Here is a 258821-nt window from a genome sequence, read left to right on the forward strand (position 1 = left end):
CTTGCAGAGGCAATAAAGTCATTGCTGCTTCACAGTCATGCATTCGTTATTCATTCATCACACAAACAGGGAGATGACTACCAAGGTATCCCAGGAGGGGTGGTGGAGGAGGGAAGGAAAATGCCACACAGCACTTTAAGCACAGCACTTTAAAAGTTTACAACTTTAAAATTTATTGAATGACAGCCTTCTTTTTTTTGGGCAATCCTCTGTGGTGGAGTGGCTGGTTGGCCGGAGGCCCCCCCACTGCGTTCTTGGGCGTCTGGGTGTGGAGGCTATGGAACTTGGGGAGGAGGGCGGTTGGTTACAGAGGGGCAGCAGTGGCAGTCTGTGCTCCAGCTGCCTTTGCTGCAGCTCAACCATACACTGGAGCATACTGGTTTGGTCCTGCAGCAGCCTCAGCATTGAATCCTGCCTCCTCTCATCACGCTGCCGCCACATTTGAGCTTCAGCCCTGTCTTCAGCCCGCCACTTACTCTCTTCAGCCCGCCACTTACTCTCTTCAGCCCGCCATCTCTCCTCCCGGTCATTTTGTGCTTTCCTGCACTCTGACATTATTTGCCTCCACGCATTCGTCTGTGCTCTGTCAGTGTGGGAGGACAGCATGAGCTCGGAGAACATTTCATCGCAAGTGCGTTTTTTTTTTCTTTCTAAGCTTCACTAGCCTCTGGGAAGGAGAAGATCCTGTGATCATTGAAACACATGCAGCTGGTGGAGAAAAAAAAAGGGACAGCGGTATTTAAAAAGACACATTTTATAAAACAGTCGCTACACTCTTTCAGGGTAAACCTTGCTGTTAACATTACATACATAGCACATGTGCTTTCGTTACAAGGTCGCATTTTGCCTCCTCCCACCGCGTGACTACCCCCTCAACCTTCCCCCCTCCCTGTGGCTAACAGCGGGGAACAGTTCTGTTTAGCCACAGGCAAACAGCCCAGCAGGAACGGGCACCTCTGAGTGTCCCTGAAGAAACGCACTCTATTTCAACCAGGTGACCATGAATTATATCTCACTCTCCTGAGGATAACACAGAGAGATAAAGAACGGATTTTGGTTGAATGCCAGCAAACATACACTGCAATGCTTTGTTCTACAGTGATTCCCGAGTACGTGTTACTGGCCTGGAGTGGTAAAGTGTCCTACCATGAAGGACGAAATAAGGCTGCCCTCCCCAGAAACCTTTTGCAAAGGCTTTAGGACTACATCTAGGAGAACCGCAAATGCCAGGGCAAAGTAATCCTTTCACATGCTTGCTTTTAAACCATGTATAGCATTTTAAAAGGTACACTCACCAAAGGTCCCTTCTCCGCCTGCTGGGTCCAGGAGGCAGCCTTGGGTGGGTTCGGGGGGTACTGGCTCCAGGTCTAGGGTGAGAAACAGTTCCTGGCTGTCGGGAAAACCGGTTTCTCCGCTTGCTTGCTGTGAGCTATCTTCTTCGTCCCCAAAACCTGCTTCCGTATTGCCTCCATCTCCATTGAAGGAGTCAAACAACACGGCTGGGGTAGTGGTGGCTGAACCCCCTAAAATGGCATGCAGCTCATCATAGAAGCGGCATGTTTGGGGCTCTGACCCGGAGCGGCCGTTCGCCTCTCTGGTTTTCTGGTAGGCTTGCCTCAGCTCCTTCAGTTTCACGCGGCACTGCTTCGGGTCCCTGTTATGGCCTCTGTCCTTCATGCCCTGGGAGATTTTGACAAAGGTTTTGGCATTTTGAAAACTGGAACGGAGTTCTGATAGCACGGATTCCTCTCCCCAAACAGCGATCAGATCCCGTACCTCCCGTTCGGTCCATGCTGGAGCTCTTTTGCGATTCTGGGACTCCATCATGGTCACCTGTGCTGATGAGCTCTGCATGGTCACCTGCAGCTTGCCACGCTGGCCAAACAGGAAATGAGATTCAAAAGTTTGCGGTTCTTTTCCTGTCTACCTGGCCAGTGCATCTGAGTTGAGAGTGCTGTCCAGAGCGGTCAGAATGGAGCACTCTGGGATAGCTCCCGGAGGCCAATACCATCGAATTGTGTCCACAGTACCCCAAATTCGAGCCGGGAACGTCGATTTAAGCGCTAATCCACTTGTCAGGGGTGGAGTAAAGAAATCGATTTTAAGAGCCCTTTAAGTCGAAATAAAGGGCTTCACTGTGTGGACGGGTGCAGGTTTAAATCGATTTAACGCTGCTAAATTCGACCTAAAGTCCTAGTGTAGACCAGGGCTGAGTATTGCAAAGCCAATGTCAAGAGAACAGATTGCATCAGCTGGAGTCAACTGGGGTTTTCACTCCCTCACACGAGTTAGGTAATAAAAGAGTAGGACAAAAATAACTCCTCAGTCCACTATTTCAGCTGAACTTTAAATATTTGTGTAACCCTTCTGCTCGTCAGAGTTGGCAGCAAAGAGGGCCGGGTTCAGTATCTAGGGGATCCATTCCAATAACACAATGCAAACCGGCTCGAGCCCCCACCCAGTGACCTGGGACAAATATATACCACCCCCGCTGGGCGCCTCCAAGAGGCAATACTTCCCCTCTCGCAAGCACATAGTCTGAGTGGAACAAAAAGCCTTTTAATAACAGAGAGAAACAATGTGGCATTATGTTGGGGAAACACCACCAACAGGATTCATAACACAACCCATGAGCAAAAAACCCACCCCAAGCAAATTGGGGCATGCCCTTTCCCTTTAGTTCTTGAGTCCAGCAACCCCAAATCACCCAAAGTCCCAAAAGTCCAGTGGCCCAAAAGTCTCTGTCCCTGGTCAGGGCAGCCCCAGAGTTCAAAAGTTTATCTGCAGAGCTTTACCTCCCAACCTGGGTGGAGACGGGGAGGGGGGAGAGAGAGAGAGAGAGAGAGGTAAGGGGCACCTTACATGATCTGAAGCTGACCGCCCCACAGCTCCATAGGCCTTCGCTCCACTCCGCCTGCCGCCCCACGAACTGCTTCGCTCAGCTCGGCTCTGCAGCCCACAAGCAGTTCCCACTGTCCCACAAACTGCTCCACCAGCTGGCCCACGAACTGCTCCGCTCCACGTCCCACAAGCAGCTCCCGCTGTCCTATGAACTGCTCCACCAGCCTGTCCACAAGGCACTCCAGCCTTCCCGCAAACTGCTCCACAATATATCTTCAGGCTCCCCCACTGCTTAACACAACACTCAGTGATCTCAGCTCTTAGGTGAATTCAGCTTGTAGTAGGGGAGCCTCAATGCTGGTACACCATTAACCCAAAGTGAGCTCAGCAGCCTGTAACTAGACTCCTAATGGAATCAAAATCAGCTCTAATATTCTACAGTGGAGAGAGAAAAAAGTGCAATTAGCATATAAGGCCCTCACCAAGAGACTCACGCCACCAAATATTAATACTTGTCTCCAGCCTTTCTCAATTCACAGAATTTTGGAACCCATGTCCCTTGCCTAGTGAGTGCTGCTTAGTTGATGGCGAGTCCCTCCATCATAACAAAAGGCCCAGTACAGTTCCAAGCACAGTTCCCATAGTCAGGGTAATAACAATTTATTCTTCCTGCCCCAATAACAGAGACAATGGGGATCCCACAGCAGCCAAAGTGACAGTTTGGGCAGCTATGGGCTCATGCTAGGCGGGGTGGGTGTGCCTATGCAAATGAGATCAGCCCCTGAAGTTCTTTGCCAGACCTCACCACCAGATGTCAGGATGGAGCTCATCCTGACTCTGCTTACATTTGTTTTGTTGCCTTAAGCAAGATATTCATCAATAATTGACCCTGCACTCAACTCAATGTTATTGCTCTGTCAGGATATAACATGATAACTTTTGAACATCACATCTGATCACCTCCAGTATTTCAGGGAACATGCTAGTCATCAATGGACAGAGCCCTACTGATTTTTGGGAAAAGCAGAAAAGCCATTTGCACTTAAAAAGTGGCTCCTTGCTCTCTCTTCTGAGAATTGCCTACCGCCTGTGGGGTGGATGTTCAGCCAATGGGAGAAGCCAGAGGCAGCAGAGAGAGGAGGAAGCTTCTTCCCTTCCTCATGCCTGGCATACTGCCTCCCCAAAGCGTGCTCCATAGTGGGGGAGAGTGCAAGTGTGCCCAATCAGAGGAGCATTGAAGGAAGGAAGCTTCCTACACTGGAGGCTGGGGGGAAATGAGGGACTCAGAACTCCTGGTGTGGAAGGGAAGGGGAGAACAGGGGACTATACGCAGTCCCTGATTGTTAGGGGGGAGGGGTTGCACTGTGTCTCTGCAATAGAGGGGGGTGTGAGGGTGCAAATGTAACCCTCTGATGAGCATGTTCCAGGTCCCCTTCTGTGCCCAGTAAACAGAGGAGATGAGTTGCAACAGTCACCAAATACAAAGCTTTAGCTCAATCTGTAGCAGCTGATGCTTTTAGCTCTAGAGGTCCCCAGTTCAACCTCCAGTGTGTTAGCCAAGAAAGTGGACATCCCACTGGATAACTTGTAAGGGTTCGGGTGGAATGGAGGAATGGAAGGAGCCATTGATGTGTGCAGTGAGGTCCCACCCTCTAGGAACTAGTTGTTCCTGCTAGGGAGGAAAAATGTTTTTAGTTTGTTCCCACAGAATCTCCTGAAAAGGGTTTGTGATACCGGAACCGGACTGGAGAAAAACATTCCCAGGGAGGGTGAATGCCTTGACTTTGCTTTGGACTTTGCCACAGACCATTTAGGGAGGAGGTTGTGAAATCAGAGAAAAATGAAGGGGAGGAGGGGAGAACTGCTGGGAAGAGGAGTTTTTTGTTTGTTTTGAAATTTGAATCATGCCAAATAGTGGAAGATTACATCTGCCCTCATGCCAGCTCCCACAAGAGCACCTACTGGAGTTTGTTCTCATTATGAAACTTGACAGTAAATTTGATCACATCTGATACTAGAAGAACATGCTGAGTAAACAGGGAAGTACTGTCTAGCATATATAAAGCTCTTCAAAACATCCATGTTCTAGGAGAAGAGAAGCTGAAGACAGGTGAGTAAAATATTAAGCTAATTCAGAATGGGAGCTATTCTGAATTCTGTTCATTAGAAAATCCTCTGGGTAGTAATGAAAGATTAAATAAGTTCTACCTGAGTAAAGACTCCAGGATTTGTCCTTTAGGCAAAGTCTACACTATGAGCTAGGAGTGTGATTCTCAGCTCACATAGATATAATCACTCACTCTTTTAGCTCTAGGGTGCTAAAATTAGTTGTGGGAACATGGGCAGTGGCAAGCAGCCACACAGGCTAGCTGTGCCGAGTAAGAACCTGCCTGAACTCCATGGGTATGTACTCAGCACGGCTAACCGATGCTGCCACTCGCCGCTGACTGTGCTCCTGTAGCTTCATCTCTATTTTTAGAGCATTTACTTGATGAGAGCTAGCAAGAGAATGTCTATGCAAGCTGGGAATCACACCCCTAGCTCATAGTGCAGACATACCCTTAGTGGTTATTACTGTGTCCCTGCTGTACAGTGAATAGAAGCGATGAGGCATCCGTTGATTATTCAAATTACTTTAGAGAAAACCAGAGTCCTGGCACTGCTAAAAAGGGTAGAGGTGATAATCTCCTGTGCTCTGCTCATAGAAATGACAACAACAATTAACAATCAACTGCACAGTGGGTGTAGGGGACCCTGGCATAGAATAAAGGTGCATTTGTAGCAGCAGCAGCAGGTCACCTTGAACACTATGAATGTTACTAATTCCAGATCAAATATTACTGGGGTTTGTATTTTGAAGTAAGCTATTAAGATGCTACAAAGGCACATTATGAATATGATCAAAATTAAATAATTACAACTTGCTGTGTTTATTCTCTCAGATCTTTTCTACATTGAAATGACCTTATTTGTGTGCTGTGTCAAAGGGAGGCAGAGTTATTATTGCGCCCTCAGTCCCAGTATTTATACACTAATACACAAAATTCCCTTGTATCTCAGTATTTGCACATTCAGTGAAGAAAGCACCCAATCATTTCTTTGTACTTCTTCACAGTGGTACTGTACATTTTGATATTTTGGTTTCTCTGCAGACTTGGATTTATTTTCCGACTCTCTTGGGTGCTTGAGAAGAACTGTCCCCATGCTACTAACGCTGATGATTCTGGGCCTTGCTGCCCTTTTTGGTGAGTTTGAGGTCCATATCTACTTCACTAAGCTCAGTGCCAAAGCAACAGTGTAAAGAGATGATTGTAGGGATGGGGAGATAAGAGATTAAGGCATTTTTCTGACCACTCCTACAAAACCTAATTATGGACATGGAAGAATGAGTTTGGTGCAACAGCAAATGGAATAGACAAACAATATTTGACAATGCAGCTTTCAGTATCAAGGATGACTCTAGCAAGGAGTGAGAATCAGGTGTTCCCAGTGAGGAGCACTGGGGTATAGAGGTCAGGACACTTTCATGTCTGGCCTTTTTTAGAGACCAGTGAAAGAAACATCTCTTTGCATAGGCCTTCCCCCCTCAACTGAGGCAGTGTCTTCTGTCTAAGAAGTCCTCCTCTCCATAAGATCTTTTTCCAAAACAACCCACAATGGAATGTACCCCATCTCAGAGTGGACCAGAATCTAGTTTATGACTTTGAATTCTCTTAGCTTTACTTATGTTCACAATAGATGCTTAATGTAAAATAACTGCATTTAATTTTTCAGGTACTTCTGAGAGTCAGACTGGATGCTTTGGTAACATAAACAACGTTGATACCACTGGGGCTTCCTGTAAAACTGCAAGACAAGAAGGTTTAAATTACTGTGGTGAGTATAATTCTGCTGTTTTGTTGCTGTACTTCAGCACACAGAGTCGTCACAATGATCCATAGTACGTTACACCTTCAAAGGGCTTTTACAAGCATCAATTGATTAAACCTCACAAAAACATTCTGATTGGCTAGTATTATTCTCCTCATTTCACAGATGAGGAAACTAAGACAGAGAGGAAAACTTAATAAAACCTTGGGATGATTATGGTCCAGAAATTAAAAAGTCAGTGTTTACACCGGTGGCTTCTGATTCTTTAGGTATCCAACTTCAGACATTTACGGCCTAATTATCAGAAGTGCTCACACAAGCATCTCTAATTAAACTTACCAGGAGCTGTGAATGTTCAGAATCTCTGAAAATCAGGCCCAAGGTGTCTCTGATTAAAGCATCCAAAATTAACAGTCACTTTTTAAAATTTGACACAAATGATTTTCCTAAGGCTGTTCAGCAAATCAGTGGCAAAGCTGGGATTGGTACTGAGGAATTCGTGATCCCATTTGCTTGGGTAGTCCTCATTATGTTACACCCGCTACTTGCACATCAGATCAATAGTTTATCCGGTATTGCTGGGAAAATCAAAGGAGCTCCCTATTCTTTTGCTCTACAAATAAAATTGGACTTAATGCCAAACCCTCCTTTTGTGGGTAGGATTGAGATTCCCTTCTAATGTATCATGAAATGGTCCTGAGACTCCAAAAGAAACTGAGGCAAAAGTGCAACTATTGGGAACTACTGTCTCAAATTGCAGTTGTCCCCCTCTACATAAGTCTTCTACATCTGTCCCTAAGAATCCCACCATTCTGAATCTCCCTCTCAGCTTTGAAACACCGTAGTACAGTCCTGTCCTTCTGGCCATAGAGGGGTAGATATGACTCCTCTCAACATCACTCCTGCATCATCCAGACACCGACAGGTTGCTGTCAGTTTCTCTTCAGAGGCTGAACATGCTCTCTCTCCAACTCTTCCCAAGCCCATTCCATCTTGGGACCTAAAGATATAGAAATTAAACCAGCTTTTACACGTTAATTACACAGGGCACAATTCGTTTTTGCCTTGCTTTCACAACACACATAACTCTCGCAAAAAGGAGTACTTGTGGCACCTAAGGTGCCACAAGTCCTCCTGTTCTTTTTGCGGATACAGACTAACATGGCTGCTACTCTGAAACTCTCACAAAGGCTCTCATATAGCAGACCAGAGCTCTTGGCTTTTGAAATGTCACATTGACTTAATAATCTTAAAGAAAACACCTTTACTTTTACATTTACTACAGGAGTTCCTGCATCAGAAAAGATTGCTGAGAGGGACTTAAATAATATGAACAAATATAAAACCATCATTAAGAGCGCTGGCAAAAAAAGATGTGTGGATCCAGCTGTGATCGCTGGTATCGTCTCTCGGGAGTCGCATGCTGGAACTCTCCTAAAGGGTGGCTGGGGCGATAACGGCAATGCATTTGGTTTAATGCAGGTCAGTAATGATCAATAAACTAGGAATAAAATACTAGTGTATATCCAAGTGTTTCAACAAAGAGAGCCTGCTTCGTTTCTTACTAGTGCAGCTCTGTCTGAGCTTGATACTTGGCACACTGCTAGAAAATGAACTATTGCTGGGGCAGCGGCGCATCGCACTGGCATAGGTCAGACCTGGGGTGATAGAGTGGGATTCTTGTGCTTCAGTTTGAACAGCAGTTCATTCTGTGGGTTAATGGAAGTCCCTGAAGAGGCTGCACATTTTACCCTTCTACACAAGAAAAGTGAAGTACTTAGTGGCAGCAGCAAGTTAGGGGGAAAGCATCAGACAAAAAGATGAGATGAAAACTGGCAGGCTCAGAATGACAGGGCAGGCTTTAGCCACAATCTCATGCCACTGAGTCCTTCATGATAACAACAGAGTTTAATATACGCACCTGGCTAACACCATAAAATAAGACTGTCAGTGATAATCCAACAACAAAAGAACAGAGTGTAATCTTATGGTTCACTTTGAACTTTTGCATTTCTTTGAATTTAGCCAGGCCCTTGTCATCTGTGGCATTATATGTTTGTAATGAAGTCGGTGAGACTACTCAGAAGGAAAATCTTTAAGGATGAGAAGTAAAGATTTTCTGGATAAAGCCCTTACTTTCCTCTGTGGGTCAGGAAGTGTGGCCCACATACTGCAGCACCAGACACTGTAGCAGTGGTAGCCAAATACATAACTACAACTTGAAATGGAAAAGAAGCAGCATTTTAAGATAAGTCTTTTTTCATTAGCACAGTCCAATATACTATCCCTCGGTGTCTGTGCTCAAGGCACAACAGGAAGTGCACTGAAGATCCATGGACATTAATGACCAAAAACTGATTTATCAAACAAAATTTGACAATTAAAATCACGTAGAGTATATTGAGAGGAAAATAAACTGCATAAACACATCCTCTTTTCCCCCCTGGCTCTTCTAGGTTGATAAAAACTACCATAGTATTGTTGGACAGTGGAATGGTGAAGATCATCTCCTTGATGCTACACAAATCCTTATTGGTATGATTAAGGGAATCCAGAAAAAATTCCCCAGATGGACAAAGGAACAACAGATGAAAGGTACAGTGTAGATTTGTATAGGAATTAAGGGAAAATCTCTGGCAAAAATCATGTTTGAAAGTTTGTGTTACTGACACTCTAGAATAATAAGCATTTAAAAGAATCTCACATAATTTTTCACCACTGATGCTGTTTGTCTACTTCTTGAGTTTGAGTGGTGTCCCATTCTTTAGCACAGTGTTGTGTGAAAGGTTTCTAACACTGCATGGGGAATATTTATACCCCCCCCCCCAATCTAGTTTATATTGACTGTGTTAGCTACTTTGGTGTTTCATTTCAGGTGGGATTTCTGCCTACAACGGAGGACTAGGAAATGTCCGAAGTTATGTAAATATGGATATTGGCACGCCTGGCGATGATTATGCCAATGATGTCGTTGCACGAGCCAAGTTTTATAAGAGAAATGGATACTGAATCTGGGAGTTCTCTTCTTTCAGATACATTGTGGTGCATCTGATTATCAGTCTGACGTTCATTAGGTATGTTTGGAAGAAGATTAAAAGCTGTATCCTGAAAATCCATATTGATGCATATAGGCCCTCTGACTGCAGTGGGAAGAATTACTTCAGTAGAGGGGGTGGGGTCTCAGGCACCAGATTTTTAAATTCTGCAATCAGTAAAACATTGGTTATATGGTAACTTCAAAACAGTTGGCCTCTATCTAACCAAAGGAAACATTAACCAGAGTATTGATAATATCTCATCCTATTCTGATTATTTCTCTGAGTTATTAAAGCTGCTCTATCTCCTGTTAGTCTTCTACCTTCCCCTTTTTAATCATATGTATATTTCAATATCTGCTGTTGTCTTAAGAAATAAAAAGGGAAAAGTAATCTCTTTGGGGAAGGAAACATGGATTTTCAACCTTTTTGTGATTTAGTCTGCCAATTTATTTTTCATTGCAGCTGGACAGAGATCTGTAAACTTATTGTATGTGGGGATTTTATTGACACATCTTTTACTTTGGCATGGAAATGCCTAGAGCCTGGGATGGATGCTTTTAATTGAACAGAAATAAGCAAATGAAAATTGAATAAAAATTGTTATTTAGCAAATGAAGCAAGACTCCAGTGCTCATCTTTTCAGTTGTATTAACCAATGTTTGATAAGGACAACAATACATTTAAAGCAGATAAACAAACTTAAAAGGGAATTGAATGAAAGAAATTGCTACCCGAGATTATGCTACCTGAGATTATGGGGTTTTTTGCTGCTTCCAAAGGCCTTACCACCTCATTAAATGAAAAGGAGTGATAACCTACTTGAGAAAACATTAGTCTTATCCAGTACAGCAGGTCTTACACTCTTTTGACTTTGAGATCAGCAGTTGAGCACTTTTTCTGGAGTGCGTTCAGAATCCATTTGTTCCCAATGGAGCTACAGGATAAAGGAGCATTTTTGAAAAGCTGGTCAATTCATTTAGGACCTTTAAGAGCCTGAACCAATGTCCATTGAGTCAATGGAAAGACTGTTGTACTATAAACAGAAGGGTGCTCCTGTCTGGCAAAAGGAACTGGAGAGATAGACAGAGTTTGTTTTCTGCATTTTGCATAGCTGGGTTTGCAGGGAGAGAGAGGACCTAAGAACTTTAACCCTGAGATAAGGGTGAAGCTGAAAGGGCCAGGTAGGAAGAAGTCCAGGAAGAAGCAGCAACTAACCAAATTGAGAAATATGTGGCTGCTGTTTATAGTGGGCAGCCCTGGGTGCTCCTCTTGGCCACAGGTAAAGTGGCATAAATCCGAAGAAGAGAATTGAACTTCTTTAGCAGCCTGAACAAAGGGCTGAATTTAAAGGGCTCAGGGCTTGGGCTGAAGACCCTAGTGAAGGCAGATAGACCATTTATTTATTGGCCTCTTTAATACCCTGGCGGGGGTCCAGTTGGACTTTATGACTGGACTGGAGGGCCAGAGAGCCACCAAAGACCCAGCAAGGTCAGCCAGCAGCCTGCAGGGGGCACCTAGGGTGAGAAAAGGACTGATAAGGCACCCCACTGCTCAGAGGCTCTCCAGAGGTGAGGGCCCCATTACAAGTTGGTACTCAAAGTGGATTTTTGAGGGTTGGCCACTGAAACAAGGGCAGGGGAAAACTTTAAAAATTGAAGAATTGATGAGACTTCTATCCCAGCAGCAGGACAGCTCTGCTGAAAATCAGCGGCTATGAGCTGAAAGTCAACAAGAGGCCCAGCAGGCTGCCCAGCAATATCCAGCTGTGCTCCTGGAGGTGCTTCAGCTGCTCTAGCAGCAGAAACAGGAACAGCAGTTCCAGGAGTCACAGTTATAGTGGCTAACTAGCTTAGCCTCTCCAAAATTTGTTGAACCCCAGTCCAGGGATACCCCTGGCCGAGATGGGGCTCCATAACAAACCGGAGGCCTTCCTGGTCACATTTGAGCATGTAGCCACAACCACAGTCTGGAGTAGAGAAACCTGGGCCACCCGCTTGGGCCCTTTTCTTTCCAAGGAAGTCCAGGTGGCCTGCCATGCTCTAGATGAGGAAACAGCTAGAGATTATGATGCAGTGAAAGCCATCATGCTTGATCAGTCAGGGGTATCCCCAGAAACATAGTGGTTTAGATTCCACCACCAGCCCTGGAACCCTGAGTGCCTTTAAGCTGTGCAGCATTGGCTCAGAGCCCTGGCCCCGAGCCCTGGCCCCAGCAGCATGCTGACAGCACAAAGGTCTCATTCTGACCTTCCTTCACCCCAGTTACATGTTGTGAGGTCACCACAACAAACCTTCCAATGTCAAGTCTCTCCTGCAAGTGTCCAGTCCCTCTTCCTGGACACTCACAGAGGTAACCCCACATTTGCTGTCTTCAGAGAGCTGTTGGGGACACTGGGGCATGGCCACTAGGTAACTCAAGGGGATGGAAGACCACGAGTGTCAATGAAGCCCCCTCGCACTAGGCCCAAGTATCCTTGGCCCCCCTTCCCGCCTGGAGGCACTCGCAGCAGTTCTGCGTACTAGGCCCAAGTGTCCTTGCCCCCCCCCGCCCCCGCCTGGAGGCACTCACAGCAGTTAAGCTGAGGATCTTCAACAACATGTTGCAGAGTCAGACTGCCTGAAACTAAGCAAGGCCAAACAGGGCAGATATAGAAGAACAATGCTGAATAAAGCAGCTTTATGTATGGTTTAACAAATGATACAGAGAACAAGGGCACTAGCTGGGAACTGGATTGGCTGGCTATATGGATACTTAGGGCAGCTTGCTATTGGATAAGTATGCTGGGAAAAAGGATGTATAAAAGCCCGTGTAACTTCCTGCTCTGCGTGCAGGATTTGAGATTCTATTCTCCCTGTACCTTTTTGCAGCTGCAAATAAACTTTTCTGCTTCTCCACCCCGTTGTGATTATTGGGTAATGGGTAATAGCACACCGGGTAATGAACCAACTCCAGCTGTTGTTTAGCCTCTTGGCACTGGGTGCCGGCAACAGAGCCAGTGCACATAACAGCTTGTTAGCTCAGCTGGGGTTATACCCCTCCCACCTTCATACACAGAACTGAGAGGGTTTGTAGTAAAACTACGAATAAGGTTAACAAAGAAAATAGATTTAAGTGATTTCAAGCGAGAGAGATACAAAAGGGTTAAAAACAAAACTAACCTGCATTCTAATGTCTAAAACTTAATTCTAGCAAGATACAGCTTGCCTAGCATGGTTTCTTACTTACACCAAGTTGTCAACATTCTCCAACTAGTTTTGCAGGAAGACCCGTCTTTCGTCACTATAAAGCGACAGCTTCTTTGTTTTCCCAGATGATGGGTGAATCAAATGTCTCTTTACCCCCTTTGTATTTCCCCAATGTTTTTTGTCTGTTTCAAGAGCCAGGAAGGCTTCCTGGGGGCGCGGACTCCATTCCCCATCAAGATCATTCACCCCCACTTGCTAGCTTTGTTTACCTTTATGTAAATATACTTTTCATTGTTCTTGGTGATCAAGCTGGTCAGACATGTAAATACACATTATTTTGTCTAGGGGAGGCTGGGCTTTATGCACTGCCTGCTAAACACATTTTAAGAACATATTTCCAGCACACATTTATAACTCTTTGTACACACTCAGTAGTACACCACGCAATGAGTTTCAGGACCAGCATCTTACCAGTTTGCATATGATACTTCACATCACAGGGGCTGACTTTCATTTTTCTGGGTGGGTGCTCCACCTCCACTCTTCCCCGAGGCCCCACCCCACTTCGGCCCCTTCCCCCAAGGCCCCGCCCTCACTCCACCTCTTCCTGTCCCCGCCCTTCCCCTAAGGCACTGCCCACACTCTGTCTCTTCTCACTCCCGCTCTACCCCCTTCTCCCACCCTCTGCCAAACAGCTGATCAGCAGGACTGGCCAAACAGCTGTGGCTGGTGGGTGCTGAGCACCCACTATTTTTTTCCATGGGTGTTCTAGCCAACCCATGGAGTCGGTGCCTACGCTTCACATGATACCTTTTTAGATAGACTGACAAAAATAAACCTGTTTTGCCTCCTTTGTCTGTTTACAGACTCCAAAAGATAGTATCAGAGATTATCCATACTGTCATTCAGCTTTGTTACATACATTTCACAGCTATATTAATGACCAGCATGTTATTAGTTTACAAGCGATATATTACAAGACACCTTTTAAATGAATATCATGACAACAGTGTGAAATGTGCTGAGCTTGTCAGGCCAGTTAATATTTACTGTTGCATAGCTGGGAGCCCTTTGCCATCTCACTTGGAGTGCGTTAGGGTCACACTTTGCCAAAGGTGTTTATAGAACAAAAGGGAACTGCACACTGAAGGAACAAGCTTCTGAGGTGCATTTGTGTTTAGTTTTATTTCTTAAAAAAGAAACAAGTTTCTCTTAAGTATATCTATTTTTTTTCCTTTCAGGTGCAATTTCTGCATATAATGCAGGACCTAAAAATGTCCAGAGCTATGACAGAATGGATATTGGCACAGCAAATAATGACTACCGAAATGATGTTACTGCAAGAGTCCAGTTTTTGGAGAGAAATGGATTTGGAAACTAGCACTCGTATAGAGAACAGTTTCTAAAAGTAGTGTAGTCAGAGTGATTTAAAAAAATACTACTTTTCCGATATAAATCTTGGAAATAGAAAAATAAGTTAGGAGCTCCAAGAGGCGTTTAGGTTAGAAATAATTTCTAAAAATGAAAAATTACATATATTAATTATACTAGATTAGGTTAGATTACATTAGGTTATTAAAATTGGAAGTCTTAACTCTAATAACCAAATGCAAAACTGGTGCAGTGTTTACTGACATATACACATATACACACACACACTCATAGAATGATCAATACATCATTTTTAGTAAGAACATATAGATAGTATAGTATTTTTTTAAATGACATCGAATTTATAAACATTGAATATAAGTGTCCCCTTGGTTTTAAGCAGGCACAATAAACTTTAAAAAAACCAAACAATTACCAGATTATGTATGCTTTTTGGGATTTTTTGGCTGAAACAGCCCAAGAGACTTTGGGTTATGTAGTGGAGTCAGTGTGGAGAAAAGTTGGTGACTTGAGGGTGTAGTCAAAGGCAATAGCGTATGGTTTGTGGTTGAAAATAGTGTATGGTTTCAGGTTGAAAAATGTTCAGAATACCTCTCTGAGAGCTTTGCACTAAAGCACCTCTTGTATAGTCAAGATTATTATTCTTTACCTGTTCTGTGTTCAGTTAAAGAATCCACATAGTTTAATAGAACTTTATCAAAGGCTGCGAACACCATGGGATCTAACTTCCAGACAATCTGGGAGTAGTAATTGTACCCAAAAAGGAGCACAGAAATGGAACTTTCAGGACTTTCATTTCTTCTTAAAGGTAAATAAAAGTTTGTGTTCCCATATATAGTCAGTCATTTTTCAGGTACCTTGATAAACCCAATTTTTGTTTAAACAGGCTTTATCTAAATTGGCTTATTGCTCTTTAACTCAGCTTTTATGCTAGGGTGTGGCTACCTGCTGCACCCCAAAAAATCCACAATGGACACACATGGTAAAATGACTTCAGCCCAGTAATTCATCTTGAGAAAGGATGGTGGCTCAGCTCCAAAGGAATTTAGGTGCCTAAATCCCAAATGTGGGTACCACTGCAATCCACAAAACCCCCACTGAGCTGCCAACTAACCCTATAGGTGCCTAAACTCACTCATGGAATAAATTTTCACTTGAAAAGTTCCTTAGGAACCTCATTTTTGCCCCTGGGCCTGCATACTGATGCCTAACTCACACCTAAGCCCCAGTGCAATCCTCAAATCAGATGATAGATGGGGGAACACCATCACGGCCTGATCAGGTAGGCATTTTCTAAGCATGACTTACTCCACACAAAACAGAGGAGGACAACTCCCTTATAACCTTGATCCCGTGGTTAGGGTGCTCAGGTGGGCTGAGGGAAGCCCATTTGATTTCCCCTTTTCTTCAATAGGCAGAGGGGATTTGAACAGGAGTTTCCCACCTTTCAAGTGAGCACCCTAACCCCCAGGGCATATTCAGATGTGGGTCTCTTGTTGTAGTCATTCTATGTTGTATTAAATATTAATGGGCCCAGAGAGAGAACGAGACTATCGTCCAATGGTTAGAACACTCACCTGAGGTTGGAATCCTGTTCAAATCCCTTCTGCTTGTCAGGCGGAGTGGGGAACTGAACCAGTTTCCCACATTCTGTGTGAGCACTCTGACACTGGGACAAAGGACGGCACCTGCCATCTCCTCCTTTAACACCCTCCACACACACACACACACACACATTGTTGTGGGGGTCAGGCAGGTGCCTAACTTCTGTTCTTTCAAGCAACAGCTTAGGCATCGAAGGTGCCTGACTCCAGGAAAGGCATTCCCAGCTGTAGATTGCAAGCACAGATAGATGCCTCCCTGTATCCCACACTCAGGCCATGTCTACACAAGTTATGGTAGCATTCAGCTGCTGAAGTTTGTACATCACTCATGTGCTTGCATATTTGGCTGCTTGTGTCTGCACTGCACGTATTTTCCAGGAGTTCTTGTTTTGATACAAAGTGCTATACATGGTGGGTAGGCATCCCAGTGTGCCATTTGCTGCCTTCTGGCAAAATGCCTTTTGGGCAATGTTCACAATGTGTTGGAGGAAGCAGTTGTTTCAGGGTCTTAACTCAAAACTTTTATAGTGAGACAGTAAACTGTGCTACTCATGGACAGGCTGGGTTCCATTTTAATCATTTAATACAGTAACTCCTCGCTTAACATTGTAGTTATGTTCCTGAAAAATGCGACTTTAAGCAAAACTATGTTAAGAGAATCCAATTTCCCCATAAGAATTAATGTGGGGGGGGGGGTTGGGTTCCAGTGAAAATTTTTTCACCAGACAAAAAAACCTATATATTATACATACACACACACAGTATAAACTTTAAACAATTTAATACTGTACACAGTGATGATGATTGTGAAGCTTGGTTGAAGTAGTGAAGCTAGAGGGTGGAAGAGGGTGGGATATTTCCCAGGGAATGGCTTACTGCTAAATGATGAACTAGCTTTTGGCTGAGCCCTCAAGGGTTAACCCATTGTTGTTAATGTAGCCTCACACTCTACAAGGCAGCATGAATGGAAGAAGGGGAGACAGCACGGCAGACAGAGACACATGGGAGGGGAACACCCTGACGTTAGCCCCCCTCTCTTCTCCTCTCCCTCCCCGCCCCCGTCCCTGCACACAGCAAGCAGGAGGCTCCTGGGAGCAGCTCCAAGGCAGAAGCAGCACATGACAACTGAGCTACCAGCAACTGATGGCCTGCTGGGCGGCTGCCGCACAGGGAACTTAGGGGTGCGGCGAGCTGATGAGGGGCTGTCGGTCCACCCTGGTTCCAAGCCCCCACCAGCTAGCTCCAACTGGCTGCTCTTCCTGCAAGCAGTGGACAAAGCAGGCGGCTGCCAAACAACGTTACAAGGGAGCATTGCACAACTTTAAATGAGCATGTTCTCTAATTGATCAGCAATGTAACAACGAAACTTTAAGTGAGGAGTTACTGTAGACACAACTCCCAATTTATTGGTTAAATAATTTTACAAAAGTGAGAATAGTCAGTGCATACTACGATTTAATTGCTTTTTGTTCCACGCATTTCAGATGCCGCCGAATTACTAATTCTCCTGTGCTCTTAAGTAAGGTATCTGACATTTCCTCTTCTGTGGGAATTCCATGAGGCAGTTTCAGGGGCTGAATTCTACAGACAAGAGAATTTGTTTAAAACATGGACTATGGTAACAAGTTATTTTAATTGTTGCTGGTTAAAGGAAAAGTTAACAAACCTTATTAGATGCTTTATGACTTTCAGTTTTCCATTCACAGATGGGATATTTTTGTGCACTCTGGGCTGATTTGCCTATAAACAATGCAGAATGTTACAAACTCACTTTGAAAAAGCAATTTATGTCTCTAGGAACTGATGTATTCAACTGAAGAATTCACATATCAATAAAAGAAGAACATAGTACACAAAATTAAACTACTTTGGGAAATTCACACTTCTTGAAAATAAGTGTGCTAAAATTCATTAAACTTTTGGGATTCACCAACATCTTCATTAATACAAATGCTTATTTCCTATTAATATCCATGGGAGATCCATACATCTAGGCTCCAATCATGCAAATGCCTACCTATTTGCTCAACTTTATTATTGTGAGTAATCCTTTTGATTTCAATAGGATTTGAAGATCTGAGAAAAGAATTTTGCCCTAAATTTCTAGGCTAATTACTTTACAGATGTGCATGATAAACATGAAATAAAGTAAATTAGAAAGTATACTTTATCCAGTCCAAGATCATGTATTATCTTCTTTTCCCAATATGGACGACCTATTCCACTTTTGATTCTAGTGACAAGATGCAGTTTGTGAGGCTGCTGAGGATCACCTCCGTATTTTTCATGATCTGAAGGCCGTGGCTGAAATACCTACAAATAAGTAGTTCACAAAAGGCATGGTTTTGTTTTTTTATTTTTAAACATTTTCAAACAGTTACTGAATCCAACAATATCTTGCTGTAAAAATATTCCCCTAAAATATATTTTAGTCTTTCACTAGAAAGAAAATGTGGCAACCCCCCCTAAATTTCTAATAAGCGTCCCTTCCAGAAAGGCAAAGCAGCAACATATGACCATAGTATTAAAAAAGCTAATCTCCAAATAACCTAAAATTATTTCAACTGTTTCCTCATGACAGTTTGCGTAAAGATACAATAAGTTTGGGGTCATGATCCTCCACTCATATATAGCCTAGTCTTTGGGGGCATGATTCTTCAACCATATATATATGAACACATAAGAGCAGAGGTCTTGTTGTAGGACTGGGACCCAACTTTGTAAGATGATTGTGACAGGCTTATGACTCAAGAATGCCCTGTTTCAGAAATAAAATCAACTACGATCAGACACTGGTTTTTCATACAAGAATCTGAGTGCATATCTCTCTGGTTTAACAATGGTATTGCTCAGTACTGTTACAAATTAGTCTTACTAAAAAAATTAAAGGTATAAACAAACCCAAAACATGCTTTCAAATCTTTAAATATTGTGCTTACTGAAGCTGGAATTCTTGACTTAGTAAATTTATGGCGAATCCATCCTGTCCAAGTCAGTGATTCCATGCTGCTTTTTGCCAGAGTCTAAAAAAGTTATGGCATGATTTGTTAAATTTATTCAAGGAGAAAATTATTAACATTTGTATTGTACATAAAACCGTGAAATGACTAAATTGGGATCAGGGTCCCATTGTGCAACCAGGATAACCGATACAATACTGTGCCCTTATTATATCAGTGGGTGTTCTGACACCGAGACATTTAGCATAGTCTTGCTTAATGAAACCAAATACTTTTGAAACCTTTTCAAGCCTGTGTTTCTGCTCCTGGTGTCTAGTGAAATGAGGACACAACCCCTGGTTTCACTAGAACGGAGGCTGCAGAACGGCAGGCGTGCTTCTGGCCCTGCAAACGAGGAAAACCTCGGTGAGTCGGGACACGCACTCTGAGCGCGATCAGGCAGCGCAACTCACTGGGGCTGACCCGCTCTGGAGGGACGGTCCCAGGGGAATCAGGCTGCAGCCCGCCCTAGCGTGGCCCAGGATAGCTCGGAGGGGCAAGAGCCCCAGTCCTGAGACCCTTTCACCAGGGGCTCAAGGGGCCAGGGAAGCGGAGCACGGAGCGCAGCAGCCGGGGCAATGGGAGGCCAGGGGCTGCAGGACCGGGTCCCACTCTCACGCCGCCCTTCCTCCCCTTGAGGGAACTGCCCCCCACTCCCACGGCGACCAGCACAGGGAAACCCTCCAGCTCTGCGCCCCACTCACTCTCCAGGCGGCCGGGGGTCTCTTAGCAACGCAGCCCAGCGCTGCTGCCGCCATCTTGGCCCCGAATGTTATTTCCGGATTCCGGCAGCCACTAAGATCGGCGCCCAGAAGCCGCTGCACTTTGGTTCCGACTACTTCCGGCGCGAGGGAGGGGAAGGAATAAAGCGCGACACCGGCGGCCGCTTCGGGTTTTTCTGGGTCCTGAAAATCACGTGACCGCCTCCCCCAGCTCCGCCTGGCTCCCGGAAGTGGTGGCTGGTGGCGCGCGCAGGCTTGGTTCAGGTTGGGGGTTCGATGCCCGCCGGGTGCCGCTTGCCCCCATGTCCCAGGCCGGTCCGGGCGCGGTGGCCGCGCTGGAGCCCCCGGCGGTGGCGACGCTGAAGCGGGCGGTGGAGCTGGACTCGGCGTCCCGCTTCCAGGAGTCGCTGGTGTGTTACCAGGAGGGGATTGACCTGCTGCTGCAGGTGCTGAAAGGTACCGACGGGCTGGATCCCCACACCCGGGCTCCGCGGCGTGGCCCCTACCTCCCCTCCAGCGCTGTAGCTCACCCCACCCAGAGCCGGGGCTGGCTTCCTGCCCGCCCCGCTTCGCCGGCAAAGGTCGGGAGCCGCAGCGCCAATGCAACCCCCCCGGCAGAGTTAACGCTGCTCCTTCCTGAGCTTGCAAACGTTTGGGGCTGGGGGCTGTCATTTTCTCCGGGGTTGCAGAGAGCGCGTGGCGGGAGGGAGCCCAGCTCTGGCTGACCTGCAGGTGCTGCCTCTTTAAGGCCTGGTCTATACTAGAAAATGACGTTGTCTTAACTATGTTGGTCAGAGGTGTGAAAAATCCACACCCCTACCTGGTGTAGTTAAACCGACCCAAATCCCTGTGTAGATGGTGCCCGAAGAATTCTTCTCACAACCTAGCTACTGCCTCTTGGGGAGGTGGAGAACCCCTCCCCTTGGCTTAGGAAGTGTCTAGGCTGAAGCCACACAGCTGTGCTACTGAAGTGTTTTAAGTGTAGATGAGCCCTAATAACATTAATGTATGTGCTACATGCTTAGAGAGGCGGTGATGTGCATGTTACGGTTATATGTGCCTGTGTTGGGTCTCTCTTCATAAATGACTAAGGCCTGGTCTACACTAGGAAATTAGATCGGTAACTAAATCTCTCAGGGGGTGTAAAAAATCCACATCCCTGGACAATGCAGCTAAACCGACCTAACCCTGACTGTAGATAGAACAAGGTCCGTGAGAGATTACCTACACTGGGGAGAACCCGTCCTGTCAGTGTAGATAGCATCCTCACTGAAGTGCTACAGCAGCACCACTGTAGCATTTTAAATGTAGACAAGTGCTAAGAACATTACTGGCTACACCTGCCAATGTAGAGCGCTTTGAGTTAAACCCGCCTTCACAGAGCGCAGTAGGGAAAGCGCTGCAGTCTGTCCACACTGACAGCTTCAAGCGCACTGGCATGGCCACGTTTGCAGCACTTACAATGGCATTGGGAGCGGTGCATTATGGGCAGCTATCCCAGCATGCAAAGTGGCTGCAACTGTGCTTTTCAAATGGGGGGGTGGGTGGAGTGTGACAGAGAGTGTGTTGTGTGTATGTGGTGGGGAGAGAGTGGGTTTTTGGGGGGCTGAGAGCATGTCAGCATGCTGTCTTGTAAGTTCAGACAGCAACAGACCCTCCCCTGCCCCTCTCTCTCTCACACAGCATTCCACAGTAATGGTTGCTTTGTCTGGAAGGAGATAAGCAGCCAGCAGCCGCTGTCAGAAACGGAGCTTTTAAGGGGCATTTCTGCATTCCTACAGCCAATTCCAAACAATGATAAGAGCGGCCACTTGACTTAAGGGGATTATGGGACATATCCGGAGGCTGATCAGAGCGCACTAAAACAACAACTCGTTCACACTGGCACCACAGCAAATGTTATTCCACTCGCAGAGGTGGAGTACCAGCAGTGCTGAAGCCGTGGAGTGAGAGCACTCTGTGTCTTGCCAGTGTGGATGGGTAGTGAGCTGGTGCACCCATGGTCCTTTATTGCGCTGTAACATGCAAGTGTAGCCAAGCCCTTCCCCCCCCCCCACACACACACAGGTTCAAGAAGCTTATCCTGGGGTATATGCAGGCTTGGAAGGTTTAGATTTGTATTGATAAATGTTGGTAAGGGTTGATTTCACCAGAAACACACAAAATATTTGTGTACTAACAAAGTATTTCCATGAATAATAATCAAAATTTACAGAAATAATGGAAAGAAGAACTGCTTGAGAACATATTAGAGTTTCATTTAAGGATATTTAATTTGTATATTTTGACATGTGATGTTGATAATTTGTGTTTTAACCATTAAAAAGCTTTAATTTGTTGAATCTCAACTCCTACTTTCATTAAATAATGTCTCACCACCCACCCATAATTTTCTGGAACTGTGAAAATTTTTAAAGTGATTAAAATAAACATTGATATTACCAGTCAAAATTATTTTTAAAAAATATCAAATTCTGCCAAGCCTAGGTACACATAATGAAAAATATTGAGAATCAAATAGTAAAGGGTCTGGCTCTTGGGCATGGATGTAGGTCCAGTAGAGGATCTCTCTCCTCTCCTTTAGACTGTTGAATGAAAAAAAAATTAGAGGACTTTATATCCTGGGGAATAATTACCAGATGTAGTTGTCCTCCTTTTTTGAGATAATCTGAATATTTTTGATTCACAGCTACAAAAGATGAAACAAAAAAAGCTCATTACAGACAAAAAATACCTGAATACATGAAGAGAGCTGAAGCTATTAAAAAACATATTGAAAAAGAAAGAGAAGGTATGAAGTTGTACTGTAAATTCTTTTAAATGTTCATGAAATGATGCACTTGTACATCTGAAGTTACAATACAGTTACCTAGGATTTATAGAATACAAGTGTATGATTGCACTGTCTTGTTTAGTGAAGGATACTTCTTTTTTAGATGGTAAATACCACCAGCAAATTAAAATTGAAGAAAATTCAACTGGTTTCAGCTATGAGAAGGTTTTCCAAGACTACCTTAATGAGACCGTTACAGAAGTTTGGGTAGAGGACCCATACATCAGACATGTTCACCAGGCAAGTGGATCTTGAATGTAGTTTATCTATAAAACTATAACAATTTTTTTCAGTTATTAAATAATCAAACTAACTCTTACAGTTCTACAACTTCTTAAGATTCTGTGAGATGCTTGTTAAGGGGCCCTGCAGAGTGAAAACTATCCACCTCCTAACTTCCTATGATGAAGTAAGTATCTAGACTTCATGTATAATATCTATTATTCATATTTACCAATATTTGATAGACTGAGGCCCTCTCTCCTTCAACAGGAGATGCAATCAGGTCAAGAGGATTTAACAAACACTGAATAGTGTAATTCCAAATATTTTGCTAACTAATAAATTCTACTTATGTGGCATCCTAAGTGGAAGTGACCCTGGAAGAAAGATGTTTATATTGTCCTAGTTGACTGTCTATTGTAAGAAACACCATTAAATAAATTCTGCTGGGAGACTCTTTATAATAAGGAAGGCCTGGATACATTTTGATATTTTGGGATTATGACAAGTATAAACCCTCTCATTGTCATTATACTCATTCTAGCCCAAATCTTAATCTGAACAGATAATCCAGTGTACTGGAGAGGCAGCATATCTAATGGTTAGCACATGGGACCCTGAGGGAGAACTGAGTCTTTGTGCATAATCAGTCATTGGCTTGCTTATGTGATTTTGGCCACGGTAGTCACGGTACCTCAGTCATCCCATCTGCAAAAATGAGTATAATTTATCTGCCTTCATAAAGCATTTTGAGACTTAGATAAGAGTAAGAACAAAGTGGTGTTAGTGAATTGAAGAAGATAAATGGACACAATTGGAACATGCAAGATGAAAAAACAACTTTTACTCTTAACAGGGTAGTGGAAAGAGTCAACAGACAAGTAGCCTAGAAGAAATAAAGCAATCACTAAAGAACTATGGAGTAACACTGAATGTCTCATTTTCATCTTCAATTCATGATCGAGAAATAAGGTTGGTGATGCAGAAAACCAATAAATTCCAAATTATTTAATCTTGACAAATTATCTATAACCATGGTTACAAATGTCATTCAAGGCAGAAGGCAGTTACTTTATCCAGTAAAGTAGGTTCTTCATAGTTTTATACTGTGTTCAACTTTGGGACCGCTGGGTCTAGTTTTTAAAACAAGACATTGCTGTATTATACAGTTGACATCTACTCTAGCTAGAAATTTTGATTGAAATGGTGGGAGGAATTTGCATAACTTGTAGATATGATTACGGTTTTTTTCCTAATTATGTTAAATGTACCTACAGTTTGTAAACTTGTGAAGATGGAATAATATTGGGAATTTTTTAAATAGATTCAACAATGGATGGATGATTAAGATTGGAAGAGGGCTTGATTATTTTAAGAAACCACAGGTAGGTGTGTATTTTCTTTTGAATGAATTTGAACTACAACATGGCTTATTCTAAAATTGTGTTCCTTTTTGCAGGGTCGTTTTTGCCTTGGATACTGTGACTTTGATTTGAGACCATGTCATGAAACAACAGTGGATGTCTTTCATACTAAACATACAAAGAAAACATGACCAAATATTTCTGTTATTTAATTACTGCTCTTACAACCTTTAAATGCCTGCTTTTAAATTTCTCTCAATTACATGTAGTGTACACTTTTTATGGAATAAACTATATTTTTTTATATTTTTGATTACTTGCAGTGTGAATTAATAGAATTTCTAAACTAAATGGGGTAACACTTTAAAGCAAGGTACAGTAGAACCTCAGAGTGATGAACACCAGAGTTCCAAACTGACTAGTCAACCACACACCTCATTTGGAACCAGAAGTACACAATTGGGCAGCAGCAGCGACAAAACAAAAAAGCAAATACAGTACAGTACTGTGTTAAATGTAAACTACTAAAAAAACTAAAAGGGAAAGTTAAAAAAATTGCAAGGTAAGGAAACTGTTTCTGTGCTAGTTTCATTTAAATTAAGATAGTTAAAAGCAGCATTTTTCTTCTGCAGAGTAAAGTTTCAAAGCTATATTAAGCCAAGGTACAGTTCTAAACTTTTGAAAGAAAAACCATATGTTGTCCAGAATTACGAACATTTCGGAGTTACAAACAACCTCCATTCCCAAGGTGTTCGTAAACTCTGAGGTTCTACTGTATCAAATATGATGAATTAGCAGTGCTAAAAGTTCACAAGTGCTTAGGAAACTAGTTACGTTTCTGTAAATTATACACGCTTCACAAACTTAGATGTTTTTGATCCAACACAGAAAATCCAAATATATAGAAGTTAGGCAACTGTCTTTAGTATTATACTTTAAAGAAAAAAACAATAGGATTGAAGGAAAACACCATGTACATTGGTCAAACTGGACAGTCTCTACGTAAAAGAATAAATGGACACAAATCAGATGTCAAGAATTATAACATTCATAAACCAGTCTGAGAACACTTCAATCTCTCTGGTCATGTGATTACAGACCTGAAAGTTGCGATATTACAACAGAAAAACTTCAAAACCAGACTCCAGCGAGAGACTGTTGAATTGGAATTCATTTGCAAATTGGATACAATTAACTTAGACTTGAATAGAGACTGGGAGTGGCGAAGTCATTATGCAAGGTAACCTATTTCCCCTTGTTCCACCCCCCTCCCCCGGTTCCTCAGATGTTCTTGTTAAACCCTGGATTTGCGCTGGAAATGGCCCACCTTGATTATCATACACATTGTAAGGAGAGTGATCACTTTAGATAAGCTATTACCAGCAGGAGAGTGGGGTGGGGGGAGAGAAAACCTTTTGTAGTGGTAAACACCCATTTTTTCATGGTTTGTATGTATAAGAACATCTTCTGTATTTTCCACAGTATGCATCCGATGAAGTGAGCTGTAGCTCACAAAAGCTTATGCTCAAATAAATTGGTTAGTCTCTAAGGTGCCACAAGTACTCCTTTTCTTTTTGTGAATACAGACTAACACGGCTGTTACTCTGAAACCATGTTAAACTGTAGCTCAGTTAACTAGATAATTAAGGCCAATTGTTTCCTTCTAAAACAAGGTGGAGAGCTGTAAAATCAGTGAATATTTGTGCAGAGTCCTCTGTGAAATACCATTTGGCAATCACACCACAATTTAACACCCTTCAAAAGTCTCCATTTCAGTGATTAACTTATTTGAATACTAATGGCAGTGCATGTACTGAGGGGCCCACATACGGATAAATGGAAGATAACTGAACAGAATATGTCATACTTGATCAGACTGTCTAAATGTGTGGTCCTGCTTTGTGGCCATTATCCTTCCAGTTGAGGACTAGAACCATCAAAGAGAGCAAGACACAGGAATCAAAATGCAGTTCTCCTGCATGATGTCTGAGCTGGTGACAGGTGCATGGCCCATTATTTACTGATACTGATTTTTTTCATGATGTTAACATGCAAACTTTACCATGTAGACCATAAGATGGAAGTCTAGAATAAAATTTAATTTAGAGCCTAAAATGTAGATCATGCGGATACTCCATGTATACATTTAACTTTAAACTCTTAGAAGTTAACAAACGTATCAAAATACCACCTCATATTAGTCTAGTGGCTTCAGTCTTTTTAAAACAAACTATCATTCTGTCCAAATCCAATATAGCTTTCCAGCAAGTCACTGCCTCTGAGATGTGAACTCTTAGCATATAGATCTAGTCTGAAGTATCTTCATGTATTTGGGTGACTAAGTACATGTTCATTTCAGTGATTGAGAAATAGTTTCATGTTGACAGTGGTGATATGAAATTTAGTTTTATAATCAGTCTAATTAGTAGTTACACAATCAGTCATGAACTAAAGCACTAGACTCCAAGAACGTTAGTGGATAAATCAAGAGAAAGTTATTTCAGTGGTAACTTACTCCTATAAAATCAACTTGCACAACATACTGAAAATAAACATTTTATTCTACGTTTTTAGTAAATCATGCACTAGTCCATATCAGAGATGTGACTTACACTTTCATTATGAAAATCACATTAGTGTCATCACATTCTCACATAAGAGACTCCACTTCCTGTGCAACTCATAGTTTTGTGGACATATTCTCAGCAGAGCACTTGCTAATATTGTGGTTTCACTGGGGCAAAACTTACTGCCAATTAGGTTTTTCTCTAGTTCATTGCACATTGCTGGTGGCAGCCACTGCTCTGGCAAATCTATGTTACAAACTTCAATTCTCCCATGCTTTACATGAATATCCACTTTAACTTCAAGGAGAATATGTTCATACACTATGTTAAAGCAACTGCTAATACTAAATTTTGGTGTCTTGCCATATATCCATTCCCAGGTTTGTAGTTCTTTGGTTTTATTATTAATTCCAGGAAACACTGTCTCATCGGCTGGGTTTATTAGGGTAATATGATGGTCAATTTGATGGCATCTTGCATATTCTGCAGCAACAGCATCCATGACCATCTCACATGTTAATGTAGGATCCTCTTCAAAGAGATTTTTCACTAAAGCAGGCATGCTAGGAGTGGCATTGCTTTTTATCCCCTTGTAAGGACTCTTCAGTACAGCAGATAAAAGAAACCTATCTGCATTGCATAGCAAAGTGCAGTGATGATAAGCAACCGTCTTTCCTAGCTTTGCAGCAGTACCTGAGATTTTAAAATTCCCATCTAGCAAGAGATCAAATCTGTCAGTGGCATACACATCTAACTGGGGTTGCAATCCTTTTAGAGCCCTAACAACCAATTTTAAGTTTTCCATTCGCTCATATTTTTTCTTGGATGTGAAGAAAGTAAAATTGATATTGCCCAGATCATGGTAAACCGTCCCTCCCCCACTTCTCCTTCGAGCTAGTTTTATGTTCTTCTTCCTCATTATCTTGAGGTTACATTCCTGCCAGGGATTCTGGTGTCTCCCAATCACCACAGTGGGAGAATTTCTCCAAAGGAAAAGAACCTGTCTGTTCTCTAAATTCATGTTGTCATGAATCCAATCTTCCACAGCCAAATTCTGGTAAACATCACTAGAAACAGACTGTAGAATGAGTCCTCTGTTTGCTGTACACTTGAAGCCAGCTGCTGAAATCTTGAGGACATAAAATAACTGAAAATAGTTCTTCAGGGATGATGGGATTACCATGGTTTTAATAAAATTATCAGATAACTTGTGAAAGGAGAGGCAGGTCTGTCAAAGTTTAGTATAAGATGTTCATAATCCGCACTCCTCCAGTACAAACACATCACTAAAGGCAATCATGCTGTACTCACTTTCTTCCCAGGATACCAAATAGTGATGCTACCACAATGAATGTGTTTTCAAGGTAGATTTCCTTCTCCCAGATATGATGATGGTATTCCACCACAGGTGCATGGTCAATATCTAAGATGGGGCTATAGAAGGCTGTTTCCTCTTGCTGCATATTACTAGAAGTGAGGAAGGGGAGGAAAGTATAGTATCTGATTGTATTTGTTTTCCCCCCTACAATGTAATTTTACAATACTGTCATTAACATTGATCCTGGGGGAATTCTGTGCCACTGCGCATGCGCAGAATTCATGGTCCCCTCCTCTCCAGATTTCTTTGCTTCTCTGCAGAAAAGTGACTTACTGCTGGGGAAGCAAAGGGAAGCCACAAGAGTGGTCACATGCCCCACCACACTGAGCCCAAACCAGCTATACCCAGACCCCCACCCCACCAAGCCCCACTCCCCAGCACCTGGACCTCCCGCTGAGCCACAACCACCTTCCCCTGGACGCTACTGCAGACTGCCATTGCTCCTGCACCCGGAACCTTCCAACCAGCCCCTGTTCATCAAGATCCCCTCCCACACACACAGCTGTATCCAAGCTGCTAGCAGCCAGACTGCCCCACACAGAACCCTCTCACCCAGCACTTGGATCTGCTCTCACACGAGGAGTCTGCCTGTCCACATCTGGTGCGCCTGGCATAGAGGGGCAGGGCCAACCACTGGCACCATCAGGTGCAGCCTCAGCTCTGTATCTGAGGGGGAGCTGTAGGGTGATCTCCCACTTCTGTGTAGCCAATGGCCTGTGCTCCCCACTCCCATGCCGCAGCCTCCACATTTATGTATTCACAAATAAAATTTGCAGAATGGTGCAACATTTCAAAACGTGTGCAAAATTTTTATTTTGTTGGCACGGAATTCCCTCAAGAGCAGCAGAAGTATTTAACAATCTAGTCTGCCACAAATATGCAGGTTAACTTTTTAAGGAGTCAGTAAAGTGGTCCAGCTAATACGTGCAGGATTTAAATGGCCCTGGACACTAAAACGCGTCGTCTTGTCAAGGTCACTCTTCCCCCCCCGCCCCGCTTCAGGGACCGCGCTAGAGAGGAGCGGGCATAGGTCAGTTCCGTGCCCAGTCGCTCCTTGGCGCCGGAGTTACCAACCCTGCCGGGCGCAGGAGCCGCGGGCAGGGCGCGAGCGCGACGGAGGGGGCAGGGCGCGAGCGCGACGGAGGGGGCCCGCCCGAGGCTATTTTAGCTCCGCGGTGACGGAACGCGCTGGGTGTGACGTTCCGCCGGCTCGAGGAGGGCGGGGCAGGGAAGCTCGGCAGCGCCGGGGGGGCAAGTGGGGGAGGGGAGGGGCACGTGCCCTCCTGTTACGCACCCTCCGACGGCAGACCGCTGGGACGCAGACCAGGGGCGGGTGGCAGGGTGGGGCCGGGCCCGGCTGTGCCAGGAGAGCAAGAAACCCCGAGCGCCGGTGCCTGTAGCGGGGTCAGGTCACTACTCACGGCGGAAGACTCCAGCCGCCTCCCGTTCCCACGCGGCCCGTTATATCGACCGTCTGTCCTCGGTGCGCATCCCAAACCCTTCCGGCCCCGCGCCGCAGCTGGGACCTGACGTTCCCCCAGCGAATCGCTCGGTGACGTGGGGGAAGGGAGAAGAGGAGACACCGCGTCCCTCCCACGCACGGGGGGCGGGGCTTGCCAGGCGAGCTGGTAGGTCACGTGAGCGAGCGGGGGCTTGGGCGGGAGAAGGCAAGGCTCAGCTGCGCGGCGCTTGGGTCCCCTGGCGAAGCGTGAGGGAAGCTCTGCCGCGCTGGGGCCGGGGGCTGAGCCGGACCAGGCTGCGCACGGCAGGGGCAGGAAGGGATTTTGCTCTGTGTGTGTCCTTCTGTGAGCGAGGCAGGGTTGGGCTGATAGCGTCTGTTCTGCGGGACCGACTTCTGCTGGGGTCAGAGACAAGCCTTTGTGGTTTGTCTGAAAAAAAGGCAGAAACACCGTATCCACCATGGGTGAATGCTTCTCACAAAGCGATTGTGTCATACCTGACATCAGGAACGCATCCCAAGGCAGTGACGAGCCTTTCCTTCCCCTTGTTTAGGGTAGGGGGACATGCAGCCCTGAGAGGGGCTCTGGCCATCTGCTCTCCATCTGTGCCCTCTAGCTGCCTGGACCTAAGCAACAGTGCCAGGGACTGGAGTAATTAGACTCAGAAAGGGACCCAGGAGTGAGTTCAACTGCCGCAAGGGACAGTGAGCTTGCCCAGGACTGAGGGCTCCAAGGACAAGAGATGTAAAGAGGTGACAGCTGAGCCCAGGCTGAGAGCCAGCTGACTCTGGGGGGGCGGGGGAGGGATAGCTCAGTGGTTTGAGCATTGGCCTGCTAAACCCAGGGTTGTGAGTTCAATCCTTGAGGGGGCCATTTAGGGATCTGGGGCAAAAATTGGGGATTGGTCCTGCTTTGAGCAGGGGTTGGACTAGATGACCTCCTGAGGTCCCTTCCAACCCTGATATTCTATTATTCTATTCTATGATTCTATGACTACGGGTGGTGAAGGATCCAGGCATGATGCTCTGTGCCTGATACAGTACACTGCCTTGAGAGAGAGACAGGTTTTGTGCTAGTCCTTGGAGAGGGGGCATCGGTTGAGATGGATCCTGAGCACTAGATGGAGGAATGGCAACAGCAGCAGGCCATCCAATGCCAGCAGCAGATATTGCAGCCTTGGATGGCCCAGTAGCAGGCCCAGTCAGCACAGCAGCAGTTGCTGAAAGAGATTGTGACCTACCAGCAAGAACTCTAGAGAGACTTTTTGCCACAGTTAAAAACCCCAGCCCCTGCACAGGGAGGCCTGGTAGGGCCCAATACACCAGGAGGAACTCTCACTTGTGCCAGAAGTTAACTAAGATTGGCCCCAACAGTGTTCTGGATGCATTCTTCATCACCTTTGAGAGGGCAGCATTGGCATCTCAGTGACCTCTGGAGCATCAGGTGTTAGTTTTAGCTCCCTACCTAATGAGACAGGCACAGTTGGCCTGCTGTAACCTTGGCTCAGAACAGGCTAGAGACTACAATTGGGTGAAGATTGCTATTTTGGAATATCTGGATATTACCAAAGAGACACATTGACAGAACTTTAGGACAGAGACCTACCACAAGGGGGCATGCTTGGAGGTGCAAGGTTTAAAAGAGCGTTGCTGGCAATGGCTTCACCTCCAGGAGCGTTCCAGGACTCAAGTTGCAGAGTTGGTCCTCATAGAGCATCTCATGCTCATACTTTCAGAGAGGGGCTGGGAGTGGGTTCTCTGGCATTGCCCTGAGTTGTTGTCAGACACAAAGCAACTGATAGATAATTTTCTCGTAGTCAAAAGGTCCGTGGAGATGGGAAACACGTAGCCTCCGTCCACTTGCCAACTAGGTCTACCAACAGCAGATTCCCCCAGCAGACATGGCACCCCAGAAGACCTACCCGCATGAGGAGAGAGAGAGAGACCATGGCAAGACACATGGGTGAGCTCAGATGAAGTATTACCCAGATAACTGCCCAGTGACACAAACAACTGGGCTGGAGTCCTTGAGCTCAGACAAAGGTCTCCCTCATAGTCTAAATAAGTCCCCTGTCAAAAGGGAGCCTGCAGACATAAGCTTGGTAATCTGCTATTCCTGTGGGCAGGGGCATGCACAAGGGGGGGGGGGCAAGCAGGGGCACATGTCCCCCCAATAATTGGCAGGAGCACAGAGTTCCTCTGGCCCTGGGCAACAGCTGATAGCTCCTCTGGGTCTGGGACCATGGCGGGGCACAGAACGTGTCTCTCCAAAAGCAGTCACATTTTTATTCCTGCGCACACCCCTGCCTGTGGGCAACAGAGGCACATGAGGAAAGAGTGCTCATTGATGGAGTGCAACTACACAGAGGGTTGTATGGCAAAGAGAGGGTCCATAGGCGTACTCCTCTCAAGCTCTACCTCCTCACCTGCCAAGTGTAAGAAGTGACTTATTTAGTGTATCAGGAAGAAGGAAGTCTTGTAAAATCAATGATAGAGAAAGTCCATGTGTTTAACTCCTGACCTCCATCCCGGACCAGAAGACACATATGCTACCTCCTGAGGTTGGTGGGATATTATCATTGGCTCACCCCCAGCTTTGCATCTATCACAGCACCCTGGACTGATTTGCTACAGGGAAAAGACACCAAAAAGCCTGTTGAGACAATGTGATGAATACGGACATATCTGACACTGGCCTGACAGCAGTGCTCTCCCAGGACTTTTTCTGCTCTTTGCCTTCAGTTGTTCCCCAGGGAGAAAGCATATTCTGTTATTGAGAAAGAAGCTCTGGCAATAAAGTGGACTGTGGACACCCTCATGTATTACCTGCTTGGTAGTCCTTACTCCCTAGTTACAGACAGTGCCCTTACAGTGGCTACACTCTTTAAAGGACTCTAGCCCCAGGATTATGTGCTGGTATCTAGCACTCCAGCCTTATAGCCAGCTTCCAGATGCAGCACTGAGACAGGAAGGAGCATGCAAATGCTGATTTTTTTTTTCCCCCTGAAACATTGGGACTGGGTTGATGCTTGAACAAGAAACTTTTCTGGTCTTGAGAGGGACTGGAGGTGGAGGGGCAGAGGGAGGGTAGAATGCAATGGGACATGCCCCCATCCCACTGACAGTTAGCCTTATGAGCATCCCTGCACTCAGTGCAAATTAGGCACACGTGCAGAGCATGCCCTGCTTGGAGAAGGGGAGCTTAAAAAGTTGAAGGTGGCCCAAGAGGAGAGGCTGCTAGTGAACCCAGTAGCCAGGGGAGTCCAGCCTAAGCCAGAGACTAGACTTCCCTCCGCCACTTCTTCAAGGCAGACAGACGTGCAGTGCTCGTCCCCCGGCACGAACCCAGCCCCGGCCCGGACCTGCCAGGGGAGGGGCACCTATCCTGCGGTCCCAGTCCTGGAGCTGCCACAGTGGGGAGAGGCGCCTCTCCACCCCCAGCCCAGGTGCTGCTGTGGGAAGAGAGAAGTGGAGGGTAGTCCTCTCTCCCCGCCATAGCCCTGGAGCAGCCTCCTACAACCCAAACCCTTCATCCCCGGCCCCACCCCAGAGCCCTTACCCCCAGCCGGAGCCCTCAAACCTCTGCACCCCAACCCTCTGCCCCTGCCCTGAGCTCCCTCCCAGACTCCGAACCCTTTGGCCCCACCCCCACCACATGAATATTGTTATGTGCACCAATATGAAGGTGATGTATCACACATCACCTCCATATTGATGCACATAACAAAATTCATTCCACACATGGGTGGGAAAAATTAAAGGGAACACTGCCTGCAGGGCAGCCGAGTTCAAAACAGTGAGCAGAGCGGTCACGGCAGGCATTATGGGATACTGGGGGGCCAGTTATCTTGACATAACGAACACTGATGCTTTGTCACTTTAACTTTTCCGCAAAAAGCTTTTTGCGTCTCGTCAAGGTGATTTTACTTTGTCAGCGAAACAGCAACGTTTTGCTGCCAAATGTAGCTTTGTAGGATGTAAACTTGCAGTGTTTTGTCAGCAAAAGCCGCCTTTTGCTGACAAAACTATGTTGTATAGACAAGGCCTTAGTCTTCACAGGGAGGCTTCTTTGGTACACTTGTCCAGGAGCCTCATCTTCCTCCCTAGCCTCCCTCTTCTGAACTGAGTTGCTCCCTTTTAAGTTTCCTCTTCAGTTGGAGCATGCTCTGGAGGCTGGAAGGGCAGAGCTATTTGGGCCCAGTATTGTCGTTGAACACCTTCAGGCCTAATGTGGGGATTGTGCATCCCGTCATACTCCCCAAAATAGGAACATGCTTTAAGACATTTGATTTGTCGTGGATGGGAAGAGAGAACTTTTAACAATGATAAAAATTACTCCAAAGATTGCCAAATAATAGATCTTGAAATCGAAAGTGTATTCGATTATGGTTATTTGACTCAGCTATTGAACATTATTTTGTTTTTATTTGTTATTTGGTAGACTAATTAGAATATTTTTATGTCATATTCATTTGTTCAGGCTGGATCAAGTCCTGAATTATATCATCAAATCTCATTCCACATCTGTCATTTCTAAACCATCAGTTTCTTTAACATAAGTCACACAGTGTAATGCATTATCAGAATAGGAATCCGTGTGAGTTTCTGCACTATTTCTAATACTATTTTCTGTTTCTTCAAACTTAATTTTTTCTGTATTTTGAAATAAGTGAGTCCTGTCTCCTAACTGGATTTCTTCAGTGTTTTTTCGCAAATAATCTTCTGCAACATTCCCCGCTTTTGGTTCTTTCTGTAAGACGAATACTGGAGTATTGGATTTACTGAAGCAGAAGCCCATTGTGCAATTACAATGCAAATCATACAAAGATGCAAGAAAGTCTCTTGAAGCTCAAAGAATTGGGTCAGTTAGGATGCTTTTCTTCAGCTTAATTGTTGTAACATTTCCTATGCAAAATAGTAGAAAAAATATTTAGAGCTGACACCCAGCTACCACAAGAAAGATTCCCTCTTGCTGGAGGCCAGTGCTACCAAGGTGACTCACAGTCCTGGGCATCTTGAGAAAGTATTACAGTCCCTCTGATCCTGCTACAAATATGGGAGAGGAGAACGTGGGGTTGACAGGCTCCTCACCCCTAAATCCCTCACTTCTCTTACTGCCCACCCTTATGTCCTCATTCCCATCTCAATTTATCCCCTCCACATTGCAGTCCCATCCCCTTCTCCTATTCCCCCCAACTCCTCTGCCCCCTAATCCCTTCCCCTTTACTCTCCTAATGCCAATGCTCCCATGCATTCTCTCTCACATACACACCCTCCACTGCTCTGATCTCCCTGCCCCATTCCTTATCTCTGCACCAAAAGTTGTAAGAATCTGCTTATAAGACACATAATGTATTATTTTTCAGAAAAAGAAAAGGAGTACCTGTGGCACCTTAGAGACTAACAAATTTATTTGAGCATAAGCTTTCATGAGCTACAGCTCACTTCATTCCACTGAATTCATCCGATGAAGTGAGCTGTAGCTCAGGAAAGCTTATGCTCAAATAAATTGGTTAGTCTCTAAGGTGCCACAAGTCCTCCTTTTCTTTTTGCGAATACAGACTAACATGGCTGCTACTCTGAAACCTATTTTTCAGAAAAGAGTTACAACCCCTTCTAACTGAGCTGAACAATCAGCAGAGCACATTTTCCAAAAGTAAAAAACAAACAAACAAACAAACAAATAACTCATCAAAGGCAGATAATAGCAACGTGCCTAGAGATCATTCTCAGATTTCTAGCATGGGGATAGCTCACGTTCAAGGACCACATGATGTCCCCTTGAGCTATTAAATTACTAACACAAGCTGACTGCAGATATAAGAACAGAGGAATGGCCATGGTGGGTCAGACCAAGGGTCCATCTAGCCCAGTATCCTGTATTCCAACAGTGGCCAGTGCCAGTGGGTACCATGCCCTAGCTGAGATAAATGTCAAGAGACTGAGATCAATTGCGGGACAACCAGAGGCATAATCTGATCCCAGATGTGCATTAAGAAAACGCTGTAACGGTCTGTTGATTTTGTAACACGCTTTTGGGGTGAGGGCTGAATCTCAGGAGCCCCTTGCTCAAATGACCCCATATCTGAACCACTAACAATCCATTGACAGCAAATTTCAAGTAAAAAATATGAGCACGCCTGTGGATTTCACAGCATTTAGGAGTTGTCCTTAAAACAGAAAACGCGTCTCAGTCCGTGAGCGCGTGTCTACAGCCGCGCGGTTGCTGGGCTGGGCGCAGTGAAAAGGGGATTAATGCTGTGGTGTCAGAGTAGCAGCCGTGTTAGTCTGTATTCGCAAAAAGAAAAGGAGGACTTGTGGCACCTTAGAGACTAACCAATTTATTTGAGCATGAGCTTTCCTGAGCTACAGCTCACTTCATCGGATGCATGCTGTGGAAACTGCAGAAGACATTATATACACAGAGACCATGAAACAATACCTCCTGGTATTCTTTCATGGTCTCTGTGTATATAATGTCTTCTGCAGTTTCCACATGCATCCGATGAAGTGAGCTGTAGCTCAGGAAAGCTTATGCTCAAATAAATGTGTTAGTCTCTAAGGTGCCACAAGTCCTCCTTTTCTTTTTGCGAATGCTGTGGTGGAAACTGCCTCGCAATTCACTGCTGCCCCAAGCCGGCAGCTGCAATTGTGTGTGTGGCTTTCAGGTTGGGCTTTTGGCACATGATTTAACACTGCAGCCGGCTGCGCTCGCTCCGAGCTCGGTGGGTAGGTAAACCTGGCCGCCCCGGCCATTAACGGGCTGCAGCGAGCTCCCTGCCTCCGGAAAGGGGGGTTATCAATTGACGCCCGACAGCGCGGCTCCTAGGCTGCTCCGCGCTGCCCGGTGCGCGCGTGGAGACAGGTGAGGGAAGGTGGGCTGGGGGGCAGGAGGGCACGCGACGGGCACGCGCTTCACCACCCGCTGTGTGCGCGCGCGCGCGAGCGGCGGTTGGGGGGATGGAGGGGGGATGGAGCGCGCGGCTCCGGACGGGGCGGGAGAGGCGCGCAGGGGAGCGAGGGGGTTAATGCAGCAGGTAACGAGAGGGGCGCGGGAGGCTGGGAGGGGTGGCTGGGCGGAGCCCGGGGGCGGCGAGCTGTGGGTGGCCGGCCGGAGATACCTCCTCCCCGCGCGGCCCGGGTGGCTGCGGGGCGAGGCCGCCCTGCCCGGCAGGAGGAGCCGGAGTCTCTGATTAGGCTGCGGGGCTGGAGCGGGAGAAGCGGGCGCCGCGGCGGGTAAGTGCGAGGGGGCGGCGGCGGAGCCCGGCCAGAGCCGGGGGAGTCGCCGCCGCCGCCATGAGCGCCGGAAAGTCCCCGGGGCGCAGGAGGAGGAAAGCGGCGTGTGCCCCGCAGGTACAGACCCCCCAACCCCCGTCCGGGGCAGCTGGGGCGGGCGGGCGGGGGGCGGCCCTGTCTGGTGGGAGCCGGGGACCCCTCCTGCCCTGCCGGGGGAGGGGCGTGGGGGCGTAAGGCCTGGGGTTGGGCTCGCGCAGCCTGCGCTGGGAAGACCCCCCCCCCCAGTAAGACCCGGCGCGAGGCGCGGGTTCCCCCACTGCGGGTGACACGAGAGCGGCCGGCGCCCCGGGGCGGTCGGAGCGCAGGGCGCTGAGCGTGGGCTGGGGACCCGTGCCGTGGGCTAGCCCCGCTATCACCATGGTGACGGCTTGACTCCGGCTGGCGGGCAGGGGGCATGGAGAGACGTTGGGCTTTGTTTGGCGTAAGGGCGATTAGTGCCCTTAGCTCCTGTGCAGCTTCCTTTATTTTTAGAAACGCCTAGTCTAGCTGTATGGCGTCTACAGCCCACTTCTGTGCAGATAGTGTAGTTTACTTAAAAAAAAAAAAGGAAAAAAGAAGCCATTATCAAATCTGCACCAGTCTTGCAGAATATCAGAATCTCCTGGCCCAGGCACAAAAGCTGCTTGCCCACCATTACGACTATCAGGATGGAAACACTTTATTTTATGTACCTGGTTAACTTCTTCCACCCACCTCCGCCACAAGCACCCGCCACTGCCCAGGCAAAGATAATTCTGAAAGGTTCTGCGTAAAGGTATTCGGATACATTTACTTTCTAAATACAGTAGGTAGCGGTTTCAGAGTAACAGCCGTGTTAGTCTGTATTTGCAAAAAGAAAAGGAGTACTTGTGGCACCTTAGAGACTAACCAATTTATTTGAGCATGAGCTTTCCTGAGCTACAGCTCACTTCATCGGATGCATGCCGTGGAAACTGCAGCAGACTTTATATACACAGAGAATATGAAACAATACCTCCTCCCACCCCACTGTCCTGCTGGTAATAGCTTATCTAAAGTGATCATCAGGTGGGCCATTTCCAGCACAAATCCAGGTTTTCTCACCCTCCAGCCCCCCACACAAATTCACTCTCCTGCTGGTGATAGCCCATCCAAAGTGACTATCCAAAGTGATAGCCCATCCAAAGTAGGTAGGGGGTTTCCCACAACCAACAAATCAGCAAGTTTCAGTGAGGGGCTATCAAAGCTTCACTTCTATTTTTTATTTAAGTCAAATAGATCTGATATACTAGACTTATAAAAAATACTAAAGGCATATATATTCTGGCTCTTTTATCTGTTAGTTTTCAAAGATACTTTTAAGTTTAAAACAAAAATGAGCAAGGCTAGTTTTCCTTTTTTTCAGAGCTGGATCCAGTGAATTTTCTGCTGATTTTCATAGGAACAGACTCTAACCCTCATGCAGTATTTTGCATTTAATATCTTTCATTGTAATCTGTGATAAAATACTATTATTTTACATTCAGTTAGCTGATTTTAATTTTTTTATGTGCCCATTACTAGGAGATAAGGTTGCATTTTGTCTTTGATCTACAGTATTTCCTTCGGTTTCCTTCCATAGCATGACCACTTTTTTTTTTTAACTGAACCAATTTGTCCCACCCATATTTCTGGCCCAATCCTGCTGCTTTGAAATCTCTGGGAAAACTCATATTAAATTTAATGAGAGCAGGATCAGACCCTTAATTAGAGTATTTATCCTATTTTTTCTTTCAGTTTGTCTAAAAACTGTTTGAACATTACTCCTGAAGGCATTCAACACCAAAAATTCTGTGCCAAAAAATTAAAAATTCTGTGCACAATATTTTAAAATTCTACAAGTTTTATTAATCAATAAATAAATGCAGAGGTTCCACCATGGCAGTGGGGAGCACAGGCCACTGGCTGCATGAAGGTGGGAGATCACCTTGCAGCCCCCTCACCCCCAGGACAGGGACTCAGCAGTGAGGCTGCACCCGACTCTAACACAGCACAAGGCTGGGCTTGCCCCAGAAACACCTTGGGGCCATGCCCCTCTGCACCAGGTGTGGGGCAGGCAGGCTCAACCAGGAAGGATCCAAGTGTGGAGGGGCTTAGTGTGGGGGATCCATGTGTGGGGTGAGAGGGTTCTGTGTGGGAAAATCTGGGTGCAGGCAGCTCATTGCAGGGGTCTAGGTGTGGGGGAATCTGGATGCACAGAGGTTCGTGGGGGTTCCAGGTGCAGGGGCAATGGGACTCGGCAGGGGCTTCCAGGTGAAGGTTGTTGGGGCTCAGCGGAGGGGTCTGGGAGTGAGGATCTCAGCCGGGCAGGGGGCTTGGTGGGGTGCAGGTCTGGGTGCAGCTCGTTGGCGGTCAGTGGCATGAAGGTCTGGATGTGGGGGCTCAGGGTGTTGCAGGGGTAGGGCATCAGGGTGGGGGTTTCAGTGCAGGGAGCTCAGTGGGGGTGGTCAGGGTGCAGGGGTGGGGTTCCAGAGGGAGGGGGTCAGGGTGCAGGGGTTGAGGTTCAGTGGGGTGGGGTTTGGGTATGGAGGACTAGGGGGGTTCTGGATGTACCAGGTGAGGCGTGGCAGGGGTGTCTGGGTATGGGAGGTCCAGCTGCACAGGGGTTGGGTGGATAGGGGAGCAGCTCCCCATACAGTGATCCATCCCCCCACAGCTGAGGAGTGATGGGGACAGGAAGCAGGGGAGGATACTGAGCTTCCTGCAGCTGGGGGAGGTTTCTGTGGGGTGGGTCTGACACAGCCCCAACCACTCCTTGCAGGGGAAGAGGCAGTCCCATCCTCTCCTGCCTCCAGCCCAGCCATGATTAGCAGCTGATCCCAGCTCAGGGTAGGAGCCACAGGCTGGGGTGTCCCCAGCCCTGCAGTGATTTACCTCTCTATTGGTTGCTCTGGGTGCCTGAAACATTGTACCTGTGCTGCTAGGAAGTGGTGTGTGACTGCTCTTGCAGCTTCCCTGTCAGAAAGTCATTTTTCTGCAGGGAAGCAAAAAAATCTGCAGAGGACATGAATTCCGTGCACGTGCCATATTCCCCCAGGGGTAGAACTTGTGGTCAGTTTTTGCCATCTCTTTATGACAATAACTTTCCTAATCATTTTCAGTATGATTCTGCAGAGATGATTATTCTACCAAGTTTGTTGTTTTATAAGATTATAATAATGTATCCACTACTGCCTCAAATTGTTCGTCATCTGTTTTGAGATTCTTGGATTTATTATTAATCATCAATTACTATTAATCTTGTTTTTTGTGGTAGTGCTTTAAGGCCAATTAAGAATGGGGCCCCACTGTGACTGTCTCTGCCCTGAAGAGTTTACAATCTAAATAGACAAGACAGTTTTGATTTTTTTTCAGGGCTAGATCCAGTGGCTGTTCCGGGACTACTCCAGCTGGTAGGAGCAGCTGCAGAAGCAGGGACCTTCGGATTTTTAGATAACTTTCTACAGTTGTTTTGACAGGACCTTCTCTGTCCTGTTTTAACTGGCTGTTTGTGCCAAACCTCTTTCTCACAGTCTCTTCAGGTCTACTCCTGTTACCTGTTTCTTCCCTGTCCGATCCCCCTCACCTCCATTCCCTTCCCTTTTCTTTCCATTTAGCTTACCCCTTCAGAAGGAACCCCTCTTAAAAACAATTGTAAAACTAATATGATGTCTTCTGCCATCACACTGTTCACTTTGCTTGTGTGTTATACCCTTTCCCCCATGGGGTGTCTCCAGCTGGTTTCTCTTTATTTTTTTGCTATCATATTTGACACAACTGATAGGAGCATTGTACTTCAGTTATGTAGGAGGGCCCAGTCCTGCAAACACTTATGCACATTGAAGTCAATGGGACTGCTCACATGTGTAAAGTTACACACTTACGGAAGTGTTTGCAGGATCAGGATATATATTTGATATACAACATAAGGGTATGCACATAATTGGAGTTTTACCTTTGTAATCAGTCTTCTGGTTTTACAGCAGGAATTTGTTTCTCTCCTATGAATTGTCAGTACAAGGTTCTATTTTGGGTCCACTGCTTTTTTCCCCCTTTAGTCTGATTCTTTTAAGTATCATTTATATGCAAACTATACTTAACTTAGTTTCTTTATTTTTTTAGGACAGCAACTAGCTGCTTTTTATTGCTTAATATGGACAAAATAAAAATGCTAACAAAACTTTTTTGCTTCCAAACTGAGTTATTTTATTTTCTGCATTAAGGGCCTGATCCAGTGCCTACTGAAGTCAGTGGAAATATTCCAGTTGACTTCAATGGGTGTTGGATCAAGCCCTGACTCCCATTTCTACAGTTTTGGGGTTTAATTCTGACTCTTATGTTTTACATATTAAGTCAATAATTAAAATGTATAGAATTTAATATTTGTAATTTTTTGTCTTTGTTACTAAATCATTGATGTATGATTTCAGTTATTTCTTGGCTTAACTGTTGTAATGGCTTTCTTGCCAGGTTTCCTACTTTTTCTTTTTGGTATACAGTCTGTTCAGAAATATGAAGCTTGTTTTCATTATGTTTATTATTATTCTATTACTGCTTTATTCGGGCCATTATACTGCCTAAACCTAACCTGTAGAATTAAGTTAAATGTAATGCTTTTTGTATATTTACACTAACTCATTTTTAAGATTTTGTTTATTCTTCTTATTGCAATTTACTCTAAGCTTCAGATTTGAGTCTTATTGCTTCTTTGCTACTAGTTTTCCACATCAAAATATCAGGCCTTTGTAGTGTGGGGCCCTGGTGGTATACATTTGTTTTCTTTTAAAAAAAAAAAATATTTTCCACTTTGTTGAATGTATTTTTGGGTTTTGTCTGTTGAGATTTTTTTTTTATATTTGTTTTTTGTTTGATATTTTGTTATACTTGTAAAAGATGGTAGATAATATTATTAATAATGAAATTGATGCCAATGTCAGACTCAGTTAAAACAAGATCCTCCCCACTCTTGCTTTTTAAACTTGTCAAAGGAACGGAAAATCTATATGCTTTACTGCTAACTCCCTCTCCCCTCATTCTCCCCAACCAGTGGAGGAAGAGACCAGTAATGAAATCTAGGTGTCTTGCATGGGATTGTAGAACAATTCCACTAAACTACCAGACTAACCTAAACCCTTTTGTTTGTTTTTAAAAATGAAATGGACAAAATTTATCTTTAGCTGCTCTGGTGCATTCATGAATAGTGTTATCTCAGGATGTTCTCTCAGTGTGCAGTGTTAGGTACCTTAAGGGGAAATATTGTTATGAAATATCTTCAGGAGTATGTCTTCTCCCATTTTCAAAGGTCACACTTCATGACTGCATGCAGAAATTCATTCCACAGAAGTACTATTTATGCTGTTTTCCATTCCTCCAAAAGGTAACAACAAGAGAAGACCATTTTGATATAAGGGATCCACCGTCTGACAGTGAGAAACCTTTTAAATTGGAAGGAAAGCCTAAGAACAAAGACAAAGTCATCCATAAACTGAATTTAAAGGTTGTTTTATTTTTCTACTTTTTGTTTTTTGCTTTGGTGACAGTTTGTAAGGAACAGGAATTCTGATATATTTATATAATGAAATGATAACTCAGCAATAACATCTGTTATTTAAATCAGTGTCACAGTCTGTAGAGCTGGCAAGCCTTTTCTTACCGAATAGAGTTGCAGAACCAAATCAGTTATGGCGTGATATCCTGACTATGTTGCATCATTTACATTATAGCATTTTGTCAGAATGTGATGACGTTATGTAAATGTGACTTAACATCCTTTAAATATTGATGGAATTTCACAAAACAAAAAACATCATAGTTCAGTTAGTGACTTGTGTATATTCATTTGAGGTCAACTACTGTCATTCCTTCATCTCTCTGTTGTTGGGAGAGAAGGGAATCTTCCCAGGACTAATGGCCAGATTAGGAGGAAATTATGGTTATCCACCCAAGACTTGTTCACAGTCCCAAATATCTAAATGTTTCAGCTGAAATCATTAGCAGTGAAGTAGTTACCAATGTTGCATTTAGATTGACATAATTTTTTTTTTTGTCTGTAGAGTTGCAGGCACTTCCCCAAATTTAATGCACAGAGTTAGTCATTAATTTATCATTACACATTTTCCAGTTAATATACTCTCCCACAAAAACTAAAGACATCCTAAACCATCCTCAGTGTTCAGCCCCTCTACTTAAGTGCCTACTCCTTTTCTTTTCTCGAATACAGACTAACACGGCTGCTACTCTGAAACCTTATTTATGAGGAAGCTCCAGCTCAGATGTAGGGTTGCCAACTTTCTAATCGCGCAAAAACGAACATCCTAGCCTGGCTCCTTCCCCGAAGCCGGCCCCCCACTCACTACATTTCCCCCTCCCTCGGAGGCTCGCTCCCCCCCCCACTTTCACTGGGTTGGGGCAGGGAGTTGGGGTGCGGGAGGGGTTGAGGACTCTAACTGGGGGTGTGGGCTCTAGGGTGAGGTCAGAAATGAGGAGTTCAGGGTGTGGGAGGGGGCTCTGGGCGGGGGCAGGGAGTTTGTGTGTGTGGAGGGGTATAGGCTCTGGGCTGGGGGTGTGAGCTCTGGGGTGGGGCCAGGAATGAGGGGTTTGGGGTACAGGAGGGGGCTCTAGGCTGGGGGGTGAGGCTGAGGGATTTGAAGTGTGGGAGGGGGCTGCAGGTTGAGGCAGGCAGTTGGGGTGCAGGAGGGGGTGTGGGCGCTGGACTGGGGGTGTGGGCTCTGGGGTGGGGCCAGGGATGAGGGGTTTGGGGTGCAGGAGGGGGCTCTGGGTTGAGGGGGGCTCAGGGCTGGGGCAGGAGGTTGGGGCTCGGGGTTGGGGTGCAGGCTTATCTCGGTCAGCAGTGCAGCAGGGCTAAGGCAGGCTCCCTGCCTATCCTGGCTGTGCTGTGCCCCAAAAGCGGCCAGGAGCAGGTCCGGCTCCCGGGCGGGGCGGGGGAGGCAGGAGGCTCCACATGGCTGCTCTCACCCACAGGCAGTGCCCCCCAGCTCCCATTGGTCATGGTTCCCAGCCAATGGCAGTGCGGAGCAGTGCTCAAGGCAGGGGCAGCACATTTTTAGTGCATTATAGTAGTCTGGTGGCTGATGGTAGCAAGGTCAGCACTGGAAAGGTTACTCTCTTCTAGCAGGCACAGGTGAAAGAACTATTTTTTTTAATTACAAGTGCTATTCTATCTTCCAGAAACAGCCCAGGTGCTAATATGATTCCAAGATTGCTAATTTGAATCATATGTAATTTGAATCACAAATGGTATTTTGAGAGCACAAAGGCTAAGCGTTCTCTTGCTGAGTTTAGGTCAATAACAATCACTGAGGTACTTAGGCTGACCAGTTAGCAAAAAAATCGGGACAGGAGGTGGGGGGTAATAGGTGCTTGTGTGAGAAGAAGACCCAAAAATCGGGACTGTCCCTATGAAATCAGGACATCTGGTCACCCTAGAAGTACTAGAAGAGTTGGGACCCCACAACCTGTTTTTGGAACCTGTGTCCTACCTGGCTGGGGAAGGCTAAAAGAGAAAACTTGATCCATTGCTGGTGGATATTGTCAAATGAGAGAGTGTAGAATGCCAGTGTCTCTTAGGAAAGCTGTTGCTTGGCTTTTTCTCAAGAAACCAGCATTTGATGTAGTAATCTGGCTCCTGTTTAGTATCTAATCTTCTGTCTGGTTAAAATTAGATAGAATGTTATAGTGAGACAACCTTCAGAATACCTAGATACCTCGAGTCTTCTTGACCTTTGTCAATTTAGATATGTACCCTGGTGCAAGACAGAAGCTGCCATGGTAGCAGTGGTGGTAGATTTCCTACTGATGGATAATCTGAGATCTCCATACTGATATTGTTAGGTCTACTGGCTGTTTTCCTATCCTGTTGATTATGGAGTAGTAGTCACTTATCTGCAGACTAACGGAAATGGACAAGCAGTTCCTCAGATGATACTATCTTTTCCTTATTGAGTGTTCTCTGATGGTTGTTAAGGGCAATAGCATGAGGTCATTTGGAGTTTCACAATTGGTTCCATCTTGTGTTCCTTTTTCTTCAATGTATATTTGAGCTGGGAGGACGTATGGGCAGCAGTAGTGATATGTTGATAATATCCAGCGTCATATTCTTGTTTCACTTGATCCAGCAGCCGGTGCTGTTGAACGAATTGGCGCATGGGAGGAAAGTTTGCTGAAGTGATGCTGGTCGGTTGGGAGAAGAAATCAGAAGATATTGTGTATATTATGTCTGTCCCTCATATTTAGCAAGTGTGCCTGCCATTTGTTTCTAGAGTTCATAATCTACAGGTGCTTTTGGACTCCTGGTTGCTGCTGAATGATCCTATAGTAACATTGCCCAGGAAAGTTTTTCTCCATCCTTCTGTGGCTAAGAGACTGCTACCGTTTTTGTGCCTTTGTCATCTCAAGATTGTTATAGTAACATGCTCTACATGAGGCTATACCTCAGTCAACCTGGAAAATGAATCTGGTGCAGAGTGCAGAATTTTGGTAGGAGCATGTAACGTGTGCTCTGTGATCTGTGCTATCTGCCTTTTGATTTTTGGGTAGAATTTAAGGTGTTACTTTTTATCTGAAAAACCCTAAATGGTTTGGATCCTGTGTACTTGAGAAACTGCCTCTTTCACCTTCTCACAGTTGCTCAGATTAGAATCCTGTTAATATAAAGGAGAGGGAGATGCCAGCAGGGTGTTCTCTGTTAGGGCCCTCAGCTTTGGAGAACACTTCTTTCCTTTGTGGGCCAAAACAGCCTGAATATGGTGACCTTTTGAGCATGCTTCAAGGCCTGTCTATTTAGCCTGGGTTTTGGGGATAGAGGAGATGATATAGGTTGTTTGTGTGGGGTAAAGGAAATTTTTTTACTGTGGTTAGTTATTTCAGGTATGAAGGCGAGCAGCTGTTGGCTTCACCTTTGTTATTTTTGTAATTTTAAATGTTGGTCATGTTAAAACTTGAAAGACATTTAAAAAAATAATGTATTCCCTCAACCAAGTGTGCAGATATCCCCCTTGCTGACATTACTTCGGTTTTGTCTGTTTTAAGACTCAACCACTTTACCTTTATCCATTCTCCAAATTCATAACTGCATTGGGTTATTCATTCCACTGCACCAACTGGATCAGTTGTGGGGGAAATCTGAAGCTGATTCTCATCAGTTGTTGCAACTCATATTTCCATATTAACTTTGTTAATATAGTATATGAGTTGAACAACAGGGGTGACAAAATTAGCCCCGGTAAAAATCCCAGTTTTGACAGAAGGAACAAACTTTTGTCCCAAACCACTCTTAGGGACTTCCCTGATAAAAATGATTCAAGGGCAGGTCTGTTGACTGCTGTTCATGACTGCAGATATACCAATAAAATGTTGTAGTAATTGGTGTTGTTTGCAGCTGACAGATCCAATAATATCAGCATGGACACTTAATCCTTATCAATTACTATGAAATCATTCACCAGTGCAGTTTTTATATCATATCAGGTCTAAAGCCTGATTGACTGAGATCTCTGAAATCTGAGGACTCGAGATTGCCTGGGTGTCTGCCACAACTTTCTTATGGACCTTCCCCAAAAGTGAGCGGGTCAGAGCAGGTTGATAGGTGACAAGATCATTGACATGTTATTGTTTCTTAAGCAGTTTTCTTAAGAACATCAGGTACCCTGTCCTCTTTCCCCTTTAGGGGGATATTAACAATCTTCACCAATAATGAACCTAGTACATCCCTGCTGGCTTTTTCCACACATGAAGTACATAGACCCCACATGTAGGTGGTGGAAAAGATACTTGCAAAGTCTTGGTGGGCAAGACTAATTGATATTCAGGCAGAGCTTGAGAGGCATTTCTTCTCCCAGTGCTATCAGAGAAATGCTACTGAGCAGCTCAGTTTGTGAGGGTGATCAAGGGAACACTGGGGGGTTACATATCACACTGGGAGACCAACAAATGGTGTACACATCACATGGAAAGGACAGCCAAAGAAGCTGTGGAGCTGCTGATCAAAGGAAAACAACTAGTATGGATAGCTTCATTTTAGGGTGGAAATTAGGAGCCTGTTTCTTCATTGCCTTTCACGTTGGGTAGTCATTTACATCTCTACAAAATGCTACTAGTGTAAATTAATGAAAATTTTGGGCTTGTCACTGTCTGTCTTTGCACTCAGTTTAGTGTAAATAAATATTTCTGCTGTGAAATGCCTCCAGTTTATATCTTTTAAGGTTAAGAAAAGTAAAATGTCTTTGTTCTTCCTGGTCCTAGTAGATTGACGATCTGAAGAAGAAAAACCATGATTTAGAGCAACATGTTACGGAACTGCTTGATAATAAGCAGGTGGTGGAGAGTCAGGTGGATAGTTTGACCAATAAGAATGAGTATCTGTGTAAAGAACTTGCTGTAGTTGACAAATTAGCTGAACAGCTGGAAAAAGAAAAAGAAATAGTCTTGGATACTGCTGATCAGGAGCTTGAGGAAGCAAAGGTATTAAAATGCTAAACAGAATACGTATATTATAGGGGGAGCCAGTAAGTTTTATAAAATTTAACCTTTTTGGATGAAACTTTATAGCCATGGTCTCTGTCTGAAGGTAAATTATTTTTGTTTATTTTTAAATTTAAAATCTTACTTATTTTAAAACTTAAAAATGAATAAAGGAAAGAGGGAGTAATGGGTAATGAAGATTGGAACATTCCAACCTGATAAGTCTTGAAAAGGGCTCCTAGTGTAATGGGTTAAACTGAATGTCTGAGGACAAGGAGTTACGTTTAATTTGGGGAAGAGAGGTCAAGAGGAGGCTGCCACACATCTCATGATTTGTGGAAGCACCACTATATCTGTTAAGACTGTGTAGCCAATATAATACATGTGGGAAGTGCTGCTATAGAGCCTGAAATATGAAAAACTGGCTTCTCTGAGCTCAAAATAAAAAATTTAATTCGTTCCAGAGCAATACGAGAACCCTTCCCTGACCCTAAATAAATTATTCAAGCATATGACTGAACCTTTTGAGATCTTGTATCTTGAATTTATTCAGCAGATGAGGAAAGAGTACCATTTCAGTTCCCTGTATATATGAAAGTGAGAGAGATAACACTAGTGTCCCAGAGCTTGTTGAATTTATTAAAGAGGACCAAATCCTCAGATGATGTAAATTATCATAGATCAACTGAAATAAGTGGAGCTATGATAACATACACAAGCTGAAGATCTATCCTAGGGTGAATATTTAGAGAATGAGTTTTTGTAGTAAATTATCATAGAATATCAGGGTTGTAAGGGACCTCAGGAGGTCATCTAGTCCAACCCCCTGCTCAAAGCAGGACCGATCCCCAACTAAATCATCCCAGCCAGTGCTTTGTTAAGCCTGACCTTAAAAACTTCTAGGGAAGGAGATTCCACCACCTCCCTAGGTAACGCATTCCAGTGTTTCACCACCCTCGTAGTGAAAAAGTTTTTCCTAATATCCAACCTAAATCTCCCCCACTGCAACTTGAGACCATTACTCCTTGTTCTGTCATCTGCTACCACTGAGAACAGTCTAGAGCCATCCTCTTTGGAACCCCCTTTCAGGTAGTTGAAAGCAGCTATCAAATCCTGCCTCATTCTTCTCTTCTGAAGACTAAACATCCCCAGTTACCTCAGCCTCTCCTCATAAGTCGTGTGTTCCAGTCCCCTAATAATTTTTGTTGCCCTCCACTGGACTCTTTCCAATTTTTCCACAACCTTCGTGTAGCGTGGGGCCCAAAACTGGACACAGTACTCCAGATGAGGCCTCACCAATGTTGAATAGAGGGGAACAATCACATCCCTCGATCTGCTGGCAATGCCCCTACTTATACAGCCCAAAATGCCATTGGCCTTCTTGGCAACAAGGGCACACTGTTGACTCTCATCCAGCTTCTCGTCCACTGTAACCCCTAGGTCCTTTTCTGCAGAACTGCTGCCGAGCCATTCGGTCCCTAGTCTGTAGCAGTGCATTGGATTCTTCCGTCCTAAGTGCAGGACTCTGCACTTGTCCTTGTTGAACCTCATCAGATTTCTTTTGGCCCAATCCTCCAATTTGTCTAGGTCCCTCTGTATCCTATCCCTACCCTCCAGCGTATCTACCGCTCCCCACAGTTTAGTGTCATCTGCAAACTTACTGAGGGTGCAATCCACACCATCCTCCAGATCATTTATGAAGATATTGAACAAAACCGGCCCCAGGACTGACCCCTGGGGCACTCCACTTGATACCGGCTGCCATCTAGACATGGAGCCATTGATCACTACCCGTTGAGCCCGACTAAGCTGGATAGAAAGCTGGCTAGATTGAGTCCATTCATCCAGCCCATACTTCTTTAAGTTGCTGGCAAGAATACTGTGGGAGACCGTGTCAAAAGCTTTGCTAAAGTCAAGGAACAACACGTCCACTGCTTTCCCTTCATCCACAGAGCCAGTTATCTCGTCATAGAAGGCAATTAGATTAGTCAGGCATGACTTTCCCTTGGTGAATCCATGCTGACTGTTCCTGATCACTTTCCTCTCCCCTAAGTGCTTCAGGTTAGATGAAGTAGTCCCAAATATTTAACTAAATTTTGGGCCCATCTGGTGGGAGAAGAAGAATATCTCACATGAGAGAAGACATCCAGAGCCTCAGATTTTATCATTTATTTTAGAACCAGAAAATCCATGAAGGCCCCAGTTGTGCATCATAACCATGTGAGCAGGCCCTTGTGCTTGTAAGAAGTCCTGTTGGGTTCGGTGCTGTGCACTGAAGAGTCTGCCTGTGTGGAACTGATTGTAAGATTAGGGCAGTAATGACTGGAATATTGCCATTTAAAATGGCTGGAATGAACATTTTATGGTGGGTACTGGGAAGAAGAAAGTAGAATACATCCTTGCTATTTTTTTTTTATATGGCCATTCCTGTGCCAAAATGGTTGAGGGATGAAAGTTGTAATAGTTGTAGTTGAAAAGTGCTTTTGAGTATTCCAGTGAAAATTGCTTTTGATTTCACAGCGTGATGAAAAATCACACTTTGTGCATGGATAGTACATTTAGTGTGATTGTATTAGCACTATTCAGAGGGAAGGTAAGTTGAGCTATGCATGTGTGGTTAACGTAACTACATGCTTATCTTCTTAGTCCTTTGGAATACTCAAACTGGTCCGATTTCCAGAAGTTTATTGAAAATGCAGATCTGGTAAAAGGGGATCCTGCACTTTCTTTTTGCTCACCCAGACAGACACTGCTCCTTCTTTGTCCTGATCCTGTACAGTTTATGCAAGCAAAATACTAATTGACTGCACATTTGTGTTCTAGTTAATTCTTTAAAGGTTCATCTTCTTAAATAGCGTGTCTCCAGTCCAACCAACCTGGAAGAGAGTTCCAATTAGATTCTTCAAAGGAATAAGAAAATGGGGCAAAAAATGCTGTATTTTCAGTTTACTACCTGTAAATAAAGAAATGTAATTTTTATTACTTTTTATTCTAGACTCAAATTAGATGCCAGCAAAACAATATTAGAAAGTTGGAGCACACAATCAAAATACTTAGATCTGTAAGTTAAATATGTATTCTTAGTATTTTTGCAGCTATGCATTTATGTAGGTTATTACTTTTAAAGAGCAATTAATACTAGTATACGTACATTTAATTGTCTTTTGGTTCAATGAAATAGATTATGGAGAATATTTCCGTTTTGGTATATATTGGCAATTCTTTCTTTAACTAGACTGTAATATATCCTTTATCTTTCAACTCACTTTGAATTTTTTTTGTTTTTGGTAGTCTTGTTAACTTTTCTACAAAATCCAAAATGATTGACTGCTCTGAATACTCCTAAAACAGAATTCTGCATATATGTGAAATACACACAGCCAGTATTTTATCCTTTAAATATTTATTTTAATATTCTATCTTCCCCAAATGTTCATAACCATAACACTGAACAATGACATTTGGAAATATACATAAACATGTATAAAAGTCTAATAAACAATTTATCAGCAAGAAAAAGACTTCTGGGTAACAAAATGGATGTATATTATTTGCTTCCAGATTAAATTGGTATAATTAATAGACTCCTTCATTTAACTGGAAAGTATTTTTTTGAATTTATTGAGATCACATAGACCTCTTACCATATTACAGTATTAAGCTTTTTCACAAATTTCCATGTTTACAGTATAAGGCTTTTAGTAATTACACTTGCTTCTTAGACCCCAATCCTTTAATGAGCTCCCTGTGGAAGGACCCCTCTGCAGATCTCACTGCCAGATTAGGGCCTTAGTGGCTCTGATCCTCTGAGTAGGAATTGTGGGAATTAAGAGCCCTGGAGAATTGGGCCCCATGAAACATTTTCCTGTGATCTTGTCATTAAATGTTGCCAAGCAAAATAGCCTTTTTTTGTTGTTGTACCAAATTGAGACACGTATTTATAGCACATGTATCTACCTGTGTGATAAAATTAACTCATATTGAAATGGGATTTTTCTCAGCCAAAACACAGAAATGGTATACAGATCTTATTTCATGAGTGTTCAACAATTTTTAAAGGTGACTTGTAAAACTAAACATTTGGTTTATCATCCAACAGCAATAAGTGAATATTTTTAAAAAACCCTTTCAGGCCTTCTTCCTTGCTTTGTTTCTTTTCCATTCGAAAATCAGGTTTTGTCTATCCTGTTTTTCCTGAAACATTCTGTGGATGACTGGCGAACTTGATGTAATATAAACCTATTAGGACTCTAATCGGGTCAAACTTGAGTGAAAGAGAAAGTGATTCTTATTCAGTTTAACATCTATTTAAATTAAATTCATTAGAAATACTTGGGAGAAAAGATATCATTGTTAAAGACTCAGCACCTCTGCCTGCTCAAATAAAGGCTTGACACTCCCACCCAACTCCCGCAATCCACTTCTGAGACCTCTGAAGAGTTCCCCCTCAATACTAGGGAAGATGTGGAAGATGTTACTTAACATTCCTGGCATTTTTAAAGTAAAAAAACAAGCAGAAAAATATGGGTAGATCTTCTTTACGCATCATAAAAAAACAAAAATAAAAAAACCCACATCGTTTTTTTCTTTGCAGATGACCTTTAATTAACATAGTTACCTACACTCCAGTTTACTACCATCCTCAAAATTCACCATCCATTACCCACACCAGACAGGATAGCCTCATGTTTTTCCTAGTAGTAGTAATAATTAGGGTTGTTGATTAATCACAGTTAACGTGCGTGATTAATTAAAAAAATTAATTGTGATTAATCGCAGTTTTAATCACACTGTTAAACAATAGAGTACCAAGTGACATTTATTAAATATTTTTGGATGTTTTTCTACATTTTAAAATATATTTATTTCTATTACAACATAGAATACACAGTGAACAGTGATCACTTTATATTATATTTTTAATTACAAATATTTGCTCTGTAAAAATTATAAACAAAAGAAATAGTATTTTTCAGTTCACCTTGTACAAGTACTGTAGTACAATCTCTTTGTCCTGAAAGTGCAACTTACAAATGTCAGTTTTGTTTGTTTGTTATATAACTGCACTCAAAAACAAAACAATGCAAAACTTTAAAGCCTACAAGTCCGCTCAGTCCTACTTATTGTTCAGCCAATCGCTAAGGCAAACAAGTTTGTTTACATTTATGGGAGATCATGATGCCCACTCTTTATTTACAATGTCACCAGAAAGTGAGAACAGGCGTTTACATGGGACTTTTGTAGCTGGCATTGCAAGATATTTACATGCCAGATATGCTAAACATTTACATGCCAGGTATGCCCCTTCATATTTTGTCTACCATTCCAGAGGACATGCTTCCATGCTGATGATGATTGTTTAAAAAAATGTGTTAATTAAATTTGTGACTGAACTCCTTGGAGGAGAACTGTGTCTCTGGCTCTGTTTTACCCACATTCTGCCATATATTTCATGTTGTAATAGTATCGGATGATGACTCAGCACATAAAGAAAAGGAGTACTTGTGGCACCTTAGAGACTAACCAATTTATTTGAGCATGAGCTTTCGTGAGCTACAGCTCACTTCATCGGATGCATACCGTGGAAACTGCAGCAGACTTTATATACACACAGAGAACATGAAACAATACCTCCTCCCACCCCACTGTCCTGCTGGTAATAGCTTATCTAAAGTGATCATCAAGTTGGGCCATTTCCAGCACAAATCCAGGTTTTCTCACCCTCCACCCCCCCCCCCCCCACAAACTCACTCTCCTGCTGGTAATAGCCCATCCAAAGTGACAACTCTCTACACAATGTGCATGATAATCAAGTTGGGCCATTTCCTGCACAAATCCAAGTTCTCTCACCCCCCTCCAAAAAACACACACACAAACTCACTATCCTGCTGGTAATAGCTCATCCAAAGTGACCACTCTCCCTACAATGTGCATGGTAATCAAGGTGGGCCATGTCCAGCACAAATCCGGGCTTTCTCACCCCCCCCCCTTTTTTCCCGGGGACGGACGGACACACACACACACACACAAACTCACTCTCCTGCTGGCAATAGCTCATCCAAACTGACCACTCTCCAAGTTTAAATCCAAGTTTAACCAGAACGTCTGGGGGGGGTAGGAAAAAACAAGGGGAAATAGGCTACCTTGCATAATGACTTAGCCACTCCCAGTCTCTATTTAAGCCTAAATTAATAGTATCCAATTTGCAAATGAATTCCAATTCAGCCGTTTCTCGCTGGAGTCTGGATTTGAAGTTTTTTTGTTTTAAGATAGCGACCTTCATGTCTGTGATTGCGTGACCAGAGAGATTGAAGTGTTCTCCGACTGGTTTATGAATGTTATAATTCTTGACATCTGATTCGTGTCCATTTATTCTTTCACGTAGAGACTGTCCAGTTTGACCAATGTAAATGGCAGAGGGGCATTGCTAGCACATGATGACATGGCCCACCTTGATTGCCATGCACATTGTAGGGAGAGTGGTCACTTTGGATGAGCTATTACCAGCAGGAGAGTGAGTTTGTGTGTGTATGGGGGTGGGGGGGTGAGAAAACCTGGATTTGTGCTGGAGCCACAAGCACTCCTTTTCTTTTTGCGAATACAGACTAACACGGCTGTTACTCTGAAACGACTCAGCACATGTTCATTTTAAGAACACTTTTGCTACAGATTTGACGAAACGCAAAGAAGGTACCAATGTGAGATTTCTAACCGACCCAAGTTTTAAGAAGTGCCTTCCAAAATTTGGGAGGGATGAGGTGTGGAGCATGCTTTCAGAAGTCTTAAAAGATCAACACTCCAATGAGGAAACTACAGAACCCAAACTACCAAAAAAGAAAATCAACCTTCTGCTGGTGGCATCTGACTCAGAGGATCAAAATGAACGTGCATCAGTCTGCACTGCTTTGGATTGTTGTCGAGCAGAACCTGTCATCAGCATGGATGCATGTCCTCTGGAATGATGATTGAAGCATGAAGGAACATATGAATCTTTAGCACATCTGGCATGTAAATATCTTGCGACGCCGGCTACAACAGTACCATGTGAATGCCTGTTCTCACTTTCAGGTGACATTGTGAACAAGAAGCGGGCAGCATTATCTCCTGCAAATGTAAACAAACTTGTTTGTCTGAGCGATTGGCTGAACAAGATATAGGACTGAGTAGACTTGTAGGCTCTAAAGTTTTACATTGTTTTATTTGTGAATGCAGCTATTTTTTGTACATAATTCTACATTTGTAAGTTCAACTTTAATGATAAAGAGATTGCACTACAGTACTTGTATTAGGTGAATTGAAAAATACTATTTTGTTTTTTACAGTGCAAATATATGTAATCCAGAAATAAATATAAAATGAGCACTGTACACTTTGTATTCTGTGTTGCAAATGAAATCAATATATATGAAAATGTAGAAAACATCCAAAATATTTAAATAAATGGTATTGTTTAATCGTGATTAATTTTTTTAATCGCGTGATTAATTGCAATTTTTTTAATACTCAACAGCCCTAGTTATAATATAATAATTAGACACTGCTATATAAGTCAGTAGTTTAATGGTGCTTCCTGTTAACTTGGTGGTAATGTATCAAGGATTAATCATCATTTCCCCATTTTGTCTTGGTGTTTATTTAGCTCAGGATTACCTTTTAAGCAGGAAGCCTTCTCAAGTTGCCATCTAAGTACACAATCTTTGTTATATTTAAGATGCTAAAAGTTTCAAGGAGAACTCTTGTAAAAAGAAAAGTAGTTAAGAGAAAAGATGGAAGAAACTAAATAACTGAACAGCCTGTTAGATCAACTGTGTAGAATTACATACTTGTACTTGGGGAAAGTGTTTCAAAATGTGAAAGTGCAAATATCCACAAGCAGTTACTTCACTTTAATATTTGAAGAGTGTTTATCCACTTTGTGTTGAAATATAAGTGCATTACATTTTAAAATCTTATATTTCAATGAACACATTTTTCATTTTGGCACTTAAAAGGTTATTTTAGAAACAGAATCTGAAAAAACACTAGGGAAGTCTCCTTCAAGACTTGATACCTTTATCAAGACATTGGAGGAGGACAGAGATTATTATAAAAGTGAAGCTGAGAATTTGAGGAAGATGTTTCGAAACACATCCACATCTTCAAGTCCTAAGCACAGCCCCACTCGTAACAGCATTTCAAAACATTCTTCGCCTATGCAGGTAAGCTTGGAATATATTATAGTATAGTAGTCATTCATTTATTTTGTACTGAAATCCCTAACACAGGACTTGGCTCCAAATCCATGTTCAGTAATAAAATAATCTATTAGTTATGAAAATGGATGGCAAGCTCAGGCAATTCACACGTAGCTAAGCACTGCCTTAAGGGTTCTAGATTTACACCTCCTTAAACATGTCTTAAGGCTTACTGTGATTACATTTAAATACTTCCTAAGGTGTTTAATAAAAATAGTTTTGTAATAGTTAGGCAATTAGTAACTCAAAACAAGGTGAATCAAACCCTTTAGTTCCATGATATAAAGTGAGTAGAGACTACTGAGTCAGATTGATAAGAGACTGAGTTTTTGCATATGAAAGAGATTTCCAATTTCCGTTTAATGTTTTTATTTAGTATATAATATTGATAAAATGTATATGCATCTAGTTTTGACTGTGTTCAATCTGTTCAGTGCTGGGCTTTCTTCTTTGTGTGTGTGTATAGTAGTACTTTCAAAACCTAAAGTACTAGGAAATGTGTACAAATTTGTTTCTCATCATTAAACTTTTTTGACATTCTTTAAGGGAATGAGTTCAGATCCAGAAGTTATGAAAATATTCAGAGAACGTGAAGAACTGAAGTCAATGCTGGAAAAATATGAGCGCCACATGGCAGAAATTCAGGGTAACATCAAGGTTCTAACAGCTGAGAGAGACAAAATCGTCATTCTTTATGATCGGGTAATTGTATTCACGGGAGTGTGAAAGACAGTGGAAAAATATTTGCAACACTTTAAAGGAAAAAAATATTTTAGTCTTGTTCTTGCATTAGAAATTCAGGTCTCATCTACCCTGGAAGATTCTATGGTTGAAGTTTATCCCTTTTTGGGATGGCACTTAGGCAAGTGTTTAAGTCCCCTTGACTTCAATTTAAGCTCATTCATAAATGCTGCCCTGAATAGGGCTGCTTTCCTGAATCGAAGAATACATACATGAGTCATTGCATTCAGACTTTGACCTCATTACCCACAATGTTGCTGAGGTGCACTTATATCACTAGTCACATGTCTTGTGATTAAAGTTGGTCAGAATTTTTTTTGAAAATGTTGACTTTTTGAAAAATCCAAAATTGAAATAGTTTGATTTGGACATGCCACTGCAGCATTTTATGGGAGTTGTAGTTTTGGTGCCTCATGCTTCTGTTCTCTTCTATAGGCCAAGTTTCCTGGTCAGACTATATCTCCCATAATGCACCATAGTCTTTCTTGACGAGAGTAGGTGATGCATCATCGGAATGTTCAGGTGCTTAGTTTTTCAATGAAAAAAATCTCAATTTTCTGCAGAAAGCAGACTCTTTTTTTGCAAAACCATTCAGTGAAAAATCCAATTTTCTGTTAGTTTTGATGGGAATTTTTTTACCAGCCTTATTTGTAAAATATGTAGTCCATAGTGCATTAAAGTATCTGTTTCACATTTCACATGTGTTTAACAATAACAGGCACAGGAAGAAATATCCCGACTTCGCCGAGATGTTATCAAATCCCCCAAGACTCCTAAAACGACTGTGACAGCCCAGGCTATCTTGAGGCGTGTGGAGACAGAAAGGGATACAGCTCTTTCTGACTTCCGAAGGATGACCACAGAACGAGATAGCCTCAGGGAGAGGTTAAAGGTTTGATTTTTATCCCAGCTTGTTATAGCATTAATGTATAGTTAAGATTGTAATGTGGTATCCATTCTAATAAATATGTAGTTAAACTAAATGTATGCAATGAACTTTAAAAGTAACGTTTTGTATGCATTTTTTGTTGTTTGAAACAGATTGCCCAGGAGACTGCATTTAATGAGAGGGCTCACCTGGAACAGAGAATTGAAGAGCTGGAATCAACAGTTCAAGATGTAAGGAAAATATGTCTTGTTTACATATAGAATTGTTATTAATGTCATAAAGGTGACATTTGTGGCTAAAGATCTGTGGGTATAGTTTTAGGGCCTGCTTTGCTAAAGGCACATGTCAGTAACTGTACATGTCTGAATAGTCCCATTTAAGTCGATTTGATCAGATGAGTAAAGCGTTTGCTGGATTGAGCCCTTAATTTATAAAAGAAAAGCATTAATAAAGGAAATGTACATATTAAATATATTGTTTCAGAGATTATAGTGTTTGAAGTAAAAACTGGAGTGCATCCACATTGAAGAATGTAATGGAAGCTTGTATTGCTCTGAAAGTGAGATTCTAATATACCAATTAACTGAACATTTACTTACAAGCAGGGCTTAAATTCATCCAGAGCCCACTGGAGCAGAGCCCTGGTAAATATTTTCAAACCTGCAAAAGCCTTGTGGCTTGGGGCTTCAGACCCGTAGGAGCCCTGTTGGTGGGGGAGGGAGCTCCGGGAAATAATTGTTGAGAATTTAAGCCCTGATTTACAAGTTTAAATAGTTGTTCCATACTCTGCATTCTCTTGGGAATCCCCGTGGTTAATGGACACCCTTTTTTTTCTGCAACTCACCTGATAAATATGGAGATTGGTACTTCAATATTCGGGTCTTGTCATTTTAATGTTGGGAAGGTTGCTGAATGTACAGGAGTCCTATTGATTTGCTCTCAAATGGTTTGACCATTGATCAGAGTAACTTAGTGAATCAGTAAACTAGGAGAGAGAAGAAGGTGGAGAATTTTTATAGTTTTTTTTTTTCTTACAGTGTTAAATCTTTAAATAGATTATAGCAGGTGATTTCTTTGAATATTAAGTTGAAACCTTTTACTAATCAAGCTGTCATATTTTTGAAGTGATCTGATTTTAATGTTGGTTTGCAGGGAATCCAAATTGAGATTCTGGACTTACTTTTTGTTTCTGGACTCCAGAACTGAGGGAACTCCAGAGATAAGACTTAAATTGGAGCGTTATGCTCTACAGTAACCTATCTGGGTGTCTTTGCTCAGGAGAGAGCTATGTCTTGCATTTTTGATGCAGTGATTTTATTGCACTGTGATTCTTTCACTCATTATCATCATCATGTTACAATACCTTTTGCTGTATCATCCAACTCTGTGATTTTTAACTCTGTTAGGCACCATATGACTTTTATGGTTGGGCATAAGCACCAAACCAAGACTTCCACTAGCGGGGCAACCTACTACTAGAGCTGAAAGATATGACCCAGTAACTCACACTTTGTTTCTATGATTGGTCTTCGGCAAATAGTATAGTTTTGCCAGTGCTGCTCTGTTTCAGGTACATAGATATACTACAAGAAAGATGAAACGCACACTCCAATTTCTTTCTATTGATCAGTGGACTTTGAATCGGGCCCTGAGCACAGATGGTATGGAGATCTGCCTTTCAAATAAAAGATTTACAGTACAAATCAGGGTAGAAATTGAACTAGCAGAAGAAATATTCTATATAAGATATATTCTTCTTAGAGTAATTGCTAATGTCAATTCCAATTAGATGTGCGCGCGCTGCGTGCATGACAGCCTGAAGACTTTTCCTCTAGCGGTATCAGTAGGGTCGGGCTGGGCACCCCCTGGGATCTCGCCTTCTTGGTGCTCAATATAGGGCCCTGCCAACCTGCCACCTACTCAGTTCCTTCTTACTGCCAGTGATGGCTAGCTGGAACATCCCATAGCTCTTGTCTTGGCAAGCACGTTTTCCTGGCAGTGTCCTTTGTCTCCGTTGTACACAGTTGTAGCTAGTGGTAGTTTCTTAAGTTTCCTTTGCGATCCCCTGGCACTGGGACAAGCTTCGGTCCCCAGGCTTGAAGGTGTGTATAGACACTGGCAGGCCTTCCCAGAAGTGTTCTGCCTGCTTCATGCTTGAAGTGTCTTGGTGAGGGTCATCTCAGGGACCGCTGCAAAATTTGCAGAGGGTTCCGTCTTTGGACCCTAAAAGACCAGGATCAGCGCTTCCATATTTTACTCACAGAGGCAGCTCTTCGACCCCAGTCAGACCCCAGCGCGCTGGAGCCAGCCCCAAGCACCTCCTCTTCTGTGTGCAGTGCGCCGGCACCCGCAAGCCGGTGCCGAGGCAGCACTCTTCCAGAGACCCTCAGCACTGCCAGAGCTCCACGCACAGAACCATGCCACAGACCTTCGTGAGGCTCCGGTCACAATCTCCGGTACCTCAGAAGAAGAGGAAACCTGACAGAGGTCTTTCCCCAACCAGGCCTAAGGACCCGGCAGATGGAAGGCCCCCATCTGGTGCCTAACCGCCACAGGTTTTGTTGACTCCTGTCCCAGTTGGGGTTCAGTTGTGTCCAGACCCCCATCACTTGCTGACCTGCCACAATGAAGACCTCGAGCTCCCCTCCACAGCGGAGGTGTTTGAAGCTGTCTCAGGTCTCTTGGTGATTATGGTGGGAGAGGTCGCTGGCAATGGTTCGGGCCCTGGTGCAATCAGTGGCCAAGCTGGGGATTATGGGTCAACGTGCACCATCCCCTGCGCACCGCCCTCTGGCACCTGCCGCTCATGTGGAGGAGACGCATTGGTCTCCCAGCCCTCGGTATCGATCCCAGTGCCAAGGGGCTTCGCACCTCTGTGGTTGTCCCAGTTAGAGACTTCGGAGTCGGAAGCAGAGTCATCGCGCTCCAGTAGGAGCAGGAGGTCCCGGTCCCGCAGAAACCATCAGCCCTACCTGGCACCATGGCCGAGTCAGTGGCAAGCCCTACCTCAGTGGCCCATCACCAGAGCCAGGGGTAGATCCAGGTCGGTGTTGGTAGTCTCAGCATCCTTTGGGCTGCCGCAGACACCTTCAGCACCAGGGACATCAACGGTAACGCAGCCGATCACAGTACTGGCATTGACGGTTCCAGCACTGATACCATCTGAGGTGCTGGCACCAACACTTTTGGCTCCAGGAACCTTCCTGTCGGCTTCAGCACCAGAGATCTTCACTCTTTGGGACCCCAGAGGGGCCAAGGGCAGAGATCAGGCTCTGGTTCAGGTCAGTTTCTTGTCCTCTTCCTCCCTGGATGATGCAGTGGTTGGCACATCAACTGCCCCAGCCTTGGAGGACAGCCAGGTTCTACAACAGCTGCTGAGACAGGTGGCCCAGAACCTTAACATCAAGACAGAGGAAGTGGTGGAGGATGCCAACCCTATGGTAGATATCCTTTCCCCTCGTGGGCCATCCCGTATTGCGCTACCACTGATAAGGACTATCGGTGAAGTCACTAAGACCCTGTGTCGGACCCCGGCCTATTTGCCTCCTACCGGTAAGAGATATGAGCAGAGGTATTTTGTCCCCTCCAAGGGGTTTTAACATCTTTATACGCAACCCCTGCCGGATTCCCTGGCAGTGGATGTGGCCAACCAGTGCGAGCACCAGGGCTACCTTGGGCCCTCCCCAAAAAATTGAGAGGCCAAAAAATTGGGCCTTTTCTGGAGGAAGGTGTACTCAAGGTAGTTGGGGAGGTGGGGCATTGCAGCTCCGCATCGCGAACCAGCAAGTCATGGTCAGCAGGTATAATTTGAATACCTGAGGAGTGATGGCAATGTTTGCAGAGTTCCTGCTCCTGCACTCATGCGCAGAATTCTCTGCACTAGTGGAGGAGCGCAAGCTGATTTCCCGCACTTCCCTACAAGCATCCTTACACGCAGCATATGCAGCTTCCCGCACTATGGCGACTGGGGTGGCTGTGAGGAGGAGTTCCTGGCTGCAGGTCTGGCCTCCCTTATGAAGTTTATCAGACAATCCAGGACCTCCCGTTTGAGGGTCTGGCCCTGTTTTCAGAAAAGACTGACTCTCGGCTACACAGCTTGAAGGACTTCAGGGCCACCTTAAAGTCCCTTGGGATCCACACTTCCGCCATGCAGTGGAAACATTTTTAGACTGCAGCCCCCGCCAAAGTTTTACCAGCCGCAGAATAGGCAGGAGAGCTCGTGGTGGAGGAATAGGAACTCCAGGAAGAGATCACACCCCTCGTCTGGTCAAGGCTCTGGCCAGTTGAAACCTTCATCAAGCCAGAAGCAGGCCTTTTGAAGGCACGAATGAGAAAGGCGCACCAGTACAAAGACTGGATCCATCCCGCCTTACTGTTTTGTCCCAACTATCCCCTTTCTACCCTGCGTGGTCCCGTATCACATCGGACCGTTGGGTGCTCCGCACAATAGAGAGGGGATACTCCCTCCAATTCTCTGCCCTCCCACCGTTCCACCCCCCCTTCCTCATCCCTCTTCAGGAACCCTTCTCACGAGCAACTCCTCTTATAGGACATGCAATCGCTCCTATCGCTGGGGGCAGTGGATGGGGTTCCTCAGGAGCTGAAGGGCAAGGGCTTCTATTCCTGTTATCTCCTAATACCAAAAGCCGAAGGTGGCCTCGGTCCCATCCTAGACCTGTGAAATCTCAACAGATTCATGAAGAAACTGAAGTTTCGCATGTCTCTTTGGCCTCCATTACCCCTTCCTTGGATCCAGGGAACTGGTATGCCGCCCTCAACTTGAAGGATGCACACTTTCACATAGCAATCACATCGTCCCACAGACGGTACCTCAGGTTTGTGATCAACCATACCCATTACCAGTTCACAGTCTTCGTTCAGCCTGTCATTGACACCTCAAGTGTTTACCAAATGCATGACAGTTATGGCTGCATTCCTGTGCAGGTGGCAAGTACAGGTGTTTCTGTACCTCGACGACTTGCTGATCAAGGGCCGCTCCAGGCTTCAAGTGGAGGCACAAGTTGACTTCATAAAAATGACATTCGACGAACTGGGCCTTCTTCTGAACGTGGGAAAATCAACGGTTCCCTACCACCACAGCAAGGAATTGCCTGAATCTCCTGGAATATATGGCTAATTGTACATACGTAGTGCAACACGCCAGGCTCAGACTCCGGCTGCTCCAATCATGGCTAGCCTCATTGTATCGGCCGGTGAGGGACAAGTTGGACAGGGTCATCCCTCTACCTCACCCAGTCCTGGACTCCCTCCTGTGGTGGCTCGACCCACAGGTAGTGTGTGCAGGAGTCCCCTTCACTGAGCCTCAGCTAGCCCTCTTACTAGTGACGGGTGCGTTGGTCTTGGGATGGGGTGCACATCAGGGAGACCTCAAGACTCAAGGTCTCTGGTCCCAGGCAGAACTTGCTCTCCACATTAATGTCAGAGAACTGAGCGTGTTCCACCTAGCATACCAGACCTTCCAAGCTCATTTGGAAGGGAAATGTGTGTCGGTAATGATGGACAACAGCACAGTGATGTTTTATATAAACAAACAAGGGGGTGCACGCTCCTCTGCCCTTTGCCAAGAAGCCCTCAAGCTGTGGGACTTCTGTGTAGCACATTCGATACACCTGGAAGCATTGTATGTTCCTGGGGTACAGAATGAGTTGGCGGACTATCTCAGCAGGTCATTCCACGGCCACGAGTGGTCCCTGCACCTGAACGTCATGAACTCTATCTTATAACCGTGGGGGTTTCCCCAGATAGACCTGTTCGTGATGCAACAGGAAGTGCCAGCAGTTTTTTGCTTCTTCCTGAATCGCAGCCCAGGCTCCATCACGGACGCATTCCACCTTCCTTGGGGGCACCATGTCCTCTACGCATTTACTCCCTTCCTGCTCATTCACAAGGTGCTCCTCAAAGTTCAGAGGGACAAGGCCTACGTTGATAGCCCCAGCCTGGCCCCATCAACATTGGTACACATCTCTCCTGGAAATGTCCGTGGAAGCCCTAATCACCTTGCCCCTCTTCCCAGACTTGATAACTCAAAATCATGGCTGTCTCCAGCATCTGAACCTCAAGTCATTGCAACTCACGGTGTGGTAGCTCCATGGCTGAACCCGATGGAGCTCTCCTGTTCAGACCCGGTCACAGAAGTCTTCCTTGGCAATAGGAAACTCTCCACCAGGGCTACCTACTTGGCCAAATGGAAGAGATTTTTAGTCTGGTCAGTGCAACGCTATCTGTCTCTGACGCTCTTGTCTATTTCCCTTATACTGGACTACCTTCTCCATCTTAAGCAGCAGGGGCTGTCCATGTCGTCAATAAATGTTCATTTGGCTGCCATCTCTGCCTTCCATCCAGGTGGAAAGGGCTGGTCAGTCTTTGCCAACCCTATGATCAATTGTTTCCTGAAAGGTCTCGACAGGCTATATCCGCACGTCCGACAGCTGGTACCGGCCTGGGACCTCAATCTGGTTCTTTCCAGACTGACGGGGCTACCCTTGGAACCGCTGGCAACATGCTCTCTGCTCTACCTTTTGTACAAGTGTGTGATTCTGGTAGCTATAACCTCAGCCAGAAGGGTGTCTGAGCTGAAGGCCTTAACATCAGAGCCTCCTTACACTGTGTTCCACAAGGACATGGTTCAGCTCAGACCCCAGCCAGCATTCCTCCTTAAGGTTGTCTCCCGGTTTCATGTCAACCAGGACATTTTTCTCCTCGTTTCTGATCCTAAGCTGCACATAAGCAGCAGGGAACAAAGACTTCACTCACTAGATGTTCGCTGGGCATTGAGTGAACCAAATCGTTCCGGAAGTCCATTCAGTTGTTCATCGCGGTAGCAGACAGAATGAAAGGGCTTTCAGTCTCCTCCCAAAGGATTTTGTCATGGATCATGTCCTCCATCTGGGCATGCCACGACCTGGTGAAGGTACCTGCCCCTCCGCTCACAGCACACTCCACCAGGGCACAGGCTTCGTCAGCAGCGTTCCTGGCACATGTTCCAACCCAGGAAACATGCAGAGCGGCAATGTGAACCTCTGTTCATACATTCATATCGCATTATGCCATTACCCAGCAGGCCAGATACAATGCAGCCTTTAGTAAGCGGAGCTGCGGTCAGTGAACATTTAAGCTCCGCCACGCCTCCAAATTTAGGCTTGGGAATCACCTAATTGGCATTGACATAAGCAACACATCTCCAAGAACAACAGTTACTCACCTTCTCATAACCGTTGTTCTTTGAGATGTGTTGCTCATGTCCATTCCAATATCCACCCTCCTACCCCTCTATCAGAGTAGCCGGCAGGAAGAAACTGAGAGGGTGGTGGTTTGGCAGGGCGTTATATCGAGTGCCATGAAGGTGCGACCACAGTGGGTGTCCAGGCCAACCCTATGGATACTATTAGGGGGAAATATTCCAGCTGTCATGCACGCGCTTGTATACACACCTAAATGGAATGGACATGAGCAACACATCTTGAAGAACAACAGTTACAAGAAAGTTAATAACTGTTTTTTTCTGCAGTTCTTAATGTTTAGTCATTTTACTCCTATAGCTTGACGGTGAACGTTTGGAACAAATATCAAAGATAGCACTGATGAAAGAGACCATAGATTCTGTGGAAATGGAGATGAAAATATTGGCAAGAAGGGCACTGGATTCAGAAAGTGAGCTCAGCAGACAAAAAGCAGAGTGTGCTTCACTAAGGTAAATAAAAGCATATACATAAAAACTACTGCAATTATAAAAATAAGCATATATCCACTGTTTTTTTCAAAGCTATTCTGTTTATTTAAAGGAGAAGGAGCTTGTGACAGAGTGCTCTCATGAGGGGCCCTCAGATTTCTAATCTGCTCTCCTCCCTTCCCCAGTCTTCACCTTGGTCTGATATAGCCTAGGTTTGTTGACCTTCAGAGCATGCTGCAAGGCATATCTATTTTCTCTGGCTTTTGCAAAAGGTGAAATTTTATGGGGATTGAGGTTTGTGGGGTTAGGGATTTTTCTAGGCGTGTTTAAGGGTTACATTTTGTTGGATATTGTTGAGTCAGCAGCATAACTCCTTTAAGACCTTTGTTTACTTCTATAAATTGAAGTAAATACAGAAACAAACATACATTTCATGTAATAGCCAGGTTGTCAGCCTTCTCAAGCTTCCCTCTCTCTGTCCTTGAGAGAGGCTCCAAGAGGAGGAAATGATATTGGAGCTTCTTTCAAGGACTGGAGCTACCAGCCTGGCTGGAACTTCTAGCCACTACCAAGAGCCACTAGTGGGACAAGAGCCATGAGCCATCCTCACGAGAGGACTACAGGGAAGAAGGCAAGTTAGGCAGCATGTGCAGGAGGAAGAGGGGAACCAAGTGGCAAGGGAGAATGATCAACAAAAGGGAAGCATGTGCAGAGAAGTGGGGAAGAAGAGGACAAGGTGGCACAGAAGCATATACAGGAGGAAAGATATTGTGATTCTTTTCCAAGATGGTAAAAAATCTAATTCCCTTAAACATACTTCAAATACATGTCTACTGTTACTTACAAGTAACTGCTGTTGTTGCCATGTGAATGTTGCACTGTTATAAGTAGGTCTGTAATGGACAGGGGAGCTGCTCCACAGAATTGTGAATGCGAGTGGGGCTGGCCCACAATACTCTCTCTTTTAAGATGTGGCCTACATTAAGATGTAGGCCTATATTATCTGAGAAACTGCTACTTCCTGTTAGTCTCTCATCTTCATGAGCACCATCAAAAAAAATCTGTGTTCTTTATTTTAATTTCAATTATTTTAAGATTGTTCTCATACCTCCAAAGTAGCACTAATAGCTCTTTCCAGTTCCAAAGCACAGTATGAGCAGGTATAAGCTTCGCTATCTAGCTCTATCAGTGCATCTCAGTCATGATTTATAACAGTTTGTAACTTTGCCCATCCCAGTCTTAGGCATTTTCTAAGAACATAAGAATGGCCGTACTGGGTCAGACCAAAGGTCCATCCAGCCCAGTATCCTGTCTGCCGACAGTGGCCAATGCCAGGTGCCCCAGAGGGAGTGAACCTAACAGGTAATGATCAAGTGATCTCTCTCCTGCCATCCATCTCCACCCTCTAACAAACAGAGGCTAGGGACACCATTCCTTACCCATCCTGGATAATAGCCATTAATGGACTTAACCTCCATGAATTTATCCAGTTCTCTTTTAAACCCTGTTATAGTCCTAGCTTTCACAACCTCCTCAGGCAAGGAGTTCCACAGGTTGACTGTGAGCTGAGTGAAGAAGAACTTCCTTGTATTTTTTTTAAACCTGCTACCCATTAATTTCATTTGGTGGCCCCTAGTTCTTATATTGTGGGAACAATTAAATAACTTTTCCTTATTCACTTTCTCCACACCACTCATGATTTTAAATACCTCTATCGTATCCCCCCTTAGTCTCCTCTTTTCCAAGCTGAAAAGTCCTAACCTCTTTAATCTCTCCTCATATATGGGACCTGTTCCATAACCCTAATCATTTTAGTTGCCCTTTTCTGAATCTTTTCTAATTCCAGTATATCTTTTTTGAGATGAGGGGGACCATATCTGTACACCGTATTCAAGATGTGGGCGTACCTTATAAAAGGGCAATAAGATATTCTCCATCTTATTCTCTATCCCTTTTTTAATGATTCCTAACATCCCATTTGCTTTTTTGACTGCCGCTGCACACTGCATGAACGTCTTCAGAGAGCTATCCACGATGACTCCAAGATCTTTCTCCTGATTAGCTGTAGCTAAATTAGTCCCCATCATATTGTACATATAGTTGGGGTTATTTTTTCCAATGTGCATCACTTTACGTTTATCCACATTAAATTTCATTTGCCATTTTGTTACCCAATCGCTTAGTTTTGTGAGATCTTTTTGAAGTTCTTCACAGTCTGCTTTGGTCTTAACTATCTTGAGCAGTTTAATGTCATCTGCAAACTTTGCCACCTCACTATTTACGCCTTTCTCCAGATCATTTATGAATAAATTGAATAGGATTGGTCCTAGGACTGACCCTTGGGGTATACCACTAGTTACCCCTTTCCATTCTGAAAATTTACCATTTATTCCTACCCTTTGTTCCCTGTCTTTTAACCAGTTCTCAGTCCATGAAAGGATCTTCCCTCTTATACCATGACAACTTAATTTACATAAGAGCCTTTGGTGAGGGACTTTGTCAAAGGCTTTCTGGAAATCTAAGTACACTATGTCCACTGGATCCCCCTTGTCCACATGTTTGTTGACCCCCTCAAAGAACTCTAATAGAGAGTTGATAGTTGATTAAAAGCTTTATTTCATTTTAATCCTTGGAGCTGTCCGTTCTCTCAAAACCCCGCTAATTTTGTGGGATTCTTCTCAGGAATGGACCAGCCTTCACAATTAAAGATAGACTAAGATAAACGTTGGTGCACTATCCGAGATTACTTGAAATATCTGAAGAAATGCTGATTTACTTAACTTTGGCAGTTGTGGTGACATTACAGAATGTGAGAAAAGCCATTTTAATATAAAATGTTTGCATTAAAGCTGTCACTCTTAATACTTCTACAGCTTATTAAATGAAAAGACAGAACAGAGTCTTTCAGAGACACAGCGACATCTTGCTAAAAAAAAATATGAATTACAACTTACCCAGGAGAAAATTATGGTTTTGGATGAAAAAATTGGTGAGTTAGATATTTAGCTAAAATTAATGGTAGTATTGCTTTCTCTCCCTCACTTCTTCTATGTTATATAAAAAGTAATGTTTACTCAACTATTTTATTTTATACTATTTTAAGTGTTCTAGTAGTACAAAAGAAAAACAATTAATTTGTCACCAGAAATTCAAAATTAAAATAGTCTTATATTTTATGGCTAGAGGAAAGCTTATGGGTACATCAAAAACCTTTTTTTTTTCTTTCATCGACAAAAAGCAAACAACTTATTTTCTGTTTTTAGAAGGAGTTTTCTCCCTATCTCAGACCAGCATAATTAAGATGGTTATCAATGAAGTTGTTCCTGATAAACTGCTCATACTATTAGTTGAACAATAAGTTTTGTTACCCATTTGATTTGTTTGGGCTCATCAGTAATATTCGCTTAACAAACTGGAGCTCCCAATCCTGCAAGGTGCTGAGATAGCACTTCCTAGGACTGTTCCTTTAATTAAGGATGTAAGTAGTCACAATAAATTTTCAAATGCAGTACAGAGCAATATGCTAAAGACAGGAGTAAAAGAGATGGGTACAGGAATGGCGGGGCATTTGACTAAACTAGAGTCCAGTTATATAGCACTGGATAACTACTTTCTAGATCACAGTCAACATCATCTGCACTCACCAAAGTAAAATGCAGCAGTTTGCAAAAAGAAAAGAAAATTTATTATAGATGGCAAAACCTACAGTTAAAATTGCCCAACGTTTTCTGTTATATGAAATTTTGTTTTCAGTTGCTTATGTGTACCTGTTGTGGTCCCTGGGAGATAGGGGACCTCAGGTGCCCAAAGCTAAAAACCCTCAACCAAGAGGGACCCAGGCCACAAATAAATTCTGGGGACAACAGATGGAAAAAAACAGGGACAGGAGTGAAGGTCAAAGGCTAAAAATTAGGGAACCGGAATGGGAGACAGCTCAGAGAACTCCTGACAGCACCCACTGCTCCTCAGAGGCATCTTAAGGAGTCAGTGGACACTGCCCAGAGGAACTCTACTCAGAGGCGTGACTTAACAAGGGATTTGAAATAGGCTCCATAGTTGCACCCCTTGGAAGTACCCCTTGGAAGTTGTATACTGTTTGTACCACTGGGGCAGGCAGATCTAGGATCACCCAAAAATAAGGGCCCACCCCCTCAATTGAGGGTGGGAACCACTAAGTCCAGGCTACAAGAAAGTAGTTGGGGTAACAAATGAAAAAACAGGAGCAGGAGTGAGGTGAGAGGTAAAGAATCAGGGATTCAGAAGTGGACACTGAGCAGAGAACCCGTGACAGTGCCCACTGCTCCTCAAAGGCATCCAGGGATAAACTAATGACTGAGGGTGGATTTGTACTGATGACCTACAGGTGAAAGCCTGAATCATGTATAATTATCATGCCACCCCCAAACCATTTGGTTCCCTCCTGTTGGAAGGTGTGGATGAATGAGGTAGGGGATTGCAGAAAGGGTGGTCTCATGGTTAAGGCAGCTGAATGCTGCCATGGGGAAGTGGATTCTGTCCCTGCCTCTGCCACACAGTTCCTGTGTGATGCTAGGAAAGCCAATAAACCACATCTTTTAAAAGTGGTCACTAATTGTTTGTTCCTCATTTTCTGGGTGCCAAACTTGAGACCCTGGAGCCTGATTTGCAGAATTGATGAGTAATTCAGTCTTGGCGGCACATGTTCAATAAGGAGAAAACAAATATTAAATAGCAGCTCACTGAGTGAGCGTCCCTTATTCTGTACGCTGAATGAGGCAGTGGAAAAACTGTGATAATATAACTAAAGGATGTATGATGATATGTATGCATAAGGAGACTGAACTAAAGTAGCACAGGCAACCTTAATTCTGGTCTGTCATAACTTTTGAGTTACTCCTGGGGGAATTCTGCACCTTGCGGGGGGTACAGAATTCATACCTTCTGCAGATTTCTTGGTTCCCCTGTAGAAAAATGGGACAGCAAAGAAATCTGTGGGGAACACACGCTCCTTCCGCAGCAGCCCAGGTGCATCTGCTGGGAGAGCTGGCAGCAGAGAGCAGATGACCGCAGGGGAGTGGAGGGATGCTGGCCATGCATCCATGGAGAGATGTTTAGGGGGTGGGGCTGGGCACCTGCCTGCATGCGAATGAGTGAGAGAGACTCACTCTGTCCCTCTCCTCGCTGTTGCTGCATCCTGGGTTTGAAGATGTAGGGCTGTGTGAAGCAGCCTCTATCCCTGAGGCAGAGCAGAAATGTAACAACTAAACAGGCTGGCTGCTAATGTTCCCATTGTTTCCATTCTTAGTCAGTTAAGGCTCCTTTACCTTTCCAGAGTGGTGTAAAGGAGACTTATTTTAAATGACAGGAATGGAATCCTCAGCTAGGAAGGTCAAAGTGCTTTCTTGCTTTTTCCTTTGCCAGAGAGGCACAATGGGGTTAGATTGCAGCTCAGGATCTATTTTACTTATCCATTTAAAAAAATGCAGGACAATGATTAGCAAAACTGTATGACTTTCTTGTGTGGAAGTCTGAGCAATTTAAAACGACATTCTACTTTACAGAACACCAAAATAAAAGTAATCTAATTTAAATGAAAATCCAGGATTATAACTGGAATACAGGGTCTTGGTTACCAAGTATTTGTAACTTAACTTTCATGTGTTTAGGAAATGCTGAACACTTATTGTGATTTTTTTTTCTGTATGGTAATTTAAATAAATTAACAAAATAAGTGGAACTGGTGTGATTATATTGCATTATTTTGACAAAATATGCAGAATTTTGCATTTTTTGGTGCAGAATTTTGCATTTTTTGGCGCAGAATTCCCCAAGGAGTATTGAGTTCTTGACTTTGCAGCCTCAATACTTTTCTTTTAAATGTAGTTGCCTTGTGTGTAATACATATGCATGTAGGCATTCGTTGTGTCAAGAACATTTCATTAGTTATTTCTTAACTACTAAAACTTTTGGTAATCTCTTACAAGTTATAGATAGAGCATGATCTAGGTTTGCTTTACGTAGAGTATGTATGTATGTGTGTAGCTGCACTGCAGCTGTGAGTGTGCTTTCCAGCACTAATAGAGAGACACATGCTAGCTCTGCTCTAGTTAGCACGCTAAAAATAATAGTGTGGACACAGTAGCACAGGAGGTGGTTTGTGCTAGCCGCCTGAGTACATACCCAGGGGGTCTGGTGTAACTGTATTTGGGCAGCTAGCCCATGCTGCCCTGGCCACACTGCTATTTTTAGAGCACTAACTTGAGTAGCATTTGTCTATCTGCTGGGATGCATTCTCGCATGTGCAGTGTAGACTTACCCTTAGTGCAGAGGTGGGCAAACTATAGCCCACGGGCCACATCCTGAGCTCCTGGCCGGAGAAGCTAGCCTCTGGCCCCTCTCTGCTATCCCCCCTCTCCCACAGCCTCAGCGTGCTGTGCTGCCAGCACTCTGGCCTGCTGCTCCTGCTGGGTAGTGTGGCTGGCTCTGGCCCGACGGCGGGGCTGCGAGCTCCTGCTGCTCTGAGCAGCATGGTAAGGGGGTGGGGAAGCGGGGGTGGGTGGGTGGGGGTTGGATAAGGGGCAGGGGATCCCAGGAGCAGTCAGGGAGCAGAGGGCAGTTGGATGAGGTGGAGGTTCTGGGGGGGCATTCAGGGGGCAGGGAGTGGTTGGATAAGCATGGGAGTCCTGGGGGGGGCTGTCAGAGGGTGGCTGTGTGGATAGGGGTCGGGGCAGTCAGGGGACAGGGAGCGGGGAGGGGGGAGATTGGATAGGAGGTGGGGTCCTGGGGGGGGTAGGGGCGGGGGTGTGGATAGGACTCGGGGCAGTCAGGGGACAAGGAGCAGGGGATGGGTCGGGGATTCTGAGGGGGGCAGTCAGGGGGCAGGAAATGGGAGGGGGCAAATAGGGGGCAGGGGCCAGGCTGTTTGGGGAGGCACAGCCTTCCCTACCCAGTCCTCCATATAGTTTCACAATGCAAATGTGGCCCTTAGGCCAAACAGTTTCCCCACCCCTGCCTTAGTGTCATATAATTCAGTTATAGCCTTCTAAAAGTGTTTTGCAGCATTTACGTGATATTTTATTATGAATTTGTTATTTTTCTTTAGTTACTCATTCTGAATACTCTTGTGTGGAATACTCAATGTCCTTTTTTGGTTTATAATTAGCATTTATAGATCTTTCTCTCTTAAGTAAACGTCTTTCTCTTAACATAACAGAGAAGACCAACGTTTTGCACAAGGACAAGAAAGTTTAATAATACCCAGCTTTACATTTTGTAATTTGCACTCTACTTTGGTCTGTTTTAAACCTATTTCCTAGGCACTTCAATTTACATTATTGAGTTATTATAATTATTGTCTTAATAGTCTTAATATTTGCAATTAAAAAACACCCTAAAAAGGGGTAAATTTGCATCGAGTCTTTAGTAACTTAGGCCCTGATCCAGCAAAGCACTCAAGCACAGGCTTTCAGCATGTGAGTAGTGCCATTGACATTAGTAGGACTATTTCTGTCCCCATCATCATGCTTCAGTGCTTTGCTGGTTCTGGGCCTTAGTTATGTTTTCTTGTGGTTTAGAAGTGTATCAAGCTATGTGAAATGGAAAATAATTATTTTAAATTGAGTTAATAAAAATGAGGCCTTTATGATTATATGTGCAGATAACTTTTTGAAACAAAATGTTTCACAACAAGAAGAAATCCATATTCTCAAAGAAACTATTGCTGAGCTGGATACAGAAAGGGACTCCTTACAAGAATGTGTGGATGAAAAAACTGAGAAAATTTCTTCTTTTCAAGAAACCCTGGCAATTAAAGTATGTTCTTGCATGTAAATTTCTATATAATTTATTATTGATTCTTTAGTTTTAAAACATTTTTCATAATAGTTATATATGCAGAGGACCCATTAGGACCCCCCACCTCATCACTGGGATCCTCAAAAGTGCTCACTGTTAGCTAAATTCTGCTCCCATTAAAGTCCATAAAAAACTCCCATTGACTTCAGTAGCAACTGAGTTAGGCCAGTGTGGAGCACCCCATCCTTAGTGTTTTGTACAGTCTAATTTTAAAAATGACAAAAGATGGGATTTTCACCACTTTCCTTGGGTGAAGCAGACTAAACTAACAGGCTAATAAGTTTCACTTTCAGAAACTTTTTCTTGAAATTCAGACTTAATTTTCTCTTCTAGGGCCCATTTATGTAACCAATACAACCAAATTGGTGATTGTAGTTACAACTTTGTTATCCCTTGAAATGGTTACAGTATATTTCCAGTTTGTAGTGCAAATGGGCCCTTCACAGGGCTCAAGCATTAAACATCTCCCCTTTCTGCAGTCCAAGGTGTGATTGCAACCCAGGTAGATATACCCATGCTAACATTGCTAAAAGTAGCAGTGTGGATGTGTCAGAAATGCAAGTAGGTACCCAGAATTCTTCTTCGAGTGGAGTCCCTGTGGGTGCTCCACTTTAGGTGATTGTGCACCGTGCAACTCTAGTCAGAGAATTTCGACAGCAGTACCTGGCTGTGGCGCACATATGCTCTCCCCGCCTGGCACCTGCAGTGGCAATTACCTAGTGATGTGCGGCTCCTCCCCCAGCCCTGTTCCTTCTTAACCTCCTGTGGTCTGAGTCGGAGCTCCAGCAGTGTGTGCACCTGCTTAACCTCAGATTTAGTTTAGTCAAGTAGCTTAGTGCAGTTAGGTTAGTTGGTTAAGAACCTTTTATTTCTTTTTCTCCCGCATTTAAAAAAACACACCAACAACTTTTTTTCCTTTTGTCCCCTTAAGGGACATTATTTTTCCTCAGAATGCCCGGGTTACTTGGCCTTAAGCGCTGCCTCTGCTGTTGTGAGGCAATTCCGCTTTCTGACAGACACTTGCAATGTGTTTGGTCTCTGGGGAAAACTCATATGCCCCAGAAGTCCACCCGTTGCCAGTCCACAATTTTAAGACGTGGACTAGGAAAGCGAGGGACCTTAAACTGAAACTTATCCTATTGGAGAAGTCCCTCCGTCCTGCCTCAGACCCAGGCTAGCAAACTTCTCCTGCCGCCCTAAGTGGCTTCTGACAGACCCCTCTCCTCCACACCACACGGAAGGGACGTGTCTCCTAAAGTACTTGGAAAGAGGAGAAATAACACTAACCCTACCAAGACCATGTGAAAGAGGAAATGTTCCCTGACTCTGTCCACTACATTGGTACCAACCGCCCCACAGCTTAGTACCTTTGAGTCAGCAGGGACCTCTGGTACTGGTGGTACCGTCTCAGCTGCAGACCCTAAGCGGGCAGGCTCTAAGAAGGTGGACAGGCAGAAGACTGCCTCCTCCACCTCGGCACCGGCAGCACAGACAAAGTGCTCGGTATTGAGCGACTCTGCAGTACAAAAGGCAACAGCACCACCTGCTGGCCCTATGTTGAATAGCACAGACACTGCACCGCACATTGCCACACCGTCCTTGGCACGCTGTCTGTCGGCTCCTTTCCTACTGGTACCACAAGGTCCCCTAGTACCGCCGCCATTCTCTGCACCATCTTTCACACAGGTACCTCAAATGGCACCACAGCCTCAACAGTTCCTTGCTCTGAAGGACCTGAAAATTTCCCCGGTACCGGAATCGCCTCTACTCAGTACCAGTACTGCTTCGGTACTTTCACTACTGCTCACTCCGCCAACTGGAGCCATTTCTCCTTTCTCTAGTGAGGAGGATGAAGATGAGGAAGGGGAGGCTTTTTCCTCTCAACACTCTTCACCTATGGAAGGCAGAGTTCGGTCCATACATCAGGAGTGTCCTAAGCCTCCGCCAGGGTCTGAATTGCAAGGGTGGTATGGTCACCCCTTGGGGCCCCCACCTATGTCCTTACCACCTCAAAGAGCATTCTGGGACCCAGGGGCAGCTTATAGACAGTTTTACCCCAAACCCCTAAGTGACACCGCGGAGGTACATAGGCACTCTTCACAAAGATCCACAGTGCCACCAGCTGCCCCTCCCGAACAGAGCCTTGAGGAGATGGAAGAAGTTTTAGCTCAGGAGGCAGCTCATGCCACCTGCACTTCATTCTCACCAGATGAGATGTTATGCCCCTTATGCCTACTGCTGGAGATGAGTTCAGGAATTTCCAGGAGCTCTTCAAAAGCGAAGATGCTCCAGATAACCCTAGAGGAGGTCTCCGAGTCACGTCATGAGCTCTTGGACATACTCCACATGTCCACCTCCTCCAAGATTGCCCTTTTGATTTACTCCAGAATCATGGAACCCACCACAAATATCTGGCAGACCTTGCTACCATCCTGGTCACATGTAAGAGAGTGGACAAAAAGTATTACATCCCTTCAAAAGGGATGGAATTTCTATTCATACACCCTCAGACAAATTCATTGGCAATCGATGCAGTTAACGAATGGGGCAAAGAGCATTACTCTAGAATTGCTCCTTATGATAAAGCGTGGAAAAGACTGGATTTACTTGGCTGCAAGACCTGTTCATCAGCCTTCTGGATTGCCAGTTATGAAGCCCTTATGGTGAAGTATGACCATATAAACTATTCCACATTTTCTGACTTTATTGACTACATACTACAGGACAAAAGAGAGCAGTTTACATCATTCATTTCTGAGGGCCACCTCTTAGCTAGAGTTGCCCTTCAAGCCTCTTTTGGACCCTGCTGACGCAGCAGCAAGGACCATTACCATTGCCACCGCCATAGTAATGCACCGGGCCTCTTGACTTCATCTGTAAGGCTTCCCTAGGGAGGTCCAAGCCACGGTCCAAGGTAAAGAACCTTCTGTTCGAGGGTCCAAAACTGTTAACTGCCAAGACTGACAAGTCGCTCCATTTGTTGAAAGATTCGAGGTCCATGATCAGGTCTCTTGGTATCTGTACACCTGCAACAAAACGCAAACAAGGCAGGTATTATACATCGCAGTGTCCCAGACAGGCCCCGTACACACAGCAACCAAGACAATACGATAACCAGAGGCACAGACAGAGACCACCCAGATGCAGACTAAGCTCTGCCCAAGCCACCACATCTTAACAACCAACCTCTAAACAGCAGATTTGAAGGTTGGCCGAGGGTTTGCCAGACCTCCTCCAACTTTTGCTGCCAACGCTACCTCCCACCAACCATCCCTTTACCAATTGTCTAACACCATTCTATCCAAACTGGCGACCCATCACCTCCAACAGATGTTTACTGGAAATGATCAAGACTAGCTAGGCCGTCAGTTCCTCTCCATCCCTTCTACCCACTCTGCCTCCCCATCCTTCTTCAGGGACCCCTCTTATGAGCCCCTCCTGAGACAGGAAGTAGAGCATCTCCTACAAATGGGCATGGTAGATTCAGTCCTGATACATCACAGAGGGAAGGGCTTCTATTCCCATTATTTTTTAACCTGAAAGAAGTCTGGAGGATGGAGACCCATCTTCGATCTCAGGAAGCTGAACAAAGAACACAATGATACAGGATGGTTATGTTAGCTACAATCATTCCAGCACTGGAGCAAGGGGATTGGTTTGCAGCCCTTGACCTGCAAGATGCATATTTTTACATTATTATATGCCCTACACACAGGAAATTTCTTTGATTCGTACTGGGACAGGACCATTTCCAATATACAGTACTACCCTTTGGCCTCTCCATGGCTCCCTGGGCATTTTCTAAAGTCCTTGCTGTGGCAGTATCTCACCTTCACCAGCACGGGGTCACGATATACCGCTACTTAGATGACTGTCTAATCAAGCCTGACACTCAGGAAGAAGTTGTCGCAGCCATGCACCAGACAATATCGCTCTTCACCAGTCTCAGTCTACAAATAAACCTCCAAAAGTCCATATTGATGCCAGTCCAGAAACTAGACTTTATCGTTGTGCACCTAAATTCTCTAGAAGCAACCGCCTCATTACCTTTTCAGAGATTCACCGCTCTAACGAACCTCATCAATACATCGGTGCACAGCCCAAGGATATTGGCCAGGACCTGTCTTCAGTTACTAGGTCACATGGCGGCAACCGCGTACATGGTGAAACGTGCCAGGCTGCACATGCACTGCTTGCAGAGTTGGCTCAAGACAGTGTTCAGGCCACACAAACACAATTTGAATAAAATTCTGAGTATGCCAATGACGGTCAAGGACTCGCTACAATGGTGGAGTCACCCGCACAACATCTGCACAGGTGTCCCTTTCCTTCAGCCTCCTCCCGAATTGATAATCACAACGGATGCCCCTCTTCTGGGGTGGAGTGCTCATCTAGGCAAGCTCACAGTACAGAGAAGCTCTTATGGCCTAGTACAGAGAAGATGGTCTCCTTACAAATCAACACTCCACATCAATGTACTGGAACTACGCATAGTTCGCAATCCCTGTGCCCACTTCATGCCTCTGATCAAGGACAAAAACATACAGATAATGATGGACAATGTAACCTGCATGTTCCACATAAACAGGGAGGAGCGAGATCACACTCCCTTTGTACAGAGGCCATAAAACTCTGGACATGGTACATACAACACAATGTCACCAAACCAGCCACCTCCCTGCCTCGGTCTCAGAATATCACAGCCGATGCATTAAGTCGAAGGTTCTTGAACGACCACAAGTGGGAAATCAACACCTGCATGGTCCAGTCATATTTCAACTATGTGAGTTCCCCGCAGTAGACCTATTTGCCACAAAAAACCCGCAGCAAATGTCCAGCTTTTTCCTCCAGAGTGGGACTGGGATCGGGATCAGGATCCAACGGCAATGCATTTTTCATTTCATGTCACGCACCCCTCCTGTACGCTTTTTCCTTCTGCCCCATTGCTGTCCAGCATTCTGCACAAGATCAGAATCGATGCAGCTAAAGTCATCCTGATAGCACCAGCATGGCCCAGACAAACCTGATACCCACACCTGAAACAGATGTCATCATGCCCCCTATGTCTCCTCCTGCTTCTTCTAAATGTCCTCTCTCAGGACACGGGTCAGACTCTGCATCCAAATCTGGAGTCGCTCCATCTCAGTCTGGCTCCTCAATGATTCCAGGGCAAGGAGATAACTTGTTCTGAGGATGTTAAAGACATCCTGCTAAACAGCAGAAGGCCCACTGCACAGGCTGCATACCTCCACAAACGGAAGAGATTCCACATGTGGTGCCTAAATAAACAAATCAACGCCACCACCTCTACCATACCAGTCGTCCTGGACTACATGCTCTACTTTAAGAAATCTGGCCTTTTAATGATTTCACTGTAGGTGAATCTGGCAGCCATTACAACATTCCATGACACAGTGGATGGCGTTTATCTTTGCTCACCCAATTACCAAAGGATTCCTCCAGGGAGTATGCAACCTCTACCCAGAACCCAGAGGCCCAACATCCCCATGAGACCTGACTTTAGTGCTTCGATTTCTCTTTCTCAACTGCCCCATTTGAACCTTTGGCCATGTGTTTTCTTCTACATCTTTCCTTGAAGGTGGCCTTCCTAGTCGCCATCACATCTGCGAGACGTGGGAGAAATTGGTGCTCTTATGGCTGGACCACCCTATACAGTTTTTTCCAAAAACAAGATCAGTGACCTCACCCCAAATTTTTGCCTAAAGTCCTTTCTTCCTTCCACATCAATCAACCTATCCATCTTCCCACGTTCTTCCCTAAACCTCACAAGGACAGGCAAGAAGCAGTTTTCCATGCCCTGGACATCGGAAAGGCGCTAGTCTTTTATCTTGAATGGATCAAATTGTTCAGGAAAACTCCTAGATTGCTCCTCTCCACCGTGGACCGCTCCAAAGGCAAACCCATCTCTAAGCTCAGACTTTCCAGATGTATTTCAGATTGCATTCAGCTCTGTTACCAACAACATGACCTATAACCCCCCTCATGTGTTAGAACACACTCCACAAGTAGACACAAGTTGCCTTCCTGCATGATGTGCCTATTACTGACATATGCAACACAGCTACTTGGACATCTCACACATTCATTTAACACTGCATCACTGGTCAGGTCTCAGCCTCTGACACTCGGTTGGGACACATGGTCTTATCGTCCATTCAGGCCTAACTCTGAAGCCCCTCCTTTCCCCTGAGGGGCACTGTTCTACTGTCACCTAAAATGGAGCACCCACAGGGACTCTGCTGGGGGGGGAGGGGAGAGGATTGCTCACCTGATGCAGTAACAGGTTCTTCAAGATGTGAGTCCCTGTGGGTGCTCCACTACCCTCCCCCTACTTCAGAGTTATAATTAAATCCTCTATGGTAAGGAAAGAACTGGGGGCGGGGGGGCTGCACAGCACTAGTTAATTGCCATTGCAGGTGCGAGAAAGGGAGAGCGTATGTGCAGCCCAGCCAGGTATTGCTGTCGAAATTGTCCAACTATAGGTGTAGGGCGCACAATCCCTGAAAGTGGAGCACGCACAGGGACTCACATCTCGAAGAACCTCAGTTACTGCACAAAGTGAGTAACCCTCTCTTCAAAGTGGGGCAATGAAACCCATACCACCTCCTCTACACAGTTACTTTTAGCAATGCTAGTCTCAAGTAAAGCTCGCAGGAGTATGTCTGAACTACAATCAACACCTTAGCTTTACGTAACCAAGTGTTACATATTTATCTCTTTTTTAAACTTTCCTTCTAACTCTTTCCAGCACCATGATCATTTTATTGCTCTCTTCTAAACGCCCTTCAGTTCTCGACACTTCATTACCAAAAGGATGATTGACGAGCTGAACATTTTTATTCCTGCTTTGTTTATACCAGAGCCATATAGAAAGGGTCTATTTCCTGCCTTTCCCATGAATTGTGGCTTTGTTTATTCAGCCCAAAATTGCATTGCCCTCTATTATTGCAGTTAGGTCTGAATAACAACATCCTTTGCACTCTAAGGGCTTGTCTACATGAGAAAGTTGCACTGGTTTAATTTAAGGTATGAATTTAAACTGATTTAATTAAAACTGGTGCAGACCTGTGTGTGGACACTCTTATTTCAGTTTTGAAGTGTTCAGTTTAGTTTAAGTTGATTTTGTATCAGTTTAACCTAAACTGAAATAAATCACTCTTAAAGTATAATAAAGTTGTCTACACAGGGATTTGCACCAGTTTTATCTAAATCATTTTAAGGATGTTCAGTACCTTGCAGAATGATCTGTAAGCTAACAGGATAGCCAGCATAGGCAACAACTTTCCTGACATTAAAGCTTTATGAAAAAGAATTGTTCATTTAAGAATTGTTTCTCTTTGAAGAGAATGTGGCCCCTAAATCGTGAATGAATTTGTATCAGTGAATCAGCATGCCAGGTCATCATATTTTGCTCCAATATGGGGAAGTGTCTCCATCCAGTTTTGGGCCTTCTTTCCCAGCCTGTCTCTTTCTGCAGCAGAATGAAATTGATTGGATTCTTGTTGGTATCCCTGCTTTCCCAGCTGTCAGCAGAATTAAATGGCAACAGTAAAAGCTGACACTCTAGTTAGTTTTCATTTAGCTGCACTATAGGAAAGCTATGAGAAGATGGAGCTAATTGTCAGCTGTCTTAGGAAGACACACTGTATCTGCTAGCATTTGGTTCGCATTCAGGAGATTATCTTTGTAACCATGGAGGATGAAGAAATGTAAGTTCTAAAAAAAAAAAAAGTTTAACTTTTGCAGAATCTAATATTACTGGTTCCTCCACTCCCCAGTGGCAAGTAGGTGATTAGACCTTTACAAGTCCTGGCCAAGTCAAAGTACTGTATACTATTGGCATAGTGATTCTTTATAAAATGTATGGTGAAGTTTTGCAAAACCAGAATGAGTTTCAATGTAGACAGTCACATCAAGCTGGAGAGCTAACTGAGCCAGAAGAAAAGCAGTATTTCTGATTTTGCTCAATCCTTTTATTAACTGGGGAGAAACAGGTTTACTGAACTTTTTATCTCTTTTCAAGGAAGAAACCATTTTGGGTTTGAAGGATCTCATTTCTGAGATGGAGCAATCATCAAAGTAAGTCTCAGATTCCGGTTATAGCAGCACAGAGGTTTTAGTTTGATAACTATAAAATCTGTGAAAATATTGCATTGTTAGCCAAATGTGGCAAATGGTCGACACTATTATGGTGGGTCCCGTGCTTTTCCTTTGTGTGATGGGTCAGGCTGCTGCCTCTTGCCCCTATTCTTGGGCATCGATGGTTCTGCTAGTGCCCTGGTGGGGGAGGGAAGGGGAGTGGGGAAGGGACCCAGGTCTGCCCTCTACTCCGCCCAGGGGCCCTATGGACAGTGACTAAGCACTTGAAGCTGTAATTCTTTCTCCTGGGCTAGCTCCTGCTCTTCCCCTTCAGCTTCTCAGGCTTCGTGACCTCTCTCCTCTTGGGCAGGGTTTCTCTTGGTCCTCGGCGCCTGGGGAGTCCCTCTGCTCTGCTTGAGCAGGGTTTCCCTTTCCCTGGTGTTCTGATCCTCTGGTCAATAATAGTACTCCTCCAAACTACAGTCAGCTGTCCTTCCCCTCTCTCATCTGACTGAAGCAGGGGGTTTTATTAGGCCTCGGGCAGAGCCTTACTTAGCTCCAGGTGATCTAATTAACCTGTATTAACCTCTCAGTCCACAGGGACGAAGGCTCTGATTATCCTGGGACCTCCCATCTATCACTCTCCTGCTGCCCTCTGCTCAATCTCCCTCCACCCCCCCAACACCATGGTGTTGAGCTACTTAGCCTTTCGCGACAGCACTGCCTCTCATCCTATCAGCATTGCTGTGTTGGCTTCCTGCCCTATGCTGTCCTGGAATTGGAAGGGTTGCAGGGATAGGAACCATCTGGTCACTCTTGCATTCTTCTCCTTGCTTCTGTGCATCCACTGGAGTGGGGTGTGGTCCGTCATGAGGGTGAACTGCTGCCCCAGTAGGTAATATCAGAGAGTCTTCATGGCTCATGTAACCACCAGACATTCCTTTTCGACGATGGCTTACTGTTCCTCCCTGGGGAAGACTTTCTGGCTGAGTTACAGGATTGGGTGCTCATCCTCCTCCACCATCTGCAAAAGGATGGGCCCTACCCCTACCTCCGAGGCATCCATCTCTAGGAGGAATTCCCTCTTGAAGTCTGGGGCTATGAGCACTGGATGACTGTAAAGGGCTGTCCTTAAATCTGTGAATGTGTCTTCCGCCACATCGGTCTACTTTACTATATCTGTGCCCCGAGCTTTCATCAGGTCTGTCAATGGCCAGACGCTCGTGGCGAAGTGAGGGATGAATCTGCGATAGTACCCCACTATCCCTAAAAATGCTCTGACTTGCTTTTTGCAGACTGGTCAGGGCCAATCCTGTATTGCCTCTACTTTGTTCCATTGGGGTTTCAACAAGCCCCTTCCTATTACGTACCCAAGGTATCTGACCTTGGTTAGCCCCCCCACACACTTGGGAGGGTTGGCGGTGAGGCTGGTCTGTCTGAGGACATCTAGCACCGCTTCTACTTTTCCTAGGTGCATCTCCCAGTCAGGGCTATGAATGACTGTCGTCTAAATAGGCAGCGGCATACTTGCCAGGGGGTGTAATAATTTATCCATTAGTCTTTTTGGAATGTTTGCATTTATCTACATTGAATTTCACCTGCCAGTTTCTTGCCCAGTCACCCAGTTTTATGAGATCCATTTGTAACCCTTCACAATCTGCTTTGGACTTAACTTTCTTCAGTAATTTTGTACCATTTACAAACTTTGCTACCTCACTGTTGACCCCCTTTTCAAGATAATTTATGAATATGTTCAATTGCACTGGTCCCTGTACAGATCCCTGGGGGACACCACTACTTACTTCTCTCCACTGTGAAAATTGATCATTTATTCCTACCCTTTGTTTCCTATCTTAGAATAATAGAACTGGAAGGGACCTTGAGAGGTCATCTAGTCCAGTCTCCTGCACTCAAGGTAGGACTAAGTATTATCTCCCTGACAGGTGTTTGTCCAACCTGCTCTTAAAAATCCCCAATGATGGAAATTCCACCACCTCTCTACGCAATTTATTCCAGTGCTTAACCACCCTGACAGTCAGGAAGTTTTTCCTAACGTCCAACCTAAACCTCCCTTGCTGCAATTTAAGCCCATTGCTTCTTGTCATATCTTCAGAGGTTAACGAGAACAATTTTTCTCCCTCTTCCTTGTCACAACCTTTTATGTACTTCTCTTCTCCAGACTAAACAAACCCAATTTTTTCAATCTTCCCTTATAGATCATGTTTTCTAGACCTTTAATAATTTTTGTTGCTCTTCTCTGGACTCTCTCTAATTTGTCCACATCTTTCCTGAAATGTAGCACCCAGAACTGGACACAATACTTCACCTGAGGCCTAATCAGTGCAGAGTAGAGCGGAAGAATTACTTCTCATGTCTTGCTTACAGTACTCCTGCTAATACATCCAGAATGATGTCTGCTTTTTTTGCAACAGCATTACGCTGTTGACTTATATTTAGCTTGTGATCCACTATGACCCCCAGATCCCTTTCCACAGTATTCCTTCCTAGGCAGTCATTTCCCATTTTGTATGTGTGCAACTGATTGTTCCTTCCTCAGTGGAGTACTTTGCATTTATCCTTATTGAATTTCATGCTATTTACTTCAGACCATTTTTCCAGTTTGTCCAAATCATTTTAAATTGTAATCTTATCCTCCAAAGCACTTGCAACCCCTCCCAGCTTGGTATCATCCACAAACTTTATAAGTGTACTCTCTATGTCATTATCTAAATCGTTTAACTGCTTACTGATTCATGAGATGACCTTGGCTTATCCCATGACTTTTTACTTTGCTCAAGATCCTTTGATGATGGCACTTGTGAAAGGCTTTCTGATAGTCTATAACCACTATAGCAAATGGATAACCCTTGTCCACTTTTGCTGACCCTCCCCACAATGAATTCTAAGAGATTAGTGGTGTATGATTTTCTTTTACAAAAGCCATGTTGACTCTTCCCCAACAAATCACGTTTATCTATCTGTTTGATCATTCTGATCTTCATTATAGTTTCAGCCAATTTGCCTGGTACTGAAGTTAGATTCAGAGGCTTGTAACTGCCAGGATCGCCTTTGAAGACTATTTTAAAAATCAGTGCTACATTAGCAACCTTCCAGTCAGCAAGTGCAGAGGCTGGTTTAAGCGACAAGTTACACATGACAGGATAGCGCGGATGTTGCAGGGGTCCCATGGAGTCTGAAAGGGAGGACGGTGTATTGGAAGAGGCTATTGGGTATAGAGAAAACGGTTTTCTCCTTGGCATCCTCAGCCAGGCGGATTTGCCAGTAGCCTTTCTTCAGATCCAGGATGGTCAAGTATTGGGCCTTGCCTAACTGATCAACTAGCTCATCAATGCGCAGTTTCGGGTAGGCATTGAATTGGGATATTTCATTCAACTTCCGGAAGTCATTTACAAAACTTCAGGGTGCCATCAGGCTTGGGGACTAGGACAATAGGGCTGGACCACTGTCTGTGGGATTCTGCAATAACCCTGAGTTCTAGCATCTTCCTTACTTCCATCCTAATTTCTTCCCTTTTTGCCATCGGTACTCGGTATGGTTTTATCATTACCCTTGCTCCGGGACAGGTGACGATATGGTGTTGGATCGTTGTTGTACGGCCTGGCTGCATGGAGAACACATCTTGGTTCTGCTGGATCATATCAATGACCTCTGTTCCTTGTTCCGCGATTAGTTTGAAGGATATCGTCTGCCTGGGGTGGAGCTCCCTGGGTGATCAGACTTGTCTCCCAGTCGCACCAGGGTTTCAGTAAGTTGATGTGGTAGATCTGCTCTGGCCTACTGGTGGTCTGGTTGCTTTACCTTATAGTCCACGAACTCAATGACTTCCACTATCTCGTGGCCCATGCCAGCTGGCCAGGAGCTTGCTTTCTGCTGTCGGCACCATCACCCGTTCTCCTGAATGGAAATCTCTGTACTTTTGCCCGCTGGTTGTAATAGGTTTTCTGGGCCTCTTGTGCTTTCTCCAAATGCTCTCGTACTATGGGGGTCACTCAAGCTATTTGTGCTCTTATCTGTGCCACGTGCTCAGTGATGTTCTTCCCTGGGTTGGGCTGTTCTTACCAGTCCTCCTTGGCCATATCTAATATGCTGCGTGGGTGGTGTCCATATAGTAGCTCGAAGGGGGAGAATCCAGTAGATGCCTGGTTAACCTCCCATATCACAAACATCAGGTACAATGGAAGAGTATCCCAGTCTTCCATCCTGGGCCACCACCTTCTGGATCGTGCTTCTGAGGATACAATTAAATCGCTCAACCAGGTCATCTGTTTGAGGATGGTAGACTGAGGTCTGCAGGGCCTGGCTGCAGACTAGGATACATAAGTCCTTCATTAATTTCTACATGAAGGGAGTTCCTTGGTTGGTCAGGATCTCCTTAGGGATGCCCACTCTAGCAAAAACCTGGAGCAGTCATTTTGCTATTGCCTTGGACGTGGGGCTTCTTAGCAGAATGGCTTCTGGGTACCATGTGGCATAGTCAAGGATGACAGGTATGCTTTGATGGCCCTATGCCAATCTTTCTAGTGGGCCCACTAGGTCCATGGCTCTCCTTTCGAAAGGGACTTCAATAACAGGCAAGGGCACCAATGGGGCCTGTAAATAAGGTTCAGGGCTGTGAAACTGGCATTCTGGGCAGGAGGCGCAATAGCGCTGGACTTCCGCTCATACCCCTGGCCAGTAAAGCCTCCTTAGGACTCTATCCAGGGTCTAATCTACTCCTAGCTGTCCCCCAAATAAATGGCTGTGCGCTAGCTCTAACACTTCCCTTGTGTGCTTCCGTGGTACTAAGAGCTGCTTTACTTCCCCCCCTGTATTTGCACTACCTGGTACAAGAGATTGTGTTTGATCACATAGTACGGCCCTGGGCCTTTGATTTTTCCCCTCCATGGACATGCTGTTTACCTCCACTACCTCCTCCCTCACGTTTGCATATAGCAGGTCGTAGGCTTGGTCCTGCCTGAAACTCTCGCATACGGGACTTGATCTGGCCTAATTTTATGGGATTGGTTTCAACTCTGCCCCCTGGGTTGCTCCTACTGGTGCTGGGGACCGCCTCTGGATCCAAACTGGTCAGAGCTGTCTCCTGGCCTCCCAGACGGGTTTACCTACCAACCAGGGAGTTCTGGTTCCCTGCCCAAATCCTGGATCCTAACTTTTTATCTGCCTTTCTTTCTGGACTACATTTTTGGGGCTTCTCAGGGGATGAAAATAATTCTGGGGCAAATCCGACAAAAATTCAGGTGGGGCTATCCATGGTTACCTCGGTCTCAGCCCGGGGGTTGCTACCCTCCCCTAGCTCTACTGGGCGGGGTAGGTTCTCCAACCCTAGGTTCTCAAACCCTGGGAAATTCCTACCGATTAAGGCAGGGTAGAAGAGTCTGGGGACCATCCCTGCAGTCACCTTGGTAGTGTTCCCCTGGAACTCAATCTGCACTGGGATTATGGGGAAGAAATTTACCATGCTGTGGACACACGTTACTCCTGTGCCTTGCCCCACTAACTTCCCCGAAACCAGCATGACAGCACTTCCAGAATCCACCAAAGCTATGCCATTCATTTTTACCGACGTTGTGTACCCACGTGGGGTCATTGCAACCCCCATCAGGCCGCTTTAGGCTACATCGCTTCCCATGTTCCCCCAGATTGCACTGCATGGGCTCCTCCCTGTTGGAGCACTGGGCTGCTATGTGCCCCAATTCCCCACACAGGTAACACTGATACCTTACCCCGGTTGTCACCCTCTGCCTTGGGCTATTTGGCCTGCTCCCCCAGCTCTCTCCCTCCAAGTCCCCCGGTCCCTTCAGGGCCTCAGGCTGCTCCTCAGCTTCCTTCCAGTTATGGTTCCCCTGGAATCTGGAACAATTCACAGGCTGCCAGTTGTCTCTCTACAAGGGTGGCCAACTCGTTATAGGTGGAAGGGTCATTGTGGCCAACTCTGGCTTGGAGGCCTGATTGTGGCCCCTTCGTATACTGGTCCAGCAGCAGAAGCTCCTCATTTTCTCAGAGCTGAGGGCCTCAGGGCACAGCCACTTCCAGGTCAGGTGGATTAGGTCAAACAGTTGCAACCATGGTGCCTTGTCCTCACTATATGGAACCTCTGGGCTCGCAACGCCGTCATTACTTCAGAGCTGGCCAGGATCTCTGCTTTCAACTGGGGTAGTCTGCTGCAGCCTCCGCGGCTATATCGTAGTAGGTCTTCTGGGCCTCCTGACACAGGAACCGGCCCAGGATGCCAGACCACTGATCTCAGGGCCAGGCTTCTCACAGGGCTGCCCTCTCGAAGGTCAGGAGGCACACCTCCACATCATCCTCCCGCATCATTTTCTGCAGGCAGGTGCTGGCTTATACAGACCGTGTCTCGTCGCAGCTGCAGCTCAGCTCAGCTCTTCATCTGGTTCGCCACTTCCTGCAGCATGGCCTAGTCCTGGGCAGCCTGGCTCATCAGCAGATGATTGGTCTCCTGCTGCAGGCATACTGCCTCCTGTTGGGCAGCTGCCTGGACCCAGGTAGCCTCCTACTGGGCCGCTGTGGCTTACAGTGGTGTTTTGACCACATCATCCATCTTGGAGCTGGGATGGTTTTGGCTTACCCTGGATTAAGTCCACAGCACGGAATCCCACTCCTAACACCACATGTGGCAAATGGCTGATACTATTATGGTGGGTCCTGCGCTTTTCCTTCATGTGTTGGGTCAGGGTGCTGCCTCTTGCCCCTATTCTTGGGTGTTGATGGTTCTGCTAGTGTCCTGGTGGGAGAGGGAAAGGGAGCAGGGAAGGGACCTGGACCCACCCTCTACTTGAGGTTCCAGCCCAGGGGCCCTATGGACAGTGACTAAGCACTTGAAGCTGTGATTCTTTCCCCAGGGCTAGCTCCCACACTACCCCCTCAGCTTCTCAGGCTTCCTGACCTCTCTCCCCTTGGGCAGGGTTTCTCTCGATTCTTTGTGACTGGGGAGTCCCTCTGCTCTGCTTGAGCAAGGTTTCCCTTCCCCTGGTGCTCTGATCCTCTGGTTAACAACAGTATTAATTCAAACTAGAGTCAGCTCTCCTTCCCATCTCTCACCTGACTGAAGTAGGGTTTTTTATTAGGTCTTTGGCAGGGCCTTAATTGGTTCCAGGTGCTCTAATTAACCTGTAGTAATCTCTCCTCAGTCCACAGGGAATAAGGCTCTGATCATCCTGGGGTTTATATACTTCCCATCTATCACTCTCCTGTGTCAGTCCTGCGGTGCTTTTGTTTGATTCTGCATCCATCTCCTGCTTCTTCTACGCCCTGGAGAAAAAGAGGGGGGCGAAAAAGCACGTCATCCGCCTCTTGGCGGAGGACAGCGCCCCCTTCATGGATCCAGTGGAGATGCGTGAGAGGGCCAGGGCCTTCTACGCCAGCCTCTTCTCCGTGGATCCAACCGACTCCAATGACTGCAGGGTGCTTTGCAATGACCTCCTGACAGCCAGTCCGACAACTGGCTGGAGCTGCCTCTCACTCTGGTTGAGTTCTGGGAAGCCCACCAATAAATCTCCGGGCATGGACAGGCTCACCGTGGAGTTCTACGGATTGTTCTGGGACATCCTTGGCCTGGACCTTGTCATTGACTGGGCTGAGCCCTTGGGGAGTGGGTTTCCCCTCTCTGTCGTGCAGGTGAGCCATGCTAACCTTGCTTCCAAAGAGCGGGGACCTCCGCAACTTTAGGAATTGGCATCCCATCTCGCTCCTCAGCATGGACTATAAGGTTGTGGCAAAGGCCATCTCGCTATGACTGGGGTCTGTGCTGGTAGATGTGGTCCATCCTGACCAGACCTACACTGTCCCGGGATCTCCTTGAGCTTGGGTGTAGGGATGGTCTGTTGTTCATCCTCCTGTCTTTGGATCAGGAGAAGGTGTTTGATCAGATGGACCATGGGTATCTCCTGGGCACTCTGCAGGCGTTCAGCTTCAGGCCCCGATTTGTGTGTTTTCTCCAGGTGCTGTACACCTCCGTGAAGTGTTTGGTCATGACCGAACCCATCCACTTTGGGTGAGGAGTGCGTCCAGGCTGCCTGCTGTCAGGCCAGCTGTATGCTCTGGAGATTGAGCCCTTCCTCCATCTCCTCTGAAAGAGGTTGGCGGGGATGGTGCTCTGTGAGTCAGAGATGCGGCTGGTCCTGTGAGCGTATGCCAATGACGTGCTCCTTGTGGTCCAGAATCCGGGAGACCTGGTGTGGGTGGAGGGCTGCCAAGCTATGTACTCGGCGGCCTCCTCTGCCCAGGTCAACTGGGTCAAGAGCTCTGGCCTGATGGTCGGAGCCGGGTGGCAGGCGAGCTCCCTCCCACCCCCACTTCAGGCCATTCAGTGGGGCGCAGCTCCACTGCTCTATCTCGGTGTTTTAATTTTCTGCGCTGGAGAACTGGCACGATTTGGAGGGCAGGGTGGTTGAATGGTTACGAAGGTGGGAAGGACTGCTCCAGTGCCTCTCCCTTTGGGGGAGGGCACTGGTGCTCAGTCAGTCTTGTCCATGCTCTGGCACCAGCTCAACACTCTCTGCCCAGCCCCAGGGTTCTTGGTCTGGCTCCAGAAGCTGGTTCTGGAGTTCTTTTGTCCAGGGCTGCACTGGGTCTCTGCGGGGGTTCTGCATCTTCCTCTGGAGGAGGGACGACAGGTGTGCACAGGCACACCAGGTCCATATCTTCCGCCTCCAGGCCCTACAGAAACTCCTTTATGGTACAGATAGCTCGGCATGGAGTATGTTGGCGCATGCCTTCCGCCGCCGCCTCCAAGGGCTCTAGTATGACCAGCAGCTTTTTTATCTCTGTCCGAGAGGTCTTCTGTGAGACCTCTCTGAGCTGCCGGTCTTCTACCAGGACCTCCTCCAGACCTGGAAGCTGGTTTCAGTGACTAGGTCCATGGCGGCCACAGAGGGGGGCAGATTTCCACGTAGAACCCCTGCTACACAATCTTCATCTTCATGTGCAGGTGGCAGAGTCGCCCTCAGTGCGCCAGAGGTTGGTCCTGGAGGAAGTTACCAGGATCGGAGACCTCCTGGACTACAACCGGGGGACTGGTTGGATCCCTATGTGCTCGGCTGGCTCGTGGGGTTCTCCACCCTTGGTTCCCCCGGTGCATATTTTGGGAGATGGAGGCAGCCTTATTGCCCACTTCTCGGTCTTTCCTTCAGTGAGTCCTATGAGAGGGTATCCTCTGCCTGCCCCTCACCCCAGGCCCTCCGGATCTCTTCATCAGGCCCCTGCCATGTGAGCCCTCTCAGCCCCCACTCCTTTGTACCCCGAGCCGGCTGTGTGATTTCCAGCCGGATCGCCTCCGAACCGCGCCACGGTACCATATTTACATGCTCATGCTCCACACTTTTCACTTCCCTATGCTCATGTCCCACCCCGACACCAAGTGGCTGGACCTTCTACCAGCTGTAGAGGCTGAGGGACCCTGGTGGGCCATCCTGTATTCCATCTTGGTTCCATGGCCCGCTGGGGACATTAGCTGGTGGCTCCTTCATGGAGCCATGGGCATGTACCTAGCGTGGTCACCCCTGTTCCTGGCGCCTGCCCTTTTTGCTGTGTGAGGGAGACCCTGGCGCATGTCTATTTGCAGTGCGCCAGGTTGCAGCCCCTCTTCCAGCTCCTCCAGAATCTCTTGTTGAGGTTCTGGCTCCACTTTTCCCTGCACCTGTTTATTTATGCACACCCCATCCATGGTCTCATGAAGTCGAGGGACCTCCTTGTCAACCTCCTCCTAGCTGTAGCCAAAGTGTTCATTGAATACACATGGGAGAGTAGGTTGGCTGAGGGGGGGCTCTGCAACTGTGGGGCCTGTTTTCGTTCCTTTATCCATTCACGCATCCAGGCAGAGTTCCTCTGGGTGGCTCCTTGGATGCTTTTGAGGAGCAGCGGGCACTGTCCGGGGTTCTCTGCTCAGTGTCCCCTTCTGGTTCCTTAGTTTTGGCCCTTTGACCTCCACACCTGTTCCTATTCTGTTTTTTCGTTGTCCTTTGTATTTAGTTGAGTACTGGCTGCGGGAGAGGCCTTTAGCAGTGGGCAGGCTTGTGCCCGCCCTCTTCCCAGCACTCAATAAGATCACTCTCCTGTGGGATGTGGAGCTACTTAAAAAAAAAAAAAAAATCACTCTCCTGCTGCTCTCTGGCCCAGCTGTATCCCACTAGCCACTGAAATCTAAATGTGTTAACAAATAAATTATTTGTAGTTAATTATCTTATTAAAAGTGACTTTCTATTTTATAACTGTTTTTTTGTTTAATGTTTATTTGTAAACTCTTTGACTCCTTGGAAATATGTCTCTTGTTAGGTTAATTATTGTTGTTATATTGAAATGCTTATTACATTCTGTCTTATTTGCTGCATAGACAGTCTACTGAAGCTCTATGCATCTGTAAGGAGGATATCACCAGATTGCGTCAACAACTGGATGAAACCAATGATGAACTTGCTCAGACTGGCAGGGACAGAGAATCATTAGCTCAGGAGAATGACAAGTTGCAGGAGCAACTTCATAGAGTTAAGAAGGAAAATCAGGTATATCTAGGTACAAAAACCTAGGCTGAAAGGTAAAATTGCATATTTCCCGAAGTGTTGCATGTAATTTATGTGCTATTATATGCAAAAGAACTAAACTCAGATCATCTGACTGGTTTCTAATCTCATCTCTGTCCTGTCATGTCCTGTTTTCTCCTACATCTCATCTGCAAATGGTGTGAAATAAGTTTCTAGGTCAGGGATTCTCAAATTTTTTCATAGGGTGGATCACAGAGAGGTATCTTGAGGAGCCACTACACCAGTTGCTTACATGGAAAAGTAATATTAAGAAAGTATTTAGTATTTTAGTTGCCTTTAAGGTGACAAATGTTTTGTCCTTTTAAAAGTAAGTATTACACTGTCATCTTTCATTCTTTTTTTCCCTCCCAAGTGTTCTGTTCCTTTTGCTCCTCTTCTCTCTTGCACATGCTTCCCTCATGTCTGGTCATCTTCTCCCCTGTTGCCTGTTTGTCCTCTTTGCTCTGCAGATGCTTTCCTGTAACTTGGTTCACTCTTCTGGGCATGTTGCTCAGTCACCTGGTGGTCTTCTCCATCTGATGTCTTGAATGTTTTATTCTTTTCTCTTGTTGACATTCTTTCTTTTTATTTACAGTATTTATATCCCTAGGAAGAGAGCCCAATCTGTGTGCATGTCTGTCTCTCTAGGAAGCTCAGTTATCCTCCTCTTCATCATCATTTTGTTCCTTCTCCTCCATCCGTTCATCATCATCATCATTCTCCTCCTCCCTGCTCTTGTCTTGTTCCTCAGAGTCTGCCTTCTTGTCTTTGTCTTTCCTTGCTTCTTTCTTGCCTTTTTGCTCACGCCTGTAAACTTCCAATGATTTCTTTAGAGGGGCTATGAATCTCTGGAACTCCATTTCCTCCATGGCTGAGAGCACATCTCCATCATTCAGTGTTTTTCTCTTCCCCTTCACTGCAAAGTTATTTTTGCTTGTGCTAGATAGCTTTGATAGATAGTAGCTGAAGGAGGCTCCTGTTTCTTCTTCTCTTAAGTAGCAGTGGTTTAACGTAGGCCTAATCTGCCCTCAGAAATTGCATTGATTAAATATATTTCTGAATTGATTTTGTTAAATTAGTGCAACCCATCCTTCTGTGGACATTCTTAAATGGCTGTGTTATTAGTGTTGTTAATTCGTGTAATTTCTGTGTGTAGACCAACTGACAGAGACAGCAAAGCTTGCTGTTCCGTCTTGTTTCTAGTTACTTTTACAGGGCTCCAGGTTTTTCTTTGCAGTGATGAGTCAGGATGCCTGTGGAAGCAGTTGGAAGTAAGGAAGAAAGCCAGCATCTTATAATTGGCCAACTTTCATTGGACCAACAGGAAGTGCTTTGTAGCTTTAATAATTTTGCTCTTGCCCTATGGAACAGTTTTATCCTGGACTGTGTCTCACAAATAAATCAGAACCTTGTAAAATCCTATCAAAGAGCTGACCTCTTCTCCCCTACCTTTTTGCTGAAGAACTTTAGTACCAATTACCTCCGCACCTTTTTATAAATCATTGTTTTTGTCTTACATTAGCCAACTATGTTTTTTGCAGAATGTTGTGTTTTATAACAGATTCAAATGTCCTCTTAAACTTTTTATAAAAGTTAATCTGTGAAGATTAACTAGAAGTGTAATCATCATGTTAATATTTTCTGATGTGTTTGCACAGCTGAAATGTTTGAGTTTAATTTTTTTTTGCAACTTTTAACCATAAAAAACTATGCATCAAAGCAATATTCACTATTTACCTGCTAGTAAAATGGAATAAGAAACTAAAGGCATAAAGAGTGTTAACCTTGTGGAAAAACTATATCTTTCTTCACAGATTCTACACCAAAAACTTGCAAAGTGTCAGAATGAGCTTGATGATATGAAGTTGAAAGGGCAGGATTCAAGCTCAGATATTGCCAGATTGAAGAGCACATTGAATTCTATAGTAAGTGTTTGCATGTAGGTGAGACAGATAGAAAAAGCTACAGAGGTAACAAAAGCTGAGTTGCAGTTTTACTACTTTTGCATTAGGCAAGAAGTGTACTTTACTGTTTTTTTTGGTTTGTTCGTTTTTTTTTGACGTTCATAAGATGGGATACTACATGATGCAGGGACTGGGTGTCTTGTATCTCCAGATCATTGGTTTAATACCAGATTGGATCAACAGTGACTGAAATGTAGCATCTACTTACTGTCCAGGGACTTTTGTGAATGCTTGAACTCAGTCACCTGTTTGCTTCCCATGGTATTCTTTGCCTCCGTCGTTTTGGGGAGTGCTGTACACAACAGAATGGGCCACACAACTCCCATTAGTGATAGTGCTGGCACTAGTCTATGAAGTGGTAACAATTCACCACATTTTTTTTCTCACTATGAACTATTCCAATAATATTCCATAAATGTTAAAACTTGTAATTTAATGGTATTTCTAGGATTTAGTATACAGAGTTGAAAATCATTTATCTGCAGGAATAGGGAAATTATTCCAATCATTTGTGTCTGTTCAGGAAGTTTTAATTTAAAACATGAATGGGGCATATCACCGTATTGAAGAAATTCATTTTTATCATTTAACTTAAAAATGTGGCTAGTAGATAAATGTAAGCAGATACAAAACATTCTGCCTCTTGCGAAACCTTTTATTTGATGTCTTGGCTGAAAGGGCAGACTCTTTGTGTCATCCCTTTAGATACTATGCTTCCTATATTTATTTTGTCCCACTTAATGCAGAAGATCAGTTTAAAAAAAATCAGATGCTGTATTTTAGGAGAGACAGAACCGTGAACTTTCGGAGAGCTACCACAGAGCCAGTGAACAGGCAGAAAGCTGGGAAACAAAATTCCACCAAGCGGAGGGAGATTGCAGCTCTGTCAGAGTGATGCTTCTCAATACAGAGTCTGAGAGCCGTAGGCTGAAAGAAAGAATGGAGTCCCTTGAAACAGAGATTGAGCAAGTAAGGTGGCATAGTATCTTAATAAATCCCCCTAACCTAAACAATGTCTGGCAATATCTTAACTCTGCAGTTGTTTAAAGATTTGGTATAATACCTACTTCAAAGACAGGTGGGATAAAAGACACAATACGGTCCAGGATTCTTCATAAAATTGTATCTTATAGTAGCATGGGTTGGAATACTGTTAGCCACAGATTTAGGAGGCTGTTGACGGAATTTAGATTCCTAAGTGCCTAATTCCCATTTGAAAATGAGATTTAGGCTCCTGAATCAGTTAGGAGTTGCAATGCTGAGTGTAGCAACATCTATAGACCTTTAACAATGTGGGACGAAATGTTCGGGTGATCCAGGAAAACTGGGACAAAACCCCAGTTCCACTAGAACTGGCCAGGACACTGGCACTGCCTCCTCAGATTGGGACATACCGTGGGTGGCAGTTCGCATAGGCTGGGGGAGGCTGTGCCTCCCCAAACAGCCAGGCGTGACCCCACCCCCCTGCTCCCTGTGTGTAGCCGCTCCAGTCCTGCTCCAGCTGGGGAGGCTGTGATGGCGCGCCGCCTGCCCTCCCATGCTCTGGGGCTGAGGGGCTGGGGCTGCCTGTCCTCCCGAGCTGGGGAGCCTGTGGCCTCATGCCTTCCCGGTGTTCCAGGCCTGGGGGGACTGCAGCCACTGCCCACCCTCCTGCATTCTGAAGCTGGGGGGACTGCAGCTGCACGCCACCCGCCTTCCCAGCACTCCGGAGTTGGGGAGTCTGGGGCCACACACCGCCCGCCTTCCCGGCACTCCAGGGCTAGGGGGCTAGCCTGGGGCAGGACTGGGGCATTGGCCGTACTGGGGGCAGGGAGCACTCTGGGCTCTGGTGGGGGTGGAAGGGGCAGGGCCGTGGGCGGGTGGAAGGAGCAGGGCTGGGGTTCACACGCTGCCCATGGACATACCAGGATGTGCTCGCCCTAAGCAAGGATGTTAGTGAGAAGACCTGTGGCTGTCATCTTGGGAATGTTTCTTTGGCGTGATTTTTTTTGGTCACTTCCATAGGAGTGACAGCAGTGTAAGTATTACTCACAATATCTAACTACTCATTGATCTTTTTTTTCCTTTTCAATCTGTTTTCTATACATAAAAGATGGGATTTATTTTATTGTTCAGATAAGTGATTCTCTTATGAAAATGAATGGAGGGCTGAAAGCAGAATTTTGAAGATATCTGCTCCACAGGCACTGCAAAATCCCAAACAGGGATTCCAAAATGTCAGTGACAACTTTATGATCAGAAACAAGATTTTTTAAAAATTATTTGATACAAGGGGTGTGAAAAGTTTATTTTAAAACTTACTCTAGAATCTTTCAGAAGTTCTGACATTTTACAAAAGAATGTGCAGGGTTTTTTTCATTTTCCATGGGAAGTTTCTCAAAAACAGTATGGATTGTTTTCTAATAAGATCAGGTTTTTGGATAGTGTTAAATAATTTTCAGTACAAATTGTTACTTAACTTAGACCAAAAAGAAAAGGAATACTTGTGGCACCTTAGAGACTAACCAATTTATTAGAGCATAAGCTTTCGTGAGCTACAGCTCACTTCCTCAGATGCATATCGTGGAAACTGCAGCAGGCTTTATATATACACAGAGAATATGAAACAATACCTACTCCCACCCCACTGTCCTGCTGGTAATAGCTTATCTAAAGTGATCATCAGGTGGGCCATTTCCAGCACAAATCCAGGTTTTCTCACCCTCCACCCCGCCACACAAATTCACTCTCCTGCTGGTGATAGCCCATCCAAAGTGACAACTCTTTACACAATGTGCATGACAATCAAGTTGGGCTATTTCCTGCACAAATCCAGGTTTTCTCACATCCCCCCCACCCCCATACACACACAAACTCACTCTCCTGCTGGTAATAGCTCATCCAAACTGACCACTCTTCAAGTTTAAATCCAAGTTAAACCAGAACATCTGGCGGGGGGGGGGGGTAGGAAAAAACAAGAGGAAACAGGCTACCTTGCATAATGACTTAGCCACTCCCAGTCTCTATTTAAGCCTAAATTAATAGTATCCAATTTGCAAATGAATTCCAATTCAGCAGTTTCTCGCTGGAGTCTGGATTTGAAGTTTTTTTGTTTTAAGATAGCGACCTTCATGTCTGTGATTGCGTGACCAGAGAGATTGAAGTGTTCTCCGACTGGTTTATGAATGTTATAATTCTTGACATCTGATTTGTGTCCATTTATTCTTTTACGTAGAGACTGTCCAGTTTGACCAATGTATATGGCAGAGGGGCATTGCTGGCACATGATGGCATATATCACATTGGTGGATGTGCAGGTGAACGAGCCTCTGATAGTGTGTTAGTGATAGTGTGATAGAGGGTGAGAAAACCTGGATTTGTGCTGGAAATGGCCCACCTGATGATCACTTTAGATAAGCTATTACCAGCAGGACAGTGGGGTGGGAGTAGGTATTGTTTCATATTCTCTGTGTATATATAAAGCCTGCTGCAGTTTCCACGATATGCATCTGAGGAAGTGAGCTGTAGCTCACGAAAGCTTATGCTCTAATAAATTGGTTAGTCTCTAAGGTGCCACAAGTACTCCTTTTCTTTTTGCGAATACAGACTAACACGGCTGTTACTCTGAAACTTAACTTAGACCATTCATTTTGGCAGCACTTAACAACAGAAAAAGCCTACAAGTCACAGATTTCTACCATAAACAAGTCTCTTATGAAAATGGAAGAGGAGCTTCAGAATGTGCAGCTGGAGAAAGTCTCTGTACTTGCAGATCTCACATCTACACAAGAGCTTTGTATTAAATTAGACTCTAGCAAAGAGCTACTAAATCGGCAGCTAAACTCCACAGCACAAGAAGTAGAAAGGGTATGTAAAATAATATGTACTGGAAGAATAGTTTACATGTGAAAATTACATTTCAGTTTATAAGAGAGAATTTTTTTTTAGTGCCTTGGGTCTAAATTTTCAGAAGGAACTGGTGATGACATTGAAGAGGGAAGATACTCTGAAAATCAGGCCCCTTTGAGGTGTCTTAAATTGAACAGCTTGGTAATTGAGGCAGCTAAAATCACTCGTCACTTCTGACAGTGTGAGCCTTGGATTTTAAATCCATACACCTGGTGTCATCTTCCTTTGGAGTAGCTGGCTGCTAACAAAGAAGTTTCCCAGAAGGAATGTTGAGATGCCCAAACTTGACTCTTGTAGGATGTACAGTATAGGCTGTCTTGTCCATAAGGTTATTTAGTATGCTTGATAATTACAGTATGTTTTTGTTGGCCCTGATTTTCACAAGCATTGTGAAGTTAAAGTTGGTGATAGACAAACTTCAAAAGCTTCAGTCTGGATAAACTGAAGAATATGGACGCTTAGTCATACTACTCAAATATTTTCAGTATAATGCCTCCTCTGTGTCATTCCCTGTCTCAGCCTTTCTTTATTTTTGTCCCTCCTCCCAACACCACTAGATCATTCCTCTTTTTCTTCCCTGACTTCCAGCATTCTCCTTTATCTTTTTTTCTCCTCCATAACAGACCCGCTACCTTTGAAGATAACATTGTGAGGTCTGGTAGTCTCTTTGCTGGGCTATAGGTCAATTGTTCTAGTCAAATCTTGCATGTTCTGCAGGCTTTTCATATCATAAGCGTGCAATACATTCTGAGATGCTTCCGATAGGAGAAGCCACCGCCTTTGTCTTCTTTTGTATGGCTTGGGTAGGTAGCAACAATTACAAATGTATATCTAAGTTTGATAGCCAGCACATTGCCGCAGCAGTGAGCTGGTGAATGTCCTTCAGGCCCCCAGCAAAAGAACAAAGTGGACACTCAGATATGTGCGGGGGAAGCCTTATACTGTATGACGGGGTAGTCAATTATTTTTTGTCAAGATCCAAATTTCTTGGTCAAGGCCCAGACTTCAGAGAAAATAATAATAATTAAAAAAAATTATGATAAGTAAATAAAAAGATTTTGGGGTCTGTTCAAAAGCATCTGGCAATCTAGATTAGTAGAGCCCTATGCAGATACAAAATTTGTATATGCATCCAATCCGTGATCCGCAAAAATGGTCTACGGATATAATGCGAATAGCTGCGGATTTGCAGGACTCTACGGATTAGGCCCGTGGTCTGCCTATTGACTACCCTCTCTCTATGAGGTCTGACTGAAGCTGTCTGAGATGTAATGTGAGATTACCAGACTTGCTGGATCCTTCCATGAGCTCATCAAGTAGGAGGGCTGTTAGTGATTGTGGAGAGGGAGAAAAGTTGCAGAAAAGAAGGAAGCAACTTGAATGTATATTAGATTCTGGGAAGAGTTTTTGGAGGAAGGACAGAAGTTGGGAAACTGTCTCTAGCTTTGCACCCGTTTAACGTACGCTTTACCCAAAGCTATGTGTACTCTGCCACACAGGCCTCTACTTTCTACAGCATTCCATTGCAAAAATCAGCAACAAACTGGAAATTCTATGGCAGCATGAAGTATATTCAAAATTGGAAATTTTTATGAATTAAAGTGATTATGAATAATACTGTTACAGTATTCCTCATATTACAGTATGCCTTATACCACTGATTTCATATTAACTTCATGCTGCTTCCAAACTTTCAGTTTTCAGTGTGGTGCAGATTTTTGTATTGACCTATATAGAACTGCATGTGAAAGTTATTGAGGGGAGAGGGAACTGGAGGTTTTGACTGCTGGGTAGTAGAAAGTTGGGCATCTGAGACCTGGAAAGATGATTTACGTTTCAACAGCCATCCTGAAATCTTAAATTAATACAGTATATTAAAGAATGGTCAATAGGCTAAATAGGTATAAATGGAAAACCTGTAAATCTATGTCTTTCAGCTGCAGAATGAATGGGAGTCTTCTCGTTCTGAAGTAGAACTCCTGAGGAAACAACTCGCTAATGAAAGAATCTCTATGAAAAACCTGGAATCTTTGCTGGTGTCCAACCGAGAGAAAGAATTTCAGTCTCAGATAGCCAAACAAGAAAAGGAATCTGAAATTCAGCTTCTTAAAGAGCAGCTTTCTCTGGCTGAGAATAAACTGTGAGTAAATAACCAAGAGATAAAACTATTTGATTATCTGAGCAGAAGTGATTTTTGTCTCTCTTCTGGATGTATATACATATATTGGTTATTTACCTGCATTTTTGAACAATTAGAGTACCTGAATAACTTTTTAAAAATGGAAGAAGTCCAAGAGTTGATACCTGCTTTTGATTCAGCAGCTGTACCATATAATGTTTCCCCTTTAGATTTTTATTTAACTCCTTTTTAAAACTGTTTATGTGAACTGCACTCTAATGCTGCCCTTGCTAACTAATCAGCTGTGTATATTGATATATTTGGAAGGTTATAATTGCCCCTTTTTTCTGAATCAAATGACAATTTAATGTACTTTACAGTGCTATCCAGAGTCGAGATTTTGCCCAGCTCAGAAATACAACAACTCAGCTAGAGTCTGAGCTAGATATCACCAAAAGGCAGCTGGGGACAGAGCGCTTTGAAAGGCAAGTGTATGTTTTTGTAATATTCCTAATTCCCCATATTATTTCAGATGAAGTATAATATAGTAGTTAGAGTAATAGAGTAGTAATTGAGAAGAAAGATGGCAGAGTATTTAAGGTAATACCCTGGGATGTAGGTTCAATGCCTGTGTGCTGCCACAGTAAAATTAATTAATTAAAAGCAGTCCAATCAAGGTCCATATTTATTTTGATACTGAGGCCATGGCAAAATCTGCAAAAAGTTAGTTTAAAACCTGGAAAATGTTAGTTGAAAAACTGTTACCCATAATGCTCCTATAGTATGTAAAATAGATCAGTTTGTAACACTTGTATCCTAATCGATCAATACCAGTGCTTTTCAAACAAAACAACCTCCTAACAGTTCAGTCGCTTTCTTTTGACGCCCTCCCCACCTTTACTTTGGAAGTGCTAGCTAATCTGATCAAAGATAGTCGAAAGGAGGAGAAAGAAATAAAGTAGAGGAAAAAGGAGTATGGAGGAGAGGCGGGCTAGAGAAAGAAGAGTAGGAAAGTGAAGAGAAGGAGGAAAGGAGTTAGAGGTAATGGGAATATAGAGGGGTGGGGAAGGAATACAGGAAATTCTGAAGTATTTTGAAAAAATCTTCAAAAACAATGACAATTCACCAGCTTCTCCTATAGTTTTCCTGTTGCATCCCCTCCCACTACCCCAGTAATGCAATCAGTCCATACCTCCCCTCATACTGCACAATTGGCTCAGCAGAGGAGTTGGGGCTAAAGGTGAACCTGAGGGCAGAACTGGGGATGGGAAAGGAGCTGGGACGAGAGGCAGAACTGGCCTGGGAGTGGAGAGGGAATGAGAGCAGAGCTGGGCTGGAAATGAACAGGGGACGGAGTGGAGCTGCGGCTGGGGATGGAGCTGGGCTGAGCAGGGGGCAGAGTGGAGGTGTGGCTGTGGTTGGAGCTGGGCGGGGTGCGGAGCAGGGGACGGAGTGAAGCTGCATCTGGGGCCGGAGCTGGGCTGGGGGCAGAGCAGGGCTTAAGTGAAGCTGCAGCTAGGGGTAGAGCTGGGCGGAGGCAGAGGGGCTGGGTAGTGCTCCCTCCCTGCCCCTTTTGGGGCTAGTCTGGGTGCCACCATGCGCCCCCCTGAATGCTCCTCCATGCTCTCCCTGGGGGACATGCCCCACAATTTTGGGCCATTGTTCTAGAAGACATTATAATTTGATAAAATGAGGATAGTATGGTAAACTAGTCCTAATACAGTTATTGTAAGTTCTCCTAAAGTCCATAATTCTGAACCTTTGATGTATCAATCAGAATCTTTGCTTTAATAAATCATTTTGTGAACAACATACCTCCAATATCTGTCTAATACTGTTTTATATTGCATTAATCTACTGGTATGTTCTGTTCCTTGTGTACCACAGCCAGCAGCATATTTTATATCAGGAAATCCTGACATTTGGCAACAGTAAAGTGAATAGAATAACATTTATAGTATTTTTCATAATCCAGACAATGAAGTAGTTTTAGAAAGTAATGTGTTAGAGACACATATTGCGGTGTCTGTAGGGAACTAGAGCAGCCATTATGTGCTCCGCAATAGCTCTTGCAGAACCCTGAGGAATGCAAGAAAGAGAACATTGGCCGAGAGAGATTGGGATTACCCTCTCTATTATGGAATTTTTAGCTTTGGTCTGAGGAACCACCAGAGAAGTTCAAAAGAATCTTCTGCTTAGTATTTCTTCTAGCAGATAAATATTTCTAATAGTGCAGAACAATTTCTCTTTAGTGCATTGGGTATGTGTCCTAGCCTTGTGCAGATGATGTGGAAAAAGCTGAAGTATTCAATGCTTTTTTTGCCTCAGTCTTCACAGACAAGGACAGCTCCCAGACTGCTGCACTGGGCAACACTGTATGGGGAGGAGGTGAGCAGCCCTCAGGGATGAAAGAACAAGTTAAGGACTATTTAGAAAAGCTGGACATGCACAAGTCCATGGGTCCAGATCAAATGCATCCAAGGGTGCTGAGGGAGTTGGCTGATGTAATTGCAGAGCCATTAGTCATTTTCTTTGAAAATTCGTGGCAATCGGGGGAGGTCCTGGACGATTGGAAAAAGGCAAATATAGTGCCCATATTTAAAAAAGGGAAGAAAGAGAACCCAGGGAACTACAGACCGGTCAGCCTCACTTCAGTCCCCAGCAAAATCATGGAGCAGGTCCTCAAGGAATCCATTTTGAAGAACTTGGAGTTGGAGGAGAGGAAGGTGATCAGGAACAGTCAACATGGATTCACCAAGGGCAAGTCATGCCTGACCAACCTGATTGCCTTCTGTGATGAGATAACTGGCTCTGTGGATATGGGGAAAGCAGTAGATGTGATATATCTTGACTTTAGCAAAGCTTTTGGTACGGTCTCCCACAGTATTCTTGCCAGCAAGTTAAAGAAGTATGGATTGGATGAATGGGCTATAAAGTGGATAGAAAGCTGGCTAGATTGTCGGGCTCAACGCCTAGTGATTGTTAGTAGGCTTGATGTCTAGTCGGCAGCCGGTATCAAGCAGAGTGCTCCAGGGGTCGGTCCTGGGGCCGGTTTTGTTCAACATCTTTATTAATGATCTGGATGATGGGATTCATTACACCCTCAGCAAGTTTGCAGATGACACTAAAATGGAGGGAGAGGTAGGTACGCTGGAGGGTAGGGATATGGTCCAGAGTGACCTAGACAAATTGGAGGGTTGGGCCATAAGAAATCTGATGAGGTTCAACAAGGACAAGTGCAGAGGCCTGCACTTAGGAAGGAAGAATCTCATGTAGTGCTACAGGCTGGGGACTAACTGTCTAAGCAGCAGTTCTGCAGAAAAGGACCTGGGGATTACAGTGGACGAGAAGCTGGATATGAGTCAGCAGTGTGCCCTTGTTGCCGAGAAGACAAACAGCATATTGGGCTGTATTCGTAGGAGCATTACCAGCAGATCGAGGGAAGTGATTATTCCCCTCTATTTGGCACTGGTGAGGCCTCACCTGGAGTATTGCGTCCAGATTTGGTCCCCCCACTACAGAAGGGATGTGGACAAATTGGAGAGAGTCCAGCGGAGGGAAACAAAAATGATTAGGGGACTGGAACACATGACTGATCAGGAGAAGCTGAGGGAACTGGGATTATTTAGTCTGCAGAAGAGAAGAGTCGGGAGGATTTGATAGCAGCCTTCAACTACCTGAAGGGGGGTTCCAAAGAGGATGGAGCTAGGCTGTTCTTAGTGGTGGCAGATGACAGAACAAGAAGCAATGGTCTCAAGTTACAGTGGGGGAGATCTAGGTTGGCTATCAGGAAACACTATTTCACTAGGAAGGTGGTGAAGCACTGGAATGGGTTATCTAGGGAGGTGGTGGAATCTCCATCCTTAGAGGTTTTTAAGGCCCGGCTTGACAGAGCCCCGGCTGGGATGATTTAGTTGGTGTTGGCCCTGCTTTGAGCAGGGGATTGGACTAGATGACCTCCTGAGGTTTCTTCCAACCCTAATATTCTATGAGTCTATGAATACAGCAGAACCCCGTTTTTCTGATCTAATTGGGGGACTGGTACCGGATCGGATAATCAAAAATTCAGATAATCCGGAGCAGTGGTTCTCAAACTTTTTTTTCCATAGACCACTTGAAAATTGCTGAGGGTCTCGGAGGACTACTTAATGATCTTTCTAAATGTCCTTTGTACCATTAACTAACTATTGTTAAGTGCTTTGGATAAAAGCACTATATAAAAAAACCAATAATAATTAACATTTTTGTTCTACAAATAAAAGCACACAACTCATATTTTAATATCATTACTTACCTTTCTAACGCAATGGATGTGCCCTCCCTCCCGAGCTGGGGCTGGGAAGGAGGGGGGTCTCTCCCCCACCACAGCAGCCACAGAACTGAGGTTTGGAAGGAGGCCCATCTCTCCCCGGCAGCCACAGCCCTGGAGCTGGGGTAAGTCACCTCTTTCTCTGGCTGCCTCAGCCCTGCACATCCCAAATTCCCCTCATCCCTTTTTCTTGCCCCACCTACCCCCTATTTCCCCCCCCCCCCCCAAGGCTGCCACCACCTCACCTTACATGTGTGTCTTCTCCAGGGTCCAGGCACCTAATTAGTGGAGCCACGCCTGCGCGGCTCCACTAATTAGATGGTTGGCCCTTCATTCTCTTGTGTGCGGCTGCCCAGGGGCGCAATTTAGAGGGAACTATCCATGGACCACCTGAATGGAGCTCGCGGACCACTGGTGGTCCGTGGACCACAGTTTGAGAACCTCTGATCCAGAGAATAGGAAAGTCTGAGGCCACAGCACTGTCTAGTGGCCACAGAAGAGATCACCTGCTTCTGGACCTGTGTGCGCTGGATGTTCAGATAATACGGAGAGTTGGATAATGGAGGGTCAAATAAATGGGGTTCTACTGTATTTCTAACTACAACTTTCTGGTTTAGAGATTGAGTGCTATCCATTGAACTGTGCTGACAAAACATTTATGCACCCTCTTTTTTTATTGCACGCCATACTATAACATAAGACTACTTTGGATCTAAAGTAGAGTCTTGTAGAGAGGCTTTGCTTCTTAGCTGGTAATGTCTCCTTTAATATCAATTACCATTTTGATTTAGGGAACGTGCTGTACAAGAGCTTCGTCGCCAGAGTATTACTACTTCATACCAATTAAGCTCTACTTTAAGGACATCATCACCTGAACGTTCCCTCCATCGATCTCCTGATTGGACTCTGGACAGATCCTTGGAAGGGTAAGTCATTCAAGAATATCCCAACTCATGGTGGGAAAAGAGTACAGAGACTTAAAACTTAACTTTTGAGGAGACTGAAGAAGTAGCACGGACCTGTTTCAGCTCATGGTTGAAGTCTATGGAATTTCAGTACTGTAAAAACTGGTGTGAGTGAAAGGAGAATCAGGCCCAAAGTCCCTACTAATGATCTTAAAATTTTGTATTCAATTATATCAAATATACAGTACATAGTAGCTATATGCACTGTAATTGCTATAGTTATAACACTGACAATACTGTACAGACTTTCCTAATAATTGTAAATCATCCCACTGTTCAATTTTAGGTACAAATATTTGATCTTACCAACAACAAAGTCAGTATTTCATGTCAGTCCAACACTTCTTTAAGTATTCGTCCACTGTAGTTAGACTCCACTGTAGGTGCACATGTGCCCCATGCATGTGTAACCCTTCTGCCAGCCAGAGTTTACAGCAACAAGGGCCGGGTTCAGTACATAGGGGTTCCCTTTCAACAATACAGTGCAAAACCGGCTCAAGCCCCCACCCAGTGACCTGGGAAAATTACACACACACACCCTAGGTGCCTCAAAGAGGCAATACTTCCCCTCTCGCAAGCACAGAGTCTCGGTGTAGCAAAACATCTTTAATAACAGAAGGTAAGCAACTCAGCATTAAATTGGGAAAACACCACAACTAGGGTTCATTAACACAAACCATGAACCAGAAGACCCACCCGTAAGTAGATTGGGCTGTGTCTTTTCCCTTTGGTTCTTGAGTCCAGCAACCCAAAAGTCACCCCACTTGCAGTTGCTGTCGTTGGTCAGTGCAGCCCCAGAGTTCAGAAGTTCAGCTGCAGAGTTTACCTCCCAGCCTGGGTAGAAGCTGGGGAGGTATGGAAGCCCCTCACACGCTCCACTGCTCGGGCCCTCGACAGCTGATTGCCACGCCTCTCTGTGGGGTTCTGCTCCCGTCTTTACTGCCAGCCGTGCCTTTCCGCCAGCCGCCCCGCTGGCTGTGCCTCTCCGCTAGCCATTCTGCTAGTCGCTCACCAATATGTCTTCAGGCCCCCCCTACAGCTCTCAATGATTTCAGCTCTTAGTGATTTCAGCTGTTAATAAGGGAGCCTCACTGCTGGTGCACCTGGATAGTCTTCTTGCATCAGAACTACTAGCCCAAAGTAGCTCAAATGCTTAGACCTAGGTATCAGTGATTTCAGCTGTGCAGCATGTAACAAGACTCCTAATTGAGTCTAAATTAGCTCTGTTATTACACAGTGGAGAGAGGAAGGGTCAAAGTGGTGTTTAGGGCCCTCAGAAGGGCCCCACACTACCAGGTGCAAATACCTGTCCCCAACCCCTCTCAATTCACTGGGCTTTGGAACCCATGTCCCTTGCCTAGCAAGTGCTGCTTAGTTGAGGGTGAGTCCCTCAGTCATAAAATGCCAAGTACAGTTCTACTGTCCTTGGTTCACATAACCAGAATAACAATCCGTTATTACTCCTGCCCCAATAACAAAGAGACTGGGGATCCCACAGCAGCCAAAGTGACCGTTTGGATTCTTTTGCCCAGCAGTGTTTGGTGGGGGCATTTTGTTCCCTGCAAGCCCTCACACACACCTTTAGGCATAAATGGCAGAGCAAACCCAACCATCTCTCAGTTACTTCTTAATGCCAGTGGCAGCAAGACAGAATCTCCACAGTGTTTGACTGCTATCCCATAGCTCTCCATCTTAGTTATACTTAGTGTTCATATAATGTTAGTTTTGTAATGACTGGAGCTGCTCAGTACACCAAACCCCTAGGTTGCCAGTATCCTGTCAGATGTATCACAACTTGCGGATAGAAAAGCAGTACTTGTGGCACCGTAGAGACTAACAAATTTATTTGAGCATAAGCTTTTGTGAGCTACAGCTCACTTCATCGAATGCATGCCATGGAAAATACAGGGGGGAGATTTTATATACACAGAGAACATGAAACAATGGGTGTTACCATACACGCTGTAACGAGAGTGATCTGGTAAGGTGAGCTATTACCAGCAGGAGAGGGAAAAAAAAACCTTTTGTAGTGATAATCGAGGTAGGCCATTTCCAGCAGTTGACCAGAACGTGTGAGGAACAGTGGGGGGAGGGGGAATAAACATGGGGAAATAGTTTTACTTTGTGTAATGACACATCCACTCCCAGGCTTTATTCAAGCCTAATGTAATGGTGTCCAGTTTGCAAATTAATTCCAATTCAGCAGTCTCTCGTTGGAGTCTGTTTTGAAGTTTGTTTAAGAATTGCAACTTTTAGGTCTGTAATCGAGTGACCAAGAGATTGAAGTGTTCTCCGACTGGTTTTTGAATGTTATAATTCTTGTTGTCTGATTTGTGTCCATTTATTGTTTTACGTAGATACTGTCCAGTTTGGCCAATGTACATGGCAGAGGGGCATTGCTGGTACATGATGGCATATATCACACTGGTAGATGTGCAGGTGAACGAGCCTCTGATAGTGTGGCTGATGTGATTAGGCCCTATGAGGGTGTCCCCTGAATAGGTATGTGGACACAGCTGGCAACAGGCTTTGTTGCAAGGATAGGTTCCTGGGTTAGCGTTTTTGTTGTGTGGTTGTTGGTGAGTATTTGCTTCAGTAAATTTGCTTCTCTACAAAAGAAAAAGGACACTAAACTAAACTACTACATGCCACAAAGGGCCATAACAGTGGTTCCCTTAACCCACCCAGCAATATCATTAATCTACCCAGCTATACTCTTAGCACAGCAGAAGAATCTGTCCTATCTCAGGGCCTCTCCTTCTGCCCCTCCACCCCCATGAAAGTTTTAGGTGCAGCCACTATAAGAACACTAAGGGAGAGTCATGGGGTTGCTGGCCCCTTTAAGGGGAATCCAGGCCCAGGCTAATTTAAAGAGAACAAGACTTTCTAGGCAGTTAATTGAATAACGAGCACCTGTGCCTGTTAAAAGGCCATCAGGGCTCAGTTAGAGGGAGGTGCTCACAGAGAGAGAACTTCTCCTAAGGAAGTAGAGCTCTCGGCGACCACAGGTCCCACGGAAGAAGGCTGTGCAGAACCCTGAGTCTAAGAAGAGAGACTACAGGTCACACAGATCTGGTGGGTTGGGGCTCTCTGAGCATCAGTCAGGAAAAAGGCAGATGACAGCTGCCTGGTCAGTCAGAAAAGGGCAGGTGAAAGCTGCCTGGGAATGAGAAGTTTGCAGATGAGAGCTGCGCGAGCCAAGAGGCTGTACAGCATGTGGTTCCGGGGGAATTACTGAAAGCTAGAGAGCAACAGAGGGTTGTGCCTGCTGACTTCTAACCTGGACAGCCAAAGCTGAGAGCCAGAGAGCTGAAGGCAGAGGAGTGGCAGACTTATCTGTTGATATCTCCATGCTGGAGAGCTGAACCCAGAGGTCCAGGGGGAGTGAGGATTGCACCCGTAGTGAGGAAGAGGAAGATCTTCGAGCAGAGAGACTGTACAGGTTCCCGCTGGGAAGAGCAGGATTTTAAGGACTCTCTATGCTGGATGTGGGAAATGGACTATGATTGGGACTCACGTTGGGGATTATTTGAACAATGTTTCGGTAATAAACCAGCTCCAAGGAGGGGTATTAAGCAAGAGACCCTAAGTGGTATTACTGTGTGATTCTTGAGGGGCCTTGAGAATAGAGAAACTGAGAGAGGGAGTGCTATGGGGCAGGGATGCACCGCAACAGGGAGAGATGGGGTTTTTAGTCTCCTGCACTGTCTCCTGTTCTTCTTGACTGAAGAAATCAATTCTATTTAGCCTCCAGGCCAGACAAGATTATTCCCATTCTCCAAGGAAGCTTTTAAGATCCCTTATATTTTCTCTTGCAGCACTCCAACAGTCTCAAGGGATTTATTTCAGGCGCTATTTAGGTCGGGCAAGGTCATCTTCCCCCCATGTCCCCACGTGCATCAAACCATGCAGGAGAGCAGAGTGATGTGAGCCCAGGAAGAGTCCCTCAGGCTGGGCAAAGCCAGGTGCTGTGACCCCTCTGAACAACCTGCTTTCCCAGACTCTGTATACTAATGCACAAGCGCTGAACTGCTGCACGTGCGTGTTGTGCCATAGCTGCTGCCCTGAACCCAACAAACCCTGGGGGGATGTGCTGAGAAAGATGAATGAAGTCACCAGAAAAATATTTGATATGTACTATTCAGTTCCCCATTGCCACTTGTACAGATCTGCCATCTACTGGTTATCTGAGATTTAACAGGTTTCAGAGTAACAGCCGTGTTAGTCTGTATTCGCAAAAAGAAAAGGAGGACTTGTGGCACCTTAGAGACTAACCAATTTATTAGAGTATAAGCTTTCGTGAGCTACAGCTCACTTCTTCATCAGATGAAGAAGTGAGCTGTAGCTCACGAAAGCTTATACTCTAATAAATTGGTTAGTCTCTAAGGTGCCACAAGTCCTCCTTTTCTTTTTGAGATTTAACAGGAGCTAGAAATGTGTTTATTTTGTCAATAGAGTCTGATGGAAACTCACGGCTTTCCCGTAACAGGTTTAATTATGCTATTTAGGACTCGCTTTTTATGGTTGCCAACTTCTTATTTCTTCCCTTGTAACTCACTGAGCATTATACATTAAATGTTGTGAATAAGATGCCTTCCTTTCCAGTTTCTAAGCTTTTGGAAGATTCAGATAAGAGTTCTGTAATCCAAAAGCCCTCTTCCTAAAGGAGATATCCTTTCTTGCCCATTAGTAAGTTTCAGTCAAATATAAAACAAAGACTAAAATCCTTCTGCAAATTAGAGTATAAATCAATCCCTTTCCCCTTAAGCCAACTCAGTCAGAGTAAATCCAAACAAATAATATTCAGCATGGTCTTCAGTCATTATCGCAGGGGAAGGTACAGTTCTTCGAGTGCTTGTTCATGTCAATTCCAATCAGGAGTGTGCAAACGCATGTGCATGGTAGCCAGAAGATTTTTCCCATAGCAGCATCCATCGGGTCAGTCGGGGCGCCCCCTAGAGTCGTGCCTCAATGGTGCTCAATATAGAGCCCTGCTGACCCACTACCCCCTCAGTACCTTCTTACCGCCAGTGATGGTTAGCTGGAACGTCCCATAGCCCTTGCTTTAGCAAGCGCCTTTATCTTTGTAATTTGGATATAGTTTGTCTGTAGTTAGTTATTGTATAGTACTTGTTTATAGTTAGTTTAGGGTTAGTTGGGGGTATTCACCCCCCCCCTTCTGACTCTCTAGAGTCGGTGTATGCCCTGGTCCCCGAGGTTTAAAGACTGTGAGGTCTGCACTAAGCACATGTCAGAGTGACCTTCATGCCTCTTTTTTAAGGTGCCATGGGGAAGGTCACCAAAACTACTGTTGTAAAATCTGCTGCGAGTTCTGTCCCAGAACTGTTAAAGAAAGGGAACAGCGGCTTAAAGTTCTCCTTTATGGAGGCAGCTCTCCACCCCCACTCAAACCCAGGGTCCGGGGACCCTGCACCAGCATATCCTCGTTAGCACGGAGCGCTCCAGCACTGTCATCCCAGGAACTGGTGCTAAGGAAGGACTCTTCACAAGACACTCAGCCCCGGCACAGCTCCTCCCATGGCCAATTGGCAGATAGGCACCGTTCTCAGTCACCAGTACCTCAGAAGACAAAGAAGCTGAAGAGAGATCATTCTCCCCCGGCCAAATCCAAGGAGCCAGTTGGGCCACAGCACCAGATTCCTGGGCAGGGCCACGTCAACTCCTGCCCAGGCGAGGCAGTTGAGTCCAGGCCTGCCGCACTTGCCAGACCCTAGTATCCAGCAACTGCCGCTCCCCTCGAGACCAGAAGCTTTTGAGCTGGCTCAGGACTTGCTGCAGCTCACTGTGTCATTTTTGCACCCTAGGACAGTGGAGACACCGCGCCATCAGCACTACCCCGCCCCCAGGTGCAATCAAGAGGAAAGCCAGCGATGATGTCCCAGCGCTCTCCTTCTCCACAGCACCCTCCGGCACCAGCATCTCCAGAGAGAGAGCCCAGTTGGTCCCTGAGCTCCCAACGATTAATGCCCCGAAGTACGGCTCCTCTGTGGTCGTCTTTTTCAGAGACCTTGGAGTCGGAGTCAGACTCCTGCAGCTCTGATAAGAGCAAGAGCAGGAGCAGGAGGTCCAGATCGCGACGGGAGAGATGGGTTTACCCAGCACTCGGGCTGCCGCCATGGCAGAACCCATCGCAGTGGCCCTTCTGGACTCCCTGGGCCTTCCACCAGAGCCAGGAAAGGAACCAGGGGTCCCGCTCAGGAGCAACTTGGGTAGCTTTGGCCACCTTTATTCCACCTTCGGCCGAGTGACCAGGCACTGAGCCGCCACCACCTACGTCGACGCCATCGGCTGCAGTACCATTGCCGACACCGGCTTCGGCACCGAAATCAGCTTTGGCGGCGGTACCAACAGCGGCTCAGATACTGATACCAGCATAGAGTTCGGAGCTGACAGCCCCAGCACTGAGGGGCACGGCAACGTCCACGTCAGCACCTGTCCAGGACCCCCGAGAGTCATGGAACCCCTTGGCTGCTGACGAAAGGAAGCAGCTGCCTTTCATGGGGACCTCCTCCTTGTCATTGCCAAACGAGACACTGGTGGGCACTGCTTGAAGACAGAAGGGTGTTGCAGCACTTGCTGCACAGGGTTGCCCAGGATCTGGGCATCAAGGCAGAGGAGGTAGTTGAGGATTCTGATCCCGTGGTGGATATCCTCATCCTCATGACTGCTGGATCTTCTCATATTGCCCTGCCGCTCATAAAAATCATTGCAGGCACCACCTTGACCCTGTGGCAGACCCCAGCCTCATTGCCACCCACTGCCAAGTGCAACTAACAATGAAACTTTGTGCCCTCTAAGGGCTATGAACACCGATATTACCACCCGCAGCCTGATTCCCTTGTTGTGGACGCTGCCAATCAGCACAAGTGGCAAGGCTTCCAAGGGTCCTTCCCCAAAAATAGGGAGGCTAAAAGACTCTACCTTTTCAGGAGAAAGGTCTGTTCTATAGGTGGATTGCAGCTTCGAATTTCAAACCAGCAGGCCATTGTTAGTTGGTACTCTTATAACACCTGTGTGGCAATGGCAAAATTTGCGGGCCTCCTCCCCCTAGACTCCCGTGCCAAGTTTTCAGCCTTGGTTGAAGAGGGCAATCTAATCTCCCAAGCTTCCCTACAGGCTGCGCTGGACGGTGCTTATGCCACCACGAGAGTCATGGATACAGGAGTGGCCATGGGAATGGGCTCCTGGCTCCAGGTCTCTGGTCTCCTGCATGAGGTCCAGCAGACCATATAGGACCTCTCCTTTGGGGGTGTGACTCCGTTCTCTGAGAAGACGGATAAAAGGCTGCATAGCCTGAAAGACTCCATCAAATCCTTGGGCCTACACACTCCCACCACACAGCGGAAGCACATCAGGCCACAACCTCCTCCGCAATTCTACCAAAAGGATGGCTCCTGGAGGAGGAATAGGAGTGGCAGGAAAAGGCTGCACCCGTCCTCAGGCCAGGGCTCTGTCCAGCCCAAGCCACTGTCCAGCCCGAAACAGGCCTTCTGAAGGTGCACCAGAGCAAGAACTGGATCCACCCCGCCTTACTTTTTCATCCCAACTATCCCCTTTCTACTGTGCATGGTCCCATATCACTTTGGACTGCTGCTGCTCTGCACAATAGAGAGGGGAAACTCCATCCAATTATATGCCCTCCCCCTCTTCCCCCCCCCCATTCCCCGTTCCTCTTCAGGGACCCTTCTCACAAGAAACTCCTCATATAGGAAGTGCACTTGCTCCTATTGCTAGGGGCAGTGGAAGAGGTTCCTCAGGAGCAGAAGGGCAAAGGCTTCTAGTCCCTAATACCAAAATCCAAAACTGGGCTCAGGCCCATCCTAGACCTGCGAGAACTCAACAGGTTCGTGAAGAAACTCAAGTTCTGCATGGTCTCTTTGGTGTCCATCATCACTTCATTGGATCCAGGAAACCGGTATGCCGTCCTTGACTTGAAGGATGCATACTTTCACATAGCAATAACTCCATCCCACAGAAAATACCTCACGTTTGTGGTGAACAACACCCACTACCAGTTCACATTCCTCCCATTCGCCCTGTCCGCGTGTTCATCGAGTGCATGGCAGTCGTGGCCGTGTTCCTACGCAGGCGACAGGTACAGGTGTTTCCGTACGTCGCTGACTAGCTGATCAAGGGCCGATCCAGGACTCAAGTGGAGATTCAAGTCTGGGATTGCTTGGACATGATCATAACCCTGCCTCACCTGGTACTCGACTCCTTCCTGTGCTGGCTCGACCTCAGTATGTGCAGGCGTCCCCTTCACCAGCCCTCAGTCATCTCTCTCGCTAGTGACAGATGCATTAGCCTTGGACTGGGGAGCACATTTGGGAGACCTCAGTACACAAGGCCTCTGGTCTCAGGTGGAACTCACTCTCCATATCAATGTCAGAGATCTGAGAGCGGTACGCCTGGCATGCCAGACTTTCTGAGCCCACTTGACAGGGAGATGTGTATCAGTTATGACAGACAACACCATGGCAATGTTTTATATCAACAAGCAGTGGGTGCACACTCCTCTCCCCTGTGCTAGGAAGCCCACATGCTGTGGGACTTCGGTGTGTAGAGCATTCGACACATCTACAAGCATTGTACCTCCCTGGAGTACAGAATGAGTTGGCGGACTATATCAGCAGGTTGTTCCATGGCCATGAATGGTCCCTTCACCTGAACATTGCAAACTCAATCCCCCATCAGTGGGGCTTTCCCCAGATAGACCTGTTCACCATGCAACGCACCAGGAAGTGCCAGTAGTTTTGCTCCTTCCTGAATCACAGCCTAGGCTCCATCGCAGACACATTCCTCCTAATTTCTTATAAGTGTTTCTGCCTGTCCCTCTTGTTCACAAGGTGCTCCTCAAGATATGGAGGGAACAAGCTTCGGTGATATTGATAGCTCCAGCCTGGCCCCACCAACAGTGGTATACATCACTCCTAGAAATGTCCATGGAAGCTCCAGTCACCTTGCCACTCTTCCTGGACTTACTAACTCAGGATCATGGCCGTCTCCAACACCTGAACCTCGAGTCACTGCACCTCACGGCATGGAAGCTCCATGGCTACACCCAATGGAGCTTTCTTGCTCGGATCAGGTTAGACAAGTCTTCCTTGGCAGCAGGAAACCCTCCACAAGAGCCACCTGTCTTGCCAAGTGGAGGAGATTTTCAATCTGGTCGGCACAACACCATTTGTCCCCGACGCTTGCCTCTGTGCCACTTATACTGAACTATCTTCTCCATCTCAAGCAGCAGGAGCTGTCCATGTCATCAATAAGGGTTCACTTGGCTGCCATCTCTACCTTCTATCTAGGCGCAGAGAGCCGCTCAGTCTTTGCTAACCCTATGGTCAGCTGTTTCCTTAAAGGTCTCAACAGGCTATACCCGTGTGTCCCACAGCCTGTCCCAGCTTGGAACCTCAGTCTTTCCAGACTCATGGGACCACCCTTTGAACTTTTGGCGACGGGCTCCCTATTCTATCTCTCATACAAAGTGGAGTTTCTGGTAGCGATAATCTCAGCTAGGAGGCTGTCTGAGCTCAAGGCCCTGACATCAGAGCCCCCTTACACTGTGTTCTATAAGGACAAGGTTCAGCTCAGGCCTCACCCAGCTTTCCTCCTGAAGGTTGTCTCCCAGTTTCACATCAGCCAGGACATCTTCCTCCCAGCGTTCTATCCTAAGCCGCACTCGAGCAGCAGGGAGCAAAGGCTTCACTCATTGGATGTCTGCAGAGCGCGAGTGCTAACATCGAGTGAACTAAGCCGTTCCAAAAGTCTGTCCAGTTATTCGTGGCAGTGGTGGACAGAATGGAAGGACTTCCTGTTTCTTCTCAATAGATTTCATCATGGATCACATCCTGCACCTGTGAGTGCTACAACCTGGTAGGGGTGCCTACTTCTCCAATCACTGCACACTCCACCAGGGCTCAGGCCTCTTCAATAGCATTCCTGGCACAGGTTCCCACCCAGGAAATCTGCACAGCAGCGACATGGTCCTCCGTACATACTTTTAGCACACACTGTGCAATCACCCAGCAGGCCAGAGACAATGCGGCCTTTGGAAGAGCAGTGCTCCAATCAGTGGACGACTCCAACCCCACCTCCTGAACCTGGGCTTGTGTGTCACCTGATTGGAATTGACATGAACAAGCATTCAAAGAAGAAAAAGCGGTTACTCACCTTCTTGTAACTGTTGTTCATTGAAATATGTTGTTCATGTCCATTCCAATACCCACCCTCCTACCCCTCTGTTGGAGTAGCCAGCAAGAAGGAACGGAGGGGGAGGTGGGTCGGCAGGGCTCTATATTGAGCACCATGGAGGCGCGACTCCAGGGGACGCCCAGGCCGACCTAACGGATGCTGCTATGGGAAAAATCTTCCAGCTGCCGTGCACGTGTGCGCACACACACCTGATTGGAATGGACATGAACAATGCATCTCGAAGAACAACATTTACAAGAAGGTGAGTAACTGTTTTTTCTTTCTTAGGTATTGTCTACACATAAAAGTTCCACTGGTTTAATTTACTGAATGAATTTAAATTGATATAAACCACATATAAACCAATTTAAGTTTGTCCACGTAAGAGTTTCTATGGGTTTAATTAAATTGGTTTTTTAACAAAAACAAATTTTTAAACAAAAGGGTGTGTATACAAACTCCTTAGTTCCCAAAGGAATGTACTTCCTGAGCTGCTGTTTTTCTTCTTTCCTTTTGTTTGGTTTTTGGGACTGAATGTTCAAGGTGGTAATCTTGCCCAGTTTTTTGACAATTTAGACAAACTGGAGGGAACTCAGCCACAGTAATTGAGACTAGATTGAAAGAAGAAAAAACAATGTAAAATATGTATCTTGACCAAATTAATAACAAAAATATTTTAAGGTTGTTAAAACTTGTAAAACAGAAAAATTGCTTAGGATGGTTCAAACAGGTAAAATTAGGAGTTAATACAACTATTTTCTTCCTGTAAGATCTTATTATACTATGAAATAGTCCTTCAACAGAAGTGATGAAATCATATTTATCACCTGAATCATTGATAACTGGACAAATCATTGGACAAAGTAGACACAATTCACCATTGGAAGGAGAGACCTTTTTCATAGCTGATATCTGGTTCTATAATACCTAAAATATTTTGGGAGCCCACACCAATGTTGACATTACCAGCACTCTTCTTTCACTCCTCCTGCCTTCCTGCTCCTCTGCCTCATAAAAACAAATCAAGTGGCTGGACTGTGATCTGGTTGGAGACTAAGTCAGCCAATTAACATCTTTCTGTTTCAGTGGGATTGTGGCATCAGAAATAAATCAGACAATAATTGTCTTCTCCCTCATACTTTTTTCATCTTCTTCTTCTCTCCTTTCCTGATATCTTCGTTTCATAATATTTAGTGCATTTATCTCATGAGTTTCCACTGCCTGTAAAATAGTCTCCTCTGTTTCTGTAAAGTGAACCCAAATGGTGTGTACCTACTATCCTGCTCAGGAAGTAGGAAAGGCTCTTGATTTTTCAGAGATGGTGGAAGGAGCCCAAAGTTCCCTTTGACTTCAGTGGGCATTTTGGGTGCTCATTGCTTCTGAAAATTGGGCTATTAGCGCCTAATCCTGCAAATCCTCTGTGCATGGAATCCCTGTTGAAGTGAATCGTTACTTACAAAGTGGAGTTACTTACAAAGGGGGCTTGCAGGATTAAGCACTTAAGTTTTACACATATAAACTTCTGAATGGGTTTCTATATTAAGTGAATATAAGAACAATTCAACTTCACACTTTTTCTTCTCTTGTAGGAATTCTACATTCAGGGACTTCTAACATTACTCAGGATGACTTGAAAAGAATCAGCACATCCTCTAGAAAGCTGCAGGTTTAAAATTGAACTCAGGGTTTGTTAATTGTTTTTCCCTGATGACTGCTACATTACGTTAAATATATGTTAATATACCAGTGTAAGAGAACACATACTCTGAAATTATTTTATTTTGGTCAATGGAAAGAAATCAGTCTTGATGTTCTGAATTTTTTGATACAGTTAACCTTTACTATTTAGTGCCATATCACAATGACCCATTTCAGGAAACAGAAGGAGAAATGCACACAGCTGCATCTGTACATTGATAGTGTGCAAAGGAAAAAGTTTGTATGTTCCCCTATTAAAAAAGTATACGGTAGTAGGGAAAATGAAGAAGAGTGTAACAATACAAAACTTACAACAGATATTCGGATACAGATTGTTTTTTAAGTTGGTTGTATTTTTGCCAAGGTATGTTGTGTTTACATTTGCAAGCATGTGCCAAGCCTTCTCTTCAAGATGAGGCATATTCTTCTCTTAATTCCTTAGTTTTGCATTTTGATACTCTTGGGATTAACATCAGGTTTTATTCATTTTTATTTCAAAGTCAGTAAATCTATTACCCATCTATTAAAATTAGTATGAGTGTCTGTTACAAATATATACATACTATGATTGGAAGGAGTATTTAATTATTGAGCATATTACAATTGTGCTAACCTCTTATTAAATTTTATTAATGTAGATAAATGTTATTTGTAAAGATATCTGTATTTTAAATTAATTTGCTTAAAATTTAAAAGAAAACTAATACAAGTCTTAGGGGCTAGGTGACTTTTGTTAATCCATGTCAGATTCTTGCACTCTTCAGATGTGAGGTGCAGGCTTGACAGGTTTTATTCAACTCTTCCAAGTCATTTTATAAACCTATCACTAAAAAATGGATTTAATATGAATTTTAAAGCCTACGTAAAACTTTATCCCTGCTATAACCTGTCTGGGTTTATTACCATTTCTATGTCTGGAAACATTGAAAAATAATGCTGTTTTATTTCCAATAATTTTCCATTTGGCCCTTTCCCTTAATTTTTATTGAGACTTCTTCACCCTTGTGGCCACAGTAACACAAGGAAACCTTTTGAAAATGTTTTATGTAGTCAGTCTTTTCTTTGGGGGCAGGGAGGATTGGTCATTCTAATGGTTTACTCTGGTATGTGTTATATACATACACATACATACATCACTTATGGTGGCTTTCATATTCAGCTTTCAAATGCCATTCATTTCCTTTGAAACCTACTGGTATGTATAGCACATATCAAAACTTTTTATAGGAAAAGAAAGCATTCTTTAAAAAAAATCTTTTAAAAAAGTATTTTGAGGAATAATGTGCAAAAACAATTGTTTGTAACATATATATTTTTATAACAAAAATGCTTAAGTTTAGCCTTCCGCTCTCTAGCAACCATTCTCTAGTCTTCTGTTCAGGAGACCTGGGTTTAATTTTTGAGGCTTGATTCTGCAATCTTTATTTAAGTGACTAGTACTTAGCCGCATGAATAGTCCTACTAACATTAATGGTATGAATAAGGACTGTGGGATTAGACCTTGGTATTATCCTTTTGCTCATTGGGCTGCTAATAGGTTGGGAATTCTGCACACAGCTCCAGAATATCTGAGAGAGAGAGAGAATAATTTGTGCCATTCAACACTGGGGCTGCGGTCTGATTTTAAAAGCATTGATGGGGTCTGAAGGGAATTTGATTATCCTTATCCATAAGACTAATGTGGGCAACTTAAGGCATGAAGAGGGAGAAGTTAAGTAAGAAAAAATGAGGTATCCTCAAGACTGTACATGGTATACAAAGGTCCACCCCAAGAAACATGAATTTTCAAGTATTCATGTTAATAGAAACAATGAATGCTTTGTGCCTGCATAGAAAAATTAGTTAATTTTTGATGATATACTATCATCAAAAAGTAAAAACTCAAGATTATTTTAAGAAACTTGTTGGTACTGCCTTTTTTAATCAGAACTGATTAGAGCCAGATTAAGAGAATACCGCTTCAAAATAACAGTATTAGATGTGACACTTTCATAATAATGTTCAGGGCTGGCCTTTGTTTAGAAAACACTAAGCGAACCAGAATTTAATACTCCCCTTTATCCATGGACCTCTTACTGCTAGCCTTACTGCAGTATAGACTGTACATAGAGACTAAGATTTCTGAGGTGGGATGGATGGACAGGAGGAACGTAACAGAAGATGGCCTTTAGTCATGAATTTGGGATGGGTTTAGGCCTGGTTTCCAGGAGCATTTAGTTGCTCTATATTTGTGCATATTAAAAAATGAATACAATATTAAAATGAGAGAGCTTGGACAGGATCTGTGGGCTGGTAGTGGCACTATCACTGCATTTAACTGAAACTGAGATCAAAGAATGAAAGGGAGGGGAGAGGAAAAAATGTGGAAGAAATAAACTGACTTGGCTTTAGTTTGTGAATCACCAATGTAACATGAAAAACTAAAACCTTGCTGAGATTCTTGTTCAGCTATAGACTGATGAGGGGTTTTGGACAGTATTAGTTCACTGAGCACCGTAGGCTATAACAGTATATTCTAAAGTCTTGAGACTGTTACTTCATTCAAGCATGTTAAACTTTGCTTCATTTCCTAAGTGAAAATTATGTAATGAACTAAACCAGGACAGTATTTATAGCTTTTTCCTATTTCTGACAGCAGCCTTTTAATCTTTTTAATAACATATCTCTTTTCACCCCTTAAAACAGGAAAGTATATTGAATGTGTTCAGATTTAAATGTTTATATAACATTTGCAGTGGTTTATCTTTCCTCATACTGTGGGATCTTGGTGGTAGGGCAGTTTTCTTGTCATTTTATTACAGTAGTCTTGTTTGGAAATAAATAAATGGATTATTTTCATATGTTTATCATTTCTGTTTCTTGTTGGTATATTGTATGTGACATTTAGAAACACTAAATACTGTAATGTTTGTTATGCTTTCATATTTCATTTAATCATTTTATTATTTGCAAACAATCTGAGAAATAGTATTTTTTTACATATTTGAATTTGATAACATAATTGTATTTGTTTTCTAGAATGAATAAAATCATACTAAATCTGTTGAAGTTTTATTTAACTTGTTCTCAGCTATTTATGAAATGCTATAAAATCTGAGTTTGTGTAACAAAGCATGCTAAAGTAATTCAAAAGGAATTCTTTAAATATTATCTGAGCAGCAGCCATTCTCGGTTCATTTGTGATGAATTCATCCTGTGATTTGTGTTTCACTGGGTTCTGTTTACTCAAGGTTGTGGACACCGTTTCAGGGTAAGCCAACAGAAGATATTTTCCTTAAACATCACTTACTATTAACAGGAGCCACAGTTAACAGTAAAGTGCCTCTCACCTTAGTCCATGTCACATGCTTCATCTGATTTTCTTTTTCAGAGGGAAGTGGTTTATACAAAACACTGTTTCCCTTACCTTTATAATTCCAGAAACTCAGCAGGAGAAATTCATAACACCCTGCTAGACAGAAACCATTTCAACATCTTTTTAACAATCCCTGCAAGCAGACTCTTATTAACATGTGAACAGTCTGGACCAATGGGGTTTATTCTGTTGTTTCAAAGCAAATTGATCAATTACCAGATTAATTTTTTTCTCACTCCCCTGAAAGCTCCTGCTGCCAGTTGCTTCTAGAGCAGTGGTCACCAACTGGTAGATCGCAATCGACTGGTCGATCACTGAGCTTCTGCCAGTCTATTGCAATCTCTGGCCGCTAAAAATCTGGTGGTGCAGCGGGGCTAAGGCAGGATCCCTGCCTGCCCTGGCCCTGCCCTGCTCCCGGAAGCAGCCAGCATGTCCCTGTGAGGGAGGAGCAGGGGCAGGGGGTCTCCACACATTGCTCCTGCCTGCAAGCACTGCCCCCTCAGCTCCCATTGGCTTGGAACTGCAGCCAATGAGAGCTGTGGGGGTGGCACCTGCAGGGATGGATAGCATGTGGAGTCAGGTACCCCTACCGGAGGTCGCAGCGCAGGGATGTGCTAGCAGCTTCCGGGAGCAGTGTGGGGCCAAGACAGGCAGGGAGCCTGCCTTAGCCCTGCCGCCTGAGGTAAGTGCCACCTGCTGGGAGCCCGCATCCCAACCCTGAGCCCCCTTTTGGAGCCAGCATCCCATACCCCCTCCCGCACCCCAACCCTGAGCCTCCTCCCAGAGCCAGCACTCTGTACCCCCTCCTTCACACCTGAGTCCCCTGCCCCAAACCACCTCCTGCACTCCAGCCCAGAGCCCCCTCCTGCACCCAAAGTCCCTCCCAGAGCTCACACCCCTCACCTCCTCCTGTACTCCAACCTCTGCCCCAGGCTCATCCTGGACCCCCTCCCACACTCCGAACCCCTCGGCCCCACCCCAGTGAAAGTGAGTGAGGGTGGGGGAGAACGAGGGAAGGGGGAATGGAGTGAGCGGGGTGGGGCCTCAGGAAAGGGTAGATCCTGGGTTGCACTTAAATTCAAAGTGATCTTGTGCTTAAAAAGGTTGGAGACCACTGTTCTAGGGAGAGTTCAAATTCTCCTGCCTGTGCTCAGCCAGCTTCTTTTAGCTTCAGCTTTTCACCTGATAAAATGCCCACAGTCTAGAGATTACTTTGGTAGCAGAATTCTGATACCAGAACTAGGATGTCTACCTCTCACCAACTAGTCCAGCCCAGTGTTAATGCACCCTTCAGAGTACAGGCTGTAGAGTGTTACATAGCAGCAAGGCCTGCAGCAGCAAACAGGGCCACTCCAGGTGAGGTGCCTTCTCTTAAGCCTACAGTAATATTTAGTTCAGAAATTAGATTTTTCAAGCCTTAAAAGATGATTTTTAAGAAAGCATCCATGAATGAATGGGGAAGGCTTTTAAATAAGGGTTTAAATGAGAGTTAATAACATGATATGGAAGGGGAAGCTATCTCACTATGAATAAAATTGTTTTAAGAAAAATATATACTTGGTCTCTAGCACCCAAGGGCTTAAAGAAGTATATACACTGTCTCATTGATCCGTACTGAAGGATCTGTGAGGAAGTTAAATCTTTAATTCACAACTACTTTAATTACACAAGAAGTAGGGCATCTGGGGAAAGTATATTCTTATATATTAAACAAATACTTTTATATGAACCTCTACAAATTCTAGTTGATCCCCAGCAGAGGTAGTGTGTATAAAAGGGAAGTGAATGAATTGGTAAGTCTGGTGGTGTCAAGAAGTGTGATTGCCTGAGCATGTGGGAAAGGATTTCTGCATCAGAAAGTTCAAGAAGGGTTTTGAGTTTGGGACATTTTTCAAAAGGAAAAAAAATTACTATCTGGATGAGTTGAGGAAAATATTCAATTTTTCTTATGTCCTGGCACATGTAATTTGGGTTGGATTGGGTTTAAAAACATGTATCCTTAGCTGACACATTAAGTCAATGCCAGTAAGGCTTTTTTAATACAGTTGTATCTTTCAGAAGGTAAAAAAGTAAAAGTCTGTGAACGTATACACTTAACATTTATAAATAGTCAAATTGAAAAAGTTATATGTAATGTTCCCATCTAAAGACCGCCATTGCTAGCTGGTCTTCCTTTCTACCATATTGTAATTTGCTTCTGCCTTGGCTTTCTGTGGCTTGAGGTCTGATCTTACTCCCACTGAAGTCCATGAAACAATTTTGCCACTGATTTCAGTAGGATCAGATTGGTCCTGAAATTAGTCTGAGGTTTCCTACCTCTGCCTTCTCATAGGGGAATGGTTAACAACTGACACTCCCAGTGTTTTTTCTTTTGAGGTGTGAAAGAGAATAAATATGTTCATAACAGATGAAATACACACCCATGCAATTATATACAGAACACAAAGAAAGCAACAATCTTCTCTATTTTCAGAGTTGCCCCGCAACTTGGCTGCTGAGCAATATGCTTCTCAAGTTTACCATTCTCTCAGCTCTTCTGCTCCCAGGTGCAGGACAATCAGATTCAGAGAAAATGGCAAAATAAACAGAACAGAGAATAAATAGCAGCAGTGAAGGTTTTCTGAAGTTGCTGGTCAGTGTGATTTTTCTTTTTATTGTTATATTGTACTTTTGCAGTTGTTTCTGTCAAACAATTTAAATTGGCAAATCCAGTTTTTGTTTGAACAAAGCAGTAAATAAACTTGCACCTTTTTATATTTTTTCTGTTGTGAAAAAGGCTGTCTTAATTTGGCATGTGCATAGTTATTAATGAAGCCTTTTGGGGGAAAAATTGTCTAAATATGGATAAGCTAATCTACTTATACTACTAAGCATTTTTAATGTGGCTATTCCAATGGGCACTTGCCCTTAGACAAGATTGTGGCTATTTCTTATGCACTGTAATACTTTCTTTTTAAAATGTATGGTGAGAAAAGTGACTATGTAAAAAACATAACTACTCCTTACTCTGCAGAATCGCTTTCTTGACTCGTCTTTTGATGTGGCAATAGGGACTCCACAGTAAAGGTTGGAACGAATGTCTTGTTATGACTGATTTTTACACGCTCCCTATCTTTTCCAGAAAGAAAACAATATCCCTGAAGGCAGAGCTAGGGGTGGAATTGGGGATGTGGGAGGAGCTGGGCCTAGAGGTGGAGCTGGTCTGGGATTGGGGAGGGAATGAGGGCAGAGCAGGGAGCGGAGTGCAGGTGGAACTGTTCTGGGGGTAGCGAGGGAATGAGAGGAGAGCTGGGAGGGGGGCGGAATGGAGCAGTGGCTTGGGTTGGAGCTGGTCTGCGCGTGGGGAAGAGATGAGGGCAGAGCTGGGCCTAGAGGCAGAGCAGGACTGGGGGCTGAACGGGGCGGGGAGAGGAGTGAGACTGGGCGCAGAGCAGGGCTGGAAGTGTGGCACTACCTCCCCACCCCCATGGGGGTTGGCCCCAGCCCTGCCCGGGGGTGGATGCACCTCACAATTTGGGAACCACTGATTTAGGTGGTGCAGCATGCCTTTTAACACCTCAGAGATCTACAGCATTGGTGTACTCACTAGCCCATCATCACGTGGACAAGATGGTTCAAGTACCAGCTCAGGTTTTGTCCTCCCTGGACTGGTGGCTAGAACTTACGAATATTTGTGAGGGAGTTCATTCATTTGCAGGTCACCAGGAGTGATCTCTTTGACTGGATGTGTCTAGGTCCATTTTCCAGCAACAAGGAACTTCCTAGATGGACCTGTTTGCACCAAGAGGAAACAGAAATGTCATATTGTTGTTCTAGCATGGGTCACTACCTGGGTTCACTGTTAGCCGACGGCCAAGGATGTTTGGTGAGGTGCCAGCTATGCCCGTTTATACCATCCGTGACTTTAACCGCTAGGACGCACTGTCCCTTCGCGGCGGGCAGCCCGGGCTAGGCTGAGGATGCCCCAAGGTCCTAACCACCCGTGACTTTAACTGCTAGAGCTCAGAGCTCCTTCGCAGCGGGCAGTCAATACTGACTGACAGGTGCCCCAATGGCAGCACTAAGAGCCTCTCCACACCCGTGACTTTAACTGCTAGAGCTCAGAGCTCCTTCGCAGCGGGCAGCCAGGATTGACTGACAGGCGCCTCAAGAGTTTGCCCCGTGGAGGCGGCACAACTCAACGCTAGGCTCTTAGTACTCTCACCTAATGGCCAGGCTTTAGAGCCAAAACGGCTGAGGTTCTTTAATTGTGTTGGCTGCTTTACAGTAAACCAGAGAAAACAAGTCAGGCTTATGCACAAATGGTTACCAAAATTTATTAAGCTAGATTCTAATCATGTGGTTACAAAATTGCTAGTGCCTACTTATTTAAATGTAGAGATGTTACACACACAAACAAGTTACAAAACTGAAGCCACAATCCCAAAGAAAGAAAACAAAGTATAGAGCTCTATTTCAAAATATGTGTACACTAAAGATAGGAGATCAGGTGTGGGTGCTTCTTACCCTCCTTGCAGCTCTCGATTCCAGCGGTGCCAAGCTAGGATCGGTCACTCAATTCCGCGGAAAGACGAATAAGGGACAAGGCGTAGGGACCCTCTTAGCTGCAGAAGCCTTGGGAGGCTGTCACTTATCTGACCAGCAGATAGATAGTGAAAAGCACTCAAAAATCATGGTGCTGTAGGTCCCCTACTTATACCTCTGTACTCCTTTATTCTCTTTCTCCTTTCTTACGCCAAATTGAGGCTGGTCTGTCTAGGTGATGCCAGCTTTCGCAAGTAGTTTACACTTGCAAGGGAGAGAAACAATAAGTGTTGACTACTGGACATTTCTTTTATCAGGGTAAATATTTTCCCACCTAGGATGTTGGTGTGTGTGCATCACGCTATTTAGTAGGGGCTAAGAGCCATGTCTGTCACAGGGCCTCTGCCTGCTGTGAGCTTAATCGTTGTATATGTTCCCAGAGGCACATTGTAGCAGCACACCTGTGCTTTCACAGCTTCAAAGGCTGTGCTGGAATATATGTTAAGTGCCCTGTTCCGGCTTCCTCCTGTGTTTCCAGCAATGCTGGTCTGAGGGGGGGGAGGGGGGGCTGGCTGTCTGGCTACATTCACTGTCAGATGCTTTCTTCTTTCCCTGGTCAAAAGCCTGTTGTATGCCTTCCCTCCAGGTCTGTTCCTGGCTACAGTCTTATCCAAAGTCAAGCAAGATTTCATTTACCGTATTCCAATAGCCCCAGCATGGCCTCATCAACTTTGATTTTTGACTCTATTAGCCCTATCGGTCAGACCTGTGTTGTTGCTCCAAAGAGATATGGATGTGATCTCCCAGGCCCCTGGCCTCCTCCTTCATCCCAACTGTCAGGTCCTCTACCTGACAGCGTGAATTCTTTACCATGTGGGCTGTACATGCAGTTGCCAATGAATTACATGGGCTGCATCCACACAACATATATAGTACCTGTATGGCCCTGAGGATGTCACATGGGCTGTAGCTATGTGCCGATTGGGCTGCGGATTGAGAACCACTGACTTACCTTATTAAATGGAAGAGATTCTCTATCTGATCCATACAAAGAGGCATCCTCCCTGGTCAAGCTCTCATTTGCCATATCTCAGACTATCTTATGTTTCTGAAACAGCAAAGATTAACTCTTAGTTCTTCTTCGAGGGGTGTCCCTGTGGGTGCTCCACTTCAGGTGTTGGTGTATCCCTGCACTTTGATCAGAGAATTTCAGCAGCAGTGCTCGTCTGGGTTGTGCATATCCTCTCCCTGTCTTGCGCTGTTGTCAGCGCCTACCTCGTGCCACGTGACCAGTCCCCCCTCGGTTCCTTCTCAGCTGTCCTCTGCCTGAGACACAGCTCCCACCAGTGTTAAGATTGATAGCTATACTTAGTTTTAGAGTAGTCTTTAGTACCCTAGTTATGTTTACTTATCCTTTTCTCCCCATTTCTTTTCCTTTTTTTTAATATTTTTTTCTGTTCCCCTTTTTACTCCAAGTTTGAATACCCCTTAGCTTAGTTAGTGTTCATCGTTAGCGTTGAACCACTATACCTTGAGCCATGCCCAGTTCACTGGGCTTCAAGTGTTGCCTTTCCTGCCGAGAGGTGATCCCAGTCTTGAACAGGCACTCTGTGTCTAGGGGAGACACACGTTCCTCAAAAATGCTCTTGTTATGCCAATAAAATAAAAACCAGCAGGATCTTATTAAAGGGGAAAAGGCAAAATGCCACATTTATTGTGAATACAGAAAGAATCATAGTAAGCAGTTAGTTATAGCTATAACATTCCATTCAATCTCGTATTTATTCACACATTCATTCATTCATTCATACACACACACAGGTTCGGCAAGGTTGTTACCAGCCTTAGAGTTGCTCATGCCAAGCCACTGGCCAGGTAGCCTGGACATGAGGAGGGAGCAGGGCCTTGTCAGATGCACATCTGATGCTCCTGGAAGTTGGTTTGCAGAATCAGACCCCAAAGTTCTCACTTTCTAGAGTCCATTTTTATAGGAATTTTTTCCTATGCCAGTCTATGGGAATTGCTTCATCATGCTGTTGCTGAATCAATCAGCAGATGTCACATTCCTGACGGCTCCGTGCTGCCAGATGTTATCTTGTTCTTTGGTTCTCCCATTCTTTAGGCTGTTGGGTGGATTCCAGTCTGCGCTCTGGGGATCCTCTGGTTATTTCCACTTGATGCCTTCTTCAGCTGATGGACACTGCATTTGTAGGCTGGCACCTCCCTGATCATTTAGTTATTATCCACACCAAGCATCCATCCACATACATCCTCTATCTCTATTTTAATCACAACTGTTAACAAAGCGAGATGAATACAACAAAAGGGCGGGGAGTCTCTGGGTGCTGTTTCTATTGTTACAGAGTATTGCTTTGAGTCTCTCTCTGTGTGAGTAGTTGTTACGAAGAATTGCTTTGAGAACAGACTCTGTCTTAGAACATACTAACACAATTAGCAGCTTGCAAGTTTCACGCATAGAGGGAGAGAAACCGTACCAAAAACCAAGAGACCTCTTAATTAGTAATACCCTGGAATTTAAACTCTGGGGACTCAAACTCATTTGTGATTTTAATCAGAACTTCTTTAATATGATCCAAAACTCTCACTGCACCAATCTGAAGGACAGAGATCTATGTCTCAAACTTTGGTTAATGGAGAAGTCTATGCACCCAGCATCTGATCCAGGTCTGCAGACACACACCCCCCCCCCCACCAATCACCCTGGACAGTGTTCCCTGGTGACTTCACCTGCCTCACAGCAGAAGGTTCACTCCTCCAAAAAGGCAGCAAGGAAAAGGGCTTTGACTTCTCCTCTCATGGACTGGACAAAAACAACAGTCTCTAGCCCGTTCCTCATCCTCAGTACCGACCACACCACAGCTAAGTACTTATGAGGCACCGGGATCTTCCGGTACCACACATACAACGAAAGCCAGTGACCGTAAGTGGGCAGGCTCGGAGTCGAGGAGCAAACAGAAACCTACCTCCTCCACTACGACACCAACAAAGCTTCCTAAAGATGTGGCACTGAAACACTCCATGCAGGTTATGGCACCACCTCCTCTTCCAATAGTGCAGCGCGCCCCAATGCCAGCACCAACAACTACAATAGCACTGTTGGCACCGACCACTTTGGTACCGAAACCATTGGCACAGCACCTTTTCCTACATCATGTGGACTTCCATGTCTCACTGATGTCTCATCAATGCTGGAATCACATCTCTTCGGCACTGATGTTTCTCCAGCATGCACAGCACTGTGTCAGCCCACTTCACCTCTGCCCCCTCCATTCGCTTTCGAGGAAGAAGATAGTGAAGAGGAGGGTGCCTTCTCATCTCACCACTCTTCTCCCATTCAATCTACTGCAGTGCTGGGTCCACCTGTATAGCCTAAAGCTCATGACAGGGCTGACACCCAGACCTAGTGTGGCCCCGTATGGATGCCACCGCCTATACCATTCCCCACTCAGTGGCCCTACTGGGACCCCTGGGATGGGGGGCATACAGGCGACAGTACCCCAGACCCCCGAGCTTATACAGGGAGAGGATTAGATCTCCCCCACCACACTCAGTTACTGCACCTTCAGAGCCCCCTTTGAAGAACATGAGGAGGCCCGGGAACAGGACACAACACCAACAACCAACACTTCTTCTTCATTGCCAAAGGAGGTCATAATGCCCAATCCTCTGGAGATCCCTCTAGAGGAGGCCCCAGAGTCCAAGCACAAATTAATGAACATTCTCCATACATCCTCCTCATCAAAAATTGTGCTTCCCATAAATGACACACACATGGAGCCAGCCAAAAACCTATGGCAGACTCCAGCTACGATACCGCCCACCTGCAAGAGAGTGGATAAGAAGAACTATGTTCCCTCTAAAGGACTAGACTTCTTATTTTCTCACTGCACACTGAACTCGCCAGTGGTCAATGCTGTCAATCAACGAGGCAGACAATGAGCCAGATCCACCCTGTATGACAAAGAGTGGAAATGTCTGGATCACTTTGGCCGCAAGACCTATTCATCTGCCACTCTTCAGTTCCAGATTGCCAGTTACGCTGCCCTAATGGTGAAATACAAACACCCAAATTATTCCAAACTCGCTGAATTTATTGACGACATACCGGAGGACAAAAGAAACCAATTTAAGTCCATCATTTGAAAAGGCTAACTCCTATCCAGAACCGCCTTACAGGCATCTCTAGATGCGACTGATACAGTGGCACACTCCATGTCTACTGCCATAGTTATGTGCTGGGCTTCGTAGCTACACCTGTCTGGCTTCCCAAGGGAGGTACAATCCACTATGGAGGACCTTCCGTTGGATGGCCAGAAGGGTAAATACTATCCCACTCAATGTACGCCTCACAACAGACGCACTACGACACGCAAAGGCAAAGACAGAGACCTCCAAAGTGTCACCAACCTCCAACTCAATCATCATCATCCTGCCAGCCCTCTGCAAAACAACAATTTTGAGGGTTTGGTTGAGGGCCCGAAAGACCTCCCCCATTCTTCAGTGCTGACACCATCACTAACCATCTCCTATTTTAGATACTGCTTGACCCCTTTCAATGCAGCGTAGCAATCCATCACCACGGACGAATAGGTTCTAGAAATAATCCATTCAGGTTTATATGATACCATTCATCTCCATCCCACCCATCCACCCTCCCTCTTCAGGGACCCCTCTCATGAACACCTTCTACAGAAAGAAGTAAACCACCTCCTACCTCTGGGTGCCGTGGAACAGGTACCATCATAACACAGAGGGAAGGGTTTTTACTCCCACTACTTCTTAACCCAGAAAAAGAATGGCAGATGGAGGCCTACTTTAGACCTCTGAAAATTCAACAAATTCATAAGGCTCTAATGGTTCAGGATGGTCACATTAGCAACAATACCACCAGCACTGGAACAGGGGGACTGGTTTTCAGCCCTTGACCTCCAAGATGCCTATTTTCATGTAACCATGCATCCCGCACATAGGAGGTTCCTCAGATTTACTCTAGGGACAGAACACTATCAACACAAGGTTCTGCTGTTTTGCCTTTCAACAGCACTTTGGGTGTTTTCCAAAGTGCTCGTGGTAGCGGCCACACACCTCCAGAAACATGGAGTGACAATTTTTCCCTATCCGGACTATTGCCTATTAAAAGCACCACCCAGGCAGATGCCATAGCCACTACATACACAACAATCACCCTCCTCTCATGGGTGGGACTACAACTCAGCGTACAAAAATCAATGCTGACACCTGTGCAGACACTGGACTTTATCGGGCTGCATCTCAATGCTCTCGAGGCCAAAATGTCACTATCACCAATCAGATTTATCATAGTCAATCTGATCTCCTCCGTACGGAACAGCCCACAGAGATCAGCACAGAGCTGCCTCCAGCTATTCGGTCATATGGCAGCAACCACATTTATGGTACGACATGCGTATCTTCACATGCGCTGCCTTCAGGGTTGGTTAAGAACCATCTACATACCACACAAACACAGCCTAAACAGAGGCCTCGTAATACCACTCAAAATCAAAGACTCGCTAAACTGGTGGACACAACCCAATAATGTGTGTGTGGAAGTCCCTTTCAAACAGACTCCAACTTCAATGATTCTCACAAGCGACGTCTCTTTGATAGGCTGGGGAGCTCACCTACAACATCAAACAATTCAAGGCAGGTGGTCTCCTACCGAGACACTGTAACACATAAATAGACCATCCATAGACCTCTTTGTGACCTCCCAGAATTGCAAATGTCCACAATTCTTCTTGAGAGCAAGGTTGCCCCCCCCCCCACACCGTTCCTTGGACGACACCTTTCTCTTCAAATGGAACGTGCCTCTGCTATCCCTCTGCTATCAAAGGTAATACATAAAATAAGAGCTGACAAGGCCAAAATCATCCTGCTAGCCCCCACGTGGCCCAGAGAAACTTGGTACTCGTACCTGTTGAGGATGACTGTATGTGCACCGTGTACTCTTCCACTCTTGCTGAATCTTCTCTCACAAGATGCCAGACAGATTTACCATAGAAACCTACAGAGACTCACCTGAGAGCATGGCTCCTACTAGGCTCCAGCACGGCAAACTGACCTGCTCAGAACAGGTGAAAGACTTATTAGTAAACAGTAGGACAACCACATGGACTACTCACCTGCATAAATGGAAGAGATTCACCATCTGGTGCCAAAACAAGTGAGCCCAACCTGTGTTTGCCCCCTTTCCAATGATTTTGGAATACACGCTAGAACTAAAGAACTGCAGCCTATCCCTTAGCTCACTTAGAGTACACCTCACCGCTATTACTGCTTTTCACCATAAAGTGATGAGATATTGATATTTGTCCAGCCTACTGCCAAATATTTTCTTAGGGCATCAGAAATGTCTACCCTGAAATACCTATCCCACCTTGGGACTTGAACTTGCTACTATGCTGCCTTACTGGGGCCCATCAAACCATCAGCAACATGCTCTGTCAATGCAGATGGCCTTCTTAGTCGCAATCACATCCTCCCAGTGAGTGGGAGAGTTAAGAGCCCTCATGGCACACCCACCATATAACATCTTTTTCAAAGAAAAGGTCACCATAAGACCTCACCCTAAATTTTTACCTAAAGTATCCTCCTCTTTCCACTTGAACCAACCAAACCATCTTTCTTAGTTCTTCCCCAAACCTCATAGAAGCAAACAGGACTCAGTATTACACACCCTGGATGTCAGACGCACACTAGCATTCTACCTTGAGAGAACCAAGACCTTCAGAAAGTCACTGAGATGTTTTATTTCAACTTCGGAATGATCTAAAGTTTCCGCCATTTCCAAGCAGAGACTGTCCAAATGGATTTCTGGATGCATTCACCTTCGCTACCAACAGCATGACATACAACCCCCACTAGGGATCCAAACCCTCTCTACCAGGTTATCATCCTCAGTAGCTTTTCTCAACAATGTACCGATCATGGACTTTTGTAAAGTGGACATTTGAGTGTCCGCATACACATTTACAAAACACTGTACGATAGATCAGAGCTCAAGATGGGGCGCGTTGGTAGGGCTTAATATACTATCATCAATTACCTACGCAACTCCAAAGCCCCTTCTGCCCACTAAGGGGCACTGCTCCTCAGTCACCTGAAGTGCAGCACCCACAGGGACAATCCTCGAAGAAGAGAAGGTTATTCACCCTGTGCAGTAACTGAGGTTCTTTGAGATGGTGTCTCTGTGAGTGCTCCACTACCCACCCTCCTCCCCTCTACTTCAGAGTTCAATCTATGGATTTGGTGGTGGTGAAGAAACTGAGGAGGGGTCTGGTCACGTGGCACTATATAGGCACTGACAACAGCGTGAGATGGGGAGAGAGCATGCACGACCCAGACGAGCACTGCTGCTGAAATTCTCCGATCAAAGGTGCAGGGACACACCAACATCTGAAGTGGAGCATTTCGGGGACGCCATCTTGAAGAACCTCAGTTACTGCACAGGTGAGTAACCTTCTTTTCCATCAGAGTCCATTTGGTGGCTATCTCAGCTTTCCACCCTCCCATGGATAACCAATAAATTTTTTCAAACCCTACGTCTATCAGATTTCTAAAGGTTTTGCTTAGATTTTACTCGTAGGTTCATAACCCAGTTCCAGTGGAGCTTAAATTTAGTGCTAGCAAAGTGGAAGGGTCCCCGCTTTGAGCCCTTAGTGACTTGTTACATCTGTCTATGAAAGTGGCTTTCCTGGTTGCTATAACCTCAGCCAGGAGAGTAGGGGAGCTGTGAGCTTTAATATCAGAGCCTTTCTATACAATTTTCTTTAGAGACAATATTTTTCTTTGACCTCACCCTAAATTCCTGTCTAAAGTGGTTTCCAAATTTCACATGAATCAAGTGATTTTATTTACCAAATATCTTTCCAAAGCCCTTTTTGAGTAAAAGGGAAGAAAAGCACCGTACTCTAGAAAGTAGAAGAGTTTGGGCTTTTTACCTGGATTGGACTACACCATTCAGGTCTTTGTCTCTATTCTTTGTCACAGTTTCAGGCAGAGTAAAGGGCCACACAGTATCCCCCCTAGAGCAGGGGTGGGCAAACTTTTTGGCCCAAGGGCCACATCTGGGTATGGAAATTTTATGGCAGGCCATTGATGCTCATGAAATTGGGAGTTGGGGTGTGGGTTCTCAGGTGGGGCCAGAAATTAGGTTCACAGCCAATGGGAGCTGCAGGGGAGGCGCTTGAGGCAGGGGGAGTGTGCAGAGCCCCCTGGCTGCTCCTACACGTAGGAGCCGGAGGGGGGACATGCTGCTGCTTCCAGGAGCCATGCGGAGCCACAGCATGCGCAGAGCGGGGCAAGTCCTGGACCTGGCTCCCTGGCAGGAGCTCAAGGGTCAGATTAAAACATCTGAAGGGCCAGATGTGGCCCCCGGGCCATAGTTTGCCCACCTCTGACCTAGAGGATCTCTGCCTGGATTTCCAGCTGTATTCACTTATGTACTGATTGGGTGATGTTACACCTCTGAGTAAAGTGGTGGCTCACGCAACCAGGTTCCAGGTGGCTTTCATGGCCTTTCTGGTTCATGTTGTCTTTCTGGATATTTATAGGGCAGCAACCGGGCCATGGCACTATATCTTTGCCTCTCACTATGCCATCTCTCATCAATCTACACACAATGCCAGATTCAGAGGAGTGGTTCTACAATCCATGTTAAAGTTGGACTCTGAGCCCATCTTCAATTCATACTGCTTATGAGTCATTTACAGTGGATGGACGTGCAATCACTCAAAGAATAAAAAAGTTACCTATATTTCCGTAACTGCTGTTCTTTGACACGTGTTGCACATGTCCATTCCACGACCCACCCTCCTTCCTCTCTCTATCACAGTCTTTCTAGTAGGAAGAAATCGAGACGGGTCAGGACAGGGGTCCTTCATTCTTGTCTGCCCTGAAGTGAGGTACCAGAGGGCACTCATGCTGCCCTAATGGTTACTGTTGAGGGAAAAATCTCTGACGTGCACACACTTAAATTAGAATGGACACATGCAACACATCTTGAACAACAGTTACGGAAAGGTAGGTAACTGTTTTTTCAGTTACATCAAGGCTGAGCAAGTTCCAGGGTCAAGGACCTCTCACTGAGCATATTTTAACTTTGTCCCCCTCCCATTTAAACTGAGGTCTGGTAGCTTAAGAACTTTTGATCACAACTGCTGCTCTGTCACACAAAAAAAAAGCCAAGACCAAGTCCTTTTAAGACTTTATAAAGGTCAAAGCCAACACCCTACATTTAAGCCAGACATTCCTCGCTACTTTTCTAACTAACAAAAGTTGCCTCTTGACTTCACCTATTCAGATGAATTGTACTTCAGTATCCTATGTCAACACAATTCTTAAAAACATTCTAGTTACTGGCTCTTTAAAAGGAGAGTGATGTTTGAGCCAGAGCATATAGTTTGGCTTTCATATGCCAGCTTGGGTTTTCATGGCTGTGAGTTAAAGGGAATATACCCAACATTTCTCCCTTTAAACAGAGCTACTTTAATGTGGAAGCCATTGATGGACAACCAGGGACCATCCATCATTGTCCTTTTTGTAACAACTTTTCAGACTACATCCACATTTTAGTAATGAAAGATTCTTAACTGATGGAAAGTGCTACTAAAGTCCTCCATCCAAAGAATGACCCTGAACTGAATGGACCTTCCATGGGACCAAAACGGTCTCTCCATGATCTTATTGCTAAACTGCCACATATCGGTATCAATACTAGTTTTTTCTTTAAATGAATATTTGTCTTCTAGTCCCTGAAATGAGTGGTAAGCTACTAAACAGCCATCAGCCGATAGTGAATTGGATTCCAATCTGACTAAGCAGATTCCATTACCAATCCCCTGAGCAAATCAGTCCTCCAACTCAAATTATAATTAAGTTTTAAATACTAATTTAGTGGCTAAAAGGTTCCACTCTACCCTTGGTGTAGCAACTCCAACTGATGGCTCTAGTTTAAGAACATAAGAAAGGCCATACTGGGTCAGTATCCTGTCTTCCGACACTGGCCAAGGCCAAGTGTTCAGAGGGAATGAACAGAACAGGTAATCATAAAGTGATCCATTCCCTGTCACCCATTTCCAGCTTCTGGCAAACAGAGGCTAAGGACACCATCCCTGCCAGTCCTGGCTAATAGCCATTGATGGACCTATCGTCCATGAATTTATGTAGTTCTTTTTTGAACCCTGTTACAGTTACATCCTCTGGGTAGCAAAAGGCAATAGGTTGACTGTGCAGTGTGTGAAGAAATACTTCCTTTTGTTTGTTTTAAACCTGATGCCTATTAATTTCAGTTGACCCATAGTTCTTGTGTTATGAGGAGTAAAGAACACTTCCTTATTTACTTTCTCCACACCAGTCATGATTTTATAGACCTCTATCACCCCCCCCTTAGTCATCTCTTTTCCAAGCTAAAAAGTCCCAGTCTTATTAATCTCTCCTCCTATGGAAGCTGTTCCAACCCCCAAATCATTTTTGTTGCCCTTTTCTGAACCTTTTCCAATTCCAATATATCTTTTTTGAGTTGGGGCAATCACATCTGCATGCAGTATTCAAGATGTGGACATACCATGGATTTATAGAAAGGCATTAAGATATTTTCTGCCTTATTATCTATCCCTTTCTTAATGATTCCCAGCATTCTGTTTGCTTTTCTGACTGCCTCTGCACATTGAGTGGATGTTCTCAGAGAACTATCTACAGTCACTCCAAGATCTCTTTCTTGAGTGGTAACAGCTAATTTAGAGCCCATCATTTTATATGCATAGTTGGGATTATGCTTTCCAATGTGCATGACTTTGCATTGATCGACATTGAATTTCATCTGCCATTTTGTTGCCCAGTCAGCCAGTTTTAGACTGATCCCTCTCTACTGGCAAACACCAACTGCAGCTACCTGCCCAAAGCACCCAACCAACAGCAACTCCAATGCTCTCTTTAACCCAGCAGCTTAACCACAAAGAGCACATCAAACATGACTGAAGGCAAGACAAGAAACTGGGTTTAATCTGCAGCAAGGGAGCTTTAGGTTAGATATTAGGAAACACTTCCTAACTAATTTATAAGGGTAGGCTTCCAAGGGAGAGGGCATGTCCTCCTTACCTTTCTACACCGCGGTAGTTACACCCTGAAGGCATGTTAAACATGCCAGAAATCTGGGTGCAAAAGCGCCAGCTCAGAAATAGCCCTTTCCTTGACAACGTCGCGCGGCCGCGCGGCCCTGGTTTGGACCCTCCCGTTGCTCGGATGAGCCGAGAGGGTAAAATCCCGCGCTCCCGGCTCGGCCAACATTCCCCTTGGACTTTGGGCCCCGGCCAGTTGGGTACACGGGGACTGGGGCTGCCACACCCTCCCCGTCCCCGGCCGCTTTTCCAAGTAACGTGGCGGCGGGGCCGGGGCCTGGCAGAGGCTCCCCGGGTTTGGCTCGCACAGAGGGGAGGCTGGAGCCCCAGCCCCGCAGCCTTGGCGCCCGCGGCGGTGATTGCCGGCGCGTCCCGCCCACACCCTCCCCGGGGACTCCTCTGCTCCGGCAGCGCCAGCTCCGCTTCCTCCTTGGCCCAGCTGCGCGGGCGGGGCAGGTTCTCCGGCTCCCCGCGGCCGCTCCCGCCGCGGGCGGTGCGAGCCCGGCTGCCGCTCTCCTGCCTCCTGCCGGGCGCTCGACGGACGCTGATGCGGGGGCGGCTGCAGCCTTGGTCTGACAGCCAGGAGGCAGGTGGGTGCCGGCGCCTTCCCTTCCACTTAATGGGGTGACCCGGCCGCTGCTGGGCCGGCCGGCTCCCTCCCAGCACTGAACTGGCCCGGGCTGAGCAGGGGGCCCGGGTTTGCCGCGCCACCCCCGCTATGCTCTCAGTGGCTGCCCCCCCCCCCCCCGGGTCGTGTCTCCCCAGCGCTAGGGAGAGGAGGCTGCTTGTCCCGAACCTCCTTAGCAGCGCGTAGCACAAGCCTCCAGCGGTTGCATGACTCTGTGCAGTCAGCAAGGGGAGTTCCAGCCCAGCCTGCCCCTCCGGCATAGGTGCTGGAACCAGGGGTGCGGGGCTGCTGCAGCACCCCCTGGCTTGAAGTGTTTGCCACATACTCCGCATGTACACATGTTCTGAGGGAGGCTGCCATATCGATGGCTCTCAGCGCCCCCCACTACACACGTTGTTCCAGTGCCCCTGCTCTCGGGCAAAGCTGTTCTGCAGGAAAAGTTGTGGGAGGAGGCGGTGAAGCTTTGCTATGTGCGGCCCCGTCTACACGAGCATTTTCCTTGAAATCTCCCACTGTTGCACTACCAACTCTGAGCGGGACTGGGCATGGACAGTATAGTGGTTACAATACCAGTGGGTGTGAGAATAAGAAACGTGTAGAGAAAGGGCCTAAAATAATGCCACTGTAAGATATTGTGGAGATATTTCTCTGGAGTTGGTGCCGGGGGCAGGAAAATAATGCGGCAAAATTGTTTGCAAAGGGAGTGGTGTGGGGATTGCAGTTAATTGGGGAGGCTTTCTGCATTGTCAGAGGGTTTTTGCATGCCTTTCTTGGGTGCTTGCTGGTAACACTCAGAACAGATGCTTTGGAAATGAACCGCTGCTGTCTTTGTCATCATGTATACTTGGGGACAGAGGGTGCAAGAAGCTACCAGTCTGATCTTGTAGCATTTTCTACTCCCCTGTGTACATGCGAATGAGTGCATGAAGAGCAAGGCAGCAAAGAATGAGGGTCCTTCTTCCTTACAGCATGTAGAATGCTTCAAAGCCTTTGGGTCACATTAATCCCTGACAGGTCTCAGAGTAGCAGCCGTGTTAGTCTGTATCCGCAAGAAGAACAGGAGGACTTGTGGCACCTTAGAGACTAACCAATTTATTTGAGCATGAGCTTTCGTGAGCTACAGCTCGCTTCATCGGATGCATATCGTAACTCCTTTGAGGATTTCCCTCTCTAATGTACTGTATAGTTTTTACAATCATTGGCTAATGTATGCCTAAATTGAATTTATTTTGGAAGGGTACTGAAAGAGAGCTATATATGTTTATGACACAGATTCTGTGTTTCTTACAAACCTGGCACTTGCAGAGACTTCAGTGGGAGCAGAATGCAAGAAGTGCAGGCTCATTCCCAAAGTTTTTAGGAGGCCAGAAAGATTTTGTATTTCCTATTCTTTGTATGTAGTCAAAAGGCTCCAGGGCGATGGTAAAAGCTTTTTTATACAAAGCATATAGTGAATGAGGTACTTACAACATTCAGAGTTGCAACAGACATTTCAATTTAAGGTGTAGAAGAGACCCTTCTTGCAAGGCACTTACAGATTTAATTTTCCATGTACGTAGAAGATTTTTGAGTAGTTTATATTTCGTTGTTAAACATTCATAGTAAACATTGAAAGTGAATTTGTATGAGTCTATAGTTCTTCTAAGTTTATACCTTTATAGAATGTTCTACATTTCCTTTAAACTGTGCAAGATGTGTACAGCTCTGAGGTTTCTTTTGTAGTGCTGAAAAGCTATAGCTTTCTCTCTCATGTTTGTGTAACTACTTATAGCAAGAGTAAGTTGCAAAAAAATTTTACAGAAAAATCTGCATGTATCCTGAAATTGTAAGATCTCAGAGGTGGTTGTGTGCATGCATTGTGAAATATTGCTAATCAAGTCACTACTTCACATTCTTATATTGTTTTGGTGTGTCAGTTTCTAAAACCACACACTTTTTTGCAATAAAATACAAGTGTGGTGTAATTTAATTGCTATACTTAAATATTGGCTCTGGTAAATGCAAACTATCTGTAGACAAGTCTGTTAGAAATTACAATCAAAGTTTTAAAAAATGCCGGGACAGAGAATGTTTTGTTTTTTTTGTTTTTTAAACACCTTTCTATCTTGTAACTATTAACATACATGAACAGCAACAAAATCATTTAAATTATACAAATTTTTAACTTTATTACCACTCAGATAATAAATTCACATTTCCACCCAAGGATTTAAAATAATATTCATAATAATCCCCACATATCTCACCTTTTATTCCACCTTTTTCAATCTACAGAATATAATGAGGGTCTCAGGTCTGTAGTTAGTGACAACGTGAATACCAGTTTAGAAGGTCTAGTCTGTTGTCTGCTGCACGCTTCATCTAAATGTAAATAGTTAGTCTAATTTACACATATGAGACCTTCCAGAAATTTTTCGTTTCTACTTTTTTGCCTCTGTAAATCACATAATAAAATCACATCATAGCAGCAGGCTATATATGTCCCTTCGTATGGGAATCATGTGCCATGCTTCACTTCTGTTTATCCCCTGTATTTGCCACCTTTAAAAGACCCATTTATGTTTGGTCAGCCTCATATTATTGTCTGTATATTTATTTTTTTCAAACTCCAAAAATGGTAACTATATATTGTAAAATTCTATTTGATCCTAATATAAGGTTATCTATCATTTCCATTGCAATAATTTTCCAGACCTCGTTTCTCCATGCCCCTAACCTTGTGGGATCAGTCCTTTTCCAAAAACAAGATATAGTTAGTTTTTATGTAAATTTCAGAAGTAAGCTCACATCAGCAGTTTCCACAGGGCAAAGATTAGATTAGCGGGGAGAAAATGGTATTATTATTACAGGCACTTGCCTTTTAGCTTTTTAATCATTGAAAGAAAGCAATTCCATGGTATCTCTGTGGCCTTATCATAGGGAAGGGAGCAGGTGCATTCATGTTGACTGGGCAATGAAGCAAGAATTCTGCTTGCTTTTATTGCTAGGTAATTAATTTGTTTGACTGTTATAAATATGAAGCAAGACACGATAGAGAATTTGCATTTCTGTTTCTTTGTTATTGTCATCTTGCAAACTCTCCTTTTAAATTAAAAAAAAACTTTTTAAATATCTGTATATATTCTTCCAAGTTATTGGACCTGATAGTTCTCTCACAATGATGTAGCCCTGTTGGCTTTGGTAGAGTTACTCCTGATTTACACTTGCAGGAGGAGGAGAATCAATGCCCCCTGATCCATGAATGAGCTCCACCCAGTCAGAGGGGTTTACTCATTTGGTGCTCATTGCATCAGAGTGCTAGTGACATTCCAAGCCATTCCCTCCAACAGGAGGTGATACCAACAGCATATCAAATGTTACATAATTTACAGATATATTATTTATAGTCATGATGGAAGTTTATTAAGCAATTGATAGAAAAGAAGATATGTCTATAATGGCAAAGACTGGGTATTGAACTGTTGAAGAAGCAAAATATGATTAAATAATCAAAACATCTCAGCCAAATATTTATTGTAGTGACAAAGCTGCATTATAGATGCAACAGTGTTAGTGTGGTATCGTCCACAGCTAATGATATAGGGCCAAATTCTTCTTTGTGCTAAGACTGAATACATGGGTATTGAGTATGAGCTCTCCAAAGGCATCAAATGATGGAGATCATAAGAACATAAGACCCGAAGGGACCTCTTTGGACATCGGGTTCAATCCCCTACTATCTCAGGCAACCACATCGTATAATCCCACCCATGCTCTCCCATTTCAGGCTGCAGAGTACGAGCAGGAGCTGATCTGTGGCAGACCCACACCAGCCAAAAGCCAACTCAGAGCTACTGTGGATGGGGATCCTTCGGAGTGTACAGAGGGTGAAGATTCCTTCCCCTCACCTCTGTACGGACCCTCTGCTGTCCAACCCCCCGCACAGCTGTAATGCGTCATTTCTGCTGCCCTTTGGGGTTCTGCTCACTTGGGGGCAGGGAGCTAGATTTGGCTCAAGACAGATATCTGTTAGCACCAAAATCATTTATCTTTCTGTATTCAGATATCTAAAAGTGCCTTCTCTGAGTCCTAGGTGCTGTTGAACTGAACATGTTTGTTTTGGTTTGCTGAGAAACATTAAAATACACTAATTTGAGCACAATTATTCTTGTCTCAAATTAGCAGACCAAAGCTAGTTCTTGCTAGGATTTCAACACATTCATTTACTACACCAGTCTCCTTCTATAACTTTGCAGACTCTGAAATACAATTAATAATCCCAAAGTAAATGCAAAGTTAAACATCAGGTAAGTTAATTTACTGTGCTTCCAAAGGTCAGTATGAAACAGCCCAAAATATTAAGTATGTCTTGTCTTATTGTAGGGATTTAACGTAATGCACTATGACATAGAAAATAAAGCTCAGCATAAGCTCAAACAAAATGTTCAGTGAAGGAGAGCACTTTGGCATTCATTTCACTATCATGTTTCTAGGATGAATTGTCCCTTAAGGAAGATAGATATATAGATATATGGATTTCCTGTCGCTGTGGATCTCTGTTTACCATCAGGCCAACAGAACTCATTTGGAATCTCCTCCCACTTGTGCAATTTTGGGTTCTGGGGATTTTATTTTCCTCACTCCACCCTTTAAATAGTGGGTATTTAACTAATACCCCAGGCCCAGTGGAATCAGAAGCAAGCTTGATTTGAACTCTATAGTTGGGGGCTCTGGATTCTACTACACTACAGTGCAGAAGGCTAGAGATCCACTGACAGCTTCAGGTAAATTTAAAATGGAGGTTTTTTCAATTGAATTAAATATGTAAATTAAATATAAATACAATAATTACAGTAATCCCTGTGTAATTTATTTTGATAGTAAATTAATTTTCTCCTATCCATCAATTTAAAATGTCCATTGTAGTGCAGAATATTGAACTGAAAATGCCTACATCTATTGGATAAATTATCAGAGAGGGAAGATGGAAATCTTGGCAGCTAAGTAAGGACCAGTGGGAGTCTCCTGCCACCTGGAGAATTGTGGGAGGCAGTTTGGGATTATGGGATTGTCTCACAGAAGTCTATGGAACTACAATTGGTAATAAACAGTGTACCTGCAATAAGTATTTGCAAGACTGGGCCCTTATTCTAGAGCGTAATAATTCCGTTCCTGAAAATATGCATAGATTTATATTAGGGCTGTCAATTAATCGCAGTTAACTCATGCAATTACTCAAAAAAATTAATTGCAATTAAACAATTAATCACAGTTTTAACTGTACTGTGAGGTAATAGAATACCAATTAAAATGTATTAAATATTTTGGATGTTTTTCTACATTTTCATATATATTGTATTTTGTGTTGTAATTGAAATTAAAGTATGTAATTTTTTATTACAAATATTTGCACTGTAAAAATAATAAACAAAAGAAATAGTATTTTTCAATTCACCTCATACAAGTACTGTAGTGCAATCTCTTTGTCGTGAAAGTGCAATTTACAAATGTAGATTTTTTTTTGTTACATAACTGCACTCAAAAACAAAACAATGTAAAACTTCAGAGCCTACAAGTCCACTCAGTCCTACTTCTTGTTCAGCCAATCGCTAAGACCAACAAGTTTGTTTACTTTTACAGGAGATAATGCTGCCCTTTTCTTAGCCCTGGTCTATACTAGGACTTTAGGTCGAATTTAGCAGCATTAAATCGATGTAAACCTGCACCCGTCCACACGATGAAGCCCTTTATTTCGACTTAATGGGCTCTTAAAATCGATTTCCTTACTCCACCCCTGACAAGTGGATTAGCGCTTAAATCGGCCTTGCCGGGTCGAATTTGGGGTACTGTGGACACAATTCGATGGTATTGGCCTCCGGGAGCTATCCCAGAGTGCTCCATTGTGACCGCTCTGGACAGCACTCTCAACTCAGATGCACTGGGCAGGTAGACAGGAAAAGAACCGCGAACTTTTGAATCTCATTTCCTGTTTGGCCAGCGTGGCAAGCTGCAGGTGACCATGCAGAGCTCATCAGCAGAGGTGACCATGATGGAGTCCCAGAATCGCAAAAGAGCTCCAGCATGGACCGAACGGGAGGTACGGGATCTGATCGCTGTTTGGGGAGAGGAATCTGTGCTATCAGAACTCCGTTCCAGTTTTCGAAATGCCAAAACCTTTGTCAAAATCTCCCAGGGCATGAAGGACAGAGGCCATAACAGGGACCCGAAGCAGTGCCGCGTGAAACTGAAGGAGCTGAGGCAAGCCTACCAGGAAACCAGAGAGGCGAACGGCCGCTCCGGGTCAGAGCCCCAAACATGCCGCTTCTATGATGAGCTGCATGCCATTTTAGGGGGTTCAGCCACCACTACCCCAGCCGTGTTGTTTGACTCCTTCAATGGAGATGGAGGCAATACGGAAGCAGGTTTTGGGGACAAAGAACATGATGATGATGATGAGGTTGTAGATAGCTCACAGCAAGCAAGCGGAGAAACCGGTTTTCCCGACAGCCAGGAACTGTTTCTCACCCTGGACCTGGAGCCAGTACCCCCCGAACCCACCCAAGACTGCCTCCTGGACCCAGCAGGCGGAGAAGGGACCTCTGGTGAGGGTACCTTTTAAAATACTATACATGGTTTAAAAGCAAGCATGTGAAAGGATTACTTTGCCCTGGCATTCGCGGTTCTCCTGGATGTACTCCCAAAGCCTTTGCAAAAGGTTTCTGGGGAGGGCAGCCTTATTGCATCCTTCATGGTAGGACACTTTACCACTCCAGGCCAGTAACACGTACTCAGGAATCATTGTAGAACAAAGCATTGCAGTGTATGTTTGCTGGCATTCAAACAACATCCGTTTTTTATCTCTCTGTGTTATCCTCAGGAGAGTGAGATATAATTCATGGTCACCTGGTTGAAATAGAGTGCTTTTCTTCAGGGGACACTCAGAGGAGCCCATTCCTGCTGGACTGTTTGCCTGTGGCTAAACAGAAATGTTCCCCGCTGTTAGCCACGGGGAGGGGGGAGGGTTGAGGGGGTAGCCACATGGTGGGGGGAGGCAAAATGCGACCTTGTAACGAAAGCACATGTGCTATGTATGTAATGTTAACAGCAAGGTTTACCCTGAAAGAGTGTAGCCACTGTTTTATAAAATGTGTCTTTTTAAATACCGCTGTCCCTTTTTTTTCTCCACCAGCTGCATGTGTTTCAATGATCACAGGATCTTCTCCTTCCCAGAGGCTAGTGAAGCTTAGAAAGAAAAAAAAAACGCACTCGCGATGAAATGTTCTCCGAGCTCATGCTGTCCTCCCACACTGACAGAGCACAGACGAATGCGTGGAGGCAAATAATGTCAGAGTGCAGGAAAGCACAAAATGACTGGGAGGAGAGGTGGCAGGCTGAAGAGAGTAAGTGGCGGGCTGAAGAGAGGGTTGAAGCTCAAATGTGGCGGCAGCGTGATGAGAGGAGGCAGGATTCAATGCTGAGGCTGCTGCAGGACCAAACCAGTATGCTCCAGTGTATGGTTGAGCTGCAGCAAAGGCAGCTGGAGCACAGACTGCCACTGCAGCCCCTCTGTAACCAACCGCCCTCCTCCCCAAGTTCCATAGCCTCCACACCCAGATGCCCAAGAACGCGGTGGGGGGGCCTCCGGCCAACCAGCCACTCCACCACAGAGGATTGCCCAAAAAAAAAGAAGGCTGTCATTCAATAAATTTTAAAGTTGTAAACTTTTAAAGTGCTGTGCTTAAAGTGCTGTGTGGCATTTTCCTTCCCTCCTCCACCACCCCTCCTGGGCTACCTTGATAGTCATCCCCCTATTTGTGTGATGAATGAATAAAGAATGCATGAATGTGAAGCAACAATGACTTTATTGCCTCTGCAAGCAGTGATTGAAGGGAGGAGGGGCGGGTGGTTAGCTTACAGGGAAGTAGAGTGAACCAAGGGGCGGGGGGTTTCATCAAGGAGAAACAAACAGAACTTTCACACCGTAGCCTGGCCAGTCATGAAACTGGTTTTCAAAGCTTCTCTGATGCATACCGCGCTCTCCTGTGCTCTTCTAACCGCCCTGGTGTCTGGCTGCGCGTAACCAGCAGCCAGGCGATTTGCCTCAACCTCCCACCCCGCCATAAACGTCTCCCCCTTACTCTCACAGATATTGTGGAGCACACAGCAAGCAGTAATAACAGTGGGAATATTGGTTTCGCTGAGGTCTAAGCGAGTCAGTAAACTGCGCCAGCGCGCCTTTAAACGTCCAAATGCACATTCTACCACCATTCTGCACTTGCTCAGCCTGTAGTTGAACAGCTCGACTACTGTCCAGGCTGCCTGTGTACGGCTTCATGAGCCATGGCATTAAGGGGTAGGCTGGGTCCCCAAGGATAACTATAGGCATTTCAACATCCCCAACTGTTATTTTCTGATCTGGGAATAAAGTCCCTTCCTGCAACTTTTGAAACAGACCAGAGTTCCTGAAGATGCGAGCGTCATGTACCTTTCCCGGCCATCCCACGTTGAAGTTGGTGAAACGTCCCTTGTGATCCACCAGAGCTTGCAGCACTATCGAAAAGTACCCCTTGCGGTTTATGTACTCGGCGGCTTGGTGCTCCGGTGCCAAGATAGGGATATGGGTTCCGTCTATGGCCCCACCACAGTTAGGGAATCCCATTGCAGCAAAGCCATCCACTATGACCTGCACATTTCCCAGGGTCACTACCTTTTATATCAGCAGATCTTTGATTGCGTGGGCTACTTGCATCAAAGCAGCCCCAACAGTAGATTTGCCCACTCCAAATTGATTCCCAACTTACCAGAAGCTGTCTGGCATTGCAAGCTTCCACAGGGCTATCGCCACTCGCGTCTCAACTGTGAGGGCTGCTCTCATCTTGGTATTCATGCGCCTCAGGGCAGGGGAAGGCAAGTCACAAAGTTCCATGAAAGTGCCCTTACGCATGCGAAAGTTTTGCAGCCACTGGGAATCGTCCCAGACCCGCAACACTATGCAGTCCCACCAGTCTGTGCTTGTTTCCCGAGCCCAGAATCGGCGTTCCACAGCATGAACCTGCCCCATTAGCACCATGATGCATGCATTGGCAGGGCCCATGCTTTCAGAGAAATCTGTGTCCATGTCCTGATCACTCACGTGACCGCGCTGACGTCGCCTCCTCGCCCGCTATCGCTTTGCCCGGTTCTGGTGCTGCATATACTGCTGGATAATGCGTGTGGTGTTTAATGTGCTCCTAATTGCCAAAGTGAGCTGAGCGGCCTCCATGCTTGCCTTGGTATGGCGTCCGCACAGAAAAAGGGCGCGGAAAGATTGTCTGCCGTTGCTCTGACGGAGGGAGGGGCGACTGACGACACGGCTTACAGGGTTGGCTTCAGGGAGCTAAAATCAACAAAGGGGGTGTCTTTACATCAAGGAGTATTTCAGGCAGGACTTCACGGAGGGTTCCAATAAGAAATGGTGCACCTAAGTTATTGTTCTTATTGGAACAAGGAGGTTAGCCTGGCCTCTGATTGATACATGGCTAGATTTACCTCGCTGCACCTTCTCTGTGAGTGACTGCAGTGTGACCCAGAGGAACGAGTCCCCTAGACAGGGGAGGAGGCAAATGAGTACAAAACAAATCTGGTCTATTTCTTGTTTTGATCCACTCCATCTATCTTTTACATCTTTGGCTGGCAGCAGACGGTGCAGAAGGACTGCATGCCATCCACATCTCATGGCTGCTCGGCAGAAGATGGTACAGTACGACTGCTAGCCATCCTCATCTCTTGCCTGCCTGGCAGAAGATGGTACAGTACAACTGCTAGCAATCCGTATCGCCTGCCTGCTCACCATAAGACGGACTGACTGCAGGACTAAAGAGAATGACTTGGTCAAGACACTCCAAATTTAGTCCCTGCGCCCATGTCTGTCCAGGCGCTCCCAGCTGACGTGGCCAGGAGCACCTCGGACATGACGATGACGGCTGCCAGTCGTACTGTACCATCTGCTGCCACAAGGCAAGGGGTTCTTGCTACTGTGTAGCAATGCCGTACCGCGTCTGCCAGCACCCAGGAGACATAGGGTGACGGTTACCTGACCGGGCTCCATGCTCACCGTGGTATGGCATCTGCACAGGTAACTCAGGAAAAAAGGTGCGAAACGATTGTCTGTCCTTCCTTTCACGGAGGGAGGGAGGAGGGGAAGGGGGGCCTGACGATATGTACCCAGAACCACCCGGGGCAATGTTTTAGCCCCATCAGGCATTGGGATCTCAACCCAGAATTCCAATGGGCAGCGGAGACTGCGGGAACTGTGGGATAGCTATCCACAGTGCAATGCTCCGGAAGTCGACTCTAGCCTCGGTACTGTGGAAGCACTCCGCCGAGTTAATGCACTTAATGCACTTAGAGCATTTTCTGTGGGAACACACACACTCGAATATATAAAACCGATTTCTAAAAAATCGACTTCTATAAATTCGACCTTATTCCGTAGTGTAGACATACCCTTATTTACAGTGTCACTAGAAAGTGAGAACAAGCATTTGCCTGGCACTTTTGTAGCTGGCACTGCAAGATATTTACGTGCCAGATATGCTAAACGTTTATATGCCCCTTCATGCTTCGGCCACCATTCCAGAGGACATGTTCCATGCTGATGACGCTCATTAAAAACATGTGTTAATCAAATTTGTGACCGAACTCCTTGACGGAGAATTGTATGTCTCCTGCTCCGTTTTACCCGCATTCTGGCATATATTTCATGTTTTAGCCATCTTGGATGATGATCGAGCACATGTTGTTCATTTTAAGAACACTTTCATTGCAGATTTCACAAAACGCAAAGAAGGTACCAATGTGAGATTTCTGAAGACAGCGACAGCACTCGACCCAAGGTTTAAGAATCTGAAGTGCCTTCCAAAATCTGAGAGGGAAGAGGTGTGGAGCATGCTTTCAGAAGTCTTAAAAGAGCAACTCTCCGCTGTGGAAACTACAGAACCCAAACCACGAAAAAAGAAAATCAATCTTCTGCCAGTGGCATCTGACTCAGATAATGAAAATGAACATGTGTCGGTCTGGACTGCTTTGGACTGTTATTGAGCAGAACCCGTCATCAGCATGGACACATGCCCCTTGGAATGGTGGTGGAAGTATGAAGGGACATATGAATCTTTAGCACATCTGGCACATAAATATCTTGCGACGCCAGCTACAACAGTGCCATGTGAACACCTGTTCTCACTTTCAGGTGACATTGTGAACAAGAAGCAGGCAGCATCATTTCCTGCAAATGTAAACAAACTTGTTTGTCTGAGTGATTGGCTGAACAAGAACTAGGACTGAATGGTCTTGCAGGCTCTAAAATTTTACGTTTGTTTTATTTTTGAATGCAGTTATTTTTTGTACATAATTCTACATATGTAAGTTCAACTTTCATGATAAAGAGATTGCACTACAATACTTGTATTAAATACTATACTACTGAAATACTAAATACTACTGAAAAATACTATTTTTTTTACAGTGCAAATACTTGTAATCAAAAATAAATATAAAGTGAACACTGTACACTCTGTATTCTGGGTTGTAATTGAAATAAATATATTTGAAAATGTGGAAAACATAAAAAATATTTAAATGGTATTCTATTATTGTTTTAACAGTGCGATTAAGTACGATTACTTTTTTTAATCGTGATTACTTTTTTAATTGCTTGACAGCCCTAATTTATATCAAGGAAAGTTCTTACATATTTTGTTAATAATTAAGTTTAAAAGACCCTGGATGAAATCCTGATGCCATTGAAGTCGGTGGGAATTTTGATCTCTGTGGAACCAGGATTTCACCCCATATTCATTTGGGGCCATATTATAAAACTGTTGTTCATGTTGAGTAATAGCTTATTCCACCAGGAAGAGTAAGTTTGGGTGTACTATTGGAGTAAGGTACTACTCAACATGATTAAGGGTTTCACACTCAGACCCTTAGGTAACTAGCCATGTAGGGTACAATAAAAATGAATCGATCCATAATATTAATATCCACAAAATGCCAGGTGGGGTTGTTCTGTTCTGATATTTAATGTTAGATATTTAATAGCCAGCTGAATTGTAAACAGTTAACCTATATTACAAAAAATATTTTTTTTAAATTGGGAAACAAACAGGTTCATTGGTATCACAGAGTGGGAAGTTGACTTGACTAATAAAAATCAACAATGCCGTAGAGCTCTTGAGCAGCAAGTAGGGCATTTTTTAATAGCATCTATGATCTTGTAGAACATATTTAAGACACAGCCAGCAATAAGTTTCTCTTTATGTAGTTGAACTGGTTTAAATTCTACCATCTTTTGTAATGGTATGATTTAAGTGGAAAATTTAACAATGTACATTCAGATATATAATGGGCCTGTCTGGGGTCAGAGTAATACATATCTTTGTTGTAGATCCGGTACTACTCTTTGAGATAATTCACGTCAGTAATACAAAATGGGGAAAATTATAACTAGAGAGATTAGGCAGTATAAAACTTTGCATTCTTTCCATATAATTCGCCGTTCTATTATAATGAATTAGGGCTCAGTTCTTCATTAAACATTACACCAACTGAAAAATTTCATGCTCTCAGGAATTAACAGTCCGTTGTCCCTTCATGGGGTAGGGGTGGTTAAAGGGGAAAGATAAGTGTGTATATCAAGTAGTCATTTGCAGTATTTTTTTATTCCTATGGTAGGTATGTTTATCATAACATTCAAGGGTCAGTTGGAGCTGTGGCACCTCAGTTGACCCCAGCAGCTACTTCTACCCTGAATAGACAATCCTTTCTTTAGTGCAGTCAAAGAGCTGCTCTATGTTCCTATACTGGGCAGGACTTTTCAGGAACTACATTATATCCAGTCACAGAAAAACAAAATTGGGAAGAGAGAGAGGGGGGCTTGGAAACTCTAAGGTTCCCTGTGCAGAGTTTCTGGCTAATCTTCCCCTTATAGCTAGGGGTTTGAAGAGCAATAGTGAGGACAAAGGTTGCAGCCATCAACTGTTTTACTTAGGCCTTGTCTACATGGCAGAGTTAAGTCGACTTAAGTTACATTGACTTACAGCACCACTGTAATTAAACAGCTGTTGCACGTCCATACAACACTCCTTATGTCTACACTGACACTGCGTCGCCCTGACTACACTGACCTAAGCGCTACATCTCTTCTTGAGGTGGTTTTATTAGGTTGGCATAGTGGGCGAGTAACAGTGGTGGGAGGAGCATTGTAGCGTGTACACCTCTATAGTTAGGTCGACATAAGCTGCTTTACATCAACTTAACTTTGTAGTGTGGACAAGGCCATAAATATAACAAGTTACCTTTACTTAGCTTCCCTCACAGCCCCTTCGTTAACCAATGTGTGGGCTAAAGAAATTTTAAAAGTTCAACTTAAAACAGAAAAAGTAGAATTAGAGAAGGCAATTAAAAGGCTATACAAAATCCTTCAACAAGCTGGAAAGGCAGTTCAGAGCAGTTACCAATATTGTTTCAAGTACTAAAGAAAGCTTGCTACAAAGATATCTGCCATCTAAGCATGTTTAGCCCAAGATTTAGAGTTTATTTACAAGAATCACTAGTTTTCTGTGGCATACAATGATATTTTTATCAGCACATCTGCAAGGGTCTAAAGAGCTATTAGATTGTATTTGTAGTTCCTTAGTTTCTTCCTCCAATTTTTAAAACAATTTCCTTTAAAAATAAGTCCTCTTAAAAACACAGGATCAAGTTTAGAATCAAATACAACAAACATGATTCTAACTCCTGCAACAGCTGACTCCATTGTATCAAATGGTGAGAGAGATTGTTCTCCCCTCATTCTTTTTTTCTGTCAACAGCAAGAATAGACTGTAGGGCTGCTATGACAAGAGGGGAATGAGATGGTGATGGGAGAGCAAGGGAATCCTTCCATTTTACCCCAGCATTTTTAGGCATTGGAGATATCTACAGCTTTTTCTCTACCCAGCTTTTTCTCTGCTTTCTTGAGTTGCGATTATAAGCAAAGCAAGTCATTAGTTTTTCAAGGAAATGATATTACACTATACTGTTCAAAACGTGTTTATTGTCAAAGTAATTCCTTTGCTGTTTAAAAAAGAGCAGATATTGTATAGTGCTACCTGTAGAATATAGGAAATGTATACTGCATGGGTGCAGTATTGTTCATGACCTAGAGCCTTGAAGTGGGCGAAACTGGGGAGATCTTTAGAGGTTTAACTGAGAGTCACACGGGGAAGAGTGAATAGAGGGTTAGCTCAAGATAACTCTTGTATCTAGCCATCTTTTGGGGGGAAAGTAGGAGTTATTAGAGGGTAAAATGTCATTTTTATATTAAAAACAAGGAGGAAAACTTTCTAAAATGTACATGGAGTGTTGTGGTGATCAGCGAAACTAAGGTAGGCAGCACCAACATATAATGCAGTTCAACTGGTTTCTTTAACCAAACAAAATGACCTAGAGCAGCGGTTTTCAAACTCTTTTTCTGGGGACCCAGCTGTAGAAAATTGTTAATGCCCGTGACCCAATGGAGCTGGGGATGAGGGGTGTGGGAGGGGCTCAGGGCTGGGGCAGAGGGTTGGGGTCTGGGGGTGAGGGCTATGGGGTGGGGCCGGGAATGAGGGGTTCACGGTGTGGGAGGGAGCTCTGGGCTGGGGCAGGAGGTTGGGGTGCAGGAGGTGATCAGGGCTCTGGGCTGGGCGTGCAGGCTCTGGGGTAGAGCCGGGGATGAGGGGTTTAGGGTGCAGGAAGGGGTACCAGGTTTGGGGGGGCTCAGGGCTGGGGATTGGACATGGGGTTGGGGCTCGGACTTACCTCTGGTGGCTCCTGGTCAGCAACACAACTGGGGTGCAGAGGCAGGCTTCCTACCTGTCCTGGCAGCAGGTCTGGCTCCTGGCGGAGGTACACGACTCTTGCCTGTAGGCACCGCCCCCCAACCCCTATTGGCTGGTTTCCGGCCAAAGGGAGTATAGAGCTGGTGTTCAGGGCAGGGATAGGGTGTGGAGCCCCATGGCCCCCCGCCTAGCAGTTGGACCCGATCCTGGCCATAGCACGGTGTCAGAACAGAGAGGCACTAGCCTGCAGTAGCTGGGCAGCACCGCCGACGGGACTTTTAACTTCCAGGTCGGCGGTGCTGACCAGAGCAAGGTGACCCAGTGCCTGACATGCCGCGACCCAGTACTGGGTCGCAACCTACAGTTTGAAAAACACTGACCTAGAGATTGATTAAAAATCGTTTAAACAGAAAGTATCCTGAACACACACACAAAAAGGAGGAAATCAGAAGGGCAGATGAGAAACATGTTGGAGTTAATTACCTGATGCTGACTAAGCAAACTACTGTAATCAATAGTCCTCTCCAGGTCAGTTTAGGTGTCCTGATTTTTCAAGCATGGATGATAATGCATCTACCTCACAAACAGGTATGGCACAGAGGGAAAGAAGGGAAAGGCAAATGCCCATAGCCTTTATTCTGTTTTGCTTCTTTTAAAGCAGTTCAGGCATTTCAGCGTGACATCTCTCAGTCATTTGCACATAAATCCTGGTCTTTGTATTCTCTCTCTAGCTGTTTTTCTGGTGAGGGTGCAAAATGTTTTCATTGTCCTCCTTCCCCCTGAGTGGCTGAGCCAAAACCAAAAAACATACAGCTAACCAATCAGCGGGGGGGCAAGGAGAAATCAGAGTGAAGTTGACCACCCTCTTCACCCACCCCTAGAACTAGGCCTGCCTCTCTCTCGCCTGGTCCATTCACACTTGGTGTGGCAGCCAGATATTGCCAGTTCTTTGCATAGTGCACAGAGATAAAGATAAACAGTATAATCAGTAAAACTACTACATGTCCATGAAAGCAGACTTTTAACATAGTCAAGAAAGTTGGAGTTTAAAGCACAGAAGTAAAGTTAAGTGGTGTAATTTTCAAACATGATTAGTGATTTTTTTTGGTCCCCTGATTTTTGGATGCCCAACCAGGAATTTAAAGAGGCCTGATTTTCACGTGGTGGGTGCTCAGCACTTTCTGAAAATCAGGCCCCTTTCAAGTGTCTCAAGTTGGACCTCCAAAATCACTTTGAAAATTTAGGCTTTGACATACAAAAGAGTGTTAATTCAGTGAAAGATCCATTTTCCGCACTCATCATGAGCAACCTGTATGTGGTCACAGGTAGTGCCATCAGCAGTTGTATTTGTGTGCCATCATTCTCTCCAAGTGGTTGGTTTGTAGGAAGATGGAATAGTGACTCAAAGAAAATACTGCCCAATTCAGTGTTCTCAGAAATCCATGTCACGCAAGGTGACATGACTCATGGTAGGCTGATTTCCAAGCCCTTCTAAAATAATCTGACAAACAAAAATAATGTCAACGGGATCAACCTCCTGGCCTGGTCAGGTGTTCCCTTGCTTGCCCCTTTATCAGTCACATTCTTCACAAATCTCACCTCTCAGTAACACATGAAGTCATAAGCATGTGCCTTTATCTCATAGCTTTAGACCTTTTTCACTTATTTCCCCAAAATTAGATGAAAGTAGATGTAAAATACCTTACTGACAGTATGTTCTACTTAATTATATATTGCTCTATAATATCATTGAATGCTGAGCTATATTATAAGAAAAATGATTCTTTAAAATGTTTGCTTTATTCCCCTAGTACACAACTGAGGCAATCAATGTACACGATGTTTTACAGTGTCTGAATGTTGAGAGTACAGAATGCTGAGTATATGGATCAGTAAGCCTATTCTCTTTTATGACTGGTTGTCTTTCAGTTACTTTCTGAAAAGCACTTCTACTGTATGCCATTTGGTACAAGTTAAATGACTTGGCCCCATTTCTGTCTTCTGACTAGTTCACACTGTCATTTAAAACACGGCAGAATTTGGCTCAGAGGTTTCCAAGGGAGTTGTATTTACTTGCTCCAGTCTGAATTTGAATGAAGGTCTTCAAGCAGAAATATGTGAAAATTATTAACATTTTGATTGTAGGGGAATTATTACATTTATTACATTTTAATCTTCTTATTCCATAAAGTAACAGGATGGACTAGGGGGCAGATATTCAAAGGTATTTTAGGTGCCTAAAGATGCAGATAGGTGCCTAGTGGGATTTTCAAAAGCACATAAGTGGGATCAGCGCCTAACTCCTCTTTAGGTGCTTTTGAAAATCTCAGTAGGCACCTATCTAAATCTTTACGCACCTAAATACCTCTAAAAATCTGGTCCTATATGAGTCGCTGGAGGTCTCTTCCAACACAAGTGATTCTGTTGTTATATTGAAAGATGTCAGAGTGGCTGGGGTATTATTTTAGAGGGGGGGAAAGTGTGTGTCAAAAATACCTTTAATTTTCTGGAGCGCCAATAACTCCCGGTTATGATTATTTGTATTTTAAGACACAGTTCTGTTATGAGACTATTGGGATTGATGCTCTGCACGGTCAAATGAGAGACCTGTGTGTGATGTCTCACTCATTAGCAGGGAGTGATTCAAGTCATTAGAGTAGGAAAGGCCACTTATTACTATTAAAGGATATGGGAGAAACCCTGTGGACCTCTAAAGGAGTCCCAGCTAATATTTATTGGGCAGAAGGCAGGTCACAGTGATGTGGGGTCTTAAAGGGTGGGAAATAAAAAGTAAGCTCCCTGGGACATATACATATTCAAAAGAGAGCAGACTTAACATCATTACCACCTTATTTTGTTTCCTATTAGATCATAACCATAACTCTGAGATGATTGAGCAAAATTTAGTTCCCACAGCTGTTGTGAGCAGATGACATTCTGGGTTTAATCAGGATTTCCATACTGATGGCTGCTCACACAAATCTGATAAACTATTATGACAAGGTCTGTGGCTTTCAGGTTCATGATAGAAGGCAGATTGGTATCTTACTCACAGAGAGACCTAATAGAATTACCCATTGATTTTTCTGTAGCCAGGTCCCCCAGGGGATTTATTCATTCAGGGATTAAAATTGTTCCACGCTTGTCTGATTTGTTCAAAGATCATGTGTTACCCTTCACTAGAGACAGAGAGACCTCAAAAATAGACATAACTTTCCATAATCCCTAAGTAGAGGAACAAGCCTTACAAACTGTTAATATTCTACCTGTTGGAGGCTTTTATACCTCTAGTACTTCAAACAGTGCCTACTTCTGTCTCATCCTCAGTCAAAAATGAGTTGAAATATCTGCATTGTAAGTTTGTTTAGAGTGGCAGAAAGCCCAGAGTTAGTTTAACAATGTTTTAGCTAGATGCTGAACATGGAGGCTTAGATTGCCAAACTGGAAAAAGAAAAATCAGGCAGTTTTTTAGTAAGGCTTATACGGGGAGTAGGTCATCATCTCCAGTGCCAGATCTGATCAGCATTCTGTATTTCCAGGGGGAATATGTTTTGCCTTTCCCAGTGAATGAATTGATATAATCTTCTCAAAAGATCCATATTCCTCAGATTACACTGAGTGAATCTCTCAAACATAATGAGTCAGGCAGTGTAGTCAGCTGGGAAATCAGATGTGAACATACACCACCCTATCTTTAACTCTTGCTAAAGTTGTAAAACAAACCAACAAAACCAAGAACATTCAAAGTGCAATCTGCAGGTCCATCCTTTATTTGTGCCCAGGCATTTGAGAACATGTTGTTAGTAACTGATCGTGCACTGATCTAGGACTCGGGCTACCTTTAAGCAACACAAAACAAGGATCTAGTACAAAGTCAGAATCTTGACTGTAACTTTGAATTTCCTTTTGTCTGTGTTGTCACAATCTTATAATAATTAATATTTTGTGTGTTCATTTCCCCTTTCATTAGAAATTGTAGTTAAATAATAATTTTAAAGAGAGAGAGAAAAGCAAGAGATTGGAAAAAAAAAAAAAACCTTCCACACAGAAGGAAGCTGAGATTATGGAGCCATTGTAGTCTATTGTGTAACTATCAGGGGCTTGATCTGACAGCTGTCAATTTGGCAATATTTCCTTGGGATTAAAGAGTTGGGTCCCTCACAAACTTAAAGATCAAGGGAGTTTAATGGCGCCTAGCTGTCATTTGTACTAGGATGATGGGATATGGAAAGAAAATGCTTAGTGACCGGCTGTTTTGAAAAAATTATAGTAACTGGTTGAAAGACTATCTCCTATATAACTCAGTATAGTAAGCAAAAATGTATGAGGCTCTGTGATGGGATATACAAACCCCATGCTGGACAACAAGGGGTTAAGGAACTGCTGTGGGCTCAGCCAGCTCAGCCTCGCCACAGGTGCTAGGCATGCACAGGCTGGAGGAGTTTAAAAGGGAGCAGAACAGCTCACTTGTGGGCGGACCAGGGAAGAGAGCAGATCTGCAACCTGTAGCTCCTGAAGAAAGGACTGACTGAAGGCAGGAGCTTCCCAGCCAACCACTCCCTGAAGGTCCCTCCCTGAGAGAAAGGAGGACCAGATCCTGATACACCCTGAGAGGGAGGCATTCCATTTTCTCCATTACTAACTCAGTTTGTTTGTGTTAATTGCCCTTGCTTATTTGTTTGTGGACTACTCAGAAAGGGGAGAGACTTTGAGGTGACCTGGCTGGAGGGCTAAGTCACAGGACGAAGCAGGCCACTGAGGAGAGAGAGCTGCCATGCCACATCTGACCACAAGGAGGTGCCAGTGGTGAGTCCACCCCTTTACAATTGGTGGACAATGTTGACATCCTTCCCACCTGTGGAGAGAGAGGAGGACTGACTGACTCAGACGGTCAAACACCCTAGACCTAGAGATGTGAGTTGGTAGGACAGACAACATGGATCTAACGTGGATGACTGAGAACCAGCAGGAGCAACAGGCAACCCAGCAGCAGCAACAATCCTGCAGCAAATGGCTGTCCAGCAGTAACTGATCTGGGACTTAGGGGAGGAACAGCAGCAAAGACTGGTCCAACAGGTCATGGCTCTGATGCAGCTTCCTGGGACTTCCCCTCCAGGAGCTATAGGCCAATGGTCCCAACTGTGACAGTGAAAATCACAAAGATGGGCCTTGAGGACGACCTGGAGGCTTTCCTGGTAATGTTTGAATGAGTAGCAATGGCAGTCCCGTGGCTACCTGATCAGTGGGCCACTCTGTTGGCACCTCACCTGGCGGGACTAGTGCAGGCCACAAATTGAGGGCTGGATGCGCCATCTGCCCTAAGACTATGCTCAGGTGAAAGCAGCCATGCTTGACTACCTTGACATCACAGGGCAGACCTGACAAAGTTCCATGAGGGAAAAATACACTCCCAGGAGCCTGGCCCATGTGGTCGCCCATAAATTAAGAGACCTATGGTGGAGGTGATTAAAGCAGCAAACTCAGACTGGAGTTGAGTTGGCCGAGCTCTTTGTGACAGAGCAGTTTGTCCACGTACTTCCACCTGGGGGTAGGCACTGGGTGCCCAAACGCCAGCCAGAGTCCCTAGCTGATGCTGTCTGACTAATGGAAAATTATTTAGCTGGGGAAATGGGTCTGGCAGCATCACACGAGCAAGTGCCTGAGGACAATGGGATCCCTTGACTCAAGGGAGAATGCAACCAGGGGAATCGGAAATCAGAGAGGGTGTCTCAGAAGTGGCAGCCTCTAAGGGGCTCAGCAGGCCAAGGGCCCTGCACTGGCCCCCATTGGGAAACCCCAGCATCTCAGGCCCCATAAAGGCCCCTGGGAGTCTTATGGGCTTCTCTGCTGGAAAGTCAAGGGGTGGAAGCAGACAAGCCTCTTAGGGAAGAGCTACCAGACAGTAGGCTTAAAGCCAGTGACCACTTGGCCTGCAGTGGTGGCTTGCTTTTCATGTAGGCAGCTGGGTCATCAGTATTACAAATGCCCTTCTATGGAGTGTGGTTATGGACAGATGTGGACAACAGAAAGCCATGCCCGTAAGCAAACCCCAGCTACGGTAATGGTCCCTGTTCAGATAAATGGAACTGAGGTAATATGCCTGATGGATTCTGGATGTGGGTGAACCCTGGTCCTGGACAACTTAGTCTCCCCAGGGGATTCAGGGTTTGGGACTATCTTTCTACAGTGTATCCATGGAGACATTAAACCCTATTCCAGTGCATGCGTGCAGCTGATAGTAGGGGAAAACACAAAGTCTTTTTAAGTGGGGCTGTCCTCAACATTAGCTGACCCCTTTATCTTAGGTCAGAATTGGGAGTATTTCTCTGAGGTACTGAGAGGGTTTAAACCTGCCCTAGAGGCCCCAGAGAGAGTAAATGAGGAGACCCTGAGAGAGGGGATCTCACAACCTGCGACATTGGTAGGGGTAGATGAGAGGTTGGACTCTTGTGGGGCGGGGGGATATCTGGTCAAAGGAAAGTTCCTTCAGAAGGGTCACCTAACAATGAAGCAATATTGGCCCCCTCTACAGGAAAAGGACGTCCTAACTAGCAAGATGGACTTCATAAAGGGCCAGAGGGAAGATGATACCTTGAGCCAGGCTTATGACTAATTGCCGGTGGTTAAGAGGGAGGTGTTCGACTCACAACAAGCAGAGCAGTACCCACAGTTTGAACTCCAGGCAAAGCAACTGTACTAGGTGGAGAAAGACAGACTGACTGACTGGGCCAAGTTCGGTGACAACTCCTCATTCCACAGCCTCATAGGTGTGTAGTTATGCAACTGGTTCATGCTATCCCTTTTTGGGTCACCTTGGTCATGAGAAGACTCTGGTCAAGATTTTGGATTGCTTTCTTTGGCCCGGATCACCAAGAAGTTAAAGACTTCCGCAGCTCCTGCCCTGAATACCAGTTTATAGGAGTGAGAAAAGCTCCTCTTGTCCCACTCCCCATAGTAGACATCTTGTTTGAAAGGATTGGGATGGACCTCATCGAACCCTTGAAAAAAGGTGCAGCTGGGTATAAACATGCATCAGTTGTAGTTGATTATGCTACCTGCTATCCTGAGGCAATCCCACTGCGCAACACCAATCCAAAGACGATGGTAGCGGAACTGCTAAAAAGCTTCGCCAGAGTAGGAGATCCTCACTGATCAAGTGACCTACTTTACATCTCAGCTGCTGAAGGGGGTATGTGATCTACTAAAAATAAAGACTTCATGTGCGTCTGGCTGTCATTCACAAATGGATGGGCTGGTTGAACAATTCAATTCAACCCTGAAAAGAATGTTTAGAATGATAATTGTTGAGGACCTCTGTCACTGAGATCCCCTGTAACTTGCTATTCGAGAAGTTTCCCAGTCATCTATTGAACTCTTATGGGAGACAACCTTGGGGAATTCTTGAACTGGTCTGAGGGAAGGAGGCGGAACAAGTTCCAAGGATGGAGAATGTGATATAGTACTTACTGAAGCTCCAGGATAGGCTTGAAACCCTAGGGGCTGTTGCCAAAGAAAACCACCTCAGTGCTTAACAGGCCCAGGAACGAGCCTATAACAAAGAGATGTGTATATGCCTATTTAAGCTGGGCAATCAAATACTACTTCTACTCCTGAGTGCAGAGTCCAAGTTGTTTGCTAAATGGCAAGGACCATATGAAGTAGTCGGGCCAATTAACTGTGAAATCAGGCAGCCTGACAAAAGGAAACTAACTGAGGTCTACCATGTTAACCTTCTGAAGCCATGGAAGGAGCAAGAGAACTTTATTGCTCCTTATTCCTCTGAGCCAAAACTGGGGCCCTGAGTGCCCACCTCACCAGGCCCAGATCCTACACAGATGTGGGGGGAACACCTCTGCCCAGGTGAGAAGCCTAGTAAAAGCCTTCTTGATGGTGCTCCTGTCCAGGGCAGACTCATCTTTTGCAACATCATATCCCAACAGAACCTGGTAACTTGTCTGGGAGAATCCACGGCCAGTCCCCAGAAATATGTGGGAGGCCATGAGAAAAGAGGGCCAGGTGATGTTGGAATTAGGGGTTGTTGAAGAATCCAACAGTGAATGGCAAAGCCTAGCTGCATTGGTCCCAACCCTGGACAGCACTATTTGGTTTTGCATAGATCTGTACCTCAAGTGGATGAGCTATTAGATCAGCTGGTTGAGGCCAGATATATCACCTAACCTAACCCAGGGACACTGGCAGATCCCACTCACAATAGAATCATGGGAGAAAACCCCCTTCGCTATGCTGTTGGCCTCTGTCATTTTAGGACTATGCCCTTTGGCCTCCTTAGTGCCCCAGTGACGTACCAACAGCTCATGGATCAAGTTCTTCAACCACATGTATCATAGCAGCAGCCTGTTTAGATGATGTGGTCATCTACAGCTCAGATTGGGAGGAACAGCTAGCACAAGTTGCTGTCATACTTCAGTTCTTATGGGGAGCTGAGCTAACTGCAAACCCAGCACAGTGTAAGACTGGGAAAGAAGAAAGCACACACCTGGAATATATTTTGGAGAAAGGCCAGCTAGTGCTCTTGTGCTCAAAGTCCAGGCTCTTAACGCACACACCATCCCACAAAGAAACCACAACCACAAAGAAACAAGTCCAAAGGTTTTTGGGGCTCACAGGTCACTACTGCCAATTTGTGCCAGGGTTTTCAATGATAGCAGTCCCCCACACAGATCTAATTAAGGACAGTAACCCCAAGAAGGTGCACTGGTCCGAGGCCTGCGAAAAGGCCTTTCAGAAGTTGAAATACAACTTGTGTAAAGAGCCTGTCCTGTTCAGTACTGACTTCTCAAAAGAGCTCATTTTGCAAACTGATGCCTTAGAAGTGGGACTTGGCACAGTATCGTCCCAGGAAACAAATGGAGAGGACCACCCTGTACTCTGAGCTGCAAGCTGTTCCTTGGGGAGGGGGCATTCACCATGATATGGGCCGTGGACTCTCTCCAATATTACCTCCTGGGAAATCTGTTCAAGCTTGTCACTGATCATGCCCCCTTAACATGGTTAAATGCCATGAAAGACATGAAAATCTGGCTCATGTGCTGGTATCTGTCCTTCCAGCCATACGTCTTCCAAGTTCACACTTTGCAGAAACTTTTTCTTAGTCTCTGGAGTACAGCTGGCTATTTTCAGGCCAAACCAGTTTGCTAGCCAAAGTTATACATAATCAAAAAATTGGCTAAATTCTGCAAATTTAAGATCAGTTTCTGAATACCTTGCTCGTGTTATGAAGAACTGGGACAACCCATGTAAATAAGTAACCTGACCTGTGAGGAAAGGTTTAAAAAACTGGGCATGTTTAGTCTTGGGAAAAAAAGACTGAGGAGGTATCTGACAACAGGTTTCCAATATGTTAAGGGCTGTTATAAAGAGGGCTGTGATCAATTGTTCCCTGTGCCCACTGAAGGTAGAAGTAGTAGTAATGGACTTAATCTGCAGCACAGGAAATGTAGGTTAGGTATTAGGAAAAACTTTTTAACTATAAGGGCAGTTAAGCTCTGGAATAGGCTTCCAAGGGAGGTCGTGGAGTCCCCCTCATTGGAAGCTTTTAAAAACAAGTAGGACAAACACAGGTCAGGGATAGTCTAGGTTTACTTGGCCCTGCCTCAGCGTAGGGGGCTGGACTTGATGACTTATCCACGGTCCTTTCCAGCCCTACATTTGTTATTCTATAAGTACATTTCAGGGATTATCTATACTTCTCGCTAAATTGGCACATCGATTTATTGGTATCAATTTAGCGAGTCTGGTGAAGACAAGCTAAGTTGATAGCAGCATATTCTCCCATCGACATCTGTACTCCACCTCCCCAAGAAGTGGAAGGTAAGTCAGTGGGAGAGCGTCTCCTGCCAACACAGCGCATTGTGGACACCACTGTAAGTTGACCTAAGTTACGTCGACTTCAGTTACGTAACTGAAGAAGCATAACTTAGATCAATTTACAGCTTTAATGTAGACCAGCCATCAGTGTAAGTAGTGTTCATAGAACTAGCCCAAAGATTTTCTGTGAAGTTTTAAGGCAATTGGTTAAACCGTTTATCTTATAGACACCTAAAGATAACACATTAAGGCCCTGATTCAGAAATCCACCCCATTCACCAAATCAGTGGGATTTAAACATGTGCTTAGAGTTAAGCACATTCTTAAGTGCATTGCAGAATAGAGTTGGACTAAATCATGTGCTTAAATGTTTTGCTGAATTGGGTCTAATCTGGGACTCTTGAATTGGAACCTGCCTGGGTTCCCGTGGAACTTATTCAAAATGGATCCATCTCCACAAAATGTTTTGATTTCAATGAAATTGTGTATTCTGACCAAAAATGCTTTGTTGGAATTTTTCTGAACGGCTGTGCTTCCTATGGCAGTGAATTCCATAGTACAATTCCAGTTGAATACACATGTGCAAAGGAGCATTCCTTTTATATTTTCCTGTTGTACCAGGCTGTAATGGGGCGCAGACTCACCACAGCAGTGCCTCCTGCTGGTTGGTTAGGGAATTAGCTCTTTCACCAGCATGCCTTCACGAGAGGTGTCTCGCCCTCTGTTACTTTCTCGGTCTCCACCGTCCTCACCATCAGACCCCCATCACTCCCAGACCGCGGTGTCCGCTTCTGGACACTGCTCTCTAGCTGTGCCCACTCCGCTGGCTCTCCCCCGTACTTCCAGGGGTCCGGCAGCTTCTGGTTCTATCACTCGCCTTAGTCTAGCCCCTTCCTCCCAGGGCAAACTGCAGTCTGGCTTCACTACTCTCATCACTGGCAAGTGGGGGGAAAGGGGCAGGAGCTCAGGCCCACCCGCTACTCTGGGCCCTGACCCAGGGACCCTCTAGTGGCAGCCACTTACTGCCCTCCTCCAACTCTCCTCTTCTGCCTGCTTCCCTGGGTCACTTCCCCATATCCCCAGCAGCTTCTCTGCCCCTTTGTGTCAGGGCCCCACTCTGGCAGTCGTTAGCCTAGAGCTTTCCCGGCATCTGCTGACCCTGACCTGACCTGACCTGACCTGTCTTGTCTTGTCTTGTCTTGTCTTGTCTTGTCTTGTCTTGTCTTGTCTTGTCTTGTCTTGTCTTGTCTTGTCTAAGAGCCAGTTCTTCTCCCTTTGCCCTCCAGGGAGAGACTGCACTGCTCTCTGCCCTGCAGCCTGCTTATAGGGCCTAGCCTGGCCCTGATTGGCTGCTTTCAAGCCTCCACTTGACTGGCACTCAGTAAGCCCTCCCAGGATTGGCTGAGGCTCTGCGCAGCCTCTCTGGCTTGTTTTAACCCCTTCCACGCCAGAGTGGGGCAGCTGCCCCAATATACAGGCATTATTTTGAGTTATCCCTGTTCTTGTATCTGGGGTCAAGATAAAATTAAGTGACTGTTCAGTTTTCACTGTATCCTTCATAATTTTAAATATCTCAATCATATCCCCTCAAACACTCCTTTTCATGCTAAATAATCATAATCTTTGCAATATGGTCATCATAAGAAACCCAGTCCTGGATACATCTTTGTTGTCCCCTTCTGGGCCTTTTATTTCTCTCTTTTTATAGCTGAGCTCAGAAACAGTCGTGACTCAGGGACCTCTTGATGCCAACTGGCAGAGGCCATAAGAGGAGCGTAAGGGCTAAAGAAATCTTCTAGGGCTGGTATTACCATTCTAGTTCACTCAAGAATGTCATGTGAGGTCTCTAAGGAAGTCCTGTGTCACACTGGTCATCAATATCATTGTGAAATGCATGTACGGAAGTTGTGTAAGTTATGTATGTGCACTGAAAATTGTGTTCTTAAGGTCTGTATCTACGACTGGTCACCAGCAATGGTGAAAAGCAGGTTTTCTTTCAGACAAGAAATGTTTATCTGTCTCTGTTTACATGTAAATTAAATATTGTATGCTTCACAATGGGCCTTCATTCACACGTCTGAGCCGAATGCTACTGCAGGAGTGTGAAATCTTCAAAGAGAGGAAATTAACAGGAAGAGGTAAACAGCAGGAGTTATCCTGGTTAGGGGTAATACAATGAAAATGTGAAACTATGAACCTGTAGGTACCCTTCAGTCTGTGAGGACAAACTGTCAGCAGTCTTATGAAAGGGTGTATCAGCCAAACTGCTTGCAAATGCTGGGGAAAGAACTTGAGGTAGGCTTTCTTATATGAGATAGGAAAATGCCTTGTTAGTTAAGTTTAGTCTCTGGAAAACATGTTATGATTTTGTTACATATGTAACCGTTTGTTTTCAATGTTCTTACTATCACTTGAATCTCTGTTCTTTGATAATAATCTTATTCTTGTTTTCACTATAAAGATATCTAAGTGCGGTGTGTTCAACAGAGCTGTGTTCAAAGGTGTAACTAGTGAATCACAGTGCACTGTTCCTTTTTGAACAGCAGGCCTGGTAATTCTGTGAGTGTTCAGTGGATAAGGCTGGACACTACAAGGACTCGGGGGGTTGGTGTGTGCCTATCACTAACCTGTATAGAAAGAGCAAGACCAGCAGAGGCCTGGAAGGGAGTGCTTTTGTTGCCAGAGGCTGATGGTTTCATGTAGCTGATCCACAGCAGGCACAGACAAGACTTCCTCACACTACGGGCAGGTGGTGGTGTGGTGCTTCACAACCCTGGGTACTCCCAGAAACTGTAACAAAAGGATAGTTGAATTTTTGAAATCCAAGCACTGCTGACTGGGCCATTAAAAGTCCAGTCAGCAGGACTAAGGCAGCCTCCATGTCTGGCTCTGAGCAGCTCCCGGAAGCAGTAGCATGTCCCCACTTTGGCTCCTACATGTAGGAGCGGCCAGGGGGCTCCGCACACTGCCCCCGCCTCAAGTGCCAGTTCTGCAGTTGGGAGCTGCAGGGGCAGCGCCTTCAGACGGGCAGAGCCGCTTGGCTGCGCCTCCACATAGGAGCTGGAAGAGGGACATGCTGCTGCTTCCAGGAGCTGCTTGAGGTAAGTGCCGCCCAGAGCCTGCACCCCGATCTCCCCTCCCGTGCCCCAACCCCTTCCCCAGCCCTGATCCTTCTCTCGCTCCCCACCCCCCTGCCCCAGCCCCAGCTCTGATCCCCCTCTAGCCCTCTGAACTCCTCGATCCCAGCCCGGAGCCCCCTCCTGCACCCCAAACCCCTCATCCCCAGCCCCACCCAAAATCTGCACCCCCAGCTGGAGCCCCTGGCCCCATCCTGGAACCTGCATCCCCCAGCCCAAGCCCATACCCCCTCGCACACCCCACCCCCCCGCCTCAGCCCAGAGCCTCCTCCCATACTCTGAACCCCTTGGCTCCACCCCCCAGCCTGGAGTCCCCTCATGCACCCCAAGCCCCTTATCCCTGGCCCCACCCCAGATCCCGCACCCCCAGTCAGAGCCATCTCACATCCCAACCCACTACCTTAGCCTGGAGTCTCCTCCCTCACCCTGAACTCCTCATTTCTGGCCCCACCCCAGAGCCCTCACACCACAACCCCCTGAGCCAGCTCCGTGAAAATGAGTAAGTAAGGGTGGGTAGAGCAAGGGACAGAGGGAGTGGGAATGGAGTGAGCAGGGGTGGGGCCTCAGAGAAGGGGCGGGACAGGGGTGGGGCAAGGGTGTTCAGTTTTATGTGACTAGAAAGTTGGCAACCATAGTAGCCCTGATCCAATGCTGTAACCAAGGACATCAGACAACTGGGGAAGTTTAGTTAATAATTGTTATAAGCTAAGTTTAACCTTGTTATAGGTTCAGTGAAAACCTCATTGAAACTGACGCATGAATTCATTGAAACTGATGCCCTTCACTTGAGATTGTTGTAAGAGACATTTAAGGGGAGCTACACCCCAAACAAGTGCTAATAGAGTCTGCCCAGAAATTAGCACCATGTGGGCAGAGGGTTTGACAGAGTATTGTTCTGACCAGGGGTACATGTGTGACTGTATATGTGTGAAAAGAGAAGCGCGGGGGTAGGCAGGCAAGATACACAGAGTCTCAGACCTGGGCTACACTTAAATATTAGATTTACCTAGCTACGTTGTTCAGGGCTGTGAAAAATTTAGCACCCCAGGCACCGTAGTTAGGTCGACCTGACCACCAGTGTAGACGTGGCTAGGTTGACAGAAGAATTCTCCCATCGACTTAGCTGCCACCTCTCGGAGAGGTGGATTAACTTAATCGATGGAAATACCCCTTCTGTCAGCGTAGGAAGAGCCTATGTTACGGTGCCACAGCGTCACAGCTGCAGTGCAGTAGCTGGGCCACTATTGCAAATGCAGTCTAGACATATCCTGAGAGGAGAGAGAGAAAGTGAAGCAGCATCACGTAATCACAGTGTGACTCTGGGAGAAGTCTAGAGGAAGGTTCTGGGGCGGGGATGCTGGCTGAAAGAAGATTGGGCTTGGAAGCTGAGGAACTGCTCCTTTTTGTTTTTGGTTCTTCCTGCATTCACAGAAGCAGGATTTGGTACAAGCTTTGTAAATAAACCAGATTGCATCAAAGGAAATACTAGACTCCATCATCAGTTTCTACTCCCCACTGGAACATTCCCAGGGCCCCAAACTTTGACTAGCTGCTTGGCTTGAAAAGGGGCAACAATAACATATCTGAGGTCAGAAGTCCGTGGAAAATTTGAGTCAACTGTGTAAAGTTCTTTTATCTAAATATTAAGAAATCTTCAGGGAGTCTACTGAGGCTTCCCATGTTGTTAACGTACTTTCATGTGTAATGTAAAATTTGCAGCAGTTACACTGGACAGATGTCTATAAGCCACCAGAAAATGCAGAAGAAAAAACAGTAAAAGACAATTTTATGTACTCCTTGAACCATACAGAGAAGCAGTCAGGTAAACCAGGATTTCTGAAGCATTAGTCTGTAGTTAATTTTGTGATTGCTGCTTGGGATAAACAGTAACTCTTTTGTGGCATGGAAATACCACAGTAAGTGACTGTTTTTCTCTTTTAAGATATCTGTTATGGGGACACCAATAATGAAAGGATTATAAAGTTTAATTTTCAAGAGTGCTGTTGTGAAGCCATGTTGGACCTTTTAGTTTGTGTCCCAACACTGTGTGCACAGCGGGGACAACATCACGGAAAAGATCGGAAAGTGAAGTGAATATCACAACATTTTTACTATTATTTATTTGTATTATAGTAACCCCTAGAAGACTCAACCAAGACAGAGGCCCCATTGTATAGGAACTATATGAACGCAAGAAACAAATCCCTGCCCTAAAAGCTTACAATCTGAATTAACAAAACAGATAACATGTGCACACTGCATCCGCTCAGTAACAACTTGGTTTCAAATCCTCTGTGCTGGCAAGCACTTAAAGAGTTAATATATTGGTCTCACTAGACTCAGAAGAATGGCTGACTGCAGCATCAAGTCTGGGTTTTCAATAATAGAGCACTTATCTCTCTTGGACCCATATGTGCATTTTTGTGCTCCTTGCTCTGATGTGCAACATACCATGACATCCTCTGCTATAAAAGGAAACACACCCCTAATGAAGAAAAGGAGTCTTGTGGCACCTTAGAGACTAACCAATTTATTTGTGCTTCCTCTTCACTGCCACTGGGACAACATTGTTTATTCCATCTAGATTTCTGTCCTTCACTCTGGCTTTATTTTTAATTCCATCTCATGACTTTCCTTCTGCTCTCCTGGACAGCCACCTTCAGAGGAGTGAGGAGAAGAGAATTACCATTGTTGAAGCATAGCCTTGCACATGTCTGCTGTTGGCCTGCCACACCACTCAGAGGCAGAACCGATGACAAGAATGAATCAATACAGCTAGATTCAAAAGTATGTGCATCATTTAAGTGATTGGACCAGTAGATGGCAAATGTAATGTAAAAGAATCAGTCTGAGGGCAAGGAACCAGTCCAGGGAAATTAAACCATCTGGCATATAAAAGAGCATAATGCCAAATTTTGCCCCCAGGTACCCAGTACAACCACACTGAAGTCACTGGGAGCTCATCACCTCATATGGGGCAGAATTTGACTGTTAGAAAGTTTTATGGAGGTTGAAACCATCAACAGCATTAAGAAATCACAAGTAAAGCACTAGGTAGCCTTGGTAGAGAATACGAAACAAGAAACAAAATTTGACATTTTAGGCTGCTGGTTATATCCTATATGGAGTGTGATATACAATATTGCTCACCCTAGCACAAGAATAATGTATAGGATGCAAATGTAGCACCCCATCTGAAGATTCTAATTTATGAAGAAAAGTTAGTCGTCATCTCACTGAGGGGAGGAGGAAAAGAAAGGCTTGCATGGGACTAGTATATTTTCAAAATTATGAAAGGGATTAGTAAAACTGATACACATTTTTACAATCCTATTTTGAAGAAATATTTTTCACTATTTCATTTGTCTGTTATAACTAACGCGTAGGAAGAAAAAGGAAAAGTTTAATAAATAAAAGGAATAAGTTGCTTATCATTCTTTGCTCATAAAATAATACTGTAATAGTTTTGTTACTTTTCATTCTGGTATATTTATTCACAGGAAAGGGGCAAGGTGCTATTTTGTGTTTGAATTTTTAAACAAGAATTCAATGAGACAGGAAATTGTGTTTTACATGAATGCAACACTTCCTATTCTTGTTGGAAGCTTGATTTCAGGCTGTTTTATTTCAGTTTCAAGCAGTTTGATTTTGAAGCACAGAGATCTAGGGGGGACTGTTAGCATTTCTGTCATTTCACATTTACAACAGACAAGAAATACAACCAACTGCTAGTATGTCTTTTAAGTTGTCAAAACAAGAGTCAGGTTTTTCGTTAACTTTTATCTAATGCATGGCCATTATAGTTCTCTGCCATATTTCTTTTACCTGATGAAGACATACCATGAATAGTACTGGAGAACCTGAATAGACAGTTTTATTGATGGAGCATATCTTCTTCGCAAGTTATTCCTATAATGGCCAACTGGTGAACATTTTACAATGTGAACTTTGTTTCCTGTTATCTGTACATGTAGCATTAAGTAGTATAAAGCAGAAGGACAACAGTTCTGACCTCTATAAAAATCCAGTGCTAAAAGGAGCAAAAACGTACATTTGGCCCCAGGTTTGTTGCCAGTAAGGTTCATAAACATGTCATAAGAGAGAAGGTGACTAACATGGATTTTTTCATCACAGTAACTAAATTCAGACATTCACATTAATAATTATACCAAGATTTAGAATTAATCAAAACCAAGCTCTTATTTCTAGTATTTTTCAAGTACCTAGTTCATTTCAGAGTCACATCTGTTGTGTTACTGGTTAGTTATTGTTGTCAAAAGAAAGTCTAGTCGTCTTTATTTTCCCCTCACATTTAATAACTGAGCTAACAAAAAGACAGTATTTCTGACCCATTGCTCAGATGAATAATTCATCACCCTGCTTTTCTTGTGTTAAGTAAATTTGAAGTACTCCAGCTGTAAAGATTATTTATGAGACACTCACGGACCAACAGGAATTTATTTGCTGCTGTCAAGCATGTCATTATCTTTTTATTGAGAGAGAGGCAACAGTCTATTTCTATTAAATTTTGGTTAAAGATTTTCCATAACTAGTTTTAGAATGGTGGAATTCTTTAATTGGGGTACTCAGAGTTTGGCAGGTTTTCAGTGCTATTCTTCTGATGACCAAGAGTGGCTATTCTTTCCAAGTCAGATTAACAACAGACTAGAGTGAAAATGTCAGTGTTGCTTGGTTACAATTCATCAGTGTGAATCAGTGCTCCACATGGCTCATTCTGGATTTGAACAACCAGGAGATTTCTCAGTACTGTATTAGTGATGTATGCTGGGATGTGACTGGAGTATGTAATATCTCAATTTACTGTAAAGCTATCCCTTTCGATAGATATTTGGATGGCAGATTTTGACCTTGGAGGATAAAAGCAGGCTATTTTAAAGGGTCTAGTTTACGAAGCATTTCTTTTTAGTGAAGTATGCATGGTTTTGGAAATTTATATGTTTCATTATCTCTCTAACCCTTACTTTACTTATCTACAAGTTTTATTCTTCATAAATATTTTCTTCTGGAAAGGACTCAGACCTCAAGCCAACCTGCCTAATATTGTTTTAATGATGGTTACAGGAATATAGGCAGAGCTCATATGAGAGAACCGTTTAACTGGCATGCCTGCCTTCCTTCTTCGAGTCATGTCCCTGTGGATGCTCCACTTTGGGTGTATCTGCACCCCTCCACCTCCAATCAGAGACTTTAGGTTGCCTCACGGCTATCTCGCACTGCACAGGCAAACCCCCATCAGTTCCTTCTCAACTGCCTCGAACAGAACGTGTAGCAGTCCTGTTGACTACTTAACTTTCTTTTTATTGGTAGCCTATATATAGTTCATTGTGATTCTTAGTTTCCTTTTCTTTTACAGTACCTTCAGAGCTTCTGTTTTGTTTTGTTTTGTTTTTTATTTAAAAAAAAACAACCTTTTTTCTTTTGACCATTTCCCCCTTTGCCTTTTTTGCTGTGGGATCGTCCCTGTTAGGGGTATGCCAGATTCCTCCGAATTCAAGAGGTGCCTGTCCTGCAGGGAGGCAATTCAAGTGATAGACGGACACTCTTGTTGTGTCTGGTGCATTAGAGAGGTGCACCTTCCACAGAAGTGCACCTTCTGCCAACACTAAAGGCTAGATCCCAAAAGAATCGGGAGCTGAAGTTAAAACTTCCCCTCATGGAGAGTGCTCTTAGGCCAGCATCTGACCCTGGCCCTGAATCCTCTTTAGGACAAAGATCATCCCCGGAGCCTTCAACATCCATAAAGGTAGAATTTGTGGAGAAAGTTAACTGACTCCCCTGACAAAACCTCCAGAAAACAGGATGCAAGCCCTTTAGCCAAGTCCTTGATCAGCCAGAGGGGATCCCCGCGGGTTTGGTCACCTCGGCACTGACGCCTCCGAAGCACGGTACCCAGGAATCTCAGGGACCCCATGTGATGAGCTCTGCTATAGTGCCTAAAGATCTGAAGGGCAAAGGCACTGAAGCAACGGCACCGCCTACAGAGATAAGGGCAGAGACCATAAGGCCTCTAAAAAATCAGCACTAACAAAAAGACCCTTGACACTGAGTGCTTCAAAGCAGCCCTTGTCAGAGTGCACCTCCTGTAACAGGCCATCAGAACTGGCAAGTCAGCACTGGCAATCCCTGAAGGTCCTGCAGAAGTTCTGTTTCTCAAGGGACCTTATGGTTGCGAAGGAGCTGGAGTCCCTGCTAATTAAGCTCTGGCACTGAGCCCATCTTGGTCCCCAGCAACAATGAGCCATTTGGCTCCTGCACACTGATCAGTCCCACCCTTCTCCAATGGGGAGTCTGATAGTGACCAGGACGACAATGTCTCTCTGGTCTCATACCATAACCCACCATTACAACATCAGGGACCTCCCCAACTGCACCCACACTCCGACCCTCAATCTTCCAGGTACCTGTGGGTACTACCACCCATGTCCCCCCCACCTGTGGTTGTCCTGGGATCCATGGGCAGTCAACAGGCCCCACATTTCTTGGGCATTGAGTGAGTGTCTCCCATAGAGAGTCCACTAGACATTCCCCTATGGCTTCCGTGTCCAGAGCCCCGGAACACAAGGAAGAAACTTTCAAGGAGCAGGAAGCCAGACTGGACTTGGAAACTGCCCCACCGGCAAACATCTCCTTCTCCTCGCCAGATGAGGCGGTAATTAGAGCCCTGCATGGATACAAAATTTTTTTCCATAGATGCAGCAGCAAAAGCAGCAGCATGTTGGACCACCACTCGCAGGAGCCAGCACCCAGCCTGGGCAGCTCCTCTGGTGTGGCTGTGCCGCCCCCAGGCCTGCCCATTGGGGTGGTCACCAGGCTCACCGGCAGCTGTCCCTGGTCACGTTAGTGTGTGCAAGAGGCTCACACGCTCCCAGACAAGAGTCCCTTCCATGCAGCGGTGTCTGTTTCCTGATTCCCCAAAACAAAGGGAGTCTGGAGACCCATACTAGATGTAAGGGCATTAAACAGATACGTGAAGGCACAGAAGTTCAAGATGGTCACACTAGCAGCCATTATTCCATCTCTGCAGCAAGGAGTTTGGTTTTTGGTCCTCAACCTACAAGATGTCTACTTCCACATTTCAATCCAACCATCCCACAGGAGAGTCCTCTGATTTAGCTTTGGGCAGGACCATTATCAGGAGAGAATGCTCCCATTCAGCCTCTTGTCCACACCTAGGGTATTTTTCAAGGTCCTGTCCGTTGTAGCGGCGCACCTGCACACATTACATATTGTCATCTACCCGTACCTGGACAACTCCGTCCGAAGGCTCATTCCTTCCAAGACGCCCTGCAGGCCACCAAGACGCCTGTGCACAGCTCACCACCCAGAAATTGACCTTGACCCCAATACAATGTTTGGAGTTCATGGGGCCGAGCTCAGCACAGTGCAAGTAAGGGCATTCCTCCTGCTGCACTGATCCAACACCCTAACGAATCTCATAGAGACAGTCCAGGCCAGCCCACAAATGCTGGCCAGGAATTGCCTCCAGCTTCTCGGGCACATGACAGCATGCACGATTGTGACTCCACATGCCCAGTTGTTCATGAGATGTTTGCTGATGTGGCTAAGATCTGCCTATTCTCCAAACAAGGACAGGTTAAAAAAGCCGCTATCAATGCCCTCCAGGGTCAAACAATCCCTGGACTTGTTTGGAGAAGAACCATCCACCGTCCATGCAGGCATTCCATTTGCACAACCCCCACCAACATTGATTCTAACAATAGATGCCTCTCTAATATGCTGGGGAGCCCACCTAAACAATCGCAAAGTCCAGGGCAAGTGGTCTCCCACAAAAGCAATTCTCCATATCAGTCTTTTAGAATTAAGAGCCATCAGAAATGCCTGTGCATGCTTTCTCCTATTTATCAGGGATATTCACATAAAAGTTGTGATGCATAATATAACCTGTATGTTTTACATAAATTGCCACAGGGGGTGCCAGATCACCCTCCCTTTGAACAGAAGCACTGAAACTTTGGAATTGGTGCATCCACCACAATGTGCTCATTTCAGCTGCTTATCTGCCAGGGACACAAATGTGATAGCCAACAGTCTCAGCTGGAATGTCTCACATGACCACAAATGGGACTGAACCCCTCAGGGCTTCATGACATATTTGACCTGTGGGGAACCCTGACAAAAGAGCTGTTTGCTACTTACTGGAACAAAAAATGTTTCCGCTATTGTTCCAGGGCCGAACTAGGGAAACAGTCCCTGTGGGATGCTCTTATCTTCTCGTGGGACAGGGAGCTACTCTACGGCTTTCCCCCATTCCCTCTGATGTCCAAGATCCTGTTAAAGATACAGCGAGAGAAAGCAAAAGTTGTACTGATTGCCTCCTCCTGGCCGAGACAAGTTCCGTATCCATATCTTGCACAACTGGCAGTATGTCCTCTGATTCCTCTTCAAACCATTCCTCACCTGTTCTCCCAAAAGGATGGATGGATTCTTCACCCCACCTTATGGATCCTCAGGCTCCAGGCTTAGATCCTTCTTGGTTCCAACACTTAGAGAGTGAATGCTCCGAGGAGGTGCAATTCCAAACAATTGGAACCGACCTCTTCCTCCCTCCCTTTAATTCTAGAGTATATTCTAGACCTCAAAGGCCTGGGCTCTCTCTTAGCTCACTTAAAGTATATCTAATGTCCATAATGACCTTCTACCATCCAGTGAACGGATGCTCAGTATTCGCCCATCCAACGACCCATAGATTCCTTAAGGGCATTGGAAACTTCTTCCTGCACATCAGACCACCCACTCCAACCTGGGACCTCAATCTAGTTCTGAGAATCTTGACTTGACCACCGGTGCAGTTATTTCGAGCCTTTGGCCATTTGCTCTCTGTTACACCTGTCCATGAAGATGACATTTCTAGTGGCCATTACATTAGCATGAAGGATCAGTGAAATAGCGGTGTTGATAGCATACCTGCCATTCACAGTCTTTTTAAAAGACAAAATCATGTTGAGGCCAGACCCCAAGTTCCTCCCCAATGTACCCTCCATCTTTCATATGAATCAGCTAATTCACCTCCCCATATTTTTTCCAAAACCACATCATGACAACAGGGAGTCAACACGACATATGCTGGATGTTAGGAGAGCCCTGGCATTTTAATTGGACAGGACTAAGGTTTTAGGAAGTCCCCACCTTCAGATTCTTCCATTCATTTGCGGAAAGATCCAAGGGCTCTGCAATATCAGCTCAAAGACTCTCTAATTACATTAATCACTGTTACTGTGCATGTAATCTATTGCCTCCATTAGGGATCCTGACCCAATTCACAAGAACCATTTCCACTTCGGTTGCATTTGTTAAAGATGTCCTCTACTCAGAAATCTGTAGGGTGGCAACCTGGGCCTCTGCCCATACTTTCATGGATCACTATACAACTACTCGGGACTCTCCCTCTGATGCCATCTTTGGCTCCACAATACTACTGTCAGTAACAGACTCTACTCCGAATCCCCAGGCCTCCATGGGGCATACTGGAGTCACCTATAGTGAAGCACCCATGGGGACACTACTCAAAGAAGAAGTTACTCTCCTAGTGCAGTAATGATGGTTCTTCAAGATGTGTCCCTATGGGTGCTCCACAACCCCTCCCCCCCTTCCCCTCTACTTCAGAGTTCTTGCCAAGGGGTTGTGTGGTGAGAAGGAACTGAGGGTGGTTCACCCAGGCAGCATTAGTTATCCTCAAGGCAGACCATGAGGGAGGGAGCATGTGTGGGCCAAATGGACACTGTTATCTAAATATCCAATTAGAGGCACCTGGGCACAGATACACCTACAGTGGAGTAACCATAGAAATACATCTCAAAGAACCATAATCACTGCACAAGGTGAGTAACTTCCTCTTCTTCTCCTCTCATAATTATTCAGTACATTTGGCAAGATCCTCAGCTGGTGTAAATCAGAGTCGATGGAGCTATGCCAGTTTACACCAGAGTCTGAGCTGATGCATTATTTTTAACAAGAGCAATGCTTTTCTCCAATCCACCCTGTCTCTTCCCCCTCCCTCTCTTTAACTCAAGTCGTGAACATAGAAAATATTCTGATGAATGGAAAATAACAAATTCATGACATCAGGTGAGTTTTTCCCTCCAAATCCTTTTCCTAATTTCTGTATAAATCATTTATTACCCAGTTGTTTTCATTGCTTTGGTGCCAATTATCAGTTTTTATTCCATAAATCAATTTTTTTTCTGTAGAAAAAAATGTTAAATTCCTGTTGGGTCTTTGTGGAATTTAGATTACATTTAGGCCTGGTCTACACTACAGGGTTTTTTCAAGAAAAGTTATGTCGACACTGAAAAAGCGCTATAATAAAAGTCAATATTGCATGTTGGCATTATACTCCCTCTGGGATGGATCACACATTGCTCTCCTATGCTCCGACAACTGTCATTAGCACATCGCAGATGATAGTGCAGTTAATCATGAAGTTCCTAACTGAAGAAGACTCCCAGTTGCCTGACATGCTGTGTGATATGGATAGGAGCAACTTTAGATTTCTTTTGGCATTCACGGAACAGCTGTACATGGTGGACCATTGCTTTTGGGTTCAGGAAACGAGCACTGAATGGTGGGATTGTATTGTTGTGCAGGTCTGGGATTATGAGTAGTAGCTACAGAACTTTCAGATGCAGAAAGTCACCTTCCTGGAATTGTGTGCGGCACTCACCCCAGCACTGCGGCTCAAAGACACCTGAGTGAGAGCTGCCCTATCGGTAGAGAAGCACATGGCGATTGCAGTGTGGAAGCTTTGGAGTCGGGAAGTCAACCGTTGGGGCTGCATTAACACAAGTGTGCAGGGCAATTAATCGCATCCTGCTATGAAGGACCATGACTCTGGGAAATATGCATGAAATCCTGGATAGCTTTGCAGAAATTGTTTTCACTAACTGTGAAGGGGTGATAGATGGTACACATATTCCAATTTTGGCACAAGACCATCTTGCGACGGAGTACATCAAATGGAAGCAGTACTTCTCCATGGTGTTTCAGGCACTTGTCGATCACCATGGACATTTCATTGACATCAATGCAGCGTGGTCCATGAAGTTGCATGACGCATGTATCTTCAGGAACACCAGTCTGTACAGAAAGCTGCAAGTGGAGACTTTTTCTTGCTGGACCAGAAGATTACAGTGGGGGATGCTGAAATGCCCATAGTGATCCTGGGAGACCCGGCGTACCCCTTACAGCCATGGCTCATGAAACCATACACAGGAAACCTGGATAGCAGTAAGGAGCGGTTCCACAACAGGTTGAGTAGGTGCTCGATGACTGTGGACTGTGCCTTTGGCAGATTAAAGGCATGCTGGCGATGCCTTTATGGCAGGTTAAACCTCAGTGAAGATAAGATTCCCATAGTCATAGCCACGTGTTGTACATTGATAATATTTGTGAAGCTAAGAATGAAAGGTTTCCTCAGGGGTGGAGTGCTAAGGTAGACCACCTGACTGCTGATTTTGAGCAGCCAGATATCAGGGCTATCAGAGGGGCACAGAGGGGGGCAATTTGAATCAGGGAGGCTTTGAGGCAACACTTTGAAAATGAGAACCAGTTATGCACATCTCTGTGATTTGGTACTGCAATGTTACATTACATGTAAAAAGAAAAGGAGTACTTGTGGCACCTTAGAGATTAACCAATTTATTTGAGCATGAGCTTTCGTGAGCTACAGCTCACTTCATCAGATGTTTACCGTGGAAACTGCAGCAGACTTTATATACACACAGAAATCATGAAACAATACCTCCTCCCACCCCACTGTCCTGCTGGTAATAGCTTATCTAAAGTGATCAACAGGTGGGCCATTTCCAGCACAAATCCAGGTTTTCTCACCCTCCACCCCCCCACACAAATTCACTCTCCTGCTGGTGCTAGCCCATCCAAAGTGACAACTCTTTACATAATCAAGTCGGGCTATTTCCTGCATAGATCAAGGTTTTCTCACATCCCCCCCACCCCCATACACACACAAACTCACTCTCCTGCTGGTAATAGCTCATCTAAACTGACCATTCTCCAGGTTTAAATCCAAGTTAAACCAGAACATCTGGGGGGGGGGGGGTAGGAAAAAACAAGAGGAAACAGGCTACCTTGCATAATGACTTAGCCACTCCCAGTCTCTATTTAAGCCTAAATTAATAGTATCCAATTTGCAAATGAATTCCAATTCAGCAGTTTCTCGCTGGAGTCTGGATTTGAAGTTTTTTTGTTTTAAGATAGCGACCTTCATGTCTGTGATTGCGTGACCAGAGAGATTGAAGTGTTCTCCGACTGGTTTATGAATGTTATAATTCTTGACATCTGATTTGTGTCCATTTATTCTTTTACGTAGAGACTGTCCAGTTTGACCAATGTACATGGCAGAGGGGCATTGCTGGCACATGATGGCATAGATCACATTGGTGGATGTGCAGGTGAACGAGCCTCTGATAGTGTGGCTGATGTTATTAGGCCCTGTGATGGTGTCCCCTGAATAGATATGTGGGCACAATTGGCAACGGGCTTTGTTGCAAGGATAAGTTCCTGGGTTAGTGGTTCTGTTGTGTGGTATGTGGTTGTTGGTGAGTATTTGCTTCAGGTTGCGGGGCTGTCTGTAGGCAAGGACTGGCCTGTCTCCCAAGACTTGTGAGAGTGTTGGGTCATCCTTTAGGATAGGTTGTAGATCCTTAATAATGCGTTGGAGGGGTTTTAGTTGGGGGCTGAAGGTGACGGCTAGTGGCGTTCTGTTATTTTCTTTGTTAGGCCTGTCCTGTAGTAGGTAACTTCTGGGAACTCTTCTGGCTCTATCAATCTGTTTCTTTACTTCTGCAGGTGGGTATTGTAGTTGTAAGAAAGTGGGATCCCACCACCAACCTCAGCCTGGTCCAGTCCACACAAGAGATCCACTTCCTGGACACTACAGTGCTAATAAACAATGGCCACATAAACACCACCCTATACCGTAAACCTACTGACCGCTATTCCTACCTGCATGCCTCCAGCTTTCACCCTGACCACACCACACGATCCATCGTCTACAGCCAAGCTCTGCGATACAACCGCATTTGCTCCAACCCCTCAGACAGAGACAAACACCTACAAGATCTCTGTCAAGCTTTCTTACAACTACAATACCCACCTGCAGAAGTAAAGAAACAGATTGATAGAGCCAGAAGAGTTCCCAGAAGTTACCTACTACAGGACAGGCCTAACAAAGAAAATAACAGAACACCACTAGCCGTCACCTTCAGCCCCCAACTAAAACCCCTCCAACGCATTATTAAGGATCTACAACCTATCCTAAAGGATGACCCAACACTCTCACAAGTCTTGGGAGACAGGCCAGTCCTTGCCTACAGACAGCCCCGCAACCTGAAGCAAATACTCACCAACAACCACATACCACACAACAGAACCACTAACCCAGGAACTTATCCTTGCAACAAAGCCCGTTGCCAATTGTGCCCACATATCTATTCAGGGGACACCATCACAGGGCCTAATAACATCAGCCACACTATCAGAGGCTCGTTCACCTGCACATCCACCAATGTGATCTATGCCATCATGTGCCAGCAATGCCCCTCTGCCATGTACATTGGTCAAACTGGACAGTCTCTACGTAAAAGAATAAATGGACACAAATCAGATGTCAAGAATTATAACATTCATAAACCAGTCGGAGAACACTTCAATCTCTCTGGTCACGCAATCACAGACATGAAGGTCGCTATCTTAAAACAAAAAAACTTCAAATCCAGACTCCAGCGAGAAACTGCTGAATTGGAATTCATTTGCAAATTGGATACTATTAATTTAGGCTTAAATAGAGACTGGGAGTGGCTAAGTCATTATGCAAGGTAGCCTGTTTCCTCTTGTTTTTTCCTACCCCCCCCCCCCCAGATGTTCTGGTTTAACTTGGATTTAAACCTGGAGAATGGTCAGTTTAGATGAGCTATTACCAGCAGGAGAGTGAGTTTGTGTGTGTATGGGGGTGGGGGGGATGTGAGAAAACCTTGATCTATGCAGGAAATAGCCCGACTTGATTATGTAAAGAGTTGTCACTTTGGATGGGCTAGCACCAGCAGGAGAGTGAATTTGTGTGGGGGGGTGGAGGGTGAGAAAACCTGGATTTGTGCTGGAAATGGCCCACCTGTTGATCACTTTAGATAAGCTATTACCAGCAGGACAGTGGGGTGGGAGGAGGTATTGTTTCATGATTTCTGTGTGTATATAAAGTCTGCTGCAGTTTCCACGGTAAACATCTGATGAAGTGAGCTGTAGCTCACGAAAGCTCATGCTCAAATAAATTGGTTAGTCTCTAAGGTGCCACAAGTACTCCTTTTCTTTTTGCGAATACAGACTAACACGGCTGTTCCTCTGAAACCTGACATTACATGTAGTTTTCCTAGGAAGCAGTGGTGAAATTCGGGGCCTTAAATTCCAGTAAGCAAATGATTAAAGTGCCTTTGTATGTCTTGGTAGAGCCTGCTATCTCAATTTGTAGGACACAAATAAAGATTAGTTATCGTTAAGGCTGCAAATTTGTCAGGGAGGTCATAGAAGTCATGGATTCCGTGACTTTCTGCGACCTCCATGAAATTCTGCAGCTGCAGCAGCCAGTGTAGCTGATGCCAGGGCTGCCCAAGCAACTAGTCTTTGGACCAGCTACTCAGACATCCCTGGGGCCAGCCACACCGGCCACTGGTGGAGACACCCTGCAGGCAGCCATGGGCAGCTGGCCCTGGGAACTGCCCTAGCAGCTGCTGGTGCAGCTGGCCCCGGGGACTGCCTGAGCAGTGGTCCCGGGGTGGCCAGAGCAGCGACCAGAGCATGGCCCCAGGGCCCCCAGAGCAGAAGCGCCCCGGGGGCCCCCAGGGCAGCAGCACCAGGGCAGCTAAGGATTTAGTCAGGAGTGTTTATAGTAAAAGTCATAGGTCACAGACTGTGTGAATTTTTTACACAGACACGCACACGCGCACGCTTGGTGGGAAAAGAGGTACCAGGGAAGGGCAGACTTTCAAAACTGTGTGTAGGTCCAGCTGTCATTTTGAAAGTTGTCTGAAGGGGTGGAGTGAACAGGAAACTGAGAAGTTCCAGAAAGCAGAAAGGACTGTGCGGGTGGAGTTGTGGGGAGGGGGCACGGAAAAGAGTTCTGAATGTGCTGAACGGGAGGGCGAGCATGCACACATCTGCTCAGTCTGCTGCATTATTAAGGACTTCAACATCTGTGTTTGCTCCTCCGTGACTTTAATCATCCACACAGTAGCGCCCTTAACAAACTCCTGATTTTCTTTTCTGTCCTGCCTTTCGGCTTCCCTCCACTCCCTGCATTCCCTTTTCTCTGCATTGGAGAACTACAGTACCTCCCAGAACATGTCTTCTTTGCTCCATATTGGGCGCTTTCTTATCTGGCAGAGACACTCTGACGGTGTGTGTAGGGGATGCCCCTCATGGCCACACCTCCAAAAGCACAAGAAACAATACACAGAAGCATGATTGTTATGTTCATGCACAGCATTGAAACATTTCAGTAAGCTGCACCTCTGGCAACATAACAATCACTTTCTCACTGACCCTTGGCAAGCACACATCTCGGCAAACAGCCCAACCATGGTGAGTGTTGGCGGGGGGAGGGGACGCTCTACATGGGGAAAAGAGCACCCTGGAAGGGTTGCGGTGCAGCCGACTAGGGACAAAATTCTAAATTCTCCCACACTTTTTCCACCAGTGGGGGTCATGGTAGTAGATATCTCACTGCTGAGGATAAGCAGGGAAGCAAGGGTACATCTACTACACACTTGTGGCTTCTCCCCCGGTGCCTACGCTGCTTGCCTGTGTGCCACATTGGTCCCTGCACAAGTGATTGCCAAATGGCACGGGAAAGTTTCCTACAATGGGGGAAGGAACAAAGCTGCTCTGCCATGGAACTTTCCTGGAGATCTCTCTGGAGGGTTCCCATGAGATCTCGGCGTGCATTAACACCCTGTTCTGCTGTACTGATTAGCTGCCCAGGGAAATGTCCAGCGCACAGGAACACAGCCAGCCTAGTACATTTCTATACCCTGAACCCACCTCCGCATTACACAAACCACAGCCACTTACCAGGCATTTCCTCTCCTGCTTCTTGCTCACCGAAGAGCAACTGCTGAGACTGTCAAGACACCTCCAGAGTGATGAACAGTTCTTGGCTGCCCCTGGGCGACCCCATGATGGGCTCCAAATTGTTGTCTAACTCCACCTCTTCATCAATGACTTCGTCCTCCAGGTTAGGTCCCCTTTCCACTGCCTCCAGGTCTGCCAAAGTATCCATGGGGTCTTGGCAGTGGAGGTGGGGTCAGTGCCTAGGGTAGCGTCCAGCTTCTTATAGAACTGGCAGGTCTTGGGTGCAGCACTGGAGCGACATTTTGCCTCCCTCGCCTTATGGTACACCTGCCTCAGCTCCTTTATCTTCTCTCTGCACGGCACCATGTCCCAGTCATAGCCCTTTTTGCACAAGTCTCAAGAAATCTGCCCATAGGTATCAAAATTCCTACGGTTCCAAAGCAGCTGGGACTGCACAGCCTCCTCTCCCCAAATACTGAGCAGCTCTGCAGTGGTCCAAGCAGGAGAGTGTTTGGTGCGATAGCCCACCATGGTCACGTGGGAAGATGCGATGAGACCTCTCCATGCCAAGCAAACAGGAAATGGAATTACAAAAATTCCGAGGGTTTTAAAGGAGGAGGGACAGATGGTTGTTTACCTGGCTGCAGAGCAGTAGAATTCATACTGCTGACCAGAGCGGTCAGGATGGGCATTGTGGGACACCTCCTGGAGGCCATTTACAGCAATATAATCAAGGATGGTGTGTACAGTGGCACTTTGTTGACAAAACTTTTGCACAAAAAGCCTTATGTCTCTTGCCGGGGCGATTTTATTTTGTTTCCAAAACAAGGCATTTTTGCCGCCAAAAGATGCATTGTAGGGTGTGTGCATCCACTGTTTTGTCAACAAAAGCTGTTGTAGTGTAGACAAGGCCTTAGATAGGACTATAAATCGTCGTAATTGGCATCCGTGCTGACAGTCTAAGTGGCCAGGTACTGACTGGGCATGAAGACTGAGCTATCCTCTTCTCCACAGAGATGGGGTCATTGGATTCTGCCACCTGCCTTCCACATTGCCATCCCTGTCAAACACCTCCATGGACTCCTCATCCATTTCAAGATCCAGTTCAAAATTTCTCTCCTGTCTATATGTAGAAATAATGCTTTCATTTGTAAAAATCCCTGTGGATTTATTTCAGCCGTCCTCACTATCCCTGTCCCTTTCTTCTCCACTTCTTACAACTTCTGCCTATCTGGTACTTGTCTCCTCTCTCTCCCTTTCCTACAGACTTGCCACTGTTGAATTCCCTTTCGCATCTGAACTGATTACCCCATAAAACTAGTTTTCTTTATCTCTCGGCCTCCCAGATTCTCCATCTCTTTTCAAATCTTACTTACCTGTGCCTTTAAATTTCTCTTGTTCTATGTTGCTGGCCTCATGACTGATTGCATTTATTCACCACATGCCTTTTCACCAGTGTTTTGTGTGACTTCTGCCATTTACTGTCTGATTGTTTTGCTACTTAGCTCTGTCGCACATTTTGAGATGAAAAAGTGTAGGAAAAATTTATTGAAATCAGATCCATTCTTAATTTCACTTGCAAAGAATACAGACTTCGTACACGTTTTCAGTAACTAGGATCCTTGAATCCCTGTATCATTCTGATTAATCTGTGTTAATTTCATGTCTAAAATGGCCTTTTGATTTTAAAAAGATCATTTAAAAATACCCACAGTAGTTAAATTGTATTCTTAATGGACTCCAATGCAAATCTGTGACCTTTGGCTTACATTTAATATTTCTATTCATGCATATCAGGTTTTCTTTAACAGCATGTAAATGTTATGTTTAAGGTTTGACTTTTGTACTCTGCTTGCTCCAGATATTGCACAGTTAACCGTAAGTGCTTTCTCTTGTTGCTTTTTAAAAATCTAGCTTAATTTGAATCTCACTACTGCATGTGCCAGGGCATCATTCATGATTATTTTATTTGGAATTATAAGCAGCCCCAGGATGGCATTAGTATAGTCACTGAGTTCTTCAATTCTTGAAGAAGGGTGAGACAGGGAAAATGAGCAAAAAAACCACTACTCTCCTACAAACAGGCTCTGGGTTGTATTCAGAAAGGTACTTAAGCAACGTGCCTAACTTTAAGCAATAAGTAGTCCTGTTGATTTCACTGAGGCATATATTTAAATATCTTGCTGAATCGGGGCTTTTGTAATTAAGCCACCCCTTCGAAGCCACTGCCTGCTAAACAGTGGTCTTTAAGGGCCTAATTCTGTTTCCATGGACTGACTTTAATGGAGGAGGTTCAGGCTCCAAATTGCTGTGCTGAAACAGTGTAAAAAGTTTTATACGGTGTATGTGCTGCATTAAAATATTGTATGTCAGCATATATCAAGGGTGGCCAAACTCTGGCTCATGAGCCACATACGGCTCTTTTACCATTAAAGTGAGGCTCGTGGAGCCCAGTCCCCGTTCTCCACCTACCAGACCGGGGAGGGAGGGGGAGCTTAGGACCTCTGCCTTGCAGCAGGGTGGTGCAGTAGGGGACTTCTGCCCTGCGGGGACAGGGGGTCTTGGGGCTTCAGCTCTGCAGGGTGGATTTGCCAGGGCTCGGGACTTCAGCAGGAGTGGGGCTGAAGCCCCAACCCCCAGTTCTCAAAGGTGTGCCCTGGCTCTCAAACTTCTGAAGATTGTCGTATGTGGCTTGGAGGCCAGTAAGTTTGGCCACCCCTGGCATATACCATTTTACTAGCTATAATTTACATTTAAATAACTATTCAGCTGAGTAATGATTAATTTTTTTAAAAAATGTTTGCATTTCTAAAACAATATTCATTGTTAAACAATAATAATTTCATTTGTTCTTTTACAATGTGCACAAGCAAGTAATTTTTAAAATTTCCAAAATAAGGCAGGAACAAATACTCATTTTTTTCTTTAGGCTAATGATCATTTATTCAATTGTGTTGCTTTGACCAGCTTACGGGTACTTTGTTAGTGAAACACAGAAACACTATGAGCAAGACTGTGACCATCTGCTGGAGGTGTCATAATGCTGGTGTAGCATCATTGCGGGAGTTCAGGGGGCCTCTGCTTTTGGGCTATTCCTGTCCTTTTTTTCATTGTAAACTATTCTTTACTTCCTCCCCTCCCCAAAGTCAAATATCTTAAAGGCTAAAGTTTGAAACTGGATCTTTAGCATGTAAGTGGGGAGCATATACTTTGCTAATTTTGAAAAGGAAAAGTGTTTTAAATTAACAAAGTTACCAATGTTTGAGAACAACACAAACTTTTCACTTGCACTTCCAGATACAAATGTATGCAAAATAAGATGAACACATTAAAAAAACCCCACAAGTTGAGAGCATAGTTGGAGTTTTTCAGACATAATCTGCACATCTCTGCCCCCCACCCTGATAGCTCTCGCATACCCTTTGTCAGAGTCTTTTAACTGTGCGATTATTACCCCACAAATGTATTTACAAATCTTCTATGCCACAGAATATGCTTATGCATCCAGGGCAAGGGTGGGCAAACTTTTTGGCCCGAGGGCCACATCGGGGTTGCGAAACTGAATGGAGGGCCGAGTAGGGAAGGCTGTGCCTCCCCAAACAGCCTGGCCCCTGCCCCCTATCTGCCCCCCTCACGCTTCCTGTCCCCTGACTGCCCCCCTGAGATTTCCCAACCCATCCAACCCCCCTGCTCCTGGTCCCCTAACCGCCCCCTCCTGGGACCCTACCCATCCAAGCCCCCATTCCCCATCCCCTGACTGCCCTGACCCCTATCCACTCCCTGGCCCCTGACTGCCCCCCCGGGATCCTCTGCCCCTTATCCAACCCTCCCGCCCCCTTACCATGCTGCTCAGAGCAGCAGGAGCTCGCAGCCCTGCCGGAGCCAGCCACGCTGCCCGGGAGGAGCAGCAGGCCAGAGCACTGGCATCGCGGCAACATCACTGCAGGGGAAGGGCCGGGGGCTAGCCTCCCCGGCCAGGAGCTCAAGGGCCTGGCAGGACAGTCCCACAGGCCGTAGTTTGCCCACCTCTGATCTAGGGAGACATTTGGATCTACTGCCCTAGCTGGGGAATGGGTTCCCATACTTGCCTCTCTCCTACCCAGCTAGGAAATGGCTTTCTTGCTCTGGTAGAGAAAGGGTTTGCTTCTAAGCCCAGCCAGGGATGGAGTCCCCAGTCTGTTCCTGGGCTTCCTTGACAGAGGCCTCCGTGTGGTTCTTATAAATACCAGACCATTCCTCCAAGGCACTCTCCTTAAAGTTCACATGCATAGAGGAGCAAATCAAGTATTCTCCTTCACAGGTGCGGAAGCTTGGTCCTAGTCTATGGAACTAATGCAGATCTCCTGTGAAATGAGGGAAATATCTGGGTACGGGACTATGTAGGGGGGATGGGAAAGGGTCTGAATAGGGCTTAACCTTATCAGATTTTTCCACAACTTTTTTTGGCAAAGAAAATAGCAAATTCACCATAGATTGTGTGCTTATTTATCTCCTGTATTTTCGAGGAAGTCATCAGAACCTAAGCTTCCTGGGCAACATCAAACTCTGCTAAGAATTCAGGTCAGGAACTCCCTCCCTGTTTCCTAGCAACTCTGGGATAGTGGTGCTTTCTCCTTTTGACTGAATTGTTCAGCGTCAGATATAGGGATCATTTGGTGCAGGGCTCAGGGCAGTGTTAATAACTAATACTTTGGGAGAAGCTCATTGGCATAGCATGGTGTCTGGTTGTTCCTGAGGTTTATGATGTGTCGCACAAGTCAAATGGAATCAAGACATCTTCAGAATCCTTTCATATAAACTTAAAAGTGCCTGTGTTTGGCTAAGTGAGGGATTTCTCTTGTTACACCAACAACGTTTTGTATTAGATTGAATCTGGCAAAACAAGTACATATACAGGTAAGCAGTTAAAGTTCATGTTTGATTGGCTTGAAGGTTAATTTTCCTGTGTTGTCATGTGTTTCTTGGTTACTCAGCTGAACATTAAACTGTGCAAATATTGCGCTGCCTTTTTACTTATTAAAGTTTCGTCAGGTGGTAAGGAAAAATAGTTAGGTGGAAACATGAGCTGGCTCCCCACATTGCTTGCTGCTTCTGTTTTATGAAGTGCAGAAAACAACCTTTAAACTTCTCTAGTTAATCTACTGTCGAATTTACTAATGAAAAATCCATAAGTGATTGAGAGTTATTGTTGCCACGTCCTCACTGAAGTTGGCTATTATACATAGTAGTATGTTTACCGAATGAGAAATTATTAGTTTTTCTAGCTAAGTGTTGTTTGCAGTCACTGGCATGCGTTGCCTGTTGTATTTAAAAGCTGAAAATATGTTGCTGCTTTTTATGTCTACCTCGCTCGTGTACAAGTGGAAACTTATTAGTAAAGGAAAACAGACGATGCACTCTTCTCAGAATACCTAGGAACTAAATTATTTTGCCCTTCTTGTGCTAGCTTCCTTTCTTTTAAATTATTAATGTGCACTAATGTCCATGAAATATATACCAGAACCCTTGCCCGTTGTTGATTCTTATGTGACTAGTCAGTTTCCTAAAGGACTGTTTCTCACAGAAAATCCTACTTTCACAAATCTGGAAACATATACCTCTAACTTTGTGCAGGTTAATTTTCTTTAGCAGCCTTCACAGCTTGATCCTCAGGTGTTGTAAATTGGCATAGCGCCATTGATTTCAGTGGACGTATGCCGAGTTACACAAGCTGAGGGCCTGGCCCTGTATCTTTGGCGTATGTGCCCTCACTCTGTATTTGCAGTTCCTTTGCATGTGAGTTTATAATGGTTTCCACACAATCTGAGCAATGGATATTGAAGACTGGAAATCTTTAACTTGCAATCAGCTTTTAAATTTTGGTCTCCAATTTGGGATTCCTTAATTTGAGTGCTCAATTTGAGACGTGCACCAACTGATTTTCAGAGACGCTAATTACTACAGTTCCTCTTTGCTTTTGCGGGGACTGTCAGTGCTCAGCAGTCCTGAAAGCAGGCCCAAGAGGTCTCAAATGGGGCACCCAGAACAGTGGCCACTTTTGAAAAATTTTGACCTGGTTATCTAGATTCTGATCCCGGGGTCCCAAATCTTTCATTATCACTACAATATGTACTGCAAAGTTTAAGCATGAATTCCTAAGACATATAAAAATAACTTTGTGTCTTTTTAAAAAAAATACTTTCACAGGACCTATCTTTTGCCATGACTTTTCTGTGTGTCAGAACGTTGTTTATTGTAAAAGAAACAAACAACCCCATCCCAAGTATGTAACATCGCACTGCTGTGCATCTCTGTTTGGGGTGACCAAGAGAAGAGAGGGGGAAAGCTAGCTGACTGAGTGCTTTAATACTTCTGCTGTGCTGCGCCAGTGACAGAATCTTCCAACCGTCTCCTGTACAAGGGATGTGTCATTAACTTGCAAGTGACAAGAGCCTGTTACTACTTCACCAGCATAACCAACATTTTGTGAGGGAAGCTAGTAACAAAAGAATCTTCATATGCTCCCATGCAGGGCTCTGGTGGAGCTGGCCTCCAGATGGTTCTCTGTCTCTCTGTTCTGTCATGATCTCTGTAGGCTCTCTCTGGGTGTAGTCTTCTGGCTTGTGAGTTCCCCCTTTTGCTTCGCATCACTTGTCCCTCTTGTGTAGTCACCTTGTGTAACCTGGGTGCCCCTGCACCCCTCATGACTCCTTTAGTCCACTCTGATATCTCTTTAATGGCGAGATCCTCACAGGAGTGCCATCTCCAGGACCAGTAGGCCTTTGGCTGGCTAGTCATATTCTAGTGCTTGCTTTCTCTGATTGATGGCCATCTCTACTCAGTGGTGTCTCCAGCCTTCTGGCTGCAACAGGTCTCCCCTCATTGGTAGCAGAGTTTTGATCCTTTGTCCCGTCAGTGCCTGCATGGGACTGTTTTGGTACCCCTGTGATGGGGTATTCCTGTGTGCCAAAAATGCTACAAGGGATCTGACCTTCCTTGAATTCTTCCAAGGCAAACTGGAGTCCATCGTCAGTGAATACAGACTCTGGAATGCCATATCTCACAAAGTGGGCCTTCATTTTGCAAATTACTGACTTTCTTCTTATATAAGGAAGGGCATTAACCCGCCAAGAATTTGACTAGTAATCCACTGTAATGAAGTAGATTTCCCTGAAGATAAATAAGTCTGCTCCCACTCCCATAGTCAGGTGACCAGCTCATGTGGAAACAGAGTCTCTTTCTGCTGGCAGTAATCACACGGCTGGTGGCGTCACACCCGTCTATCAAGGAGTGGATTTGTCTATTCATTCCTGGCCAGTAAACACCCTCTTGAGCCCATCTAAGACAGTTCTCAGTGCCCAGGTGTGAGGCATGTATTTTTTTTGCATGACATCCATACATAACGAGCAGGGACAACAGTTTCCTGTTTTCGAAATATGATTCCATCCTGGACGCTCAGCTCATCTTTAATTTGCAAATATGGTTCTGCTCTTGTCGGTACTTGGCTTTTATCTTCTGGCCACCTGGCTAGGATTGCTCTCTTGACTGCCTGTTCTTTTCCATAGCCTCGTTGATTTCCATTCGCCTCACTGCTGAAACTAGGCGATAGTGCTGTGTGTTAATGGATTCAGTGTCCTGATCCCCTTCCCGCAACTCATTGATGCTGGGTATATATGTCCTGCTCAGGGGGTCCACTAACACCAGTGATCATCCTGGACAGTCTGATCTCTACTTGGAGCACTGGAGGCTCATAAACCTCGGCTGCAATCCCTTGGGAGCACTATGAAGGTGCTTTGCCGTGGACTGTCTCTAGGGGTTTGTGCACAGCCATCCCTTGGGTAGGGCAAATCGGGGCAACCACTCTGGACTCTGTGCTTTGGAGGGCTCCCTGGGCCGGTGCGATTGGCCAGCGCAGTCAGTCCCAGAAGAGATTAATCTGTCACTTCGGCCCCGGGCCCTGCACCCCGCTAAGGACAGCTCTGGTGAGCTGACTGGACTATTACTGGATGGCCATAGGTGTACTGACGGAATTGTTCCACTCCAGATGCCACAGCCAGAAGCTCTATTTCCTTATGGGCATATCCCCATTCAATCTCTGACAGGGCTGTGCTGGCATACATAATTGACTGCTCCTGCAAAATAGCTATGCCCAGTCCTTTCTCAAGTGCACCACGCTGGCATGTCAGTAGCTCTCCTGGCTGGTAGTACATCAGGACAGAGGCCTCTTTATCCAGGCTTATGTGCCAAAACACATTTCTCACATCACAAGACTGTAAAGATTCTGGCTTTGGAAAGTTCTGAAAAGATGTAATCAATTGTGGGCATTGGATATTAGCATCTTTTCAATGCCTGATTCAATGGCTTGGGTCTGTGCAGATGTGTGATTTGCTTGATGGCTTCTTTACCGCTATCATGCTGTTTACCCATTTACCCAGGCTGTAGTGATCTCTACAGATGCTATGATACCCCTGCTCTGCAGACTTTTGAGGTCCTTGCTGGGTTACATAGCATCACTGGAATTTTCCATTGTGCTAAGCGCACGGGTTCCATTGTGGGGTCTACTTCCAGCCACGGCTTTCCTTCAAGGCAACCACCGCTTTTGAAAACATCCTCATCTGCTTTTAAAATTGTCTCTTTTGTGTCCATGGAACTCCCCTTTTTGCTTCTCGCACAGCAGCTATAAAATTCTGACGCTACATCCTGATCAGATCCATGGCTTGCAAGTGTGGCTGTAGTCCTCAAGAGTGGTGCTTACCATCTGCCACCACAAACTTCAGTAGGTACCGTCTGTTATTTTTTGGGTTAGTGACTATGCGGTCCCATTTTCCTACAGACGGCATTATGCTCTCCGTTTGCATTGTTAGATTGTGTCTGGTCTTTGTAATGGGTGTTGGAGTCCATTCATCCCGAGGAATCACAATTGTAGGAGGCCCCGCTGTCCAGCTGAAATCACACAGGACATTTCTCTATTAACGTTGTTGCATGCACAGAGATTAGTATTGTCCCTTGTTGCTTTCCTGTCCTGACAGTCTGAACCTGGTAAGTTCTCAGACTCAAGGAGAGAGTCATGAGGTCGTCACCACTGTCTGATGTGCCAATCCCTCCCCTCCCCCCATGTATACATCTGACTGAGTCTTTCTGAGATTTTCCTCTGCTCTCACAGGTAAAAGTCAACTTGACACATTCCTCGCAATGCTATTGTAGTGTAGGGGCACTTCTCTATTACCTGTTCATGCTGTCTTCCATAGTAAATGCTGTCACAGTTCCAGATAACTGCACCTGTATTTCCCCTCGGTTGTCCAGCAAGTGCACCCACTCTAGGCTTCTGGTTCCCCTGGTCACTGCCTCTCTCCCTCCTGACCTGGGGCATTTCCAGGCTGACCAATTTCCTGCTTCACAATGCTATTCCCAGCAAAAGACAGGCTGTCTAAGAGGGTTTCTTTTTGCCTTCTCTTCAGAGACCAATAACAGTGTAATTGCCCACAGTTATAAGTTACCACACAGTTCTTTTTAAGCAAACACAGTTAATTCTTAGGTGAAAGCATCACAGAGAAAACATATAAAAACAATAAAAGAACCTCCATGCATGTTAATAAGCTTACCGGAAATCAACCCAACACTAGCATGGGCTCTAGTAGGAACAGTTCTTCAAAAACCCCACCCAGGGGTTTTCCTGTGGTTCCAAGTTCATCACCCTTTTTGCTTAGACAAGAACACAGTTTTCTGGGGCCTCAGAAGGGGCCAAAGTCCTTCCAAACTGTCCCTGACAGTGGGGGTCTTCCATGGACCAGAGGTCTTGTCCATTTACTGGATTAAAAGAAGGCTATGAACTATCTTAAACTCAGACTGTTAATTCAAAAGTCCTTTCTTTGTCTGTTGGTCCCTTGAGAACCCAATTTGGGTCTTTGAACTGTCCTCATATAACAGGTGATGTAACGAAAGGTCCCCCCTCAGGGCAAAGCATCAAAGGCTGAGTTTGTAGATGGGAATTTGCGATCACCCTCAGGAATCCCACTTCCCATGTATTGTCCCTAGAGATCAGTCCTGTCTGCTACATTGTTCAACATAGTCTTTGAAGTTTGCAGTACTTCCTAGAGATTGCACTAATCCTCTCTTCCTCCTAAAGAACTTCCATACAGTTCCACAGTAATACATAAACACTTGTAATACAATGGACTGCTAAAATACTTCAAATCTCATTAGATTAATGAGGCTTAATTTAGTTCAATAAGGTTTGTCCAGGAAATTGCCATCTGTCATAAATGCATCTCACTTTGGGGTATGGATCCCTGGCCACCTGCTCTTCTTTGCTGTTGTCTCGCTGCATGTCCTCCTGGGATACTATGCCTTATCGAGCTTTCATCCTTTCTCTTGAGGCTTCCACTCTCTACCCCAGGTCTAAACATCTGTCTAATGTGAGATCATCTTCCTGGAGCAGCCACTACCACAGGTAGTGATTCCAAGTGCCATAGACTGTCCAGTCCTGAATCAGGGGGTCTGTGAAATCCCAAAATTACATACAGCAGCCAGTGTGTTTAAGGCAGTAACATAGGGGTCTATCGCGTCCCCTTCAGATTGGTCTCTATTGAGAATCCTGTGTTGCTCCGGAGTTTCAGGTCTGTGAACAGCTTGAACGCCTCCTTCCACTGGATCCTAGGTTTGTGTCTGCAAAATCCAGGGCTCCAGAGGTTTTCACACTGAATTCCATGACTCACACTGCCAGCTGTTGCACAGCAGAGAACTCACAGCTCAGACATTACCACCGTGTTCCATTAGCAAAGAGTGAAGCTGAATGCAGGTTAATTTGAACAAGTGGAAGTTTATTAAACCCCATGCACTCTGTGCACTGCTCTGTCCGTGTGGCTGAGTTGTTTCCACCCCACCTCCCGCTTTCCCTGTTTTCCTGCTGACCTGTCCCCTCAATAACAGTCCCTCCAGGGAACTTGGGCCCTCCGACTCCAGTTCCACTGTTTGTGTTACAGTTTCCATTTAAATTCTGAGTTCGTATCCTTGATCTGGAGCAGAGACAGTATTTATTTTTTCAAATGCAGGGATAGGGAAAAGAATGATTGCCTGAAAAAAATTCTCTTTATTTCAAACATAAAATACAAATATAGCGAATGGCATAAACAGATATTAAGAATGGAAAGGTTTGTATGTGTATATATAGAAAATGAGGAGCCTACCAGACCAACAGAAGCTGTTAGATTTGTGAAAAGCTCATAGTTCTTTTTGATTAAACTGAGGAGCAAGATTAAGCATAGGAGGAGGAACATAGCAATGTAGCTTGATAGGAAGTGGACAGAAAGTAACCCTTCACACTGTCCACAAAATGAATCCTCTGCTTTCATTTTGAAAAGGTTCTTCAATTTGGATCGTATTCTGCAGAGACTGGCTGAAATCAGTTTGGAGGCCATTGTGTGAATATGGCCTTGCATTCAAAATCTCTTGCTATTTTTCCTGAGGTAATGTTATCAGGTTGGCATCCATTCAGGACGGAGAAAGCAGAAAGGCCCATGGAATGTAATCTCATCCACCTCCAACCTGGGCTCAGCAAAAAGAAGTTCACATTCAGTTGTGGGGAGGAGGGGAATTAAAGAAAGTAGCAGTAATTCTCACTAAAAAGCTACTGCATGCACCCCTTTAGAGTGAGTCCAGTGCAAACTGTTAAGCAGCAGCCTGTTCAGCTCTGCATTTGGCCCATGGGTTTAGTGAAATGAGAGAGTGCGGAATGTGTTTGCCGGATAATAGTTATTGTTAAGTAAGCAAACTCTGGTGCCTGGGGAGATTCCAGCAGTTGAGATTGCATTGGCAGTGTCAGAACTTCCTGGATAGTTTTTGTGTATGCTGGGGAAGATGCTAGCTTCTGAATTTTCAGCTGAAGATCTAGAGCGTGAATGTGGTGAGGAGTGAAGAATGGTGGAGAAGGTGCCCACTCTCCCTGTGGAAACAACTTTTCCTCAGACTGCTGCTCCAGCAGCAGCCAGAGGCCCACTTCCTTCACACTGCTACCTGTTGCTAGAATGATTGAGGAGGAGGACTGGTCCTGGGATTGGAAACTTTGTTTCTTTTTACATGTGCATCCGAGGTGACTCCAGGTTAGAGCATAATAGCAGCAGGTTCTGCAGAGTGATGTGGTCTAGCATGAAGTAAAACTGGACGTGCTGCAGGTAGGGGGCCAGTATTGGCATCTTGGATGAGCAGATGCTAGAAATCAGCCTTCTCGTATTCTGTCTAGTATTAGATGGCAGGCTGGTATATCTTTCTAGAGCCACAAAGGGTTATCTAATAATTATACTATTTACCTCTGTGTGTTCTCTAATCACCTCCTTTGTTTATAACAAGCAATGTTTGGACTATTTGTATGCATTGTGCAGACATTTACTTAGACTGGTTTTACCTTCGCACTGTCGGAATTCCTGAATAATTCAGTAAAGTGTGTCCACTTCTGTACTGTGGCATGCACTTTTCCTCTTTATTTTGTAGTTTGCACTTTTCAATAAATTCTTGGCAAAACAACAGCAAGTAGCCCTGGGATATAACTGTGCAATGCAGGAAACTATTGCATGTGATTACAGTGAAATGTGAAAAGGTTTTGCTGTTGTTAGTTTCTAATGGAGCTTAATGAAATCACTGATTGGATCACACCTTAGGAAGCTGAAAGCAAATAGTCGATGCAACATGGAAGGGCTCAGAATTAATGAAAATGTGCAGAATATTATGAACAATGGACTGGGTTCAAACCTACTGTATGCAGGTGCAATTCCTGTGACTTCATTGGCTAATTTGGTCCACTGAGCTTTATTAGTAGCAGCTAAAACTCACTAAAGGCCTGATCCTGTGAAGTACAAAGCACTTCCTGCAAAGTGCCAAAGCATCCTAAACTCCCAATGATTTCAACATTTCAGAGGATCAAGCCCTAAACGTGCTTAATTAATGTAGCCACTTGCAGTATATACAATATACTGGAGTCTGGATTTGATTTGGATTTGGATTTCAAATCCAGACTCCAGCGAGAAACTGCTGAATTGGAATTCATTTGCAAATTGGATACCATTAATTTAGGCTTAAATAGAGACTGGGAGTGGCTAAGTCATTATGCAAGGTAGCCTATTTCCCCTTGTTTTTTCCTACCCCCCCGCCCCAAGATGTTCTGGTTTAACTTGGATTTAAACTTGGAGAGTGGTCAGTTTGGATGAGCTATTATCAGCAGGAGAGTGAGTTTGTGTGTGTATGGGGGTGGGGTGTGTGTGAGAGAACCTGGATTTGTGCTGGAAATGGCCTACCTTGATTATCATGCACATTGTAGGGCGAGTGGTCACTTTGGATGAGCTATTACCAGCAGGATAGTGAGTTTGTGTGTGTGGTTTTTGGGAGGGGGGTGAGGGGGTGAGAGAACCTGGATTTGTGCAGGAAATGGCCCAACTTGATTATCATGCACATTGTGTAAAGAGTTGTCACTTTGGATGGACTATCACCAGCAGGAGAGTGAATTTGTGTGGGGGGGTGGAGGGTGAGAAAACCTGGATTTGTGCTGGAAATGGCCCAACCTGATGATCACTTTAGATAAGCTATTACCAGCAGGACAGTGGGGTGGGAGGAGGTATTGTTTCATATTCTCTGTGTGTATATAAAGTCTGCTGCAGTTTCCACGGTATGCATCCGATGAAGTGAGCTGTAGCTCACGAAAGCTCATGCTCAAATAAATTGGTTAGTCTCTAAGGTGCTACAAGTACTCCTTTTCTTTTTGCGAATACAGACTAACACGGCTGTTACTCTGAAACCTATCCTGTTATCGTATCAGATAGCCATCCAGCTCGTTCTGTTTTCTACTGTATAGAATAAAAATAGGGTTGCCAACTCTGACTGAAGCTATTCCAGGAGATTTTTTTTCCCCAACATGACATAATGTCATTATTTTAAAATATCCTATTAAAATCTCCTGGAGTGCTTTCAACAGTCACCTGGAGATAGATGCCGATTCTGGGAGACTCCAGGCCAATCCTGAAGGGCTGGCAATCCTAAATAAAAATGAAAAAAACATTTATTAAAACAGCAACTTTGTAAAAAGAAAAATTTATAATGTGGTGAGTAGAGGGGTTATGTCTTGAGTATAGTTTATTTTGTGTTGATTTTGCTATGCCTCCTAAACTCTCTCTTTTCCCCCATATGGCCTTTTAGGTGGTGGTGGTGTGCTTTCGCTTGCATCCTGTTTGAAGGGGGTGGAAGCTAAGCCTGTCCCTTGAACAAGGCATGACCTTTTACAAGATATGTTCTGTTTTAACCATAAATTATTCCCTACCATAAATACTCAATAGCTTTCAGTTACATGGTAGGAAAGAATAATTTCCTCCACTGCAGGGATCACTGGGTGCAATTCTATAGGTCAGACTCCACAGTCATAGTGGTCCTTTCTGACCTCAGCTGTATGACTCTATATATTCTTTGTTAGAGTGTGCTCTTTTTTTCCCAATTTACTTTTTAACAGGCTGCTCTGGAGGAATGTTTATAAAGAGTTTATCTCCTTTCCTTTTGAACTCATAGAAAAAAGAATGGTCTTTGACATGGTTTGAAAATATGAGGGAGAAGTTGCAGATTCCCCTTCCATCCCCCATAGAAATTTGTTGTGTTTGTAATTTTTTGTGTGCTGCTGACTGCTGCTGTTGTATTAGGTTTTCTGAGGATGCTACCCAGAGAGTCTGCACATTCTGTGGAAATAAATAATTACAAATGCACTAGGGATGAGAGTTCAGGTTGTCTGATAACTGAGGCAAAATGTACACTGCAAAATCAAAATAAAAGAATTAAACAAAGATGCCACATCCAGCATATCTGACTAAGAACTCTTGTAAGAAAATGGAAGAGACAGTAGGTACATGGTGTTGCTATTTTTCTGTCCTGATCTGTGATGACTGAAACGCTGGTCGTGACAAATGTTAAAATGTTAGCACAAGTCCTTGTCAGGGATGCATATGAAGCCAGGTGTATTCCACCGCCCTCATCTGCTTTTCTGCAGGGTCCTTCTCATTTTATTTTTGAGGTCCTTAGGTACTACCACAATACCAGCAGGGATCATGGGCCCTGTTCTATTAGACCTTTTACAAACTAGCAATACAAAGGCAGTCCCTTACCCCAGGGAGGTCGCCACCAAGGGTTTAGACAATATAAAAGAGGGGAATTAACTGACAAAAGGGGCAGTGGGGAGGAAGGTGACAGTAGAGACAGGTGGTTTGTATAGATCAGTAGCCACAGTGGTCTCAGTAGTCAGAACTAGTTGCCACCTGTATCAGGGTATCCTGCTTCTCTATCTCCGGCTTTGGAAGTAGAGACATGTTGATGCCCCTTGGCTGTGTTCCTCTTGTGAACCCCTCAGTTGTATCCTGAAACTTCTGCTCTGGGTGCTGCTTCTTCTGCTCTGCCTCTGTTTGCTTGGGATCCTTGAACAGGAGGTGCAGGTCCCAAACTGGGGGGTGGGAAGAAGATGGGGAACTTCTGACTCACTTTACAGGAGCCTAAAAATGGGGCATTTTTCTTAATATTGTAAAGTGTTGTGAGGGATGCGCAGAAGAGTTTTATAGCTGGTGGGTGTGGGTTGGAGGGGCTTTATCTTTAGTAGTACAGAAAGGTTTATCAACAGGAGGGCTGAGGCATTTGTCATGAGGAAGGGGTTGGTTTGGAAGTGCTTGTCACTGGAGAAGTTGAAGAAGGCTTTTGCAGCTGGAAAAGGAGGGTCAGTTTGAAGGCACCTGTCACTAGAAGAAGGTTTCAACAGGAGGGGATATTCAGTTGGGCTGTGCTTTTCACTAGAGGATATTCGCTTGACATACTTCCATTTTTCTGATTTTCCCCTCCCCCTCAAGTGACCTTCCAGCCTCCTCCCACCACCCACTGTGATATCTCTGTATCACGATCCTCCCTGTTTTCAGAGATAAACTTGGGGGTTTAGCTGGTTGTTATGGAGGTGAAAAATAGTTGTGTGCTTTTGATGTGCTCCAAATCCTGGTCCCCTGGGATTGGATTCATGACACCACAGTAAGACTGGCATGCCAGAAGACCTGGGCCGTGGAACATCACCATTGCCCGTGAAGGTTCTGTTACTCCCACTGCTGCTGCTAGGGAAGCTCTGCTGGCTTTCTGAGCTTGTTCCCTCCCAAGAATTCCCACTTTTACTTTCCTCCCCATCTATAACTGCACGAGGCTTGATATCAGATCTAGGTCTGTGGAAAAGGCTAGGGAACCCCTCAGTTGTATCCTGAAACTCCTGCTCTGGGTGCTGCTTCTTCTGCTCTGCTGCAGGTGAAGTGTTTTATGGATTTGTGACCTTGCTTCATTCCTAATGTTCCTGCTTTTACCTTCCCTGAGTCATATGACTGGGGGAGGGGACTGTGAGGAGCATGGCCCATGCAAAGTGCCCCTCATGTCAGGATTAGCTCTGTGGAGAGGAATAAAGAGACCCCCAGTTGGCTGGATCTGATGTGGCTTCTGTGGCTGTAGCTACTTGCAGCTAGGGACTCCTGGCTGTTGGGCTTCCTCCATACCCCAAGAGTGCCTGCATTTGCCTACCCTGAGCCCACATTAACACACGGCTGTAATCTAAAGGTACAAGTTTTAGTACATTTCACAATATTTTGAGAGTTAAGGGCCAGATCCTCCGCCCACTGAAGTTATTTTTAACAATGCTTTTTAAAATATTATTTGTATTGAAGTTTTTCATTAGCGACAAAATGTTATTTTGTCTAATTGTAAAATATCTGGATATATCAACCATAGGAGAGAGAGGAAAATTAACGGTTATCACATTGCCACATTCTCTCTTGTATTCTTTTCATTTGCTTTTTCTCCCCAAGTCTAATTCTTACCTCTGAACTCATTTAATTTTTTAAAAAGGGTGCGGGAAGGAAGAAAGACAGCAAAAAAATCCTTATTTAGTAATGCCCGCCTGAAACTCCTTCCCCTGTAGGAGTGAGATTGAATGGGACAAATTTCTTTGTGACATGTCATCATCAAGATATTGACACACCTTGTAGTCCTAGTCACATAGTATGTTTTCATAACACAACTTTCATGAGAAACTACTGACCTTCTGCTCCACTGAGTATTGTGTTCTTTCATACAAATGAATGTGGATGGTTGTGATAGGTCTGTAACAACTAAATCAAATGCTGGCTCTGAATCCAAACTGCAAATATTTATCATCTGAACATTCCCACGCCTTGGTGATTTGAAATCCAAATCAAAGCCTTGCTAGATTTTAGAATGTTAGCATGCAGTGTTCAGATTTGGTTCATTAGTTTGCAGGCATCACAGGGGCTCTAATTTAAAATAGTGAGATTTACTTCTAAAGCAGGAATTGATACTTTGTAAATGAGATTGTATATCTGTGCCAAATTTGAAATGCTCACTTATTGAGTACAGAATGATTTTTCTGAAAATTGACAAGTAATACTGTTAATTTCCTTATGAGTTTTTATAATCTTTCAGTATGACCCTTTCTGACATTTTTTTTGCTGAGTCAAATCTTTTTTCTGATCCCTCTAGGAGTTAAATTTCTAATATTTGAGCTTTGATAATTAGTTCACTTGTAGACTGGAAAATGCTGCTTTAAATTTGCTAATCTGAAGCTTTTTAACATCTTAGTCATAAACATCTCTTTATATGTGAGAATTTGCCACCAAATTGGCTTATCACCCAAAATTTAAGTTGACAAAATGACTTCCAAATATTCAGATAATGAGTGGTCTATACTCTATCTATAGGATGTTTAGGGTCTATAATATTCCTGATATTCAGCTCGTGTAAATCAAAGTGAATGGAGCTATGCCAGTTTGTACCAGCTGAGGATCTGAGCCTTAGTATCTGTTGCTTATGCAGGGACTGCAGGATCCAAAGAGCTCATACTGTCTAATAGATACTACCGAGTGTAAATAGGGTCTGGAGTTAGGCTATGGAGGCATTGATTTGGGTCCATGCCTGTCATTAGCATTATCACAAGGTGAGGTTGAGGTTTTTCTGGCACCTCAGAACTGGAGAGCTATAACATGAATAATTGATTAGATACCATACACATTAATCTTTGTGTATTTTCGTGTGTGTGTGTATATAATATGTATGTATGTTTGTGGGGGTGGGTGCCAGTGATTGAACCATACTATAGAGAGAGAGATACACCTAGCTTCTCCTGTATGGTTCAGTCACTGGCACCGCCCACACGTACACTCAAGCCAAAACCCAGAAACCTAATAAATGCCACGCAAAGTCAACAGCTGGAGATGTCAGCAGGGCTCTGTAGATACTGAAGGTGGCACCCCGTGCTGCTGCCTTCCCTAGACAGCTCCCTGGGAGGGGGCCCCAGTGTCCAACATGCTTGACATCAATTAAAATGGAAAGGGCTCTAGGACTGCTTTATAGCGTTTCCTAGAGAGGGACATACATACCCTCTGGCTAAGACTCCCGGCATCCTGCTGCTCTAGCACCATTGCTGCTGTTCTCTGCCCCCGCGGGAGAGCTGCTCCTGGCAGTGGGAAGGCTACTGCCTCACTTGGTTGGGAGTAGACATGGTGTGGGAATCCTCTGTGGTACTGGGCATCAGGAGGAATTTCTCTGGCTGCTCCATCACTGCTGCTGACTGCCTCCCGAGGAGATTTGGGGAGTTTCATAGGCCACTCCCAAGGGAGGTTCCGTCCCATGTGCTCAGGGGTTGGCCATTCTGCTTCCTCATAGTTCTGTCTCTTTTTCCCTTCCCTCCACGCCCGCCCATGTGAAGGGGCAGATAAGGTCTTTGGACAAGACCCCTGGCCTTGCTGCTTCACTGCATTCCTTAATCAGGCAAGTTACTGCACTTGCTGACTAACCTGAGGCACTCCCTTCCCTCATTTGCATGTGTTGAGCCCACTGTCTTCTCAGTGTTTATCTTTATTGATTATTAATTCTGCTAAATAATAAAAAAATTAAAAACTGTGATTCTGGAAGGGTTCATTTTCAATGAATTTTACTGGCCTGGTTGATGTAGAATGTAGATCCTGAATATGGCAGGAGAAGCATTCATGTTATTCTGTGATGGCAGTGACTTTGGTAGTGTAGGGTAGTGTAGTAGTTTGTCATAGTCTGGCTCAAAAGTCCACTGATGTTTCAGGCAATGCATCATATTTCAGGCTGGAGCAATCAATCTTACATTTCCATTTCTCTAAGTCCTTGAATTACGTGCCTACTATTGAAGCTTTCTCTTATTTTAGTGGTCCATGACAGCCATGATGTGTTAGTTTTTCTATGTAGGTTCTGATATGGGCACCAATCACCATGGTGTCTGAATATTTATCACAGTATTTGAGTCACAGTCAATGGTAGCTACTATTTTATACCATGTCTACCATGAACTGATGGTTTTGGCAAACAAAGCCAACCTCCAGATGAGGAGGAAAAAGGAGCACAGCTGCTCTGAAATAGAATTTTAAATTATAAATATTTGTTTTGTCACCAAGCCTGGGACATGTATTTCTTTAGAAATATTTAGTAATTAGATTTTTTTTTTATGGACAGAACTATGATTTAGGAATCGTCTTACTATTTTAAAAGAAAATCATTACACATATAATGAACTGTGATTAGATGTTCATTATTTTAATTTTGACTTATATTTCTACATTGTTCTGGTGAGTAAATGAATTTTAAAAAGGCTGTCACCCTTTTGTGAATTTGTCAAAAAAAAAAGAAACTATACAACAATGGGCCACAATCCTTCAGTTTAAATTTAATTGAAATAAAATAAAACTACATTCAGTATACTTTTCTAATAGTATTTGTCCATGTAAACAGATGCTCTAGTTACAACAGAGAAGTTATGAGATCCCTAATGGGTAAGGAAGGCAGAAACACAATTGCAAATAGGAAGGGAAATAGGCCGTGAAGTAAATTCTCTCTGAAGAGGTGGTTCACACACTATGGAAAAAGTTTGGGACCTCATTTTCTGTCAGCTGAGGCCAGTGACAGAACTCTCATAGAATGAAATGGGAGCAGGATTAGGAGTTGTCTTATTAAGTTGCAACATCCTATGGAATTCATTCCAATATTACCTAAAGCACTTTGCTCTATGACTTATTTTTATCATTCTGGGTGTATACACTTAGTTGCATCAGTGTAAAATGGTCATTTGATGATTGTAAACTAACTTTTCTTTGAAACGAATAAACACCTTCTACTTCCCTCCCTTTTTTAGTGACTATCACATGAGTTCCACAAGGATAATGGATGCTAAATTGCGAGAGGCTGAAGGATGTGGTGAGGACAATTCAGGTACAGTGCCTACTTTCCATCTGTATATGAAAAGTATTCATTTACTGCTAAGAATTCTTGAGTTTCAGTATCTTTTGGTCTTCTCACAGTAATGATTCTATTTATTTAGGGAATGCGCTTATGCTCTCTCTCTCTCTCTGAGTTACAATTTTGGGACATTTTCAGATGCTTAAATTAAAACACTTTCTTAGGGTGAAATTCAGATGTGGTGTAAATGGCATAATTCTTTTCACTTCAGTGGACTTGCAGCATGTCTGAGTTTTGGCCCTTTGTCTCTGGTGACTGTTATAATCTCTGCTGTTCGAAACGTGTGCCCATCTTGGATTAGTTTGCATGATGTCCCTGCAAGACACCTCTGCGAGTGTGTTGGGTTTTTGTTGTTGGATTGCTTTGGGTAAAACACTAATTTTTATCACGAGAAGATTGCAGTTATCTCTATTTAAGCTCCCTCCCCTCTGAGCAGCACAGCATCACTTTTCCAGATTATTGCTTGATTCCTATTTTAATATTCTGAGAACCAATGAGTTACATAATTACCATCTAAAATATTCTGGATTTGTTATAAAACTGATATTATTAAAAGCATTAGCCTCCTGACACTGCATTTTCCACCTAAATGTGACATTTTTGCATTTAAATTAATTTTGCCATTTGGAAACAAGCCTTTCCAGAACTTAACTGTTTAGTTTGCTAAATAACAACACTGAGTTTCCAAACTGTAATTTAAATCTCTGCATCCCAATCAGTTAACACAGTGGTTTTTCTTCATAGTGTAATTATATTAAATCTTATCTGAAGAGGCAGATGGAACCAGTATTAGAAAAGATCCTATTTCCTGTATTATAGGTTATTTCTAACATGCCATAGGCATCACAATGCATTCCTCCAGCTAATAATAATAATAATAATACCTTGCAATCAATTTAGACTTGAGAGACCTGTTAATACAAAACAAAAAAAACAAAAAAATCCAACCCCACAGTGGGCCAGGTTGCTTCTCCCAAGAAAAACTTCTTATGAAGAAATCTAAGAAAAAAGTCATAATTCTCTATTAAATTCTATTGGAATTTTAAAACTATCATATAGACTTTCCTTAATATTTCTTTATTTAGGAAAGAAAAAGTCAAAGTTCAAATCTTTCAAAAAGTTCTTTGGGAAAAAGAAAAGGAAAGAGACCTTACCATCTTCCGGGAGCATCACTCTGAAACCATGTCAGTCAGCTAGTGATGTCACAGCCCCAGAGTCCAGGCACATTGACTATGATTCTGAAGATGAACTTGAGTAAGTCTTACTTTTATTCGCAAACAAACAAGTAATTGCTTTTCCAAAAGACAGAATGATGTTTATGATTAAATATCCAAGTGCTTACCTCCAACTGTTACTCAAAAAGCTACATTCTGAGGCACCTCACTTTCTTTCGGAAAATACTGATGGTAATGGGGAAATTGCAAGTAAATGTGATTTACGTGCAACAGTTACTAGTATCTTATCTGAGGAGAAATAAACTTGATGATGAAGTTTTCAAAAGTGCTTAAGTGACTTAGGCTCCTAAGTCCTATTTTCAAAACTGACTCTCGGGAATTTAGGTACCTCAATCTCATTGAAAGTCAATGGAATTTCAGCTCCTATGGAACAGATTTGCAAAGGTATTTGTGCTCTTCAAGATAGAGATAGGCACCTAGTGGAATTTTCAAAAGTGTCTAAACAGGTTAGGCATCTAAATGCCATTGAAACTAATGAGAGCTAGATGCCTAATATGCCTAGGCACTTCTGAAAATCTCACTAGGGCTTCTTTCTGAATCTTTAGGAATGTAAATGTTGTTGAAAATCTGACCCAAAGTCTGTTTTGAAAATGGGAACTAAGCTCCTAAATCACGTAGGTGCTTTTGAAAAGTTTTCCCTAATTTTTAATCTGTAACATGTAAACTATATGAGGCATATGGTGTAAAATTAAAACATTTGATTGAATATACAGACAGAGGGAAAGGCCCATTATTCATTGCAATGCACTGCCTTGAGTAGGGTTGGCTGCTTAGAAAGAAAGTTTTTGTTTTAATGAACAGTATTTCCTCATGAACAAGATTCTGGTTATTCCAGAGATTACATAGCAGAGGAAAAGAGATGCTATTTTTGCAAGTGTGGATAGGTGCTGGAGATCGAACCTTCCAAAATGTACTGTCCATTAGAGTGACATTAGACAGTATTGCCACTAGGCAGCGCCACACAACCAAATAATCTTTTAATAAAAAAATTTGCATTTTGTAGTATTGGCAGTAGTAACAATACTCCTGCCTGGGCTGAGTATGTGAAGGCGTGGGTGTTACCCCAGAGTGTCTAAACTGGCAGCAATAGATACAGCAGAGTTGTTGCATTCTTGCTCAACAAAAATCCTTAAGAACAGTAATGGCCAGACCTTCCCTACGTGCTCTGTAACTCAGTCTTATCATGTGCCAATGTGTGTATAGTCCTCTGACCTTGCTCACATGCTCTATTTTTGTAAAATTGTTGTTTTTTATTCTTTTTTGTGTAAAAACAAAGGCAATAAAATACTCTGAAAGAAAGGAAAATGAATTCTCTCTCTCACAATTTGTTGGGACATTTGTAAACCTCCAACGTCCATCTAGAAGGTTTACATGTCCAGAAAGAAGATGGAGCAATTAGGAAACAAGGATACATGTGCTCATACAATATTGCTTCTCCAGTTGTTGTTTCAGTCTTGTAAAATGTAGGTGCATAAAGGAGCTGTAATGCCCCTGACTGGCACTTACTTAGCAAATTGTTATAGATCTCTCTCTGACCTTGTCCGCATTACAGAGATCACATTTTCACTTAGATAAACTGTTCTTGTAATGTCTCTAATGTATTGGGCACAAGCAGCAGGCTTTCCTTCCTTTTGCAGCTGGAATACAGATTATCTCTTTCCCCCTATTGTTTTATCAAATATATTTATAGCTACTACTGCAAGGAAAATTTCACTCTTCATTCATGTTTGTGTTCCCTTACGTCCCTCTGGCTGTATCTCAGTTTCAGGGCTACACAATTTTGTTCTGATTTTTTTTATTTACTGGTGGTAGTATTTTTTTTTATAATCTCTTCAAGATTCCAATGCCATAAAGAAACTAATAGCTGTGAGAGTCCCAAAGTGTCACATTAAGATTTGCTATATTCTTTGGTTTGCTTTATTTAAAAAGAAAGAGGGGGGAAGAAGCAAATCTATATGCACACATTTCAGATCTCTAGGCGCTGTGGTAGTACAAATAAATAATAACACCATCAGTTAAACAGAGGCAGATACACAATTGCCAGTATTTTGGATGTCATTAGCAAGGTTACCAGCCAGCCAGTGCTACTATCCTGCCATGCAATGAAAATTACCAGGACAGAGTCTTACCTGAATGACCCATGGAACTGCCCAACAGTTCTCTGGAAGAAACAAGGCATTTGATTCACCCTGTGCAACATTTGTAGAAGCAGTTACTTGCTAGTCCCCTCAGAAATAAGAAGTAAAATGAAGGAGTCTCACATCTCCACGACAAGCCCACAAGCAGTGTCCACAAAAACTGTAGTCCACAAGCTCCACTGAGACTAGTAGCATTGCATTCATAGGTTCCAATATTGCTACCAGTTCTGCCTGGATGAGTCTATCCGCATGGAGTCCAACTGAAGTCATAGAATCATAGAATATCAGGGTTGGAAGGGACATCAGGAGGTCATCTAGTCCAACCCCCTGCTCAAAGCATGACCAATCCGCAATTAAATCATCCCAGCCAGGGCTTCGTCAAGCCTGACCTTAAAAACTTCTAAGGAAGGAGATTCTACCACCTCCCTAGGTAACGCATTCCAGTGTTTCACCACCCTTCTAGTGAAAAAGTTTTTCCTAATATCCAACCTAAACCTCCCCCGCTGCAACTTGAGACCATTATTCCTTGTCCTGTCCTCTTCTACCACTGAGAATAGTCTAGAACCATCCTCTCTGGAACCACCTCTCAGGTAGTTGAAAGCAGCTATCAAATCCCCCCTCATTCTTCTCTTCTGCAGATTAAACAATCCCAGTTCCCTCAGCCTCTCCTCATAAGTCATGTGTTCCAGACCCCTAATCATTTTTGTTGCCCTTCGCTGGACTCTCTCCAATTTATCCACATCCTTCTTGTAGTGTGGGGCCTAAAACTGGACACAGTACTCCAGATGAGGCCTCACCAATGTCGAATAGAGGGGAACGATCATGTCCCTCGATCTGCTCGCTATGCCCCTACTTATACATCCCAAAATGCCATTGGCCTTCTTGGCAACAAGGGCACACTGCTGACTCATATCCAGCTTCTCGTCCACTGTCACCCCTAGGTCCTTTTCCGCAGAACTGCTGCCTAGCCATTCGGTCCCTAGTCTGTAGCTGTGCATTGGGTTCTTCCGTCCTAAGTGCAGGACCCTGCACTTATCCTTATTGAACCTCATCAGATTTCTTTTGGCCCAATCCTCCAATTTGTCTAGGTCCCTCTGTATCCTATCCCTGCCCTCCAGCGTATCTACCACTCCTCCCAGTTTAGTATCATCTGCAAATTTGCTGAGAGTGTAATCCACACCATCCTCCAGATCATTTATGAAGATATTGAACAAAACCGGCCCCAGGACCGACCCATGGGGCACTCCACTTGACATCGGCTGCCAACTAGACATGGAGCCATTGATCACTACCCGTTGAGCCCGACAATCTAGCCAACTTTCTACCCACCTTATAGTGCATTCATCCAGCCCATACTTCTATGTCACTTCAGTCAGTGGGACTCTATATGATTAGAAGTGTCCACTCTTACCGATCCACTTGCAGGATCCGGGTCATAATATCCATGGCTCAGATTGTCCTCTCTCCGCCTCCCACCCAATCAAAATTGCCCCACCATCTCCAAACAGAATTACCAGCCTTAACCTAGCAGATCCTAGGGGATCCATGGGAGTCTAGAAACAGGTCCCATATAGCCAATGTAGCAGCCCTTCGCCCCAACTCCACTGGAGTTGTCACCAGGATTCCTCTCTTTTCTCTCCTGCCTCCATGCCATGGCTTTCCCCTGAAGGAAACAGATCAGTGAAAATGTTAGTACAGGCTGGTGAATGGGCAATGTGTACATGGAGAACCTTATCGGGACTCAGGAGTGTAAAAGGGAATAAGTAGTGCACACAGATGTGTGTGTAAATTTTGTATGGAGAAACATTATAATTTTAATAGAGAAGAAAGTAGGAGGGTTCCATAGAGGCTATTCTAAAAACACTTAAAATTTAATAGAGGACAATATCCTTTCCATAGTTTTTTTTTCCTTTCGTTCTGAATCCTATATAATTTATAATTCTTTATTAAATGTTGTAGGATTCTTAAAGGAAAACCCACTTTAGAAATTATAATTATTGATTAAATTCTGTAGGGTTTTACTTCTAGGATTTTAGTAGTCTGTTTTATCAACATTACAGATGTCATTGCTTTCAAGTTGTTTTCTTTTTAAGGTACTACACAGGTTTATTTGACTGTTGTAACCATTGTTTTCAATCAGCAATTTAGAATTTTAGGCATAACAAATGATAAGCAACATTTATCTGATATCTCCATTTACAAGATCCTCTTTAGTTAATCTAAGAATTAAGTATCCGGTAAAAGGATTAAAAAAACAAGCGTATACATGTTCACTAGCTTATTATATTATCCTAGGTCCCACACAGGTATTATGGGAAGCAGAGCTTTATCACATGACAGCATTTTCATTCCTGAGCCTGCGCAAGAGCCTGCTAGGCCCGTACGAGTGTTTTCTCAGGAAAATGTTTCCGATCGGATTAGAGCTTTGCAGGTAACATAAGACATTCTTTTAAAATATTAGAAATTGAGTTTCTTTCAAATTTGACTTTTTAGAATTGTCTGTAACTGAACATTTGGTTTCTACTAAATAACAATAATTACATTAGGGCGGTGGTTCTCAAACTGTGGGTCGGGACCCCAAAGTGGGTCTCAACCCCCTTTGAATGGGGTCGCCAGGGCTGGCTGAGACTTGCTGGGACCCAGGGCTGAAGTCCGAGCCCCACTGCCCAGGGCCGAAGCCAAAGCCCAAGGGCTTCAGCCCTGGGCAGCAGGGCTCAGGTTACAGGCCCCCTGACTAGGGGCTGAAGCCCTTGAGCTTAAACTTTGGCCCCCCGGCCCGGAGCAGTGGGGCTCAGACTTTGTCCTCCACCTCCCAGGACAGTGGGCGGGCTCAGGCTTCGGTCCCCTCTCCTGGGGTTGTGAAGTAATTTTTGTTGTCGTAAGGGGGGTCGCGGTGCAATGAAGTTTGAGAAACCCAGCATAATTAGTGCATAATTTGTTAATCTGACAACATTACTATATCTTGATTCACTCTAAATTATAGTGGTAAGGTATATGAGCTGTCTGGTACCCAGGGAGAACCGGAAATGGAGGCGCTCTATGCTCTGGCTCATTAAATTGTATCTTGTTGTGTAGAGTTAAAATCAAAATAAATCATTGGAGTGGACAGAGTCAGATAATGTGGAAAAAAAACATTCAAAATGTACTTCCATGTCATATTGCAGTTGAAACTCCAACACAGCATGAAACTGGGGCCTCCTCCTCCATTTGGAATTCGTGCAAAGCGGATGGATGATGCTGGGACTAGTTCTGAAGATGATGGGTTACCCAGGAGTCCTCCAGAAATATCTTTGCTACATGAAATTCTAAGTTCCAGCACAGCAACAAGGGTGAGTAGATTGTGATATTGACAATCTCAACATTTACTGGACTAGACTTTCCTATTTGAGCATCCTTTTTTTGTGTGAAAGGGCAGGATAAAGGACTCAGTTTGCTGTCCTTCATCAAGTTTGCTCTCTCTTCATCAGAACTGGTTGGACTTCTTCAAACATCTATGCATAAAACCATATGGGTGATAGGTTGTCAGCTGCAGTAGCTCCTGGAGGAATGTTTGTGTCCCTCTTCTATTTTGATTGTGTTTATATGCCAGTTATGTGTATTGGGTTATTATAGCCAGCCACTGTAGCAGTCCAGAGAGAGTGAGTTTTCAGGAATTACAAAACAGCCAGGAATAAAAAATGTCTGAAAAATCTGGAGTCTCTTCAGAATCAGTCAATAAAAGCAGAGCACTCTCACTCTTAACATTGTGTCCTCCAGCATGGGAAGAAAAAACTTTCAAGAATTTGTAATTATTTTTAAAATGTAATTTTGCTATGCAGTATTTAATGAAGCCTTCATTCTTTTCCTGAGTCTCTTATGTTTTATATTTGCAAGGTCCTCACTAATTCTTGAACTTGGTAGCAGTACTGGACTGTAGCTTAGATTGTGTGTGTGTGTGTGTGGATGTTTTCTGTTAGTAATCATCTCATTTGTCATCTTTTACTGAATCTCTTCCTCATTCCATTCCACAGTTCTCTGACTCTCACAAGCACCCTAGCTCTTTGAGTTTAGCTGGAACAGGCAGTGAAGAAGAAGAACAGGTAACTTCCACCAAATATATTAAGAAGCAAGCAACATATATGTTAGTCTTTTAAGGAAATGTAAGGAATAAATATGTTACTTTGTTGCCTGTTTGCTGGAAGAACAACCTTTTGTATATACCTGTTTGCTTTTTTTGATGCTTGTCCTACTAACATTAAAAGTTGCAATTCTTTATCAACAGAATTCTCTAATGCCAAAGAATTATTGATGATGATGATAAAAAGTCAAAAAGAGAACAAACAAGTACATTTGAACACCTAAAATGCAGGAATTCTGCAGAGGATTTAACAAAATTTCTGACTGCCCGAATCTATGGAGTTAGTTCATGGTCAGGATTTATTGGTGACTCCTGGGCATGAATTTTAGACAGTGGCTTTCCCCCTTTTATGCTTAAAGATCTTGTATGTTGTGAAGGCTATTTGTTTTAAAAAATTCTTCATACTGTAATACTGAGGGATAATAATAGTAGTGGTAATAATGATGATAATAATAATAATTAAAGACCCCTTCTGGTATATCACCCATCTCAAAATCTCGAAGCACTTTACAAACATGAATGAATTTAGCCTCCAAACACATAGATAAACTTAGCCTGTGAGACTGATATCATTATCTGCATTTTACAGATGAGGAAACTGAGGCAAAGAGAGCTAAATGAGGTGCCCAAACAGAGGTAGTCTGTTGCACAGCCATGAATAAAACTCAGATCCTCTGAGTCCCAGTCCCCTGCTTTGACTACAAAACCACCCCATCCTCTTACATTGGTGCAGTAACACTTGGTCTGGTAATAGTGATTAGCATTGCTACTTAGGAGACCTGGGTTCAGACTTTAGTCAGTATCTGTCCACCTGACACAGCATGAGCTGGGGATTCTTCTGTGGTGATGTCTGCAGTCCTTGAGGAAAAGTGAATAGATGCCTTTCTTCAATCAGCACTAAATCATTCTGGTTGATTGAAAAGTGGTTTTGACAGGTTCTGAAGAGTCAGTTAGTCCTCCTCAGCTGCATTATGGTGGATGCAATGCCGGGGGGGGGGGGAGTAAAGCGAGGAGCAATTTTGAGATGTGGGGGAGGGAATTGCAAAGGAAAAATAAAAAAGCTGGCCAGTTCTAAATTGACTGTTATGTGATAATCATGCAAAATATACTTTTAAATCCCATTTAGATGACACAGATTGCTGGCATCTTTTCCTCTTCACTATATATTTCACATAAAACTATTTGAAATGCTGCTTGTTACTCAGCAAAGTGAAATTTTAACCCATTTCAGAAAAAAAGGAAATAACCCTTTTCTTTTTCTTTTTCTTTTTCTGAAACCAGGTGTAAATACGTTGTAAATGTGTTTTGGTCGATTCAGGATACACCCAGAAAGTGGCACAGCACAAATGCATTCCTGCCAGTGCAGGCTTTAGCAGCAGCTTCTAAGAGATTGGGCTTCTTTAGGAGAGGGGAGGAGACACATCACCCCAGTGACAGTGCAAGACCTCCCTCCTGGGCTGTGGGAGGGCACAAGCTGGGCAGCACGACCTGCTACACCTTGAAAAAGATGTAGCTAGAGTCATCGTCCTCCCCATCCACAACAGCACAGCTTTGTTGGTTTGAAGAGGGAAGACGGTGCTGTGGCCTCACCTCCACTGGATACTCCCCCTCTGGGGCCGGCTCCCCTGCAATGGCCTCGCGCCCTGTTCTCACCAGTGCAGCCAGCTGAATGATGGTTGTACCCTACCACTGTGCGCTGCTTGGGAAGGGCTTTCTCAACCTTCTCCCCCCCTTATACACACACACAAGGCCAGCCATACCCTGACGTACGATCTCTGCAGCAAATATACATCTGAAACTCAATTCGAATGCTGTATTTTAAGTGAAGCGACAGAAACTGTGTTCTTTATTTTTCTAATCTAATGATCAGTGTTAGTATTACCTAAGGTCCGATCTCCAAGTGATCAAGGAGAAAGGGGTGGGGAAGGTGGGCTTCGTGCATTCATGTCAGTCGTTCAGGCGAGCAAGTGCTGAGCCTTTATCAAGGAGCTGAAATGTCAATGTATTCACTGTAAGGCACTAATGTGTAATGTACCCATGTATCATTGTTACACATTAGCAAATTGCAGATATCATAGAGAAAACTTCAGTCCAAATTAGTTAAAACATCCCTTAGCTGGCATAATTGAGTTATCCGCGCACCCCCCCCCCTTTCTTTTTTAAATATAGAATGATTGGAGATCCAGCTGTCACTTAAGTTTGTGGGAGTTTTTCCATTGATTTGAATAGGAGCAGGAACAGATCTTTTATATACAAAAGAATACCTGTTTGGCTGCAGTGCATAAAGCAGTTTTTTGGCACATTGGATACAAATGTTCATTTTTCTCCATAAGCAAAATAAATATTTCACGGCTCTTATTTGAGAGAAACTGTATATAACTGTCAGCAGCCTACCATACTTGGGTAGCAGCGCAAAGCACAATGAAGAGGAAAACTGCGATAAGGGAATATACTTCAGTTTCAAGCTGCCACAGGACTGCTATAAACAGTGAAAGGAGATCATTTTAAAGTTATGGCTGATACCTTGGCAATATCCTCTTATTTTTTTTCTTATTTTGAAGAATTTAATTATTGAAAAAGAAAAATCACTTTTAAAAATTCATTTTGTAAGATGATCCTAATTTCATACCTGAATGGGAATTGAGAATTATGCAAAAACCTTGGGATTTATATATTAAATTTATGGAAGGCTGAAAAGTTGAACTCTTCTGGCAGGAAAGTACCAGATCCTAAAGATACCAAGAGCATTATTTCTGGATAGATTGTTGTACTGGCTGGAAGTTCCGGGCTGCGAGCAGGCCATGATACTTTATTCTGGGGTGGGGGAGGGAGGAGGGGGATGAAATATTCCATTTGGGGTAAAAACGTCACAGATTTTCCTAATGGAAATAAACTGAAAAAATGCACAGTAGGTTAAATAATGGGGACACTAATCTTTGACTTTGTTTTCTTAAAGAGAGGGTTGTAGGATTGGAACGGGACGTGGCCCTGTATGACTGGAATGCAGAAAGGTTCTAGCCCCGTAGGTTGTGAGTAGGAGTCAGAAAGGGAGCTGACCCAGGAGGATTGGCCTTTGAAGTTTTTCCTAATTTCCTTTCTCAGATGTGTTGACTCTTTTTTCGTTTGTTTTAGGTCTGCTATTTAATGGTGAAGCATTCCTTTCCAATAGACTGGATATTGCAATCTTCTAGCTGTTAAAATGCAAAACTGCTATCACAGTATTTCATGTGCAAAAGCTAGTAATTGCAGTGCAACTGAAATAAAAGTAAAAAACAAAAAAAAACCCAAATCCCAGTAAACAAGTTTTTTCTCTGTAAAATTCCTATTTTCATTGCTTGATTTCATTGTTTGATGTTTTCTTTGGGATTTTTTTTTTTTTTTAGGTCACATCAGGTCCTTCTTCTAGGCCCCACTCTACAGAAGGCCAACTATTCCCTAGGCATGCAAGTGCTAAAACTATATCTCCCCAAACATCTGACAGCAGCATCTCGCCAGCAGCTGATTTTGACACTCCGCCTGAATTCTCCACTTGCTTGGATAATTCTGCTGCTAAACACAAGCTTTTAATAAAACCACGGAACCAGAGATCTAGTAAAATGAGAAGACTTCCTTCGGTAATTGTAAAAATAAACAGAGAACTCAGCACTGACTTTAAACTACACATTCTTACTTGACTTGCCATTCTTATTTCAGCCTCTATAAGCATTTATTAACTAGTGCCAGAGCTGTGAGTGGATATTTCATTGCTTTCTAATCACTAATGTTTAATAAGCATTGTGTATGCATCTGGAATACAACCCCTAAGGACAACGTATAAACTGCACACTGCGAGAGGGGATTTCTTGTTAATTCTCTTGATATAAGGATTTATGGCTACATTTCATTTCTTCTTAAAGTTACCGTGAGGTGTTATTTCAGCGTTTAACCGTGATGATAAAATTGAGGCTCTAGTAGCATTTGTTACTCAGTTTTTAAAAACCAGAGTATAACTTGATTGTACCATATTTTTGTGGATGGAAATTTGGTCTGTCAAATCTGACCCTTTAGAAAGAATTTTGTTGTTGGGCTTTAAAAAAATCCCCAAGGCAACTGGGACATTTTTAACTTTAGAAAGGCACGTAAATAAGAGATCACATGGCCTATGAGTGGGAGCCAAGTTCTGGTTCCTGGGAACATCGTGCGTTCTAATCCCCCTTATGTGGGACTATCCAATCACTTTACCCTTATGTGGCTTCACCAGCAAAGGTGGAAAATTTGAGCAAAAAATATGCCCTCGCAAAAAAACATTTTTTGTACCTCAGTGAAGTTTTTCTGAGTAAAAAAGACAGCCATTGTAGAACACATTTTTCTGACTCTGTCTCAAATCTTGATTTTTTTTTAATTAAAATTGTACAGGCTCTTAATACATTATTTCCATTAGTATGTCTGGATATTTTGAACCTTGTTTAAAGACATAAATATCATTTTCCCCCAATTATGATGTCAAGAGGATTTGTTGTTTTTTCAAAACCAGTAAGCAACTTTTGTGCTTGGGAAAGCAATCTTGAGCTATGCATAGTGACAATGCAGGCTGTGTCAGAGAAGCATGAAAAGCAGCCGTGGAAAAGGCTATCTAAGCCATTCCTTTCTGCCAGTGCAGGAGTGTTGCCAAAGTATAGTCACTATTGCTTTGTCCAGTCCTGTCTTAAATAACCAGAGATAGAGCCTCCATGATTTCCCTTGGAAAGCTTTTGCACTGTCTAATAGATCTTACCACTAGTAATTTTTTCCTCATACAATTTTGCCTGAGCACTTCTGTCCTAATCTACATCCTGTTTTTATATTCCTGGACCTTTATTTGGAATAGTCTACATTTTATAATGAACTAGCATGGTAACGTTGTTGTTTGCAAAACTGGGAGTAGGATGAGACATAAGTCACTTTAGAATGCAAGCTTTGTAGTCCTCAGATTAGTACCTACATCTAAAATATGGATTTACACAATAGACTACAGTGGTTCAGTAAGCTAACAAAGGCACTGTGTGAAAATGCATGTTCCACAGCTTAATAAAATGCTTTGAAATAATCCTGTATAGTCAGCCAGTTCTAAGTTCATATTTCCAAAAGCTTACCTGATGTGTTATCAAAAGACCTCCCAAATAAATAGATGCTTTATAAGCTTTCGTGAAATATTTTTAACTCTTGAAAGAAAACAAAAGCTACAAAAGATTGGAAGGGTGTGTCACAATTTGACTAAAGGTAAGAAGACCATCTGCTGTACGTTATCGTATTGAGTACTTTTATTCTGCTATTCCCTTTGCATGGACTTGCTGCTCCAAGGTCAGGCCTTACAAAGAAGGGTTTGTGTGATGTGTAATGGCATGATGGAGCTGCTCTTTGCCACTGGAGCACCACAATGTAGCCAAATTGCACTGGTGAATCCAGCCCCAAAAACTTGTCCCCAGAGTCCTACAGCTTCAACTTTGCTGGATATTGGCTACAGATATAAAGGCATCAAAGAGGTTAATTATGTAGGGGCAGGAAATGATGTCTTCCTTTGATTTCTTGATAGTTTGGTTAGAAAATTATTACACATATACGTAATACAGCTTGCCGAGCATAATACGATGAAATCAGCATATAGTACTTAAATATAAACTAATTAGCTATGTGTGTTCAAGACAGGGACTGTCTTCCTCTATCTTTGGAAAGCAGTTGCCAGAGTGTGGGCTCTGCCACAGTCTAAACAATAAATAAAAGTGTGTGAAGTTATAAAGAAATAATAAAATCTTAATAATTGTTTGCTCTTTGTAGCGGACCCAATCAGAGTCTCTGAATGACTTGAGCTGCACCCCAGAGGAAGAGGAGCACGATGGAAGAGAGATGCTGACAGACTTGACATATGAAGTCTTCACCACCAGCCATCAGAAGTTGACACACAGCACAGCTGTGACGAGTGACGTGGCCTCCTGGCAGAGACCTGAAATGCCTAAAGACTTTCCCCATGGCTCGAGACACAGAGATGAAAGGCCTCTCACACGGCAGTTCGCTTCTGAGTCTGCCATTGTACAGGAAGCCTCGTTACATGAGAATAATCCTGAGGGCTGCCAAACTATGCTGGAATTAACACATTCTAAATCAGATTATCCTTCTCCTTTAGAGCCTAAAGAAAACGTAATCACCTTGTATCCCCCTCCGGATAGAGAAACACAAAGGGAAAAAGAGCCCTCGGGAACACTGAGTGTGTCCACCAGGAATGTGTGTGATGTGTCAGTTAATACTTTAAATCAAGAAAATAAACAGTTTCTTAATGAGTCTTTAGTGAATAATCTGCTGTCTGAAGAGGATACTTCAACCAGTACTGGCAGTTTTTCTTGTTTGAGAGGGCCAGAAAAAAATGTACAGAAGGATGGTCAGATACCCATGGAAACTTCCTGTAATAAGGAAACAAAGAAGGAGTCTGCTGCATTGCCAGCTTCCAGCAAGCAATTACCTGAAAGGTCTTCTCAGCTCACAGACTCACCCTGTGTTTCCTCTGACATCCCACAGCCTGCTTTGTCATTGCAGCTGGGGTCATCTGCTTCCTGGTCTCTGGAGCAAACTGCGCCCACTCAAGAACTAGCTGCATCTGACAAGGAAAACAATCAGTCCCTGGGACACAGGGAGGCAATTTGGGGGGAAAAAACAGAGAAAGCTGTGCATGAACTCAGCACCTTGAGAAAATTTTCAGTGTCATCAGCATGGGAGAGACCAAGAGCTGGCAGCCTCCACCTGAAAGAAAACTCAGAATGTGAAAGTCCATTAAATGTCAAATTACCCCTGTCAAAAAACAAGCTCTCTTCAAGAAATGATAAGTTGAAAGAGGATGTGCAGGTGGGCGCAGATCTACAGGAGGAAAAAAATAGCATTAAAAAGCAGGTGTCGCTGGCAGATTCTGACTCTGAGGTCACGGGCAAAGCAGCAGACAAAATGGTGGCTGGCTATGTTTCTCAGGCCATTGATGCAATTCCAGTGGTATCCCAGTGCCAACCAGGCAGTGAAGATAAAAGTCCTTTTCAAGTAAAACTTAGATCCACTTCACTGTCCTTGAAAGATAGAGACAGCTCTTCACCAGAATCGAAGGGGTTTAAAAGATACAGTGCAGAGATTAATTTAGAAAAAGAGGGATTGGCATCACTTCTAAAAGGTGAAAAGGCACAGATCAAAAAAACTGCTGATGTAAATATCAATGGCTCTGTGAATGACAACATAAAATCTAAAACAAAGTCCTCTGAACAGCTTATCACAAAACCTCCATTGCCTAGGAAGCCTGTTTTGCAAAATGTAACTAATGCAAACAGTAACGTGAACGTGGAAAAGCAGGAAAAAGCCACTAAATCTCCTGAATCCAGAAGTAAAGACAGGGACTTGGAGAAAAAATCATGTCCTTCAAAAGTGCCTGGTAAGACTTCTGATACTTTATATAGTTGTCTATACTCATTTGAATTCAGAGAGGGTTATTTTATGATCTTGAAAGGTATACTTCTCTTTGAAACAATGAAGATGACTTCTAGCAGTAACACATTCCTTACATTTGTTCCTTTGTACAGTTTACTAATCTGTTTGCCAAAGCAGAAGCATTGTATACATGCAGATGCAGTTTAATAGAAATGAAATGTTGCAACAAAAAATGAGAAATGAAACCTCTACTACTTCTCAAAGGGAAACAGAATGATATCAGCAAAGTAATGTTTCAAAATCATTTGAGTTGATCATATCTCTTTGACTTAATGGAAGCCATGCGAGATAGTCTGCAAGTTCAGTCTGCAGCAGCATCCCAGCTGTGCTCATGAAGTGATTACCCAGTGAAGTGGTATTTCTTTTCTAGTTCCAAACACTCGCTTTCCTGGTGGTCACTGATAATGACTTAGGCCCAGGTCCTCAACTGTATTTTAGGTGCCAAACTTCAGTGAAATACCTTTGAGGATCTGACTGTTAGGCCCTGATCCTGCAACAAGCCCAGGAGTCCACCCACACAGAGGCAACTGCAGGAATGGACTCTTAATAAGAAATAGTGAAGCTTTTTGTTATGGCCAGAGTACTGGAAGAGTAGAGTTGCCAACCCACCAGGATTGGCCTGGAGTCTCCAGGAATTAAATATCTTTAATTAAAGATTATGTCATGATTAAATCTCCAGGAATATGTCCTATCAAAACTGGCAACTCTATGGAAGAGCCAAGCTCTGATCCACAAACCTATTTAAAAGAAAGTCCAAGGGGGTTAGGGTACTGTGCAATATGTTAGAATTTTTCAAAATCACCCCTTCTACCAGAGCAAGATGAAAATATGACCCTGAATACCCTACTGGCCACAGTCTGGTTTCTCATTGAGATTTCTCTGGTAAGGTAACAGGAAGTCTAATGGAATTGTTGCACATTTTGAATCTGTATATTTTAAAGTTTAGCAATATTTTTGATATTGACTCTAAAAAAGTAACTAGAGATTTTCACAACCAGATTTGTTGAAGTACAGAGATAGGTCCAAGTCTATATCTGAATGTGAACTTCCCCAGTTCAGTGCTATTTGGATTTTGTGGTGGTGTTTGGCCCAGTACAGAAAGACCTGAGACCCAACTCACCTATTGGCCAAAGATCAGGTGTATATGGCCAAATCAGATGTAGTACTGTGGTCCAAATCTACCTAAGAGCTGATTTCTCCTAGGTTTAGAATGAATAAGGATTCTGCATTAAAACAAAACAAAAAACCCCCGCACCAACAGACATTTTAAACATTCTTTTGTAAGCATATTTTAGAATATATGAAAAATTGTTGCCTGACGTGACATAGAGCCATTCAATCTGGTTAGATTTAACTCCTCTTTTTATCTGAAACCCAGGGTTTGCTCATGACAATTATGTAACATTTCATTGCCGTTGCAGTAAAATGATAAACAATCTTACTGGAAAACTTGCAGAAAACTTTACTGGTTGCTCTTTAGTTATAGGGACATTGACACTGAAAATCACACCTCTTTCTGAAAATGTTATGCTTACTAGTTTGCAACTAAAAGGACTGTAAATGAAAGAAGTTAAAGGGAAAAATTGTTTTCATTGGTTTCAATCTTCAGCTGTTGTAAATCAGTGTAGTTCTGTTGACTTCCAGGGAGCTGTGCCGATTTATACCAGCTGAGAATCTGGCCCAGCATTTACTTTGTGCCCTTTGTGTACAGCCCAGTTTCATGGTTTTGCTGATGGGCCTTTATACTTCCTATGTCACGCGCTATTCTACTGACCATATTCTCAGGCAGCACTGAGGATGTTGGGGGAGCTCAAGTGCACATTCTTCCCCAGTAATTCAGTAACAGAGCTGCTGCTGTTTCTCCATTTGGAACCAGGATGGTGTCTCCTTTTCCCAGGACCCCTGCACTGAACCAGGAAGCAAGAGCAGCTGGGAGGATGGCCATGGTGGTCCCTATCTTCCCTCTCCAGACTCCTGCACCAAGCTGGGGAGAGATGAAAGCTAAGGGGGGGAGGGTATACCTACCAGATTCCTCACTCCCCAGACCCTGGTAGTGTGCCAGGAAGCAATGGGAACCTGGTGGGGAAGCTGGAGATGGGGAGGCTCCCTGGAGCTGTTCTGCAGTTCCTGAAGTTGGGAATCCTTACCTCATTGCTGCTTAGGAGGCTGGCAAGCAAGCTTAAGTGCGTAGTTAGGAGTGGGGGTGGGGACAGACACATTTAGCAGTGCTGCTCTCAGACCTGTCCTCTCTCCCTTGCTGAGAAGGCCTTTATGGATATTAGCATGGAAACAGAAAACCCCTTATCAAATATTTTTACTGGCTTTTTTTCAAAAAAAGTCATATAGTCGAAAAGCGTCTGTCAGAGCACCCGTTAAAAAATCAGCCAGTACAAAAAAAATTCAAGTTAACCACATTCATTTAACAGGAAAAGAGCTGCTGGAGCTGCTGGATAGTGATTCCAAAAGTAACATTCTGCAGGTGCAAACAAGCCTTTCAGGGTATGGATGACTCAGACCTCTGGAAGACTCATCCTTCTTTTTAACCGGGATATTGAAAGAGGTTTACTAATTGTCTAGCATGCTCAGCACATTATTTATTTATGGTCTCCCATAAACTCCTTTGAAAGGCTTTATCATTGCTTGCTCACTGTAAACAAGACTGGAATAACTGGGCTAGGGTTACAAACGTATTTAGTATATGATATGAAATACTCATACAAGAACCCTGGACCATTTCATAACTGTATGAAACTGACTAAGCATATAAAAGAAGCCATCATGCTATTTTCTATGTATTCACTGAATAGCTGTGGGGGAAGGGAATAAATAGAATTGAAATGGCTTCTGACATTTTAGCATGAGCTAACTAGGGACAATGTTAGTTTAAATATGGAACAGATTGCTCTATATTGACCTGAGGTCCAGAGTGTCTCATTGTGGACCTTTCTCCTTAGAAATCTGATCATGGCACTGTTTGTCCTGGTATTGCTTATCATGTGACACTGGGTTGGAAACATTTGCTTGTGGATACGTCGTCTTCAGTAAGATATGCAGGCTGTGCCCATCCTCACTAAATACCCAGTGGTGGCTGGGTTTGGAAGGGACATTATGCAGCACCCACTGAAGAGGTGTAGCAGCAGGTGTGCTCCCCTAATGCCCTGAGAAGCTTCTGGGGCGGTTCACTACTGCATCAGCCACCAATGCTGTTCACAGCTTATAAGGCATGGCTGAGCTCTGGCCCCTGTGATAACCAGTGAGAACAAATTAATTGATGGAGTAGTGTGCTGACCAGTACTGCAAACTGATGACATAGTCTTCAGTTATTTTATACTGTAAAAAAGGCCTGCCCTCTATTCTCACCAACCTAGGAGTACATGCAAATTCATCATTCTCCTTAGCCAGTGGCAGAGACAACTCAAAGAGCTGCTATCAAACCCCTCCAGAACATAGCTCTTCAAAGGAATGTGTGGCTAGATGGACACAATCTGTTCCCAAGTATGCAAGGCCATCAGCTCTGCTCTTTCCCACTTGACACTGCATTGCATCCAAACCTCTGCTAGTTCTGGCAACAGGCCACTTCTATCCTTTAAGTTTATTAGACCTTTCAAAAGATGAGACGCTGCTGGGTGGGAAAAGAGTGCTGGTCTAATTATGCTGAATAGGGAAACAAACTGTATCGTTATTATGATGAGGTGCAGTTCACGTTTCGTGTATAGCAGTTTGGAGAGGGTAAGATTGCTATGTTCAGTGTTCGCAACAGCAGCTTGGTCCCTTCCATTCAATTTAATCTCTAGATTTTTCCAGTTACCTGGAGAACCGGTATTAAAGTGTTTGGTAAGGTTGGTGGCATGCTGACTCCACACCCAAACACAACCAGCAGTCAAGGCTACTAGAAAGGCCTGTGGAGATAGTTGGGGATGGCTTGGTGGCTGTGTGCCTTTAAATTGAACAGGAAATGTTTTAAAATAGTGTGATTGCTGTCGTCTTGGCTGGCCCTGGGGACCTCCAGGGCTAAAAGCGTGAGTCTTTACAGCTTGAGCTAAAGAGCCAAGCTCCATGGCTTGGGGCTATAGCAGATTCACATCCTCTGTGGATCAGATACAGAGTGGGACAAGTGACACACACTAACCAGTGGGTCACGGTAGCAAAAACCGTAATTAGCCCTTGTGTGAATGCACATGTGAGGATGGCACAAGCAGACTTCTGCTGCCCATTGTGCTCCCCATCTCAGAAATAGAAACAATGGAAGTCCCTGTGTCTAGGCACTGCACCGTCGGTGCACCCACAGTCACTATGCACCCCAAAAGAGGGGGGCAGAGGAAGAGAAAGGGCTATACTCTTCTCATGCATATTGGCCAACAGAGCAGGGGAGGTGTACAGGGTTGGGATCAGGCTGTATCATCCACAGGCAGAATTCCTCTCTCCCTCCTAGAGATGCCGTTCGGCTCTGCACTCCCAGTGCCTGAATGCCAAACATAACATACATGTTGACTTAAAGATTACCAATACATTTTGAAAATACGTAGTTGAAAATCCGTCAGCCATCTTCACCCATCTTCACTTACTTTCCAAGACCTGAGTTCAAGGTTCTGCTTTCCTCTGCCAGAGTCAAATCAGAGTTGAGAATCCAAGTTCTCTACTGTGATGACATCAGTTATTGCAAAGGGAACACAGATTCCTGAGTTGATTTTGGCAGCCAGGGCAAAGAGATTTTGAAATATTTGGGTTTAAAATCTACTGGCTTGTCATTTTTAAGTCAGGATGTGTTTTCCATTCGACTCTCATTTAGGATCTCTAACTATTTTTAACATCTTAACACCTTTTCTATCACCCGCCAACCACACTTAGAGAAAAAATAAACTACTTCTTTTATCTCACATGAAATGAATCAAATGTAAATAAACTTTTTGTTTATATCTTCATCTTAAGGGAGGCTAAATCCAAAGATTACCGTATATACTCAATCATAAGCCGGTTCATTTATAAGCCGACCAAGATGGATAAGTAAAAATGGAAAAATTTTATGACCCATTCGTAAGCTCACCTTATAATTCCCACCTTATCTGGGGAGGGCCAGGGAGGATGTCTCTGGCCTCACCACAGGCTGCTTCGGCGGGCTGGGCAGTGTGGCCAGAAGCAGAGAGACTCTGACCCCTCCTCTTCCCTTCTGGCTCTGCTGGCTGTGCTGCTTCTCCTTGCTCCCTCTGTTGGGGGGAGGAGCTGTGTCCCACCCCTCCCTCTCTATACCCGTTCATAAGCCGACCCCCTTCTCTGAATCTTCCCTTTTTTACTAAAAAAGATGCGGCTTATGAACGAGTATATACGATAATTACGTTTGTTGTGACATTTCTTTTCTTTGCAGTAGGAAGTAATCTCTCAGGTGTTTCATTGGCTGGTTCTTGCTCACATGCTCAAAGTCTAACTGGTCACCATATGTGGGGTCGGGAAGGAATTTTCTCCCACATCAGAATGCATGGCAATGACCTTCGGGTTTTTTTCGTCTTCATCTGCAGTATGTGGGCGCAGGTCACGTGCTGGGATTATCTGGTTATATCTCACAATCATTTCCTTGTCAACGCGGGGGCCTTCGAGACTGGTGCACCTCAGTCCTTCCTGTTCTCCCTGTGCACCTAATAGTCTAGTCTCCTGTGGACTGTAATACTTCAGTCTAATTTTGGATGTAAGGTTTACTGTGCAGTGCAGATGGTGGCCTGAGATGTACATGGGATCCAACTGGATGATTCATTGGTCCCTTCTGGCCTTACACGCTATGATTCTATTTCCATGGAGATGAATTGACTGTTGCAGGTAGCAATAAAAATAAACGCCCTCCAAACAGCTAAAATGTTGAAACACCTTATAACAGATCAGAAAGTCCCTATTTATGGAAAAACAGCAATAATTCACACACAGCCTGTTCCTTCTTCCACTTAAGTCAATGGGAGTTTTTCAGAATTGAGCTCATGGTGCTAATACACAAGGAAATCATGTAATCTCCAGAAATAAGATTAAACATGGTGTAAAACGTTCAAATGATATATAAGTCAAGTTTTCAGAACGCTTGCTGCTCCTGAATTTTAAATTTTAAAAAATTAAAAATTCTGCACACAATATTTTAAAATTCTGCAAATTTTATTTGTCATAATAACCCTACATAATCACGCCAGTTTCAATTATTTTGATCATTTATTTCAAAATACCTGTCAGCAAGTATGTCTGTAACAATACAGAGACACGCAAATTCTCCCAGGAATACAGAGTTAAAGAAACCCCTATGACAACCCAGTTCCCGTTTCTCTGGCCCCTTCCCTCCACCCCCTGAGCCCAGCCTGGGAGCCAGACACCCACAACCCTTCCCTCACCCCGAACCCAGCCACAGTGCCCCCACAGCCAATACACCCAAACCTCCTTCCCTGCAAAGCCCAGCTGTGGGCCCCCCCTTGCCCATATACCCACACCCTTTCACCCAGACACCCGCACCCTTTCCCCCCACCCGTGGCCCAACTGCGGAGCTCCCCCTTGCCCAGATACTGGCTCTGCCAGGTCCAGCAGCCCCTAGTGGCGGCCAGAAGCACTGCAGCCCATTTCTGTGGGAGAAAGGAAATTATGTGCGCACAACATTAATTTCTGCAAAATTCTGCATTGCGCAGTGGTGCAGAATTCCCCCAGGAGTAAAAGATTGCAAATGTGTTACCTCAAATATGTGATTTGTTTTAAATGTGCTGTTTCCTTCTTTGGCACTGTGGAGTGTTCAGTGTCTCGGTTGCCATCCTCAGACCCTGAACCAGCTTCATTTCAGTGAATTTTTTTTAATTTATCCATAGGAGACCCAATACTGCAGGCACATCACACAAAACTCCCATTAATGGAGTTCCACACACACATAAGAACGGCCATACTGGATCAGACCAAAGGTCCATCAAGCCCAGTATCCTGTCCTCTGACAGTGGCCAATTGCAGGTGCCCCAAAGGGAATGATCGGACCGGTTATCATCAAGTGATCCACGCCCTGTCACCCAATCCCAGCTTCTGGCAAACGGAGGCTAGGGACACCATTCCTGCCCATCCTGGCTAATAGCCATTGATGGACCTATCTTCCATGAATCTATCTAGCTCTCTTTTGAATCCTGTTATAGTATTGGCCTTCACAATGCCCTCTGGCAAGGAGTTCCAGAGGTTGACAGTGGAGTTCCAGAGGTTGACAGCTCTTCACAGTCTGCCTGGGAGTTAACTATCTTGAGTAGTTTTGTATCATCTGCAAATTTTGCCACCTCACTGTTTACCTCTTTTTCCAGATCATTTATGAATATGTTAAATAGGACTGGGCCCAGTACAGATCCCTGGGGAACACCACTATTTTCCTCTTTCCATTCTGAAAACTAACTATTTATTCCTACCCTTTGTTTCCTATCTTTTAACCAGTTACCAATCTATGAGAGAACCTTCCCTCTTATCCCATCACTGCTTATTTTGCTTAAGAGCCTTTGATGAGGGACCTTGTCAAAGGCTTTCTGAAAATCTAAATACACTATATCCACTGGATCTCCTTTGTCCGCATGCTTGTTGACCTCCTCAAAGAATTCTAGTAAATTGATGAGGTATGATTTCCCTTTACAAAAACTATGTTGACTGTTTCCCAACAAATTATGTTCACCTATGTGTCTGACAATTTTGTTCTTTATGATTGTTTCAACCAATTTGCCCGGTACTGAAGTGAGGCTTATTGGCTTGCAGTTGCCAGGGTCACCTTTTTAAAAATTGGCATCACATTAGCTATCCTCCAGTCATTTGGTACAGAAGCTGATTTAAATGATAGGTTACAGATCACAGTTAGTAGTCCTGCATTTTCACATTTGAATTCCTTCAGAACTCTTGGGTGAATACCATCAGGTCCTGGAGACTTATTACTGTTTAGTTTATCAGTTTGTTCCAAAACCTCCTTTAATGACACCTCAATTTGGGACACTTCCTCAGATCTGTCACCCAAAAAGAATGGCTCAGGTTTGGGAATCTCCCTCACGTCCTCAACAGTGAAGACCGATGCAAAGAATTAATTTAGTTTCTTCGCAATGGCCTTATAGTCTTTGAGTGCTCCTTTAGCATCTCGATCGTCCAGTGACCCCACTGGTTGTTTAGCAGGCTTTCTGCTTCTGATGAATTAAAAAAAAAATTTTGGAGTCTTTGGCTAGCTGTTCTTCAAATTCTTTTTTTGTCTTTCTGATTATATCTTTACACTTCATTTGCCAGAGTTTATGCTCTTTTCTATTTTCCTCATTAGGATTTATCTTCCACTTTTTAAAGGATGTCTTTTTGCCTCATAGGCCTTGTTAGTGGCCTATGACCTCACACAAGCTTGCAAAAACACTTAAGCATGTATATCACTTTCCTCGCGTGAGTATTAACCCAACAGGTCTTTAAAATCTAAACTCGCATGAGGGAAGTTATGCACATCCCTCAATATTTGCAAGATCTGGGCCATCATTTGTAAAGTGACAAGGGAATGGCTTGTAGAATCGATGGCATGATATAAATATACCATGTATTCCCTTTTGTCTCTTAGGCCTGGTCTACACTGGGGGTGGGGATCAATCTAAGATACACAACTTCAGCTACGAGAATAGCGTAGCTGAAGTCAACATATCTTAGATAGACTTAGAATCATTTACTTCACGTCCTCTCGGCACAGGATTGATGGCCACTGCTCCCCCGTCGACTCTGCTTCCTCCTCTTGCAGTGGTGGAGTTTCGGAGTTGATGGCAGAGCAATCGGGAATCGATTTATCGCATCTATACTAGACAAGATAAATCGATCACTACCCGCCGATCCAGCGGGTAGTGTAGACATGGCCTTAGGATAAATGACTGTGTACAAACCTTAAAAACAACCCATCGCTGTAGGAGAACATTGTGTGTGCCTTTTGGAGCCACTGAAAAGTTATAAAAATAAAAGTAATTGACTTTTGTGTTGAGAAATTGTAGTAGGACTGACATTCTGGAAAGGAATTCAAGGAAGGAGAGTGAAAGAATATATTGTCCAGAAAATCCAGGCTTTGAAATTACAAGAAAAGTACTTCTCTCTGTCTTTCTGCATAAAAAAGACTTTTTTTTATATCTAACCAGGATTGCATTAAAGCAATATATGTAGGAAGCTTACTTCTCTTCAAAAGAAGTTGTTTCTAGTTGTCTCATACAATTTTTTGATAGGGCTGTTTTCCAAGAAAGCAATAGACTTTTTGATGTAGAGGTAGCAGTTTTCTCTGTAATAAACTCTCTTGGAGGATCTATTATGGATCCAACCAAAATTTACAGCTCATGTTGCACAGCCGCTTAGAGGGGGGGAAAAAGATATCAGAGCTGCTTAGCAAAACCTTTCGGAGATGCTTAGTCTGATATGAAAGCATAAGGTGTGTACACTGAGAGAAACACATGGTATGTTAAAAAACAAAGGGAAAATATGTAGGCTGAGATATCCTAAATGTTATATACCTTATAAAGCCTGTCTTAAAGTAATTTGCTTATTTACGAATGAACAAAGATAAAGTAACATGGAATGAAATATGCATCCACAAACAGTATGTTATAAAACAATGATCCTGGTCGCCCCCTCTCCCTCCCCCCCAAAAAAATTTGCATTCGTTCTGAAAATATTTGCTTTTAAAAATATGCTTGGAATACATGACTTTGCTTGCATATTAAGGTCATGACTTTCAAAAAGGCCTCAAATTTAGTCTGACTTTGTACCTGCATGATGTTGTGGTGATGAATTATTATAGACCTATTTTACAGCCCTTCGATATGTAAGCACCTCATTTTCAGATACTTAGACATCTTAGTGCTATAAAATACATCTGTAATTTTTTGTGCCTGCAAATATTTGTGGACACAAAAATGGAGTAATATCTGAGGCTACCTCTGAAAAATTAAGCCTTACAGCTTCAGTTACTTTTAGTGTTAGAGAAAATAATTTTCAAATATATGGCAAGTGATATAGGACTGCAGATGGATAACAGTGGCCAATGATTATTTAATCATTCTCTTTTTCCATCTCTTACGAATGTGCAAAATCACCCACGCTCACCTAGTAAATATGTCAACAACAAAAGTTCCTTTTTTATCTCAAGATTAGTTCTACAGGTTTAATCTTATTGTTCAAATAACTAGAGATAAATATATTAAAGAATAACCTTCACATAATGGTATACAGTCTGATCCTGCAGTCTTTATGCAGGTAAAACTCCCTTTGCCAGATCAGGCCCATAGTCTTGAAGAAGGAAGAGAAATTCTGTTTGAGAAAAGTTTGAAAGCAGACGAAGACCTGCAAATTCGGCAGATAACATGCCCTTTTCTAAGTGTGCTCTTGTAAAGCACTAGCAGAATTAAGGGATTCTCACCTCAATATACATGTGGCTGGCAGTACTTTTCCATTTATTGACACTTATTTCCAAAATGAGGGCAAACTTCATTCAAGAGGAGGAAGGAAATCCCATAGTTCTTTCAAAACCCCTTATGTCAAATTAGTTTTAAAGAAACAAATAAAAGATGCAGCCATGAGTGTGAACATATTCTGAATGACTGAATATGATTCTGAATCATCGCCCAGTACCCTTTATTACTTGACAAAGTTATTCAATAACTAATTATTTTTAAATATCTTAAATGATTTTTTTCTACCCAGTGAAGCAACAAGCAAAGAATAGTACTTAGCATTAATATAATGTTTTTAATCCATAGATCTCAAAGTGTAGTCCAAAGGTGGGTATCTTTAGCCCTATTTTACAGATGGGGAAACCAAGACACAGGGAGGTTTCATGGTATGCCCAATGTCAGACAACCCATAGAAGATCTAGGAAAAAAACCACATCTTCTGATTTCCAATCCTGTATCCTGCCCACTGGACACCATGTCTCTCTAAAAAGTAGAATGCACAAGTCTTGGAACTTTTGTGTGTTCTTCCTGTGAGTAATAAGCAGAAACAACAACTGAATTGTGCTTAAGACTTGATACCAAGTTTTACTGTAACTTGGCCTTAATTTAAAAAAAATTACTACCAAGGACTCTTGGTTCCACCGTGACTATCTCTATTCCCCAATCCTTTGACTTGCCACATCGCAAGTCATAAAAGCACATTGATAGCCCAATGACTGAAAGAGATAAGAAAGAAAAGTGTTATTCAAGGTGAATCAGAAGGCCAATGAACTGAGGAAAAAGGTGAGTGAAATATTTATTTTGTGGATAGCCACTGCATGCCATGGCTACTGGGCCTCCACTGCCCCTCAGAACCCCACACTTTTAAAGAAGAGTCTCAAATACTCTTTAGACTGCTACCTTATCCTCCCTTCCCCCAGCTTCCATTCTTTGTTGTATTCACCCGTTGTCTTTTATCACTTGCATAGACTGTAAGCTGTTTGGGACAGAGACTCTTTTATTATGTGTGTAGCCTGTCTAGCCATCCCCCCCTCCAATGGGGCCTCCATCCTTCACGGAAGCCTTTGGGAAACAGATATAATAAATAATCTGACACACTTGTTATGCTGCCTGCAGTAGCTCTGCCAAACTTGTTTGTAGAAGCGGTAGTAAATCCTGCACTGGCTAGGTCTCCTTTCTGAGTTGACAGTACTGTTCTACCTCTCTCTTTCCTGCCAGACTTGGCTTCTGTCATAGCAAAGACTATCACAAAAGCAAATGTACAGACTGGTTCCTTAAAACAGCCTCCTTCCCAAAGGATAAACAGATCAGCTATGGCTCCTAAGAATGCAACTGTCACAACTTTGCCATCCAGGGTCAGGTCCATACAGATTCAGATAATTTCTTTGAAAATAATTACAAAAAGCTGCTTGCCATTAGTACGAGAGTGCTCTCTTCCCATCTTTTGAGATGATAGCTGCCCCCCTAACATGGCTGACAGGGATGCTGAGTTTTTCAACCTTGAAGAAGTGTTATAAGAAGAACATAACTGCTTGATGTCATCTTCTCCTATTTATTTATAAACATTATTATTATGGTAACATCCTGTGATGGGGCAGACTAGACCCAGAGGCCACACCCTGTCCCAGAAAGGAGCCTAAGACAGTCTGCTGGCAGGGACCAGGGGAGCTGTGAAGGAGCTCCTGGCTGGCTGCTGGGACTGAGTAAGGACTGAGCCCAGGGAGGGCCACAAGAAGACTGTGACTTCAGGGAGGAAACCCTGGGGCTACAGCACCATACTAGGGCCAGGACAAGGTAAAGACTATATACCCTGGAAGGGGTTTGTTCTGTCCCACATACAGTGTGTGTGACTTGGCTGGAGTGCTGAGTCACTGAAAAACCACCCGAGAAACCACTGACATAAACTAAACAATTGCAGACACACCCAACTAGAAGAGGGTGCTCATGAGAGGTGGGTACCGCCCCATTACACACCCAAAGACACCAATGCATTACTATTGTGCTAGGCACTGTCTACACTAATAGCAAAAAAACATGGTCCAAGTATATACGATGAGAGACAGTAGATGCTTACAGACAAACTAACAGGAGAACAAGGTAACAACGAGACTATTATGTTTAGCACAATAAGCAGTGATCACAACATGTCAGCTGTCTAGTCATTGTAGATTGTTTTGAAGTATCACTTCAGAGGTGAGTTTTGAGGGCAGTTGAAGAAGGACAATAAGGTAACTTTGTGGTTTTTACAGAGAGTTTCTAGCGCCCATAAGAGACAGTCCAGGAGAAAGTACAAAAGTGGGAATTCTGGCATCACTGGCAGCATGGAAGGAGATGTCAAATGCTCAATATCCTATAAGAGATGTTAGATCAGAGGCAAGCCATGAGGATCTTCAAAGTGAAGGCAAGTCATTTTTGTTTGATGCAGTGGGAGTCAGTAGAGGGACACAAAGGGGTGTGTGTGTGTGAGACATGGTTAAAGCGATGAGCCAGGAATGATCTTTGTAGCAGAACTTTGAATGGATTTAAGATGGCATTTGTCAAGGCCATAAAGAAGGAGGATACAGTAGTGCAGAGTGAGATGAGGGCCTAAATTAATGTTTTAGGTGTGTGGACAGAGAGGAAAGGCGCTGATCTTAGAGACACTCTAGAGGAGGGAGCAGTAGGTTTGATACGTGGCTTAGTCATATGTGTCTAGAAAGACAGCTGCTCAGTTTATACACCTGAGTGAGCAGGAGGGTGGTGAGGGAGGATGGTGGCAGTGTGCATAATTACTGAAGTAGGGGAAGGGAGAGGGCTTGGGTGAAAAGATTAAGAGCTCAGTTTTTGCCATATTGAGTGTAAGTTGATGGATGGACAGCTACCAGGAAATGCTGAAGAAACAGATGGAGACTTTAGTTTGGATGTAAGGTTATATGAATAAGTGATTTAGGATTAAACTTGCCACCTTGTCCATTACCACAGGGGCGACCTCAACTTATTACGGGATGGGGGTGGGGTGGGGGAATGGATGGTTCCCCTCCAAGTGCTGGTAAATGTGTCTTATCTGGGCAACCCCAGACGTTAATTGTTATTATTAATCATGTTTCTGATGGTAGTGCCTAAGGGCCAGCCAAGAACAGGCTCCATTGTGCTAGGCACCATACCAACACAGAGAAGTAGACACTCCCTGCCCTAAAGAGTTTATAGTCAAAACAGACAAGACAGACACAGGGTGGGGAAAGGTGTGAAAGCAGAGTGAACAATGTGGTGGCAGCAAACAGCATGTTAGTGCCATGGGTTTTTTTTTATTTTTATTTTTTTTAGTTTAGTTTAGTTTAGTTGGAGAGGGTGAGCAAAAGGGAAAGGGGACATAGAAGGGGATGAGGGGGGCAGAGCAGTAGAGAAGAGAGTAAGAGTGGCAGGTGTGACGTGACTGGGAGGGAGGGAGAGGGTTGGAGCCAGTCAGCAAAGGGCAGAGAACGTCCAGTCAGGTCTGTAGAAAGGTCTCTGAGTGCCCAAATGCCCCTGCTTTGGCTGCTTCAATGATGATGTAAGCGTTTATACAAAGTGGAACAGCTTCAACCAGAGAGACTGAGAGAAACACTTCAGAACTGAACCCAGGTCTCCCATATCCCAGGCAAGTGCTCTTATCACTGGGCTAAAAGATATTAGGAAGGTGCCACCATTACCTCTTTCTCCTCCTTGTCTGGTGTTTCTTGCAAAACAAAAAATCGTAGACACCTGACTCCAGGAGAAGGTTCACAGCTATGGATTCCAAGCAGAGATAGGTGCCTCCCTCCACCCTGAGTTTAGGCATTCAAGTCCCAAAGAGGAGTGGGGCTTAGGATACACCTTCTCATTGGCATCTGCTGCTGGCTCGCTTTGGCAGGGAGCCACCTAGCATTCTGGCTTTTGTGGATCCCATTCTTAGGCACCTCTCTCTCCCTATTTGTTGTATAGGGAGCCTGGGTACCTAACTCAGGCTTTGTTGATTCCAGTGATTTTTCTAGGCACCTAAAAATTATGCAGTCTGTTTGTGAATCTGGGCTTTCATCTCTAGAGAGTGGTGAGAATCAGTGAGAGAATCATCTGGTTCCAGTTGTAGTAGCACTGTCCCAAGTTACCCAGCGGTTTCTAAACCTCTCTAGCACTTATGCTTAAGAAGCATTAGACACGTTTTGCTCTGCTAAACTTCCCTGTGAAATCTTCCTCACTTGGTGGTTGGTGGCAAACTGCCTGTTAAAAGGAATCTTTCTGTCAAAACCACAGTAGTGGTTACAGATACCAGTCATCTGGGCTGTGGGGCTCTGTGGGACGCAGGATGATTCAGCGGAAACGGTCATTTTGGGAGAAAAGAATGTATTAGAACATGGGGGCTCATGAGGCAAGCACTGTTAGCTTTCAGGGAGTCCTGCATAGTGAAACCAGTGCTATCCTGGGCAGAAAAGCAACCAGTGCTGCATTATTTGAATAAACAGGCACCTGCAGTATTTTCTTGTGGGAGGAGTCTAATTTTGCAGGGGAATCCAGTCACCTAAGCAATGATCTGAGCCATATTGCAGTTCTCTCCGCAGAACTTCCTGTTACAGTGTACTACTGCTGGCCTGGAGTTGGAGAGATTAATCCTTGTGCACGAGAGCTTTTCCCTCTCAAATAGCTGACACTCTATCTTAAGAGTTCAAGTACCACCACTGTTGGTTGGAGACCATGGGAAATATTTTTCTTGGTGTCACTCCAAAGCCGTTACCATTACCTCCTGCTTGCATTCTGGCATTCTGGCTTTTGTTTAAAATTGCTTTTCTGTCAGAATCCCTCAGATCTGAGCTTCCACCCTCAGAGCTATCTGAGTAAGGGTGTCTGGGCACCCGGTTGACTCATGTCCCTTAGTGATCAGCTGCCTTCAGGTAGTTTCTCTTAACAAGCCCCCGGGTGAGACACCTCATCCTTGTTGTCTGGATTATTCCTTCACTCCCTTGGAGTCCCTGTGCGCTGTACACCAGAGAATGACAACTTCTGACAATATTTTTCCTGGCTGCTGAGGTTTCTGTGAGAAGAGAGAGTAACAGTTCTGCAGCTCTGTGTTTTCATCTTTTCTTTCTTATTTTAGACAGTGATGACAATTTTTTTTTAAGAATTGCCCTTTTCTTCATTCCTGTCCAAGACCAATCATCTACTTTCACCTCTTCCGGGAGGTGTAATGCCCAGCTATGGACAGCCTTGCCTAGTGGTCAGGGCACGAGGACTGCCTAATGGTTGAAACAGGGACAGCCATGCCTAGAACCCTGAGTCAGGAGCCAAGTTATTGAACCTGGGGAGTGAGCCGGAGCCAGAAACCAGGAGCCAAGGGCCAGAGCCGTGTTCAGAAACTGAATGCCAAGTCCAGGGAGCGAGCAAGAGTCAAAACTCAGGAATCAAAGGTCGGAGCTGAAGTATCAACCAGAGTAGGAGCAGGGACAGGAGCCAGGAATGGGAACTGGGAGCAGGAATCGGGCACCAGAAGCAGTCTGGAGAAAGGGCTAGGAGCAAGGGAGAGCAGAGAACAGGACCAGAACTACAGCTGCAACCATGGAATGCTATGGAGCAGCTGGGTATCCAGGCCTGTTGCAGAGTTTAAGTCTGTGCCTCCTGGAATCTTCAGGCAATCAAGAGACCATGTTCATCAGCAGAATCAGCTGAGGGCCATGAGCAGGGGCTGGGTGGGTCCTTGGCAGGAGGTAATATTACTCAGGCTTTGCTCTTCCCTTTCTAACAACCAGGAGTGCTTCTGGCACACACTTGGTGTCAGCCTGCAAAAGTTTATCCTAAAAGAACCAATGGGTTAGGTCAGCTTAACTACATCACTCAGAGGGGTGGATTTTTCACATCCCTGAGTGAGGTAGCTGGGTCAACCTAACTTTTTAATGTAGACCAGTCTACAGTGCTGACACCAGTGGGGTGACTCTTCTGACAATTTACTGTCTGATTTTTTTCCCCCCCACATACTGTCTCTCTTTTGTCATGCTTGTCTTAATTGAAAACTGGGTAGCGTTAGAATACTACCCTGAGGAGTTGTGTTAACTTATACAGTGTTAAACATGACTTTGCAGGCAGTGAAGACAAGTCATAGTAAACATCCTGTCCAGTGATTGTGCTTAAGCCTTTGGTTCCAGTAGAATTTACTCATGTCCAGAAAAAACTATGTAAAACACAATGGTCCCTGTAACACTCACTGCAACAGCAAGTTGAGCATCACATTAGTTAATATGTCTGCAAGGTTGTGTTCTAACACAACCTAATTTTCTAGTGAAGACAAGTCCTACAGGACTGCCTGACTGCTCCCAAGAATCCCAGACGTTAGTACCAGAGACTGCAGAAGTTAGGATTTCGTCTGTAAATGTTGTTCCTGTATTTCATACACCAGTCTGAAATGGCACTCTCTGACAGTATTGATTTTTCAGTTACTAGTGATACACAAGTGCCTGATACTTTAAGACTTGATCCTGCTGCCATCAACATCAATGGCAAGACTTCCATTGACTTTCTGTGTAGAGAGCAGGCCCACAGGTAGTTAGTGTTTTAGGGTTAGTGTTACTTTTCTTGTACCTTTTAAGCACTGTGAGATTAACTTGTTGTTTAGTTAGGAGTAAGCGCTATTTCTGCTTGATGGACCAAATTCACCCCTGGTGTAAGTGGGTGCAGCTATTTAAGTCAATGGAATTTCCACTCATTCACTTACCCCAGCAGTGAAACTGGCCTGATGCATTCATTGTTGTGGCTTTCCATTTTAACATTTCTCTCTTCTTCAGTGCGATGGAAGCATTGCCTTGGTATTTAGGAGAGAGAGAGCAAGAACAAGAGTGGTCAACTGTTGTCAGTTTGCAATTGACAGTTGCAGTGTTGATGTAATTTGACTGGTGCTGCTTTATATCGCTCCTATGACAGGAGTGACACGGTCAAAGATACAAAAGATACAAAGATACAGGAGCATCACTTACAAATAAAATTGTAATTTAGCAAAGTGAATAAGAAACAGTAATATCAAAACTCCTCAAGGGGTCAAAATAAAATGTTCTTTAATCACATTTTCTGTAATAACAAATCTGAAATGAGAAAGTGGAGGAGCTAAAATGAATTAAGGTTTACTTTCAAATAACCTTGTTTCCAAATGTTTCTGTCAACAGAGAAGGCTGTGCCTTCCCCAGTGATTACAGCAGACTCTCCAGGAGGAACTGACAGCCAGTCCACACCAGCCTGGATTACTATAGCAAGACAGAAGCAAAGGGGCATGCAACAAGAGCTGGAGCCTACTAAAGAAGAGAAACTTGTGGCTCAAGACATTAAGTCAGATACAGAAAAACAAAATAAGGAGACGGAAAGAATGGAGGTGCTTACAGGAAAACTTGTTTAATGCTTTTGTGTAAAATTGCTGTTGTATTCTTGGTTTGGATCACTTGCTATTAAATAATTGTGTAAAATCTAATTATTATTGATACTTAATTGCAAAGGCTCTGATCCTGCAAACACTTGTGCACATGCATAGTCCCATGACTACTCTCATGAATAATTTTACATATGTGAGTGGTTGTGGGATTGCTCCTTGAGTGTAAAATTACTCATCTGCTTAAATGCTGGCAGGATCAGGCCTAGCTTTGTGTATATATACACTGAAGTAAATTGACTGATGTGCTAAATTGTGCAATCCCTACTGAGGGAATCTGTTCTTTTTGTGTGTATTTAACCCCCCCCCCCCACACACACACACACATATTTCATAGTAATCCAAAATCTTCTCAGTGATTTAAGCCTGACAGAGCAACTTGGTTTCAAAACTGCCTAGTCAACAATTTTCAGGGTCTGGAGAAATTAAATAAGGTAAAAATAACTTTTCTGTTTGAAACTCAGTGACAATACCAAGATCTTGTGAAGGCCAAGTCTATAACAGGGTTCAAAAAGAAATAGATCAGTTCATGGAGGATAGGTCCATTTATGGCTATTAGCCATGATGGGCAGGGATGGTGTCCCTACCCTCTGTTTACCAGAAGCTGGGAATGGGCGACAGGGGATGAATCACTTGATGATTACCTGTTCTGTTCATGCCCTCTGAAGCACCTGGCATTGGCCACTGTCAGCAGACAGGATACTGGGCTAGATGGACCATTGGTCTGACCCAGTGTGGCCATTCTTATGTTTTTATATATGTTCTTATGCTCTAGATTTTGGCTCTTTGTACTGTGATAAATCAGACTTACATGTGATGGTGACACTGGATATTAGCTAGCATTGCCTCTTAGAAAATTCATGTTAAATAATTCCTTACATGAAGCTCTCCTGATAGAAAGTAAAAAGAAAAGGAGTACTTGTGGCACCTTAGAGACTAACAGATTTATTTGAGCATAAGCTTTGAGGTTAGTGTATTGTATTCTAAAATTTTAAAATAGGCCTCTCTACAGGATGACAAACGATAAATAACGGCAGTGTGATTAACAAGAAATGTTCCCTAATGATGTGTCCAGATGAGATTATAAACCATAATAATGTTTGTACACGTTCACTACACTTAAAACATAGTGGGTCAAATCATCCCCTATTGAGAAATTCCTTCTTAAAGGCCAGAAATCTCCTGATTTCAAGTTGCATTGTATCCTGCAGATTGCACCATGTGGACTGGTTCCATACAACAGCTAAGGGACACGATCCTTCTAGCCTGTAGGTACCCCAAGATCCTGCTGACCATAGGGCATGAAGCTCAATGCCACTGCACTGCTCCTGTTATCTCTGTCACACATGGTAACAGGGTTCCTTCCAGAAACATACTACCATGGATTCCCACCACGGGGGAGTTTCACCAGACAGTAGGGGAACCCAAGGGAGAATATGCTGACGTGGTCAGCATTGCCTTCCTTAAGGAAATCCATGAGGATCTGAAGGAAATTGTGCCTCAAAGAACATCTAATCCCATCCCTAGCTGCCTCCACCACCACAGAGTTCTCAACTCATGGAGTTGGGGAGAAGAAAGGGAAACCTATGGTAAAGCCACAACTCCTGCAGTGTGCACCAGAAACCATTTTCTGCCAGGCGTGACTTCTCCCTATTCACATTAGCAGAGGGATGCATATGGCCGAGAGTAAATTTGCAGTGAAAATAACAACCTTCTGCAATCATTGCTGTAAATAAGACAAAATACAGAGGCACTTTTTTAAATTGCAAAATTAGCGTCCTGGAAACAAATCTCAAAATGTTAAAGCTTTATGAACTGGTGATAACTTGAGTGAAATAAATGGAACAAGTGTGTGACAAGACTTTTCCATGGTTATGCAGGAGCGTGTTTTTCTCTCCTGTGTTGCTCATGTTCTTTTAAATTCCCACTGTTCATTTTCGCTGAATTATTTAAAACATTTCGACCTGCTTTTTTCCCCCAATGTAATTAGGGGTCAATGAAGCAACAAGCAAACTTCATCAGGAGCAAACCATCACATTTAGGACCTAAAACTTCATCTGAAGAACAGAGGAATGAGACAAAGTCTGACATGAACGAGCCTCTGCCAAGAGCCAACTTGCTGTCGCATCATGTGCCTGGTATGAAAACAAATGCTTGAAATACTAATGTAGGCTCCAATCCTGCAGACTCTGAAGCGTGTGGATGACTTTGCTCATATGAGCAAAATTGCCCATGGATCCAGTGTTTGCAGGATCCATGCCACAGTGACTTGTCTCTTTCCCACTTCTCACTGTCTGCAGTGAGAGCAAGAATTGTAATTGTTTCTTTAACACTAGTTTCCAAAGTTTTACTTTGAGGAATGCTGCTTATGATGGGCTAATTCTCAGTTAAATCAATGTGAGTTGGGGGCATTGGACACTTCACTGGATTGGGACCTAGATGCATTGCCCCTGTTAGAGGAAGTCAAGTGCATGCAAATGTTGCATTTTGATCTGTAGTACCATTTTAATTCTTTGCTAATGCACTGTAGAATAAGTTTCCATGTGAAATGAAAAGGTTTATTTAAAGAAACAGGTGAGGTCTGTAGTTGAGCATCAAGCTAACACAATGTAAATATGTTTTTCTTCACACTAGCTCAATCCTCAGTGCTGATAGAGAGAGAAGAAATGAACCAGTTTAAGAAAGTCAGTCATTCTGCTCCAGATCAGCCATCATGGATGGAACTTGCCAAAAAGAAATCACAAGCTTGGAGTGATATGCCGCAGATTATAAAATAGGGTGATACATCTCAGACTAATAGTACATGCTATTTTGGATAATTCAGTAGTCCACGTAATTGAACTTCTATAGATTAGTTAATCACAATGAAGAATCTATGGTACATCAGAAGGGTTTTGTTATAAAGCTTTGAAAAAAAGAGTGCAATAAGTGCAGTCAAAAAGTTTACCTTAAACCTTCTGTAACAATCCGGACAGCACTAGAAATGGTTTAAGAATAAGCTTCTTTAAGGACATACTTACACCTACTTAGAAAAACATTCTGCCTATATACATTGTGTATTTCCCCTCCAACCCCAATTAAATTTGCATAAAACCAGTATCTTTGTTAAATCTTGTTGAACTTTTTGTTGCAAATATTGTTACACGGCTCATTATCTATTTGTGTATTGTCCACTGATCAGATCATGATAATATAAATCTGTTTAACTGGCATTATCTGACAGACACTCTTTAAAAATGTTTGGGCCAATGAGGTATTCATGACTTGTTTTCAGTGAGTACTCTATCAGATATTCAGAATTTGCTGTTTGAATTGTGTGATTGGTTAGCTGAGTCACATGGTATGGTTTCTGTTTTCTGATTTGATTCCTGAGGTATGAATAAACTTGTTTGTGCATGAAAATGGACAAAAATTCCTCCTGAAATATTTGCCTGAACAAAACGGGCTCCACAAATGGGCACAGAAAACCAAGCAAAGAGGAAACAAATGTGTTCAGATTGAATTGGAATCCCATGTATGTATTCATGAATGCTCTTCTCCAGAATTCACCCAAATGCGCATGTTCTGTTTTTTATGGAAATTCATCATATTGGTTTGTGGCACCATATTCAGTGGCAATGGATATGCTTATGATATCAAAGATGAAGATTATGAATTCAGATAAAGATTAACGAGCCACTGTATGGGACTTGTTGAGCCCAAACTCAAATGTTACAAAACCAGGAACTGAACAGTTAAGGTGCTTCTTCAAACACAATACAACCTCCCAGCCTTAACTCTGCCCTCATCTGAATGGCAAAAGGGACTGGGAATAGCACAGTATGTTAACAAGCTGTAACAATACTATTTTCATTGTGCCCACCGCAACTCCAAATCAGGATCCCTATTTATGCAGTTTCATGGGCCTCTCTGCTGGTTGTGTAGCAACATTGACATGGGGAAGTAATTGCTGCTGGTTGATAGAGATCACGCTGAATTTATTGTACTTCCTCTCTTCCTGCTGTACAATCACAAAGAAACTAACAACAATCCATTAGGAAATTTCCTAACATTAGTGTCCTCCTGTTAAGGGAAACAGTCTGTCCTCCCATAAAAACACTAGAGCAGTGGTTCTCAGACTGTGGATCAGGACCCCAAAGTGAGTTGTGACCCCATTTTAATGGGGTCACCAGAGTTGAAGCCCAAGCCCAACTGCCTGGAGTTGAAGCCCGAGGGCTTCAGCCCTCGGTGGTGGGGCTCAAGTTACAGGCCCTCTGCCTGGGGCTGAAGCCCTTGGGCTTGGGCCCCCAACACCCAGGACAGTGGGGCTTGGGCTCTGCCTGCCGCCCACCTGGGGCAGCAGGACTCGGGCGGGCTCAGGCTTCAGTCCCCCCTCCTGGGGTTATGTAGTTATTTTTGTTCTCTGAAGGGGGTCGTGGTGCAATGAAGTTTGAGAACCCCTGCACTAGAGTAAGGCTGGGTGGTTGTGCTATATCTATTTAGCAACACCTTGATGTTCACTTCCTAGTTTTTATAAATTTATGGGGGGCGGGGTTTCCTGCCAGACTATTCTTTGCAGGGATATGTAGGGAAACTTTAACTTAGAATGTCCTGGTTTTCTAACCCATGAGTCTGAGATTCTGAAATCTCATGTTTCATAAGGGTCTGGGGTGCAGAAGGCAGTATGTGTTTTAATCAACTTTAATAAAGCGTTTGTAAATCAACTTAGATAAAGAATAAGACATTGACGCATATGAACACTTGAGATAAATAAGCTGTTTTCATCAGATCTCCTTACTACTAGAAAATGAGGGAAATAAAACAGAATATATGGGTAAAAAGCATGTTTTTGAAGATTTTCAGTTTGGCGTTAGTTGCTCTTTAGATATTCTAGTAAGTGTATAGTACAACTCATTTATTTAAAGAATAAAAACAGAATAGAGCTTCTGTTAAAAAGGTAAATGTCATTTGTATCACAGAATTTAAAATGTTTGTCAGTCTTTTGAAAACATAAATATGAATCTGCTGTTAATGTGTCTAGTCTTGCAGTTCTTATTCGGGCAAAACTCCCACCGATCTCATTGGAATCACAAAATTCAAGACAACAGCTTTTGTAAATGTTCGGAAACCAGGAGTAGGAGAAGTTTAGCAATTCAGTCTTAAAGGCAGACTCCTGTGGATTTGGGGGTAATCTTAAAAATGTGAAAATCATCCTCATCAACTGTATATTGGTCATGTTAAAAGTGGAAATGTATTCAAGCACAAAATTCGGATTCAAATCCAAACTGTCCCAAGATTGTTTGCATGAGCAACCTTCACTCTTCCCTTTGTGCATGTGCATTTCCCATATAGTCTTTAATCACAATTAATAATCATTCATTTCTCAAATCATAGAATACAAAATCACAGTTTATTCTACAGTTATTTCTTAAATGTATTGTAAGACACTCTCTAATATAAACAGATTCACTTTTCAGGTACCGTAACACAGTCTTAAAAAGCCCCAAAAACTAACATTAAGAAATAACTCATGAAATCACAATGCAAAGTTTATTTAAAGTACTGCATTACAATTTGCATAATTCTGGAAATAAACTATTCCACATTAAAGGGAAAATGTAAAACATAAAATTACATTTTAAAAAAATCGATGTTATCCTTTGATTATTGCCTGTTCAGATCCTCGCTGAAGAGTAGAATGTTTTCTGGAAATTAACTTGAACTAGAGTTAGTGGTATGTTATATTGCTTTAAAGTTTTCTCTCTGTTATAAATTATTTAAGATGTATCTGATCTCAGCTGAATTTCTGGGGAGTGAGCAGTCCAACTACATGGGACAATTCCAAATATCTCTAAGGAAATTCTCTGTTTGACAGGCAAATGTACAAGATAAAGGAGGTTATTAATAGAGTGATCTAGGGTTTTCTACACAATATTCTTAGACTCACAAACATACAAAGAATGGACTCCACACATAGTTTTGAGAGATGAGCAAATTCCCACAAAGTGCAGCCCTAACTCTAATGTGGGCTTGATCTTGCCACCTTCTGGATGAAATTCTAGTTGAATTTGAAGTTAGTGGGGCCAGGATAGCATCCTTTATGTTCAATACTCTCACTAACTTGACTTTGCCAGGAACAGTGACAATTGGCTCCTATAGGCCTGCTTGTGGATCCACTGAAATCAAACTAAAACTTACAGTGATTTCCATTCGAGAAAGCTCTGGTTTTACAGGGTGGTCAGTAGTAGATGATGCGTGCTAAGACCTTAAAGGATTAGTCCATCAGAATGGCATCAATTTAAGTATCTTAAATGTCGGGCCTGATTTTGCCTCAAATAGGTTATTGTATCAATATTATCTAGTGCTGGAGTTTCTTTATTTTAGAACAAAAGGTCATGTGACTCTGCTATAGCCAATTGCTAAACAATCACTATTATCCACCAACATGGAAAATACTGCAAAACTATTTCAGATCCTGCATATTTTCTCTCAGCCAAATGGACTGTTTTTGGCAATCCCAGGATGTAATACAAATGTATTTGGGCAAACTGATTTATGGTTTATATTCTTGACTGTATGGAAAGAACTGTGATCAATTTTACTGTAGATGTCATTCTACTTTTCCAGCCCAGAAGCAATATGACTGACTCAACATGATCCATTTTACTCAACTGCAACAAGCACAATACAGTATCCAGTAGCAAATCTACTGAAATAATATTGGAAAAACCAAAGATAATTCATGGCCTTTTCATATAAAGTAATACAGCTTTAGTTAAATTCAAACAAACAAAAAGAAAAAAAAATATAGAGGTGAAGACCAGAAATCCTTAGAAGCTTTTTTCTCTCCCCAAAGTGATGGACCATATGTTGTTTAAAACCAATTCTTCTGCTTACTGTTTAATGATCAAGTTCAAGTTTTGGAAGTGCTATCACCCCCAAGGCTAAAGTAATGAATATAGTGTAAATTAAATTGTATATTGTATGTGTCTGAATGCAGAAAACTGTAGATTTTTGTGACTTAAACAGTGTTTACTATTTTGCTTATTATAATATAGCTACCTCTTAACTTTTAGCTCAGTAATTTTAAGTAAAAAAATCACATCTAAACCATTTTTAATGTATAGCAAAATGTAATAAATACATTTTTAAGGCTAAAACATCTCTCTGGACTTTACTTCAAAATGGGGTTGTGTCATCTGTTGTATTTAACAGAGAAAACCGTTACAAAATCTGTTCACTTTTTTTAGAGACAAATAGATATTTGAAGTCTTACCAGTAAAAATGTTCAACAATAGTTTAGCAAACAGCTTGTTGTTTTGTGACACCATTAATAGCCTGTTAGTCTCAAAGAGTATAATAAAATTGCCAACATGTTTGCTTCATATATGTAAGCAGAGTCAGAATGAGCTCTACCCTGATATCTGGTGATGAGCTGTGGAAAAGGACTTCAGGGGCTGATCTCAGTTGCATGGGCATACCCACCCTGCCTAGCATGATGGACTGCTTGCCCAAAATGGTCACTTTGGCTGCTGTGGGATCCCCAGTCTCTTTGTTATTGGGGCAGAAGTAATAAAGGGTTGTTATCCTGGTTATGTGAATCAAGGACAGTAGAACTGTACTTGGCATTTTATGACAGAGGGACTCTCCCTCAACTAAGTAGCACTTGCTAGGCAAGGGACATGGGTTCCAGAACACAGAGAATTGAGAGATGCTGGGATAGGTATATGTATCTGGTAGCATGGGCCCCTTCTGAGGATCCCAAACACCACTTTGATCCTTCCTCTCTCCACTGTGTAATAACAAAGTTAATTGTGGCTCTATTAGGAGTCTTGTTACATGCTGCGGAGCTGAAATCACTGATACCTACGTCTAAACATTAGACCTACTTTGGATTAGTGGTGCACCAGCACTGAGGCTCCCCTACTACCAGCTAAAAATCACTGAGGGCAGAAATCACTAAAGAGCTGAATTACAGGTTTCAGAGTAGCAGCAGTGTTAGTCTGTATCCACAAAAAGAAAAGGAGGACTTGTGGCACCTTAGAGACTAACAAATTTATTTGAGCAAAGCCGATGAAGTGAGCTGTAGCTCATGAAAGCTTATGAGAGTGGAGCAGATAGCTGGGCGGCTGGTGGAGAGGAGAGGTGCAGCTGGTGGTGAAGACTGCAGCAGAACCCCATGGAGAGGCGTGGCAATCAGCCGTCGACCCGCGCAGCAGAGCACATAAGATGCCCCCCTTACCTCCCTCCACTTCCACCCAGTTTGGGAGGTAAACTCTGCAGATGAACTTCTGAACTCTGGGGGGGCTGCACTGACCAAGGACAGAAACTGGGGGTGGGGTGACTATTGGGTTGCTGGACTTAAGACCCTGAGGGGAAAAGGACACTGCCAAACTTACTTGGGGGTGGGTCTTTTGCTCATGGTTGGTGTTATGAGTCCTGTTTGTGGTATTTCCCCGACATAATGCCACATTGTTTCCCTCCTTTATTAAAAGGCTTTTGCTACACTCAGGCTCTGTGCTTGCGAGAGGGGAAGTATTGCCTCTTAGAGGCACCCAGGGGGGTGGTATGTAATTGTCCCAGATCATTGGGTGGGGGCTCGAGCTGGTTTTGCATTGTGTTATTGAAACAGAACCCCTAGATACTGAACCCGGCCCTTGTTGCTGCCAACTCTGACGGGCAGAAGGGTTACATATAAATGATGAGCACTCTACTGTGGGAGAAAAGGGTTTAATTACAGGACTCTGTTTATGGTTGTAACTTTACAGGTTTGTATTGTGAAAAAAACAAGCAACTCTGAGAAGATTTGGCAGTGCAGCACCTTCCATAGAATCCTAGGGTGAAATTCACCCATTTAGAGAGCCAGAATAAGGTCTGTGTACTATTTAAGTCCCCAAAATAGGATTTATGTGCGTCTTATGTGATGCATAGGCTTATGCTCGCTTTCTTCACATGGCTGAATTTCACCCTCACTTGCATATTCCCAGCATTCATTGATGTCCCAGTAATTAGTGTAAATTGGTGAGGTTCTTCTGTATGATGTTTTATTGTCTGACATCAAAAACTTGAAAACGCTGTCAGAAGACTTTTATTAATTCTAATACACAGATAAGTCTCCATCTCATGATGCTGTTCAATGCAGGGGTACCAAGGTGAGGTGTATGTCTGTAATCCCTTCCATAGCCTTTTGCTTTGTAATATCTTTCATTGTCTATATTTTACCTAAACATTCCAGTTCTTTATGTACATTGGCTTTATTTTCAGAACCTTCCCTACCTGGTTTAAAGCAGCTTAAATGGAAGTCATCCAGGAAAATGTTAAACAATTTCCTCGCAGCAAGATCCAAAATATACCCAAGAACTGTGGGTAAATTCAGTAAGGTCTGTGGAAAATTTTGTTGATACAAAGTAGATTTTGAAATCATTCTATCTTTTACCTTTGCTCTCTATATCTTTCATTGTTGATTTCATTATGTTTCAGTATCAGAAATATGAGGATTTATTCAAATTTTTAATCCTCATGTGACTTTGATTTATTTATTATGGATTCTTTGCAAATAAAATTGTACATGCTGTATGTCAATAATTCTAATGAATGACACTCTGTTCTATTCAAGTTCTTATAACACGTGCGTGTCATGGTGTAATGGGGTACTGCTCTTTAAGACCCTAGGGAATAATGTGAGAGTCCAGTTACCACGTTCTTTGTGTCCAGGGAAGCAGATGAAAGCTGGAAAATAACTGAAGCCGTAATTGGGAGAGAGGAAGATGGTTCCGGGAAACAGTCAGTGTCTGGGAGAGGGGAAAGTATGGGGGACATCCCAAACGATTGTTTCTTTAAAGGTCTGGAACCAGGAGCCTTGTAGAGGGGGTGGGGCAAGGCTCCTCTCTCTCCTAGCCAGCGCAGACAGGAGTTTGGGGTTATTGCGGTGGATCAAGAGGCTGATTAGATGACTGGGCAAGGGAATCAATAGGGTGCTCCAAGCCCAGTCAGAGAGAGCTGCTGGAGGAGCTGTTTAGGAGGAGGAATTCAGCCAGGACCCACCCAGCCCCAGGAAGGAGGTCTGTGCAACTCCTGAACTGAAGGGGAAGAGTTTGCAGGCCAGGGAGGCCAGGATTTGAAGCATAGTCCCTAGAAGGAGGTCTGTTAAACCCTGAATCTCAGGGAGGGGCACCAAAAGGGGCTCTTTTGGGAGCTGCATGGTGTTCAATAAATTAGACTCCATGAGAGAGGGAATATTATTTTAAAGATTCTGGATGTAAGTGTAGAGTTTGGGGGTTTTTTGGAACTCTGATGGGATATGCAAGAGTTAGGTGGGGCCAGATGGGCCCTAGCAGCTAATTAGGCTGCGAGCCAGGGAGTAAATTGTTGAGGAACAATGTCTCCGGGACATGAACCGGGGGCGGGGAGGCCTGTAGAAAGCCAGGTAGCTAGCTAGAGAGAGAGAGGTGGCTGCTAGGGAAGGGCAGTCACTCCCTGGAAAGAGGGAGGAATGTTTGTGGCTGCAGGAAGGCAGGCTGCACAGACTCCGTAAGAGGAGGGAGTGGAGGAGCTGGTGAACCCAGAGAAGTAGCAAGCCAGTTAGGTAGGAAAAAGCCCCGGAGAAACGGCCTTAAGACCACAGGCAGTACAGGTCTAGGCTGTATGTTATAGGGTCCCTGGGTTGGAACCCAGTGTAGAGGGCGGGCCTGGGTTCCCCTACCAACCACTGGGTAGTGACTCAGGGCGTGGGAGACACCTGCTGGACAGCTGGCACGGAAAGACTGTGATTTCCCCAGAAGGGGAGGGACTTAGTGACCTGGCTGGAGGGCCAAGCCACAGACTGGAAGTGGCAGCACCAAGAGCAACAGAAGGTTCTAGACTATTCTCAGTGGTAGAAGAGGACAGGACAAGGAGTAATGGTCTCAAGTTGCAGTGGGGGAGGTTTAGGTTGGATATTAGGAAAAACTTTTTCACTAGGAGGGTGGTGAAACACTGGAATGCATTGCCTAGGGAGGTGGTGGAATCTCCTTCCTTAGAAGTTTTTAAGGTCAGGCTTGACAAAGCCCTGGCTGGGATGATTTAATTGGGGATTGGTCCTGCTTTTGAGCAGGGGGTTGGACTAGATGACCTCCTGAGGTCCCTTCCAACCCTGATATTCTATGATTCTATGATTAAGCCACATACAGAGAGAAGACAGGTGGAGAGAACACTGGGGAGGGTGCAGCTGACAGATGGAACTAATCCCCAGAATGACCAGCAGAAGGTGTCATGAGTGGAGAGGGAAACCTGTCAGAGGAACCTCAAAGGAAAACGGAAGCAGGGTGCCTGCAGGACCATCCCAGGTCATGAGGGGTGCCCTGGGACGGCAGCACCTTTCTACAGATGGTATCGGAATGCCTACTAATTCATACTAATGCCTGGTATACCCACTGGATTCTGGGACTCTTTATGGTCTGTTGATTTCCTGGAGTTTGTAATTAATCTGTAATTAACTCTACTAAGCTGCCTGAAAACAAAATCTAGTGGAGAAATATCCTAATGAGAAAAAGGCATGGAAAGAAAATATAGGAGCCATCATCTGCCTTGAGAAGGATCAGAAAATAAATCCTTGGTGACTGTCTACTAGAAAATTAAATTCTACTTCATGGCTTGGGCAGGTTAGTGGACTTGGACTGTTGCCCCTTGCTGTCCCTACTGGCAGGTGCTGGGAGCACAAATGAAATGGGGTGCTCAGCCCTGGAAGGAAACTGGGACAACTCATATTGCTCTTGTGCTCTTGTGTTGGCACGTGGAGCAATGTGGACAGATCTGAGGCTGAGAGACGAAGTCACAAAGGGAATCCTGGAAGGCCCTCCTAACCACATTTAAGAGTTAAGTTGTCCTAGATGATTGATAACTGCCTACACTGAGATACAGCAACATTGTTTCCTCATGTGATTGGTCCCCTTTAAATCAATTGACTATTTGCATGAGTAAGTGTCCAGTGTGAGTAAGGGTTGCATCATCATCAAGTAAACTTGCATTTCTTCACAGAAGCGAATGAATGAGAGACCCAAGTTCATTCCAACCCCAGCTCTGGCATGTGTGTCTCCTGAACTCATTTCAGCCTCCAACCTCATTTGTTTCCACCCAAATAGACAGTGACTTTTGTTTAATGGGACTATCATACGCACCTCAAAAACTTAGGCTCATTTAGCTACTTTGGCCAATGTCAATAAACCAACCAGAATTTGTATCATGTGTTGAAAGGAGCAATGGAAAGCCTCCACAGTTATAACAAAAGGATTTCAGCTAATCACAGCCCAGAAAAAAACTCATTTCTTTTCTCAGCCAAAATAACCTTGAAGTCCTTATTACTCGTTGGACCTTATTCTATGCTCCCCGTGCAGGAGTGAACTTCTATTGGTGTGTTACCTGTACAGAGAAGGAAGTAAAGAATAGGGTCCTGAGAATGTCCAACCTGGCTCCTCCTTTGAACAGTTATGCACTTTTTTTTTTATTCACCTGTAGCATTTTGCATCTTCTTAGAATAACACTGGAAGGATACACTTCAGCCTGCCCTGCAAAAACACACGAGTAATTGTATATATGTGAATACAGTCTTACTAAGTTTGTAAAATTACTATGTACATAAGTGTTCGCAGGATTATGTCCTTTCTTTGGAACATGCCTTTATTTACAGTGGTTCATTCTGACTGTTAAGTAAGAATGACAAACACAAAGAGAGCAGTAGGTAGATAGCTGTAATAGTTCAGGAGGGCAACATATAAACAAGCTAATGAGATGGATGCAAAGGAGAATACACACCCTCCTACAGTTTATTCCTCCCATCCAGTTTAATACCAGTGGAAAATCCAAAGAACCATCATAATTCTCTTTCCAATACCCAGAAGGGAGGCAAAAACAACACTATAAGTTTAAAAAGAAAGAAGAAAAGAACATGAGATGACAGGGCCAGTTGCTTCTGGCTTAACAGAGCATTGTCTCAGTGCAGTGAAGCTTCCTTGCAGGCTTCCCTTCGTATGTTATTACTTATGTATTAATTGTAACACCTAGGAGCCCCAGTCATGAACCAAGGCCCCATTGTGGTAGGCACTGTGCAAACACTGAATAAAAAGACAGTCCCCCAAACAGCTTACAGTATAAGTAGACAAGAGACAACAGATGGCTACAGACAGACGAAGAGGGGAAGAACAAGGGCACAATCAGACAATATTGGGTAGCATGATGGGTAGTGGCCTAAGGACACCAGCAGCCTAAATGTTGTCAAGGTTTTTGTAATCATCACAGCAAAGGAGAGTTTTAAGGAGGGATGTGAAGTGGGTTTGCTGATGTTTACAAGGAGCTCCTCCCGAGATTGTCCTGTGTTGCTTTCTCCATTTTCCTGATGTGATTCCACAGTCCAGCAGTAGGCTGCCTGTTGCTGAATAGTAACTTTATTTCTTTAAAGTCTGATTCAGATACTGAGTACATTCCATTCAGGGGAAAAAGAAAACAGGACAATAACTATCTGGGGCAACTGGTTTCAAAACACCCTTGGTGGTGAATAGTGCCTCTGGCTGTCCTCCAGAGAGATTCCTGGTTTTTGAGTTTACTTTTGACTCCACATTTTCCCTTTAGACTACAGTGAGATATAGAATTTAAGTTACCTTGAAATCACTGATAGCAGATCAGGGCAGGTAGACCTTGCTTTGATCTATTTTACTGAAAAAGAAGTAAAGCAGGGTGTGATGGGGTATACTCTGGAGACCTCTCGGTCCTACCACACTCCCACACCAGAAAAGGAGCAGTGAAGGTAGGTCCTCCAGGCCTGCCTCAAAAGGGAAGCGACCAGGGAAGCGACCAATCAGAGTGCAGCAGGCCCAGTTAAAAAGAGCTGCAGGGCCCGAGCAGCCCAGTTGCTGGTTGGGACCACAAGGGTGAGGAAAGAGAGGAGTTGAGATTTTCAGCCCTGCGGTAAGGGTGAAGACGAAGAGGCTATGTGGGAAGTGGCCCAGGGAATAAACCAGCAACGATTACAGAAAGCAGCATGTAGCTGCTATTTATAGGGTCTCTGGCCTGGGATCCAGAGTTGTGGGCAGGCCTGGGACACCCACAGGCCACTGGTAGGGTGGCCTAAGCCCTGAGAAGGGGATAAGGCTTGTTTAGAGACCCAAGCACAGGTGCTGACTTTTCCTTTTCCCCAGGGGGGCTCAACGCTCACTCTGCCCCTTCCCCCAAGACCCTGCCTTTGCTCTGCCTCTTCCTGCCCCTGCTCCATCCCTCTCCCCCATACTGCTGCCCCCACCCCCAAGGCCCCGCCCTTGCTCTACCTCTTCCTGCCCCCACTCTGCCCCCTCCCCGAGGTCCCCCGCATTCTCTGCTCTCTGCCCTCCCCTAAGCTCCTCCTTGAGCCGCCAAACAGCTGTTGGGCAGTGCTTCTGCTCCCCCCGTCAGCTGTCAGGCGGTGGCACAACCCCCATCAGCTGTTGGTGGCGGCAGCGGTTCCCCCGCCCAATCAACTGATGAGTGGGAGTGGGAATAGCTGTGGCCAGTGGGTGCTGAGCATCCAATATTTTTTTCCCGTGGATACTCCAGCCCCGGAGCACCCACAGAGTCAGTGCCTATGGGCCCAAGTGAAGGGCAGGACTTAGAGGCTCCAGGGAGAAAACCCTGGGGGCACTGCTCTATTTATGTGTACTTAAATTTTGATTTGATATGAGGAAAATGGAGATCAGGAGGTCAGTTATATGAAAAAGCAAATTTGTGCTAGTTTTCCCCAGGTGTTTTTCCCTGTTCTAGGCTGGTGAATAATTTCTTTGGCTCAACCTTTCTAGATAAGTCTCTCACCTAGTTCCTGTCTGATAGGACTGCAGCTGGAGTGCTCTGGAATATTAACACTCATATTGACCCTTAGAAATTACCCCAAGGATACAGGAGGGAAAAGGAGGTTTCTTTGCCTGTGTTATGCAGCCTGATGAGACCAGCGGTGACACTAAAAATAAACATTTCTTATAAGTCTCCTTTAATTAAAATAGAGCCCTGAGCTGAAGGTAATAGGTGATTTTAGAAGAAGGTGGAAGGACATGAGATTAAATGTTTGCAAAAGAGTACTGAAATGCTGCTCCAGCATAAAGTCTGATTTTTAAGAAAAAATAAAAATCTCCATTGCTGCTAAATAAAATAACCCTGATTTCGCTGATGATTGATTTCAATACAGTTATTCAGTATTTACACAGGTCTAAATTAGACCAGAATCTGATTATCTATCTCAATGACAAATTATGTAAATAATTTTGTGGGTTAAACCTTTCTCAGATAATCACAGTAGCTTTCAAACTCTGTCCTTGGCTAACTCTTACATTTTTCCTTTTTTTGTCTTGTTTGGAAATCCGATTCTAATCCAGTGAACTTCACCAGTTTCCTTCTGTAATGACTGGTCCATATAGAGGTTTAGGAGTTTTACGGATGTTAAGCTGCCAGGATTGGGTTTTTTAGTTCAAGCAGTAGAGGCTCTTGTTTTTAGAGCCAAAGGCCTTGGGTTCAGTCCCCAGGCCATCATACCCCACATGGGCCTTGGGAGAGAGCGGAGTGGGCCAGGTTTGCATTCACAGCCTGGTCTATGCATTCTGCCTTCCGGTCCTGCAGAGACTCCTTTTTGGTGCTTATAATCCAGCATTGAGTATGCTGGTGCACACCTTCCTCTGAGGGCTCTGATATGACCGGCAATTCTTTTATCTCCATCTGTGAGATCTCTCTGAGCTGCCAGTCTTAACCAGGATTTCTTCAGGACCTGGAATCTGTTTTCAGCAACCGGATCTGTAGTGGCCACTGCAGGGGCGGACTGCCTTGCTGAATCACTGGTCCATAACCCACACTTTTGTGTGCAGGTGGTGGAGTTCTCCTTGGAGCACCAGAGGTTGGTCCTGGCTGGAGTCACCAGAATCATGGACCTCCTGGACTACATTTGGAGTGCCATGGTGCTTGGCCAGTGCATGGGATTGCCCACCCCACACACAACCCCACTCTGTGCTTCAGGAAATAAGGGCAGTCTTGCCCCCTGCTTCTCTCACTTATTTTAAGCAAGTCCTATGGAAGATCACTCTCTGTTCATGCTTGGCCCTCCAGAGCTTGCCATCAGGTCCCCACTCCATGGGCCCCCTTGTCTGCCTCTGACGCATCACCTAAGCAGGCTGAACACATTTCAGAACCATGCCTCACAAATCTCTACAGATGCTGATGCTCCATACTATTTACTTCCTGGCCCTCGTGTCCTGCCATGACACAAAGTTGTAGGACCTGCTGCTGTCTGCAGAAGCCCAGGAGGCCAGCCTGTATTCCACTTTAGTCCCATGGTCCACTGGGAATCTCATTTGGTGGCTCCTCCATGCAGCTCTGAGCACAGCTGTGCAGTTGGCATGGCTCATGGAGTTTCCCAAAACTTGCCCCTTTTGCTGTGAGAGGGAGACCATGGAGCATCTATGTAGAAAGTGTCAGGCTGCAGTCCCTTTTCCGGCTCATCCAGAACCTCCTGCTGAGCATGTTTCCCCACACTCCTGGTATTTGCACACATCATTCATGGCCCCACAAAGTTGCAAGATCTCCTTGTCAACCTCCACCTGGTACTGACCAAGATGGCCATTCCCCAGACTAGGAGGACAAAGCTCAATGCATTGGCATGAGGGGGGTCTGCAACTGTGGGGCATGTTTCTGACACTTCGTTGCCTCAGGTTTCTTGGCAGAGTTCCTCTGGGCAGCATCCACTGGCTCCTTGGACTCCTTTGAGGAGCACCAAGTGCTGCTCAGGATTCTCTGCTTGTTGTCCCCCCACTGTATCCCTCATTTTATCCCTATCACAGTCACTCTTGTCCTTATTTTTTCATTCTTTGTCTCTGTTGACTGAGAGGTTGGGCCTTTAGTTTTGGGCCTATGTCCACCCATTCCAGAATATGCAATAGGCTCATATAGGTCTTCCGCTGGCCCTGAATTTAACCTCAATAAGTATAGATGAACTTCTCAGCAAGATCTATACTATTGATTTGGTCTTTTAAGGAACAGCTATACAGGTTAATGAGTAAATTAAGCCTCTGAATTCTGTCTACTTGAAATTGCCAGATACAGTGGCTAACCTGCTATATTTTGGGGTTTTTTGCTCACTCATATGCAGTAGTCTGTATTGATTCCCCTGACCCCTCTTGGGGATTTCTCTCCAAGTGGTATATTTTGATGAGTGGAATTAGATGTAGTTACTTATTTGCTTTGACTAATATATTTTGAAAGACTTCCCTACTGCTAATAACTGTGGTGGTGTTTAATTATTGAGACATTTTATAAAAATCTGTTTTAAAAGAGAGACACATTTTATGTTCTGACTAAATAATTAAACATTATGCAAATGCCAACAATCCCAGTGTTCGGGTTATAGGAAATAATGCTTGGATGATACCCCTGTGTGTACACTGAATTTGTTTACGCTAGCAGCAGATATTAGTTTATCCTAATCTAAACGCAGGCTTAGGCAAAATGGAAGGCGTAACATTATAGGTTTAAGGCCAGATTGTAGCTAGCTTCTACATTATAGGGATGGAAAGAGGAGCTCCCCCCTTTCTTCCCTTACATCTCCTGTTTAAGAGCTGATCACATCACAGTCCACATATTCCCTTGAGGGCAGGGCAGCTCAGGAATATTCCTAGAGGCACTAACCTCTCCAAAAAGAATGGGGAAGACACAAGGTCATGCCCAGCTATCGAAGTGTGTGTACATGACAGCCTCATAGCCAGAGGTGCAGTGACCATTCGCCACAGGAGCTCGCCCCTGAGGTAGTGTGACTCCACAGTCCCCTACTCAATGCTGTGTTTTGGGGGCACAATCTGTCCCTGGATAGCTTTAAGATTGTTATGTATATAAATGGTTAAATTATGGTGTAGTAGGCAGCACCTTGAGGCCTGATGTTTGGTTAACACATTAGTGAATACACTGTACACATCTGTCTATTGCAGCAAGAGTGTCATTATGTTATTAAAAATGTGTCAAATGTTATAATTTTGTTGTAGATTTGTTTCTCTTGAGTTAGGAACACAGGAATACTATTCATGATATGCGTATGCTAGCAATACAGCTTTTGAAGTTATCAAACTTGTGATCTCTGGCACTTTATCAGCCTCAGAAGCAGTTTATTAATTGCTTAGTGTACTCTGGCTGCCAGTAATACTTCTGACTTTGATTTGTGTTTATTCCTGGCCCTGTTTCCATTCATTCTAATCACCTGTGTAGTTGGTGGATGGGAGCAGCATTCATCTCCATGGTCACACAGTACTTAGGCCCAGATCCTTCAAGTTATTTAGGCACCTAACTCCTGATGATTTCAGAGAGAGTTAGATGCCTAAATATCTTTGAGGATTTGGGTTTTAGTGTCACGGGGGGAGGAGGGGCTTTAATATCAAACAGCATTTCTTTTATAGGATACAATGTTGACATGTCTCACTTAAATAGCTGTTGTCCCATTGACTACAATGGAAATTACATGTATACAGTAGGGGCAGATTTGGGCTTCTGGCTGGCATCTGGATATGGGCATCTAATGCTCCTACTGGATCTGTGGAAAAGGGAATAGCCTACTTAATTTTAATATATATACTTAAGTGCTGACAGGTTTTGGGGTTGTTGGTTTTTGTTAACACTATTTTTTTTGTGTGTGTGTCTGACAGACACTACATAAATGTTTGAGGTTCATGATTTTTGGTGCATGTTTGTTGGTGTCTGACAGCTACAAACTATTCTAGATTTACTAATAATTAGTCCATAGGCTTCCTGTTTGTTTGAGATTTGTCTGCCTTTTGCCTAAAACCTTGGTCTAAAATCTCCTAAAATGCAGGAATCTGTACCTAGTATCCCCCTGCTCCCCCAGACTGCTTCTTGATCAGGGGAAGGAACCTAGAACTCCCCACCGTCTCCATGCTGCCTCCAGCAGTGGGAGAGGAACACTAGACTCACCCATACCCCAATGCTGCTGCTTCTAGCTAGAAAGAGAAAGTGTCAACAGTGAGTGGAGCGGAAAGAAGGGGCATCAGAGCTATGAAGTGAAGGATGTAGGAAGGGATTCTGCTCCCCCCACACACACTTCCATGCCCCCTATTTCTGTCCTCTCTTCAAAACATGCAGCCACAGGGATGAGACTGGGATGGGGAGATGCAAATGAGCTTGTTCAGTGCATGGAACAGGCACACAGTGCTGAGATGAGGTGAGGAGCTGGGAACAGAAATGTTTGGTGCATGGCACAGGCATACAATGGAAAGACCAGGGTGAGGAGCTGAGAAGAGGCATGGCTGGTATGTAACGCAGGCCCACAAGTGCTGAAACTTGCAGGTGGGGAACATGCACTGAGATGAATGGAGCAGTTCCCAAGTCTGAGCTATTGTTTCAGGTTGCATTAATCTCCATGGGGCATTCCCATTCAGCTGAGAACATCTCACTGAGATCAGTCGACCACTTCATGACTCTGAGCCTCCCGATGCAGACGGATGTGTAGAGCCCCTTCTCCATACACTAAGCCTTGATTTGAGCCAAGGATGCAGCATCTCTACTTTCCTTGCCACGCCCTGCCTCCAGCTGGCACATGCACTACGCACATCCTCACCCCATTCCCACCTCCGCATGCGGGGCTTAAAGTGTGCCAGGTTGCAACAGATTTCAGACCTGAGAAATAAAATTGCTAAGAAGCAAGCCGGGCTATTCCAGGGCCTACATTTTTAGTACTGGGGGCCGGGGGGAGGAGGGGGAGAGGGGAGGCGGGAACCCCCTCTGATTGGCTGCTTTCTTTACTGCCCTGTTTCCTGGGGAGGAGAAGCCAATCGTGGTGCTGCAGGCAACAGGCAGAGCTCCATCCTTCTCTCCTCAATGGCAACCTCACACCATTCCCATGCAGGGCAGGGAGGGAGCAGAAAGAACCCAGCAGCTCCCCATTCCTCCTGCTCCTTCCTGCTCCCCTGGGAAGAGGGAGAAGAAAACCATGCTGCAGCCCTGGTCAGGCTTAGGAGAAGTATGAGGGGGAGGGGTGAAGAACCCAGGAGCTGCAGGAGGAGGAGAAGTGATGTGAGGGGATTCATTTGGGAGTTGGAGGCAGAAATAATTGCTGGGCCAGGGGACTGTCAGATATGGGAGTGGTGACCCCTGATCACTTTAAGCACTGTCCCCATGACCCCTCCGTGCTTACTAGGAAAATGGAAGGGCAAGGAAGAGGGCGGAGCTGGGGGCTCAAAGCAGTGTGGGTGGGTGTGATCGGAGCAGTGCGGCTCTTGTCAGAGCAATGTCCATGTTGGAGGAAATGTGGGAGCAGTTGGGGGGAGTATAGCAAGGTCTGAACACTGAAAGGGATTATGCGGGTGTCGGAGCAGTGCAGGGAAGAGTGGTGAGGAAAGGAGGGGATCACAGCTTTGCAGTAGGGGATAGTGGGAGGGGGGTTCAGCACTGTTCCCAACATCTGCCACATTCATGCCCCTGCACTGTTTCTTCATCCTCTCCCCAGGAACTCAACCTCTAATTTACTAATGTCAGTGAAAGGAGAATCATTGCTAGTGTGGGGGTTTTTTTTTACTTACTCATTAGGAGTTTCATAAATGATGAGTCTAGTTCTGCAAAATACTCCAGAACTACACTTTCTGTGTTCTTAGAGGTATTAGAGAAAACATGAACTATGAATAAGAGACACGCCAAATTGCAACATGAAGTTGGTTAACATTTAAATTTCGAAGCTTCTTGAAAGAAGCTAATTTCCCTATTAGCGTAAGCTTGTTTTTAAATTAAAATTATGGCTGAGCATTATTTTCAGCTTGAAGTCACATTTGGGAGTAAATCTTTGTGTTTATTTCAGAGTAGCAGTCGTGTTAGTCTGTACTTGCAAAAAGAAAAGGAGTACTTGTGGCGCCTTAGAGACTAACCATAAATTGGTTAGTCTCTAAGGTGTCAAAAGTACTCCTTTTCTTTTTGTGTTTGTTGATATGTCAGTGGACTGACTGAGCCGGAAATCCCAATTCTTCATTCTTATATGATTTCTCTTTGCCTGAACCCATCAAGGATTTCATCTTCAACAACAGATCCATCTATTTCTATTTTGGGTTTTGGACCTAAATCTCTCTGAGCAATAGAGACACCAAATAAAATTCAGGGTTTCCAGATTTCAGATTTATGCAATAGCAGAGATGCTATTAAAATTTTCTTCTTTTCCGCAAGGTCATATAACAAAAGACTGTATTGTAATGCATGCACCCAAGGGCCAGGATAAAGGTTGTGCAGACAATGAATTTTCTGACTTTGATCACATCACTCTGCAACCTTTTTTCACCTTTTACATGGAATTTTGTATGGAGTTATTTATTTGTTAAATACTGTCAATAAGAGAGGCACTGCAAAAGAAACACATCAAGACATGATTGCTGCTCCTAGCCGATTAAAATCTAAAAGCAGTTTATAATACTGAAAACCAATAACTGTCTCTTGCAAACAAGCTTATTCATTAAAAACATGTATTTGTTTTGGTTTTACATCTATAAAGATGGAATGACGTGTTATTTGTATGCTCTGAAAATATACCAACAAACCATAACAAACATTCTGTACTTTTATTAGCAGTTGCAGTAGTATGATAGTGTATCAAGGCCTCAGTGGAGATAGGGATTTCATAGTCCTAGGCACCGTATGAACACATAGTGAAAGACAATCCCTGCCCTGAAAAGTTTATAGTTTAAACGGACAATGGTTTGGGTGGGAAGGAACAGAAGCACAGAGAGGTGAAGTTGCTTGCCCAAGATTACACAAGCAGGAAGCAGGTCAGTGACAGAAGTGGGAAGAGATTCCAGTTATCAGCTAGCTTCTGACTGGCTGAACCACATGAAGTTTGTTCTCTGAACCAGTTAAATGCAGTTGTCAGTCTGCTTGGGCTGCTGTTTTTCAGCTAAGCAAAACTCAAAATTAGCCTCACTCCTGCCCCTCCACCAAACCACATGTAAAGCCAGATAGTCTTTTTCTCCCCATTCTTACCCATTTTACCATTTTTGTTCCATTGCTCTTGCTCTCTGGGAAAGCCAGTATGAAAGCAGCACAAACAAGGATCCACACCACTGAAAGAATTAGGAGAAAGTACAGGTGCCTGGCAAAGGAGCTCCAAACTTGATGAATAGTGACAACATTATGGCTCCGTTAGATAATATGAATGTAAACTAGTCATTCAGTATTACAGAAATCATTATCTACAGTAAAATCACCACAAGTCTGATGTTTCTTGTAACACTTTGACTTCTGTTTGACATCTACTTTTGATAAATGCCTTGGCAGATGCCTTGCAGCAGGAGATCTTTATTATGCTGAGATACCATTGATTGCCACTGTCTCTTTAATGACAGGTTTCAGAGTAACAGTGTTAGTAATACAGTGTTAGTCTGTATTCGCAAAAAGAAAAGGAGTACTTGTGGCACCTTAGAGACTAACCAATTTATTTGAGCATGAGCTGTAGCTCACGAAAGCTCATGCTCAAATAAATTGGTTAGTCTCTAAGGTGCCACAAGTACTCCTTTTCTTTTTGTCTCTTTAATGTTGGTAGAGAATAGACTGACTACCCTTGGTCTTCTTTCACCAGGCTAAAGTGGAACACTAAAGGTTTAAACTTAGGGTATGTCTACACTATGAAATTAGGCCGAATTTATAGAAGTCGGTTTTGTAGAAAGCGTTTTTATACAGTCGACTGTGTGTGTCCCCCTACAAATGCTCTAAGTGCATGTAGTCAACGGAGTGTGTCCACAGTACCGAGGCACCTGTCGACTTCCGGAGCGTTGCATTGTGAGTAGCTATCCCACAGTTCCCGCAGTCTCCACTGCCCATTTGAATTCTGGGTAGAAATCCCAGTGCCTGATGGGGCTAAAACATTGTCATGGGTGGTTCTGGGTACATATCGTCGGGCCCCCCTTCTCTCCCTCCTTCCGTGAAAGCAAGGGCAGACAATCATTTTGCGCCTTTTTTCTTGAGTTACCTGTGCAGACGCCATACCACGGCAAGGATGGAGCCCGCTCAACTAACCGTCACCGTATGTCTCCTGGGTGCTGGCAGATGTGGTACTGCATTGCTACACAGCAGCAGTTTATTGCCTTTTGGCAGTAGACAGTGCAGTATGACTGGTAGCCATCGTCGACGTAGTCCTGGGTGCTCTTTTAACCGACCTCGATGAAGTCAGGGGCGCCTGGGCAAACATGGGAGTGACTCAGCCAGATCATTTCCCTTTCAAGTTTCGTCTCATGGCGATTCAGTCTTACTGGCAGTGCACTGTCTTTTAATCAGCAGCCAGCAGAAGACGATGGCCAGCAGTCATACTGCACCGTCTTCCGCCGAGCACCCAGGAGATGACAACGGCTAGCAGTTGTACTGCAGTCTGCTGCCAGCAAGACGTATAAAGATAGATGAAGTGGCTCAAAACAAGAAATAGACCAGATTTGTTTTGTATTCATTTTTTCCTCCCTCCCTCCATAAAATCAACGGCCTGCTAAACCCAGTTTTGAGTTCTCTCCTAGAGGTTTTGAGTTCAATCCTTGAGGGGGCCATTCTGTTTCTCGCCAAGCCACCCCCTTTGTTGATTTTAATTTCCTGTAAGCCAACCCTGTAAGCCATGTCGTAAGTTGCCCCTCCCTCCATCAGGGCAACGGCAGACAATCGTTCTGCACCTTTTTTCCGTGCAGATGCCATACAACGGCAAGCATGGAGCCTGCTAAGATCACTTTGGCAATTAGGAGCACATTAAACACCACATGCATTATCCTGCAGTATATGCAGCACCGGAACCTGGCAAAACGAAACCGGGCGACTAGGCGACCTCAGCACGGTGACGAGAGTGATGAGGACATGGACACAGACTTCTCTCAAAGCACGGGCCCTGGCAATGTGGGCATCATGGTGCTAATGGGGCAGGTTCATGCAGTAGAATGCCGATTCTGGGCTCGGGAAACAAGCACAGACTGGTGGGACCGCATAGTGTTGCAGGTCTGGGACGATTCCCAGTGGCTGCAAAACTTTTGCATGCTTAAGGGCACTTTCATGGAACTTTGTGACTTGCTTTCCCCTGCCCTGAGGCACAAGAATACCAAGATGAGAGCAGACCTCACAGTTGAGAAGCGAGTGGCAATAGCCCTGTGGAAGTTTGCAACGCCAGACAGCTACCGGTCAGTTGGGAATCAATTTGGAGTGGGCAAATCTACTGTGGGGGCTGCTGTGATGCAAGTCGCCAACGCAATCAAAGATCTGCTGATATCAAGGGTAGTGACCCTGGGAAATGTGCAGGTCATAGTGGATGGCTTTGCTGCAATGGGATTCCCTAACTGTGGTGGGGCCATAGATGGAACCCATATTCCTATCTTGGCACCAGAGCACCAAGCCGGCGAGTACATAAACCACAAGGGGTATCTTTCAATAGTGCAGCAAGCACTGGTGGATCACAAGGGACGTTTCACCAACATCAACGTGGGATGGCCGGGAAAGGTACATGACGCTCGCATCTTCAGGAACTCTGGTCTGTTTCAAAAGCTCCAGGAAGGGACTTTATTCCCAGCCCAGAAAATAACCGTTGGGGATGTTGAAATGCCTATAGTTATCCTTGGGGACCCAGCCTACCCCTTAATGCCATGGCTCATGAAGCCATACACAGGCAGCCTGGACAGTAGTCAGGAGCTGTTCAACTACAGGCTGAGCAAGTGCAGAATGGTGGAAGAATGTGCATTTGGACATTTAAAAGCGCGTTGGTGCAGTTTACTGACACCGTTAGACCTCAGTGAAACCAATATTCACACTGTTATTACTGGTTGCTGTGCGCTCCACAATATCTATGAGAGCAAGGAGGAGACGTTTATGGAGGGGTGGGAGGTTGAGGCAAATTGCCTGGCTGCTGGTTACGCACAGCCAGACACCAGGGCGGTTAGAAGAGCACAGGAGGGCGCGGTGCGCATCAGAGAAGCTTTGAAAACCAGTTTCATGACTGGCCAGGCTACAGTGTGAAAGTTCGGTTTATTTCTCCTTGATGAAAGCCCCCGCCCCTTGGTTCACTCTACTTCCCTGTAAGCTAACCACCCTCCCCTCCTCCCTTCAATCACTGCTTGCAGAGGCAATAAAGTCATTGTTGCTTCACATTCATGCATTCTTTATTAATTCATCACACAAATAGGGGGATAACTATCAAGGTAGCCCAGGAGGGGTGGTGGAGGAGAGAAGCACCAGGAGGGGTGGTGGAGGAGGGAAGGACAAGGCCACACAGCACTTTAAAAGTTTAAAACTTTAAAACTTATTGAATGCCAGCCTTCTGTTCCTTGGGCAATCCTCTGGGAGTGAAGTGTCTGGGTGGCCAGAGGCCCCCCCTACCGCATTCTCGGGCGTCTTGGTGAGGAGGCTATGGAACCTGGGGAGGAGGGCGGTTGGTTACACAGGGGCTGTGGCGGCGGTCTGTGCTCCTGCTGCCTTTCCTGCAGCTCAACCATACGCTAGAGCATATTAGTTTGATCCTTTAGCAGCCTCAGCATTGAATCCTGCCTCCTCTCATCACGCTGCCGCCACCTGTCAGCTTCAGCCCTCTCTTCAGCCCACCACTTACTCTCTTCAGCCCGCCACCTCTCCTCCCGGTCATTTTGTGCTTTCCTGCACTCTGACATTGTCTGCCTCCACTCATTCATCTGTGCTATGTCAGTGTGGGAGGACAGCATGAGCTCAGAGAACATTTCATTGCGAGTGCATTTTTTTCGTCTTCTAATCTTCGCTAGCCTCTGGGAAGGAGAAGATCCTGT

At 44.4% G+C, this 258821-nt stretch overlaps 5 protein-coding genes across 14 annotated transcripts; 3 read left to right on the top strand and 2 right to left on the bottom strand.

Moving 5' to 3' along the window:
• The first annotated feature begins 4672 nt into the window (after window positions 1–4672).
• Window positions 4673–10365, top strand: LOC140914468 (lysozyme g-like). The gene is made up of 6 exons (XM_073352365.1): window positions 4673–4951; window positions 5994–6086; window positions 6616–6717; window positions 7997–8193; window positions 9168–9306; window positions 9587–10365. Exons 2-6 carry the CDS (start codon window positions 6044–6046, stop codon window positions 9718–9720), a joined length of 615 nt encoding a protein of 204 aa, XP_073208466.1. The 5' UTR covers window positions 4673–4951; window positions 5994–6043; the 3' UTR covers window positions 9721–10365.
• A 6932-nt stretch (window positions 10366–17297) lies between these two features.
• On the bottom strand, window positions 17298–19741 carry MRPL30 (mitochondrial ribosomal protein L30). Of its 2 annotated transcripts, XM_073352386.1 has the most exons (6): window positions 19634–19727; window positions 19172–19274; window positions 18870–18953; window positions 18097–18243; window positions 17597–17670; window positions 17298–17511 (listed from the first exon to the last, which is right to left on the bottom strand). In XM_073352386.1, exons 3-6 carry the CDS (start codon window positions 18933–18935, stop codon window positions 17379–17381), a joined length of 420 nt encoding a protein of 139 aa, XP_073208487.1. In that variant the 5' UTR covers window positions 18936–18953; window positions 19172–19274; window positions 19634–19727; the 3' UTR covers window positions 17298–17378. The 2 variants fall into 2 exon arrangements, with proteins under 2 accessions (XP_073208487.1, XP_073208478.1); XM_073352377.1 differs by lacking the exon at window positions 19172–19274 and having other exon boundaries at window positions 19634–19741.
• Window positions 19742–19927: 186 nt separating this feature from the next.
• Window positions 19928–26168, top strand: MITD1 (microtubule interacting and trafficking domain containing 1). The gene is given in 8 exon segments (XM_073352421.1): window positions 19928–19952; window positions 19955–20107; window positions 22341–22442; window positions 22588–22724; window positions 22807–22893; window positions 23563–23678; window positions 24031–24091; window positions 24166–26168. Coding segments are annotated over 8 exon segments (777 nt in total). The 3' UTR covers window positions 24262–26168.
• LIPT1 (lipoyltransferase 1) lies at window positions 21906–29538 on the bottom strand. 2 transcript variants are annotated; one of them, XM_073352397.1, is made up of 2 exons: window positions 29437–29538; window positions 21906–28104 (listed from the first exon to the last, which is right to left on the bottom strand). In XM_073352397.1, the coding sequence occupies exon 2, from the start codon at window positions 27818–27820 to the stop codon at window positions 26699–26701; it is 1122 nt and encodes a 373-aa protein (XP_073208498.1). In that variant the 5' UTR covers window positions 27821–28104; window positions 29437–29538; the 3' UTR covers window positions 21906–26698. The 2 variants fall into 2 exon arrangements, with proteins under 2 accessions (XP_073208498.1, XP_073208507.1); XM_073352406.1 differs by having other exon boundaries at window positions 29310–29537.
• A 7037-nt stretch (window positions 29539–36575) lies between these two features.
• Window positions 36576–240158, top strand: TSGA10 (testis specific 10). 8 transcript variants are annotated; one of them, XM_073352435.1, is made up of 29 exons: window positions 36576–36827; window positions 42124–42243; window positions 47010–47225; window positions 50221–50286; window positions 55217–55423; window positions 56006–56161; window positions 56919–57092; window positions 57242–57319; window positions 64649–64800; window positions 67653–67768; window positions 72416–72570; window positions 80657–80712; window positions 91082–91250; window positions 93083–93193; window positions 94016–94201; window positions 96869–97078; window positions 99058–99260; window positions 99620–99724; window positions 104340–104474; window positions 200184–200260; window positions 201373–201541; window positions 205956–206091; window positions 206825–206989; window positions 207671–207739; window positions 211161–211391; window positions 213571–215197; window positions 232817–233019; window positions 235064–235211; window positions 235708–240158. In XM_073352435.1, the coding sequence occupies exons 1-29, from the start codon at window positions 36771–36773 to the stop codon at window positions 235848–235850; spliced, it is 5640 nt and encodes a 1879-aa protein (XP_073208536.1). In that variant the 5' UTR covers window positions 36576–36770; the 3' UTR covers window positions 235851–240158. The 8 variants fall into 8 exon arrangements, 7 of the variants coding, with proteins under 7 accessions (XP_073208536.1, XP_073208545.1, XP_073208556.1 ...); XM_073352444.1 differs by lacking the exon at window positions 207671–207739; XM_073352455.1 differs by lacking the exon at window positions 94016–94201.
• Window positions 240159–258821: the final 18663 nt, after the last annotated feature.

This window comes from Lepidochelys kempii, chromosome 1, assembly GCF_965140265.1.
Source record: "Lepidochelys kempii isolate rLepKem1 chromosome 1, rLepKem1.hap2, whole genome shotgun sequence".
Taxonomy (NCBI): Eukaryota; Metazoa; Chordata; order Testudines; family Cheloniidae; genus Lepidochelys; species Lepidochelys kempii.

What these genes read in the sequence shown, in the direction of transcription:
- LOC140914468 (XM_073352365.1), top strand. Translation starts at nt 6,044, where the DNA reads ATGCTACTAACGCTGATGATTCTGGGCCTTGCTGCCCTTTTTG. An exon ending in ATGCATTTGGTTTAATGCAG is followed by an intron (nt 8,194 to 9,167) that starts GTCAGTAATGAT and finishes TGGCTCTTCTAG; the next exon opens with GTTGATAAAAACTACCATAG. An exon ending in AAAGGAACAACAGATGAAAG is followed by an intron (nt 9,307 to 9,586) that starts GTACAGTGTAGA and finishes GTTTCATTTCAG; the next exon opens with GTGGGATTTCTGCCTACAAC.
- MRPL30 (XM_073352377.1), bottom strand. Translation starts at nt 19,687, where the DNA reads ATGGCGGCAGCAGCGCTGGGCTGCGTTGCTAAGAGACCCCCGGCCGCC. An exon ending in AGTCAAGAATTCCAGCTTCA is followed by an intron (nt 18,244 to 18,869) that starts GTAAGCACAATA and finishes ACTTATTTGTAG; the next exon opens with GTATTTCAGCCACGGCCTTC. An exon ending in ATGATCTTGGACTGGATAAA is followed by an intron (nt 17,671 to 18,096) that starts GTATACTTTCTA and finishes CATTGTTTATAG; the next exon opens with GCAAATCAGCCCAGAGTGCA.
- LIPT1 (XM_073352397.1), bottom strand. Translation starts at nt 27,820, where the DNA reads ATGGTAATCCCATCATCCCTGAAGAACTATTTTCAGTTATTTTATGTC.
- TSGA10 (XM_073352435.1), top strand. Translation starts at nt 36,771, where the DNA reads ATGAGCGCCGGAAAGTCCCCGGGGCGCAGGAGGAGGAAAGCGGCGTGT. An exon ending in ATGTGGTGAGGACAATTCAG is followed by an intron (nt 200,261 to 201,372) that starts GTACAGTGCCTA and finishes TTCTTTATTTAG; the next exon opens with GAAAGAAAAAGTCAAAGTTC. An exon ending in GCTGTCGCATCATGTGCCTG is followed by an intron (nt 235,212 to 235,707) that starts GTATGAAAACAA and finishes TCTTCACACTAG; the next exon opens with CTCAATCCTCAGTGCTGATA.